At 39.6% G+C, this 288,358-nt stretch overlaps 1 protein-coding gene and 2 long non-coding RNA genes across 15 annotated transcripts; 2 read left to right on the top strand and 1 right to left on the bottom strand.

The window, feature by feature from the left end:
- Nucleotides 1-64,273: 64,273 nt before the first annotated feature.
- Nucleotides 64,274-175,203, top strand: ELAVL2 (ELAV like RNA binding protein 2). 13 transcript variants are annotated; one of them, XM_064641724.1, is made up of 8 exons: nt 86,138-86,665; nt 130,753-130,843; nt 134,611-134,848; nt 155,950-156,053; nt 166,285-166,438; nt 168,432-168,657; nt 171,955-171,993; nt 172,474-175,203. In XM_064641724.1, exons 2-8 carry the CDS (start codon nt 130,772-130,774, stop codon nt 172,802-172,804), a joined length of 1,164 nt encoding a protein of 387 aa, XP_064497794.1. In that variant the 5' UTR covers nt 86,138-86,665; nt 130,753-130,771; the 3' UTR covers nt 172,805-175,203. The 13 variants fall into 13 exon arrangements, with proteins under 13 accessions (XP_064497795.1, XP_064497799.1, XP_064497796.1 ...); XM_064641722.1 differs by having other exon boundaries at nt 134,608-134,848; XM_064641723.1 differs by lacking the exon at nt 86,138-86,665 and adding an exon at nt 88,610-88,666 and having other exon boundaries at nt 134,608-134,848.
- On the bottom strand, nt 153,997-163,837 carry LOC135407039 (uncharacterized). The gene is made up of 3 exons (XR_010426655.1): nt 163,727-163,837; nt 156,879-156,945; nt 153,997-154,762 (listed from the first exon to the last, which is right to left on the bottom strand). It is a non-coding gene; the product is annotated as an uncharacterized LOC135407039 (long non-coding RNA).
- On the top strand, nt 161,793-164,555 carry LOC135407040 (uncharacterized). Its single transcript, XR_010426656.1, has 2 exons — nt 161,793-164,022; nt 164,399-164,555. It is a non-coding gene; the product is annotated as an uncharacterized LOC135407040 (long non-coding RNA).
- Nucleotides 175,204-288,358: the final 113,155 nt, after the last annotated feature.

Below are 288,358 nucleotides of genomic sequence, written 5' to 3'. Positions count from 1 at the left end.
CACACAGCACAACCTGGGGCAGGGGACAACCGGAGCATCAGGTCCAGTCAGCATGGATTTAGGAAAGGCAGGTCCTGCTTGACTAACAAGATCTCCTTCTCTGACAAGGGTGACCTATTTGGTGGATGAGGAAAAGGTTGGGCATGTTGTCTACCTGGACTTCAGAAAAGTCTTTGACACCATTTCTACAGCATTCTCCTGGAGACACTGACAGTCTATGGCTTGGTCAGGTGCACTCTTTGCTGGGAAAAGAACTGGCTGGATGGCTGGGCCCAGAGAGTGGTGGTGAAGACGGTTAAAATCCAGCTGGTAGCTTGTCATTAGTGGTATTCCCCAGGGCTCAGTATTGGGGCCAGCCCTTTTTAATATCTTCCCTGATGATGTGGATGAGGGAATCAAGTGCACCCTCAGTCACTTTGCAGATATCCCCAAGTTGGGTGGGAGTGTCGATCTGCTGGAAGGTAGGAGGGCTCAGCAGAGGGATCTGGACAGGCTGGATCAATGGGCTGAGCCCAGTCCTATGAGGTCCAACAAGGTGAAGTGCTGGGTCCTGCACTTGGCTCACAACAACCCCAGGCAGTGCTACAGGCTTGGGGAAGAGTGTCTGGAAAACAGTTCATCAGAAAAGGAGTGGGTGGTGCTGGTTGACAGCAGCTGAACCTGAGCCAGCAGTGTGTCCTGGTGGCCAAGAATCCAGTGGCATCCTGGTTTTGTATCAGCAATGGTGTGTCCAGCAGGACAGGGATTGGCCCTCTGTACTTGGCACTGCTGGGGCCACACCTTGAGTTCTGGGTCCAGTTCTGGGTCCTTCACTACAGGAAAGACATTGAGGTGCTGGAGCACATCCAGAGAAGGTCAGCAAAGCTGGTGAAGGGTCTAGAGCACAAGTCTTAGAAGGAATGGCTGAGGAGCTGGGAGTGTTTAGCCTGGAGAAAAAGAAACTGGGGGGGGGGACCATATTCCTCTCTACAACTACCTGAAAGGAGGTTGTAACAAAGTGGAGGTCAGCCTCTCCTCCCAAGTAAGTGACAGGATGAGAGGAAATGGCCTCAAGCTGTGACACAGGACTTACAGGTTGGGTTTTAGGAAAAAAATTCTTCACTGAAAGAGTGGTCAGGCATTGCAATAGGCTTCCCAGTGAAGTGGTGAAAATCAGCAACTGGTGGAAATCTTCCAAAGGAATGTGGATTTGGCACATGGGGACATGGTTTAGTTGTGAACATGGTGGTGCTATGTTAATGGTCAAACTGAATGATCTGAGAGGTCTTTTCAAGCCTGCAAAGAGCATTTTCTTAGTGCTTGCATTTTGACTTTTCACTCAGAACGAATAGTAGGTTGACATTTTTTGAAAGCAATGTCTGATGCAATACAGTACAGAGTCTGCCTTGAACTGATGTGCCTCAAGTTGTATCAGTCAGATGAGAAAGCTTGAAGAAATATAAAATAGAATTACACTGTCTTCAAAAACAAGATAGCTTTATGTATAAATGGTAGAAGAAAATAAATAAACTGGTATATATATTGTTCTGAACCTTTGCTTTCAAAATTCCCAAGCTTAAATCATGGATTTTTCACCTAATCTGATGTACAGTGTACAGTCAACTCTCTAGAACTGCTGAGTGGTCTGAAAATCTCTCTGCAAAATCAAGACACTTAGAGATACCAGCAGTCATCAACAACATGAAAAATGTATAAGATTAATATATCTCTGTATATATGTATACATATATATATAAATATATATAGATACATACAAACCGATATATACATACAAACTGAAAAACATGTATATATATATATGCCCATATGCATGCATGTAAAATACTTTATGCATGCTAGTTCAATACTTACTGAAATTGATATGTTCTCAAGATCGCTATTTTGCTGTTTGCAGCAGTAGTTAAGTAATAAATACTGGTATATTACAGCTATGTACAAGAAGCAAGTGCCGACTAATCTCAGGTAATCAAAAAACACATTACAGAGATTTTCAAAGTATTTCTCCAATTTTAAATGTAAAACTTCTATAACTTCTAGTAACATGTTCTAATTATATGGACAGATATGCATTTTCTATCAATTTATGAGAAAACAGATCTGCAGATGTTTCCTTTTTTAAAATCTGCATAAAATTCAATGGAAACAATTGTCAGAGACTGGGCATTCAGCAGCACTAAATGAGCAACGCAGTAAAAACTGGCACAAGGACAAAAGGTAAAAGTAAATTGTTGCTATCATTGTGGGGAAAAAGAAAATATGTGTGCACATTCAAAGTCATTAGGAGAAAACACTGTTATTACACTTCACCTAAGAAAGATTCTACAGGGGAATATTTTCAGTAATATTTGTCATACCAAAAATCACCTCTTAATTTTGTGCACATCCTCACACAAACTTCAATTTCACACAAGACCTGCCCTTCAGGCCCAGTATCCTACCCATGATAGCAGCTCATAACACCATATGCTACAGAAAAAGGTGTCATAGCTCTGTAGTAAGCATATGTAGGATAATCTGTTTCCCCAGATAAACAGTTATAGACTCAGAAGGGTGAACGCTACAAGAATATCTTATGTAAATAGTCAACATAAAAATCAAAATTTGGAAGACTGGCTGTTTGCCGTTTGAATTCTACATCTCTGCTTCTCTTCTTGTAACATTGCTAGAAAGGACATTGTCTGATTTTGCAGTATTGTCAAATGTCATTGCATAAAGCACAGCAAGGCAACTATTTCACATTTTTCTTTTGTGCTTGCTTTGACAATCCCTGCAGACTATTTGTTTAAGGTGACTTGTATATTAGCATTTACTGTGTATTCAGCCCACTCCCTTTGTTCCATTACTAATATCTGCTTTAGAATGCAAAAGCCTTTCCTAATCAAGTGAGAACAATACTCTAAAGTTGCAGTTTGATTTTTTGCAAATAGCAAATTGTGCTATTTAAATAGCATAATTCAATACCATTATGTAATGCTGGGCTGCAAAAGAACAGAGAAGACAATGTAAGATTTAGATTCACTTGAACATTATTAATATTTTTATTGATTTTTATTGGCATAAAAATGACCCAATTAAATAAACACTAAGCCAACATTTTTCCAGTAGTTAACCTCATTAATTCACACTACTCTAAAAAAGAATTCTATGTCATTACTAAAACATTTTGATGATGCCACTGAAAACAAACTTACCCAGTTTTATATATGACCCAGGCAAGTTAACTAAATTAGCCCTCTGCTCTTGTAATATGCATAACAAAGTCTGGGGTGGTAGGTGCATCCTACACAAATTATAAAACTAACATGCATCATCTGCTGATGATGTTGTGGTTGTGACAAGAAGTGACAGAGTAGTCCCAGACCACTTGCCTCTCAGCCACACTGCTATCAAAGGATCAGATCACCAACAAAACGGATCCCGATTTTTGTGGTCATGTATTTTGTAGCAAGTTCAATGGAAGAAACAGGTTAAAAGCACCGTTCATGTTTTCTGGAGAACAAACAAACCCCAAAACCACAAACAAACAATAAAAAGAACAACAACTAGGAGATTCTAATTGATCTTGACCCAAAAAAGGACATTAAAAAGAGAGGTAAGGCAAAGTAAATGGCTTTGCATAGACAGAAAAATTATGTTACTGAGTAGGTGATACACATTGCTGTAATCATGCTCCAGAGATTATTGAATATTACTACAACATCTATAAATTCTTATCAATTTATAATACCGTGATTTCAAAAACATCTTGGAAAGAGGCACAAAATAATCCTTGTCAATACAATATAAGACAGCATGTCATTCCCTTTTTTTACAGAATTTACTACTTAGTTACCATTAAGAAAATTGTTTGTGGAAATCAATGGAAACTGAGCAAACAGCAGTATAAACAAGGCAAAAGAAAGGAATATTATGAAATCACAGACATTTTGGAGAAAAGAGACAAATATAAATAAATTATATTTCCAATTGTTGTATTGCTTATTCCTAGAAAAAAATACATTTCACTATTTCAGTATCTTCCATCCCTACGAAGGGGGGGGGGGGGGGTAAGGGTGTCCCTAAGTAGGCAGAAAAATAAAATGTTATAATTAAAAGTGCATTTGTATAAAAGAAGGAATCATGACAAATCTCCCATGAAAATAAAAATCCACTAGGCAGAATTTGCCCAATACACTCTAGAGGTTTCATGGGAAAATAAATAACTTTACTTGAAAATTGTGCTTTGCATTTATTGATGTGATGAAGAGTGAGGATTCTGGTCCTTTGTTGTAGTTGTACTGAGTTGTATTATGAATAAAACTTGTACTAAGTTTATTAAGAATTTTGTTACTTCTCATGAAAACTTCAGGAGGAGAAGAATAGACAAATCCAAAAGAATTTTTAGGAAAAAAAAATATAACAAAGGAAAATGCCTTTTCTGCCAAACAACTCCCCTTTGTCCTTTCCCACCTTCTTCCCACTCATGTTTGAATGTCCTAGTTTTCCAAGGTTATTAAATTGTCTGCTCTTCTTTCCCCCTTACCCCAACAGAAAGCAACTTATAATTCCTGTTTCTTATTTTGAGGGAACAAGATGGGAGGGAGAAGAATTAATTTCTCAATTTGTGTGATCCAGTAACAGAAGAAATGTAACTGTTAAGTTACAACAAATCAAAGTTAATAATACAAATTCTTAAAATACAGTGTTGCTATAAGAAACACATGCATGATTGAATGTTTTATATATATATGTGTGTATATACATATATATATATATATGTATATATGGGAGGGGATGTCAGTTGCTCACATTTATTGAATTTGGGCTAATATCAAGGCCTGACCTGCCAAATGAATTATTTTCTTTTTATATTTTAATATCAGGGCAAATTAGACAAGCATTTTCTAAGTAGTAAGAAACCAAAAGTCATATTTACTTGCTTTGGTCCAACACAAACATATTTCTCTGCCTGGAAAACTAAGGTTTACTTACGCTAATAGAGGGGCTTTGTTAATAATCAAATATACTTTAGGATTTTTTTTATGATATAGTTATAGAATACCTGGAGGCAGAACTGACCCAAAAGGGTGATCAAGTCCAACTGTCGTGGTTTAGAAATGGTATTCCCTTAGTGTTCCCACTGACACACTCCAAACCACAGGAGCTGCACACTCGCTCACCAGCCACCCTCTCCCATGAGGTGGAATGGAGAGGAGAATTGGAGGCACAAAAGGTAAAGGTTTTGGGTTAAGAACATTTACTGGAAACAGCAAGGAGATAAGAAAATGAATGGTAACAGCAACAATATCAATAGCAGAGCAAACAAGAGAGGCAAAGGGTTCGCATACAGTCTGTCACCACACAAACCGACATCACCCGACTGCTCTCTCTGTCATGCCTACTCAACCAGAAGGGACACCTTCCCCCTGCCCCACTGGCAATGACATGAGGTGGTATGGAACAACCTCCATGAGATGGTATGGAATAACCTCCGGGTCCTGGCCATCCCCTCCTGGCTATTGCAAAAATTAACCATGTCCTGGCTGGAACCAGGATACCAACTCAATGCCTGTTGGATTCAATTCAGTGAGTTATGGGTGGGGGTTTAATTCTTTCTTGGTTGCATTAGAAACTTTTATGACTACACATCTAAAATCTTAGGACATTAAAAATTGGGAAGCTGAGAGTTACAGGCATCCACTTCTTTCCACATACTTTGGGTAAATCGCAAAGTTCAAAATTTCTAAGATGTCTGCTAAGTCTGTAAGTTGTGGTGGTGTTGTCACATCTGCTGATGTTGCTCCCTCTGCGGCTTTCTCCCTCACAACTTCTCCACATATTATTTAATAAGCATCCTGTCTTCCAGGCTGCTGACTGGAGGGAGAGTACTGACCGCTACTTTAGACTTGCACTCCACATATCCTACCAAAGTCCATGCTTCTCACAGCTCATAAACAGCTAGCACAAATTTAAACATCCATGATGTTATATAGAAACAGCCATTCTATCCTTTTTAAGTAAGTATAGATTAAATTTGGCAAGGAAACTGCTTTTCCTTGATCCTTCTATGGCTATGTTTTCACTTTGTACCTCAGAAGTTTGAATGCAAATGAAATTGGTTTGATTGAAAATATTAGTTTAGTGAAACTGTAAACCTTATTTAACGGTATGTAGGACAAGAACCACTGTATAAACTGGGGGGAAGTTACCCAGAAGAGAGGCCAATCTGGGTTCAGGAGGGGGATCTGGCATCAGTCAGCAGGTAGGGATAAATTGTACTGTGCATCACTTGTTTGGTTTTTCCTTTCCCCTTTTATTATCATTATAAATATCCCTTACCATTGTTACTGTGTTTTACTTCATTTTCATTTATTAAACTGTTCTTACCTCAACCTACAAGTTTTACTTTGATTCTCCTCCCCATTCCACTGGGGTGTTGGGAAGAGAGAGGGGTTGAGCGTGCAGCTGCTTGGTGCTTAATTTCCATCTGGTCTTGAACCACGACACTTCACTAAGTCCTTTCTAGGAACCTCTCTAGACATGAGATCTTTCTAGAAACAAGCAAGTGAAGCATGGTTAATATGAAACTACTGTGAGACCAAGTAAAACTTTCAGACAGACCAGAGATATGTAGTTATCAGTGGTGTATTATAAAATGTGAAGGAAAATTGAATCTTCTGCAGGTGTATGTTTGATATTATTCAATTTCTTAATTAAAATGTGCTTATTAAATTCACAGAGCGCGGAAGGACTACACACACTTTGAGCAAAACAGAATTAGAAATCAAAATTATCGTGAGAAATTGGAGAACAGATCTGACAGAATAAGACTAACATGAAGTTCATACCTGGACAAGTGATCAATCCTGAAGCTGACAGATAGGGAAGAACTGATTAAACAGATCTGCTGAAGAAGATACATAAGTTATAGTAAATTGCAAATTGAAGAACAGGGCAACAATGGAGTGCTATTTAAAAAAAAAAAACAAAAACAAAAACAAAACAAAACAAAAAAAAAAAAAAGGCAAATATCAAAGGAAGATATATAGAAAGATGAGGATAGTTGGCAACAATACGTGTAAAGCAATCTTCCACTCTACTCAGACAGAGTAGAATCCATAGAATGCATTCCATTCCATCAAATGGAAATGATCCAGAGAAAACTAACATTCTAGAAAACATGAGGTAGGTAAAAATATTGAAGGAAGTAGAAATCTCTGGTTCATAGAAGTAAAAAGGAGAGGCATACATTTGTCAATGAAAATAGGCAAAAAGAAATTGTAAGAAAAGAAGGGAAAGAATTCTGCTCTCTTCTTTTATAGAGACCAGAAGTAATGGGCTTGGATTGCAATGCATGGTTGAAGCTTACTATCAGGAAAAACTTTTAGTGATAAAAGATACTCAAGCATAGGACTAAGTGGCCTGGGAGATCTGCAAGCTGTACCAGTGACATTCCAGAAACCTGCCTTGGACCTGTCTTGAAAAAGATGAACTACAGCACCTCTCAACGTCTTTTCCAAAAGGTCCTTTTCTGATTCTTTGATGAAATACACAAGAAGGCTTCAGCAGCAGATATATCTTCTAGACAGGTATGTCACTGGAATTCTTCCAAAAAAAGGGATGACGTGCTTTTATGCACATAGAGCAAATGGTCATTTGGGGAGCTTCTGATGAATTTAGGCTGTAAGCCAAAACACATACTCTGGATCTATATCCTCTGTCACCACAAAAAGAGTGGCAATGACTGAGCTGATAACCATTCTTATAGAGATGGTGAAATGACCATACCTCAAACCATCCATACAAAAAAATCTTATAATACAAAAAATCCTGGACATATCCTACTTGCTGAGATTGCCTTCATCTGTATTTGTCCATACATGTCCCTCAGGGGAATAGTAAATAGGCAATTAAAAAATGTCTATTCTCATACTGCTGGATTTACCAGGTCCTTAAATGCTGTTAATTGTGAAGTACTGTTGACTTAGTTGAAAACTCTTCTAGGGGTTAACACAATTGTCTTTCAGTAAATTTATTCTTTTCTCTCCACAGTCTTCTGTCCAATTGTTTTTCACTGTGAGTTCTGTATCATTTATCTGAGGATCTACTGGATATCATCCTGTCTACCTCTCAGTCTGTAAGGTCAGTAATATTGTTAACGAAAAAAAACAAACAAAAAAAAAAAAGAAAGAAAAACCAAACAAAGCCAATCAAAACAAAACAAACAAAACAAATCAAAACAAACAAACAAACAAAAAAAGGAAAAAAAAGACCAACCAAAAAAAAGAAACAGCCAACCAAAACCAAAGTGAGAACAAACTGAGAAAATCCTCTGCTCTTGGAAACACCCATTTGTCTGGGACAAAATGGGGTATCCACTGCCCTGTACATTCTGTTGTCTATTATTAGCCTGAATAGAAGATCTGTAACATGATTAGGGAAGAAAATTTTTTCCTTGTTATTATGATATAACAGCAATTTAAATAACGCTACTTAATTGTAGTGCCTTACATAGTGCCTTAGGAGCACCAGTGCCTGAGTCAGAACCTGATACTTTAACCACAAAGGAAACATTCCCTGTTTTCCTTAAAGTCTGTACGTTCTTTAAGACTTTCTACCCAAAGAAATATGAAGTGAACATACGGTTTACACATATATCTGGAATTAATCTGTAGACTACATTAAGCAAAGGAATAAGGAATCTCATTTCACTGAGTTAAGTCTCTGACTTCCATGTTTGTGAAAGGCAACCCGAAAACAAGCAGTAAGTCCCTCTTTCACCAAGACTCCAGGGCTCAGACTGCATAAAAACAGATTTCAGCCTTTTTTTTACTTTAAATGTCATGATTTGTGCAGGTCTTAGGATAAAAAATATGTCAGATGAGAAACTTAAAGCACAGATTACAGGCATTTGCAGAGATAAAGACCAGCAGAGAACACAGTTAAGCTTCGGATAGCGCCAAGATGTGAACTCTTCATCTCCTGTTCCTTCCCTAACAATTTACAGTCTCCTGATCTCCCTGGTGGTGAGTAAACTGAAGCATATTGCTCTCTCCTCTCTCGTCTTCCTCCAGCCACTGCAGAAAAAGCAATGCACCATGCAGAGCTGTACTGATCAAGTATTTGGTTCTGAAGATGCTCTGCTGGAAATGTACCAAAAAATCTATCAGTTCTGTTCAGACACGACCAGTGTACAAAAGGTGCACTATGCAATTCTTGCTTGCTGCCAGCAACCTGTATTGTTGGCAGTGTACAAAGGGACAGGCCTATGATCCCATCTCTTCCCTATCTTATTTCAAAGAGGTCAATAAGAACAAGGAATTAAAATGGCCTTAGCTGTGCTCTTCGTTTCTGTAGTATGGCTATATATAAAGGACAAGGAATAAAACAGCAGTTTCTAAACATACAACAGTTGTTGATCCAACAGTTTCAGAGAGGTACCACAACCCTGCAAGTGTTGAACCATCACACATCAAAAGACAATCTAGGACCTTTGAAGGTCAAAGGCTCAAGACATTAACTTTGTGATAAATTAACGTTACACAAAAAAGAAAGCACCCGCTAACAATACATGCAGATCAAACAGCAGTTTCCAGTCCTGCAAGATCTCTACTACAACTTTCAGATCATTGGAAGGACTATGGAATACCATTATTTAAAATACCACTTCGCAAGTTTTAAGAACCAGAATTTATTCAAACACTGATAGGAGGGAAAAAAAATGAAGATAGGTAATTTTGGGGTATTATTTGACCAGCTCTATTTCTAAGCGACTTTTTTTTATTAAAATGCCTGTTGAGTGTAAAGCATCTATTAATTTTTCATAAATGGTCACTGAACTGAAGCCACAAATTCTGCAAATAAACTTGTTCCAAATATAGCTCTGTGCACAGAAGAAAACTGATTAATTCATGATTGGCTGCTTAGAAGTGCTAGGATACCCAGGAGTGATGTTTCTCTTTAGCCAACAACTATTGGGCTCCAAGTGCACCAAGCATTCCCTAGTCACAGCCATCTGTGTCAATCTCAGGCAAATGTTTTAAGATACAAAACTATTATGGCATATCAATTATTAATTTTATTACAAGAATTTCATGAGTAATTTTATATATGAGGATTGGAAGGCTGAGTAGTTTGGGCACCTTTCCCACTATGGAAACATTCAAGTTTCCAAATACCTTTTTTTAGCTTGATTAGTGTTTTCTGCAATATTGTAAAATACCCATGATGGTTCTATTTTTATCAGGATTTTTACTTCCAACTGTATTTGGTTTCATATATTCTAATGAGATTCACTTCTCCTAGGAGGATGGTAGGTTCTTGCCCAGGGATAACAGTATCATTGCTGAGATAGCAGTTTTAATTTTTATTGCAATATTTTAAGAAAATCATATTATTGATCCTCCCAACCAATCAAACACAACATCCTTTGTCCTCCCTCAAATCTAACTAACCACATGCACTCTACCCCTCAGTGCTATTCAGCTCTCCCCACTCACACACCTTACAGAATCTCACAGAGAAGAGTTCAGAATTCCTGCTCTGCTGAACAAGTTCATTTCAATGGTTCCAGAATTCTTGCTTGAAGAACTGATTTCTCATCATCTTTGTTAGGCACATCTCTGGGCACAGGTCAACATGTTGCCCTGCTAGCATAGATTCCCTAAAAACATGTGAGCAGCAGACACCTGAAGATACCTCCTGTACAGAGAGCATCACAACCTAACCTCCACCACTCAGGAAAACCTACAAAACTGCCCAGAACCAATGGCCAGCCCCTTCAAGTTCACCTTCTCCATGTCTCTGCAAGAACTAAAAGGGAATGGAGATTCATCAGCAAATAACTTGCATTTGAAGAGGAAATAAGCACTGGAGTGCTCTGTATACTGATGCTTAGCCCCGCTGTAGCTAAGGGAGCAATCAGTTCCTAATTATAGCTTTTGACTGGTGGCCAAGTATCTAGAAATACGGTTCAGCAAAGAGTAAGTGAGAAGTTTCATGTCAGATGAAACAGTAAGTTGTATGGTTGTGTACATCTCAATTTGCTTACAGTGAGAATGTAAAAAATCCAGCACTAAAAACACTATTGAAAACGGGGGAGACGTGACATAAACTTTCATCCTTCACAATAACATACTTATCCTGGAAGAGTTTTGCCTTAGCATCATTATTCCATACACCGTCAAAAGGACATTTCCCCAGATTCCCTCCAGTTTCTCTCAAGTCAAATGTGAGTGTTTGTGAGGGTTCATCACTGTTGCCTGACTGCAGCAACTCACATGAGTTTCTGTCTCCAGAAAAGGCATGGCTGATGTATCATGAGGGGTTAATGAACCCTCGCCCTCACCTTGGAGTCAGGGCTGTGACATGGCCCTAATGTCAGAGCTCATCTAATGCCAGTAGCCTATGCCACTAGCTGCTCTAGTTTTCAGATGAGCTTCGAGGTGCCAGAGTATTGGCAGTGCTACATTTCTATTTCAAGTCCCATGATATCTGATGCTGTTTTTAATATCCATCCCATGCCATTGTGTAATTCCATGAGAATCTCTGCTTTCATTTTCAAGAAGGCAAGTTTCTAATCTGTTTAATTTTGAGGAAAACTTGAACACATACCTCAAGTGCATCTTAAAAACTCAGAAGCAGGAAGGCTGCATTATGTAATCAATTAAGAAAAGAGGCTGACAGAAGTCGGGGGGCTTATGAAAGACAGGAGTGTACAGAAAATGGGGAAGAGATAAAGCCATCATTTCAAATGCACCTTCACGTTCTTGTAACAGAGCTAAATGAGAACATGCCAACATATGGAGTGTTTTGACTGCATATGGAAAATTTAAAGACATTACTGTGGGTGATCTTTTATTAATCTTGCCAGTGAAGTTATTTTTTGAAACAATATGTTTGTGGGCCAGATCCTCAAGAGATCTTAAAGACATTGTTTCAGGGAAGAAAGATGAACTACAAATAGGTAGATAGATTAGCTGTAGGACAAGGTCCTCTGGTGTTGTCATATTCATAGCTATCTCTGCAACAAAGACTGCTGGCAGAAGTCAGTTTAAAATTACAGAACAAAGCATTAGGAAAAAAGGGGGCAGCAGGAGGGTCTAAGATGATCCAGGGGAAGTAGCCTATGGCCAGCTATGCAGGGAACAGTCTGCATCCGGGTCGAGATTGCCCTTCCTTCCTGGGGCTTTTCAGGACATAGCAAAGGCATTTGGGAGAAGAGCAGGAAAGGTGCTGTGAGGCCTGTGGTTTGGTCTTGGAAAGGCAGTTCCTCTCTGCTTGTTCCTGTCTCTCTGCTTGCAAAGCAAAAGAAAAATCAATGGCTACTTTCAAGTTCTCTGAAGCTGGCAAGAAAAATACTTTTTCAGAGAACTAATTACAAAGGCTGCATTCAAACCATGAATTGTGCTGACCTTTGTCCATCATATTTCAGAAAAGGATGCCACAGCAAGACTTATTTTAAGGCACCTGTTTCTACAGCTAGATAACCAAATCGTCACTTGGACCTAGAGTGAATTGCACCATGCCCCAGCCTGAATTCGGCACTGATCACCTAAATGGTGATTTGAACCTAAGGCTGCCAACAAGAAGTGAGTTGAGGAGATGAACTTTCAGGATAAAATTGAAAAGCTTAACAAACTGAACACATTTCCACCTTGTCCACCAAACCACAATAAGAGCAAAGCTGCTGGGATGACAACTAAATGATGTAAGGGGAAGCCTTTTCTGTTTATAGAAGTAATATCTTGTGCTAGGTCTGCTAGCTGGGCCTGGAGGTTACACCATAATATGTGCATGCCTCCTCCTGCTGTGTCAGATGGGCTAATAGGTGGTGCCTCTTCTCGAACTATGCTCCTCCTGTTCTCAACATTGTTCTTTCCTGCAATGCCTACAACAGTGACACAAACACTACTGGTAGGAAATGGCCCTACATTGTTGTTCCCTGATTTGAACTTTTTCCTCTGTGCAAGGGAGAGTGACAGGCTCATCAGTAACAGCAGTGACTTCACTCCTTGACTTTTAACAGTGTCCCTGTGGAGAGAGAGGGATGTGGAAAATATTACAGGGGTCATTGCAATATTCAAGCTCCAGATTTCAAGGCTCATTTCCAAATTCAAGTCCGCCTCCACCTCTCTGCCTAAAAACTCAGTCCATCTGTCTGTCTTTCCTAATGATCGCTCATATTTTTATTTGTTTTTACTTCTAAAGTAGCTGGTGGTACAGAAAACAAAATATGTAAAGAGAGAGTTGGTTTGGGGATTTTTTTTGCTTATTTTTTTCTCCATCTCTCTTTCATTCTATCTGTGAACTTGCTCTAAGGCATTGGTTGAAATTGTTGCTTTTAAGTTTGGGTTGTGAAGAAGGATTTCATGATTCCTGGCCCCCAGAGAATTTTTCTTTACCCTAACACTTTTTTCTGCCATCTGGCATGTTTACTTGAGTAAATGTGCAGGGTCAGAGGCCAATGCGGACATGTGGAGGGACAGCTTTGTCATAAAAGCTGTAAGGAATGAGTGGGTGCTTCTGAATATAGCAGTGTGCACTTTATTCAGCTGCTGTACACAAAGAAGTGAGGTTAGTCATATTGCTGAAAGGAAATAAAGAAAACAAAACAGACAAGGAGAGTGTTAGATTTTACAACACAGGTTACTCAGTCCCTTTTACTTGGTTGTTTGTGGCTTTTTTTTCTCTAAGCCTTTCTGGTCACATTTCCAAAAAAAATGGCAAAGGGGACAATAAAATCTCCCTCTCTGCAATCTTTTGGCGACAGGGTTTATACAACAAGTTCAGTAGTGGCCTAGAGGCCTTGAACTGCTGCAGGTACAGGTAGGCAGGCTGCAACAAGTGCCAATACCCATGTTCCAGCTGTCAAGCCACCATCCATGTAAATGCAAAATTCTGATTTTGACATCTAAGGACAGGAATTAATTCAACACAGCTTAGAGGAAGGAAGGAACAAAGTTGAATGGGTAATATGAATGTAGCTGTTTAAATGTGAGTGACCTTGCACCATGTGAAGGTTTCTAGGTAGAAGGGATAGGTCTGGGTAAGCCACAGACACCCTTGCTTTTTTCATTGCTAACTTTGTCCAGAGTGGGTCAGATTTGTTACTCCTATGTGACTAGTACTATGTTAGCTCAAAGTCCACTCCCTCAAAGATTTTCTGCTTTCATGAACACTTCCCTATCAAACCTCATGGCATCTCTACTACACAATTCAGAGATGCTTTGTTGTTGCCTAGAGAGTGCCAGTATCCCCAAGAAGAAAACCTAGTTCAACTTGGGATCTTTTTGTATGGAATTTAATCAGCAGCTTTAAGAGAAAGAGGTTTACTTGGAAGTGGTCCCCTCTGAGAGGTGAAGTCTTCTATGTGGCTTCAGTGGGGGTTGGTGGCAGCAGAGATGGGATTCTCAAACCCTAGTGAAAGAGTGGCATTGGGGTCAGATCACAAAACTGGACCCTTAGAATCCATCCCTGGATCCAGCAGAGATGTTCAGCCTTCAGGGCAGAGGATAAGCCTGCCTCAGGACCTGCCTTCTTTCATCACAGGATAGGTGCCAGACAAGAAAGACCTGCAAGACCTGCAAGACCTGCAGGACCTGCAAGGTTTATTCACTTCTACAAACAGGAGAGCAGAGACTGATTGTGGTGACCTCTCTGCACAAAGCCTTTCCACTAGGAAAAGAGAGGAGGCTGTAACCACAGAAAGGATAGAACAAATTATTACTCTCTGAGAGCAAAGGGGAGCAGGAAAGGATACCACTCAGAAGTACAGCCACGAGCACTGCCCTTTATGAAGATTACTGGGTGAAAAAAAATTCATCCTGCAGATTTCACTGCACAGCATAATGTCACTACATACTGTAAAGGGCGTTCAAAAGAGCAAAACCATCTGTCTAAAATTACTCCAACTACTTTCAGATGATATCTAAATCTGACCATATAGCAAATAACACACAGCTTAATACTGACATCTTATTGATGGATCCCTTTTTGAAGTTATGACATAATGTAATCTCTGAATCAACTTTACTGCATAAAGTCTCCTTCATTTATGTTTAATACATGAGCTCTATTAAAAGTTTGTATTAAGCCCAGACAATGAAAAAATGAAAAATTTCATCTGAGATCCTATCAAATTATCCTTGGAAATAGATCAATCCAATAAACAACAAATGCAAAAAAAGCCCAAGCACTATATGTTTTATCTATATCAGCCTGAATGTTGACATCACTGTGAAGTAATAGCTTTTTCTTTTGGCTCCTAGTCAAAACTCTTTCCAGGTTTCAGACCACTTGTCTCACTGCAATTCCTTTTTCCTCTTTATCTTAACATGTGCTGGTAACATGTGAAAAGAAACAAACAAACAAAAAAAACAAACAAACAAACAAAAAAAACAAACAAAAAAAAGAAAAAAAACAAAAAAGCCAAAAAAACACAAAAAAAAAACAAACAAAAAAAACAAACAAAAAAAAAAAAAAAAACAAAAAACCAAACAAAAACAAAACAAAAACAACAACAAAAAAACAACAACAACAACAAAAAATACCATGGACTGTTTTCTTTGAGGCATGATGGAATTAGAAGAGCTAAGTGATTATTCTGATACAAACCTGATATTCAGACGAGTAAAAGCATGCCTCTCTAGAGGCTACCCTACATCTTAGAAGGTATAGCACAAGTTCTCCAGAGATATATCTATCACTACAAGGAAATTAAAAAAAAAAAAAAGGCAAGTGTACTAATAAAATTATATTAAATAAGTATAAATATTAACAAAGGTACACTAGTCCTCTCATGATAAATGTTACAAGAAAATCCAGGAATAAAAATTAATAGAGTGACTGGACATTTACTGTGGAGAAAAGAAAGAGATGTACCTTTACACTGAGAAAGTACTAAACGACTGCTCTATTTGTGACCTAAAGTAAAAGACTAATTTCAGAAAAACAGCTTCAAAACTCTACATTTCCACCAATTTGATCTCTTTGGGTACTTTCATAAGAGTAATTGCTATTGAACCAAGATGAGCAGGGAAAAAAAAGGGAAATATCAGTATTTTTTATGAACAAGTCCCAAATACATTGCAGGGAGCACATGAACTCCCTCAAGGATATGCCCTCCTGGTTTCAGGTGGGATAGTGTTAATTTTCTTCTTAGTGGCAGGTACAGTGCTGTGTTTTGGATTCATATTCTCAGTATGATTCATATTCTCAGTATGAGAGTAATGCTGAAGACACATTGATGTTTTGGCTGTTGCTGAGCAGTGCTTACCCTGAGTCAAGGATTGCTCAGTGTCTCATACTCTGCCAGCAAGCAGGTGCACAAGAAGCCAGGGGACAAACATGGTCAGGACAGCTGACCTGAACTGGCCAAAGGGATATTCCATACCACGGAACATCATGTCCAGTACATAAACTGGAGGGAGTTGGCTGGAAGAGACCAACTGATTTTTGGGCATTGGATGAGCATTGATCAGCAGGTGGTGAACAGTTGTATTGTGCCTCACTTGTTTCTCTTAGGGTTTATTTCTCTCTCCCCTTTACTATTATTGTTATTGGTGTTGGTGTTGTTAGTTTTGTTGTTTTTTTTTTAATTATTAGACTGTTCTTATCTCGACCCATGAGGTTTTTCTGATTCTGCTCTTGACCAGGAGGAGGTGAAGTGAGAAAATAACTGTGTGGTACTTGCATGCTGGTTGGGGTTAAACCACATCAGGAGGTCAGTTCACTTGTCTGCCTACATAGGAATTACATCATGGGTCCACCCCTATGAGTGTCATCTCAAATGAAATGTCAGCCTAACAGATTTGTATTTGGGAATCTGAAGCACAATCCTAAAGCAGAGCTACTCTTCAAAACTTCTATACCGGGGACTTAGAAGTTGGTACATCAGATCTTGTTTACTATTTCATGTTTTCTTCTGAAAGTCCTTCTATAACCTTTTGCAAAGTTTATCAGTAAATAGCCTTGTCTTAAAAGTGTATCTTCAGAAATCAGCCACCAATTTTGTGTTGGGCTAACTTTAACCTCGCCTAACAGTGGTACTGGCAGTATATAAGCATGAGACACCAAAAAACCTTTTCAAGAAGCTTTGGACACTTTCTGTCACTACATCAGTGGCGGAACTGATTCAGTACCATTGCAACTACAGACATTTATGTAACTCTTGGATCATTTATTCCATTTTCAAGTCTGTGATGAATAGAAAGCAGGTTCTTCCTAATTCTACTTAGAACTCTAATTGGGTTGCACTGTCAAGGGACTTCAGTGATCAAACTTGCACATGTGGGGTAAAAAGGCAGAAGGAATCAAGTTTACTCATCTGAAGGAGTCTCAAGTATAAGATTGTCCCAATACCACTCTGTATTGACAGTTAATGTTTAACCTATTGGTGCATACTGATCCAAATGGATTTTGCCAGAACAACGCTCAGCATATGCAAACATTAGAAGGACAGTGAGGCAGCACCTCATGAGGAGCAACCTCATGAGGAGCCAGAAACCCATGGCAGCCAAGCAGGTGAGCAGGGGCTTGTGCCAAGAGCAATCAGGGGACTTTTAAATGGCTCCAGGGAGAGCAAGTGACCCAGAATGTGGGAACAGGAGCAGGAAAACAGGGTCATGGCAGGGCAGTGCACGGCAGTTCATGCAGGCAGAGCGAGCAGGAAGGGCTCCTCTCTGCCTATCCAGGGGCAGTCAGTAGAGACAGAAAACAGACTGTAGCAACAAGGAAGAGCAAAGATCCTTTCAGTCCCAGTCTTATTAGCATATTAGTCAAAGCTTTCTCAGTTATGGTTTTGACTCTCTGTAAAGCTCAGTCCTCTGTAGCTGCAGGAGTCACTGTACCAGCTGTGTCAGAGGCCTCCAGACAGACAGACCTGCTGATGGCAGATGCAGCTCTCCAGGTCACAGATTGCCAGGAGCACCTGATGCCTGTTTGTGAGGCTGGGGCAGACAGTTATTTTGTAGAAGGTGTGCCATGGATAAACACATCATGCAGTAGGTGAGCAATTGGCTCATGGGTCAATCACAGAGGGTTATGGTCAATGGGGTAATATAAGACTGGCAACCTGTGGGGTTCCACAGGGCTCCATTTTAGGCTCTGTTGCAGGACTGGAAGGGATACTAAGCAAGTTTGCAGACAATACAAAACTGGGAGGAGTTGTTGACTCCCTCAAAGGCAGGGAGGCCCTGCAGAGAGACCTCGACAAACCAAAGGACTGGACATTCACCAGCTGTATGAAGTTCAACAAGGGGAAGTGCTGGATTCTGAACCTGGGATGGGGCAACCTGGACATACATGCCGACTGGGGAATGAGATGCTGGAAAGCAGTGTCACAGAAAGGGACTTGGGGTTCCTGATCAATGGTAAGTTGAATCTGAGTCAGCAGTGCCCTGGCAGCTAGGAGGGACAACCCTGTCCTGGGGGGCATCAGGCAAAGCATCGCCAGCTGGTCAAGGGAAGGGATTGTCCTGCTCTGCTCTGCACTGGGGAGGCCTCACCTTGAATATTGTGTGCAGTTTTGGATGCCACAATATAAGAAAGGCATTAAGCTATTGGAGAGTGTCCAAAGGAGGGCAATGAAGATGGTGAAGAGCCTTGAGGGGAAACCGTATGAGGAGGGCACTTGGTGAGGGCACTTGGTCTGTTCAGCCTGGAGAAGAGGAGACTGAGAGGAGACCTCACTGCAGTTACAACTGCCTTGTGAGGGAAAGAGAAGGGGCAGGCACTGATCCACCTCCTGGTCACTCTGTGGTAAACAGTGACAGGACCCAAGTGAATGGCCTGAAGTTGTGTCAGGAAGGTTTTAGGTTGGATACTAGAAAGAGGTTCTTCACCCAGAGGGTGGTTGGACACTGGAACAGGCTCCCCAGGGAAGTGGTCACAGCACCAAACCTGACAGAGTTCAAGAAGGGTCTGGATGATACTCATGGTGTGACTCGTGGGGATGGTCCTGTGCAGAGCTAAGGGTTGAAATTGGTGATCCCTGGGGGTCACTTCCAACTCAGCATATTCCATGCTTCTGTGACTTTGTTGGGTATCAACAAATCAAATGCACTTTGCATAAGCATTCATATCAACAATCTTATTTTAAAATTTTAGCCTTTGTAGTCAATGTTAAAACAGTATCACAAAGTCAGTCATTTCTCTTAAGTAGTGCTTTGAATTTTCTATATCAATAGGCAGTTAGAAATGTGTGCTATTTGTTCATAAACATGAACACAAGAAAATGAACTGATGTCTATACAATAATTTATTTCAAATTGTTTGGTTAGTTCTCTAAAAATGCTCATATATACATGGAAACGTACATGCTCTCTCATATACTTACTCCTGCAAGTAAACAGAGACTTATCCAATGATTTATAACAGTATTTTACAACGTCTTTGAAATATATAGCTTAGCTACTTAGTTCTGTTTTTTAAATGTTCCCTTTATCATTATTAGACAGTAATGATATTTTAATTACAGTAATTTTTATGTTTTCTTTTTATGTCTTGCTTACTCTTCAGTGACTATTGTAATTTGTGGAGAAATGGGGTTGTCATAGTGTTTACATGTGGTATGAAAGAAAAGGTAGTTCAGGAAACCATGATGATAGACACTCTGATAGACAAAATGCTGGATGTGAGCATAAGCAGCTAGCTCACCCTATTATGCTGCTAGTTTGGGCTATGCATAAGAGTCAAGATCTTAATAACCTGAGTTTAGTTAAACATCACATCTCTGCAATTGCAAAATGAATATGTAACAAGCATGGCCTTGTTCCATTGTCATGATTAATACACATCAAAAGGGATCTATATTACCATCCTGTGGAGATCCACATGGCAGGCTAAAGGTCCAGGACTAAATTTCTGCTGACAATAGTGTTTGCTTATAATCTTGATGTGTATGTATGCAATAAGCCTTACCTTGTAATATTAATTTAATACTGCCTGGGGTATAAAGCACACAAACTGTGAAGGACAAAGGCATCACAGGGCAGAGATTTTCCATTAGATTCGTTTTTGGTTTTTTGGTTGTTTTTTTTTTTTTGTAATTTCAGTTGAGGAAGTTGAACAGCTCTGATCAATGATCCACCTCAAGTCTTGCCAACACGCAGAAGATTGAACCACTTCAATTTTAGTTGTTTTTCTAGCAAAATTAAATAAATGAATACTTGTTGGTAAACATCCCTTAAGAAAAAAAATTTGCACCCATTTAGCTGAACTTAATCACAAAATAATTCTATTAACAGAAATAACACATTTGATTTCAGCCAGCTAATTTAACTCTGTTTATTAGTTAAGATCAGCATGTAATTATATAGACAATGATACATTAAAGGTACAGAGGTTTTCTAAAAATAACAAAAACCCAATTCAAAGAGAAATTGCCACAATGCATGCTGAAGAAGTAGTTTACATTCTTTGGAATCAGCTGAAGTGTTTGACAAAGAAGTATAAAAGTTAGCAAAGTTAGAATTTCAGAGCAAAAATGAAAAGCAAGCTTCCATGAGGCATTAGAACATAACCTACTGATCACTACTGATCGTCCATTTCTCCACTTCAAATTTATGTTCAGTCCACTAAGTGCATGACAAAATAAGAGAATTTTGAGGATAAAAGACTGAATTGTGTGTCTGGTTGGCCAATGCCTTTAAATACTAAATACCATAAGGTAGCAACTTCAACCTCAGGTTTTTGCAAGTGCATTTGCAACTTGCAGCACATGTGCATGGAGGTCAATCTAACCATGTAAGAGTGATTTGAGGTAGATTTGGTGCTTTAAGTGCTTGATCCTGTTTGAACTTTAACTCAAACCAAGTTGGAGTGGTCCAGAGACTGTAAAAGTCAAAGAAAACCTTACTAAGGTTTATAATAGAGAGTAGAAATCATCTTGAAAGTGTCACAGTTTAAAATAACTCAGTTGCTCTCCCTCAATACCTTAGTTGAGTAAACACATACTGCAACAGAGCCCTGATATATCTTAGATGAGAAAATCCTTCAGCCAAATGATTATCATTCTATGTTGTGATCTTTCATTTTAAAAAGTCTGGCATCGAAAAAATAGTTACATCTGCCTCTGTACAGGCATTAAAGTTCCAAAAGATATGAAAATAACGGTGCCCTGAAGAATTAATCTCGTGGTCAGATCCATCCAGATGGACTCTTGTTCTCATCCAGACTCAATAGCAAATGTTCAGGCTTAAAAGAGTAATTGCCATAATTTTATGCACAGTCACATCAAATTAAGGATGTCATGTGTCATAGCCATTTCTGGCTCAAAATGGATAAATATATTCATAAAGTTGTCTTACAAATCTAGCTTGTAGCTTTTTGCATTTCAGATCATAGCATTGTTTAGATTTGAAAAGACCTTGAAGATTATCAAGTCCAACCATTAACCTCACAGTGCCAAGACTAACACTAAATCATATCTCTAAACTCCACATCTACACATCTTTTAAATGTCTTCAGGGATGTTACCTTCCCTGGGTAGCCTGCTCCAATGTCTTAGAACCCTTTTGGTGAAGGAATTTTTTCTAATATCCAAACTAAAACTCCTCTGGCACAACTTGAGGCCATTTCCTCTCATTCTGTGGCTTGTTGCTACTTGAAAGAAGAGACTGATACCCATCTCATTATAACCTCCTTTCAGGTAATTGTAGAGATAAGGTCTTCCCTAAGCCTCCTTTTCTCCAGACTAAACACAGCTTCCTCAGCTGCTCCTCCTAAGACTTTTACTCCAGGTACTTAACTGACTTTGTTGTCATCCTCTAGACACACTCCAGCACCTCAATGGCCTTCCTGAATTGAGGGACCTAGAACTGGACAAAATATTCAATGTGGGGCTTCATCAGTGCCAAGTACAGAGGGATGGTCTCTGCCTTAGTCCTCCTGGGACACACCACTGCTGATACAAAACCAGGATGCCACTGGATTCTTGGCCACCAGGACACACTGCTGGCTCAGGTTCAGCTGCTGTCAACCAGCACCACCCACTCCTTTTCTGATGGACTGTTTTCCAGACACTCTTCCCCAAGCCTGTAGCACTGCCTGGGGTTGTTGTGAGCCAAGTGCAGGACCCAGCACTTCACCTTGTCGGACCTCATAGGACTGGGCTCAGCCCACTGATCCAGCCTGTCCAGATCCCTCTGCTGAGCCCTCCTACCTTCCAGCAGATCGACACTCCCACCCAACTTGGGGATATCTGCAAAGTGACTGAGGGTGCACTTGATTCCCTCATCCACATCATCAGGGAAGATATTAAAAAGGGCTGGCCCCAATACTGAGCCCTGGGGAATACCACTAATGACAAGCCACCAGCTGGATTTTAACCGTCTTCACCACCACTCTCTGGGCCCAGCCATCCAGCCAGTTCTTTTCCCAGCAAAGAGTGCACCTGACCAAGCCATAGACTGTCAGTGTCTCCAGGAGAATGCTGTGGAAATGGTGTCAAAGACTTTTCTGAAGTCCAGGTAGACAACATGCCCAACCTTTTCCTCATCCACCAAATGGGTCACCCTTGTCACAGAAGGAGATCTTGTTAGTCAAGCAGGACCTGCCTTTCCTAAATCCATGCTGGGTGGGCCTGATCCTTTGGCTGTGCTGCATGCCACCTGATGGCACCCAAGATGATCTGCTCCATGACCTTTCCCTTCTTGCAGATGGGTGTCTTATTGGCTAAGCTCCAGTCAATTGGGACCCTTCTGGTTAGCCAGAATTGCTGGTAAATGATTGAAGGAGGCTTGCTGAGCACTTGTTCCAGCTCACACAGTACCCTTGGGTGGATCCCATCAGGCACCATAGGCTTGTGTGTGTCTAAGTGGTGTAGCAGGTCACTGACCATTTCCTACTGTTCCCCATGTCTGTCTTCCAACTTACAGTCTCCGTACTTCCAGAACTTCCATTAAAGACAGACAATGAAGGCATAAGAACCACAGACTTTTACTCGTCCTTTGTCAGTGTTTCCCTCTGCATCCAATAAAAGATGGAGATTCTCCTCAGCCCTCCTTTTATTGCTGATATATTCATAGAAACTTTTTTTGTTTTCTTTTATGGCAGTAGCCAGATGAAGTTCTAGTTGAACTTCGGACTTCCTAATTTTCTCCTTTCCTGACCTCACAACATCATTGTAGTCCTCTTGAGTTGTCTGCTCCTTCTTCCAAAGACCTTATCTGACGCTAGAAACTACAGATTACACAAATTATTTATTTCCAGTTTTAATGTTACCTAACTCCACTCTATGCAAAAGTTCAGTGCCTAACAAAGTAAGAATCAACCTCAAAATGGTATTGATCCTCTCTGAAGGTAGAACTGAAGTTATCAATACTCTTAGGTGATGTAATAATGAGAGAGTTAAGTATATCAGTCTTTTCTTTAGACTCAAAACTTTATTAATAGTTATTAAAAAATAAAGATGATCCTTAAAATGAACATCAGAAATACGTTATAGTGGTTGGACCTTCATGTTTCTATAGCTTCAGCTTTCAATAACTCCTTTTTTACAGTATCAAGATAAACACACACAATTTCCTCTCCCCCTCCTCTTCATACTTTACTTTATAACCTTAGGTTCTGCATCAGAGACCTGTATTTCTGTTTTGATTCCCTTGCCACACAGGTAAACATTGTACTTTTTATTCGATATATGTCATTAAAGTCAGTAAACAGCAAAAATGAATAAAACAGCAACTTGTGTATTTTTAACACCTCTGTGTTAAAACTACTTTGCAATAGGGAAGAAGAACAGATGCTCATTTCTAAATGCTAAAGCCACCAACTGGGAATATGCCAGTTGTAACTGCTGCCATCTGTTTTCAACTGTTCTTTTTACCTAGCTCGCTGAGATTCATATCCAAATTCACAGCCATACGTTCCACTAGGAAAAGGGCAGTGGGAACAGTATAAGCAGGATTTTTCCCATGTGGTCTCACCTGCATTAAATAAGAACTTTCGGTAATTACTGGTCTGCAAGATCACTGTGAAATGATAAAGCGGGGGCACTTTTTTCAAGGATTCTATGGTGATAGCAGTTGTTTAATAACCATTTTTCGTTACTGCTTTCCCACATTTCATATAACTTGTTTACTTTCCCACTACTGCTGTTCATCTTCCTACCCTCTCCCTAGTCAGGTAGAAGTCGATTATATAGCTCTAGGCTTCTATAGGGGCAATCCAACTCCTGCTGGAAACAAAGCACCTTGTGCATAACAAAGTGTCTGTTACAGAACCAAGTTACATTGTGCAGTTAATACCTATTTTTGTGTAAACACATTCGGATATCCCTTAGGTGCATGTATTCATAGTTTCTGCAGTGTCTGAGACAGACTATGGAAGTATCAAATTTACATAAGTACACTATGACATATATAATTAAAAAAAACCCCAAACCTCCCATCAACACCAGCAAAACCCCTTTGAAGTGCCCAAATGTCCTTTTGTTAGTTAAAAAAAAGAGTATATCCATTATTAATTCTTCTACTGATTTCCACACATATACAATAAAAAGCGAAAGAAAAAAAATTCTTCATCCCCTCCTCACCCTCAACACCATTACTGGATAACTATTTGAAAGATTGTATGTCATTATCTGGGCTGTTCATTGCTCACCTAGAGTGTATCACTATTGGATATTTTATATATAAGGGTTTGCAACTAGTCTACAAAAGATGTGTGTCTGCAACAGCTCCAGAGTGACTTCTGTTTTTCAGGGGAGCTGCTGCCTTAGCCAACATAGCTACTGAATCAGGCTCTTCAGGAGTAAAACACAAGAGAGGCTAATATTTGCACGAAAAAGCCAAGACCTGTAGCTGGCCTCTGCTACAGACTACATCTCCACACCTCAGACAATTTTTCGGGAGTGTTTTCATAGACAGGCTGGCCTGGGATGCTGGCAGTATCTTCATTTTTCAATAAAAGATGCTGCTGTAGGATTCTATCAATGTTTACTGATCCATGTATCTTTTTAAAAGGTGGAGATCTCACCTCTCACAGATGTGAGCAGTTTTCAGCAGCATTGGTGGCATGAGCAATACTGAACCTCTACCTGCAATCAATCTGATCATTATCTTCTGTTTTCTCTCTCCATCATCAATTTATTGCAGTCTTACTAGTCATTTTAATGAGTAAACTTTGAGCTATAACAAAACCACCACTCCACCTGAAGGTGGAAGAGATGGATAGAGAGGACTAAAATGATGTAAAAAACATGGGTCAAAGTAAGGCATTTCTTAAAACAATATGAATATGAAGGATGTCATCTCACTTAGTCTTTGCTTCTCATGAACACTTTTATCCTGAATATTAAAACACGCAATTGAGAAAAGTTCTACCTAACTATACTTTTGCTTCCCTTTATTAGGATTATCACCTAAGAATAATAAAATTTAAAATTGTCAGAAGAAAGAAGTATTTTTCTCTTGAGCTCTGTTGTTACATTTAGTGCCTTTGACAGCACTTTGTTTCTCATTACCTTGTATTGATAACAATTCTTGAAGTGGCATCAAAAGAGAATGCAACATTTTTCACTCTACTTTCCTATTTTTAACGTGCTACAGTGATCACCAAAAGGAGGAAAGGGCAAGTGCCACTTTTATTGAGCTACATCAGAGCTGGTAGAAGTCTGTGGACCATAAGGAACAGCAGAAATCCTGTAAACAGATACAAAATGCACACTCTTACCATCTTTTCAACACACACTCTCATGTTCCTGTTTTGTAAACAGTGTGGTGTCATGTCATAAAAAATAATTATATGAAAACCAACACTGATGTGCACAATTCATGAGTCAAGTTACTGTGACATAGAGCTTTGGGGTCTGGAAGCCTCTGGAACAGTGGGTTCAACAGCATAGCACAAAGCAGGTGATTTTTGTAATGATTCTGGCCTCATATCCCTCTCTGTAAAAGGCTCTACTCTGCATCTTTTGCTATCCTGTTTAATATCAAATAACACTTTTGGGGCATAGACAATAGATATGCATGGCATTCTAAACTTGTCCGGAGCTTGCAGACAACCTATACAATACAAACAACAGCTAATTCCTGCTCATCTTTCTGATCAAGTCAACCTTTTATTTCATTGGTCTTTCAAGGGGTTATCCTTGTTGTATTAAGCAATGATGAAACAGTGAAACCCAAAAAATCTTCCTCCACCATCTGGAGAAAATCAAAGCCCCGCATTATGCAAGAGTCTCACCAGCAGTGTGGGACTGGTCAGTATGAGTTTATCATAAAACCTGGCATGCTAAAGGAGTGGTCTCAGAGTGTCACTGACAGACTACATACTGTATGGCTTGCTTTTCCTTCTGAATATTCCAGGAGAAAGAGGGGAAGGGAGACAGGAGTGAGTCTGCGGGACAGACAATGACAATGAGATCAAAGGAAAGGAAAAAAAGATACTTTTATAATTTCATTACTAAGTTCAGAGAGAGTTTAAGTGTTGTTTTTTGCAGCTGCTTTTGGCCCCTGCATGACTCTTCTGAAAATTCATATTAAAGTGTTTAAAGGTTAAACACCACAAATGAATTTACCTCATGATAATTGAAATGTCAAGGAAAAGAACTAAATGAGGAGAGATGTCCCTCAGTAGTCAAAGTCATACCTTGCACTACCAAACAGATCTTACCAGCTTTAAATATCTTCCTTTTCTCTTTATTCTTAAAATAAGTTCAGAGCAAGACAAGACACAAAAGGGGAAGAATGTGAAAAGCTAATAATAATTACTAATCAATAGTTCTCTTGAAAAGAAATCAATGTATACCAAGAGCAAGGTACCAGATAGCATATTTACTAACTACAAAAACTTACTGTGAAGAATATGAGGGCTTCTTTATTGGTTTGAGTAAATTATTTCAAAAGTGCTATGCGCTTTAAGCTGAAACTTAACTTTTTTTTTTAATCAAAAAAGAAGATTTAAAAAGTTCATGTATTACAGTATCATGAGAAAATATATATAGAAGACATATCACTTGGGAAATCAGTTTCTGAAATGGAACTGCTTTGTAATTAGTGTTTGAAAAAAGACCCCAAAAACTCACAACTCAAAACCAATCAAAGAAAACCACCAAAACCAACCAAACTTAAACAAATAAACTAAAACCAAACAAAAAAAAACCAAAAAAAAAAAAAAACCAAAAAAAACCACCAAAAAAAACCAAAAAAAGACAAACAAACAAACAAAAAACCAAAACAAGCAAACAAACAAACAAACAAACAAACAAAAAGCAGAACTAAAGAGGTGAAAGATGTACCAAGATCAGGAAACAGCCACTGTCATGGGAAATGTCAAAAAGGACTCAAGGCTAGTGAGCCAATGAAGATACAGGGAATGATTTATAGGCAGAGATTCCTAAACAATGCTATTGGCATCTTGAGGCATAGACACAAATCTATATATAGACCCAGAAAATTTCTGTCAGTTCTCCAGCTTAGAGGCAGAAGCTCTTCCTGCTTTTTTCCCATGAGAAAAAGTGTCAGGACAAGCATCATCCTTCTGCAGAGAACAGCTGACAGGTGGAGCAACTACAGGTAGTAGCAATACCACTAATTCCATGCCACTGACACCATGGCATGGCACACTTTTCCTCTGATGGTAACAGTAAGAAGCCACAAAAATGTCTGGGGAAAAGTAGCTGAAAATAGGAATCCCTTATAAATGTTTTCTTCTTTCTCACTTTTTTGTAGATGGTGGTCCTGAGTAGGGTCTTTCCATATTGTCAGGTCGTTAGAGAATGAGAGCAGTAGACAATAGAAAAAGGGGTAGTGGGATTAAAATCTGGGACAGAGCCCAGGAACTGCTCAAACAGAGCTAGCAGTGCAAATTGACTCAAGTAAATCTGAATCTAGGCTCTGAGGTTTGATGAATTCGCCTGGATTGTCAATGGGTATGAAGAATAATTTACAAAGCTTTCAATGGATGTCCTCACTGGGAACTGTCTCCTCTACAAAAGTAGCTGTTCCAGTTTTTTTCTTCATCTGTTCTTGGCCTAGAATATCCATAAAATATTTTTTTAATATCAGCATCTGTTTAGTCAGTGCATAAAAATAGCACTTTTTGTCTCCTTCTTGTGTCTGAGCACATATACTAATTTTCACACACCAACCTCCAGCTCCACAGGAGAGCAAAACACTTCAGAAAAAAAAATCTAAAGGTTTTCTTTAAAAGTATATGTGAGATTGAGACACCATTTCTTCAGATGTAACATTACAACTGTTGTTTAACTTACTCCCCTCTTCAGAAAAATGTTTTATTATCGTCTTCATTGGCCCTTGTGTGCCAAATGTTACCAGCCTGACCATGATCTAGAGTTGAATAATGTCACTAATGCTTCAGGCTTTTATTACAAACATAGAATTGATGACTGAGGTTTTCAAAAGTTAGAAGTTAAATTTAGGGGTTTTCTTGCATATTTTATTATTTTAATAAATGGTTAGTTACTGATTACTACTAATCAGCCAGAATTTTTGCTTTAACCAAGATTCTAAGTAGTGAGTATTACAAACATAGTCCAAGTATTAAAACAAATGTGGTGATTTCAAATTCACAGTGTTTCTTTTCCATCTTGTAACAGGGAAAACAAATCTTGCTGAAACTGACCTGAATTGCACCAGGGCAATTTCACGCTTGTGTATTTCATGAATTATTTACCCATATACAGTAAAAATGTGAATCATTCTCTGTTTAATTGCCAATATGTCACTGCTAAGTGTACATATGCAGCTGACAGACTGGCCCAACATTTGCTGCAAGGGGACAGTATTGAGAAGCCAGCTGTCATGGTGATATCAGTGCTCTGGTCAGGCAGAGCAAGCAGACCAGGCATGCACAGATTCCATTATTTCAGCCTTATTCTTAATCTTGCCACCCTACAGAGAAGGGTTGTTACAGGCTCAGCAAGCAAAGGCCTCAGCTGCAGTCTCCTGTTAGCTACCAGCCATGGTAGCCTCTCTGGGGAACTGCTAGTCCACTGCTTTCATCTATAGATGTTAAATGTTTTTCAAATCTTTGGCATGGATTCCCTGGGGACTTACCAACTTGTTTTTATCATGTTTTTAAAGATTTCTCTTCAGGACATGTTTGACTGTACTTCTTTTCTACAGGTAGCTGAAATTCAGGGAAGTTCATAGGTTCTGTATGGTCAAGATCACACACAAAGGTGGGGAGCAAGGTATTTGGTAGCATTCATTGAATATTTTTCATTAAGGGAGCCCAGCAGCTTGAGGGATTGCAGGACAATTGGATCAGATAGACTACTGTGCTCACTTGGTTTGTTAAAAATCCCTTTAGCTCTGGAGTCAATGTATCTAAAGTACTGTTGCAGCTTTCTAGCAGTTATAGGTAAAGGATCTGCATAGCCTCATTTAATTTCTTTACTTCTTCAGAGATCTGCATACTTTTATCAACTCCATTACTTTAGGGGCTGTGATTGGATTTAACTTCCTGCACATGAAATCAGTGTCAGCTGCTATTCTTTACATACATTTGTTAAACTCAGTCTGATCCATATGGGGCTATGAGGCAGAGACATAATAGGTATATTACAGTTTACCACAGAAAGACTAAAGGACCTAAGACCTGGAATGATTGTCCAGATAAAGACAACTAAGCCCATATTTTTACTGCAGTGCTTTTAAAGGCTGACATAATTGATGTAAGCCTCTGCAGCCTGCCCCTCCAAGTGTTAGGAATGGTAAGCAATACAAAACTTTCTCACACTGAACTGATGTCTTTTTTTCCCTTAGTGCCCCACTGCTCCCCTCCCTCTAATATAATATCAGTGACTTTGTGGATGATGCTGGGTTAGCATCTCTGGAAAAATATGGGTTTTGTCTAGGAAATAGGCATAGCAAAGACAGAGAGAGAGACTGCAGAGTAGATTCTACAACACACATAATTCTTCTTGAGCACCATTTTTTTTTTTTTTTTTTTTTTTTACCAAGAGAAGCTTAGGTCCAGGCATCATTGGCTTCCTAGCAAGGATTTCCACTCTACTACTGGAATCCTAAATGGCTTGCTGACAAGTTACCAAAGCTCGCAAACACTTTTTGTAGTTTTACTTCTATTACATCTTCAATAATATGAAAATTGCTGGATTTTTAAGATAATTAATGTGTCAGATAAAATATTATTTCTGACTAACTTTCCTGAAATTCTTCTGATGCACATACGTCTTCCAGCTCTGTTTGTTACCCTTTTCTGCCATCTAACTAGACTAACTTTCCTCCCATCCTGTGCTTTGTGCTGAGCAAGTACAAAGATCATAAGCCTAGTCACATCTGATGGGCCTTCGTGAGAGATTGGCGATATGCAACACTTTCAAAACAAAAGTTAGGAACTCCCTTTTTTTTTTTTCTGTGGTAAAATTAAAGGAATGGGATGTTATCTTACTCTGTGTGCTACTACTAGGAATAACTGAAACATGGTGGGACAATGCAGATGACTGAAGGATCACAATAGGGGGCTACAGGATGTTTAGTAAAGACAGGCAGTGAAAAAGAGTAGGAAGAACCCTGCTCTATGTCATTAAGTAAAACCTGGAATGCATAGAAGTCAACTCTGCTGATTGTGGAAGCCCTATCAAATGCTCCTGGGTTAAGATCAGAGCAGTAGTCTTCAAGACAGGTATCTGCTATGACCTCAAAACCAAGATGATAAGGCCAACAAAGCAATATTTAGGTCACTTCAGCATGCTTCAGATCAACACAGTCTGATTTTTATGGGCACCTTCATTTACCCAGACATTTATTGGAAGAACAGTGGAGCAGCTCACGTGTCATCAAGTTCCTGGAACACATAGAAGCCTGATTATTCATTAAAAAAAAAGTTAGATTTGCCAACTGGAAAGGAGGGACTGCTGGACTTGTTACTCACAAACCAAGAAGACCTGCTTTCTAGTGGTAGCCTTGGCTGCAGTGATTACAATATTGTGGAGCTTGAGCACATTGAAGGTTTTAGATTTTAGAAGACCAAACTTGAGCTAGCTCAGAGCTCAGCTGGGAGAAATCTCATGGAAAGATGCCATGGAAGACAAAGGACCTGGTGAGTGCTGTGTGTTTTTCAAGAGGTTCAGCAGGACAGGTGAATTACCCAGTCACCAACAATGCTGAAAAGACAGATGTTCTCAACACTTTCTTCATTCTGTCTTTACCACCCCTGTTGGGCCCCAAGCCTTGGGAGAAAATATCCAGGCTGATGCAAACACAAACCCGTGGCCAGTGAAGAAACAGTGGGCATATGAACTATTACAGGAGCTGAAAATATCCACCCGAAGGCGTTAAGAGAGCTGGCTGACGTCATTGCAAGGACTATCTCCACAATCCTTGAGAAGTTGTGGAGATCAAAGGACATCTCAGAAGTCCAGAAGAAGGCTAATATCATTCCCATCTACAAGATAGGCTTAAAGGAAGATCCAGGAAATTATAGGCATATCAGTCTTACTTCAGCCCCTGGGAAAGCTATGCAACAAGTCCTCCTGGGGGCTGTCACAAGTCAGATGAAGCACATGAATGTGAAAATCCAAGACAGACCTGATTTCTAAGACAAAGTAACATGCTCAGTTGATGTGGGGCAGGCAGTGGACATTGTCCATCTGGATTTCTCCAAGGCTTTCCATACAGTTTCCCACAGCTTCCTCCTGAGAAACCGATGTGTGACAATCTAGACAAGTGGTCCGTGGGGTGGGTGGGGAACTGATTGGCTGCACCCAGCTCCTTTTCAAGCTGGTGACTTGTCACAAATGGAATCCTCCCACGATAAATATTAGGCCCAAAGCTGTTGATTACTTTCATAAGGGATCTGGACAATGGGATCAAATGTACCCTGATGAAATCTGCTGATGATACCAAACTGAGTGGGGAAATAGGTACTTTCAAAGGGAGAACCACCCTGCTGGAAGACCTGGATGGGCTGGAAGAGTGGACCAACAAGAACCTTATGAAGTTCAACAAGGTGAACATAAGGTCTTGCACCTGGGAAAACATAATCCAGGAGTGCAGCACAGGCTGAGATCTACGGAGAAGGGGAAGAGCTCTGTGGAAAGTGACCCAGGGGTCCTGGGAGACATCAAACTCTGTGAGTGAACTGTGAGCTGCTGTGGCAAAGAAAGCCAGCGGGATGCTGCACTGCATCACCTACAGAGGTAAAGAGGCCATTATCCCACTTCACTCAGTGCTTGTCAGGCCACACCTGAAATACTGTGCTCAGTTTTGGTCCCTGGTATTTGAGGAGGCTGGAGAGAATCCAGACAAGGGCCATAAAGATGATCCAAGGACTGGGAAACCTGGCTGAGAGAGCTGGGTTTATTCAGTGTTGGGAAAAGAAGGCTCAGGGGAGACCTTGTTCCGTATTTAAAGGGTGGCTACAAAGAAGATGGAAACTCTTTTTGCAGGGAGTCACATGGAAAAGACAAGGAATAATGGATACAAGTTACTCCTGAGGAGGTTCTAATTGGATACAGAGGAAAATTTTTCACAATGATAACAATCAACCATTGTAATTATCTCTTCCACAGGGAAATGTCTACCAACACTGGACACTTCTAAGATTCAGCTGGACAGGGTGCTGGCCCACCTTGTCTAGACTGTGCTTTTGCCAAGGAAGGTTGGACCAGGTGGTCCTTGAGATCCCTTCCTAACCTATATTCTATGATTAAGCACATTTCCTAGTCTTTTGGAGCCATCTTAAACATGTAACAGTCTAGAGCAATGTTCTCACAAGCAAGGTTTATCAAGTCCTGAGATTCATGAAATAGAATTCAATATTCATTATAAAACTGAAACCAGTAATTTGTATTCTGCAGATATGATTTGCTTTGATTTTAAAATGAAGATTTATAAAGGATGTGCTGTGGTTGAGAGAGATGTGAGAAAAGTCAGATTACAAAGTTTACATATCACAGGTCACAGAAAATCTTTACAAAGTCTACCAAAGCCTGGCACTCAGATAGGACAATGACAAATGAACCACAATGCTGAGAAATATAGGGCAGCATATATCAGGAGTAATTTTCACATGTATATGGCAAAATATGAAATGAGTTTTCACTATTCAGGAATATGTACTGGGTACAACTGAGTATGCAGTGCACAATGCTTCAAGTATATTATAAAAGTATGGAACTGTTTACCAATTACAGTGCTTCATCACCTGTCCTGAGAAAAGTGCAGAAAAGGTATTTGTTAATGTTTGGCCATTTATCAGTTAATTACAAAGGCAGAAATCTCAGTTTATTTTCCTTAAACAAACTCTTTCCCTAGTCTGCCATGTGGTTGTACTGGCTGGCCTGTTCAGGACTGGCAGAACAAGGAAGCAGTGGGAGCCTCTCTTCTGTGGCTTCCCTGGTGTTACCCTTATTGCAGAGCCTGCAGAGACTACGATGATATCTTAATCCATCCAGCTCTCAAGTTAGACCCCATTTCAGCGTATGGATGGCTTTGAATGGCTAACTCAGCTCATCCTAATTGCAGAAACCACACCGTAATATTTTTATTAGTATGTTTCCAGCTCTAGGACATGGACAACATCATGTATCTTACTTACCTTCCCACAGCCTCTGTACATTGATATAGAAAACATTTAGATTACTCTTTGATTCTTTTTTCATAAAAATGTGATGAAATTAACTATTTCTGTCATACTACAAAGGTATTTGTTATCACCTTTTTTTGCCACACATAAGAGAATGTATCATGCATGCCAGCAGCCATAGTTTGCTTTTGCAGCTGTGAGGTAAGCTTAAAAGGGATGATGCATACTTCTTTTCTTTGTTAAAGAGTAAATTGTATTTTAGAAAATTTGTTCTGATGCTATGGTTTAAAATGTCAAAAGTGGAGACATTCCCAATCAAAACTAAAAGCAAAAGGTAAAGGAGTTGGGCTGTGAAGATTATAATATGCTATCTGTCATATCACCAAACACCAGAACCCTTTTCCAGTCCTGCAGTTCCTCTCCATTTTGGTCAGATATTCAACAGTGCAAGCACAGCAAACTATTGAAATAATACTTTTTTACTTCAGGGTGAAAAAGAACAGACTTCTAGTTATCCCTTTAGCTGCTGCTATATTGATGAATAAGTTAGGGCTACTAATCTGATATAGGGACCCAGCAATGAGACTGACGAGATCCAAGGGGAGTGGTTTCTCAGGAAGGCTCATAATTTCTGAGCCTTGTTAAGATGTCTGAGTGAACACAGGGAGGGAAAAAAATCATTTTATGTGGAAACCTGGAGCAGTATTACTGGTTTCTGACACTGCTGGTTACATCTCTTGTCATTGCTGATTCCCAGATGTGGAATGCAACCTATGGCAGAGGCATCAACAAGAGAAATGCAAAGAAAGTACCTGACAAACAACTGAGCCAAGAGATAAAGAAGCTGAGACATACAATGAAGCTGACTCCTGCTTTTACCTCCATTCCTTGAATCATCCTTTCTTAGGACTGAGATTACTACCTTCAAATAGTTCAGCTTAGTCTTGCAATCCCTGGATTTTCACCACTGCAGGGTATAGTGTGAGCTCTGTCTAGCAATTCAGGCATCCTCAGACGAAGGAGGTATCTGCCAAAGGCTTTCCGCTATCCTGACCACTGCCTGACTGCTATAAGGCCTGCAGAAGAAATGCCAGTCAGTCTGGTGATACTCCTGAGACGGCATAAGCAAAAGCAACCACAATCACAGACTTTTTTGCCTACCTTCCCTTCTGTTTCTGACGCAGGAAATAAGCAGCAGTAAATCCCACCCAAGTGTTTCACCTGAGGGATGTAACTGGCATGCTGGCTGGAGAAAACAGTTCTGCAGCAGAAGACTCCATGTTACCAGTTAAGAGCAAATCAAGTGTCAAACAAAAAGGTGCCTGAGCAGCCTTGGTTAATTACTTACTGAACAGCATCTACAAAGACTGCTGCCCTGTACTCACTTTCTGGGCCAAGAAGTCTTGTAGACCTTGAGCAGTTGCATCTATACTGCAGGGCAGATGTGCTCTGTGTTATACCCTAACTGCATTCCAAACCTCAACTAGAAAGAAACCTGAGTACACACCTGAGAGGAAGCCAGGTTGTTCAAGCTTTGTAAAGCCTCTAGGGAGTTCCCTAGCCCTGAAGGTCAGGGGACTGGGCTGTGAGTTGTCTCCTAGAGAACTCATACTGAAAAATGCTTATAGCAAAAGCACTTGATATTAACTTCTTTTACTTGAGTTAAACTAGAAAGGGGTAAAAAAGCCAAGGACTTAGATGGGCTATAAAGTGTCAGAATTTAAGTTTCAGTGCACCTTTGTTCGATCCCCAAAAGAGAACAATTTTAAGGCTATAGACTCACAGACACATATAAACAAAACATATTCCTTAAAAAAAATAATAAAACATAAATAAAATGCTCTTTTCTGGAACATGAATAATTGCATAAGTTACTTGTTCTCCTCCCAGTGGTGTTACCAATGGTCCTGTTCTGAAACAGCTCAAACGCTGCTTGTTGGTGTGAGGAGAGATATTCTATTGTTTGATCTTCTTTTAAACTTCACAGTCCTGTCCTCAGAGATAGCATTGCCAAAATACCTCCTTCCTTCGGATTTTTTAAAGCTACTATATTTTAAACTTTTCAAGATAAGAATTTTGTAATAAAGAGAGCTGCAACGTCTTCTCTAGAGAGAATGGAAGCTGGATTTCTCTAACCTGCATTGTGAATCATTTTAGTTTAAACTGGCCTGTGGGCTTAAATAAATAGCTGTATTGATTTGCCTCCTTTCAAAACAAGCTGCATTGTTTCACAGTAAGGCATGCCCCAGTCTTGTTCTCTTATCTCTTGTCAAAGCTTGAAAGTACACTACTGCAGAACAGACTGTTCAGAATACTGCAGAAGAAAAAATTGGTTATTGATGATATCTTGGGCTTGTTTTGTGCCATCGAATTAGAGAGAACCATGCTTGAAATCACCACCTTTGTTCAACTTTAGGTAGCATGAAAGAAAACTGCACTTCAGGTACTTCAGGATAAGTATTAACCTTTGGACAGTCAGACAAGGTCAAACCAATTTGGAAGAAATAGCTAACAATAATAAGAAATATCTAAAGGTCAGTTACCTCACCTTTACATTATTGGGTAAGGTACTAATAACAGCAGCAATACAGATGTGCTGTTTAAAGGGTTTTATTTGTACCAGAATTGAAGAGATTTCTCTTGTTTTGGCTTAGAGCTATCTCGGGCTTTAAGGGGAAAAAAATACCACTTGGATGAGATATATTGGGCTACAATTCTGAAAGCATTTTCCATTTATTGTCCATTAAAGAATTTTAAAAGTATGAACTAAGTCACAAAAGACTGTTTGGCTTTAGGAAATATGCAGTTTTAGGAAAAAAAAAAAAAAAAACCAAACCACAGAACCAAACCACCAATCACAAAGCCGCCAAAACTGGGTTCCTTGTGGTCCTTTCACAGTTCCATTTACTTTTCAGGTTTGTATTTTCAAAGTTCTTGAATTTTCAAAAATTTTCTTTAACTGAAATTGGTGCACTTTGCACCTTAAAAATTGTAAAAATATTAAGAAATGTGGAAAATTTGCAATACAGCTGATTTCAGTCCCACTACAGGTAATTGGAAGAAATTACTAAGTGAATCATATGACAATATGATCCAGGTGCAATTATGAGATGTAAAAGTTCATCCATGTGTCTAAGATTTTAAACTTCTAGGACTTTGTCACTATGGCTATTAAATCAACCCCAGGATATTCACATCAGCATAATAAGTTTTCTGGAGAGTAAATCATTTGTCTCTATAGGAGAAGAATGATATTCACAGGTCCACATTCTGTGGACATGTTTGTATGTTTGAATGACCTTTTTTGCTGCTGTTTCTCACTTAATCACAGAACACCTTCATAGCAGGGATAAGATACTATATGGCAGGCTATGAACTAAATACAGGATGGTATCATGCTGCTACTTGGATCAGTCGGAGATCCATAAGCTACTCCTAAAGGTATGATACTGATTTCAACTTTTTGGCTAGCTAGCAATATTATTCTTTCTGTATTTGTAATGTCAGGTAGCCATGACCTTGGGAGAAGAAATCTGTATTTAAATAGCTTAAAGGAGAGACACCAAAACAAACAAAGAAATACATTACTTATACATTCAATTACACAGCTGCTTATGTAAGGTATAGAGGGGAATGTAAATTGAATGACATGTTTTCTCATGAATTGTTGTTCCTTATCTATCTTTACATGAAACAAGTCACAATGCTTATGTTGTTTGCGCTAGATCTCTTTCCAGCAGGCAGTCCTGAAACATGATGGCACAGTGAGAACCTGGGACACTTAGTATCCGGAAAGCTCCCGTGAACCTTGACCTCAAGTTTCATATTATTGACAGGACTTTTTTCAGCAGCCAGTTTATTGTTTTGTTGGTTAGAGAGTTTAAGGAATATGCTGAAATAAATTCATTGTCCTGTTGGAGGTAGCAAGGTAATTTTTTCCCTTTCCCACAAGACTTCAAGTATTCCTGCATTTTGTGATACACTGTAGCAGGTCTCTCCATCTGTTTGGTGAGACCCTTGATGTTTGAAACAACTTGCAAATTTGCATCATTTTTTTTTACTTGTGGTTGTAATAAAATTAAAATAACCCCTCATGCTCAGTGCAATCCCAGTGATCTCTCAGGATTGCAGGCTACCTGTAGAGAACGGTTAAAAATAGGGAACTGATAAAGAGTAACCTGTTTCGCCATTGCCTCAGCTCCATCGAAAAGACTTGGGGTTAGACAATGGTTGCAAAAACAGGATGTTTAGTTAACCACAACCTACTGGCTTTGTGTGCCAGAGAAGGTGTAGCATGGGAATGTCACGTGGATACCAACACTTCAGCCTATAGACTTTAAGCGCATTACGTGAACGTGGTGTGAACACGAGTGCCCGCCTGCAGTAAACGCCATTCCTGGCTGACTACATGGTAAACATGCTGCTGCCATCACCTGTCACAAAGTGTGCCACTCAGACTCTATAGAGGTAAGTTCCCAACGCGCTCAGATGGAGATCTCCCCCTCTGATGGACAGAGGAGGGACCGGATCCACGGGACGCTGCTGGATGGTGGTGACTATCCTTTACTTTCTGTAATTACTCTTTGCTTTTTCCTACTTTTCTCTCCTCTTTAACAGAGAATAAAAGTGAATTATTGTTTTGGTTACCAACATCTGACCTCATTTGTGTCTTGATCTCTCTCCAGGTATATTCGAACTTTTCTGCTTTCCACACTTGCGTATTGAGACAAAATTTGCCTCTCCGCACTCTGTGGATTGGAACATCACCCTGCAAGAGGTGATCAGCATGAGTCCTCTTCTGATTGTTCCCTGACTCTGACAGTAACAGCCCCATGAGGATGAAGACAGCTGCCTCTCTGCAGCAGCTGGAGTTAGACTAGAAAATGAGAGGGAGGAAAGACAAACATGTTGCTGTCAGCAGCCAGACTTCACTAGGACAAAAATTTTATTTCTGGACAAATTCTTTATGTCCACACTTGACTGTACCAGCTAATCAAGTGCAAAAGCAAACACACAGATCAGTGACTTTATACAGGGCGGGGAGAAGAGAGATTTCCTCTGTACGGGCATGATTTTGCACCAGCATCCTATGAGTCCTCCAGCAGATCAACACTGCCTCAGAAGACGAAGTAGAGGGGTACATTGAACCACAGAAATGTTAGAACGTTATAAACACTATGAGAAGGAATAGTTAGAGTCAGATCTCAGCCTCTGTAGTAGCAGCTAGACTCAGCAAGCAGGCAGCAAGGGCTAGGGATATGAATTTCATATCAGCCTTTAGCTAATGCAGATAAGAACCCAAAGCATTTGGTATTGATTTGAATACGAATAGGAATAGGCCTACAGAAACAGCTACAAAATCACCTTATGTCTTACTGGGATGAAAAAAGCTTAAATTTATAACACAGGAAGATAAAGGAAAGTCACCATCCTTTATTTGACTGTGGAAGAATGACTCATTTCTAGCTCAATTAAAATAATAAATAATGTTACAGTTGGATAAGAAAGAGGCCAGTGGTCTGGTAAGCTATTTAACACCAGTTTTTATGCACTCCACTGAGCCGGCAATAGAAAATTCAGACTTTAACTCTGTGTAATGACTGTTCTCAGAGGGTATCACCAAAAAAAATGAAATTCTAGTGCACTTTAGCAGAGGAAATAAGTAATAACTCAACGTCAAACAGGAAACTATTTATAAAATGACTAAATGAAAATGGATGGCTTAGACATAAAGAGAGGGCCTGTTTAATGGGTTGGTGGCTGTATTGTGTTTTTCTAGATTGAAGATCTTTCTTGTCCAAACCAGCAGAGGATTCCAGTTTTATGGAATTAAGGTGTCCAAGATAAAAATGAAAGTTAAAAGTATTGAATTAGCTGCAATACTGACTGCCAAAGAATGAGAGACTACAAGCTAATTTACATTGTATTTTTTATCTACATGCCAAAATGCAAAGAGTTTTTTCCTCTGTTTCATAGCCAGGGAAATTGAGGCATAAACAAATCAAGGGATTTGTCCAGGGAAATATTATTACAAAAGACTTGTACTCAGATCTCCAACAGCAGAGACAGTTCTGGAAAGGGAAGAACAATACGTGAAAAAAAAAAAAAATTAAAACCAAGGTAGCTGAAAATTAAAGATGTAGCTACTTTGTTCAGATCTTACCTATGCAGTTGTTAGTTGGATAGGCTAGAGGAAACTGAGCAAAGCAACAAATACTGTAGAGAATTGATACATGTATATCTTTTCTGACTCTGTGCTCAGCAGTGGAAATCATAGTGATGTATATTACTGATACTTTTTGGAAGAGAAAAGGTGGCTAAAACTTTTGCAAAGACTCCTTCCTCTGTAATATCAAATATGTTCATAACAGAACTATCTTTTTGCATCAGAGAAGAGGTCTGCAGGTATAAACACCGAAAGAGGTATTTTTATGTGTATACTCTGGAAATATTTGCCATGAGAAATGAATTCTTTTCTCAAACTTGAGGAAGCAAAGAGGCATATTATTTTTCAATACTGTCATAGTGACAGCCATCTTTTCAGGTTCTCACATAATCCTAAGAAATATTGAATGTTCTCTTCGACTGTTTGCTGGCTCCAGCCAACCAGTTACTGTTCTTCCTCTGGTTTAGCAGTCATGAAAGCCTCAAGCTATTATCTTCTGTTTCTACTTTAGAATCCTCATCCATCTATTTTAGTGTCCAACTATATTGAAAGCAAACCTCTCTTAGCATAGTAGATACCTACTTTTCAGTTACAAAAGTTGTAAGTGGTTGTACAAATGATAATTCTGGTCTTCTTATGCTATTATGCAGAAGCTGATGGTACCAGATTGTGGTTTAATCCCAGCTGGCAGCTAAGCCACTCACTCACTTCCACACCAGCAGGATCAGGGAGAGAATTGGAAGGGTAAAAGGTAGAAAGGTCTTATTTTGAGATAAAAACAGTTTAATCAGGAAACCAAAAGCCACACACATAAGCAAAGAAAAAAAAAGAATCACTTCACTGCTTCCCGTGGGCAGGCAGGTGTTCAGCCATCTCCAGGAGAGCAGGGCACCATCACATGTAACGGTGACTTGGGAAGACAAACACTATCACTTTGAATGCCTCCCCATTTTTTACTGCTTCCCCCCAACTTATGTACTGATCATGATGTAATATAGTCTGGAATAACCCTTTGGTCAGTTTGGGTTACCCGCCCTGGCTGTGTCTCCTCCCATCTCCCATGCATCCCCAACCTTGCTAGCATAGCAGTATGGAAAGCAGAAAAGGCCTTGGCTCCATGTAAGCAAAGCAAAACCAAAGACATCTCTATTATCAACACTGTGTTCCTCTCAAATCCAAAATACACCCCCATACTAGCTGCCCTGAAGAAAGTTAACTCCAGTCCAGCCAAAACCAGCACACACCATTATATCAACTTTCTGACTGTAAAATTATGACTCTCCTAAGAGAATGAAGTCATACCTTATAGCTACATGACAGCTTAGCCTAAATTTACCATTATAGAGAGGTGCCTTCAGATATCTTCCATGGCCCTGCTCAGAGTCCAATTAAAGCAGCCTGAAACCTTGCTCCATTTTATGATTGAGTTGATCAGACTGAAGTAAAAATAAAGGGTGGGGGAGAGAGAGAGAAGGGTGCTGTGTTGATTTTAGTATCGATGGAACCTTTATTAGAGTGAGAAATTGCAAGAGTTCCTTGAACTGAAGGAAGGCTCTATGACAACAAGGGCTTTAAGAACAGTTTGATGTAGCAGCATTAAAGCCACACTGTTATCAGAAACCTTCTAAAATGTGAAAAGCAGATCCAAAACCACCCACTTTAGGATTTGATCTGAATTCTGACCTGTACTTTTTGTTATTTATTAGACTAGGAATTATGAAACACTGTAAAAGGAGTACAATCATTTTTCTGTCCCCTTTTGGCAAAGTATGGCCTTTCCTGCTGTAGTTGTACCTACAGATCCTAGAATAAGAAAATAAGAAAGCAAGAAATGTTTTGACATTTAAATGTTATTTCATATATTCTGGATTGACAACATGGACAGGTAGACAATTGTATTTTGAAGCTGTAACTATTAAAATTATTACAAAGTCATGAAAGAAGTTCTATGTCAAGAATAAAGAACCCCATGCTGCTGTTTCTCGAGAAAAACATTTTTGAAAATTTTGAAGCTTTGAAAATATCATTCCCCCCTCTCTGGGTTTTAGTTGTTTGGGTGGGTAGATAGGTTTTATGGTGGTTTACTTTTTCCTGTGAGAAAGCCAGCCACCATTAGCTTTCATGATCCCCCCCCCCCCCCTTCCTGCACCTTCTTGTTGCTCTTGTTAGTGCACAATGACAGGTTTATATGTTCATATCACTACTTATCACTACAGCAGTTGGCTGAGGCATGTCCCTAACTCTGCCTGGCTGCTTGGCACCTCAGAATTGCTGCTGGAAGCCTCAGCATTAAAACACAGTATCAGTCTGAGGTTTGAAGGCAAGAGGCCTCTTCAGGATGGCGTGCCAAAGTGTTCTTCCAAGCTCATCTGTGAACAGGTCAAAGTCAGATCTCCTGAAACCCAGGATTGTGGTCATTCTTTTTTACCCTGAACTGTCCTCTCAAGAACTCTGAACACTGTGTCCCATGGTTGCTGCTGACTTCACAGTTGCCCTATCTACCACATCTCCAAACAGGTCTTCAGAGTTTTTGAGGTACAGAAGTACATTTTCCCTTGTTGACTCCATGATCACTTGTCATGGAGTCAGGGATCTGCTGTCAATATACTCCAGAAACCTACTTTGACCAGCTGTGTTGTCACTCCAGAAGACACTGGAGTGGTTCAGGTCCTCCAGGAAAACCAGAGCCTGCAGACCTGAAGCTCTGCCAGGATGAGTTTGAAGAATATCTCGTCCATTTTCTTCTCGACCAGATGGTCTGCAGCAGAGACCCAAGACAACATAACTCATGTGGATCTGCAATTATCTTCACACACAGGCTCTGAGCTGGTTCCTCATTAATCCTAAATTAGAGCTCCATACATCTCTGCTGCTCTCTCACATAAAGAGCATTCCCCCTCCTCACAGTCCCATCCCGGGTTTCCTAAAGCACCTGGTGAACTGTATCCATATATGTCAGTTCACCAGTCGTGCAAGCTATCCCACCACATCTTCATGGTCTCCGTAAGTTCACAGGCCTGCAGCTGCATGCAGACTTCTAATTCCTCCTGCCTTTTCATTTTGCTGCACACATTAGTAAAGGCACTTCAGACAGACACAATCTGTTGAAAAAGGTGCTTTTTCTCCTCTTCTTCAATTGGATCCTGCCTCTTCCAAGCAGCAGTTAATCTCAAAGATCATGGTCACAGAAGTCAAAACCCCATTGCAAACACCAGATGCACAATCAACTGTTGACTTACAAGAACTAAACCATCCTCCTCAGGTCCTTTCCCCTCTCCAGCAGGATCAAGGGAACACCAGCTGATCCACCATGCCCTTGATCACTGCCTCTAGAGCCCTGTAGTCACACTTGATACTTCCCAGGTTATCCCTGGGGGAAAAGCAGTAGACAGTCATAATCTTGAGAGCTGCACCATCCCCAGCAGCCTCTTCCAAAAACAAATCCACAGCAAGCAGCAGATCTCCCTAGATGACAAAACAGGCAGACAGATGGGGACCTCTGTCCTCTGCAGCAAGGAGTCTCCTGCTACTATGACATGCATCCTCTTCTTGGTGCTCCTGAGCAGCTCAGGCTCAGTCACTGAAGATGCACATTGGATGGCACTTACAGCTCCTCATCAGTTAGAAGGGTAACCGCATGTTTTCAGAGGGAGAAGGAACTTTCAACTTTAATCATAGTTGGAATTTTCACTTCCCAGCTTCGTAATCAGAGACTCTTTCTGCCCTTCCGCTACAGCTGGAGGGCTGGGCTTTTGAAACTGTGGGCACTTGGAGGAGACTCAGTCAGTCTCTTCCTTGTCCTTACCAATGCTCTCCATGTTGCTGACCTCTTCCCACAGTTCTTTCACTTGGTGACAAAGCTCCTCAGCAGCTGCTGACCTCCTCCAGGTCAGAAGATCCTGTGTCTCAGCCGTAGCAAGAGGGTTGACTCTGTAATCAGGGGTCAGCTAGCACAAAGGCTGCAAGCATCCTTTGTCAAGGGCAGCTGACATAGTCCATTAGAAGACACTATGTGTACTCTGTTGTTACCTTAGCCTTATTTCTATCTTTATCTGGCTGCAGGCGGAGCCTTTCAGTTCTTCAGAGGGATGTTAAGAATATTCCAGTCATCCTATACAAAGTGGCCGGAAGCTCAAGAAGGTCTCAAGAGGATCTCAAAGAAGTGGAGTACAAAAACTGCAGTGCAAACTGCTGCATCTGTCTGGGACATTTGGTCCCAGAGTTATGACCACTGGGATCTGTGAAGACACCCCATCACCAGGAAGTCCTCCCCTTAGATCCAAGTGGTGGGAAGGGGTAGAATGCCTGAAACCATGTCCCTTTGGACCTAGCTCACTTTTCTTTAATTTGTATGAAACACTCTCTTTATGGCATCTTGAAAAATGCACTTTCTGCACTCAAAGCAAAGTAAACAATGCATTTACAATAATCAGGTCACACGAAGCTTACATGGAAAAGAAGGGTAAGTATACACCCTGGATTTAGCCAATGAATTGACTACAGCTTGAAATATACACATCATAACGGCATAAAAAACAATCAGGGTTCCCAGCTGACTGACATTTAGGAGCAGTGTTCTTATAGGGCTATTTAGATTTTGGTATATTACAGGGACTGACATTACACTCATAAACATAAGGCTCATAACACAAAGTAAAAGGCTTAATATCCACTGTCATCGTGTTCTCAGACAAGTCTGCACTTTGCAAATGGGTTTGCTTACGTAGATCCAACTCCAAGACCTAACCCTGAACATTTGCAGTCAAGACTATATTCTTTATTTTCACTGCTGCACTATCTCCCCCTCTACATCTCCCAATAAAAGGTTCATGGGAAGGTTGTGGCACTGTCTGTAAGTCATCACTGCAAATTCAGTAGTAACTCATGGGTTCCAAGGGCGGAAGGGTAGATGGGGTATACCCCTGTGGAGACAGCACAGCAGGTTTTGATCTTTTTTTAATTCACTTCCAATACCTTCCAGGTTTAATTTATTTAATTTCATTTATTTGTGGGAACAGATATTTTTTGAAAAGTCTTCCAATTTTGCCATTACTTCATGAGCAGATGCAGTGTGGAGCTGGATCTTTTTTAGATGTGCTTGCTCTCAATTTCATATGCTACTCCTGAACTGGCTGATATCAGCCAGAGCTCCTGCACCTCCATCTCTCAAGTCATTTGATATCATCAAACAAAACAGTCAACAGACTCCCAAAGACTTTCTTTTGGTGCTGTGACTTAGAAATAGGGCAGTTAAAAGCCTTAGAGAAAGGCAGGCAGCACTTTTTTGAGTGCAAAAGCACAGGGAATGCAGAAAGATTATGTGACCCATTGTAAAAAACTGGAATTTCTTAAAAGGTGTTTCTGTAATTTGCACCTACTCTTTGAAATCCTAATGGAAAATTGAATATAATACATTGGGGCACAGCTCACCAAACATACAGATATTATGTTGTACTGGGTTTGGACTTGGTATCCTATGAGTACTCTGAAATTGTTGAAAATTTCAAACTATGAAATGTGTCCAAACACGACTCCTAAAAATCTGAATTACTTCATATTCTGAGTAAGCAATAACCATGAACAACCATATTCTGCTCAAGAGCTATGAAACAGAAAGTTATTGCTGCACTACACATGAAATTAAATAAAGTTACCTTTCAAATACAATGGACTCCTATAGGCAAGAGCTTATTCCTCTACTGGTCAATAACAACATGTAAAGATTTAATTATTATTTTATGCTATTTTAGTATTTATACACATACATGCATCTATTTATATTTATTTCAAGTATGTTTATTTGTTTGTATAACCGAGATAAAAAAAAATCATCACTATTTGATTGATGAACATTCCTGGTCGTCTGAAATGTGTTCAGAATGACTTCACAGCTTTGGCATTAACACATAGTATTGATTATAATTTTCTCTTTGTGAAGTGAGAAGTTAAATCATGGCAAGAGTTTTCCACTTCTGTTGGAAGATCCTTTGACCTTTCTGTGTCTACAGGTATATATATGGAACCCAGCCAGTCTTGGTTTTGATCTTTGATTTTCTGTCAACATACAGCATGGGCTCCTGCAAACTATCATACTCTTACCTCAACCTGTGTCTAGAATCTGTGGATAATGATAATTAGCTCTTTTATGCACCTCATTTAAGTGAAGAAAATAATTAAAAATGTTAAGATTTATGTAATGCCACTTACAAAATACACTATGTCAAGAAAATATATTCCTACATCTTTCTTAATTTATTTCTCAGGCAGAGATTGGGAAAATAAACATGAGTTTACAGACTCTACATATTGAAAATAGCACAGCCTCCCATTTGCAGTCTCTATGTTGCTCTTTTTTATTTTTCAATAAGAATTTCATTTCTATATTCAAACTGACATTTTGAATCAGAAGATTATAAGATTTTCACTGTATGGGAAAAATTGATTGACTATCTCAACATTTTCATTTTACAAATACAAAATGTAGATTTCACAGATAAAGCACTAAAAGCACTGTTGAATCTAAGTAGTATTTTCTTTCCACATTTTCAAAACAGGAAGGAAAAGTAACTGCAGGTTTGTGTGGCATACAAGTGAGCACAAATAAGGGATACGTATTGTTGTCTCCTGAATAGACTTGTCACATTACTATTCAGAGCTTTTGTCTAGTGACAGTGGAATATCAAAAAGATACTGAAAAATACAGCAAAACTCTATTGTGGCATGAGATCTAATCTTTGTCTGCATGTAATTGCCTTATTAAAAGATTTCCAAGCTTCCTCTTTCTGTGATTCTGAAGGAACTCAAAAAAACTTGTGTTTTTTAAAAAAATAGCTAAAGCTTCTGAAACTCCAGTCCCTGTGATATGACAATACTGTGTAACTTAAACTGATAATTAAAACTACAACCCTCTAGTACTATTACAATGGTAAAGATGCTTCCAGTGCTGCAATTATCATCAAAGATAGGAGTGGTACTTTGCCGCCTTTCCCCCTCACCCCATCTCCTCTGTGAGTCTCGTGGGCAGTGCTGCAGGAGCTGTGTATGTAAACTTGACAATCCCATTTATTTTGTAATATGTGTTATGTGGCACCTCATATTCTGCCTGCTGCATTGTCCCTGTCTGCCACAGCTCACAGAGAGCAGATAGGACAGGACTCCCCAGATTTCTCAACTACTCCCCAGCTTCCTGCAGTGTCACAACCCAGAAGCAGAAGAGAAGTAATTGCACCTTTCTGTTGCCAACATCCATTACAAATTGTCAGCTTTCATAAATAGTATGACTGGATGAAACATTTCTTTCTGCCCTTCAACCCGTTTCCTTTTATTTATTGTGATGGTTTACCTTTTATTGTATGGAAGGCATGGGATTGCTACCCTTAGCAACCAAAATGACTGGGGTTTTTTATGTGCAGATAAGGCAGCAAGGTATAATGCAAGCTTCCATACGCAGAGCTGTGTTAATTCAACTCATGCTTGGCCTGGACACACCATTCTATTTAGCCAAGAGAGTAGAAGCCAGTTTAGTTGTTCTCGCTGTCCCAGGTGTTATTTCAGAAACATCAGTTGCTTTACAGCTTTGCCTTCTGCACTTGATTTTCAACTTCAGAACTTAAAAGCATTGTTTTGGCAGTGGTCACATATAAAAATTGTGGCATTATTATAGAATCTAACCTGGGAACATTTTACTCCTAGATAACTATATTTTCCCTTTAAGATAATCAAGACAAACTAGATAAAGACTTGTGAATACCTAATCCCATGATTTAACAAGACAGTGAACATCTACTTCCAGGATCACAAATATGTACCCATGACTCAAACACGATGAAATCTGAAAATTAAACATAAACGTTTAATCATTAAACGTGGTTGATCATTTAAACTTCCTGCCATCCCATTCAAACTAAAATGATACAGGTATTTTTTTGTTCCAAAATTTTTTCCCTGTATTTTTAATATAATGAAATGCAAGTTGAGCCACAAGTTGAGAATCGGGTAAACACAAGAGATTAAACGTAGGTGCAATGGCATATCTTATTATATATAGATGACATGAAATTTGAAGCGCTTTAAAAAAAACCTGATAATCTTACTTTAAATTTGATACCTAAAATCTACTTTTAATTAGCATCATTAAGAGGAAGTTGAATAAAATATAATCATAGATGTTATTTATAAGCCATGCAACTTACACTAGCAAAGGTGCCTTTTTATGGCAAGAAACTGAATAAACTGTAATGAAAAGTTCATAGATATATTTTTCTTTATTTGCATTCCATGTGACTGTGCCATTTTTTGACTACCAAAACATATAAAAGTCTACCAACAGTAACCAGCAGCTATGTAAGGTGCACAGACAATGGGTGCTTTAAAGCAAAGTTTTCATGTGCAATGCAATTTTCTTATGTCAAGGTAGAAGATGAAAAAGCATTCCTGTGGAAAAGAATTTGAATCTTTTTGCTACAAAGCTGGAGCACGTCTGGATGTGATTTATCCATATTTTTTTGCAATAATGGATATTGGCTGTTGTGAGGAAAGTGTGATTGCTCTGCTTTTCAGCCCAAGTCTTTGATACACAATTATAAGAAAATCTTTCATTAAGGGTCATTTTCCACGTAAAATTGGTATGAATTTTACAAAACTAAAAGAATAAAACAAAGTTTCTCTCTCATATTTCATCCATGAGTGTTTCCACCATGTGCTTCTCTGACAGAAGTATCAGGTGTTGCTTGGGGAGCATCATCACTCAGGTGTTTTCTTTTGGAAAGAAGAAAAAAAAACTCTACTTACAAAACAATTTAGAAATTATGCAGGTTTGATTCATGATACTTTGATATCAGAGTGTTATTATCTCTGTTAAATCAAGGCCTGGTGTATATAACGAAATGGAGAATAAATGAAACCTGCAGAATTTGTCTTTCTACAGATCCATCACTCACAGTAGTAAAGATCAGTTCCAATTACTTTCTTCTGAGTAATTACCAATATGCAGAAATAAAAACGTCCGTTGAGATCATAACAAATTAACAAATCCTCTGGAAATTGCAGGGGTCTGACACTGCAACAAATTTCCTGAGAAACTTGCAGAAACTAGAGAGTCTAGAAAAAAGGACAGTTCCCAGGCCTTTAGACTGATTGTTCTTCAGGGTGTAGCCCCAAAACGGGAAGAGAAATGAAGAATTTCAAAAGTTTGGATTTTTCTTTGAAATGGAATAAAATCTTTTTTTCTTCCTTTTTTTTTTTTTTTTAATAATAACCAAACATTCATCACTCACCTTTTTGCACTGACACAACAGATATATGATAAGAACACAGCCAAAAATCAAAGTCCCAGAGCTGTCAGTGGAACAGTGCCAGTGTCAGTGAACAGTAAAACTGGCAAGAACTTTGTCTGAGAAAAATAACCAGAACACATACAGTCTGGACAAAAAAAAAAGAAATTGTTTTTACTGTGCAATGATGAGGCAGTAAGGTCAAAAAACCCCCAAAACTCCTGAGCTCAAAAGTCCTGACTTCTGGTCCTGATTCTGCTCTGTTCTGACATGACTAAGGACAAGTCAATATTCATGGTACTATCTTGGTACTGTTCAACCCTTTTGCAGAAGAATTTGCCAAAACTTGTGATCAGAATCTTAATACCAGGAAGCAAATAACTGAATGAAAGGTCTCTCTTTTTTATTATTTTATTATACTTTATTTTTATCATATTCATATAGCAGCCATCTCTCCAACAACTATAATTATCACCCAGGCAGATGTGATATGCTTGAGGACACATAATTGACATTTAAATATTTCATCCTCTATCATCAGAAATTTGCTGACTTTGATTATCATTAAAAATAGTAATAATATAGTGCTAGCCTTTAGCTGTCATTTAATATTTTAGAGACCACCTTCCTAATTTACAAAGTTGTGTTGTCGAATACTCCCTACACGCTTTTGAAAGATTGCCCTCTTTTTCCCACAGCAAGTTAACACAATTTTTTTTTTTCTGTAGAGGAAAAACTACACTGAGATAAAATGAAAGTCCTTTGGTTTACATTTATTCATCCAACCCACAGGAATACACAGCTGTAGAAAAGCAAATGAACAGACTGCTTTGTCAACCTATGTGACCAGGAGAGCAAAAGTCTAAGATTTGCTAAGCCAAAGTCCTGAACAGCAACCAACATAGAAAACAAGTCTATTTTCAAGTGGCAAAAAATCTTTTATGCTGAAAAAGCTGAGGGTTTGACCCTCATCCATTGTAAACCAGGTAACCAATGCCTGAGAAAGCCAAGTTCTGATGCAGAGCATGAGCACAAGGAAGGGATGAAGGTAAGAAGAGGTGCAAGTGATGGAGTACAGCAGCTGCTGACATGCAGGGCATCCACTGGTATCTGGGAACCTTTGAGAAAGCTTTTACATTTCCATTTATTGGTGGTTTTTGAAGAGAAAGTTAATAGTGAGTGCCCCTGGAGTTTCCCGGTCACAGGAAACTGGTTATTTCTACAGTCTCAACCTATTGATGTCAGCAGGTGGCTGTCCAGGGACAAAGATGAAATATTAAAATAATAAAAAAGACACGGGTCTTCTTTTTTCTCAGTGTGGGAAGGCATGTTGAATGGCAACAGCTTGAAGTACTATACTTGGATAAAACTGCATTTAAACAGTAAAAATGCTCACTTGATTCTAGTATCAAAAAATTTAGAACAATCATTCATATTGCAGCACCTGGGGAAAGCAATGGTGATTCACTTCCACGTATTTTACATCCGTCACCTTCTTAACCCCTGTCAATTCCAAATTTTATTATTTTCCTCACATCCTTTTTGTGTCTCTGCAGCTTACAGTTTCATGCACTGTGTCCTGATTTTGAAAGGACTGTCAGCTTTTCGGAGAAGACATAATGTGTTTCTTTGTGCTTAATGTAGATCATGTTTTCAAGATGGGTGCACATAGCAGAGATGTGCCCCTCTTCATCGTACCATATTTAGGAATTTCAAATTACGTTCACCGCTACTGCAGTGGCTCAAGCAAACTTTGGTTACTCAAGATTCAGCTTTGAAATCTCCCTTTTAATAACTTTATTTAAGAGCACATCAAACATCAGCCTGCGTGTAGCAGGTGTCAGAGCATCACAAGTATTTCAAAGTACCAACTGTAAATACATAGACTTTTTCTTTAACAGATTTAGGATGAATCTAACAGCACCAGAGAAGCGGCCTGAAACGAGCTACTATAAGCTCAGCTCCACAGGAGGTGGATGTTAAAGCTTTTGTTTTGGGGGGACACAGAGCCCTGGTAATTCTGAACATTTCTCAGATGCAAACTGTAAAAGCAGAGAGTTTATATCTGTGATATGAATAAAAGAATAGATCTGGAAAGTCATATAAAATCAAATCTTTAGGAGCAGCCACTGCCTAAATGGGTTTAGAGTCTGACTTTCAAAGGTCATATAGACCTACAGAATCTGCAGGTATTCAGGGCTTTGGAAAAATAATGACCTCTGAGCTTCAAGTCAGAAATAACCATAAAAGAGAGGACAAACTCTCAACGACGGATCAAAAATGTAGGCCTAACTAGGTATTTCACAGTTTCAAGGAAAAAATACTAAGTCTCTCTGGTACACTGCAATGCTCAATTTGTGAAAAAGTGCATCTTTATGACCCTCTAAGAAAGAAGTAAGACTAATAAATAATGTTGGAGGGGTTTCTATCAATTATAGTGCATTCTTTCAGGCTACAGAGATAACTAGAGGATATTTCCTATAGTCAGCAAAGGTTTCTTGGCATCTATTCAGCTATGTTAAGGGAGATTGCAGGTTTGTTTTATTATCCACGCTTATCTTGTGTTATTCTTTCAGGATTTAATGTCTGACTTGTTACATGGTTTTGAAACAGGGATATATATACCAGAAGTATTTTACTAGTATAACATATGGTGAGGATACAGTTTTAATTTTAATCCTTGTTTTTTCCCATGCTAATGATTTTTTGTTGAATATAATTGAAACTATATTTATTCAAAACTATAACCTATTGGGATACTGAATGTTGTACAAATTCATGAAGCTGTAACTAAGACCAGAGTGACACAATCGTGTAGAAAGTGGTGTAAAAAAAACCTTCTGTCTCTAATGGGTACATTTCTACAATATTTCTCAAATAAGCATGGAGTTTTGAATTGACAGAGAGGTTGCTCGCCAACTCTAAATATGTTAAAATGTAAATTCAGACACATTTAAATAAATATGATTTTTAGTATCTGTTTCAAGTTACCACCACCAGTTTGGATGTCAGCAACAATGTATGAGCCAAAATAAAAACAGTGGGTAGAATAAAATTGGTGCAAACAGATTGGCATCTACCAACTTGCAGATGCTGTAGTTTGCTAACTATCTGAATATTTTGGTAGAACATGGCACATATTCAACATAAACTTTTTTTTAAAAAGACAAACAAACAAACAAAAGGCAGAGCATAATGAAAGACCAAAAAACATGTAGTCCATATCTCTCCTACTGTTCAGAAGTCTCTTTCTTCTACAGGGACATCAAGACATTTATCTTTTAGAGACAGTAAAAACTATCTCTAAAACTATCTCTTTATGTGCATCTTAGGTTGTTCTGCAAAAGGCCAGAAGCTTTCAAAGATACTACTGGTTGTATCCTACAGTTAATATTAAAGCAATATCAAGAGTAGAGAAAGAGGAATTTCTGAAGGCATGACTTTTCTTGATTATATCTAAACATGGCTACAGCCCTTAATGAAGTAATTTTGAGCTGTTCAGATCTGCCCATTACAGGAGGAGCTCTGAATGACTTTGGTAGATTAAGCTGTTTCATTTAAGAGCAGTCATAAATCTACTAAAATACACAATCAGCGCAGTAAATAAAGAAGGCATCCACACTGCTCTTTAGCCCTTATGTCCTTAACCTCTCAACCTTTGGTGAATTATGACCAAATCCTCATGGAAGAATTTTCCTAGGAATTACTATCCTCAATCAAGCAAGCAAAAGCAGCAGCAGATTCATTCCTCACATTGTGTGCACCACCCGTTCTGCAGCATTGAATGACAGAAGATGAAGTAAACTGCTGAAGTGAAATCACATCTCTACCTTTTCAGGGTTTGCACATTCACAGGGTTAAATCTATATTTACACTGGGCCCTTTGTATAAGGCTGAGTTAAGTTTCATTGCCCCAGGGAAATAAATACCACTACAGAAATTGAAAGACAGCAGTTGTCCACAGCGTATTCACTCAAATCTTAAGAAGGAAACCATAATTTCTGAAACAGACTAATATTATTTCATCTTCAGAATACATAAAGCAACATAAGTGATTGAAATGGGATCAATTCAGGGTTTTTTTTGGATTCCAACATAACTTCATTGAAAAGTTGATGGAGTAGGATTATTGTACTGCTTCATGCTGCATCAAAAAAAACCCAAGCATTTTTTATTTTTTTCTCTTGATAAGGACACTGACATTTGATCATCATTTATAATACACATGCATATATTCCAAAGAAATCATAAATCAACAGGAAACTGTGTAGGATGCCGGAAGTCATCTTAAGTGTAATTAACAAGAACCTCTTCAGAGTAATAAAAGAAAGATAAATATTGAACAGCACACTCTAAACCACACCCTAAAACTGAACTCTGTGAGAACAGGTGCTCTCTGCCATATCCTTTAAACACACAAAAGAACTGGGGCTCTGCTGAGGGACAGAGAAGGAAACTCCGGGAAAGTGACCCATTCCAGAACTTGTCCTATGTCTGAGTATTCCAGACTGACCAGCAAAAGCAGTTCTGTATGTGCTCCTTACTTATGCAGAACTCATGCAGAACTCATTTGGTCCTGTTCTGTTTCATAAAATTTCTTAGTTGAACTGGAGAATTAAGAGGATTAGGAGAACACATAAATTTTAAAATTCAACCTGCATCCTTCCATTCTTTTTGATATTAAATTCTGAAATAATTCTGATATTTTTAGTGGCTGTTTGCTTTAAACTTGTAGAAAATGTAGGATTTTTTTTAATTATTGTTATCTGCTTTCCAAGCATGTAGTGAAAGAATACCACAAATATTGGCTTAGAGAATACATTCAGGTGAAGTGGAAGATCATGAAAACATAGACTAGTAGTACTGCTGATAGTTAGTGACTTCTAAAGCAATTAAGAAGTTTCTAACACAGAAGGACAACATTTAGTGTGCCTCCTTCTAAACTATTTTGGGACACTTTTTTCCCATTTTCATTTTGTTATAGCTGAGACAATCCCTTTAAATCATATTCTTACCTTTCCTGCCAAAACACACTTTTACAATCTTTTATTTTCTAACTGAATCCGATTGAAGAAATATTCAGATATTCAGACTCTTGAGAACTGAACACCATTTGAACTGTTTCTGCAGCAATAGATACAAATCAGGGATGGTATCAGTAGCTAAATCCTAGCACGAACCCTTTAATTTCCCCTTGGTACATATTATAGAAGGAGGGATTTGGATTACTCAGCAGAAATGGAAGGAAATCACCTGTAAATGCTTATCAAAAAGGTGAAGTGGCATTGGTATCTCTTGCCCAGAAGACAGAAGAATCATGGTCAGTAGTGAAGGTAATAAAATTATTCTGGTGTTATTTGAACAAAATTAATGCAAAAACCTAATTCTAACCATTGATCATAGCAAAGTTAATGAGCACTTAAAAATTTAAGTAAAAAGTAAAAAAAAATTAATAAAGTCCTTCTCAGCCCTAAAACCAGCTTTCACTGCATTTTGAGTTCACCTTTTTTTTAAAATCAGGTTTTTGCCTAGAGATTTGTAATCCGACTCCATTATGCTATTCAGCTCTTGCCAAATACTTGTTTGGAGCATTTCCTTAAAGAAATAACATTCTGTCTTCTGCTTTGCACATACACGTTTATACTCCTTACACATGTGAAGATTCACACCTTCACTATTGGGATCTCAAAGCTTCTAGCAATGGCTTAATTTGAATTTAATTGAAGTTAGAAAGGGGAATCTCTTACATTTCCTTAAATGGATGGGAGTTGCAATGGTGAATTATAGTTTCTTTATCCATCAGAGAAAGAGCTATTACTGCTATGTACACTAACCAGAATGTTCACAAATTTGAAAAATCTTGTATACACTATGTAACATCATTCTTATGAGATCCATAAATATTCATAAGCTACATAACATTTCTCCAATGAAGAAATTGATCAAAGAAAATTTATAAAAGACACAGCTGTAAATTGACTAAAGGACTGGTGTTTTGACCCTGGCAGGATGCCAAGTGCCTACCAAAACTACTCTATCAGTCCCCTCCTCAGCTGGACAGGGGAGAGAAAATACAACGAAAAGTTCATGGATCAGAGTAAAGACAGGAAGATCATTGAGCAATTACCATCACGGGCAAAACAGTCTTGACCTGGGAAAATAATTTAATTTATTGCCAATCACATCAGAGTAGGATAATGAAACATAGAATCAAATCTTAAAAAGACCCAATCCTCCCTGCTTCACAGGCTCAGTCAGATTCACTACCTATTTCTCTCCCTCCTTCCTCTCTAGTGGCACAGAGGGATGGGAATGGAGGCTGCAGTCAGTTCATCACAGGTTATCTCTGCTATTCTTTTCTCCTCAGGAAATTCTCTCCTCAGGGATTTTTCACACTGTTCCTCTGGTCCAGTATGGTGTCCCTCCCACAGGAGACAGTCCTCCATTAACTTCTCCAGCTTGTGTCCTTCCCTTGGGCTGCAGTTCTTCACTAACTGCTCCAGCATGGGTCCCTTCCATGCAGTGCAGTCCTTCAGGGGCCCCGGGGGTTACAAATCTCGCCAGCAAATCTGCTCCGGCATAGGCTTCTTAATCCATAGGTCTACAGGTCCTGCCAGGAGCCTGCTCGAGTGTGGGCTTCCCACAGGGTCAAAGCCTCCTTCAGGCATCCACCTGCTCTGACATGGGATCCTCCAGGGTCTGTAGAGGTGTAAGGAATCAAAGAGCACAGCTGCCTGTTTCAAACACTGTTAAGGCCACAGAGATAAGCACAGAAGGGAGAGACAGGATGGCACTAACTCCAGGTCTGGCAGAGGTGAGATCTGGTTAGTACATCCTGCATAATGCATCCAGACAAAAATTCCCACTGTGGCAAACTGTGTAAAGAAGTAACTGCTCATACACATATCACAGGTCAAACAAAGACCACTCCACGCTATGGGACAGATGGCATCTGAGACCACCAACGACCACCGAAGATTCCCCGAATATGCCTCCGTGGACACCTGTAACTTGGACTGTAAATTAAGCCACCATGAGGGGAACTTGAGATAAGATAAAGGTGGTACCATTGTCCAGGTATTATCTCAGACCTAGGGAAAGATTAAAAAAGCTTAGGGAGAAGAATGTTTCACTGATAAAGGACACAAAAAATGCAGAATTTACAGGCCACAAGGAAAGACAACTCAGCAGCTATGCTGAAATCAGCTCTGATTGGGTAGAAGGTAATTCCAGCAGGAAGAGATCATGACCACCAATCCAAGAAACCCACCAACTCAAAAGAAAAGAAAGACTGAGCATGTGGACTAATTACCATGAGAACTGAGGGAATCATTTAACCAACAGAATAAGAGAATTTTGTAGCCAATGAGCATTAATTCCTTTGTTTGCTAAGATGTACAAATAGTGAAAAGTTTTGAATGACTGGGGAAGGGTGAAGAAGGACCACTGGGATGCTGCTGGACCCACAGGTGGTGACTATCTCCTGCTTGATCTCTATCTCTCTCTCATCTCTTTTATATTTCTTTCTATCTACCTGACATTCCTTGTTAAATAAAATCCATACTATTGACATTGGCAAATGGTCTCATTTGCACCTTAATTTGAGTAGAGGCATCTCTCACTGACTGGATCTTAACAAGAGGGACAGCCTGCCTCACCATGGTCTTCACCACAGGCTGCAGAGGAATTTCTTCTCTAAGCACTTCCTCTCCCTCCTTATTCACTGGTGTTGGTGTCTGTAGGGCTGCTCCACTCACATATTCTCTCTTCTCTTCCCAGACTGCAATTTTCTTCTGTCCAATAACTTCTTTTCCTTCTTAACTATCTTATCCCAGAGACAACAACACTGTCACAGATGGGGTCAGCCTTGGCCAGCAGTGGGTCCATCTTGAAGCTGATTGGCATTGGCTTTGCTGGACATGGGGGAAGCTTGTAGCAGCTTTTCACAGAAGCCACCCCTACAACCCCCTCCACCAAAACCTTACCACACAAACCCACTACAATAACGTCCATATTGGAAAAGTCAAGAATGTATCATTTTTATGTAAAATTATATGACCCGCACCACTGAGATTAGCTGTTGTTTGATGGTTACTGGTTTTGCCTCTTCTTTCCTTCTACTTATGATTATCCTTTCATTTTACTTATCATTATTTCTGGAACAATGTTCAGTATTTAAATCTTGTTATAATGATCAACTGTTTCCATTTCAACACTAGTTCAATTGTCACTGCTCTGTTTAGTGGGACATTTTGAATAACTAGAATGTTTTCAACACACACCATTCATCCCACATATTTGCACAGGCCATAACTTAATGGTGCCACTCACACTCAAGGCAACCTTATGGTCGTCTACTACTACTACTACTACTAATTGAAATGAACAGGAGAGGGAGAATGAAATAAAACACAAGAAAGACAAGTGATAAACACAATTGCTCACCACCAGCTAATCCCCAAGGAGTGACCAGCCACTCCTGGTCAGCTCCTCCCTGTTTATACACTGGGCATGACATTATATGGTATGGAATATCCCTTTGGCCAGTTTGGGTTCCCCATCCTGTCCATGTTGCCCCCTGGTTCCTTGTGCACCTGCTCACTGGCAGAGCATGAGACACTGAACAGTCCTTGATTCAGGGTAAGCACTGCTCAGTGTGTGTTATCAACATTATTCTCATACTGAATCTGAAACACAGCACTAAGTACCTGCAACTAAGATGAAAATTATCCCACTTGAAATCAGGAGGACAGGTATGTTGGTCATCTCTGAGTAAATGCTGATTTCAGTTAGACACCTGCGGGCCTTACAAGGACAGGAACACCCTGGGGAATGTGATTATAAGAAAGAAGTGGTAGCTTAAAAAAAAGCAAAATTAATCCAAATCCAAGGAGAATGCTAGTGAAAACTACATTTTAGTGCCCATTACAAAGTTTGGTGCTCATACTAAAATCTCACTAAAGGTCTGTGGCTTTTTAATGGAAATCTAATTGCGTTGTGAATTTGTGCATTACCAGTTCCATTACATTTCCTAAAACCTAAATCATTCAAAATATTAATTAATTATTAAAATGTCCATTAGTTATAAGAAAGAAGAAGGAGAAAAAAAAAGCATTCTGGATAGAGAAAACGTCCTTATTTTAAGAAGTCCAAACTATGCAACCAGAGTGCTGAAGCATCAGTAGGCCATGGATCTGAGGTGAAAAAGAAAAATTTGGTCTCCAGGGAACAGTACAGTATTTATGTTAACACAAATCCACAACGAGTCAGAGAATGGAACCTTCCATATATGCACAGCAAGCTCACTGTCCTTCAAATTAAGCTACTTTTCCAACATGCTGTGAAGAGTGCTCTCTGAGATTCGTAAAGCATTCCAGCTTAGGAAACAAATCTTGTAGTCCACAGAGAAAAAAATTGATTATCCCTCCTTTCTGTTTTACCTGTGAATATGATTTCTGAATTAAATATAATCACAGACTTGGTGTCTGAGGTGACAATAGAAATTAATAGCTCTTGTTATTGATCCTTCACACTTTGTAACCATTCACCAGATTGCTCACAACATCATTGCTTTGCTGTCAAGTCCTGCTGCAGCCAGACTCTCACATAAAACCCAACACTACCTGCAGTGTGCTGCATTCCAGGAAGCAATTCACCTGCACTCAGAAACCAATTTTACTGTGGCTTGAAATGCAAAGATCTTGTGACAGTCAGCCAGGATGTTGTCAACAGACTGTGAGGGCATAGGTTCATTGAGCTCTTCCTGCCACCAACCTTCTTACATCAAGATAAAGTTGAACTAAAGCTAAAGGGATATCAAGTCAGATTTTTGTGTGGCACATGACCACATGGATATTTCATGCATTCTTTCAAATTTTTCTCGATGACTATTCTAACATTAAAACATCCCGCAGAGAAATTAACTATGTATGCTCATACAATCTTTCTACGTATTTCTTAGTTTTCGCCTCCTCAAAAGCCTGGTCAATTAGTATAAAGTATGACCAAAAGCCTGACTTCAGCAAAGTGCCCTCTGTCAGAACAAATCACCAAATTAAGTTGCATCAGTAATAAATAATAGACATTTTAAATACGTTTAATTTAAAAGTAAGTTTTTTTCTGAAGAACATTAGGTACCTGTAATTCGAGTAGTAATCTTTTTTGATGCTACATCAAAGACTTCAACACATAGTACAAGTTTATTGCTATTAGCTGTAGAAATAAAATGCATGAGATAGAAAGGTTTGGACACATACAATTTTGCACCTGTGTCCTGGTACTCACCTTTGGTAGGAACTTCTGTCACTCCATTCATTAGCTCAATTAACAAATGTACCAATAGCAGGGTTTGTATATATTCTATTTGTTTCTTTTTCTTCATTTACTGTGCATATTGATGAAGTCTTTAAGTATGTCCAACACCTATTTTAGTTAGTGATGGGAACTGGCATGGAGAAAAGAGAGAATTTGTGTTTGAAATGAAGTACATCTGCAAAGACCTCTTTTTTTCACATTTTTTGAGTATATAGTAAAATCACTTTTTCAGATTTTCATGTTTCATGATCGGAATTTTAGTGATGATGATGGAACTAGACTTTCTCATGCACTTTGACTGGGTTTACACATTTACAAAACGGACTATAAAAACGCACTTATCTCACAAGACCAAGAAGACACCAAATTAAATTAATTCTAAGATGTTTGAGTGAAAGGTACTTTGAAAATAAAAAATAGTTTTACATTAGAAACAAATCTCTTGGACTGTGTTACCAAAATAAAACAAATACGCCAGTGTACTGGTCTGTCTTTAAATCTTTCTTTGCCTAGTCTTCCAAAAACCTATCTTTCATCAAAATGTTTGTAAGTTTATCTCCTTGTAAAGGAAATAATGGATGCCCATATTCCCCCTAAGATGACAAGTTAGTGTGAAAAACAGGGTAAATTTTGTCCAGTACCACAGAGTCTCATGGTGATGACCGTACATGTACTAATGCCCATATCTAACTGCAGTTCTCCTAATGAGCCTGCTTACTCTTCTGTTCTGTGACCAGACTCCAGAGTGGCTTAAGTAATTCCTAAAAGAGAGAAAAAGCTCTTTGCCATGTAAGTAGATAAAAAGGAGTGAACCACATACATTCAGTACAATGAAAAGCATTCCCATAAGGTGTTTTTTTATCTAATGGATGGAGAGTAAAAGAGGAAGAGAAATAAAGGCAAAGTTATTTCTCAAATGTAGTGGTGTGATTCACATGCTTCTCAGTCATTGTTACAACGGATAAATAATGCAACCCCTCAAAGTGTTCACAATGTGGATGTGCAGACATTTTATCAGCCATCAGCTACATGATCTCTTATCACAACTCTTGTCTATTCACTTTCTGAGTGAAAAGTTCTTTTTTTATTTTATACTCTGGTGATTTTTAACTACATCTTTGTGTTTTCTCATTTAGTGGGGTTCTTTTCATTTCTTAACTGAATCCAAAACCTGCAAGGATGGCTGTCGTGGACTGACATAGAACAGCAGCTGGAAGGACCAAAATGAAGGTTAATACACTTCCTACTCAGGTGCTCCCAAGTGAAAATAGGTACAACCTTCTGTAAATGAGTCACTGACATTTCCACCCCCTCCCCCACATTTCCTTAAATACTAACTTTGCAGGGTGGACTATTCGCAACAGTAGCTTTTGTAACATCACAAAACAAACAGAGATATCAAATACTTTTGGCAAGAGGAGCGAGAGGAAAGATGGCATCTCTCTGACCATCGTAAGGACATGAAGTGTGGTGAATCTCAGTGCATCTTAACCACTGGACTTGGAGTGAAAGGAGTGGAAACTAAATAATGTTGCATCTCTATCATTAAGCTGAGTAAGTATATTACAGCAACATCTAAAAATGCTGATGCATCTCAGCTATTGGCACTAATGCAATGGTTTAATGGGTTTGTGGCTCTCTGTAGTACTGTTTGATGACACAATGGCAGAACTCCTACGGCTCAAGACCGAGTACCTCTCTGTTTAGAATAAGAAATTACACTCCTAATAAACAAAATTTACATATTTTATTCTGACTCTGCTTTCCAGATGGTACCTAATATGACCAGGCCCCAGAGCAGGAGAGAAAATTTGAAACTGCTTATATAGAATCCCAAAATTAAAGACGGAAAGAAAGAAACAAGACAAGTCCTGTCATTTCAGTTAGGAGACTCACACTCTTTTCTGCTACAGATGTGTCTATAACTTAAGTGGGCAGTTCACCTACACTAGGGATGGTAAACCAAAGTCACCTCAGGTACCAAGAGATATATAAAGCAAAAAGCCTAAGTCATCTCATCTGGGCAGAAAGCCAAGACCAAACATTTATAATTTATTAATATTCACTTTCCAGAGTCCTGAATGAAGACATATATTCACCATAATCCACAATGAACATTGTAAGGCTTAGATATATATATTTTTTATAATGCTATTAATAAAGCACTTGAGTATTTACGGAACTAAGAGATATTCAGCAAGTTAGATCTAAAAATAAGTTCATACACATGAACTGAAATGACAAATATTTGCCATTTTCTTAGAGGATATAATGAGAAAAACATAGCAAATGGATTATATTCTGATGATATATCCATTGTCTGATTAAAATCTGAGAGCATGACATTTGCCTAGCAGCTATTGAAAAACTAATTGTTCTTTGTTTATCGCATGTTCCATAAATAACATTGACCTAAAACAACAGATTTTGAGAGCATAAAATCTGTTGAAACAGTGAAGATAGATATCCAAATAGGAGATTCTGGCTTTGAAATATGTCATAATCAAACATTGATTACGACTGATCCAAGAGCTGAAACCTTCTATCTCTACTTCACTCAGATTCAGCTACCTGTAATCTGGTATAAAATCCAGAAAAGGAGGAGAACAAGAACAACCTCCAGTAAGAAGACCAAAAAAACCTCTCAGTCAGAAAGGTAGGTGATCCATAGTAATCAATATGGTGGCATATTGTTTTAATTTTTATTCTCAAACACATTTATCAATACATTGGTAGGCTAAACAAAGAGAAATCTTTACCACCTACTGTAATGTTATACATTAATTACATTTTTTATTTTTTTATTCATTACATATTTGGAGGCATAGAAATATTGTCAGTGCAAAGGATGCATCTTGATCTCCATGAATTCCTGAAAATACTGAGAAAATGCACTAATTTTCCAACTGTTTTCAGTAACTTAAAACTGGGCAAATATAGAAGCAGAATAGAACAGAGTAAAGAAACGTTACATTCAATTAAACACCCATTGCAGAGTACAGCAATCTCTCCTTTGACTTCAATAGCTAACAGGACAGACCATCGATGAAGCAGAGTGCTTGCAAAAGCTGCAGAGAAATTAGGGACATTATAAAATAGGCAGAGAAGGACATGGCTTTCAAAAATCAGTTGTCCTTGCAAGTACTACAGGACTCTTGCCTAGATGGTCTTTTGGAGCCAACATAACCAGTTTATACTTTATAAATAAAAAATAAAAAGGGGAGTATTGCTCAATATAGCTTCCATTTTTTTCATACTTTTAGAATTTCTTCCATCATGAATTCTTCTCTCCTTTCCCACATCTCTGTACAAACATTGAACACAACAACTTTGTGGCCACTAAATGCTTAAGGACTTTGCTGAGGGCTTTGTTCCTCCTAACATTCCATAACAAGCTATCATCCCCCTTCAGTGTGCACCAGGCCTCAAAATACAGGAGCAGAACACCATTTCTATGTGGGCTACGGGTAGAATGAGCCTTCCTCCAAACACAAACCTCTCTGTCCATGGGTGTGGGTTTCTGTAGAGATCAGCAAAATGACTTACTGTGAAAACATTAAACTTGACTCTCATCTCTCAGTTTCCCTGGCAAAACTGGGGTCCAAAATCCTAGTTGTCTCTCAAGCATAGCTGTCATACAGCCTATGCATAGTATATATATTTATGCATAAGAAAAATGTTAATTTTTAAGTATGCATTCTGTGTATATGATTTTTGGAAGAAAATTGGTTGAGTTTGTTTGTTTGTTTGTTGTATTCTGCTCTCCAGCTCAGGCATACAGAAATGCAGCTAATACACACAGACTGTCCTTTCTTATTCTTTCCTAGATTCAAGGATCTCAGCAAGGTTAATAACAGAGTATTTGTGGTGCCCATCATAGGTGAGGAAACAACAGAGAGAAGACAAGCTAAGGTAAATAAAGAACTTCCAAAATTCCAACTCCTTTTGATTTGATTTATCCAAACTGGCCCATCCAAACTCCCACCATGAAGCAAGGGAATGAAGTGTGCCCTTGTGCCAGGACAGGGCTTGTCTACAGAGGACCTTGGGTCTTCAGTGGACAGCCCAGGGGCATGAAAGGAAGTTGTTGAGTGAAGGAGGAGGAGGCAGCAGAATGAGTTCAGGATGTGCGGGGAAGACAAAGGAAGAAGCAGTATTTTCCAGCCATGGGCTGCATAGCTCCATGAGCTAATAGACTGCCTGTAACAGAAGAGTGCTGCCAGTCTCTGGGAAGGAAAGGACAAACAGTGTGTGAAGGGCGAGGGTGTCAAAGGAGGGTGTTTTGCAGAGGTAAGAGTTTATGTGCGGATGTGCATGTTGACCATCAATATTACCCCATGGCATTTGACAATGCAAAATCCGTCCTGCAACACATGCCCAAGTAGCATCTTCCCAGAGAGGTATCCTGGACAAGATTCACTGAACTGTTGGTGTCACACCTCCCAACCTCCGGCGGCAGAGACAGGCGCAGACGAACAGTTTCTGGCAAAGGCCATAGGGCAGCCATCACAGGTCACCCAGGACAGGGGACGCCAGTCCCGCCCGGGCAGCGGTGCAGGACAGCGGGTCGCTGGTGATGCTGTTGCACCACATCAATTGCATGGGTGAAGATGAGGAGACCAGAGGAGTACTCTTAAGTAACCTGGGATGCTCAGATCCGCCGAGGTGACCCGCGGCGGGGACGGTGCGCCCCGACGGTGGTGCGGGCTCTGCCACGTGCGGGCTCCGCCAGCATCACCTCCAGGGCTGGACCGCTGCCCGCCCTCGCTCCGCACGCCGGCGGCTTTCCTTGTCTTTCTTTTTTTTTTCTTTCCTTTTTTTTTTTTTTTTTTTTTTTTTTTTTTTTTTTTTTTTGATAAGGCGGATGTTTCCTTTTAGTCGGATGGGAGAGTGGGTCCCTCCCCTCTACCCATGCCTCTCCACCCACCTTCCTCGCTTTCCCAGTGTGGTCTGTAGGGGCGTGGGGGAGCGTTCAGTCCGGGCCGCGTGGCTCGCCCTCCTTTTGTGCGCTGATTTCTGGGTGTCCTCCGCCGCGCAGCAGTTTCCCCCATCCCCTTTGCGACAGCTGTTTCGAGAACGCATAAATACGCGCGCGCGTGTGTGTGTGTAGATGTGTCTGTGGGCTTTTCTCATAAGCCCATGACAAAGCACTATGAGGTCAAAATGGTAAGTGTATTTTTTTTTTTTTTTAATTATTGAAATTTCTTCCGGAATCGGGGTTAAAAAAGAAAAAAGAAAAAAAAAAGAAAAAGAAAAGCGGCAGAAAGCACCGTCGGTGGGGGCGGGCGGAGGAGAAAAATCCTCGCACGTAACATAAACCTCGTGTACAGGCGAGGCGCAGGCGGGGATGCTCCGCGCTGCCCCGCCGGGCCGTGGGCGGCGGGACGGGGGGCGGCGGAGCAGGGACAGCGGGAATGCGGCGGGTGCCAAGGCAGCTCCGCGGCTGCCGGGACACGCCCGGAGGGTCGGCGCGGCCCGGGGGGGGCGGTCCGGTCCGGTCGGGTGCCGCCTGCAGGCGACCTTCGCAGCGCCCGGTGTCCTCTGCGGAGCGCTGCGAGACAGCGCCTTGGCACGCCGAGGCAGAGAACCCCCCACCTCCCTCCCGGGGAGCAGCAGCTCACGAAACGAGCCGGGCAGTGCAGTGTGAGGGCTGATTTATTTATTTATTTAATCGTTCGAATTGATTTTGTTTTGTTTTTTTTTTTAAGGGATGGTATACTTAGAGCTGCTTGAGCCAGCTAAAGGAATAGGAAGTTTCCTCGCTTCATGATTACCATAGGTAACTTTGCTCATTGCAGTATTTAGCAATCGGTTAGAATTTTATGTCGGATCATAGGCAGTAATAGTTAACTTGCACCGACCTCGTTCTGTGGATATCAGAATAATAGAATGATTTCTGTGGAAAGTAGCAGTAAGTCAGTATTAGTTAACTTCACGATGACTTAAAGCAATACAGATAATTTTCAGCAGTTATAAATCTAGTCACTGTTCTGGTGACACTTTTAGGCTATTGAGTGTTGTTGAAAGGAGCAGATCTTGCTTGTAGTCTAAAGAGAACTACTCCAAAGTGAGTCTGACATGGGTAAGGAGACTCCAAACTACAGACTTTTAGCTGTAGCTACAGTCAAGCTTGTTTTTTCCTATGATCATTTTATCTTTAATAAACAAATTTTTGGTTATTTTATTTTATTTTACTACCTATGCAAAGGCAGTAATGTTTAGCTTAATATTTTCCACAATTACAGTTAGGTAAATGTGCAGGTGATGCAGTATTAGTTTTCCTTGAACTATCTTCTTTTCAAAAACACTGTTCTTCCTCTGAAGAAGGCAGTAACCTGTAAAATATATGAGCATATTCAGGAATAGTAACTTCTGGAGAGTTTGACCCTGCACTGGTGGCAGTTAGGTAAACCATTTGGATAAACTGCAGGTGGTAAGCTGTACACATTTCTGTATAGAACATTCTGTACAGAACCCTATAGTTCTGTAGCCAGGCTTTTTTTAATTCCTATCAGAAAGGTTGTTTCTCCAAGGAAACTGAATTCTCCATGTGTGTTAATATTTTCCTTTTATAGCAACCACACAGAATTTAAGTGCTATAAGTATTTATAATTTTGATGTCTTCACTAATGGCTCTTTTACCTTTTATTTTCATCATATTTTAAGCTCTATGCAGGAGAAGAGTGGTGAACATGGAGAGGAAAAGACGTTGAATTTATCAGGAAACTCCTCTAACTAAAAGGGAACTTACTTTCCTTGCATATAGTCTCCCCAAATGCCATTAAGTTCACGGGAGGGAATAGATAGATTTACCTGTGGCCATGTTTAATCTGGTTTTGTATCCCCTCTCAGACAGAAGCACTCAGACACGGTGGCAGCAACCACCCTTTGGTGCTCTCTGCCGAGAGCCCACCCATTCTGCAGCAGTGTAGTGGCGCAGGCAGTACCTTCACCTGCATCTCGTTGTGGAGATATCACAGGTTATGCATTAGTGACTCTGGACATTAAAAAGAAAACCAAAAAACACACCACCACCAAAACCAAACCAAACCAAAACCAACCAACCAACCAAAAAAAAAAAACCCAGCAAAAAAGCTAAGAAAGCTGTAGACCAAATTTAACCCAAACTGCTGATAAAATACTTTGGCAACCAAGAAAACTGGAAGACTTGAGGATGCAAGATTTGACAGAATTATCTTGCTTGACTATGTCTAAGAATTTGATTGGGTAGATGACTGTAGAGGAAAGGTTTTATATTCTTCAGTGATTAGAAATACATAGGAACAAAAGTCTGTGTGCTCGTGCAAACAAATAGTGTGTACTACCTTCCTGAAGGATATGTGGATTGATGTTCTGATGAAAATGTTACTAAAAATTAGCGCAGGGACAGTGAACAAAATGTACACAGGGACTTATGTATGAAATTACAGGGAGCTGGGTGGGAAGCCCATGTACACACCTTCCAGCAGGCAAGTAGGAAATGAATTTAAATTCTTCTGATGTCGTACTTTCTAACTTCAAAGTCCAGCCTTAGTGTGAAAAATGAGAGTAGAAATTGAAGGGCAATAGTAAAAGTACCAGAACTGCATCAAATAGGAAAGATTTTCTTGAAAATTTAAAGGTGATTGTCTGGAGCTTCCTGGTCACCCTCTTCTGCTTCCCCATGAGTTTTTAAATAACGTGTTGGGATTATTTCCTTACCAAATCACTTAAAATCTGTGAAAATCCCTGGGAATTGCTGGATGCCAAGTTCAAAAAATGCACAGAAGGCATGCAATGTTTATTCTGTTAGAAGAGTTAATTGCAGCAATTGTTTCATACTTAGGACACTTAACAAAACAAAGTAACAAGCACCTCTTATTTTAGCACCTTAATATAATTAAAAATTAAAAGTAAGCACAGTTCAGTTTATTTCCTTTCTGCCAAAGTGTTTGTATGACTTCATTAGATCTTGATTTGTGATACTTTCCAAGTTTCTTTTTGGAAGATTATATATAATCAAAACATGATTTCATATTGAACTAGTTACTGGTTCAATTACTAATTTTCAGTAATGATTCTGCTCCTCAGAAAAGAGTTTGAAATTTTGGGAATCAAAATTCTAAATGGCACTGCCTTGCTTATTTCTACAGAACAGATTGGAAGTAATGGAAAAATAAGATTGCAGTTATTGCAGGGTTTCCATATTCAGATAGTGCAGATGTTTATTAGTCAGAAGTGTAAGAATCATTTAAGAATTGCTCAGATTCATTCAGGAAGCCAGTGCAGCACCTTATAAATTTTAACTTAGTTAATTGCATGCTTAAGTCTTCCATCTTCTAAGATTTCACATGCAGGAAAATAGAAAAATAAAATAAAAACAAAAATAAAAAATCGCATTGATTTGTTTAGGAGGTACCTGGGTCTTTTTGGACAAATACTATTCACGACAGTTAATTTTCCTAATCAGAATGTTTGCTGATTCTTGTAAGGAAAGCTGTTGACCCAAATCCTGCAAATAATTTGGCATGCCTATAAAGTAAAAAAAAAAAAGCTTTAGACATTCTCTCAGAGAAATCTTTGATTCTCCCAACAATACTTGTAGGTAACATGAATCTACTTCCATTCTGTATTAATAATAGGATATTGGTGGACACACTTGCGTAGATACATGCCTCATATTTATTACAGAGAACTAAGCATTTGTAATTTTGCCTTGTCCTTGAAATTTAATCTTTAAGTGTCATAGAAATGCAAAACACATTATAACAAATACTTAAGAAACTGTCTTTTAAGTCACCGAGTCTCTTAAAACCTCAGTGCTTGAAACTTGCTTTTTTTTTTATGTATTGGTGATACTAAGATCAGTACTTCAAATTTCAGGCATTCAGAGACCTCTGGCATTAGAAGAAAATGTACTTAAGTTTCTGTGAAGAAGAATCGGTATGGAAATGAAACTATTTAGGTGGTAGAGAGTGGCATTCATGAGAGCTGTGTTCTTCTTGGAAGTTCACAAGTTGTGTTGCTAGCCCTAGGTGTCATTTGGTGACGTGGTGACAAAAATGTCAGCCTAATCTAGCTTAGCAGAAATAGAGTATTTGTTAGAAATTGCAGGTATAAGGATAGGGTTAACGTGGTCAATGTGTTATTCTACTGAGTGGACAGCAAATAGTTTTTACAGCTAGACAGGTTCTTTCTGTGAATTGCAGAAGGTGTGTTGAGAGTGTTGTGATGCTGTGCTTCTCTCAGAGTTGTGAGAAGACTCCCTTCCCCTATCACCTGATCCTTATGTTAAGTCTGAGAGTTAAGACTTCTCTTCCAGAAATTAAATCCTCACAGTCATCTATATTTATGGCCACAGACATGCAAAATCGACACATTTCTGAGAACTATCTTTTTTAAAAAATATGAGGTCTAAATACTTAATGTAATTAGCAGTGTCAAGAAATAAGGCCACATATGGCCTCAGCATAAGGTCAAATCTACAAATATTCCAATTTCAAACACTTCCCCCCCCCCTCCGCCCAACAGCTCAATTTAATGTGTATAAAGTATTTGCTGCTTCAGTGACTACTTTTTCTACGGTGTGTCTTAGCTGCTGGGATCAGCATGGTTTGAAGTAAAGCTGGTTATTCCCTCTAGGCATGATTTCACACTTTTTTGTTCCTGTAGCCCTATTGACCATTCAGACAATCCGCAGAAGTGATAATTTATAAACAGAGTGGCAGGAGTGGGCATTGAGACCCAGGGAGTACAGGATTCTTATTTTTAGCCAATATTTACCAGTCAGTCAAGGTTTTAGTTCTGAGCTGTATGAAGATCTTAATGCCTGTCGAGTTCACTTTGTCTTTTATTTATTAAAGCAGGCTGGGATACTAAACCCAGATGATGTAAAATTTAAATTAAATAAATTACAAGGCAAATTGGGAGGGGAGAGGGGGAAACAGATAGAATAAGTTCCCTGATTAGTGTCTCACCTTCAGTTATGATTTCTTTAAAAGTGAGTGACCACTGGATTCCACATTAAACTGAATGTGCTGTGATGGGTTTTTACAGCCCATGGCACACTGTGTTGTTCAAAACATGCAGAATATGAAACAGATGGCTTGGGAAGACTGTCAAAAAAACCTGCTGGGCCTTCTCTGGTATTACCTTAAAGCAAGAGAGAGGATGAGTAAGTGTGCTGTAATTTTTGGCCTTAACACAGCATTCAGGAAGCTCGGGCTTCCGAAGACATGCTTTCTCAATCACAGTAACATGTATAAAAACAGGTATCTGTTTGAGGATAATGGAGCAATAAAAATTACTTGCAATTGTGAGGATGAAGTAATGGAAAATTGCAGTGGGGGAGGGGAGGAGGGCAGACATTTGCTTCAAGGTGCTCATCACAGAGCTAAGCAATGCAGACAGATTTATTCAGGAGTTTCACAGGCCATCTTTAAATATATTTGTATATGATATAGTGGAAGGTAAATCCAGCAACCTCTAGTTCATTTTTTAAAATTATGATTTCAGAGGTCTCCTTATGGAAATAACAGTTGCGCCTTCAAGACCTGCTTGGTTTTGGTTTCAAAATCTCTAAGCATGTGGAATCTTCTAACCAAAGGCAAACAATGTATTTTATACTAGAGACATGAAAATCAGACCCTACTGTATAAATGTGCATCCACAAGACAGTGTCTTTTTAGGAGATATTTCATGTACTGATAATATTATAAATATAAGCAACCCAAATTCCTAATCTTCTTGTCCACAATAAATTTTTACAAGAAGCTGAGTGGGTTTTTTTGAATCTCATTGCTGAGATACTGTCTTATTTAACCTTCAGTTAGAATAGCTATACCTAATATTTCAAGTCAAAATTACTAAAAGTAATACATACTCAGTGGTATTAAAAAAGAATTCCATCTTTGAGTTCACAGTTTACTGAAATTAAGATTGATTTCCAGAAGCTAATACTATGAAGTTACAGTTCAAAATGTGGACATTGCAGCATAAGGAAAACAATTTTCTTTACTCATTGCTGCATTTCTGTTAACTATAGAAATGATTGTCTGAAGCACTGGAAGTTTCACAGCTATTGTCATTTTTTGCAGCTTATTATTTTGTCATTGGTTTCTTTTGGGTATTATCATTGCTCAGTTGTCTGATAAAGCTGAAATATGTAACACTCTCTCAGCTGTATTTTTATTTTTCAGCTCTGAAATATAGCGCATGACTTAGCAATACAGTTAAGTCAGAGCTTTGGGAGATTAATACCTGCTAAAATAATGGTTTAATACTTAAGTTTATCTGTTATTTTGAAAATGCACCTTTAGCCTATTTTTACTTAGTCTCTTTCTTGACAATGGGTTTTCATTTCCATGTTTTAGGAAAATCCTGTAAATGTTGTTATGTTACTACTTCAGAAAGGGAAAAAAGGAAGAAACATGTGAAATACTCTTGTACTCATTTTGCTTGTGATTTTGAATAGCTTTCAAATTAGAATGATTTTCCCAGATTTTTATAGGCTTGCCCAATCCAGCTGTATATTTTATATGCTAATTTAAGTTCTATTTTTGTTCCCCTTGGGATTTTAAGTGATTATAATTGTTGCTCTTCAAAAGCCAAACAGATGATGATTGCTGCTTCAGGAATATACCAAAAGAAACCGGCTTTCATTAAACCTGCTCATCCACTTCATAATTATCTCCATTTTTTCTCAGTAAGAAGCAGGAAAATGGCAACTACAGTTCATTGAAGCCAGTTCAGTTATTTAAACATCACTTTACTGAGATAACAGGAGGTGTTAAAGCAGAGAGGTTTTTCAAATGCCAAGATGTAGCCAGTTACTGCAGGGTTGCCAACTGGGAGATGACACTCTTCGTGTCAGTTTGATATACAATGCTAGAGGCTAGATTCAGCAGAAGTTACTGTGGTCTCTGCTGTGGCTGGGACCACTTCTGGAGGACAAAATGTAGATTGCCAGTGATTTTGCCAGGCATCTGATGGTCTGACCGCTCCGGAAGAAATGAGAAGTAAGAGCGAGCAGAAACATGGGAGAGGAGAGAGAAGGTTAAAGCAGGCACAAGCATAGAGGCTAAAGAAGATAATAAATGGGGAAATAATAAGTAGGGAAATGATCATAGATCATGATCAATGATCATAGGTTCACTTTTGATATCTGTCAGCCCTAGTGATGTTTGGAATGAGCCAGGCTAGACCAGAAGGTTTCTCTAGAACTTTTCAGCAATAAATTTCAGTTCAAATCTGTATTAAGAACATTCATAGAGAAGTTTTGCTGTGAAGATCAATGCTGGAGAGGAGCAAATCCCTGTGAATTGCAACAAGATGCTGCAATGTCTGTTAGCCCATGAACACTGGCATAAACAGGAGTAAAAAGACACAGAGGTTTCTTAAGACCTAGAAATATGTAAACAGTTCTTTAGTTCACATAATTGATTAAAAACCTTACACATTTAAATTTTTGCAAGTATCTTCTGATGTTTTCCTTATCTTACAAAAACAGTGTTGCTGAGGTTTTTTCTACCCGCTTTGTGAAGTTTGACTCTTGCAGTTTACAGAAAGAAGTCTGACCATATGTGTTGCCATTTGTCCTCTGCTGCTTTCTTTATGCAGGCAATCAGTGGCAGCGTGGCTGTATAAATCACAGCTTACCACTCAAGAGGGCCTGTAAAAAAACAGTTCCATCAACAGTTTTTTTTTCAAAGACAGACTGCAGCAGCTGTCTTAAAACATGGTTCTTTCATCAGAGGAAGCAAGAATCTTTTACAATTTTAGTCCCCCATATGACTCATTTAGGCAAAGGAGATGACCAGGAAAAAAAGAAGGAATTCACAAAGGGATGAATTTGTTTTTTTATTTCTTAAACTAAAATGCCTGTATGAGAGCAGAGGTTAAACTTGGCCAGCCATCAGAAACTCCTTTCCATCAATTATAGAAACAAAACTTCTGGCAACATCATCTTTCTATTTTACCCAGAATGTTCCTGATCTTTAGCTGTAGTAGTGTAAGCTGAGAGAAAAATTATGTGGCCTGTAGACTGGAGGGGAAAAAAGGTCTTTCAAATAGAACAGAGCTGTAACATCCACTGAGTGCAGTTTTGTTGGTACAGCCTGAGGATTCAGGCAGTCACTCTTGTAAACTAACAATTCCTTGTAAACATCAGCAGTATGCTCCACATCTTGACACCAAAAGGCAGAGGATGCAATCCCAGAGCACAGGCAGCAGACTGCCAGGAATGTGGCTTTCTTTCTCAATTCCCAAGCAGCTTTATTCAGTATGACCAGCAGTTTTGGATCAGTTTCATCTCCAGCTAGAGTGTCTCATAGAACCAGGTTGAGCATCCCTTGTTTCAGCACAAGTTTTGTCTGAACTGAGCTGTTTTCCTCCCTTCTTCGCCCACTGGGGCAGGAGGATTCCAGACGCTGCAGCAGCGCTCTTCCTTGTGCAGCTGCTGAGGGAAGTGAATTGGGTTGCCAGAAGAGGAACGGTGACACAGAGGTCAGTCCTATCTGTAAGGCAAGTAAAGAATAGGTGAAAAGCAGCTAATGCAAGAGTTTATCAGAGCTATTGCCTACTTTTCATTCATTATCAAGAGGTGATTTATCGTGTCACCGCTGCCTAAAAATCAGAGCTCAGTCCAGAACAATGGGGGTCAGGAAATCCTGAGCTGTGAATCCTGTCTCCATGTTTTAACTTCTTTGTTTTGCTTTCCGTCCTCACTTGCCTAATATGGATTTATATTACATCAAACTCTAAGTGTATTAAAGACTTAGTTTTCCTACTGCTGCTAATTCAGATTTGCATTTGCAAAATGTCATGCACTTAACGAGGAAGGGAGCAGGAAGTAGCTTTAGAAAAGCAGATGGTAGAAAGAGAATTTTGTATTAATTCTTTTTATAAATGGTTTATTAAACAAACCACTATATCAAAGTTCTAAATTTATTACCTTGTCTAAGGTAGCTTAATTACATATCTGCTTCCTGAACTATTCAAGACGCGTTTTTGCGCTAGTGAGTTTATAGCATAACAACGTGCATTTCATTCTCAGACCAAGCTCTTTGCAGATGGTGCATTTTCACAATGGCAAACGGTGCGTCACAGTCCTCATTGCAAACTAGCCACCCTACATACTTCTGGTAACAATGTTCTTAGATTCTGCAGCTGGAGGAGTATTTAGGCAGCTTCTGTTATTGCTTGCTTATATTTCCTTCTTATTACATTATCATTCAGAATAAGCATCTTGAGCCAAATTAACATGGAAGGTATTGAAAATATATGCAAAATAAGCATTGAAAGAAAACAGGGCAAAAGTAGAATATTTCATAATGAATCGAAAAATATAATTTTCCATGTTAGGAGTACCTGAATAAAATGGAAACAACTGTAGTTTGTAGTTGGCTTTCTTTGCATTACTTTTCAGGTTTTTGTTTTATTTGTGCTAGATACCTGATCTTATCCCCACGTAGTCTGCTTCTGTTGTGATTTCCCTTTTAATTTAGAAACAAAACTTGCAGAATTAGAAAACATTCTTAGAGAACCAGAAAATTAACTGTGATGTTATACAGAAATTGATGAAGATGATGCCTCAGTACTTGACAGTTACAAATATAAGTTGACTAGGTATGTTGATGAGGAAGGTTTATTTTAAATATATTATATTTTTACTTTTAAGATGTTTTTGCAGAGTTCTATAAATTGAAAAAAAAATCAGAGAAAATTAAAGTCTACTGTAGATAATAGCAATGAAACGAAGGCAAGAAGAAAGAAAAGGCTTAACTGAAAATTCTTGGCATAATAGGAGTTAAAAGATGTAAGACTAGAAAGGATTCTTCTTTGTTCTGTAACCTAAGGGCAGCACAGTAAGAATAAAAGAGATGTTCCACGGTATATAATGTCAGAATAATTAATGAATATATCTGTTGCTACTCAAACAATATTAAAACATCTTCATTACATTTTACATTAAGGCAATTGACTTATGATTACTGAAGAGGTTCCTAAAGCAACAATAATATTTATTTCTCATATGAAACTGCAAAATTAAGTAGGTGGTACATTTGATGTACATTGCTATTCCATTTGAGAACAGCTCTTACGGAGAATACAAAAATTATCTCAGGCAAAATGGTGCATGTATAAGATATGTGTGTTAAGCAGTAAAAGTTCTTAAACATGAAATATATGACAATTGTTCTACACATTTGATTTCACATGCTATAAATATTTCCATTTATCTCAGTAAGATTACCGTAACAAGGAGAGCAAACTATATGTTGAAGCTTCCACAGTGTTATGGCTCTATATCACTACTCCTAAGCCTTACCCAAATGGAAATGACGGAAGTCATTTTCCACAACGGCAGCAAAACTTAAAGACAAGAAAGAAGACATTCTGTCCACTCACTGGGTCTATGCAAACGTTTTCTGGATTTGTAACTTCGTTTTTAAGGAAAAAGAAAAAAGCATAAAATTCTGTAGTTTACTCGTCTTTCTGTTTCAGAGCATTTTGGCTTATCCAGGCAATACCTGGGTATGGCTGAATCAGCACTTTACAGTCAGAGCTGGGAGAAGCAGAAATTATATAAAGACTAACCCCAGCTCTGTTATTTTGAATAACCTTGTTTCTCCTTGTCTCAGTATTATCAAGAACCAGAAAGACATAGTCTCATGGGCTGATGGGAGATGTTAGGGAAGATGTCTCCAAACAGCAGAACCTGATCAGTTGTTATGTGTTGTGGAGATGAAAGAAGGGCATCACTCTCTCATATTAGCTTGAGGATGAAGTTCCAGGGGAAAATACCTGTTCTGAATTCAGTCTGTACTTCCCCACTTCCCCTCCAAAGCTTTACTGAGGTAACAGCTGTCTTTTTATCTTGGTATCTGGCTCCGTATATGTCCAGAGTCTCAGTTTCTTGCTTTTCTTGCGCATAAAAAAGGTAGTCTTTCCCAATTCAAATACCTACAGCCTAAAATACTTTCTTCACTCGCTTCTTTCCCTATTAATGTCTTCTCAATAGAGAAGACATTGAATGACCTCACACACAACCACACTACTGTCACTTGTTTTCTGCAGTGACAGAGGTTGATGCAACATTGCCACAAGTTAGCACCAAGTTATGGCAAACTGGGTGGTAATGCTGTGGAACCAGCTCTAATGAGAATCCTTTTTGCTTGTGACTTTAATAGCCTTTTTATCCCACAGTGTGAAAGTGGACAGTACTTAATTAAACCATCTTCCTCAGGGTATGCAATTAAATACTGATTCACTTAACCTGTATATATCTTACTTGTATCTATCTATCTGTCTAAATATCTATCTATCTGTCTATCTTATGTATATATCTTAACACACACTATATTGAAACTGTGGTGATTCCACGCAGGTACAAGCTATAAATAGTTCATCCCTCCATCTTAGTCTTTCATGGAAAATGCAATTATTCCAAGCGGAAAAGGCTGCAGAGTAAGTGACTGTCTGAACGTTGCATTACACAATGTATTTGCATGGCATAAAATGCTCATTTGCATAGTTATTGCATAGTAGGTTTTTCAGGCCTTAAACACTCAGTCAAGATAGAAAATCACAAAAAAGTATTAGCCTGTTTGAACACGCTAAAAAAATATGGGGGATCTGAATCCATAAAACAAAGACCGGGAGAAATAATAAGATCCCATTTGAGGGCAAATAAATATCACATATCCGACTGTTACAAAGTGAGAAGATGGCTGTAAGTTTCACAATTCAATTAGCTTACTGTTGTTCTGAGTGCTCAGCGACAGTTATAGGGATGTTTTACAGGGATTAAGGAGGAATTGTAGCCAAAAAAAAATTAAATGATTGGAGTGTAACCTGATATTTACCTTTTGTCTTACTGTAGCGTGTAGGAACACTGATGAAGTGGTAAGTAGAATAAATATATCTGGTATGAATCTTGTAAATTTCCAGATTTTCCATGCAGGGAAAAAGAGGAAAAAGGCTGTGGATGGAAAGACTAAGTTAGCCTTTTTATAGGATTTTTAATAATTGTGGCTTAATTGCTTTTGTTGTTTACATCCTCTTTCATGCACATTGGAAATGTGGATCTTATGTCTTTCAGAACAGCAGTATGTTTCCAGAATCAAAAAGCAATATCCAGTCATCCTATAATGCTAATTCTCCTTTTTCTCACTGTCAGTGCATTTAAAAAATAAAAAAAAAATAAAAAAAAGGGAAAAAAAAGAAAATTAAAGAGAAAAGTTAAGTTCTGTATGGTTAAAGGTGAGTTGAAGGAGGAAGGCTAGTCTTAGGTTTGCAATGCAAATTTGAGTAGCAAGAGAGATATTTTACAGCTTTTTGAACCATGACACGACTTTGTTTTCTGTTTTGTGTTAAGTATCACATGGTTTAAATCAGCTTTAAGTCTCATAATGTATCTTCATCATTGAAGATACATTATGAGACTATGAGCATGATTGGGGAAACATTGTGGAGATCTAGTAGAATTTTGCACTACAGTGAAAGCACTGTTCAACACCAGTTCCCATCATTAGGAGCTATTTCTAGATCATGAAAATTGAATCCTGGCCCTTAAATATTTTCCAGGATTTTGCTATTTGAAGGTAAAAAGCAGATTTCTTACTGTAGTTTCACTTTCTACAGATTACAGGTACATCTCTAGCATTGTTGTACATGTCTGATAATGATGGCTAAAATGCAGTTTTTCCTTCTCATAGAGAAGGAATTTGGTGTGTGCATTTATGTTTCTGATGCAGTTTTTTTTAGCCCGAAGTTCTCATTAATAAGTTAATATGTCATCATTTTAAGTGCCCAAATAGGAATTATGAAAGGATGCATGATTTTTCAGAATGCAGACTGACTGCAGCTAGTTTAATTGTGGATTCCCAAGTTTCACGTGGACTAAAAAAAAAACAAATTGAGAGTCAACAGTCAAATACTGAAAGGCACTTTGAAGATGGAGGTCTGGAAGATTTAAAAAAAAAAAAATCAGTCTTTGAATTTGTCTGGAAAAAAAATCTAGAATGCAAATAGCTTTGTTCATCAGACTCTTGTTTGCTTGGTTTCAATGGTTTCAATGCTTTCAAAAGCAGAAAAAAGTATAGAGAAGTTGTTTAGTACTTTACCACTTCTTTTCCTAGTGTCTCAGATCTATTTCTTTCTTGGGGTGTTTTTTGGGGGTTTTTTTGACTGGTGGATTTTTTTTTTGGATGGTCTGGTTTTGTTTTTTGGTGGCTTGGTTTGGGGTTTTTTGTGATTTTTTTTCCTCAGACATTCAACTTATTTTAAAATAAGACAAAAAGGAAAAAAGCACTATTTAGAACTTTAGTCATTTTGGTGGTGGGAAATTATACCTGATTGATATAAAGGTCTTATTCTCCAAGGGAAAATAAGCTGTGTATCCAACTTTGAACCTCAGCAACTTCTTAAGTAATGTGGTCCAGTGCTTAACTACTCTTAGAGAATCTTTTCCAGTTGTTAAACTAGATTTTATGCATTGTGAATTAAGCCATTTACTTTTTTAACTTACAATGCATATGAATACTACTTGATCATAATCTGATAATAATGATGATTTCTAAAACCATTTTCAAATATTCTTTGTCACTGTTTCTCTTTCTAAACAATCTCTCTCTTAAAATATATTAATGTTTTCTAAAATACTTTTCAATACCCTTTTATGGACTTTTTTCAGTTTTTTTAAAACAAGGAAAGACTGGATACAGTGTTCTATTTTCAGCTCATCAGTGTCAAATAAGAAGAGTATTCATATATGTCTTTTCAAATTACACTCTTGTTTATACATCTCAGCGTGAAATCTCTCTTTCTTGCAACATCATATTCCCATGACTCCTAGTAGTATCTTACAACCTTTTCTTCAGCACTGCTTTTATTCTCTAGTTTTTATTTGCACATTTGTTTATGATCTTACTTTTCTAAAAATCACATTTGCCTACCACTTGTCCTTATTGAGCTTTATCTTGCTGGTAGGTGTCTCTGTTTTGAAAAGATCATTTTGTATTTAGCACTTAAACAAATGTGCAGTTCACAGTTTTCATAACCAGTTACTATGTTCCATCTTCCAAAATATGGACAGAAATAACATCTTGACCCTAAAAGTTATACTCCAGTAGGTCCTTATTTGATACAGTCATTCATTTGGCAAGGAACTATCTCTAAGTATTCTCAAGATATATTTTCGTATAACCTTTTTACAGCAATTTAATTAACACTATGCTTCTTTTTTATCCCATGAGATGCAATGCAGGTTGACAACAAACATTTAAAAATCAACGTATATTACTTCTCCACTTTATGCAACATGCTGTGATTGTAGAATAAAATAGAATTTGCTCAAAAGCTTGTTCCTGGAAGATCTGTATTTCTTAGTGCTGTAGTTTTGGGGGCTTATTTTGAACTAAGAAGCAGAAATAAGACTGACTAGTGTTCCTTTTTCCTGAATACCTGTTACAAAGAAAAAAAAAAACCAAAACAAAGAAAGAATATGGTAGCTTCATATCTGTTCTGCAGTGTGTATATTTATTACCTTATTGTCTAATGACCAGATACACAAAAGAACTTTCAGCAGGGTAAATGTCCATGACATCAGTCAGAATAATTCAACTTAATTTTATCACATATTTTATTGTACTAAACCATATTACATTGGGGTACACTACTATTAGTTTGAATAACCTTTTAGATATTTGCAGCTACATGATCATTTACAATTTGGATTTTGCTGATGACTCATATCCAGCAGAATCAAAGTAGTACAAAGCTATGCATAGTACTTCTGATGCAAAAACTGAGTTGTATAAGCAGATGAAACAAAACCTCCAGCATTTAAAGACAAGAAAACAGGGCCAGCACCAGTGAAAGACCATTAAGTCATCTACAAGTGAGCAATTTTTACATTAAAAAGAATAAAACCTAGTTATTTAGATACTTTTTAGATTGATGGATCAAAGAAAAATCTTAATGATCTATATAAGTAAGATAAGGAAAGTGCTTTTTGGAAGTGAGATTTATTTTTCATATCTAGTAATTGCAAGGAATAATTGGCAAAGTGTAATTCCACATCTTTTGAATATTAAACCACTTCCTTATAAACAAGTTGTAATGTGTAACATACAGAAGTAAGCAAAAAGAACTATCTGAAGTTATGTGGCAAACGTGGAGCGCTCATGAAAAAGGAGGTAACTGCCTTTAACATAATGTCATGAGAAAAGCATTTTTAATATCCTTTCTCAAGAGTGTGTAGACACTTGTTCACTCACCACGCTTGGGCAGTTATAGCAGGTGTGCATTAAAGATGAACTTCATTTGGAGAAGGAGAAGGATACACTAGTTTCATGCACCTTCTGAAATCCTGCCGGTGTGAGTGCGGAACACCGTGTGTACCTGTGCTGAATCATAATTGCCAGCTGGAGTCATATTATCTTAATTGAATAAAACAAAAGATTCAAGTTGATACTTAAAATTTTGGGGAATGTATTCAAGGACTTTTAAGGTCAGAAAAATTCCATCTATTACCTATGTGATCTGATTATCTGAAAATGATCTAATTACATCTTATACAAACACTTTGGAATTTACAAGGACTTCTTCAATAAAATAATGGTAGCAACAGCTACTGTATTGCTTCACTGTGCTGTCAGCAGGAAATATGCTGGCATGCTAAAAAAGCTATCTTTGAGTAATACGCGCTTTCCACCTCAACAAATGAAAACAGACACAGGCTTTTGAAAAAAAATAAAATGCTTCTTTTAAGTCAATATTTCCTGTAGCTTTAATACCACGAGATGATATACTAATTACAGTTACTTTATAACTATACATCTTTTTTCCTGGAGAAACTTATTGTTATGGTGGAAGTCTAACTGAATTGACAGTATTTGGGATGATTCACTGGAGAACTTAAAAGGACTTGTTATTTTTGGATAAAAACCAGCATTAAAAATATTGATTACATTCTTGCTTTTCATTGTCTCTTGTACACAAGGTTATTTCTCCTCACAATCACATAGTCTCACTGGCAAGGGTATCAATCACTTCAGGCTCTGGTTATGTATTGCCCACAAAAAGGGGCAAGGGCAGATTGTTATAACTGAGTTTTCTGACTTGTGAATTTCATCAAACTACCTACCTGCCTATTTGTGAACTCTAAACCGCGTCTTAAAAACCAAGTGTTTTGCTAATTTTGGGATATCTACTAGGTACTAATTTGCGTGTGTTAAGACTGCACAGTGGACCTAAGTTATCCACACCTGCCTTCTGCTCTGTCACACTCACCCTGTATTTTTACTTTCTCCAACACCATTAGAAAAGTCCCCAGATCTCAAGGACAAGCAAAAAGGTGTATTTAACAAAGTGCATGTGCCAAAGATGCCTCCCTTCTCCTCCCCACCTGAGGCTGCCTTTCCTCTTGGCTCTGTCGTAAAACATGAAATAAATGACTCATCTTCTGGGTCCTTGTTACTTCTCTTCCTCTTTTTTCTTGCTAGCTCCTGCTGTCAGATATGTCTAAGTGACAAGCTAAGGCCAAATAGATGGGGTTAGATTGTCGGAGAACAGAACTAGTCTTGCTTCTCTGCCCTCCATTTAACAAGTCTCAGCAGTAAGTCCTTAGGTTTCTCATCAGGTTTCAGGTTCCTCTTGGTTTTAGTACCTTGTCTTTTGTTAAGAAATAAAGTTAATCTCGTCTTAATTTATTATTCAAAGAAGATTGAAAGTTAGCCTTAGTGGCCAATAAAAAACATTACAAGCCTGTGCAGTTACTCTGGCTCTTCAAGAATCAATCACAAGGAATTAAGTGAATGTAGCAAACCCTTCCTTCGAAAATAATGCTCTCTGACCTCAAGTTATATGCTTCAGCTGTATTCCTTTCAATTGCATTTTCTACAAAGCTTTTTTTGAAAAAACAGAGATCAAAGGTAAGCTGAACTGAGTCTAAACAAAGTATTTCTGCTGATAAAAGGTGGAGCTACAGTACTCTAATCTGATGCCATTAGTCAAACTGAAAACACAGCTTGAAAACAGGTTTTTTTTTTCTGCTGTAAAATGTATTATTGTGTACCATGGCTCATGTTTTGTCAAGTGAATAATTTCAAAGGTCATTATAGATCCTTTTCACAGCAGCAATTAATTTTTGTTTAGCTGTGGTCACAAACACATGCTTGTATTGTCTGCTACAAAATTGAGCTTGTGTGCTTTAATGTTAGTTTGACTGTTGTTTATTAAAAATCACAGTGCAGTTCCTTCTCCTGCAGAGGAAATGGGGAATTGAAAATAAGCTACTGCAGTTTCAATGTGGAAGTGTTTTGTCCTTTGTAAAGAACTTGACAGCCAAATGGATGGTTTGTTCTGGAACTCAGACATGTCACAGCAGCGAAACAGATGAGGAACCCTCACCCCAGTTCAGGTACTGCTGGGACAGTGATTTGGGACAGGGATGTTAAGGTGTTTTCATTAAAGCAGGATCAAGTAAGAGAAACCTATTTCTCTTTGCTGAAAAGATCGTAATGACAGTTTACTTCACTGGATTATCGGCAACATACTGGCTGCTGTGCCACCTGAATTTCAATTTCTTAATTTACAGCACTGATGAAATAGAATAGAGCTCGATCTCTACTGCTCTCTACACTGGGCTGGTCTTATCAAGCGTGAAGTTTGGCGCATTGCAAAGCTATTCAAGTCATTATCTGTTGAGGACCTCTTGAGCCATCTCTATCTCTGCAGTGTGCTGATAAGACAGCTGTTTCTGTTGCTGCAGTGTCTCTCTGGGCCTCAGTCTTCATTCCGTGCAAACTACAGCTTTGTCACTGTGCCCTGATGCTGTCACTTTCTCTGTTGTGCAATAATTTGATCCAAGCACAAAAGAGGTTGATGGCAGCAACAGACTGGCAGGTGACACAGTCTTATTTTACAATTAAATGTGCATTTTGCACCACTGGAAATACAAATCCTCAATAAAGAAGCTACGTAAGCTGTGGTGCAGCAGCAATCTGCCTTTCCCTGGTCACAGTAGGGAACAAGCAAAGATACAATAATTTGGATAAATAGACAGCTTCTTTTCAGGTATTGTATTTTTCCAGGTGAAGTTGTCTATAGAAAATCTGAGCAGTTGTGATTACCTTGTATGAAACAGAGCTTTAAGATACCTTTTTAGTCTCAGTTGAAAAAAAAAAAGTGAAACACCTCCCTTACCTTTCCCCACCCAAATGCTAACCTCTTTTTGAAAAGTAGTTTTTATTAATATTCAGACACTGCTGTATAATAGAGAATGATACAGCAGCCTCAGCTGCAGTATTCATATTACTGTAGTTTTGTATGATATCCGTATCTTATCACTACAGAGAGGCTCAGAGAAGAACTAGGTAAAACAACTACGCTCCTATACTGAAGGGCAGAGTGCATGCCAGGTATGCTTTGACCCAGGAGTCGTGTGTCTGAAGACTGGGTCTGAAACCTACATGCCTATTGCCGTTTATTTGTCAAAGTAGTGGAAACAAACATAAGTTGACACTGGAAGAAGGACCCCGTGGAGTCCCCCGGGTTGCAGTAACACAAACACACACACAGATATACACACACACACAGACATACCCACGCACGGACATACACATCCGTGTGGCAGTAGATGAACACCACGAGTTTATCTGGAGTACCCTCGAGAGAGGGTACACACATCGACATCCTGTGCGTTACCAGGGTGTTTCCTGGGGGCGGGGGGGGGGACGCTTCCCGTTGGTGCCATGGGCCCGGGGCCGAGGCCGGCGCTCCCGCAGCCGGGCCGCGCCGTCGGGCCGCGCCGCTGTCCGTGGTGCTGACGGGGCGGCCGCGGGGTCCGCTCGGCCCATCCCCTCCCTCGGCAGCCAGCCCTGCTTCTCTTTTTTGAGTTCTTATTTTTTCGTGCTGCCCCCCCCCCTTTTTTTTTTTCTGCTTTTACTGCCATTTCTTGACCACTCAGTCCCAGCCAGGGGACTCAAGAACGTTCAGCATGCCTGAACAAGCACCATCCTTTCCTCCTGCTGTAGTTGTTCCATGTCCAACACCTGTTTAATAATCCATACATGTTTTAGCTAAAAGCTGTGTCCAGACAGACAACTACCGCTAATCATAAAGATTTCTTTACAGACATATTAACTAAGCAAAGAGGAACTTAACAAGAAAACGTGTTTTCCCTGGGAGAAGGGAGAATTTAGCTTTCCTTCTTCTGCTATTGCTGGAATCAAGGGCCTCTGAATAGAGATGGAAGGGCTGATGACAAGGCAATTCGATTTAACAGCTATTTTCTGCCTAATTTCACTTTAACACCATATATTGACAAACATAACAGATGCAAGTACATTATCGGTAGAGATACTACATCTCTAAAGAAAATGCATAAAGTTTGGATTTTGTCTCTAAGAGCTGGTCACTAATTATAGATGGAGATTGTTCCTTCTGAGTGGAGGAGCAGGGGGCAAGATGAAGTTGGAATTCTGAGTATCAGACCTGAGAGGGAAGCTGTTGAAAGCAGAGTCCTTTAATTTCCTGAAGGTTCAGAAAGACATCGTTCTCGTTTCTAATAGCATACATTTTGGTTTTCCCTTTAAACTGACTTTTTTTAGTTCTAAGAACAGCTGTATATGGTTTTTTGGGGGGTAATGGAAGGGAGTGAGGTGTCAATGCACAGATAAGAATTTTAAAGAACTTTTTTATTTTCTGCCTTTCTTTCTCTTTTGTCATACATTGCTGATGTTCTGCTAAGAACACTGTTGTTTACTTAAACACATTCAACACAAGCTGGACAAAACAAGAAAGTAACCAGCAATTAAATCTAGTAATTCTGCAAACAGCAACACAGGGCAGGGGTTTTGCAAATGTTTTCTATTTGGTGTAACAAATAACATTTTAATTTTTTTAAGAGAGATATATATAAAACTTTTTGAGGTATGCAACCACAGCATAAAGAACCTGAGCAAGTTGAGTCTAATATCATTAAGAGACTTTCAGAAGCAGCTTTCTTGTATCAAAAGGTAAAAGTTGCCATAATTAAACAAGACTGAACATCAGGAATAAACAGAACAACAGTGTAAACTCAGAGGATCTTCTTCAATACTAACAGACACTGCTGAGAGCACAATTTACACATGCAATTCCACAAACTGTGTGTGAATAGACATCACTTCACGTAGGACTTTGTATAACAGCTTTGAGGAAGTAGCCACCCCCACCCCGTTCTTTATTCAGTCCTTAGAGCCAGTAGCTTGGCACTTGTTCCACCAGGGAATTATTCCCCTCTTTGGAATGCTGCTGATTCAAAACGTTGGTGATACATTGTAAATGATAAGACTGTGTGTTCTAGAAAAACATCAGATGCATTAAGCATAAAACTAATTATATAAAATGTAAAATTAGTCCCTGTATAACTCTCAGTTGTTGTCACAGTGGTAGGATAGGGAGATTAGAATAAAGAGATGATACACTATTCATTGTATTAATCATTTATAAACACGCAAGGGCACTCTCATTGAAACACTATGTCTCTATTGGAAATTGCATTCTTCTTTATTTTTGCACCTTGCAACACAGATGCCAGAATTCTATTCCAATTCTCATTTAGAATTCTATTCCAAATAAGCATTTCCTTTCTGCAGGGTGTTCTGCCTTTGCTGTTGGAAATACATGATACGCACTTGGTGTGTTCTGTGTCAGAAAAGACACAGAAGAAAAGCCACATCTAGGAAGCACTTCTGATTCTGGAAAGAAATGACAAACTGGTGAAGGTCAAACAGTTTAAGGAGTAAAAGGCATGCTTCAGAACACCATGCAGAATTGTTACTTCCATACCAGTCTCTTTCTCTGCAAACACTTATCTATGCAAGACATAGAAATTGCATAATGAATACAAACTTTTTTCAACCTACTTCTCTTGTCTCTCCCTCCTTCCCTCTTCCATTCCTTCCCTCTTTGCTTCGCTTCCTTCCCTCACTCCCTCTCTCCACTGCCTTCTTCACTTTCCTTCCTCTCACCCAAAATGTTTGTTACAAGAAGTACCACTCATTAATACACCAAGTCCCAGAAGGGCAAATGTCCAGAGCAGTCCCCGGGCGGCGATTCAGACTGGACACGGGCGGTGCGGACACACGCACTGCCAGAGCTGCGAGAGCCGGGTATAAAACAAAGGGTGGAGAGCGGGGAACCAACAAAACCCAGCCAAGCCACGTAAAATGCCCCGAACCACAAAAAAACAACACACACATAAGAAAAGGCTGCTTTCGCGGCAGCTCGTCAGGCGAAGGAATGGTGGCACCGAGAGCCGGCCGCCGCGGGCGTGCCGTGGTGCGCCGCCCCGCTCCCACGTGGCCGACCGGGAGGACGGGAGCGGCCGCGGCCCCGCGCAGTGTGGGCGCTGCGGGAGCGGCGGCCGCCCGGCCCTGTGGGCACTGAGGGCCCCGCGGGCCGCGCTGAGGGCGCTGGGGGCGGAGGGGCCGCCGCGCCCTGCGGGGGCGGGCCCGCCCGCGCGCGGCCCCGGACGGCGCAACGCAGGCTGAGCCGCGGCGCCATGGGCCCGCCGGAGTGGCGGCCCGCGCGGCCAATGGGCGGCCGCCGCCTCGCCGGGGGCGGGCCGGGTGGGCGCGGTCGGGCCAATGCGGGCGCGCGGCGCCGCCAGCAGCCTGCGTTGCGCCGGGTGCGGGGCCGCTGCCGCGCGTGGCGCCGGGGTAGGCGCGGGGCGGCTGCGGCGCGGGGGGGGCGGGAGCGGCCGGGCGGACTCGGGACGGGACGCGGCCGCCCCTGGACGGACACACGCCCCCCGCCGCGCCCCCGCGGCCGCGCCGCCGGGCGCGGCACGCAGACGCACGCAGCCCGGCGCGGCGCGGCGGCGGGCAGGAGCCTGGCGGCGGGGCTGCTATAAATCTGCGGAGCGGTCCGCCTCCCGGCGAGGCACGGCGCGGCATCGCACCGCACGGCGTCCTCCCCCCGTGGCCCCCCGCGATGCTGCAGTTGGCTCGGGTGGCGAGCCGCTAGGAAGTGACCGGCAGGGAGCGAGGGGGAGAGAGAGAGGGAGAGAGCGAGAGAGCATCTTTAAAATCGCCCTTCCATCCCTCTTTTCTTTGTTCCTTCATTTCTCCCTCCCCTCTTTTTGTTCCATTGGGTTGCGAAGGGAGAGTCGTCCTGTCACTCTCTCTTTTTAGTTCTCCCTTTTTCATTTTTTATTTTTCCATTTTTTTTTAATTTTTGATTTTTTTTTCGCCAGTATTGGACCGTCGGGGGTGGGGGAGGGAAAGGATTTTTTTGGTTTGGTTTTGGTTTGGTTTTTATTTGCTTCCTTTTAGAACTGTCCCCAATTTAGCTCTTGTCTTGAGAGAACTATCCATCTGCCTCTTACTCCTTATTGGGAGAACTGCACCGTTACTTTTTTTTTTTTTTTTAAGCCGAGGAGAGGAAGGTAAGTTGTGGCTTCATTCTTTCATTTATTATACGTGTGCGATAGGGTCCACGCTTCCCATTCCAGCGGTGCATGCCGTGTAGAATTACATTGATCACCTGTGCTTGCTCCGTATTGACACCGTTCGTGCCGACGGCGCTGAATGAGGCAGTTCGTGGGTATGGCAGCGTGCCCGCGGAGCTGAGTTGCTGGAAGTATTTGCAGCGTGGGGAGGGCAGCCGCTGAAACTGGGGGACCGCATCGCGGCCACGCAGGACGGCGTGCGCATCCCCACCTGGGCTGGCCCAGCTGTAAAGTTCCAGCGTCTCCGCGCCCCTCGGGCTCTGGATACGTCTCTTTGCGGGGAGCATCCGAGGGGACGGACCGGCACCGCGCGGGTGAAGGCAGACGGTATCACTTTGAGGAGATAAACCCGCATTTGCAGATTAGCCGGGATAAGGCTCCCCGCGCCTAATTGCATTAGAGCCGCACGGCATTTCGCGGCTTCCTGCGGGGCTGGGAGGCGGCTGCGGGCCACGGCGCACAAAGACGCGGCCGGTCGTATTGTCAGCGGGCGCGGAGGGCGGGCGGCGGGGTGGGGAGAGCCGCTGAGCTCTCCCGGAGAGAAGTCGATGACCGTCTTTGGAGAGGGGCCACGTCTTTTCGCGGGGATGAATAACCCGCCGGGGAAGGGGGCGCGTCCCTTTGTTCGGGGCGTCGGAGCGCTGCGTGGGCGGGGCGGCCCCGATCTCTGTCCGTGGTCCTACCGGGGTGGCGGAGGCGCGGACAGCGGTCACCGGCGTGCGCGGGGGAAGTTTGCATCCGGCAACCGCGGCGGGGGTCCCAGCGGGGCTCCGGGCAAAGGAAGGGACAGGGCGTCCCGTCCTCGAGCGCGTATCCCGTCCTCTCGTCCTCCTTCCCCGCGGCAGTGGGAGGGTCTGGGCAGAAGGAGGAGGAGGAGGCGGCGATGGTAAACGCCGGCGCTGCGGCGTGTGCGCTACCGGCGAGGACCGGCCCCGAGCACCGCTGTTGTTGTTTAATTTATGCCCAACACGTTACACCGTACCCACCTATTTCACGTACGAAAATAAGTAATGTGAGAGCTGTATAAGCGAGGCAAATTGGTAGCTGAACGTGTTCCGTCGTTTCCAGGGACCGGCGGTGAGAAGATTTATTTTCACTAGTCTTTGGAGCGCCAGGAGGGCGGGGAGCACACCAAGCCATGCGCTCCCGCGGGGACAGAACTCCCCCTTCTCCCAGCGACATTCCCTCGGGCACTCGCTGGAGCGCTGCCCGCGCGGGCTGAGCGGCCCGAAGGAGCGTAGCCTTGGAGTGCGGCCGCGGGGCTCGGCAGCCGAACCTTGCGGGGGGCGGAGGGAGGTTCCCCTCGCTGTCGTACGCCGCCGGGAAAACGGGACAGTGCTTTCGGAATGGCTAATGCCCGTGGCGGGGGGGTGGCTCTGAGCCAGCACGGCTGCTCGTCGCGGGTCGCTCGCTCCCGCTGCGCCCCCCCGTCGGACGGGCGAGTTGCGGGTTCATCTGCCCCACCGAGCCATTTTCGGAGAGGAGGGAGCGTCAGACCTCCGGGGTTCGGCATTTTACAGGGAAAGGCGGCTAGTCGGTAACCTTGGGGAGACGAGCAGGCATTGTGGGGGTCCTGCCGCTGACCCCACCGGGCACTCGAAAGGCAAGCTCCCGCCCTATCCTGCTCAGCTGACTCCACTCCTCGCTCTCCCCAGCGCCCGCAGGTGCTCCGAGATAGTGGTGGCACAGGGCCCGCCCAGCCTTGGCTCCGCGGAGGGGAGCGGGGCGGCCGCCGTGGGGTGCCCGCACTACCCGGGGGCGCGGCCCCGAGGGCGCGGGGCTTCTTGAGTGGCCGCCGGCAGCGTCACTCAGGCGGCGGCCAAGGGGGCGGGCTGTGGAGCCTTTATAAGGCAGTCACTGGGCCATTTGCCTTCTGGTGCCGCTAGCGTGGTTGCGTCGGTGGGGCAGCGGCCGCACCGGCATCACCGGAGCCATCAGGTGAGGTGGCTGCGGGGCGCTCCGCGGCTCTCTCGGAGCAGCGAACACCTTCCCCCCGCTCCGCTCGGAGCATCGGGCGGCAGCAGCGGTGACCGCGCTCCCCCGGGACAGCGAGCACGTGCACCGCCGGTCCTGGGTTGCTGAAGGAAGGGCAGGTGGAGGGGCAGGGGACGGAGCTGGGGCTTACGGGGAGCCGTGTGGTCCTGGGCGCGGGGCGGCGGGACGGCGGACTCGCCGTGGGGCGGGAGAGGAGAAGTGGAGCCGGAGGGGGCTGTATCCCACCCGGGGAGTGCGGCGGGAAGGGAGGCGGCCTGGGCGGGGGCCGCGGGCGCATGACCAGCGTCCCGCCTGGAACAGGGGTAAAACATGGCGCGAGTGGATCACCCTCTCCTGCTGCTGTAGGTGGCCGGGGGCTTTCCGCCAGGACCGGCTTGGTGCGGTGTAGGTTGCAAACTCCAGGATGCTGGTGGTGTTAGATCAAGAGGGGCTTCCTGTTGCTGGCAGTGGGGCTTTTTTTTTGCGATCAATTCTTTTATCTCCTTCCTCCTTAGTCATACTGTATGGGTTTAATCGCTTTTTGCTTTACCCTTTAGGATTTTCTGACTGTTTGCTCTGCTCCGCTCCCGTCTTTTCCGTGTGGTGCTAATTGGGCGAGTCAAGCACCTGTTCCTCAGACAAAAACTGTTCAGTAAAGCCTTTGTTTAGTCTGCAGCATCCGTTGAATGATCTTTCACCCCACCTATTTCTTTAGCGTGGCCCTGCCACTGGAGCGTCGCTCCCTTTTTTCCCGCAGGCTGCAACTCCCCTTCCCTTTGTCCATGCCTGACCTCGCACTAATCGGAGTGCTCATGTCCACCCTACTGTCTGTCCCCATCCTCTGACCGCGCCCCCGGGCCTGGCGGGGCAGTCGAGGGGCGCGGTGGAGCCCCTCGGGGGCTGTCGCTGGCTGCGGAGGTGCTGCCGCCGGGGCTGCGCCGTGCCCGCCGCTCCCGCCGCGCCGGTGCGACCGCGGGGCTCGGGGGGAGCCGGGCCGGGGGCGCTGCGGGGCTGTGGCAGCGCTCCCGGCGATGGGGAGGAGAGCGGCGACCCCGGCAGAACACCCGGTGCGCTCTGACCGCCGCACCCCGCCCTGGGGGGGAGCTGCGGAGGGTCCCGCCCTGGGAGTCGGCCCTGCCGGGTCTGAAAATTGCCGCGCTGGAGAAGAGAGCCGAGGGGTGGAGGGGGATGGGGGCGGCGCGGTGCGCGGTTCATCTGCTTTTATTTTATTTCGGGGGTACTTTGTGCTTGAGGAGGCGCGGCCGCCCTGGGTCTGGCTGAGCGATCGTCCCCCCGTCGTCGCTGCTCTTTGCAGGGGTGTGTATTGCCCGCTTTTCTTGCCACTAGAAAAAAAAAAAGAATCCCGTTCCCACGTTGTGTGCGTGAGGAGTGAGTTGATTTTGTTTAATCGGCATAGCTCTGGTGGTGAGAACTCCAGCAGCCAGGCAGCTTGGTACCCCTTTCACCTCTGCAACCTCCATGTGCGCCCATTTAAATACAGGTGTAACTTGTTAGGAGAGGAAAGCTGATATATATTAAAAAAAAAAAAAAGCTATCCAGAAAGCACACAAAACAATAGGCAGCAAAATTTTTTTTCATGAAGTAGTCTTGTGCTTGATTTGATTGAAGTCTGTAAGGCTAAAAGGCATTGTTATATTTATGAAGTTTTGAAGACAGCTTTGGTGATATGGTTTAGTAGCCGCATAGGGCCGGACTTCGGGGGCTGGTTTTCTTAAACGCTATATTTGGTAAAGTGGCAACACCTGATGAGGTGGATATTTCAGGAGATATGAATATTTTCTTGAAAGGTGGCAAGTTTCTGATTTTCTTGGGCTGAAAAACTCCACACCACTTAACTTGATTTGTGTCTGCTTTGATGGCCAGTTTTAAGTTAAACCGAAGGAGCCCAGAAAGTGTTCCAGTAAGTGGGTACTTGTTTGATTGAGTAAACAGACACTGGGGTATTAGTTAGAGCTTCAGTTTTCACTTTTTTTCTTTTAATCCCATGCATTTTGAAGCCTGAAGTTACATTCAGTTTTTTCATCCCTCTTTTATCTGACCTTTCAGAAATGTTCTATTAGAGCTGGTAGCTCTAGGAGTGGACTTTGAAACTGGTTTATAGCTGTTATACATAAATAATTTTGTTTGCGAATACAAAATTGGTAATCCTGTGTGCACTGTTTAAAATGGGATATTACTTAATCAGAGAGAAATACAGGTATTTGAAGTTTTGCTACAATATATGGACCACTTGTAACTATGGTCACATACAAATGACCTTGAAACTGCTAAGGAATTTTATCACACGTGTTATAATCTGACAAAGTGCATCTTTAATGCCCCTTTCAAATGTCTTCTCTTTGTACCTATGTGGATATTTCTGCTTCGGCAATAGATGTCTTAATTTTGTGGGTTTGTTCTTGTGGAGTGGTTGATCCTTTATATGTGCAGTGGAGATTCTAATCGTTTTAGTCTTTGTGATGGGTACTTCTTCGATGTATTCCTGTTTGTGTAAATCTCTTATTAGTTTAATCATGCTAGTATAATGTTTCTGCATGTAAATTTATTGTGACTGTACATTCTAATGCAAACGTTGAGTTTCATTCTTTTCTGGATTCATTCCAAATGCTGGTTTTTAAGTGAGAGAGAAAGATCCTTTTATTAGTATTTTGTTGTCATTGATTTACTTGCTGCCTCTTCAGAAATTGGGATCTAGCGTATTTCAGATTGAGCTGGGTGATCCAGATGTTCTGAATTGAAATTATTCTAAATAGCCACTAGATCAGGAGCATCTGTATAAAAAAAAGAGAGAAAACGCTTTCGAATTATGTCCCAGGTTTCTGCATGGCAATATTCAAACTACAGTAGAGGCCTAGGCTGAGTTGTATTAAAGTTCTTGTAATAATAAGCTAGATTTTTGGGGGAACAGAGCTAAGCGTGCTTTATTTGGGGACTAAGTAGGAAATAGATGATATGTGATCTAGTGTTCTAAAAGCCCAAGGAATAGTTCAGCTTTTCTGTGCTTCTTAAAATAAGTCAATGCCACTGCAGAGGTGGACTTTACAGTTAAAAATAGTACAAGGATGCAAGCACAAGCTCCTTTCTAGTAGCAGTGATGCTGAAATGCTGCTTTTATAAGTAAAACTTGCTGTCTTACGGTGTAATGACTTTTGATTATATTTGTGGCCACTGATGTTCTTCATAGCAATAAAACTGATCCTGAGCTAATGGATAAACTGAGTTTTTGATGAATATACATTTCAGTATGGCTTTATTGCCATCTTTGCTTTTACTGAAATGCTTTTCTAATAGATGCTAGTATCTACAGAGGGCAAGTGAGTGTTATCAGCTGTTGCTAACACTTGAAAAGTGAGAGAATGTTGCCTTAGTGCACAAAGATTTCTTTTCCTGACAGCCCTCAAATCAGTTAAAAAATCACAACACTATCCAGTGTTTAGCTGATGGTGTTTTGGGTTTTGACATCTGTAGTTCCTGTTCTGAAGGAAGATGCAACATGTTTTTTTGATCTGTTGCCTGTGCAAATCTACCTAGTTTGATTTACCCAGAAGGATTAGTTCTAGACAGACTGGTGTAGGAGAACTTGAAAGTTTTAGCTACTAGAGCTGGTGGGGCAGATCAAGATGTCTTGTGGTCTCATCCTTGTTGAAATTTTGAAAGCCATCTTGAGTGTATTGTGGCTAAATAACATAGGTAGGGTTCCTTATTGATTCCCACTGAAGCTCAGAGAAACTGCCAATATTAAGCAAGCTGCTTTTGCCCAGTAAGCATTATTGTTAATTTGTAGGGATTCTTTGTATCTAATAACTTTGCCACTGAACAAATAAATGTAATGCTAAATTTGACAGTCTCTGATCAGAGAACAGCTAATTGTTGGTTTTCGTTGTGTTTGGAAGTGCATGTGTTTCACACAGACTTTTTGGCATACAGTAACTACACGTTGGAAAGATGACCTCAATGAAACACTTGGCTTTCATAGTGTTTTTGTATGGAGTGCAGTTTTTGAGCTTTAAAACCAAGTGAAACAGAAACAGCTCATGGCAGAAATCTTAAGCACGCTTTTCAGAAGCTTATTTAAGGATTCTAACCCCACATTAAGTTTTTGAAGTAGCTCACAGTCTAAATCTGACTTGGCTGGCAAAATATGTGGAGTTTTAAGAGCAGTAATTATGTAATGTGAAAAACTGTAATGGGAAGGTCTTACTTGCATACATTTGAAAAACTCAGGTTGGGAACAAGCTGAAATTTTCCAGATGGAGATTAAACTAGTATTGCACTATTTCCTGTTCTGTCTGAGCCACTGTTCCTCATGGTCCTCCTATACTTAAGCAACAGGTGTTTTACTTTGTTTTAGTAGTCATAGTAAGCCTGGATGTAATCAGGGTTTGAAAAAAGCTATATTTGCTTAATAAAAGTTGAGATGAGAGTTAGGTGTTTAAATGTGCTGGCGGTGAGTGCACCAGCCTAGGATCAGTTCCCATTCTAGGACGTTCTAGACTTCACTTTGTAAAACATTGGTGATACTGATTCTCCGTTCCCTCACGAAGTCCTGATATTGCTCATGGCTCAAGTAGTCCAGCTGGTGATTAGAAACAGCTAAGAGATTCTTGAGCTAGATGAGGCTGTCAGAGATTGCGAGAACAGGTAACTTGGATTGCTGCATTTAGCAAAGAAATAGGTATATCCCAGTAAACCGGCAACAGCTGACTATGACTCAGAAGCTAAAAAAGCTAAAGTGCTGAGATGTTGTACTGTAGTCTTAAGATGCCTTCCTGACTTCTTCAGCTGATCATGGAGTACAGGTAGAAAGTGTTATACTGTGAAAATCAACTGAATTGCTATAACATACTGTAGAGTGTGTATATGCAGTTTTGTGAATGCTTACTGCCTGAATACTGGTAAAACAGGGAATTTTTTAACATTCAATTATGTTGCAAAACAGTCCACACAGAGGTAGGAAAGGGTATTCAGGGTGTACTGGAATATTCACTGTGTTGACTAGCCTTTCTGGTAGGTCTGTGCTGGCTGCATTTGCTTTCAGAGTCATCAGGATGAGTTTCTTTAACTAGGTACTTACTCAGATTTATCTGAATAAGCTTTATGCATTTTTGTGGAATGAAATTGCCATTGCATGACTGCAGGACTACTGACTTGAAATCTTGTGGTCAGAAGTGAAATTAGTAGGATTTATTTTACAGAATGGATGAACAGAGTTGATTTCTTGGAAATGCAATTAAATACTTGTAGACAAATGCCTTAATCATTTTAGCTTGTAAGGTTTGAGAGGATGAGATTGAGCCATGGAAAGGGAAAAGTAATGTAAATTCAGCTTCTCTACCAGTAGTGTCCCTGCTGATTGTATTTTCCAATACTGTTCTTATATATTTTTTCAGGAGTAGAATTATGTTCAGAAGGGGGAAGTTGGAGTCATCTTTCCTGTGTTTTTTTTTTTTTTATGGTTGCCTGTTGTTTGTTATATGTATTGATGAAAACTTATGGCATATTACCTGAAGTGAGGTGGAGGAGGAGGCCTGACAGAAGGTACTTGGATAGTCTGTGCCATTTCCACCTTGCTGAATTGCCATGATGAGGTAGTGATTCCAGTGGGTTTTTCAGATACTTGGACTGTACCTACATGCTGTGGGGCATGAACATTTGAAAGGGGGCTCCTTAGGCTGGCCTTGTCTTTAATTTCAGAGTCAGTAGTGGATACGTTCCAAACATTAGCATTCATGGTATCTAAATGGAGTTTTGCAGGGAAAAATATGTTTTTGACAATGTTGAACCTAGACCTGTCTCTCTGTACAGTGAGATTTGGGCAGTCAACCTTTGCAAGTAGGAGGCTGCAGGGTTTTGTTTTTATGTTATGTTAGCTCACTCTTAACATGTCTTCATGTAGACAAAATCGGGTAAGGATTTCATTATAATGTCTCTTGTTAATAATAGAACTATAAAATGCCTTCAAGAAGTTAAATTCACTGTTTTAGATTTGTTGCAATGGATACCAAAAATGAAAAAATAAGTACCTAAACATCAGAAAAAGGGGCAAGGCTTTGTATGCCTACTGTTCAAACTTGGCCTTGTAAGCTTGCCAGTTCTGTTTTTTTAAGTGCTTGTGGCATGTGATTTTTAGCTTCAGTACCAAAGTGGAGCACTCCTTCAGTTCTTATTTGTTATTAACTTATTTTCAGGGTACCTCTGAATTCATTCTTGAAGTTAGTCTTCTCCCTTACATGCTGTGGACACCGCTATGCCTGGACTTAAGCATCTTCTTTGGAGAAGGGTGTGCTGAATGGCCTTATAGCTTTTGATAACTCATGGAACAGTGGGGCATGAATGTACTTATTTACCTACAGAAGTAGTTAAGGTTCCTGCAACACTGCTCCAGGTGACCCTGTGACAGCTGCATGCAAGCGGTGAGGAGGAGAAGGTGGTCACTTGAAACCCTGGTCTGCTAAAGAGTGTTTCTGGCAAGGAAGATGAGTGCAGGAGGGAGTAGGTATTGGGGCCATCCGTCATAGCAGAGGAAGAGATTGTGAGTGCAGTGTTTGGATTTCTGAATTTTCTTTGAGCACATATGTGCATAGCCATTGCACTGAAATGGGTAACAGATTGCAGGAATGCTAGTAGCATATATGCCTTCTTTTTATGTTCCCATTTTAGTTCTGTAATGGACTCTTTGTTTCAGTGCCATCCATTTCATTTGTCCTGTTGAAATGCCAGAAAACTACTGGTCTGACCTCTGTTTTTATTTATCCATTAACATTAAATATGCATCAACTCAGTTTAAAGGCAGAGTAAGATCTTGGGATTTATTTAAATTTTCTGTATCTACTGTTCATCTCAACTCTTGAAGCCAGCAAGCATAACTAGAGATGAACACTTATTGGTTGTGTCACAGTTGATTTAAGAAGAGCTTTTAAATCTTTTAAAATTATATCTTAGAATTGTAATACCCACTATAATTGTAATTAAGGCATTATTTTTATCTCTAGTAACGTGTAGAAATCTCATCAGACATCCTGCTGTGGTTCATTTCTGCCTGGATAAGCATTAGAAGCTTCTTTCTGTTTCCAAAAGAGGGACAGCTAAAGTCATAACTCTAAAACACCATATGTTGCTTGTAACAGACTATGTATGTACTGCTTGCATGCAGTAGAGAAGAAATTAGTTTATTAATGAGTGAACTTTTTAATTTTGATGTGCTTTTACCTTGAACTGCAAGCCTAAATTGAGATCGTGACCTAAAACTGCTGTTGCTAATCTGGCCAGAGCACCCATTCTGAAGGGAACTGGAAAACTGCTGACAAAGTGAACTGCATAAAGTGAAGAAGACTTTAGAAGCTGCTTTTGCATTCAGATAGCTAAACTGTGAAACTTGGCATAGCAATAGCACTTGCCTTGGACTGCATCCATGGTTGAGATGTTGGTAGGCAAGATGAGAATTACAGCCTCATTAACCAACTGAGTAGCTGAATTTTTTCTGTAACAGTTGAGCAAACTGAAAGAAAATTTAATGGAGTCATGCTTGTCTTTTGATAGAGGCTATTTTTATGAGGAGGTGGTTCTTGTAGTGAAATTCCGCTGAACCAATGCAGCTGAAGGACATAAAACTAGCCATCGTGGTGGAGACCAAGGCTCTTTTTTTTTTTTTCTGTTATGCCTCTGATCAAGGATTTCTTCGCTGAAATTATAACTGGGCTGTAGGGTTTCTTTTCTTATGTGGAAGATTTTGTGTGCAACTCAGTGTCTGACATGGTGACTGCTTCCACCTTGAGCAGTGGAACACAGATGACACATTCAAAGGTTTGAGCCACCTCATTCAGTGGAAGATGTCCCTCCTTATGGCACAGGTGTTGGAACTAGGTGATTTAAAGATCATTTCCAACCCAGACCATTCTGTGAGTCTAGGAGGACTGCATCTCTGAGGGGTACTTTCTGCATGAGTTTGTTAGCATTAGGAGAAATGTAGATTTCAGTATTAATTATTAGGTTTGATAACCTAGTATTTCAGTAGTAGCTGTTAGAAAAGAATTAGATACTGCAGACTTCTGCTGTGGTAAAAATACAGCCTATTTTTCTTTTGTGGATATGGCTTTTTGGATCTTTACAAACACTGCATGCTGTGTTAGCAAGTGGAGTAAGCATTACTTGTTTTGAAATATGTTTAGGTGTTCTGAAATGAGGGATGTCAATGTTCCTAAAGAAATTCTAAGGGAAATTGCCTGTCTTTGGTGTGAATTGCATAAAATGATCAGGTGCATCAGGTTTCCTGTTTGAAACAATGTATGAGAACAGAAAAAGGGTTAATAGTTTCTGTAGGAACAGTTTCCCTTTTTTTAACTTAAATGTGCAGTAGCAGATTTAGCTTACACTTGTGCATACCAATTTTGCATAATCTTTGCATGTCCTGAGTGAGTGACCAAGATCAGGGACCTAATTTTTGTGGCTGTTGCTACTACTTGCTCAAATATTCAAGCACTGAAAATTAATGATCGTCTAATTGTAGCTGTCCTCCTATTTGATAAATGGGGTTGACTTGCCCTTTTAAAAACTGATTTATGTATCTCTCCATGACTTGCTTGACCTGAGAAGGCTATGCTGTTTTAACTGAATACATTTTAAAAGATCTATCTGTTAGGCTATTAGGAAGAGCTGTAGACATGTGCTTTTAATCATATGTTTAGTCCAAATTAAGAAAACAATGAATAAATTGCTATCAAATGCAGTACACATATGCAGGACTTTACATTGACCTACACAAATGCGTGTGAAATGGTACACTCATGTACAATATGATAGTGCCTGGGCAGCTTTGAACACTTGAATGTGAATGGTGCATGTTGGCTGTGCAATGTACATGGACTGAAGAGTTAGTTAATTGCTGCTTGAAAAATATGGAAGTTATACAACAGGATTAATAAATGGGAATAGGAGCATCACTTTCTTGAAATGTAGAAGTATTGTGGATGTAGCAAAGAGATGAAGATACTTTTCATATTCGAATGCAAGATGAATAGTTTGAGCTGTGTCTGTGACCCAAATTTGTGAACTTGTAAAGCTAATCAGCCTCCTGAGACATCTGTGTAAGGTATGCTTGACTACATGTAACTTTTAATGCTCTTTGAAAACTCTGCAGGTGCTGGCTATAGCTCATGAGGCCTTCGGTTCCAGATGACCCTTTCTTTCAGGTACCTGTTAGTCATGTTTTTTCTTTCCTGACCTGAGGGAAATTATGAGCTTACTTGCAGTCTTACGACACTACCATATTAAGACAGTGACAATCTCCAAATCGAAACTTTAGTGGCTTCATCATGCTCACTTTGTGAAACATTTAAAAAGATTTGCTTTAAAGCTTGTGCTACGGGATGGTCTATTCACTACAGAGGTTTTGCCCTCCTTTGACTTGAAGATAGATGGGTAGACAAACACTGAAGATTCTTTCCAAATCCTAGGTGATAATGTTTTTTTAAGGCCTTCAGGTTTGGCCAGGGAAGTAATGCACTCTGTCTCCTAACCTGAAGAATTATTTTCTACACCTTTTTTAACAGAAAAAAGTATCAGACCAGGCTTTGAGCTACTGGGTCAAGAAAAAGTGTTCCCTGAGCAATTTCCCACAGGTCGCTCTTCTGTGTCAGTCAGTTTTAGTTGAAAGCCTGTGCTTTTCTTGAAGCTCCTGTTCAGAAATGGATGCTTTGTGTAGCACAAAGCTAGATGGGACTAAATAATAGTGAGAAGCTATTTCTATAGAAGAGTGGCCTCTATGGCCAGCTTCTACTGTAGATAGTTTTTGAAGTAGGCTAATTCCTTGCTTTTTCTTCCATGGAGGTTTCTAAAAGTAGATTTTCTTCCCCTTACTCTTGCCTCTCTCCAGCAAAATAAGTCATCTGAAGATTGAGGGTTGAGATTGATTTAAGTGAGCTTGGACATGCCTTATTTTTAACCAGCTGGTGTTGGTTCCCATAGAGACTGTTTGGTGTAGCTGGTGTGTGACAAGGAGTAGAGGTGCCTCCCCTTTCCCAAGCCCCTCAGGACCTACTGTGATGGTGTGGGATGTACTGAAGAAGTGACAAAGCCACTAGGAGGAAATTCTGGGCTTGAGGAAGCAGGGAGGTGAAAACACCGTAAGTACCACTGTACCATCCAGATCTTGCTTCCCTGAGGGAGCAAGGGCAAAATGACCTGTTTTAGTCGCTGAATTAGTTTGAAGTTTGGAGCCACAGTAATGTGGAGAAGACGATCTTTGTCCAGTTGTTTTGCATACTGCGTGTCAGTGAAGGACATCACATGGTGGTGGGCACCCAGATGGGGTACTTAGGCCCAGTAAAATACTTGTGTTACTGCTTATGTAGCTCTGTGCTGGCCGAGAAATAGGAGTTTTGTTCAGAGTCTTAGCAAACTTCATAAATAGCTAAGGTTCTCCTGAACACTGCAGGAAAGCAGCAACCAAGGAGCCTTGAAGATTTTGAGGAGGACCTGGAAACTTTTTAGTTGGCTGGTACCAGTCTGTGTCTGGACTTGTGTGGGACTGGCTCTTTAACTTCATCTCTGTGGAGTTGTAGCTCACTACTTCGGGTGTCTGAAGCAGGGTTTTGAGGCAGCATGAGTTGTCTGGGAAGAGGTCCAGGGCTGTCCATACTGGACATGGTCAGTGCCAGCCAGATCTGTGATGGTCTCACTGCTACAGAACCCAGCCAAGCCTGTTGTGGAAGTCTGTGGTGCCTCTGTGAACACCTGCTTAAAGGACAAAATGTGGGGAATGGGTGAAGAAGACTGATGGGGGGGGGAAGTGTGAGGAAGCAGCCCTACAAGCACTAGGTTCAGAAGAGGAGAGGAAAACTATGAATCTCCTGGGCTGGGGCAGGTGTAGTCCTGCAGCCTAGGGGAGGTGGCCATGGAGGAACAGGCTGTTGCCTGCAGCCCATGGAGAGGACTATGTTGGACGTGCGCTGCAGCCTGTGCCACAGCAGGGGGATGTTTCCTGCTGCTGGCGGTTGAGGGCCCTTGCTGGAGCACGGGGTAAAAGCATCTGTAAGCCTCTGTCCTCCTCACTTATTGGGTTGTGGTGGGCAGGAGTTGGGAATGAAGGATGGAAATTGATCAAAGGAAGATGGGAGTGGAAGGTGCTTTAATTTTGCTTTTGTTCTTACTAGCTAAATCCATTTTAATTTGCAACACACTAATTTCCCTCAAGTTGAGCTGATTTTGCCCATGACTTTCATTGTTAAATGGTCTTTTTCTTGACCCAAGAAGTTTGTCATCCTCTTTTCTCTCCTGGCTGGTCCTGTTGTAGAGTGGATGTCTGGCGAGGCACCAGGTAGGTCACCAATCAGTGGCTTAGTCTGTCAGAGGGCACTGAATCTCTGAAAGACCAGGTGTGTACTGGTGGCTGGACGTAGTTGGCTAAGCAGAATGATTAAGGGTGGAGATGGCTGTGCTGTCTGTTAAAATGCTTGTGAGTTTTAGGTGTGTGTGCTGTAATGCCTGCCTTTGAGATGCGGTTTCTTCAAATTCTGTCACCTAATTAACAAGGAATAACTAGGCTTTAAACTGGACAAGGAATATGCATACAGGGTATTATTAGTGAAAGACTTTGTATTTTCTTCTGTACTCTTGTGCTTGCAAGAAGGGATGGTTGGTTTGTGTAAGTAGTGCATTTCTGTATGAGTACCTGACCTGAGAACAGATTTGTCTTCATTCATACTGGCGTTTGATAAGGCTTTTAAGTGTTTGTGGAGCAGGTATTTCTGACTCCCTCCTTCCCAAGAGGGAGTCAGAAGTTGGACAGTTTCTTAATTTTTAGGTAGGAAATAGTTCCATGGTATATGACTTGCTCCATTTTTCTTTTATTTGTTAGGCAAAAAAATCAGTTGTCGAAGTTTGTCGTACAAACAGTTTATGGCCCAGGCAACTGTTGTTACTGTCTTGTGTTCACTGCCATGATTAAAGATAGGCAATCATCCTTTGCCAGCAGTGACAGTCTTTAAATTGTCTCTGTCTGCCGGGTCTTTGTCCTGTGTTTTGAGCAGTGAAAGAGTTATGGTTCATGTTATGTGGTGTACTCGGATGCACAGTATTTGTAACTGAAGTTTGCAAGTCAGTCTCTGTTAATAAGTGACTGGATGGTAAAACTTTCCCACTCAGGTGTTTTTTCTTTTTAACCACTGATATACTGATGGTAAGGCCCCATTCCTATTCATGTCCTGTTTTTCAGTATCCACAGTAAATGAATGATGATCTGAATCTACAGTGTCAGTGCAGAGCCATAATAACCAGGAGTGTATAGAAGTGGACACTGATGGTAGGGGTCAGAGATTGACTTTAGTGAGCTGCAGAGGTATATGCCTCACAGATGTGCTGTTCTGGAAGTGTTGTGGCTGTCAGATCTGTGATTCAAGATGCTCTAGGGGTCTTGGTGAGACTCATCCAGCTCCTGGACAATTGACCAGTACTTGCTGCTTATCCCTTTGGGCCGTAGTGGTAGTCAAGGGAAGACTGAAATAAAACTAGTGGGCCACAGAGCTCTGGGAGTGCAAGCAAAGGACATGGGAGTTCTGGAGGAGGTCTAAATTCTAAAGTTGAAGGATAAGAGTTTTGGTGGAAGTACATAGGGTTTGTATCAGAAATGCTGTGTCCAGCAGGACCAGGGCAGTAATTGTCCCCTTGTACTTGGCACTGGTGAGGCCCCACCTCAAGTGCTGTGTCCAGTTCTGGGCCCCTCACTGCAAGAAAAACATTGAGGTGCTGGAGCTTGTTGGAGAAGAACAACAGAGCTGGGGAAGGATCTAGAGAGTTAAGTCCTATGAGAAGTGGCTGAGGGAGCTGGGGTTGTGCAGCCTGAAGAAAAGGAGGTTTGGGGGGACCTTATCACCCTCTACTACTACCTGAAAAGAAATTGTGTCAAGGTGGGTGTTGGCTGCTTCTCCCTGGGGAGCTAGTCACAGGACAAGAGGACGTAGCCTCAGCTGGGCCCAGGGGAGGTTCAGGCTGGATGTCAGGAGGAATTCATTTACAGAAGGGGTTGTTATACGTTGGAATAGACTTCCCAAGGAGGTAGTGGAGTCACCATCCCTGGAGGTGTTCAAGAAACAACTGGATGTGACACTTAGTGCCACAGTCTAGTTGACAGGGCAATGATCAGTCGAAGTTTGGACTCAAGGATCTTGGACATCTTTTCCAATGTAAATGATTCTGCGGTTCTAGCTCTTAGGAAAATGAATAGTCATACATAGGCTTGGTGGTACAAACAACTCATGACTGAGTTACAGTACAAAAAAGAGGTGTACAGGAGCAGGAAGTGAGGGCAAGACATAGAGAAGCACAGGCAGTGAATAAAGACTGGTGTTAGAAGGAGTTAGACAAGCTGGAGGCCACTTGCGGTTGGTAAAGGATGTTAAGGGCAACAACGTGAGTTTCTACCAATAATGTAGCAGCAGAAGAATAAAAAGAGGAGACTGGGCTTCTGCTTGAATGGAGCGGATGAATAGCTGGCAGCAGGTAGACAAGGCTGTGATATGCCACATTTTTGCCTCAGTCTTCGCTGGCAGGGTCTCCTGAGCTCATTTTGCGTAGGCAGAGGGTGCGGAGAAGAGATGCTGGGAGTAGGAGGAGGATCAGGTCTGTGATCTCTTGAGAAAACTGCTCTAGATCCATGGATCCAAGGGTATTGAGAGAATTGTCTGCTGTCATGATGAGGCCACTGTCCAGTATTTTTGATAGATAAGACAATCAAGAAGGTTTCTTGCAACTGGAGGAGAACAAGTTTTGCTGCTATTAGAAGTGAGTTCAGTAAGGATTATATGGGGAGCCTCACTGTTGTCCCTGAGGAAATCACTGAGAGAGTCATCTTTGAAGTAATTTCTGTGCAAATTAAAACAAAAGTAGCTAGCATTGATTTACCAAGTCTTAAAAATTATTAGGTCTGTGGATGAGAAGTGATAAATGTCATCTGCATTGAGTTGAGCATAACTCTTTGTGTGGTTACCCACAGTGTCTTGCTAGCAGAATCCTTGAGATAAGACTTAAATGGACAACTAGATAGGTGGAAGACCGGTAGGATTGTTACAATTGGAGGTCTTGGGGAGTCTGTGCCACCTGTTGGATTTACTATTTAGTGATGTGGGGAAAGGGAGAAAGCTGATCTTCATAAAGTTTGCAGAAAGCAACTGAGAGGTGAGGCTGATGTTCTCGAGGTCAGGGCTGCTGTCTAGAAGGACTAGGGACCAGTGAGAGGAAGGGGCTACTGGGGACCCTGTGTAGTTTCGGCAGGAGCAATGTGAAGTCCTGTCTTGGGCAGGCAGAGACGTGGCAGTGATGCCAGGAAGACTAGGGGTAAGAGGCCCTGAGCCTGATGGGCAGCAAGCTGAGTTGGGCCAGTGAGGCAGGAGAAAAGGGAAAGCTTTTCCTCCTACAAGAACAGCTGGGCTGTGGTTCTGGCTTCCATGGAGATGGTGCTGTCTCCCTTCTTGGAGGGTTTTTAACCTTGAAACATGGCTTATTTTACTGTGGGTGGGATGCGAGTCTGGAGACCTCCTTAAGTTCCTACTGGCCCAAATTCATCTCTCTGCCACTTTTGCCTACAAAATGCACTTAATGGAACTGAGGCATGGCAGTGTTTGAGGCTTACAGAAGAAAGAAACATTGAACCAGAAGTACCAGCACAGTGCCTTTCAAGGTGAAATTCATTTTTTTTATGCTGTTTAACAGCTGTAACACTGCTTAGACACTCTTCCAGTCCTTCAGAATGTAGACATTTGGGGTGGTTATTGGACAATTAGTATTGTTACTGCTCTATGAATCTACTTTACATATAATGCATATCATCAGTTAACAGTTTTCCCACAAACTTTTTCATTGATGTTAGTAGAGCCAAATGTTCGCTAATTCTGAGGGGCTGTATGCTACTGTTCTTTTGAAATACAAGCATTTAGTAGCCTCTTTTCCTAGGTAAGTTGGCTTATTAAAAGAATAAACAATGATCTGTTGGAACATATTTTCCTTGTGGGGATCAGCCTGGAGGCAGACAGGCTCCATATTTAGAATTTAAGTAGTTTTAAGAGCCCTCTTGAAGTTAAAAGGATGCACCTCTGCATGAACCACTTGAGAGCAGTGGTTGTCTGGAGGCTTTTCTGAAAATCCTTAAGGGCAGTTCTAGGCCAAATGGCAATCCTTTGACAGCTGGAATGACAGGGTAACAATGGTTGTGATTGCCTCTGTATAAGAGGTAAGCTGTAATGAGAGAGCTACTGGCCGACACTGGCCCAGTCTGTGCAAAGTAGATGTTCACAGGTGTTGCTTCTGTATTGGTGTGAGAGGTTTGCTGCTTTTTTATTTTATTTTATTTTGGAGAATACTGTTCCGGATGGCAAAGGGTGTTTTAGATGCACCTCTAGGAGAATGTGCCTGAGCTTTGGCCTGGTTCAGGCTTTTTCAGAGGCAGATTTTATGTCTTGTGGATCAGGGTAATATGGTGTAGGTAATATCTGTCTGCTTGTTAAAACAGCTTTTGGTGCATTAGGAGAGGGAATGTGGCTTTAAAAGGACATGAAAAATGGGAAAATTTGGCAAATGACTCAGAAAGCTGTAGTGATCAGAGTAAGCCTGTTCATGCTGCTTTATTTTATGGTGTGTTAGACTTTGATGTCCCTGTTCTTCCAGGCATAACTTTTGCTGCTTTTCTAGTTTCCTAATTTGTGGCAGTGACTGCGTCATCATATATGGTAACTTTTTAATAGGGGAGGCAAAAGGCTCTTATATGTGCTTTTATGCAACAGGGACTTCTGTATAGCAGATAAAAACTGTGAAAGCTTTGTCTGTAACTACTTATTTTTGACAATAATGCTTCTGGCGTGTACTTCTGTTCCCTGTTATGAGCTGGTAATGTGTGAAAGGCATGCCTCTTCGGCAATTAGCAGTATGTGGCCAACTGGTCACAACTTGTTTGGATCAACAGTGCCTTACTTACTGTCTGTTCTTCTATACTGTGTAGTACTGAGTGATCTCAGGAGGATTAGGGTGCAGAGATACAGTGAATTACTTCTCTGACCATGAAAAGCAGTGGTGGCAGAGGAGGTACAGAGGGGTTGTAAATAGTTACGGTATTGCTTCCAGCTCAGATGTTTTAGCAATAGCCAGCTGTCCTTGTTCTGTGTTTACTTCACTTTGCAAGTTAAATATTTTTTGAAGCAATATAATGTGGACAGTTTTCTTAGGCCCCGAAGGTAGGAAGAAATGGAATATGTGTTTAAGCAGCTTATGCCAGTGTTTTCTGTGGGACGAACCATGAAAACCAGATAACTACCTGGAGGGTTATGAACTATTGAAAAATGTGACTTTTAGTGTGAATGGCTATTGGTTGTGCTTCAAATTCTTCACCCTGATACTGATGTGTTCTTCCCTGCCTGCTGTCCTTTGAGTGCACTGTGTATCTCATGTGAGTGGCCTCTAAAGGCACTGAAAAAATAAGGATCATAGAATGGTTTGGGTTGGAAGGGACCTTTTAAAGGTCATGTATCCAACGCCTCTGCAAAGAGTAGGGACATCTTTGGGTTGTTCAGAGTCCCATCTTACCTGACCTTGAATGTTTCCCAGAATGGAGTACCTACCACCTCTCAGGACAACCTACTGTAGTGTTTTACTCATCCCTCAGGTGTGTCAGCCACACCACTTGGCTTGGTGTTGTCAATCCTAAACTGTACTTCTGGTGCTTTCCACTTCATAGCCATTCTTCCCAAGTAGCTATTGGGATTGTCTGTGCAGATCAAAACCAAAATGGTTGCTGTCTTCCACAGTCATGTTACTTCTTCAAATGCATCTTAAGATGAACAAGAAATTTTTCTCCTATAAGAGGAGGAGCTAAGTGGATCTAGAATTCTCACGTAGGACTGCTAGTAACTAGCCATTGTTTTGTTATCCCAGAGGGTCATAATTAGTGGTGTGAGGTCTAGCTGGAGGCCTGTTGCTAGAGGTGTCCCCCAATGGTCAATACTGATCCCAGTGTGTTTTCGGTTATCCATCAATGCCTCCTCAGCAAGTTCACTGGTAACACAAAGCTGGGAGGAGTGGCTGATACCTCAGAGGGCTGTGCAGCCCTTCAGAAGGACCTTGACAGGTTGGAGAGATGGGCAGAGTGGAACTGTCTGAAATTCAACAAAGGGAAGTGCAGGGTCCTTACCTGGGGAAGAATAACCCCAGGCACCAGCACAGGCTGGAGGCCAACCTGCTGGAAAGCAGCTCTGTGGAGAACACCTGGGGGTCCTGGTGGACAACAAGCTGTCTATGGTTCAGCACTATGTCCATGTGGCCAACAAGGCCAGTGGTCTCCTGGAGTGGAATAGGATGAGCATTGCCCGCAGGTCGAGGGAAGTGATCCTTTCCCTTTGTTCAGTCCTAGTGAGGCTGCATCTGGAGTGCTGTGTCCAGTTCTGGGCTCCTCAGTACAAGAGAGACATGGAGCTCCTGGAGTGGGTCCAGTGGAGAGCTGCTAAAATGATTAAGGGACTGGAGCATCTCTCTTGTGAAGAAAGGCTGAGAGAGCTGGGCCTGTTCAGCCTTGAGAAGAGATGTCTGAGAGGAGACCTTATCAACATCTCTAAATGTGTGAAGGGAGGGTGTCAAGAGGAGGGAACCAGGCTCTTAGTGATGCCAAGCAGTAGGATGAGAGGCAGTAGGTAGAAACTGATGCACGTGAAGTTTCGGTTGAATACGAGGAAGAACTTCCTTACTGGGCGGCTGATTGGGCACTGGAACAGATTGTCCAGAGATTGTGGAGTCTCCCTCACTGGAGATACCCAACAACTGTCTGGATTAAATCTTGTGCAGTGTGCTCTAGGATGACCCACTGTGGTCCTTTCCAGTCTCACGCATTCTGCGAGTTTGTGTTGAAATGTGGCACCTTCTGTCTTGGCCTTTATAGAATTAAAACATTAACTTCAGTTAATGTTTCGGTCTAACAGAATTAGTGGTAAGGGCTTGTGTTCTCTACCTTTCTGATTCCACTTTTCTGAGGAGAAGCCTGTTGGTCAGGATTTAATCCTGAGGGTAATTTTTGTGCATTGGAGTGAAGTAGACCCAGCAGATGGTGATGGGGCTAGCAAAAATCCAGCTGTGCAACCAGAATGTGGGAGTGATGACGTGGACAAGCTTGCTCTATGTATCCAAGCTGCTGAATCCATTCATGTGAACAATTACAAAGGAAACTTGAGAGGCTTGGAAAGAGGCTGATATTGTAAGGAAGGATAAACCTCCAGAGCTGTGGCAGTCAGATGAAACTCTTCCATGTCCATAGTTAATGCTTGTTCTGTGACTAGATGTTCAGAGGTGATTCTGTCACAGAGGCTGCTTGCTAATATGTAGGAGAGATCATCAATCTCATCCTTTCCAAGTGATGTCAAGAAGGAATCATATAAAAGGAATTCTTGATCACCCTCTTCTAAAATAGCTCACCTGAATTTTCATAAATCTTTTCAGTCCAGTGAATTGTAGGAACTTTTCAACTGAATTAAAAATAGCCTCTTCTCAAGGTCAGTTTCTGTAGTGAACCAGGCTAATGTCATCTACGTATTAAGGAGAGTGGCACTTGGAATATTCTGAACTGCGAGCAGCTGGCAATCTCTGTGGCTCTTTCTCTAAAAGCACACTTCCCAATAGTTATCTGCAATATATTTTACTGGAACTGCTGTGCTGTTACTTAATTAGGAAGTGCTTACGACTTACTGTACTGTGTGGGTGTAGCCAGGGCACAGCTTTTTGCTGTCTAATCAATATTTTCCTTTTTTTTTTTTTATTACGAAACTCATCTTGCTCAGGCTAAGTCTATGCACCCTTAAACCCACAGTACTGCTGCTGTGTATCAGTAAAACATCACTGGAAATGAGATGCAAGAACCCAGACCTGTGCTTGTTGTCTTTCCTTATTTTTCCACATCACAAATACTTGGGTAGGAAATTGTGCTAATATATAGATTGTAAGTGACCTGGGATTTACACATTGTCCATTCATTTCTGAGAAGTAGAATGTAATGCTGTCCGCTTTGGAGATAAGTGAAACCTGTGAGGACTTCAGGTATCTGTGTTTGCTGTGGGACCTCCGACCAATTAATGAACTATTGATATAGCAGTTGTGTACTCCTCAGTCCAGTAGCAATAAGCTATTGTTGTTCCTATTAAGGTACTATCTTAATAAGGTACCATGTAAATCTTCTGCTGAATTAATACAGGATGAATTGAGAAGTTAAATACACAGCTGTGGTGGCGTTCTCTCACTTGCCTGATACCCTGTGTGGAGCTCCTGGAAGCAGAGGTGGCCTCTTGTGAATTGCTGTGGTTGATTCTGATATGTGTTGTTTCTCATGACAGCTCTTTGCATTGGCAAGAGCCAAGCTAGTAAGATACTGGTAAGGCTAAGAAAGCCATTGGTTATGTTCCAGGATTGTTTCTACTCTGTTCTTAATGCCTCCTTGTGCATAATGTGTCTGACATTTCAAAACTGTATTCTATGTAAAAAATGAGTGCACTGAATTACCAGCAGTTATTTGTTTCTAGGTATGATTTTGTTAAGTAGGCATATTTGTCTTTAGGGGTAGGTATGTGGTGAAAGTCAGGTTGTAGACATTAAGGCAGAAGTAATTAGGAGATGTCTGATTTGAGTGGTGATACTGGACTGTTGTCCAGTCATTTGGTCTGTCAGCATTTTGAAACACTGTTTTAAAATTTCTCATTATTGCATCCATCAGGATGGAGGGTCAAAGCAAAACCAATGTCAATAGGTAACTAAAGTTGGAGGTGCTTGGTAGCTACAGCACTGCAGATGTTTGTAACAGAAGAACACAGGTGTGCTCAGTCTAACAAGTGCTCCAGGCAAGAAGCAGATGTGGGTGATAGCAGTGGAATTATTTCAGTGTAACAGCGCTTTTAAGAGATGTTGGTGCAGACTCTGCTTGATGAAGAATTACATAGGCAGGACTTGATACGTGTATGGCAAAAATCCTAGAAAGCCAAAATGGTGATGATGAACTTGCACAGTGGATCAAGCAACAGTTGCTGTTTGAAGCAATTTCCTTCTGCTTCAGTTCATTCCTAAGTGTGGTTTTTTCCTTTCTTTTTATAGCTTGCATACAGCTGTTCCTCAGCATTGAAGAATTCAGTTCTGAAGCCTCTGTAAAGGCATGTCACATCTTGTCTGTCCCTGGTTCATAAAGATGCTGTCACAAACAGCCTTGAGGAGGTAGCCTGTGCAGTAGAAATATCAGAGCAGAACTGGGGAGATACTGTTCCTTGTATATCAAATTGGCATATCCTTATAAAAAAATTTTGAAGCATAAAGCCTTATTTTTCAAACTTCTTTGCTAAGTCTGTTAATTCATGATTTGCATTGCCTTCCTTAGAAACTAAGGGTAGTGCTGGCAGGACTCTTTTGAAAAAGAAGGGCTGTCTTGACACAGGTCTTGGATTCACTTACCTGTTTATTCTGGTAACAGTGGCAAGTCTGTAAGCCTGGGGGGAAGAAGTTGGGCTTATAAATTAAAAATGGGTTATTCTCCAGAGTAAAATGCAATGCTTTAATGTACTGTCTGTGTTCTAGAATGTATTTTATGTGATAAACTGGAAAATGGAATTGCATGGTAAATGGAAAACTGTGCAAAGAACTGTAATCTAATGAGTTCATAATCAGCAACATTGAGCTCATTTTAAATGTTGAATGCTGGTTTACTAAGTAATTTGTTCTGGAGTCTTATGTGTGTGAATTCTTCATCCATTTATGCTGGTTAATGGTGTCACACAACTAAATCCTTTGTTTTATTATTAGTGCTTTCCCTAAGAGTCATTTTAAAAGTATTAGTCCATGATGAATGTATGGGTGATATACCATCTTTCTATGCCAAAATTCATGTGAATTACATCCTAGTGCTAGTTGGAAACTTCACTAAAAAATAAAAAAACCTCCACTAGACCAAAAAATACTAAAAGCATGACTTTGGTCTGGGAAATAAGGTCTTGGGTATCCCTTAAAGTTCTCTTCTCCTGTTTCTCATTGCCTTATCTTGCCTGTTAAGCATTGTTGCTGTTGACAAAATTGAGGAAGGTAAAAGTTGATGTGTAAGTTTGCCGTAATGTATTCCAGTACCCGCAGGTCCATTTGAATGTTAATTAAATACAGTACAAATGAATTCTATTTGTAGTGCAAGTAGAATAATAGGATGGCACAGAAACCTCTCAGTAGCTCTTTTTCTAGTTGCAGGAAAACGGAAGGGCACAGATGTGATGTGTTCTTGTTGTGTTCAGTGCTGTTTTACTGACTAGAGCTGATGCTAGTGATTAATAAGCCCTCTACTACATACTTAAACTTTTTTAGTCTATTAAAATCTATCAAAGGTATTTGAGTTATATTAGATTATATTGAGTTATATTAGATTATATTAAATTATTCAGATTTGCAGAGATTGGCAGGCACCTCAGGAGAGGTGTTCTGGTTCAGCCCCCGGTTTAGAGCAGGGTCAGTGGAGTGCAGGCTGCCCTGGTCAGTGCCCACTTGGGTTTTGGATGTAGTCTGCTCTGCCCAGGCAGGCTCAGTTCTCCGTGGGTGAGTTGTTTGCGCTTGTTAGTGTTCACTGTGGAAGTAACTTCTTGCATGTTAAAACATAATATGTTGTCCTGATACTGGATAAGTCTAAAAAAGTGTCTCAATCTTCTTTACCCCCCTTCATCTGGTATTTATACTGGTCTTACCAGTAAAGGTAGATTGTCTCAGCTTCTTCCCTGCCCTGTTCAGCATCAGGCCCACATTTTTGTAGTCTTGCCTTGCTTTTTGCAAACATCTTTCTTAAGCTGACATAAGTCTCTAGCAATGCTGAGAAGTTGAATTAACTTCAGCAGTTAAAAAGTACAGATTGTGTAATCATCCAAGTTACTAGCAGTTTAAAAAATGCACAGAATGATATTTTTTTTTTCCTCCTTCTATATTAAGATGTAGGTGCTTGCTTTATAAGAGTTTATTTGACTGGTTGGTTTTAATTTTGCTTTTTGCACTCTTATGAACAAAATGAGGTGTGAAGTAAAGAGCTACAAACTAAATTTTTCTAAAGTACTGAAAAGTTAATGTACTTTCCAGCTTATCTGAGAGCAGTGAATATGCTTGTATTTAAAGATGCAACTTGGTAGTAGTGCAGAATCTTGTTCACCATGAATATTTACTCCTTTTTGTTTTCTTTGCAGGATGCTAGGTTATAGTTGGAGACTTACTGTGGTATAGAGTGACTGGTTGAGTATTTTTTAAGTTAGTGTTTTATTTGTAATCTACTTTCCGTATTGTGAGTTGCATGAAAAGGATGCAGTAATTACTAGAGATCTAGTTTTGGGAAAGCTCTAGAGGTGCAGTACCAGCTAAGTTCTTTTTTTTGAGAACTTGCTTAAAGAATGTGTCTGGTAGGAGCTATAAAGTAAGGTCTTTTTGACCTTGTCAGAATGCCAATAACAATCAACTGTATCTAGAGTTTACTTTTCATCTCAAACCTTTAGTGGAAAAACCTTGCACTATCTAAGTGGTTGTTTAGATGGGGGGGGGGAAACTCTGGTGCTACAAAGGAGTAAAGTGCATTATTTTTCAGCAGCAACATTGTCTAATAAAATGGTGAAGACTCAAAGACAATTGATGGCTGAATAAATGTGCACTAGGCTTGTTGTCTTTGATACAGTAGAAGCTATTGCTAAATTGCAAGGTAGACTTAGACCGCAGCTGCCTCTTCATGATTTTTTGCAGCCTTTGACTGAAAGTGCTTTGGGGTTAAGAGGTCTTCTGTCTGTGTAGTACTTCCCAGACATGTTAGAAGACATCGGTTCTGCTATGTTAAGACTTTAATTGCTAACATGTAATCATCAGAGTCCTAATCTGCCTGCAGGACTGATTGAATTGTAGCGGAACCTGAAATCATAGTAGGTGGTTCTTATTTGGAAAGATGACTTTCTTTTCATAAATTTGTGTTTTAGTTAAGAGCTTAATGGAAGAAGCCCTGATTTGTGATGTTCCTTGAAAATCTCAGTTGCATGTTGGCATTTATCTTTTCCATTTGTAGTGTTTGCTCTTTCTGCTTGTGTTTTGCATCAAGGATGCTACATGATGGCTTTCTGTCTGTGAACTGATGTGCCAGTGGAAATTACAGATAATACTAAAGGCACAAAAAGTTTCCTTGTTACAGACATAGCTAGATATCTTTCTTGAGCCAATTTTCTAGTATTGTTCCTATTTTTGACTAACTCAAGCATTTTATTAACTTAAACTAATTAAAGGGCAAAAATACTAATGATGAGACCAGAAATAAACATTCGGAAGTCTTTGAGCTCAGCCAGAAGGTTTTGTAGTGCTTCTCAATGTCACCTCTGTAAGAATCACAGAACCATAGAATGGTTGGGGTTGGAAGGTGCCTTAAAGATCATGAAGTTCCAACCCCTCTGCTGTGAGGGGTTGCAGCAACCTTGTTGCAACCTTCCACTAGATCAGATTGAATTCTATCCAGCCAGATCTTGAACACTTCCAGGAATGGGGCATCCACAACCTCTCTGGACAGCCTGTGCCAGTGCCTCACCATTCCCACAGTAAAGAATTTCTTCCTAATATCTAATCTAGACCTACTCTCTTTCAGTTTGAAGCCATTTTCCCTTGTCCTGTCACTACAGGACCTTGTAAAAGTCCCTTTCCATGTTTCTTGCAGGCTCCCTTCAGGTACTGGAAGGCTGCAGTTAGGTCACCCTGAAGCCTTTTCAGGCTGGATAAATATGATTCTCTCAGGCTTTCCTGACAGGAGAGGTGCTCCATCCCTCTGATCATATTGGTGGTCCTCCTCTGGACTTGCTCCAACAGGTCGATGTCCTTCCTGTGGTGTTGACTGAGGACCCCAGAGTTGGATGCACTCAAGGTGGGGTCCCCAAAGTGGAGTAGAGGGGCAGAATCCTCTCCATCAGCCTGCTGGCCACACTGCTTTTGATGCAGCCCAGGATAGAATTGGCTTTCTGAGCTGCAAGTGCACATTGCTGGATCATGTCCAGCTTCTCATCCACCAGCACTCCTAAGTCCTTCTTGGCAGGGCTGCTCTTGATCTGTTCATCCCCCAGCCTGTATTGATACCAGTGGTTGCCCTGACCCAGGTGCAGCACCTTGCACTTGGTGTTGTTAAGCTTCATGAGACTCCCATGGGCCCACTTCTTAAACTTGTCCATGTCCCTCTGGATGACATCCCAGGTCTATTTTGATAAGTTTAGCTAATGGTGACGTGTATGGGAGAAAATGGTACAGCATACCAAAGGCATGATGGTTAGAAGCATCTCTTTGTATCTCTGGGAAAACTTTATAGAAAATACCATAGATTTTGGACTGTTACTCTATGAGAGTGTGCTGGATTTGGCTGGATAGTTAATTTTCTTCATAGTGGCTGATGTGTGGCTGTGTTTCAGATTTCTGTTAAACACCATGTTAATAGTATTTTTAGAATGTTTCTTTTACTGAGCAGTGCTTGCACAGAGCCAAGGCCTTTTCTATTTTCCATGCTGCCATGCTAGGAGGGAGCTGGGGAGTGCATGAAAAGTTGCGGGGAAACATAGCTGGGACAGGTGACCCCAACTGACCAGAGGGATATTCCAGACCATATGACATCATGCTCAGTACATAGAGCTGGGAGAAGAAGGGGGAGGATGTTTGGAGTTAGGTTTCATGTCTTCCCAAGTAACCACTGTGCATGATGGAGCCCTGCTCTCCTGAAGATGGCTGAACACCTGCTTGCCCACTGGAAGTGGTGAATGAATTCCTTGCTTTGCCTATGTGGCTTTTGCTTTGCTTATTAAACTGTCTCTATTCAACTCACAAGTTTTCTAGCTTCTACTTTTCCGGTTTTCTCCCTGGTCCTGCCAGAAGTGAGCAAGAGACTTGGCGTTAAACCACAACAGGGAGAAAAATCCAAAGAGTTAAACCCACCCTTCAATTATCTTTGTCCTTAGTCATCCAGAGTTTGAACCAGAGCTACTGTTTGCATGGGTTGAGCAAGACTGAAATACTTTTGACAGAAACTCTTGTATTGGCTGACTCAATAGATGTTGGCCAGCTTAGCTTTTGTGACACGAGTAGGAACTCCTGTGCTTTAACAGGTTTTGACTGAAGTAGGGTTCTTTTGAGTACAAGAAATAGCAAAGGTCTGGTATCTATTTCTGTAGTAAAAGGTGGTAATGAAAAGGTAGAAGATGGGTTCCACCTGTGTGTGGCAGTCTTTCAGAGAAAGTCTTCTAGTCTTACAGCTTCAGAAAAACAGGCTCAGTGAGCACATCCAGGCTTACACGACTCTTTCTTAAGTCTTAAGCTCAGAGGAGAACTGGCCATCTGTTTTAGGTTGTTTATAATAGTCAGTTTTTAAATAAATTCGTTCTGTGCCAAAATTTTGTGTCCTGTGTACCACTTGAGCTGAGCTGATGCAAAGAATAGAAAACAGAATTAAAAGCACTTTGGCAATCTGTACAAAAATGAAGTGTTATAAGCTAAAGTAATGTTACTATTCTGTGCCTCATGCCCATTAACACTTCCAATAAACTTGAATCATTCATTATGTGAGATTTCCTGGTTGTGAGACAGTGTTATCCCCTGTATGACAGATTGTGCTAAGGAGGAAGGTAAGAGTTTAACTCACTGAGGTAATGGATGAAAGAAATTCAGTATAAACAAATTTGAATGGCAGTAGAACATTTGATGCATGAAAATTACTCTAAAAACTGATTTAACAAAGGGATTGGATAGGATGGTAATTTGGGAAAGATGAAGTTGATGTAGCATGTTGACATAGCCTGGGATGGTTTTCTTTTCTTTGTGGCTGGGGTTTTTTTGAGGTCAAGTTTCTTTTCAGACATCAGGTGGTATGGTGCACAGGGTGCTGGGTATCTGGTATGTTAAAACTGGATATTGAATGCATACAGCTTCTGTGAAGAGCAGGTAGTCTAAATATTTTCAAAGGTAGAATGAATGATGGGTCTGGACTTGCTTATTTTTGAACTCCAGTTGTCTCCCGATGAAAGCAAGTGTTCTTTAAGTGAGATTCTTTTTTTTTGCAGAGAATAAAATTAGGAACTTTTTAGAAGTCTCTTATGTGACAATTTATCTGCTTAGAAATGGATGAGATTGTTAGTACTGCTATATGAAAGGTGAAAGAACCTACTTGAAGAAAAAGCTTGTCTGTTGCAGCATTTCTGCTGCCAGAGGTTTATTGGAGCAGTACCGTAAGCAAATGGTTTGCTGTAGGTTTGAGACATAAACTGGTGATGCTGGTAATTATCAGTAACTCTTGATGCCTGTAAATGGCTGCTGCTTACCACTGCCAAATTTTAGATTTCTCATGTTAGTGCAAACACTATACAGTTGGACTTCTGAAACTTCAAGTGTAAAGAAAGTTGCCTTTTGGTCATGTTTAGAGTTGCAGGTGAAATATCTGGGGTTATTATTATGACAAGACCCAAAAGAACTATAGGGCTGTTGGGGGTTTCACATGATAGTGCCCTTGGTAGTTAACACGGAGTTATGGGGGTTTCGTCCCAATTTGTAGGTGTACTGCTTGTAAAAATGCAAGGGGTCATTGTCAAGCTCCTATACTTAGCATGGTACCCTATGATTCTCTTGCATGGCAGCAGTGAAAGAAGTGCTCTTAAAGCACCTAGAATGGGGAGAAAAAAGATCTTGGATGAATGTCTTAGCAAAGCCAAATGTGGGTAATAGTATGTTGGATTTGCACTATTAACAACTGAAATCAGGTATAGTTGTGTTCTGCCCACCTTTCAAGGAAACTCCTTGCAAGTAGGTCATGGGGATTGCTGTTTGGGTCTTCTGGATTCTGGTTCCTTGTCAAGCCACTGAAATGGGAAATATTCTAACTGTCATGGCAGGGAGAGCACTCAGATGACTTTTGCCCACAGTGGGAAGTTAGAAAATTACTTATCACTTAAAAACAGAAACAATGTCCTGAAGTTATTAACTCTTCAAAACTTGACCAGAAGGCTCTGATGGTGGAATAGTTGGGGAGTGATAGTAGAAGGTTGAGTCTGTTGCTTTTCCTTTTTTTAAATGGTGTAAATTTTACTAAAGTCCTAAGTTAGCAGCCAGTGGTATCTTATAGAATCACAAAATTGTTAGGGTTGGAAGGGACCTCTAGAGATGATCTTGTCCAATCCCCCTGCCAATGCAGGGTCACGTAGAGCAGGTGACACAGGAATGTGTCCAGGTGGGTTTTGAATGTCTCCAGAGAGGGAGACTCCATGACCTCCCTGGGCAGCTTGTTCTAGTGCTCTGCCACCCTCAATGTGAAGAATTTCTTTTTCATGTTGAGGTGGAAGTTCTTGTGTTTTAGTTTATGGCCACTGTTTTTTGTCCTGCTGCTGGACTCCCCTGGAAAGAGTTTGGCACCATTCTCTTGCCACATGCCTTTGAGATATTTATATGCATTAATGAGATCCCCTCTGTCTTCTCTAGACTGAACAGGCCCAGGTCCTGCAGTTTCTGTTAAAAATAGAGGTGGTCCAGACCCTTGATCATCTTGTTGTGCTCCACTGGACACTCTCCAGCTGTTGAGATACTTCTGACTAGGCAGACTGTAAGGGTTGATAGCTGATTTTTAAAGAGGTAAATGAAACTTTCAAATATGTAAGGGTTGGAAATCAGGATTCTGTGTGCTGGAGGGCGCCCAGCATCCTAGAGCTCACCTGATAAAGAGTTTGTTGATTTCTCACTTATGACTTACATTGTTAGATGGTTTAGATGGTTTAACATTTTATGTCAATTCTGACTTTGAATATACTTCTCTTCTTGATGCTTCTTGTAAATATTGATAATGCTAAGTTGTTGAGGCTTCAGTTAATTTTTTTAAGCTTTCAGGAGAACCTGTTTTTAGCTAGAAAAACTTGACTAACATTCTTTCTATTTTGTAGTCTTGTGTTTGGGGGATGCAGCTTCATGAGATTGGGTTTGTTTTATGGAGGTGGTAGTAAGAGCATTTACCTCCATAATCCTTTCCCAAATCTTCGTTCGTGAAGCCCAGCCATGATATTGGACTCCCAAGATCCCATGATTATGTGCAGTTGAATCACTGAATCACAAATACTTGGCTGAAAACCAGAAAGAACAAGCAGTCCCAGAAGCAGATTGCTCCTTGAGGTGAACAGAATCTCCTAGGTCAGCTTACACTGGTGCAGTTTATTCTGGATCAGGTAATCCAATTGTGGTAGGCTTGCAAAACAATTGATGCCTCTTTCCTCCTCTTTGCTTCTCAAGTGAGCTCTCTCTGGAAGCTGAATCACTTATACTGCTTACTGCTTCCTTAGTTCTGTTGAAAGATTCCTGCTGCTGCTTTTTTGTGCCCTGTCTCAATAAATGCAGAAATCCACCTTCAAAACCATACCTCTTTGCAGTGCTTCAGAGAAGATTCCTGCTAATGATGTTAGTCTGTGTAGGTAATCCACTTACTGTAATGGTTTCTGTAGAGAAATATAACAATCTGTATTTTGCATAAGCAAATTAGAATGCAACAGACTGGTGTGACAGTTGGGAGACTCCACCACTCACTGTTTTTTAAAATATTGGAAATAAGAATAATTTTTGTGGTTTTTTTTTTCCCCTTTTTTCCCCTTCCCATTTTATATTAGTTTTTCAGTTATCGTTCAAAGACTGTTTCTCATCTGACTCTTTCTCTCTTGGTTTTGGGAACCTGTGGGAGGTGGTAGGGGAAGAAATACTTGCTACTTTTGTGTTGTAAATTGGCTGTGAGGAAGGGCTTCACTGAACAGCTGTTTGGTTTGTTGTTTGTTTTTTTTTTTTTTAATTCCAGATGAATAGAGCATAAAGTGATTTTGGTACTGTGTGAAAAACTAAAGGGGTGGAGAAATAAGAGCAGTTCTGAGGGAAACAATCTAATTTTAGCCTGTAGTGGTTGAACACATACTGAGATATTTCCAAAATACCTATTAGTGTCTCTTCAGCTGGAAGACTGTTTAGAGGCACTGCTGCTGTGTTTTACTATTTGGTGTGTGGTTGATTTACCTCTTTTCCTTGATGTTTACCTGTCTTCTTCTGAAGGGTTATTTAAGGATGCTGACTTACCTGTATGTTTTCTTTGACTAATGAAGTAGAAAGTTCAACGCTCTCTGTACTGTAGCACAAACGAAAAAAAAGTAGCTTATTGTTAAACTTCCTGGGAGAAAATGCTTTTTGGTCCTTGTTCATTCTGTTTCCCCAGCAGATTTTTGAATCTTTACATGTGTTAAATACTGCTATGAAACAGGAGTACAGCTGTTGAGTTAATTGGTGAAGTTTCTTGTTTTTGGTGTGTCACTCTCCTTTTACCAGGATTGGATGGGAGACTTTCCATCTTACTGATTTTGATTCAGACAGTGTTTTTTGGAGCACCTGGTATGAATCAGGCATTGTCAAAGCTGAAGACATTGAGTAGCTTCCGATGCTTCTCCTGTACCACCTCCCTTCCCTCTCCCCCTTCTGACATAGGAGGAAGGTGGTGAAGCTAATGCATTTAACTTAATGTTTAATACTTAGATCAAAAAACATAATGAGTAAACCTATGTATTTTATGTACTATTCTATTTGTGACTAGATAACTTGCAGTCAGATACTTGGGAGACACTGTGGAGACCATGTGTTCTGTTAGGCTGTAAAAATGCACATAAAATTTTGGAGGAGGATGTAACCCTGGTCTTAAACAATCACTGTCATAAAAACTTATTAGTATATTAAAGGCCAGTTGATGACTTCCAATTGTTAATAATAAACTCAATCTCAGGACTGAAAAATTCCTTGTGGGGAGAACTGACAATATTCCAGAGTCTTAAGCTTGAGTTTAGTAATCTGTCACTGAAAATTAGCATGCACTGGACACATCTATTCAATTTAAATGAAACTTTTACATAGTTCGGTGTGGAAATCCCTAAATGACTTTTTGTGTGTAAGGTAATACGTGGATCTGTTCTTAACCAATATTTAACCAAGTTGCATTAAGACCTGATGTTTTTAGATCAGTCATAATCACCAGTTGTAAAGATGAGCTTGGAAGTCTTGCAGAGGCAGCTCAGGATGCTCACCTGAGTTCAGTGTGGCTGATTACAGTCTGTGTACAAGTCCCCTTTGCAAGGACCTGTGAACTCTTGTTCAGTGTTTAAAGCAGGTGAGTACTTCAAGGATCGAGGAATGCAGGGGTTCTCTGCCAGCAGCCAGCTGTCTGAACATACATGGTAGCGTACCCTGCCTGATACCCTCTTGATAATATTTCTAAAACATTACAATTTGGGGAGGGAAGAGTTGTCTGTGGTGGTTTTGCATGCTTAGCTACAGTACAGAGATCATTCAGTAGCCGATGCTGAGTACAGCCAACTGAAGGATGTTGGAAACTTGGAGGGTGTTCAGCCACAGAGCTCTAGTGCTTCTATTATAGTAATAGGCTTTTCTTTTTGGTTCATTAGATGCAGCTGCAGTGAATTAGAACCAGGTTAAGTAAACTCAGCTAATCTGCTTTTAATGCTCTAGGTGTTTTTGTCAAAAGTTACAGGCTTGCTTTCTTTTCAGGTCCTTACTACAAAGAATGGGTAGTTATGGAAGCTAAACACACTTTAAAGGGGATAGAGTTTCTGAGTTTGAGCTATGTTAGTTCTAAAAATTATCCCAACTTGCCTTTTCTTTATGCAAAGGATAAAAATCAGCTGAGGAACTGGTAGTTTGGAGACATCCATGTGATTTCTCTAACCTCTGATACTTAACAGTCTAAAAATAGTTGCCATATGGGATGTCTTTATTGTGAGGACAGCCTCTGCTAGTTGAGAACCTTTCTGTGTTTAAGCACTTTCTGTGCCTAAACATTTTTAGCTATTTCTTATCTAAGTGAAGTTGTCATATGGCTTTAAATCAGAGCTGCTGTCATTGTCCACAGATCTAGGAGGAAAGGGAGTTATTTTCTCTGAATTTAATAGGGATGGTTATGGCACCATTCTGTCTTGGATCCTTTCTCTACTGGGTGTTTTAGATCTCAGTTAAAAACAAATTGGTGTTACACCAGTGAAAAATGCAGCAAATTAAGACTTAACACCTGGCTTGTTTGTTTCAGGCCTTTCTGTTACAATTATTTAACCTTCTAGCAACCTACTGAGCCTTTGTGGGTCCATTGGGTGTTATTCAGAGATGTGCCTGCCAGACTCTACTTCAGTAGTTTTTTTTCCTTCTGTAGGGAGTCCAAAAGTGCTGAGAGAAGTAAGAGAATACTTGATACTTGCTTATGCTGAGTCCATTTTCCAGTAAGCTGTTGTATGCAAACCAAATAATTCTTACAGTTTGGTTGTGAGTCCTTTCAAGATGCACAGTAAAGAAAGCGAAGTCAAACTTGTAGTTGGTTATAATTAGTATATGTAATCTCTGGTGTTTTTCTGCTGGGAGATTGTGGTAAGTTTGGAAGATAAGTTACTAATAGTCTACTTTTTGCAAAGGGAAAAATTACTGTATTACAAGTTCTTTTCATAATCAGTCAAATAATGCCATAATCAGTCAAATGATGCTTGATGGCAGGTCCTCAGTGTCAGAATGCTGACATTTCCTGATCTCGTCCTCTTTGTCCCTGTCTCTCCCAATGTCATGGACATGAGATATATAGTGACTTGTAGGTTTGTGACTTTGACTTTAACTTTTTCAGCCTTGCTGTACATTGACTTCTTAAAAGTCTTCTCAACATAAGACTCCAGAGCTTTGGTGTGGGTAAATGAACTTCTGCAGTTACAAGATTCAAACTAGTGTTCTTTTAATATTTTTTCTATAAATTCATAGAGTCATTAAGGTTGGAAAAGACCTCCAGGATCAGCAAGTCCAAACGTGGACCAGACAACCACACGAACTAAACCATAGCGTGAAATGCCACATCCAGTGATTTCTTGAACACTTCTAGGGATGGTGATTTCACCTCCTTGAGCAGCCCATTCCAATGTATAACAGTGCCTTTCAGTGAAGAAATTCCTCTTCATGTCCAACCTGAACCACCTCCCTGGCCCAGCTTAAGGCCATTTCCACTTGTCTGTCACTAGCTGCCTGGAAGAAGAGGCCAACCCCTTCCTAGCTACAATCCTCCTTTCAGGGAGTTGTAGAGAATGAAAAGATCTCCCCTGAGCCAAGCTAAACAATGCCAGCTCCCTCAGCTGCTCCTCATAGAATTAGTCTCTAGACCCTTCACTAGTTCTGTTGCCCTTCTCTGGGCACGCTCCAGCACTTCAGTGTCCTTCTTTCAGTAAGGGGCCCAGAACTGGACACAGTACTCGAGATGGGGCTTCACCAGTCCTGAGTACAGGGGGACAAGCACTGCCCTGGTCCTGCTGGACACACTATTTCTGATCCAAGCCAGGATGCCACTGGCTGTTTTGGCCACCTGGGCACACTTCTGGCTCACGTTCAGCTGCTGTTCACCAGCCCCCCCAGGTCACTTTCTGCTGGGAAGCTCTCCAGCCACTCTTCTCCCAGCCTACAGCACTGCAAGGGGGTTGTTGTGGCCCAGGGGCACGACCTGGCACTTGGCCCTATTGAACCTCATGCTGTTGGCCTCAGCCCATCAATCCAGCCTGTCCAAATCCATTTGCAATGCCTTTCTACCCTGCAGCAGATCAACATTCTCACCCAGGTTAGTCTTGTCTGAGAACTTAACTGGGGGTTGCACTTGATCCTCTCATCAAGAACATCGATAAAGATACTAAACACGACTGGCACCAGTTCTGGGCCCTGTGGAAGCCTCAGTACTGATGGCTGTCAGTGGGATGTGGCACTGTACACCACCATCCAGGCCAGGTTTTACCCCAGCAGAGGGTGCACCTGTCCAAGCCATGGACTGCGAGCTTCTCTGCGTGGAAATGACAGATTTTGCTGCAGATGCAGCTACTGCTAGGCAGCTTGCCCTGATGTGCTCTGTCTTCCTAGAGTAGAAGAGCTGTAAAGCTACAAGGTCTATGGACTTATGGGTAGTGGCAGTGTCTTCCAGAACTGACCCATGTGTAACTTTTGACAGTACGTTTTGTACAGAATTTATACAGTAAGAAAAGCTTAAATTCCTTTTTCTTTACTTGTGCTCTGAGGAAGCATACTTGAACATATTTTTTTACTACTTTGCCCAAAATCAAAGCAAGAAATAAACTTTTGAAGATTAAAAGTCAAGCATTGACTGAAAGGTACATTTAGTGTAGAATGGTATAAAATATCTGCAGACTGAAATAAGTAGATGAAAATGCTGTTTGACTTGTTGGTTTAAAAATAACCTAATGACCCAGTGTTCTTTAATGTTGTATCTGTATAATGCGACAATGAAATACAGTTTTGATCTTTGAGGCAGAGATGGGTCACTGATATCAGGGCTCCAAGCTTTATAGGTGCTGGTCTTTGTTTTAGAAAAGGGATGGAAAGTAGTTACCTACAGTGCAAAAAAGAAAAATCCTGGCTTTATGGCTGTAAGACAATATAGCACTTCTTTCAAATTTTGCCCATCCTGACTATGAGTTCATTTCCAGAAATGGGTGGTTCTTATGCCAATGTCCTTATGTTCTTGGTTACACTGATCTTTTAAATACCTACATTTAAAATGTGGGCAGAAAAGTTTAAATTAAAAGCCTATCCATCTGAATAGTGAGAACTAAATACTTTTATTCCTAATAGGAATAAAATAGCTTCTTTTAGAGCTAGACTGGGCTGACAGCGAAGGAAACATACTTTATTTCAAACTGATCTGCTTCTATTATAATTAGAAGAATGTGTTCCAGCAATGGAATCTATGAAAGTTCAACTCATACAAACAAAAGCAAACAATGCAAATAGTGTACTTTCTACCTCTTTAACTGTTTTGGCCCTTCCTTTAATGGGAATATGTGACATAGGACAGTGAGAGCCCACATCTGAGCAAGGGTGGAACTTGCTGCTTTTTTGGAAGTAATTCATTATGAAACAAGGTAAAAACATCCAGACTTGGGGTCCTCTCTCTGTTAGTTTTTATGCTGCAGCATTCCTCTGTCTGTTTATTTTTGAGGTATTCCTCAACACTTGAGAGGTCAGCTTTGGGTGCCGTGACAAATAATGTGATTTGACAGGTCTGCTACAAAGGGTGCCAGAGATAAACAAAGACTTAACTTTCTGATCTCAAACTTCTCTGCTGTGTCAAAGTAGATGCCCTTCTGCCATGCTTCAGATTGGTGCATTTCTGTAGTGAAATGGTAATAAAAATACACAAAAAAATGTTTACCGTATAGAAAGAAAGGATATCATAAATCAAGTAGCACCAGCATCATATCTTTCACCTGTTAATGTTCTCAAAGTAATTTTTGCACTTCTGTGTGTGGTTTGTTTTTCCAAGCTCTTTTTTTGTCCTCTACCAGGTATTACAGGGAGATTTTTTTGGGCATTGGTGATTTTGAAGAGCTTCATTTGCATTGATAGAGAGCAGAAAAGTGCAAGTTTATTCAGAGCTGTGTGCTGTTGGTGTGACTTTGTCCTTGCTTTCATGCCATCTTGAAACTTCTCACCAATTCTTTTGCAAACAATTCACTTGATTTCCCTTTGATATTAAAGCTTGAAGATGTACTCAGGAGAACAAATAAATTGGCAAACATATGACTCAAAGTATTTGGGAGCTCTGCTACAGTGATGTACTTTTGTGACTTCTCTTTCTCTAGCAATTGAATTAGGCATATAATTAATTTTACTGTGATCTGGGGTATTACTTCAGTTTTTTGATGCAATGATAAATCTTGCATCTAACACAATAAAATCAGCTTTTCAAAACCAATTTGAAAGAAAATTGCCTCATCTAGAATTTATTGTTAAATTTTAGATTTCAGTAATACATATGTACAATGTTAAGACATAGAAATATCTATTGCATAGAAGTTGAAGTTCTAATAGGTTTGGGTATAATACCTAGCATAGGATAATGCATGAAATAATAAAGCATGAGAGTAAAAGTAAAACATGTGGATTGGACTATGTAAGAAATGAGGGTATATTAAGTCAGTTGAAAAAACTTAGAAGTGAGATACAAACTAGATATGACTTTCCATTAAGAAAAAAATAGAAGAGGTAGAACATAAGGAAGCCAAAGGGTCCCAGAAACTTCATATTTATGGACGGAATGATAGGAAACTGACTAGCAGTATTAATGATGATGTATTAAATTCCTGAAAGTTTTAACAAAGGGTTCTGGCGTCTTGGCTGCTGTGTTTCTCTGTCCTTGAACTCATATTTGTGCAAAGATTCCCATCCCCAGAGTTGAGAAACCTTAAGACTTTGACAAGATTTTAGCGCTAACTGAAAGCAAGAGCAAAATTATTTTGAAGTAGGAAAACTTTAAAGTATTGATTGCTCTACATTTTCAGTTGTATTATAGAAATAAAGATTTCTGCACATAAGTCAGCACAGCATATGGATCTGTCATGTTATATCTGTGTTGCATTATTCATTACTTGTGGTATATCAGAATAAAGAAATAGAAGTTTTCTTTGTCTGCTGTGGGAAACCTTTGCAGTGCTTTCATGGAACCACAATGACTTCTACTCCAGATGAGGCAGGAAGGGAGAAGTCATGACTGCCCTTAAGCTTGTTGGTTTTTCTAAAAGATGTGATTATTAACTTCAGACCATTAAGAATGCTTCTTAGAGACTGAATAGTCAGTCTTTATTTGTAATAGATTTACAGAGTAAATTGGCCTTGGCCATATTTTTTTTGTATTAGTTCACTGTGAGTTGTTGACAAGAATGGTTTGTAGATATCTTCGCTCTTTATGGTTGATCTTAAATCTTTTTTAAAGAAGTGATTAAAATGGAAGCCTTGTAACTGTAAGTGAAGTCTGAGCTTCTCTTGACTGAAGAGGGCAGAATATACAGACTGGAAGTGTTTTGGTTTGAACAGTGTTCTTTCAGTTCTTCCAACACTTCATGCCCACCTGTGGAAAAAAAAAGGCAGCTCAAGTCAGTCGTTGCCACAAATTCCTGGTTTTTTGCCTTACATGCTACTTTGAGGACATTCACTGAAAAGTGAAAGCAAGTATTCAGTATTTAAATAGTGTTTAACCTCTGCAAGATGTGATCCTAAGCCATGGAAGCAATTTTGGACATCATATTGAACGCTGTTGAAGTAGCTTGTTTGCTGTCATATCTCCTGTAATGCTGAATTCATGACAAACCCCAGTACCTCTTGCCCTGTGTTGCTAGCTGAGCTCTTCTCTTAATGAAGATCTCTTCTTCCCCTTGATAAGGAAGAGCCTGTTTTTCTGACTTTTTTGTTTTTAAATTTATGTATCTCTTCAGTCAGACAAACCTGGTCTGCTTCTTCTTGTCTGTTGGTAAAAGGTCAGATTTTGAAAATGCCATTGGGGCAGAAGGATGTAATTGCAGTGTGAAAGGGGGAAAAGTGGTACACAGCCCAGCTGGAATAGAGGTAAATGCTGAAAAATTGAAGTAGGCATCCTAGCCAGTTCAAGCAGATGTTGAGTTTGAAACCCTTCAACCTATCAGGATGCTGTATTTGAAGAGTCATCAAGTTGCCTGCTTTCGCCCCACTGAACCTGTTTTCTTCTGTTAGTAGGCTCAAGACATCTGCAGGTGTATAAGGCTGAAGGGAAATGTCTGTAATAAGATGCTGTTGTTACCTCTTGAAGAGTATATATGCATTTTGACAGAGTTGCATTTCCCTGGAGAGGACTTGGCTAGAAGGCTTAGAGCTAACAAAGGAGACTGGGATAGCAAATAAAAGCAAAATATGTAGTTTGCAAGATTTTGTAACTGGTAGGGTACAGCTGAAAAGTCTTTTCTCTTAAAAAACAGTTTTATTTAGAGTATTGATTAAGTCTAGAATTGTTCATGGATTGCTCATTTGAGGCCTGAACAGCTGTTTGTGTGATCTGGTGATAGTTTTGGTGGAACTCTTGCTGAACGTCAATATTGGCTGTGTTCAAACAGGCCTGACTTGACACTTAATTAAATTTCAAATATAACAAAAGAAATCATTTTCCTTCAGCTGGCTTTGAACTTTTTTATATGAAAGAGGGCAATGAAGAGAGAGTATAACTTCATGCTAATAGTGCATGTTGCTTCTATCTTGCTCAGGGAATAAGTTATCTTGGTAGAAATGGTTGTTTGTCTAAATCGACCTGAATAACTAGGAACATAAAAATGGTTATGCTTCATTGGAGTCTCACTTGAACTTATCACTTAATGGGCTGTTTCTTTTCTTTACAGAAGACTTAGAGTTCTTTCTAGTATGGTTTCTAAGATAACTTAAATTACCCTGTATGTTTCTGTCCCTTTACCCCAGCTGATGCAATAATCAGTAATTGCAATCAGAAAAGTTCCTGTGTGGTCTCTAGACTATTCCATTGTCAATTGATGTCCTTGCCTTGTTGTACATGCATTATTTTTTCAGAACTGCTTGCAAATATTTGTTGGCTTTATTCCTAATAGTAGTTTCAGTAGGGCATTGTTTAGAGCAGTATTAGAATACTCTTAGGTATTTTGCAGGAATGTTAAGTTTCCAAAAGCATTTCATACCGAGTGGAGACTTTTAATCTGTGTATATGTTTTCAGTGTTCCCTATATATCTTTTTTCTTTCTGTCCTTTTAATGTCCTTTCATGCCTATACTAATGGCTATTTCTTGCTCAGCTGTCTGCAGTTGTCCACTTGTCTTCTCGTTGCCTGGAATGCACAAATCTGCCTTACTACCTCTTTGTCCTTGCTTAGAATTTCTTCAGAATAGCTTCTGCAGCACCACTCACAAGGGTGAATTGCAATCCTTTTTCCCTACATCCTGTATGATTTTTTTTCATATCCATCTTCATTCTTAGCTCACTGTGGCTTTGAGGCCAAGGTATGGAAGTATTAGGTGGTCTTACTTGTTTAGTGATTCATTCAAGAATCAGCGTGAAAAGTTTCCCCTTCTAACCTCCTACTTTTGAGAGCATATGTAATTGCTTTTTACTGTTGGGTAGAAGTCCTGCTTTCTGGTCTTACCTGCCTGTGTTTACACCAGTAACTTTAAGTTAATTAAAAATTTCGAGACCACCTTATTATTAGAGGAATTCTGAGTTTTCCATGAGGCTTTTTGGTCTTTGATGTGTATTTTATCAGAGTTCTTCCGTATAACTTTGCATAACTCAAGAGGTACTCTTTTCGTTGATTCTCTTGAGCTGCATGAGTTTTCTCCTCAAGCAATACCCTGATCTAGTTTGTGCTGCAGATTTTTACATAGTGCAACGAAGGGAACAACAAATGAATGGACAAGCAAGTGGGAAGGGCTGAGAATGGAGAAATGCTGGTTTATACTATTAAAGAAAAAGTGAAAATACAGATGAAGTAGTAAACATTGTTTTAGCCTGTTTGTGCAGACTCACCAAGTTGTGCTGTTAGTGTATGGATAGTAGAGTAACCATCAAGCTTTCCTTGACAGCTATCTTTCCTGCAGGGAAACTGAAAGAATGAATAGTGTTTTGTTCTGACAGGCAAGGTTCTGGACTGAAGAGATGCCCTCTGACCTGTATGTCCCTTTAACCATAAAGAAGTGTGGGCTATTCTGGTAACCTGTGTAATGGCTTTTGCATATGCTAAATTGAACAGCTGCTGTTATCCCTTATTGTTTTTTTGAGCAAGCAAAAAACCAATTTTTGCTTTTTTGAGTATGCATGAATTAATGCTGTGCTTTCATGCATTTCATGAATCATCAAATAATGAAGTTTTTTGGTTTGTTTTTTTTTTAAGGTGTTTGGGGTGGGAAGGGGGGGAAGTTTTATGCCCGAGCCAGTTGTGTAAGGACATTGGCATGATTAAAAGCACTATCCCACCTCCACCGGGTCTGCTTCCTGTTGGCCTTCTCCCTTCACCCAGCTTATAGCCTTTGGTGCTGGGTGCTCACCCCCTCTGTCTTATGCAGATCAGAGGTTTTGCCACCGCACACCCAAACCCTTCTCATCCCCCTCCGCCAAGGGGTGCAAACCCGGACCGACAAAGCACCCTGTTGCTTTTGCAAATGGCCCATTGTTTTGAATCATTAAACATTAACATTTCAGCCTCTCAGAAGTATACAGCTTAATGAGGGCAGGCATCTGTGCAGTGATTTTTTTTTTTTATTATTTTTTTTTTGGTGTGGTATCTATAATAAAAATAGAAGTAAATTCTGTATATGAAACCTCTGTGAAATCGCTTTTTGCCCCCTCAGTGGCAGGGATGCACAGGTGTGAATCAAACCGGTGGTAGGAAGATTTTGGCCAGAGGTGTGAGGCACTGAAGGTTTCTCCCTAGCATATATATGTGTGTGTGTATGCATATATACATATATATATATATAAAATATATGCAGGTGAGGTAGTGACGATGGTTGAAGGCTTATCTGTTTTGTCACCTCCTTGGTTCTGTCACAACACTGCCAGGATCCAGCCTCAACCTGCATTTTCAGCTAAGCGTGAACAATTCAGTATGTTACGCTACAAAATACATGTGTCGCAGGGAAAACTCATAGCCCACTGTGACTACTGTTTTCTCCATCTTCATCTTGCTACCTCTGCTTTGTTTTCTAAGGCTCTCATATAAAAATCTACTGTTACAATTGGAACTGTTCTATGGCAACCAGAACTAATTGCATAAATCATATGGCTTTTGAACTCCTGATGTCTTTGCTCTTGAAAAACAAAAAAGCCTACTTGCTTTTTTTTACCTTACTCATGACTGCAGCTAATTAGAAACTGGGATTCAGTTAATGCTATAAATAGCGTTTAAGAGTGTTTGGGTTTAAAATCTTAACTGTGCCTGGTGAACTAAAAGTAAGTTTGAGAAATAGATGGCTCCCATGCATTGTATGTTAACAAAAGAAACCACTCCATTTGCCAAACTGAACAACTTTGTCTCTAGCTCTGTTTCCTGTCATTATTGTAAAGAATGAGCAGATTTACTTGATCATCTTAACTTTGTGTTGTTCTCCTCTTAATTTGAATGCATTTTAAGACAAGTTACATCTCCTCAGTAGGCATAGAACCCTGTTTACTGAACTTAATGGTTTCATAGGTTTTGAATGGAGTAACTGCTGAGCTAGTTTAATAACCTGAAGTGTAATACTGTCTCGGAGACTAATAGTCAAAAACTGAATTAGGTTTTTTAATGGTACTAAGGTTTCTTCAGTAGTTCGGTATTTTAAAAACTTGTGTTGAAGATTACTCACAGCTCAAATTCTGTGGTGATGTGCTGTTTAGTACACTGTTCAGGCTGACAACTGCTAGATGTAAAGAGCAGTCTGCAGCTTTGAAAATAACAAAAATGGTCAAAGAATTGCTAGAGCAAAATACGGCTTGGAGACATAGTGGTGTAATAGTTAGAGAATTGACTTGCACTCTGATGCAACTACCTTATAGAATTTTTCAGTAAAGATAGATGTGTTACACAAACTGAAATTACCTCAAATGAGAGGTCCTCTTTTTTTTGAGAAGTGCTGCAGTGCTCGAGAGAATAGTGAAGTCTGTAGTGAGTACACAGAAGGCTGTACATACAAGTGAGCTGTCCTATTGAAGTTTTCCATTGATATAGCCTTTGGTTCACGGGAAGCAAATAATCTATGGGATTACACTGCTTTGAGAGCCACAGAGATCCAAATATGTCATCTTACACACATCACTACAGTCCCTGTAGGACAGAGAATTTTGGAAAGTGCTACTTTAATGCACTCTCCTTAATAAAGCTTGTCTGGACTTTAAAGAAAGTTGGTTGAGACTCTTAGATTTTCTTCATGTAATAAGCAGTTCATCAAAAGTACTTGGCTGTAAACAAGAGTGCTTCAGCAGTGCAGTTGTTACTCTTGATATTGGGTTGACACCAGAGAGAATGGCATGCAAGCTTGTGGTTGATACCAAACAGTCAGTGTTTTGCATAAAGAGACGGTTGACGGTCTTTATTAACCTAAGTTAGAAATAAAGACCAGATATGAAGTCAGCTAACCATATGGACTTAGTAGCAAACTGAAATGAAAAGTAACTTCCACCATTTTAAAACAGAAACAGAGAAAGTTTTGAAGTGTATCTTTATAAACCCTAGATGCACCAGCCTTCTGAAACCTAAGTATTTTCTAATCAAGTTTAGACTTGCCCTGTCTGCTAACCAAGGGCAAGATAGTAGTCTCAAACTGTGGCAAGAATCAGGAGTCTTCCTCTTTGTGCCTGTTTTTCCTACTGTGGTTATATTTCACGTCTGGACTACCTGTAATCATCTGCAGATGGCCTATTAGCTTTTGTGGTATCCTCCTAGCACTGTTCAATGTAAATCCAAATGGATTTACAGCAGTCTTTTAGTTAAAACAGAGAATGTTCTTGGGGGCAAAGATATCATTACAAAAAACACTTGCATGTTTTGCTCCAGTTATTCACTTGAGAAATCCTTGAGTCTACTGCCAGTTGTATGTCCAGTGGTACTGTTAAACAGCTATTGCAGGGAAACAGTGAATTTCATCTGTGCAAGATTCTAATTTACTTAATTTTTAAAACCTGGAATTTTAAGAACAGATTGGATTCTAACAAAGTAGTTTGGTGTAGTTTTTTTCTGTGGGCTGGGAAAAACTTGCATGTAAGGGGAGCTGTCTTTCAGTGGTGCATGGTCATCTTATGTACTGATGGAAAATCAACTCACTGTGGTTTCTTTCTTTACTCTTCAGTCTTGAAGATTTAAAATTTCTTTTGTGATTTAGTTTCTTTTAGGCATGCTGTGGTTCTGGAGGTAGTTTCCAGGGTAGACGCAGGGGTAACCAGACTGCATTATCTTTTAAATCTTCTTAAAAATAAGCATCTTATTTCATGTAAGAAAAATAATTTTAGAACTGAATTTGGAAAGATTAGATTGGAATTGCCTCAAATCCAATTAAGCCACACTGCATGGACGTGCTGGGAATATAAATGCAATTACTGTAAATTTGTACAAACTGATTTGTTGCATTATCTTGCTAATCTAACATACGGTACTTTTTGTGTCCATATTGCAGACGGCAACTCCAAACTAACATGGCAGTCAGACTGTGTGATGTGGCTTCTCTGCTTAGAAGTGGTTCGTGGGCAGCAGAGCCTTGGACTGGGGTCTGTGGGACTTTTTTTAAATTCCGTAGGCTACTTTTTTTACATGTTAATAGTGCTGAGGCCATACCAAAGTCTTTTAATCTTCCATTTGGAATGCTAACTTATATGTTCCATTATAGGCTGTAGGTTGTGTTCTTATTCTGTGATAGCCTAGAGCACACTGACATACCAAGACAACTTTTTCTATAATATGGTGATCTCGTGTAGAAATTATACTGCAGTGGCTTGCCTGCTTTCTAATGTCAATTAGATTTTAGTACTAATTCAAAATACCCGGTGGATAATTGAAGAGGAGTATTGTACTAAAATGGTTTTGGTATGGTCTGAATACTAAGTTGCAGTAACTTTGAAAACCTGTACACTTTGTGTTTATGATTACTATCTTAAAAGTATATTTACCAGTCTTATTCTAAGAAATTGTTCGAAACTGTAAATTTATCTCAAACTATTTTTCTGAGTGAAAAATATTTAGTGCTTTGTGCTTTGTCTTTTATGAACGGTTCTATTCAACCTATCAATGGGATATGCATTATTTGTAAAACATATTAGTATCACTTTATTCAGAGCAGATGGTTCTATAGCTGAGAAATGCTGTAATTTTCAGCACACACAGGCAGCTGTTCACTTGAATGCTGGCTTAGGATCCTGTTCTTGCCACCTGAACATGAAAATAAATGTGCAATTAAGTGAGAATTGTTTGTTGTTCTTGCTAAATCCTGCTAATTTTGATCAGGGAACACTTCAAATTTGAGAGTAAAAGACAAAAAGGGGAAAATAGCAATCCTAGAGAGCCTCAGTTGCAGCACAGCATTTGTGACTACTTGCTCTACCAGATATGTTAGTCTTTTGAAAAGTAATTTATCTTAATTGTGATCATCTACTTTATCATCTTTTCAGTGGACTTGTTTCATCAGTGCCAGGAGCAGGTTATCCCTTGGAGTTTGTCACAAGAGAAGAAAACGTCGTTCCAGTTGCAGCTCTTCAGAGAAACTAGATCACGCTTTTTTAGTAAATGTTCTTAGCAGATGCATCCCTTTTTTGCATTGTGCTGAAGTAACCTCTTGTAAAATACTTCTGTATGCAGAACATAGAAATGTGTTCCCAGTAATGTCTGAAATGTACTTTTAGAAACTCAACTTTTACCCCCTCTCATATTTTTAGGAAGTTCAATTATGCACTCCGTGAGCATAGTTGACCTAATCAGCTCTTTGGATATGCATTGACTGCATATTGTGCTTTAAACCCGACTGTTAGTGCAGAACCTTCAGAGGTCCTGATGCTACACTGTGATTTTACAGGAGGCTTTTGTGTGAGAACTCCTCCCTGCACTTAATTATGAGGTTGGATTTCAGTGATTGATGGATTTCTTTAGTAAAGTTCTTGCTAAGTCTTGCTTCTGTATTGAAATGTGTGCCACTGGAGAATTAACTTAGTAATTTTCTCTTGAATGTTGTCCCTGAATAGTTGGTCTCAAAGAGGGTAGGCTGCCCAAATCTTGGATATTAGGCTGCCTTTAAAAATCCACTTTATTTACCAACTATTGCCATTCAGTCACTGACTGAGATATCAGAGAGCCTTTTGTATATGTGGCAGCTGGTGACAAATACTTTGTCTACAAGTACAGTCCTCCAAATTACTTCTGCTGCATCTTGCAATTATACGGTCAGTTACTTTGGGGTGGGACACAGAATCATAGAATGGTTTGAGTTGAAAGGTACTCTAAAGATCACCTAGCTCTAATGCACTTTGCCATGAGCAGGGACACCTTCCACTAGACCAGGTTGGTCAAAGCCCCATCCAGCCTGACTGTAAACATTTGCAGGGACGGGGCATCCACAGCCTCTCTGGGCAGCCTGTGCCAGTGCCTCACCACTGTCACAGTAAAGAATTTCTCCCTAATATCTAGTCTAAACCTACTCTGTTACAGTTTGAAGTCATTTCCCCTTGTCCTGTCACTACAGGACCTTGTAAAAGTCCCTCTCCATGTTTCTTGCAGGCTCCCTTTAGGTACTGGAAGGCCACAGTAAGGTCACCCTGAAGCCTTCTCTTCTCCAGGCTGAACAGCCCCCATTCTCTCAGCCTTTACTTGTAGGAGAGGTGCTCCATCCCTCTGATCACCTTGGTGGCCTCCTCTGGACTTGCTCCAACAGGTCGATGTCCTTCCTGTGGTGTTGACTGAGGACCCCAGAGCTACATTCAGCACTCAAAGTGGGGTCTCACCAGAGTGGAGTAGAAGAGCAGAATCCCCTCACTTGACCTGCTGGCTATGATTCTTTTGATGGAGCCAAGAACACACTTCCCGAGCTGCAAGTGCACATTGTTGGATCATATCCAGCCTCATCCACCAGCACCCTCAAGTCCTTCTTGGCAGGGCTGCTTTTGATCTATTTATCCTCCAGCCTGTACTGATACTCGGAGTTGCCCTGACCCCACCGCAGCACCTTGCACTTGACCTTGCTGAACCTGATATTACCATGGGCCCAATTTTCCAGCTTGACGAGGTCCTTCTCGATGACATCCCATCCTTCAAGTGTGGCAGCTGCACCACTTAGCTTGATGTCATCTGCAGGCTTGATGGGGGTGCCCTTGATCCTTTTGTCTGTGTTATTGATGAAGACATTGAATGAGATTGGTTCGGGTATGGACCCCTGAAGGACACCACTTGTCACTGATGTCCATCGAGACTGAGCCATTTACCAGTATCCTCTGGATGCAACTATCCAACCACTTTCTTCTCCATTTAACAGTCCACCCATCAGTTATCTCCACTTTAGAGATCAGGATGTTGTGGGGTGCAAAGCCTGTGTCAAAGGCTTTACGGAAGTCCATATAGATGATGGACATCTGTAGCCCTTCCCTTGTCCACTGATGCAGTGACTACATCATAAAAGGCCTCTTGGTTGGTCAGGCAGGAATTGTGCTTGGTGAAGCTGTGCTGGCCGTCTCCAGTCACTTACTCATTCTCCCTGTGTCTTAGCATAGCTTCTAGGAAGATCCGTTCTGTGTTCTTCCAAGGCATTAGAGAAGTTCTTGGAGTGGTGATCACTCCCTTATTCTGATGCCTAAAAGTAAAAGATTCAAATTTGGATGTTTTCAGAGTTCAAGGGAGGGAAGAACTGAGAACCAGGAATTGTCAGTTTAGTCAAATAAAAGCATTTAGAAACCTAATTCCAGCCTGTGGTGACAGAAGTTTGACATAGATGTTGACAAGGAAAAGTATGTTTTTCATTCCAGCACATTTACGTATCCTCTAAGTATCTCTTTAAAGTACTAATCTTGATTTCTGTTACTGCTTATGAGAATTATACTCAGGATACAGTTAATACGCACCTTTCTGAAAACAGTCAGATACTACCACCTTAAAAGCTGCATTTCATGTTGTTTCAGTAACCAGCTGTAAGTTTATAGAAATGATTACCCTTGCAACAGGCCAATTCTGCTTGGTAACTTCTATAATAGAAAGGCTGTAATACCCCTAAATACAGGGAGTGGCAGAGGATGGAAACTTAAGCTTTGAGTGTTGATGTCATTGAGTGAGCTTCTAGAAGATACACTTCATTTGTCTGCAAGTTTTTAAAGTATTGCCTTGACTAACACTTAACATCCTTCTGTATTGATGGGGAGGGTTTTTTTGCGTGTATAGGCATTATATGGCCTTGGCAGTACCGTTTCTGCATAGTGATAGGTCTTATATTGCTGTGTGGACTCTCTTACTGTATAGTAAAGTAGGAGGTTTGATGCTTCTTGTTTTCTGTGTTTTTCAGCAGGTAATTGCTGCCATGGAAACACAGCTGTCTAACGGACCAACTTGTAATAACACAGCCCATGGTTCAACCACCATAAACAATTGCTCGTCACCAGTTGATTCTGGGAACACAGAAGACAGCAAGACCAATTTAATAGTCAACTACCTTCCACAAAACATGACACAAGAGGAACTGAAGAGCCTGTTTGGCAGCATTGGGGAGATAGAATCCTGCAAGCTTGTCAGGGACAAAATAACAGGTATGTTGGTTTTGGAGTTTTCAGAATATTTTCATTTTTCCAGGCAGTGAACTGTCAAATGGTGTTTTACAATTCTCTTAAGTCATGGAATAAAGGCAGAAGAAACCAATGCTGATATTGCTAGTCAGAAGGACTTAAGATTAATTTTTTAATCATATACACCAAAATTAAGACGATGTATTTGCATTTCATCCAGGTTTGTGTAAGTGCTATAAATGCTAACAGGACATTTGAAGCTGAGCTTTTGAGCCTTTGGAAAGATGACTCAGATGTGGAAAAGCAGATTTTTATACAAGGTTTCCTTGAGTTTTAATTCAGCCTCATTGGAGTTAGTTGATGCAAAGCTTCCTTTTTCAGGGGTGCAGGTAATTGTACCTGAAACTTGTACCTTGGAGAAAAGGCAGATTACCTTACTTGGGAGGTAAAGCTGATTTTGCATTGCAGCACTTCAACAATTTCTTTAGAATGTGCAGTTGAATCAATATATGCTCTTTGACTTCCTTCTAATTGAATTGTCTCTGACTTCTGTGCTGTTGGATGAAGGTGGCTTTGCCTCCCCTTCGGCTTTCTATGACCAGTGCTTCTTACTGATTTGTTCTTAAGATGTTAGGTAGTGGAATGGGTAAATCTGTAAAATATCCTGCTTCAGCATGGTAGTCTGGGATACTGAAATCGCTGCTTTTTAGTCCTTTTGGGTTGACAAAGCCTCAAACTATTCTCTGCTCTTCAGTGTGAAGAATACTGAATGTTTTAGGGAATGCCAAAGAAACTAGGCTGGGCTGATGCTACAACCTTCTGCCTTCAGGTGGGGGCTGGTTGATGCAGAAAACAAGCCTATTTTCTGCATCATGACTTCAGTGCTTTTAAGCAAAAGGTCCTTTACTTATTTCCTGACCTTTTGTTCTGGGAGTGGAAGGCTGTAACAGATACTTCATCAGCTGCTGGGATGGCTGTTCAAAGTGTTTGTCTCTGTCTTGCAGATCTCAGTTCACATATTTAGCATTCCTTATTAAACTTGCTTAAGAATGATGTACTTCTCCCAATTAAGAGGCTGTTGCAGGCCCAGAGAACTGGGTCTCAGGTCTTAATGATCAATGGCCAAATCGCCATGTCCTTATATTATGGTTTTGATGGTTTGTATGCTAGAAGTGCACATTGCTGGTGCATAATTTCAAAGGAGTCTTTATCTGGAAATGGAGCAAGACTTAATTGTAGACCTCTTGTTTTAAGGTGGGATATTTTCTGTATAGCCTAAGAAGGATCCTGAATTCACAGGAAAACTTTGTGGAAATGACATTCTCAGTAGCTGAGAACTCCAGAATTGGAACTATTGGAGATAGAGCTGGCTTTATTACTTTACCAGAAAGCAGCTCCTCAGCTTTGAGCCATAATTTCAGCTGCCAGGAAAAATACTGCATCAGTCTTGTTCCAAAAGGCTTTAATATTATAAGTGAGATTAAGAAATGTGGTGTCTTGCCTTATAACTGCATTGGGAGCAATACTTCTGATTTAAGTAGCCTGGAGCAGGATTACCTTTTGTTTGTGGATGCTGAGGAGAAAACTCTATAGCTTCAGTCCTGTTCTTACTCATTTTCAGGTTTTCTACAGAATTCTTGAAAAGCAAATTTTTTTTCCTTCTAAATTCAGAACAGGGGTTGTAACCAGGTTTCTGTGAAGAAAAAGATTTTGCATGAATTTCAGAATTTTATTGGTTTGATTCCTGTGTTAAAGCAGAAGTTTTTTTCCTCCTTAAATGAACTACCATGAGCACTAGATACTTTTTGAGTACCTTTAAATGATGAGAAATTTAGGGACGCATAGAAGGTGATATACATTTTTATGCTGGCAGCATCACCAAGGTCTGGTATGGCTTGTCTCTACCACTCCAGGCCTACTAGTGTGCAGACAGAGTGGAGTTTGCTGGTGGCAGCACACAGCAGCCAATCCAGTCTTGGCCTTGGTGTAGACCATCCTGCAAGCTTGTTTTCAGAGACTGTTTCACTTTCTGGGGATTGTCACTGGTGAGCAGGGCCAACAATAGGGAAGAAGAAAGCACAGCCCACTGATCACTGGGGCAGAGATCAACTTGGTTACCCAAAAGGGCATCTAGTGGGACCATGTGGAGCTGTGATCTCTGCAGTTATGCCCAGTTAGCAGCCACAGTCCTGTCCTGAGAGTCAGTTACTCCTGCCATGGTTAACTGGATCACCAATGCTATGTGGTGAAATTAGAGGAGTCAAGGCCAGTTACTTCATCTCATTAGAGCATCCTGTGAATTTGAACCAAACTTTTTCCCATCCTATTATTGAATACTCACTCTGTGGTTACATCTGCAACACTGGAGTGCATTTAAGACTGCATTATCGTAGAATCACAGAATGTTTTGGATTGGAAGGGACCTTAATGAGCATCTGATTGCTACCCCCTGCCATGGGTAGGGGCAGCTCTCACTAGAGGTGGAAGTGCCCCAGTTACTTAAAGCTGTCTGCACACTTTAGGATTGAGTTGAGTTGAACTTGAAGCCCTTCCTGCATCTGGAAAACCTAGTTGAGGCAAAGGAGGCACCCTGGAGTTCACTTAATAATTTCATGTGAGCGATCTGAAGTCCTGCTTATAAAAGGCAATTCCAGTAGTTTCAGTAATGCTTTTTCCATGGAGTACAATTTGTTAGAACATCTTAGTTGTGTCAACCAATGGTTATAGTTCCTTTCAGTGTACTGCCAACATAAAGTTTGTGTCCCTTATTGATTTTTAGCTAAGGGTTTACTTGTGAAGGGGGTAGGGGAGAAAAAGCTGACCTCAGAAGGTTCCTGCTGGTCATCTCGAAGCATGCACCTCATGGGCACAACTTGCTGTTGGGGCAACACTAGCAGCTGAGGTGGAGTTTACTTTTTCTATTAAAAGAAAAACACTGAAAGTGCTATCATTAAGAATTAAAATAGCTGTTTTGTTGTTTTACTGAAGGTAAACGAAACATTGATATTAATGAAGATTTTTAAGGGTGCTGAACAAGAGTCTCTTCATTTGATAATCCCATTGGCAACATAAATGATAAGTGGGTCATGAATGTCACTTATCTTCACTTGCTAACCAGAGAAACTGTTTGGAATGAGTCATTGTGCCTAGATATTTTAGATACATTAACCCCTTACGTGCTTTTGACTAATGTAGGTGTATGTAAATACAAATTACAAAACTCCCAAATGAACTAATTATAGTTGTACAATAGATGGGAGACCCTGGTCTCAACAAAGCATCATAACTGAATTCTGATCAGTCACTCTAGATAGCTGTTTAATTCAGTTTAAATGCTTCTACATATTTAAAGACAGCAGAGACAACAGTTATCATATAATGATAACATTTTACATAATCTAATGTTAAGCATGCATGTATAATTATAAAAAGTAAGCTAAAAAGACTCTAAAATTAGTTGGGGAAGAGGGTAAAGTTAGTTGAAATTCAGTTATCTGAACTGCCCTTGTGCAAGCACCTGAAAGCACAAGCTTTCCATTAGCATGAGACAGATGGATTTAGTAGCTTTTGACAAAATACAGGACACTAATAATTACCACTTAATAGTTCCCTTAGTATGACAAACTGCATTTTGTAGGTCTACTTTTCTGAAACTTGAGTGTAGGTAAAAATGTGGTGAATGTGGTATCCTTATAAAAGAACACGGGTGGTTTTTTTTTTTTGGCTCCCACTGCTTTTAGTGCATGTTCAGTTGTACATGTGGAAGATAAATGCATAATTTTCACATTGTGGAATAATCTCCATGTTTTCAGGTATTTGCCTCTTTGTCATTCACCCAGTAGTGTTTGTGGAGTTGTTAGCTAAACTGAAACTTGTGGAATTCAGACTCTAATTTCAGAAAGCAGCTGGTGACTTAAATTTGGGGAAGTGTCTTAGTTTTCTTGGCTTAGAACAGAATTCCTGTACTGTTCTCAAAATAATCATATGCTCATAAAATTCGTAACTTATTTGATCTAAAAGAGAACCTTTTTATTAATAGGTTTGGTTTTCTTTTCTCTTTGACTGTGTTTGAACTAGTAATAATGCTTATATGTGTATTTCATTTGCTGTTCAGCATGCTGGTTCATTCTATCTAGAAAATGAGGCAGGATATATTTAGAGACCTAGCCAAGAATAGTGTAGCACATCTGTAGACTTGTGTGGTCGTGAAGCTGTGGTACTAGACTGTGCCATTTAGTGTGAGGAGACAGGTACTCCATACCTGAAGGCTTCTTTTTGTATCACTTCCTGCTACCAAAATTTCAGCCATCTCTGACTGAAGATAAATCTACTTCAGGACATTCTTGATCACTGTTATGTGGGCATTTCTTTCAAACTTGATCCAACTGCCTTACTGTGAAGCTTACATGTTGATTGAAAGCCTGATCCTCTTACACATCTTCTCCCAAAATATCTGTGCTCCTGCTTGGACTGTGACTGGCAACTATCTGTCATGTGGTAGGGTTTCTTTATGGTCGACATTACAGCCTCACAGAGTACAATTCTTCAGATCTTACTATGTGACCCTTAAAAAATTTCATAGACTTTTACAGTCCTAGAGTATTGTAGTCTAGTCTCCAGTACACTGTGAGGGACAGTTGTGTAGAGGAAGGGTCATGTTTGTGTCCTGTCCTGTCAGCTTTAGTCTTATGGAAACAGGTGTACCTTATTTAATTTTGCAGATTTCTTCTTATCCTCTGAAAATTATTTTTCAGATCCTTTGAAGTGTTGTTTCATACCTGTTCTGCATATAACGCAGATATAAAATGCAACACACAGTTGAAGAGGTGTCTAGAACTGTAGTTTAAAAAACTGCCTGGAAGTTGAGCACTTCCAGAAGATTGTACTTATGTTTGCAACTGAAGTTTGTATGGAGGGCTTCAGTTGTTAACATGGAAATTTCTCTTGCATATTCTGTTTTCATTGAAGTAGCACGGTAATAAATGCAAAGGATTCTAGGTTGGTCACAAAAATAGAAAAAAAAACGTATGGAGTTGGACATAATGTCATCAAAGCGCGCTTATGTTGTTCACCATGGTAACATTGGTCGTAATTTAGTGTATGCCATGTATATGCATATAGTCAGTGCAGTGTTAGGAGACTGTGTTGTAGTATCTGTGCTGTCAGATACTTGGTTATGGAGCACTCTCCTGCAGTGCAGAGAAACTGAGGAAACACTTGAGACAGTGCTGAATTACAGTCTGCCCGAACAGCTGAGACCATGAGTGGGAAAAGGATTTTTCTTTCTGTAGGTTAGGTGCACTGTTTCAGCAGAGCATGGGTGAAACACTGATGGCTCTTATGCTAGCTGTGACTTTTACAGCAATCTCTTGGTAGTCAAGGGAAAGCTGTTTGTGTCCTGAGTGGAAGCAATATGAAGTGTGTTGTTTGACTGGCTACTTGAGTCTAGAATATATGAAACTTATTAACCTGTGTAGCGTTCTCTACCTGTATCATACCAATGTAAATGTTAGTGTCTGGCAAGAGCAGAGCTGTTGGAAACCTATGCTAGGCCGGCAGTTTCTTTCAAGTCTCTTGTCACTGTTACTTTGAGCAGTGTTAGCTTTCTCTTGAACCCTAAATATTTTACTTACCTTAATGCAGGACTAGTTCTAGGGTATTTAAACTAGCCTTTCAGGAATATGGGCAAAAAGTATGGTCATATACTTATGCCTTAAGCTGAGACTTTTAATCTGAGACTCGTTGCTGCCTTAATGTAGGAGACAAACTTGGCAGGTCATTTTCCTTTTTCTTGATGTCCCAGAGGAAGCTAGAGGAGAAAAAATCCCACGACATATCTGTGAAGCAGCTTAGTCTTCCAAGTTACTTTATTTGGAATGTAGGAAGTTTTAAGCAGTCCCATGACAAGGAAAGAAAAAAGAAAATTTTGAGGATGGTAGGGCAGTGAGTAGCTGGAATTTCAGGTATTTGCTTGTATAGTACAAGTACCTAATACAGGGAGGACCGCATGAATGAACAGAGTGCTGCAACTTTTGTCACTTGGCAAGAGAACTTTGCTAGTCTTGTGAAACACCCCAGCAGTTACTCCAGTGTGTTTGATATTTTCAGTCCTCTAGCACTGTAATCCATCAGATGTTTTTACAAGGTTTTGAATGCACTTGGATGGGAGAGTAGAGTAATTTGGCAGTTAAAGGAGGAACTAGTTGAAGCTGCCTGCTCTTTTTGGTGTGCTGAGTCTGTGAGATGCAGGGGTACTTGCTAGCTGCTGCTAAGTGGTGTGTTCTGAGATAAGGAATGAGTTTTGTCAGCCTGACAGTAGGACAGGGATGTGGACAAAAAGTGTTACCTGGCAAACTGTGTCTTGCCAGCAGAATGCCTTGTGCAGAACTTCACTAAAATCAACAATAAAACCAAGTGGCATTGGAGGCAAACTTGAATTTATATATAGTGACTGTTTGATCTCTTCTCTGGAGCGACTTCCTTTAAGACCTTGAAGCATAGATTTTTTGGGGGGGGGGGCTTGAAAGAGTTGTTCTTAACATCACTTTCTTAATTTTCGAGATAGTACATGTTTTCAACTCTGCAGATGTTAAAATGCAGTCTCTGATGTGGCCTGGGGACTTGGTGTGCTGTAGCACAAAGTTAATAAATAATTTTGAATTTTGTGTGCTTGTTGGAGAAAAGTGCAGGAAGAGTGTTGGTCTTACTTAGCCATCTTGGGTGGTTAAAGTACTGTCCTATTCGGACTGCAGGAACAGTCCTGAAGGAGTTAGGTTTCAAACAAGCCTTATGTGCGGATCCAGAGCCCTGGATCTCCCTTTAATAGTCTTAAATCTATTAAGGGAGATTGGAATTAAATGTTCTCTAAGATCCTTTCCAACCCTGGCCATTCTGTGATTCTGTGAAGATTCTGTGAAACTGTATCCTGTAGTTACTTTTCTCTGATTCTGCATATTGCTATTTCATGTTATTGAAAAGGATTTAGCAGCATTTACTGTGCCTTTTCATAGCAAACTGCTTGATTTATTGCACTTTGCATGTCTCCTGGAAATGAGTCATATAAACAGGTGAGGATTAAGAAAATTGTTTCATCTTGTGTTATGCAAGATAGAACCTGATTGTCTTTGCACTTACACATGCTTTTCACTGTTCTGCAGGCACAACACTGTTTTGACCTGTCAGAAGTTTATAGGCTTTGTTTTTACAATTAAAAAAGGTAGAAAAGTCCTGTTTGACTAAACCTACATGCTCGCTTCCAGGGATTCATTCTTACTGCCAACATCGCGGATGCAACCTATTTGTAAATGATTGTTCATGTGTATATTAAGCTGAGTTAATGGGCTGATCTCAAGGTACAGCATAAGCAGGGACTTAATGGTTTAAAAATGGAACTCTTTTTCTATGACTGAATATGGTTAGGGATCTTTCTGAATGTAGTGAATCAGAACATCTTCATTAAATCACTCTACACCAAGCACTGTGCTTTTTAATGGGGATTATTGTGATACACATTCTCTTGCACTTTTCTGCAAACAGATTCACTCTTGTCAGTGGTTACGATAACTTCCAAGAAGCCCATGAAAACCTTGGGTCTTGAAAACTGGCATTGATCCTATAGTGATGGGGAGTAGCTTGTGTGTTTTCAGCAAAGGTAGTGCTCTTTGCTTCCACACTGGGAATCACCTGGCTGCCTGTCTGGCATATTTTATCACTGCTCACCCTTTCATATGTTTTTGTAGGTATGTATTGCTGTTATGTCATAGTGATTTTAGGCCAACTGTTTGAAAAAATGTTAATTCTAGTGGAAGCTAGTGTGTGTTAGAGACTTTCAGTGATCTGAAGTTTTTACAGCGTAAGTGCCTTTCAGGGTAACTGTGCTCTGAGATTAGAGCAAAGTATTTATAATAATGAAGGCATGATTCAGTGAAGTCTAACCTTGATTTGGGTACACCTGCACACCCTGAAGCCCTTTCACTCCAAAGATGTCATGTGAAGTATAAGGACTGGATAGAAAGTAGATACTTCCTTTCAGCCTGCACAGGCTGATTGGTAAGTGGTAAGACTTCAAGGTGCAGATGATTTTAACGGGTTCATGGTTGGTCCATTATGTGTTGATGCAGCCAGTATATTGAGTTACAGAAGCAAGACCTTAACACACATACAAGGAACTTTCTTTAGCTTCATGTATTTATTTTCTATAAAATATATGTATATCTACATCTTATTTTCTTTTATCATGGTACACTTCAACTGTCTCTTACAATGAAAACTTGCCAGATTCCCATTATGGTTTCCTATACTATTGTCTATGGAATTTTTGTCTTCCTGGAGTATACCAAGTCAGAGTAGAAGTAGCTAGAAGGCTGTAGAATGCAACAGAAGGAAGCAGAGTATGCAAACTTCTGGTTTTAGTGACCTGATGCTTTAATCCACAATAAAGAGAAAATATCTGATAGGACTTAGATCCTGCATTTCGTTTTATGCCTTTAGCAGTTTCTGTAAATGTACAGCAGTTACCAAAGGCACAGCCATGTTAGCTTCAAAATTTCTACACTATTGACCAGCTGTTTCAGTTACTGTGTAACTACCTTTTTCTTTCTTGAGACATTTGGTAGAACTGAATAAAACAGAAAGATATTTGTAATCTGAATTCTTTCCTGTCTTTTGAGTTTTTGGAGCTATTGAAGGTAAAAGCTGCTAGCTTTCTCCTGGTCTTTCTAGTACCTTTGGCTTCATGCAGGTTAAGCCAAAGCCCTTTTTGAAATGCACTTGTAGCCTAATAGTGGTGCACAATGGTAATGAAGTTTTGCATCTATAGCAAGATGCAGTGATTATCCCACTTCCCCCCTCCTCCCCACCCCGTTTTAAAATTCAAAGAAAAAAAAAAAGTCTTACTGAAAAATTTTGCTGTGTTGGTGTTAGAATTAGCTTGTGGAGACATACTTGAGTTTAAAGTAATGAAAACAGCTTTTCTCAGCATATTCTTTTCTTATGTGTATTTACCAATTGCAAGGAGAAATGTTTTTTTTCTTGCTACTCAGTCTTGCAGATTAGTAGTTGTTCTTGTTTGTTAATTAGAGCTGTTAAAACTGAAAGGATAGTCCTTTCGGACATACGTGGGAGGACTGACTTTTTGAGTTGACAGTTAAGACTTATGTGAGGGAAAGAAAGGATGTTTTGAGTACAATTTATCACTTTGTTACTGTTTTTCAATCATCACTAAGGACCAGAAAAAAAAAACCACCGTACAAAGCAATACTGGAAGTTAGCTTCTGAAAAATGTTCCCTAGAAGGGGGAAATATTTTTCAAACTTGGGATCATAGCATGTTTCAGGAAATCTTTCAAAGCTCTGAGATTAAGTAGCAAATAGAGTCTGAAAGAAACAAAACAACTCCCGCAAAATAGTATATGTTACTGTGAAGTTTGGGAAAAGAATTTATGTTCAAGTATGTTCTGGTTTCAGCTGGGAAAGAATTCATTTTTCTCACTGGGTGTTAGAGTGCTGTGTTTTGGAATCAGTATGAGAATAATGTTGATAGTATACTGATGTTTTCGCTTTCGCAGAGCAGCGCTTACCCTGAGTCAAGGACTGTTCAGTCTCCTGCTCTGCCAGTGAGCAGGTGTTGGGAGCATAGCCGGGATAGGGGACCTGAACTAGCCAAAGGGATATTCCACACCATAGAACCTCATGTGCAGAATATAAATTGGAGGAGCTACCTGGAGTGGGGGCCGATCACATTTAGGGGACAGGATTTGGCATCAGCCAGCAGGTGATGAGCAGTTGTGTTATCCATCACTTCTTTTTCTTGGGGTTTATCTCCTTTTTCCTTTAGTGCCGTTAATATTGGTATTATATTTTACTTTGTTTCAGTTATTAAACTGTTCTTCACTTACAAGTTGTGTTTTTTTTTATTCTCCTCCCCATGTCAGGATGAGTGAGTGGCTGCTTATTGTTTAGTTGCCAGCTGGGTTTAAACCACAACAAGGTTTTACGCCAGTTTTATACTTGGATGAACAAATTACTTCAGGTTTTGAAACACCCCAGCAGTAGAACAAAGTGCTTTATGTCCACTTGCATATTTAAGGTGACTGAGTGTTACAGTAGGGCAGAATATTTAACACTGCTGGCTGTATTCCTGACAATTGACTGTAAAAGACAAAACTCTAGGTGCCTAAAACACGTTACTACTAAATGTGGTAAAAATTAAAGGGTAAAGCTAGCTTTATATCTGACCCTTTGAAAGTCATTCTATAGATTCTATAGATCCCTCTCCTGAAATACTTTGGCACCATATTAAAAACAGCATCCTGCAGTCCTCTGAAGAATCCTTGGGGTTCTCCTTCAAGAAGAACAAGGACTGGTTTGATGAAAAAAAAACAAGAGATCCAGGAATTGTTGAGGAAGAAGAGATCCACTCACCAAGCACACCTTGCACTGCCATCCTGTCACATAAGAAAAGGCAGCCTTTCGTCTTGCATGCAGCAAGCTCCAACAGAAACTACATGAAGTGGTGGATCAATCTAGCTGAAAAAACACAACTATGCGCAGACACGGGTGACCACAGAGGATTCTATGAGGCCCTGAAAACAGCATACGGGCCTACATACCAAGTCCAAAGCTGATGGTCAAATGCTTCTGACAGATAAAACCTCCATTCTGAATTTATCATCTGAACACTTTCAGACTCTCTTCAGTACCAACCGTGTAGTCCAAGACTCAGCAATTCAGTCCATTGCACAGAAACTGCTGAAGAATTAATTGGATATTGCCCCACTTTGGGAGAAACTCTTAAGGCCATACAGCAGGTGAAAACTGGCAAGGCAGCTGGGGTTGATGGAATTCCGTCTGAAGTCTGGAAACATGGGGGCCAAGCACTCCACACCAAATTCCATGAGTTCGTGGTGCGCTGTTGGGAACTCGGCGAACTACCATCAGACCTTGGTGTTGCAGCCATCATCACTTTGTATAAAAAGAAAGGAGTTAAATCAGACTGCTCAAATTACCGTGGTATTACTCTGCTCTCCATTGCTGGCAAAATCCTGGCAAGAATACTCTTGAACAGATTCATACCCGCTATAGCAGAAGGAATTCTACCTGAAAGCCAGTGTGGTTTCAGAGCCAACAGGAGCACCATAGACATGGTATTTGTTCTCAGATGACTGCAGGAGAAGTGTAGGGAACAGAACAAAGGTCTCTACGTAACCTTTGTTGATCTCACCAAGGCTTTTGATACTGTGAGCAGAAGAGGTCTGTGGCAGATCTTGGAACGTTTAGAATGTCCCCCCAAGTTCCTTAAAATGATCATCTCACTCCATGAGGATCAGCACGGACAAGTCAGATATGGCAACGCACTTTCCGAGCCCTTTCTAATAACCAGTGGTGTGAAACAAGGCTGTGTTCTTGCACCAACCCTATTCACAATCTTTTTCAGCATGATGCTCCAAAGAGCCACAGCAGACCTCGATGATCAGGATGGTATCTACATTCGATATCATACTGGTGGAAGCCTTTTCAACCTAAGGCAACTGGAGGCCCACACTAAGACCTTAAACCATCTTGTCCAGGAGCTGCTTTATGCTGATGACGCCGCCCTCGTTGCCCACACAGAAGCAGCTCTGCAGCGTTTAACATCCTGCTTTGCAGATGCTGCAGAGCTCTTTGGTCTGGAAGTCAGCTTAAAGAAGACAGAAGTTCTCTGTCAACCTGCACCTCAGGAAGTCTTCCATCATCCCCATATCACCATTGGCGAATCAGTGCTCAAATCAGTCCAGCAGTTTAATTACCTAGGCAGCCTCATCTCCTCGGACGGTAAGATTGACAGGGAGATAGACAACAGGTTAGCAAAGGCATATAGTGTGTTTGGAAAACTCCATAAAAGAGTTTGGCGAAATAAGCACTTGAAGAAAAGTACAAGGATCAGTGTTTACGGAGCCATTGTACTGTCCACTCTTTTATATGGATCTGAATCATGGGTCATCTACCGCCCCACCTGCCACTCTTAGAATGTTTCCATCAACGCTGCCTCTGTACAATCCTAAACATCCACTGGTCAGATTATGTGACCAATACATCTGTTCTAGAACAGGCAGCAGTTATGAGTATTAAGGCCATGTTGCTGAGAACACAGCTGTGATGGGCAGGACACATATCAAAGATGAAGGACCACCGCCTCCCTAAGATCTTGCTTTATGGTGAACTTGCCACTGGCTACCACAAGAAAGGAGCCCCGAAGAGCAGATACAAGGACTCCCTGAAACAACATCTCAGCCTTGGCCATATCGATCTTCACCACTGGTCTACTCTGGCCTCTGATTGGGAGGTGGAGACACACCATCTATAACGCTGCTGCTTCCTTTGAGAACGCACGCAGGATCACCCTTGAGGAGAAAAGACAATGCAGAAAGAATCGTGTCTTGCAGAATATTTCACCTAAGGAGTCTTTCTGCTGTACCTTTTGCAACCAGACTTGTCTATCTCGTGTTGGCCTTTTTAACCACCAGCACACTTGTAACAAATGTGGGTAGAGCCCTTCCCAAATTTTCATTTGCAAAGCCTAGCCATAAAAAAAAAAGAAAAAACCTAGCTTTAAAAAAAAGTACTTGATTTGGCAATTTTCGTGGTATTTTTTCACCTTGTAGTGCTAAGGAGCTTCTACTTATAATATGACAAGCTTCTACTTGTAATATGACAAGTTAGTTTTTAGGAAAGCATGCATGTCCAGGTCAGTTATTATTACAAGAGGCAGTAACGGGTAAGATTGTCAGTGTTCAGCCTCCTGTAGTGTCCATAAGCAAATGGTGTTTCTTCTGCTTGTGCAACAGCATGCCCCTTTTCATGCAACTCTTACTTTCAACTCTGCTTTTTCGAGTTGAGAATTTCCTATTTGGACATGATGTATCTCTGTTTGTAACCTTCAGTTAATGTCTCTCCTGGCTTACTGTTTTTGTGGAAAAAGTGATTACCTGGTATCATTAATTATCTATTCTGTATGACCTGCAGACCTCAAAGTAATGTTTAAGAATTCCAGACAAGATGCAGGATTATCTGTGTACTTTGGTAATGTAATCGGTTGCTTCCAAAAGTTAGCTTGCTTAGCCCTTGCATTGGGTATTTGATAGCTCTGATGGGAAATGGCAGCCAAGGACTCCCTCGTGTGGTGGGTGTCCCAAGCTTCCGAAGGCATCGTGCTGCACTGTCAAAAGGCGACTGCTCTGGTTCATTTGACCAGAGAGTGAGTGTTGAAATAATGCAAGTGGCTGACTGCGGGAAGAAATGCAGCAATGGAAACTCTTCCAGTATGAAGTTGCTGCGTTTTTTTAACACTGGTTGATTGTCTGATAATACTGTTGCATACTAATGTAGAAGTATTGGGGGGGGAAAAAATGTGCCAGCTGTGTACTCAAGCACAGATAAAGTTCTACAGTACTGGCTCTGGATTTTGTCAGGAAGGACAAGCTTCTTAGTCATGCATGTAGGAAAATTATCTTCAGCAGTAGCTATTTAGAGAGGGAAATCACGAGAACACATATTTTAGTAGCCAGCTGGATGGCAGGAGACACCAGGAGCAGGTGTAATATTGGCCAGAAATTTCTGGCATCAAACTTGATGCTTCTGCCCAAAAATCATTCAGAGAAGATCTGGAATACCAAGATGCTTTAATCAGTCATGATCAAAACTACTATGCTAATCAGCTGCTCTCCAATCATGGTGTTATGCAGAAAGCAATATCCATTCTTTTCCGGAGCTGTAAAATATTGCAGGACTACTGAAAATGCGACACTTAAATTCACTGTGCTTCTGTGAGGGATTTTGCCTACTCTTGAAAAGACTTATTTAACAATTGTTAGGTTAAGCATTATATTTGTCTGCCTTTCAAGCCTTGAGCACTTTCAGGCAAACTCAATAGTTCAGGTAACTGAACTCTCTTAGAAACAGAATGGTTTGGGTTGGAAGGGACCTTGAAGATTATCTAGTTCCAATCCCCCTTCCATAGGCAAGGAAACCTTCCACTAGACCAGGTTATTAAAAGCCCCATCCAGACTGGCCTTGAACATCCCCAGGAATGGGGCAGCCTGTTCCAGCACTTCACCACCCTCACAGTAAAGAATTTCTTCCTTTCACCTGATGTAACCCCAGCCTCTTTCAGTTTAAAGGTATTTCCCCTTGTCCTGTCACTACATACCCTTGTAAAACGTCACTCTCCAGCCTTGTTTTAGGCTCCCTTTAGGTACTTGAAGGTGCCATAAGGTCTCCCAAGAGTCTTCTCCAGGTGAACAAACTCATCTCTTTCAGCCTGTCCTCATAGGAGAGGTGCTGCAGAATCACCTCCCTTGCCCTGCTCTTCATGCTTCTTTTGATGCAGCTCAGGATACCATTAACTTGCTGGGCTGCACCTGTACACTGCTGGGTCATGTCCAGCCTCATTTCCACCAGCACCCTCACATCCTTCTTGGCAGGACTTAATCCATTCTTTGTGCAGCCTGTACTTGTCCTTGGGACTGCCCCAATCCAGGTGCAGGACCTTGCATTTGGCCTTGTTGAATTTCACGAGGTTTGTGCAGACGCACCTTTTGAGCCTGTCCAGATCCCTCTGGATGGCATCCCTTGCCTCCAGCGTGTTGCTGGTACCACAGAGCTTGGTGTTGCCGGCAGACTTGCTGAGGATGCACTCGATCCCATGGTCTGCATTGCTGACAGAGTTAAACGGTGGTGGTCCCGTTTTTGGCCCCTGAGGAGCATTGCTTGGCACTTGTCGTAGGCCTCTATTTGGACACTAAACCATTGATTCTTCGAGTGTGACCATCCAGTCAATTCCTTATCCACCAAATCCACGTCTCTCCAGCTTACAGACAAGGTTGTTCTGTGGGACAGTATCAGACTTTTTTGTGCAACTGCAGATAGGCCAAGTCAGTCGCTCTTCCCTCATCCACTAGCATTTTAACCTTGTTGTAGAAGGCTGCCAGATTTGTTAGGCACGATCTGCCCTTAGGGAAGCCATGTTGCCTTAGCATAGTTTCCAGAAGGATCTGCTTCGTGATCTTCTCAGGCACAAAGATGAGACTGACCAGCCTGTAGTTTTCCTACTTTATCATATCGTTATTTCTCTTTTTGAAAATGGAGCTTATATTTGCACTTCTCCAGTCAGTGGGAACTTCATCAGACTGCCACAACTTGTCAAATATTATGGAAAGTAGCTTAGCCACTTCTTCCACTAGTTCCCTTAGGACCCTTGGGTGTATCCTACTAAGTCCCATGAACTTGTGCACCTTGAGGTTCCTTAGATGGTCTTGAACTTGCTTTCCTGCAGTGGGTGATTGTTCATTCTCCTAGTCCCTGCCTTTGCCTTCTGCCAGATGGGTAGTGTGGCTGAAGCACTGGCCCCAGCCAGTGAAGGCTGGGGCAAAAAAATTTCCAGTACCTCAGACTTTCCCATGTCCCTGATAACCAGGTCTTCAGTTCCAGAGAGGACCCTCATTTTCCCTAGGCTTCTTTTTGTTAGCAGTATACCTGTAGAAGCTTTTCTTGTTCTCCTCAACATCCCTGGCCAGATTTAATTCTTTCCAGATTTTAACTTTTACAGAATCGTAGAATTTGGCTGCTTGGACAATATTGTGTGTTCCTCCTAGGCAACCTGTTCTTGCTTTGACCCTCTGCAGGCTTTCTTTTTGTGTTCAAATTTGCTCCTTGTTCATCCATACATGCCTCCTGACATTTTTGCCTGACTTCCTCTTTGTTGGAATGCATCACTCCTGAGCTTGAAGGACGTGATCCTTGAATATTGAGCAGGGTACTCTACTGTGCAGATCCCAGAAGAGGCCAAAATCTCTTCTCCTGTCTAGGGTAGTGAGCTTGCTGCGCACCTTCCACTCTGCCCAAAGGATCTTGAACTTCACTGATCTCAAACTCCACCATTTCATGGTCTCTGCAGCCCAATCTGCCCTTGAGCTTGACATTCCCCACCAGCCCCTCCTTGTTGGGAGAAAAAATCCAGCATAGCATCTCTCCTTAATGGCTCTTCTGTCATTCAGAGAATGAAGTTATCATCAGTGCATTCTGGGAACTCCTGGATTGCTCTGTGTTGTCCCTTCCTAAGGTACTGGGTTGGTTGAAGTCCCGCAGGACAACCAGGGCTTGTGAATGCAAAGTTGCTCTGATCTGTCTGTAGAGGGCCTCATCAGCTCAGTCTTTCTGGCCTTATTATGCACCCTGCCCTGTAGCGTTGAGTAAAGAGCACTTGAAGATGATGCCTTTGCTGTTTCTATCTGAAACAGTATTTTTTATTTTTCTTGGTTCTGAAGTGCCCACAGGCTTTAGGGAATATTGTTCCTGAAACTGAGTGATAGCTCATAGGTGGAAAACATAACACAAACATTTTTGCAGCAATCCAGCACTCCAGTGCCTGCTGTAACATAGACTGCCGTTCTTTGGCCAATGCACAAGGGAGCAGCTACACAGACAGTCCTCTGTATCAATCTAGTTAGAGAAGTTTTCTCTTTTCGGGTGCTGTATTCCCACTTTATTTACTATCACGTGTTTTCCTGGTTTATGGGTATAGTAGTCAAAGGGAGAGGATCTCTTCAACTTTGCCATTAAAGAGGCTGTCTGATTTAAAGACTCTTGTCCTTTCTGTTCCCCCCTTTTTTGTTTTTTTGACAGTGCAGCAATGGAGGAATTAAACTGTTATGGTCTATTACAGCTTTAATAAGCTGTGGCTGTTGTAACTGCTTCCAAAGAGAAAAATGAAGGAAATTATTGTTGGCAAGTATACTTTTTGTTGCAAGAGAAGTTATCAGGCAGGCAGATTCCCAGGGAAGTTGAGAGAACAGGCAGATGTTCAGAAAATATTTGAATTGCTGACCTGATGTGGTTGGGCTAAATGGCTTGATCTATGTAACTTTTTAACATAAAAGTAGAATCTTATTAGAGGTCTGTTGGAAGGAACAAAGTGTGCTTAGTAGGGGTAGATAATGAAGTCTGGAACGTCTTACGGGTTTTTTTATTTTCAAACAGGGACTCAAATACATGGGAACATAGGTTCTGGAGTTCCCAGAGAAACAGAAGCTTAGACACAGTAAGAATTATTTGAAAAGAATAAACTAAGACATGGTAATTGTGTATGGATTATCTAGGGAGAGTAAAGTCTTTGTCATCTTACCGTGCATCTATACCTTCAACTGTTCATTTCTGTTTACAGGTGCTGTCCTCCGTCCTGTTGAGGCATAAATTGCTGCCTTGGATGGGTGATCACCGCTAGCAGCCCAGCCCTTAAAACTGTCTTTCAGTAGACAGGTGGTAGCAAAGAGACACCACCAGGTTTTAGAACTCACTTCATTTGAATCTAGAAAAATAATTTTACCTCATACTGTAATCAGAATGCATGATCTTTAAATTGCTAATGAAGTAGAGAGGGCTTTTATGCTGAGAACAGCAGCAGACTCTGCAAAGAACAGTGATGAGCTGTGTTCACTGTGGAAGTGGACTTCAGAGGAAATGTTTAGATTACAGTAACCAGCAGAAGAAAAACATCAGATGTCTTCATGCTCATAAACAATAATGTCCTATTAATTGTGGTATCTAGAGCAATCTCTAGTCTTACATGACAGATTTCACTAGTTGATCTCCTGAAGTGGGGGATGCCTCAGGACACCTGGGCTGTTTTGTGCAACCAAGTACTTTATGCATGAATGCTTTTTCGGCAGGGGACTTCTCTAGGTAGTAAGATACATCAGTATTCAGAAAGCTCCAGGACTTAGTTTTGCTTTCTTTCATGTCACCAACTCTTATCTTTTATGAATAATTGGGTGGCAACAGGGCAATAGGAAAAATTACCTTGTCTCTAGATCTTATTCCTCCAAAGTTCATGGGAAGGCTTTGCATAGGTCATTAACAGTGATGAAGTGAAGTCAGCTGTCTTATAATTGCCTTTGAGCATTCAGTAATTCAGTGCTTCTCCTAGGTGGTGTAAATAGCTGTGCCTCATGGAAACGTACAGTGCAGTGACGCATCTTTTTTTCATCCCACAGTCCTTCTGAGTTACCTTAAAGTAAAACTAGACTTGGCTTGGATTTTGCTAAACAATCAGTTAAGTTTCTTGATCTTTTTGTCATTTATTCATTTGAGTCTTGTCTACAGTAATCCAACCTAAGTCTTCATCGTGATTTTTACTTCTAAAATTGAGTTCTTGCAGCAGGAATGTGCTGTCAACTTTTGCTTAAAAATGTTGAAGCAGTTGCTGGAAATAACCAAGGAGTCCTTTCACGTAAGTTGAGTTCTAGAGTGAAATTGTTATTATTCAGGAAGTTGAATTATTTTTTGTCAGGAGGAGAATACTGGTTTAGAAATTCTATTGAAATGACTGTATTCTGCTTTAGGGAAAATGCTGCTACTTTTAAGAGCAAAACTTTGAAAATGGACAGGTGTCACTTCTATCACATCTAGTTTGCTTGACCTCTTTTTCTGTAGACAGCACTTCTTTGTGACTTTTTCTGGATATTGTATAGCAGAGGATTTTCTTTAGACTTTTACAGCTGTGTACATTATTTATAGTAAATGTTTACAAAACAAGTTGGGCAGAATAAAAAGAATTTATTCGTGATTCTTTTCTGATAAGTATTGTGAATTACCCTGTGCATTTTTTATCATTTTTACTTTTCCTGGTTTGGCTGACTGTTGTAACAATAATTTAGTTAGCTGTTGCATTTTTCTGCACCTTATTGTCTAATATTTGTAGTGTTCCAAGCATAAAATCTGGTAGAAAGTCTACAGAAACAGCTGTAAACAGGTTTATGAAGTAGCCACAAGAACTGTCAAAGAGAATAAGCTCAACTGACAGTTGGAGCATGTAACTTCTGAAATATTGCTCACCTGCACATGAGCACCCTTGAAGGTGATGAATGTGTTCTTCTTAACAGCACAAGTACAAATTCACAAAAAAAATAAGAAACTCTTATCACTCCTTTGTTTAGGATAAGCTAAGTTTAATACTGCTTGTAGATCTGTTATGGAATAAAGAGCTGGTGTGCTCAAGTAGTCAGTCTCTTGTCTGTGTTAAGGTTGAGTAGGCTGTAATTTTGAAGATCAGCAAAAGGCTAAACTGACTATTCAGAATACCTAAACATGTAATAGCACTTGGAAGCACACTTGGAAACAAGTGTGTGTTGTGCAGGAGATTTCTGTCTTGGTGAGTGGAGTTTGGTGCAGAAGAGGCACAGATGAAAGAGTCCAGAGCTATTTTCTGTTATTGTTCAACTTGACTGTAGAATGTCTCCAGAACAATGGTCATTAATTAAATCCTTTATAACAGCAGGGTATGCTCATTGTCTGCAGTGGTCTGGGTGTTTTAATGTGAAAAGTAGATCACCTCGACAGAGGGGTAGTAGAAATAACTTCTGCACATCTTTCTTTTCAGTCTGGAATTAATGAGTTGGAACATCTTATCTGAAATAGCTTTCTCTTTTAGAATTTAACATATTTTAAGGTTGTGGTTTCAATGGGTTTCTTAGGAGATTAATAACAACGCCTAAAATCAGCATTTCTATATTAGGATAAGACTAAAATAAGTCATGCACAAAAAGACATTCCCTCTTTTTTGGAGACACTGTTGGGAAGAGTTTCTGCAGACGGTGGGAGTGATGGAGGTGACAGGTATAGAAGCTGCTCTACTGTCATCAAACTAATAAGGAAAAAGGCATTTCCAAGACAAGAAACTTGGATATATCTAGGTAGAGGTGTAAATGAATACAGAAATGCTTCTGTATATTTCCGTAAGGTTTGTTACAGGAGCCTGAAATTGTTGAGGTTGAAGGCACTTCTGAAGATCATGTAGTCTAACTTCCTGCTCAGAACAGGGTTCTCTAGAACAAGTTGCTCACTACTTTATTCACTTCGGGTTTGGATTCTTTGTTGATGCATATATTAACCTATCTTCTGATTTCATCTGAGGAGGAGATAGAAAAGAATGGAGGCAGCTTTGGGGGGTGGGGTGGTGATGGTATCTGTGTTTCTTTGGTGCCATGGTAAGCATAATTGGTACAAAACTGTGGATGCCAGAGGTGATGGGCTTGTTAGTAAGCCCTCTCTTGTCATAATTAAGTACCAACTTCCCATCATGTTTTTTGCATTACATACTATTTAATACATACTGTATAGATACCATATTAGAACTTGATACAGCATAAGTTCTTTTTTGGATATAAATTGCCATTTTGCTTTATATAATGATGTTTATCCTTTTATATTGTTCTGTATCCAAAATAATCTTTCTAATTAGCATTTTGTGAATTAGATATGTTGGATGCTTCCCTATAGCTATTTTTTTTTAAGTGGTCAAGAGTATGGGAGTGTCTCTGAAAAGGTTTGTGCTAATAAAAGGGTAATATTCTTACTAAGTGGTATACTATCACTATGTTAAAATTTTATACCTAATTGCATTCTTTAGCACTAAAAGTACTTTTAAAGGAGAATGCTCGTTAGGGATGGCATACTATAGGTTTTGAAGTTGTCGAGAGGACTCTTATGCTGAACTCAAGTGTTTAATAAGTGCTTAGACAGAATGCATGGTTAGAAATGGTCTGTTGTTCAGAGATTAAGAGCTAATTAAAAATACTTTATGTCCATCTGCCATCCAAATTTCCATCACTAAAACAACCTGAAAATAATGCATTTTGGGCTGATATTTAACTCATAAACAGTTACTATTACCAGTTGTTTTGAATATCGTAATAAAAGAAGCCTCTAAACTCCTTGTTACTGAGAGGCTATATGTACTGTATGAATGACAACTGTAAAAGTGTTTGGCTTCAGATTTGGCTCAAATTCTGACACTGAAGTACATTTTAAACTCACTCAAAAATTTAAGTCTTCCACTGAACTGAATGTAGCCATTTCTGCGTTGAACAGAGAAAGTACTGCAGTACACAGGAACAGAGAAGCTACTTAAAATCTACCAACCTTACTGGAAAACGTTGTGACCATTACAAATTTTGTATTTGTATGTGGAGCAGATACTCTTCTTCAATACAAGCAATGTTTGCTTAGTGTGTCTATGTTGCGTTAAAACAGTTAGCTACCCATTGTGTGGCACTGCAGTACTAATGATGACTTTTATTCCTTCTTTTTAATCAGGACAAAGCTTGGGTTATGGTTTTGTGAACTACGTTGACACCAAGGATGCTGAAAAAGCTATCAACACTCTGAATGGATTGAGACTTCAAACTAAAACAATAAAAGTATGTAGTGTTAATATGATTTAAAGAAACAGAATTGTTTTGAATTCCTGATTTGTTTTACTTTTTCAAGTGTAACAAAAATTCTGCTAATGTCAGTAGAATAGACTAGGACTTCATGAAGCAGATGTTAGTCCTTTCTAGTCTGCTTAGATTTGGAGAGTTAGATTACAATTCCTTTTTCTTGATATTCTGAATGTATGTTTGACTTTTTTTAACTGTCAAATTATGTTGCATGCTTTAGGCGAAGAAATGCGATTTTGCATATTATCTGAACACTATGTGCTTCCTCCTTACCTTCTCAGAGATGGTATAAATTCCTTATTAATATTTCCTTTTTAAAGGTTGCTGGTGGTATGTTTCTCTGACAAATCCTTAACATTAAATGGTGAAATAACTATTTCAGTTATCTGTGAATTACTGGATTTCTAGGGCCCTAATCTCTAGATCTCTAATGTTTGATATTCCTGTCTTTTTTGGTTGTGTTGTAACTCTTATTGCCCTTGTTTATTAAATTCAGTTTCTCTAATTTCTAGAAACAGAAATCTTGAGAGTTGTTTTTCTTATCTGCTGTTCTAATGCATTAATAGAAGAGTGAGGATACTCACTCATTTTATGATCCCTAAAAGGGGATACCACTTCTTGTTTTCTTGAAATAAAATACGTTGAAAAGGTGAATTTGCAAATGCTGGCTTAAGCTTTTTTGTAAGGGTAGTGATATAAAAACCTTTTACCTGTTACCTTTTTTAAAAAGAACATCCTGTGGAACGCTTTATGGAATACTTCATTGAATAATTTGTAAAGTGTCTTAAACTTTCAGATCCATACCTCCAAAGCAAGTCATAGCAGTCTTAGTCTTGTACCTGGTACCAGTTGTGTTGCCTTCTGATTTCACCTGAATATTAAAACATCAGAGTGAGTATACATTAATGTTGAAGGCACATGAAGGCGTGTTGGATACCTGAACCCTGCTCTGCTAGACAGTATGCCTCCTCATACTGTGTGGTGCCCTCTGTGACATAATTTATGGTTCTTTGCAGTGTAAACATGGTTACATCGTGTATGTAGTGAAGTTTGGGCTTCATTTAATTGTGCAACTTCAGTGTGAAAATGAGTTGTATCTTATAAAAGGTAAAGTGTTTTCTGTGGATTTTTCTCTTTTGGAAGATGATGCTGCTGACAGGCTCTTTGTTCTGTTTGAGACAGTAAAAATATATATTTCTGTGCAAGGAGTGATTTTTCTGGTTACCTGCTTGTTTGTCCATGGCTCCTTTTTTCATTTGAGTTGTCCTGGAAAGATAAGTTCTTCCCAAATGTGGAGAACTCAGAGAAGCAAGAAGGTTATGAGTCACTGACTTACACAGAGTGATAAGAAAATTCAGTGCATGTTTTTGTTGGATTGGCTTTTGCTCAGGAGAGGAGAAATCCTCAGTGGCTTCCCCTCCCTGTGTTCTTAGGAAAACTCTTAAAAAAAAAAAAGTGAATTTATTGTGAGATTATATAAATAGGAATATCTTTCAAGGGAGGAATAAAATGTGGAGTAAAAGACTCCTGCATTAACAAGAAGGTGTACTCAGATTCTTGGTTTGAAAAGGAGCAGGCAAACAAATGGCCTGTCTTTAAACTGGCTTAGAGCTGTGCAAGGTAGGCAGCTTTTTACCTGCACTGTTAGGGGTAGCAGAAAGACACAGGAAAATATCTGGCTTTTCTTCATGAATGCTAGGCTGCTTTAATGCTGGGCACAGTCCTTTGTGGATTGTAGCTGCCAAGGGGACACTGAAGATGACAATGTCATCATGTGGTGCTCATTCCTCCCTTTTAAGGTGAACTAGAGCTGAGGAGCTTCCACTGTTCTATCCCTAGGTCACTAGTGAGAGGGCCTGAAGTGGCAGAGCCCCTGCATGCAAATTTTGTTAATCAAGAATGCCAGTGAGATGCATAAACATGTATGCAAATATGTGTTTGAAAGCAGAAAAAAAATAGTCTGTCCAGCTAGAGGCCTGGGAGTAGACCTTTTATTTTAAGATAGCATTGATTATCTAGCTGTGTTTTACCTAGCCTAGTGCTGGTTAGAAGTCAGATTTAATAGGGTTTTCTTCCTCTGAAGCTCTTTGGATTATTGGGATGTTTACATGGGTAATTATTACCTGTCAAGGGAATAGAGATTTAAGAAATAATTTATCTAAAGTATTAAATCCGTAGGTTTTCTTCCCACTATTTTGTAAATTTGCATATATTTAAAATAAAAACAGGCTTAACATGTAACATTCTGCCAACCTTGGTGCTGGAATGAAGTTTGACAAATTCTTTGGCTACAAGTACAAGATGTTCTATTTTGCCATCATCACCTAACTGACTGCCCTCCTGTAGAAAACAGTGTAATGAGAAGAGCTAGTTAGGACTTGAGTAGAAGAGTGAGTGCTAAAATATCAGCTTTATGAATGCCCAAAGAAGTGCAGTACAGCATGGGAAGACTTTTGAAGTGAGGGATGTGCTGCAACTTCATTAGTGTCCTTTGAGTCAGTGTGTCCTTAAAACTTGGCATAATGTAATGCAGTTTCACTTGGTGCCCTGAACCATTACTTAGATTTACAAGAAGATTCATTTTAAAGGAATTATGCTCCAATTTAGCTGGTCAACAGCTCCACCCTTAAATTTTACCAGTGGTACTGCTCTTGAAAATGCTTTTTACACTTAATGGAAAATAACAAAATACTAAAAAGAAACATGATGGTTTGATTTCTGAGTTTAGTGCAGCATGTAAAAGATTGAGATTGTTCCTGTCTTTGCCACTGATACTTGTGGAGAAAAAATTTGGTAGTATCACTTTTGTAGTAATTTTTTCATTAAGTAATGTCCCTGGGTAGCAATGAAATGCAATGACAACTTACCTTGTTGTTTCTCACCCCCATGTCCCCCAGCATTAAAGAACATTGTTCTAGTGAGGGGCAAAAGGGAATTCTATGTGGAGGTTTAATTAAAGCCAGTGATTTTTACTGATGTTATCAATCAGCAAAGATTGAGAGAGAGGCTATCTTGCCAGAACATGTAGTGGTCTTGACAGGGTAACTACATACTCAGGACTGTATTCTTAAGGTAAAATTTTAACTGCTCTAGCAGATCTGAGGCAGAAGAACAATTTGTCTTGAAACAAAGGTAAAGGTAGGGTTTTTTTCTTAAATTTCTGCAGGAGTTTTGTAAATTGTAGTTATGCAGGTTTTTAGCTGTGTTAACAGTTAAAGCTTTGACAGCATTTTCATTTTAATACTGCACATACACACACACATGCCTTTTCACCCCCAGGTAAAATTTGTTCTTCGCTGAAATTCAAATCTCCTCTGACTTTGAATGTTACTTAACCAGCTTAAACTGGCGGCTTGTTTTTCCCATAGCTGAATAATACTGAGAGGAGGATTCACTTCTAAAAGCATATTGTTGTCACTTCCTGTAAACCACATTATGGCCACATGGTCGTTCATTTGTATACAGCGTGTCAGACCAAACCATAAAATGTGCTAATCTCACCTTCACCAATGACATAGTCTGTTTTCTGTTTGAGCCCCATGTTGCTACTGATTGGAGTTTCTTATGAGAGTCCATCCTTGCTTTCTCTGAGGAAGAGAATCCTTGGACCAGGGCAGGTCATCGTAAGGCTGCTGAGCAGGTTTGCAGACATAAAGCCTCAGTAGGTGCAGTAAAGTCCTTTCTGAGCTGCATTGGGTGTTTCTAACACAGAAATGGGCATAATCAAAGGGGCCAGCAGTACTGTATGGAGCTGAAGGAAGACTGCAAGCTTTGCTCAAAAGCCAAGCTTTAAGCAAGCAAAGAAATGCCAACAAAACTAGTGAAAAACTGCTTGTTACTGCTGAGATTGATAGTGCATCTTTTGTACTCTGCTTTTCCCATGCTATGCTAAGTCCTCTAATTAGGTAAAATCCTTTAGGTAGGCTATGGCTTTCCTAGGTATGGAGGTTTTTTACATTCTCTTTGGAAGAATGCTTTAAATTTTGTAAAATATGGTTTTGCTTACCTTTGAAATTACGGAAGTCTTGAGATAAACAGATCTCTGTTAAGCTAGCAGCTTCCAAGTTAGTGTTTTGTTTTGCTTGATTTTTTGTTGTTGTTTGTATTTTGGGGGGTTTTTTTTGACATATTAAATATTGACTCTGGGTGTCTTTTATCTATGCAGTAATAGTTTTTCCTGAAAGGCTGTGAGATACTTCAATGAAGTGGCAATAGATGTTTTGTGTGCCTTTCTAGGAGATGTGCCCATGGAATAGTGCAAGAGAGACCCAGGAGATGAGCTTGCCACAGTTTCTGTCAATAGTAGCAGCTCCCTCGACAAAACACAGAGAAACTGAAGTTTATTTATTTCCTTCAGAAGAAGGGAAAATGTGTGAACAAATCTGCCTCAACTCCAAAAGCATGAGGATAATTGGGGTCTGTTGTTCAGAGACTTTGTTCTGTTGTGTTGCGTAGGGGCTTAATATTATGCTGCATACCCTTATTCTCTGTGAAATCTGACTACTTTTTCCATTCTAAGTCTGAAATTCTTGGTGCTCTCACTGTTTGGGCATGAGTGGGAAAAGGGGGTGTTACCAGATCCGAACCATGAATGTAAAGTGTGGAGAAAGGTCTTTTGACAGTAAAAGTATGTGAGAAGTAGGAAAATGAAAATGTTTGGAGATTGGATCTCCTTTTGTTTTGTATCTTTTGTTTGTACTTAAATTCTAAGTTAAATGCTTATTTTTAACAAGACTGCAGATTTTAAAGTATTTTTCTGTATTGATCCCTTTAAAGGCAAAACAGCAGAACTGCTATTCTGTGATTGTAGTGCATAATTCCTCATCTCATGTTTTAGTGTAGAAGCTGAACTTGAGCAGCTAGCTCATTTTCCTAGCTTTGTTGTGGTGATAGAGCTTTCAGCTTGCTGCATGCTGGAAAGTGGGGTCAGTGTGGGTATGCTGCAGGCAAGTAGCACAAGAGGTTGTGGTGGTTGTTTCCTGGCTGATGAGAGTTAAATAAAGAAACATGGTCAAAGAGGAATGAAAGTAAAAAGTCTTTCTGAGCTCCAGTACTCATTGTTGTCTCAGCAGACTATTCTCTGTGCAGTAACTAGTCTGAAATTTGGTGGAAGACTCTATACATGCTTAGAGTGAAGGTTCTAAATATGTAAAATTAGAAGACTTTGCTGTAAACAGCTACTAAAAGCTGCAAAAGACTTTCTGTAAGGAGACTTCACTTTGTTTCAATGGAAGTTACCTGCAGAGTGCTCATTCCTTAATTTTGTAAAATAAATACCTGTGTTATTTTTTCCTCTTACTCAAAAATTGGTGTTGGGTTTATATTTGTGAGTCTTAAGTAGTTATGATATAGTTAGTGTACAGCTCTTTGGCAAAACCATGTTATTCAGGTAAAAATTGTTCCAAGAAAGAGCTTTATAAAATACAGGTACTTCTGTGTTGTCTAGTCTTGTCCATGTGAACTACTATGCCCATCAGTAATCACTTTGAACGTATTCTAAGCCTGCTTACTACTTCATGGCCTAATCTGATTCTGATAGTCTGGTTTTATAGAGGAGCAGCCTGTCAGGTTGGTCCATTCATGCCCTCAGCTGTTCCCTCTGGGAACAGAGCAGATGTGGATCCCATGGCCGACCTCAGATTGGTGACACTGGCACGGGTTGTAGTTGTCAGAGCTGGAGCGCTTTTGAGATGTGGACTAAAACAGTGAAACCTCTTCTGATAATGCTGAAAGGCTGTGACTTTGGTGTCCCTTTTTTGAATGCACTGCCTGTTGCACAACAGGCTGTGAAAGCACCAGCTTTATCAGATATGGTTATATTGATTGTCTTAATCTACATACATAAGTGAAGCTGTGTTGAGCAGTATCCACTGGTACTTCTACAGAGTTGAGTGTAAGTCACCTTTGCAGAGGGAAGTCTGTGTCTGAGTGGAGCTGTCTTTTCATTCGAGGGGATACAGGAAGTAAACTTGATGAACATACAGCAATGTACTCTCCTGTTTCAGACGATGTATTGCTGGCTAGTGACAGCTCATACCTCATCTTTGAGGTGTGCTGCAGCATCTTCTTACTAGAAATTGAATTAAGAAGAGGTCTTGAGTCATGGTGTCTCATACAAATTTAAGTGCACGGTGCCTGGCACAAAGGCCTCTGAGAACATTGATGTAACAAAAATATGTCCTTGTTTTTATTATACTTGCCAAGAGGGCTTACATATTCCTAATGTTTTCCTCTTCTCAGTATAAATCTGTCTGCTTTGCAGATAGGTTTAACTCATTTTCATCTGCACACACTGGATGGTAATTTTTTACTGGATTTTTTTTTCCACTGAAGCATGCATTTTAAAAGAACTGGATACTATCCTGAAGGGCAAGCAGTGTTCTAAGCTGAAAGATTACACTGGTAGTTAATGAATGTAAACATTGACTGAAATCCTGATTCTAATATTTAAAGATTTCAGATTTAAAAACTTTTGAGATATGTTAAGTAGAGGTACTTAGGAGAAAGTGATAGTAAATTCTGAAGTTCTTTGAGAGAATACAAATACTACTTCTATTTGCGCTTTATACTAATAATAAGCTATAAGAAAAAAGAGCTTCAAGCGTGGTACTGAAGTGTCTGTAGGAAGTAGCAGATAGTAAGAAACCAAAAAATTCATTTGTAGGGATTGTGTCTCTTATTTTTGGCAACTTCTTTGCTTAACCTGACAACTCTCACAGCTGTCACTTGAAAATTGTAAACTGGTTCATCGTGATGTTAAATGAAATATTAAAGCAGTGGTGAAAATGCTTGAATTTGGTGGTGTAATGTTTGCATTTCTAGAAACAAGTGTCTTTCCTAGTAACCACAGTGGAAAATTTCAGTAAAACTGTTTTTTAAATTGATATCTCCGGAGTAGTGCTGTTCAGTGTTGTACAGTGTGTGTCATCATTAAATATTTAAAACCGTAGGCTTTCAGTCGGTTTCTTGACTTGCTTTCTGTTCAGTGGTTTTGACATTGCATAACTGTAATTGTTCACTTGTTGAAGTAGCTGTGGAATTATAATCTTAGCACAGCTGTTAATTCAGTCTGTATGTAAATTGTTTGAAGAGACTAAATCTAGAACTATCAGCAAGTAATTACGGAATGATCAAACTGACAGGATACAGGTAGGGAGATGAATCTAGGGAGTCTCTGCTTTAAATTTGTATCACAACAGAAATCACTGGACTTTGACATCAACAGAGAAAAGAAACTGTATATCCCATACTCCAGGCAACATTCTCCTGCATAGGAATTAATTCCCTTACACCAGTAATATTTTATGGTGTCCTCATTTTTCTTTAGTGGTGCTGACTTACAAGAAGCAAAGATGGCTAGTAATATTATGCAAAAAAAAAAAAAATCAAATTAAATTACACTGAGTTTCTGAAGTTAATATTTCTTTGATTTCTTGCCTGGCCAGAACTTCTGATGCTTAGCAAGATGGCTAGATATAGTGTTTGGATATTGGTGATGAACCGCTGATTTTGGTTTAATGTGTGTTATTCCTGTGACTAATTGCCCAGATTCGAGTATATGTCAGTTAGGATACATGAGTAGTCACTGGGGTACTTTCCATGAAGGGTAACCTGTGATTGGTGTTATATCTTAGGTGTAAAAAATATCTTACTACACTGGGGAGCCCAGAGCTGGAGGCAGTCCCATGCAAGTGTCTCACCAGTGCTGAGTAGACAGGAAGAATGACCTCCCTTGACCTGCTGGTGATGCTTTTGCTAATTTAGCCTAGGTGGCTCTTGGCCATCTGTGTCACAAGGGTACATTTCGCTGGCTTATGATCAGCTTGATGCCTACAAGAACTCCAGGGTTCTCTGACAACCTGCTTTTCAGCCAGTCAGCTCCCAGAACGTAGTGGTACATGGGATTATTCTCTCCAGGGGGAGGACTGATTTTCTTGAATTTCTTTGAGTATCCTACTTACCCAGTTCTCCAGTCTGTTGAAGTCCCTCAGGATGTCTGGTCTGTCAGTCACTCGTCCAAGTTTTGTAACATCTGTAAAAGTCTGAGTGTGCACTGCCCCATCATATAGTGAGAATGTCCTGTTTGAAAAGAGCTTATACTCTATAACCTCTGTTGTGAGTACTTGCAAGAGTGCATGTAGAAAGAAGCTTTGTAACAGATATTTACTTAAGTTCAAAGCTATTGTAAAGTCCACAATACCTACAGCAAACCATGGGGGTTTTAGTTTCTCAGTAGTGAAATATTGATTAGTAGTTGCGGAGCTGTTTTGTTAAATTTAAAGAAAAGTTACTGTTGTTCTTCCTTCCTTAGCTGACAGTTACAGGAATTTGAAATTTTCTCCAGAGGACCAGACAAAATGCATATGGGAAGAAAAACATCTGACGGCTTAAAAAGGATTGGATAGGACACTGTTCAGTGTATCTCAATTCCAAAGATAATTTAAAACTATAAAACAGTTCATTGTGTTCAGTTATAAATGGGCTTTGTTGCTGTCCCTGCCTACTGTGTGGAGTTAAATTCTGAGGTGTTGGTGGAAGGGTTCCTTTTGAAAACAAACATTGACTTAGCTATTCAGAACTCCTTGGTTTTGCTAATACATGCATTTAGTGTGTCTAGGCCTGTCCCCAAGGCAGTCTGACTCCGTTCTTTGACCTTTAGTCTCCTGAAAATTATCCTGCCAAGTTCTAAGGCATGGAACTTTTGTTTCTTAAAGAAACTGAGAGCCAAATGGGCAAGTTGGGCAAGTTTGTTCATTCTTTAGCTGTTGTTATTTTTCTCTGCCTGGTAGAAATGGGTGGCCATCACTGTCCTTGTTGCTACTTTGACTGAATGCAGGCAACCTTTAGTCTCGTGCTGTAACTTTGAACATAGGTCTTCAGCTCTTGTGTGGCTGTCATGTAGAAAGAACAAGGCAGTGTGGCTCACGAGGCTGGACAGCTATAAGTGAGCCACACTTATAGCTGTGTTGGACAGCTATAAGTTTTTTAGGTCAGCCCTGTTCAACCAGCACAAAGGTACCTTGCATATAAAGCCTCTGGGTAGAACTTGAAGGATCACAGCAGTGTTCAGGATAGTGCTTGTTTAATCTCCAGGGTGCTCTCTTTTGTTTTGCTACCAGAGGAGTCTTAGGAGTCTGCTGATCTGCATGAAAATGAGACAGGAAGGATTTGAAAAGAAATATCAAAGAGTTAGGCAAAAGACAGATTTACAGAATCAAGTTTCAGCTGCCCAGTGTTGGGTAATAGTGCAGGCTACTTGCAGGGGAGGGAAGGAAATGACATAAATCTGACTACTCCTTCTTTATTTTTGTGTTTCGCACGGTGAGAACCGCAGATAAAAGTATTTTGTCATGTTCAAGAAGCACAGATGTTCAGTTCTAATCATTCCTGTAGTAAGCATAAGACCACTTGTACAGACTTCAGCGGAAAGTAATGAACATGCTGGTTTTGTAACATGTCTAAAGGTTGAAGGATATACTTGATCATCTTAAAATATTTCTGACTGACACTTGGAGGTACCAAATGAAAAACTTTCTATCCAAAAGGATCTGAGAATCTCACTGTTAATTGACATTTAGTTGTAAGACCTCTGTGTTGCTAAAATTGGCAAGCTGCTGCTGAACAGTCAAAATAGAGGTTGGATTCCTGCTTCTACCATTCATTCTGAGGCCTGTGAAAGTGATATAGCAGAGCTTATCTTGCCCTCATGAATGATTGTGTCATTTGACAGGATGCTCAACACATGTACATGCACTTGAAAAACATTTGGAAACCTTTAAGTGCTTCGGACTGCCTTTTTGTGCTTTTGGCCTAGATATCACACTGAAATCTTCATTTCTTGTATGTTTTAGTGCTTTTTAATGAGAATTAAAAAGACATTCTTGGAACTTCTTAAATTTGTCTTTTTAATCTTACAGTAAGCTAATGGAGAACATTTTCTTCACCAAGGCTTGCTGGAGTGTGTACCTAGCTTTTTCTCATTTATTTATTTGAAAGTAGTTCTCCAATTACAGAGAGTCCATGCAGTCAGCTTCTTCTATGTGGTCTGTGTTGCATTCCATCTGTATTTTCAGAAGCCAGCTCCAGAAAAATAAAAAACAAATCTAAAGGCCCAGTGACCCACGTTCAGAACAAATTACTAACCTATTTTATCTGGTTTAAAAGTGTTGGTTTTCTAGGGGTTTTTTTTGTTTTTGTTTTTTCCCCTAAGGTTTCCTATGCGCGACCAAGTTCGGCTTCTATCAGAGATGCAAATTTGTATGTTAGTGGACTTCCAAAAACAATGACCCAGAAAGAACTGGAACAGATCTTTTCCCAGTATGGACGCATTATTACTTCTCGTATTCTAGTTGACCAAGTCACTGGTAAGTAGGCAGTTTTGCATGGCCTCTCCTTTTTGGACTGGCAGTTTAAGAAATATTTCATCTTTCAGTACAGTGGTCTTGTCTCTATAATGTAGACCAGAAAATGCATTTTTCTCCTGGAATTGTTCATAAATATGCATGGGCAAAAATAGACTGTGGAGTGTACTGAGCCAGCTTGAGTCATTTCCACCCTGAAGGTGCAGGTTTGAAGACTGTTTGATGACTTGTACTAAATTTACAGCTGCTATAATCTTCCTCGCCAAGCTGCTGCATGAAAATAGTCTCTCAGCGCCTTACAAAATGCTATTAAACTTTATTTTTCTAAAAAAGAAAACTTTATGCAAAAATGCACAGCTGGTTCTCTGAGGCTAGGATTACAGAAGACCCACTCTTGTAATTGCTGTTAAGATTGTTTTCAAGGTTGACTCATTAACTTGGGGCATATGCATGAACTTTGAGTTCCTCAGGAGCAGGTAAGTTCTGTGATTAGCTAGGTTTGACTTTTTTTATAGTTGTACCTTTTCAAAGTCAGATGTCCTTGTGCACGAAAAACAGCTTTCAGCTGTAGGAGGTCATAAGCTTTGCAAACTGTCTTACTTTGAAAGGATTGTACTGACCTGCAGAGGAACTTGTATGTAGTCCTTTGCAGTTAAAAGGAATCTCAATATTGACACATTATACAGTGTTTTAATAGTGTGAATTGCTGAGAGTGTAGAGAGGCATGGAAAGGAAAGCTAAAGGCCAAATACTGATGCATAGAAGTAGCAAATTTGTAGGTCAGATTTCCAGTCTTTGCAATAAATAATCATTTACAGTATGTTCCTGTATATTCTTGCATAGAAATAGATGGGGTCTGACAAATGGGCCAGTAAGTAAATGTAATTAAACTTCTAATGTGCTGGATAATTCTGAGTATTAATAAATCCTGGTATTTGCACAGTAGTTTTCTAGCATAGAGACTGTTGTTCAGGTTTAAGCTTTCTTCCTTCCTTCTTAGTAATTTGGGAGCGGTAGGCTCAAAATGATATGAATAATAAGGTTGTGACACAAACTGACAGATAAAAAATGTGAAGTTGAAACTGTGACATTTGCCTCTTTGAAGCTTTTTTTATACCCACATATTGTCACTTTGATGGTTTAAATCATCATTGTTTATGAACCAAAACATAAAGGGCCTCTAAATGGCTCTAGGAATATTACAACAAAGCATTCAAGTAATGCTGGCTGTTAGTAGCTTTAACGTTAATTGATTCAAGTGTTGACACCTTAACGCTTATGTCTAAGACTATAAATTTTTGATGTGCAATGTTCCTAAGACCTTCCTTCACTTTGCTGATCCCCTTGCATGTTGTGTTTGACTTCTCTATACCAAGAAAAGTTTCCTTCAAAAATAACACTTAATGGTGTATGGTGATACACTGAAAATGAATCTTATACTTAAAGGTAACCATGGGCTGTTAAGGCATACCCATAATTCCTGTTACTGCAGTCTAGAACGTGCATGTCGTCATCTTCTCAGCATATTTGCTCCAAAGGGACCTTCAAGGGGTACTGCAGGAGGGCATATACCATTTTTTGCTGCTGGATAACTAAGCTATTTATGGAATTTCTGTGAATGTAGATACTGTAGAGTAGTGTAAACTGACCGGAGGTTACAGTGCAGCTGGTTCTGAGTTCATCTCCATCCTCACCAAAATTGCTTTGTTTCAGAGTTCCTCTTTGACTCACTAGGTTTAAGTTCTTTCTCCTGTTTTCCCTCAACCGTCCAAGCTTTTTGCACAAATGAGTCTTACATCAGTTAAATTAAAAATTAAAATTACAGTAGAAAAATTCTTATTCTGAGCCAAAGCTTGGTTCTCTTATGCTCAAAATTTGTCATGTCTTCACAGTGATTGACCATTAACATAGCAATTGGCCTTGAAAATAAAATGTTAACAACTAATATTCTGGAGTCTCTGAATTAATTATTATATGCTTCCTTCACGTTGTGCAGGGGTATCAAGGGGCGTGGGGTTTATCCGGTTTGACAAGCGAATTGAAGCAGAAGAAGCTATCAAGGGCTTGAATGGCCAGAAACCTCCAGGTGCCACAGAGCCCATCACTGTAAAGTTTGCTAACAATCCAAGCCAAAAAACCAGTCAGGCCGTTCTTTCCCAGCTGTACCATTCTCCAAACAGAAGGTATCCAGCACCTCTAGCTCAGCAGGCTCAACGTTTTAGGTAAGTCAGATAACGTGTACAGCTGTGCTGAAACCTGCATGTTCCCACAGACGTGTTTGTTTGCCTCCACTGTGGTGCTTTCCCGCTTCTCCAACTTCTGTGTGAACTTCAGCTGTGCTCCTACAGTACAGCTAAAGCAAAAAATGGATGCCATCCTACTGATAGCATTTCTGTCTAATAAACCTCCTTAGCTAAACTAAAGTGTCATCTTTTTCTTCTACTCAGTCACTAAAAACTTTTTCGATGATGACTTTTCATTTCCTAGATTATTCTTGAGTAATGCACAAGTTGATTCAGTTAACAATTGGCCTAGGCAATTTAGTTTTCTTCTTAGCCATACAGCATGCCACAGCCAGCCTTCTCTTCCCCACCCTCTATTTTCATTCCCCATTCAGGCTTTGTTTTTTCCCTTGTCGGTTGTCTAAGCCCTCCATGCTACACTTATTGCAAATTTTCATAATGAAGATTAGTCAAATTTTTTGCATGTGTTTTTTGGGGATATATGTTCCCATCACGTTGAAACTGCAGCCATACAGTTCCCTGTGATATTTAGTGTGTTGAAAAGGACAGATGGCGAGAACAAAGCGAAACAAATACTGTATTATCTACATTCATGAGTACCTTGAGTTTTGTTTCAGTGATTTTGATTGTTTCTTCCCTCCCTCTGCTCCTAAAGGATGTGACTGGAATGTGTTAAACAGTAATACATTTCAGCAGTTTCTATTTAAATTTTTCAAGAAGTAAAATCAGCTGGCAGTTTTCTTCAAAGAGAATGTACCAAATTTTAAAAGCTATGCATTGGCTACCCTCACTTTATAGGCTGAATATTCAGAGTTCATGGACTGCACTTCATGCTGACTGGGGTAGCTATAGTATTTAACTGATACTCCAGGTAGATCTATCACTATTACTAAAAATTCTTCAACTTTCAGAGTTTTTTTCTTTGGATAAGACCTATTTCTTTGCACTTAAGTAATTTCCGTAGACTACCCCTGTCCTTCAGCTTTAGGCTTTTAACCTTAAATTTTGATTGGTGGAGGTTTATTTTTGTCTAAAAGGCAGTGTATTTTTATGAATATCTCCGGCAAGTTGTTTTTTTTTCTGAGATATTCAGTGTAAAATACTGCTTTTAACCACCTTTAGAGATACTATGATAGCTCCACGTTACAAGTATAATGGTAACAAAAAGCACTGAATAAGTACCAAGTCTGTAGTAAATAGGAGAGGGAAAATAAAATCTTTTATCAGTGTTGAAGGAAGGAAAGGGTTTAACTGACTGATCAAAAGGTAAGCTGAAGTTGCAGACAAAATGAATTTGTTTTTTTTTTTTTTGTGAAAGCCTTAAGACTTATCCTTCTTCACTAAAAGACAGTCTTTTCAAATTTTTAATTTTTTTAACTGTAAAGGGAAATCATCTTTTCTTGCTTTTTGGTCTTTGCTTTGCATTGTTGCAGCATTCCAGATGTGGTGCTGACTAAATAGTTGAGATGGCACCAATGCTTCAGATCTTTCATTAGTTACATGTGAAAGAAGTCTTAATTCTTGACATTTGTTGACGTTTCAGACAGGATTAACTGATGTAGTTGCCCCATCTCTGTTAACAGTTGACAGAGGCCTGAAAACAATCAGCATAAACTTGGATAGTAAAAGCAACAGGATCAATATAGGGCCTCTTTTTTTCTTACTAAGAGAAAACTTGATCTAAACTTTCAAAGGCTGCTCTACATAATTGTTCTATAGGATGTGTAAATCAAAGCATCTTTAAAAGTTTCCAGTGGAAAGTCCCTTAGAATTTCTTCAAAATATTTTCAAATCTTCAAGGTAACTGATAGAAAATCATACAAGTGATTCCATTACTGAATGAAGTCCTCAGCTGACTGCTTTATAGCAAGGACCTGTAAGTGATGGTGTTTATAGGACTCCTCACCTTCCTCTCCCCCTCCCAGGATGTCAATGGCAGTAGACCTCTGTCATTGACACTGAGTGTACTGATGGTAGTCATGTATTGTTTAATTTCCTCTTTTCTGCTCTTCTAGAGATTTGGTGGCTTACTTTCTTGACAGTGTATTACACAAACCTGGCTTACTGCAGAATCCTAATGCTCTATAGTTTGAGAAAACTAAGTCAACTCTACTTTTTTTTTTTTAACCTAAGCTTATATTTTGTGGAGTCCTGAAGAAAATCTGTAATAAGACTTTCTCTTCCCATGTCTGAGATTTGCCAGGAAGAAACAAGAGCTGCTTCAGGGTAGACATTTTCCTAAAGAAACATTTTGAGGGACTCCATGAATAAGAGTAATAGGTGTGGTAGGCACTGCATGTCCCAGGTGTTGGCCAGGTAATTTCAAAGGGTTTAGAGCTGCAGTGTCATACTACAGTTTAGCAGCTTGGGGGAAGGAGAGGAAGGAAATACAGGGAGAAAGCTTACAATCTTAACATATATATGTGTGTGTGTGTGTGTATATTCAAAAAACTCTGGGACCCTTTTAGCCCCATTATCATTGTTGAAGACCGGCAAAGAAATCTCTTGCCTGTTCTGTGTCCCTGTTAGTGAGGTGAACATCCTCATCCTGTAATGGTCTGATGTCATTTTTGGACTGCTCTTTGTGACCGACATATTTAGAAAAGCACTCTTTGTTGTCCCCCAGATTTCTGGCCAGCGTCAACTCCAATTAAGCTTTGTCTACACAAATTCACTCCCTTCAGTGGCCAGCAGCATCTCTGTATTCCTCCTGAATATTATCACCCGACCTTGCTTCCACTGTCCATATGCTTGCTTTTTTGACCTTAGCTCCAAAAGCCCTAGCTAGCCTTCTGCCTCACCTGCTTGACTTTTTGGAATTATCAAAAGGAGTAAGAAAATGAAAATTCCTTTTTGCAGTTCATGTTATGATGTTTGCTACTGCTCCAAAATACTGCATCTGTCTTGGTAATTATATATGCAAACTGTCAGAAGCCTCAATAAAACTCTTCATCTAAACCAAGTTAGTAAGGTGGAAAACTTAACTGATGTGCTCACTGACTGTAACTTAATGCTAATGCTATTTGTTTTAGGCTAAACTTGTGGTAGTGGTATACTTTATGAACTTCTTATGGTTGTGGTTACTACCCAAGAACTATTTTGTATTCATTAACTGTATCAGGTGTAGTAAGGTGGGACAGCTCTTTCAGTGGTGATACATTAACACTGCATGAGGTTCTGTGGGGTATAACGGATGTGACCGTAATATACCAAGTTTCCTTAATCTTAAAGGATAGAAAAGTCTGAAGACTTAACATGTTGCTAAATGTTTTGTAGGTTGGACAACCTGCTCAACATTGCTTATGGAGTAAAGAGGTAAAAAAGAACTATTTGGTTTATAATAACCATATTCAAAATTATTTTGAAGTATTTTGCAAACTCTTTTCAGTAAGACTTATGTTGGATTTTTGCACGTTGAGACTTCAGCTGAGATTGTTCATTTTGTTGCATTCTGCATGAAATAGATAAATGTTTTGTAGCAGTTCCATGGAATTCCTGTTTCAAATTACTAACCCTCACCACATTTATAGCATGCTTTCCATTTGATTTTCTATGTTACCTCATCTCAGACATACCTAGCACTGTGTATAATTTTACACTGTGTATAATTTTTTAAATGATCTTTGTCCAGTTGGGGGGTAGAAAATGTTTCTGATGTTCCCTTACTAGCCTGAGCAACATGTGCAGCCTGTGAAAAGCTCTGTATCGTTTTCTTTTTTATTTTGACATTTCTTTGCTGGGATTCTTTGTGAACAGCCACCTTATGATTCTGTTTTGCTTTCCCTCATTCGTCAGTAGGTTTCCTCCAATGACCATTGATGGAATGACCAGTTTGGCTGGAATTAATATCCCTGGGCATGCAGGAACTGGGTGGTGCATTTTTGTGTACAACTTGGCCCCTGATGCTGATGAGAGTATCCTCTGGCAAATGTTTGGACCCTTCGGAGCAGTAACCAATGTGAAGGTCATCCGTGACTTTAACACCAACAAGTGCAAAGGTTTTGGATTTGTGACTATGACAAACTACGATGAGGCAGCTATGGCAATAGCCAGCCTGAATGGATACCGCCTTGGTGACAGAGTATTGCAGGTCTCCTTCAAAACAAACAAAACGCACAAAGCCTAATAAGTTATTCTCAGTGCATTAATACATGAAAACTGTACAACAAAGGCAATTTACAAGAAGCTTTATGCATTAGTAAATGCCTTTGTTGTATGTCAGTGTGGAAATGGGGATAAAATGACTACTTAGCATCCTAAGAATATAAGAGATTTTTTATTGCTAATATTTGAATTAGAACTTCTTAAATATCTTTTGTGTTTGAATATTGACAAGAGGTACAGGGTTTTTACCTGTTACAATACATATTCTATTGCCTTCTTTGAAGAAGGTGGACCTTTTAAAATGTTTCAGCTAAGGGAAGAAGTTTTTTTCTTTATACATGACTGCCTTGAACCTATGAGTAAATACTGAGGCTTTGTGTAGTAGTTTTAAGTTGGTTTTTTTTAAATTTTTTTTATTTGCTTTGTTTAATTTACATTGTAATGCATTGTTATTTTGGTTTGTTGTTCAAGAAAAGTATCTGAAGTTTACATTTTATTTATAAAGTTTTAAGCAGTATTTATTTTATAATTATCGTTTGGGTTGGGGAATGGGAACACATTATAAAAGCTTATTGTAAGAATACTGGAGAACTTTTCGTAAAGCAGTACCTTGCCAAAGAGATAAGAACCTCTTTGATGTGGGTTTAGAAAAAAAAGCATCTATTTTTGTAAAAAAAAAAAAAAAATTTGGAGAAACTTTTTACTGGTCCTGGAACAAATATTTTGACTTGAATACTTTGAGAAATCTCTTCATATGACACCTAGTGAGCTTTTAAAACTTACCAGGAAATTTGCAGTTGTTGGGAAAAATTTAGAAAGATTTATGATGTAGAAATACTTTTGAGACCTTTGTATTAAGAAGTAAAGTCAATGGGATGCACTGTTGGTTTCATTTTTTGTAATCATCAGTGGAGTCATTGATCATCCTGGTTATTAAGTGATAGGAGGCTCACATTAATTTGTGATTTTGAAACAAGTGAAAATTTAAAAAAAGAATATAAGAGCAAGCAGAAAACTTAAAATACTGAGAGATGGGGGAAAAAAAAATCTGTTCTTCCTAAAGAATTCCCTTCAGATAGAGCTCACGGTGTTTAGTGATGTACTTGCTATTGTTTGAAGAATTGTTTTGTCTTAAAAGACATTGAGCATGGTTTGCACAGTAGCAAATCAGCAGAAGTGGCCTGAGTTGGGTACGTTAGGAGATGTTTTGAAGGTTAAGTTCAAGGCTAACACCTGAGCTTTGTGTAATGTAAATAAGACCTTAAGTTATGAACCTTTCAGCCAATTTTGATTTTGGTTTATTTTTTAAGTTACATGCCAAGTGATGTTCAATTTTGAATGTTTTTGTATGAGTTTTTTCTTTGTAAATGGCATTAACATTGTTACTTGAGGTCTGCTTTTTTTTTTTTTGTCCTGAGGACTTGAATTTACAGTGCATCAAATCTGTTGCTCTTTTTGTCTGTAGATAGTCTAGCTTCAGCTGTTTATGGTGATGCAACATTTTTGTTTATAAATATGTTTGTGGTAAAAAAACAAATATAAACATATGTTTTGAACAAATTTCCTTACATTTTTCATATGAAAACCATAAATACCTGTATGCTATTGAAGTTTAACTTTGTATGATGCTTAAATCACTATTTGGGGAAATAGAAAAAAAGTCTTTACCATGTATTGAAGAAATATAAGGAAAACAAATACAGAATATTTTCTGATTAGCATCTAGCTTATAATTAAATTTTTCAAAAAAAGCTGAGGGTTTGATGCCTTCACCAGGATGCACTGACAACTATGTAGTTACGTCCTGCTTTTGTATAAACTGAGATGCTCATACGCTTCCCCTTAGAAAAAGCGATGTTCTATGCATAACATAGTTGTACACTATATTTGCAGTTGGTTTTGGTTCTTATTCATTTAAATTGTAGTTATAAAATTTTCAGTATAGTACAGTACATATACTGTGAAGCGCGTGCTAAAGTGAATAAGCGAGTTTTCATGCTGACCCACTCAATGCTATTCAAAAGTCAATTGGCTTCCTGAGCACTTCCTCATTCTTAAGTGCATTTAGATTGTTAAAGCTACTCCTCTGCATTAAAAGTTGTATATAGTATATAAATCACAAACTTTCCAATGTGGGAAAAACAGTAGCTACATGCTTCTTTCCTATACTACTGTAGCAACTAACGGCATTGATGAGAAGGCATGTAAATTGGGCTTCACTTTACAGTGTTTATCAGAGCACTTAGTAAAATATAAGGCTGGTATTTATTTGAAGTTGTATAGTATGACTTAATTCACATTTGTTGGAATAGAGAATATATTCTGTTGAGTATTTAAAAGGTTGTACATGTTTTCTTTTGTGTTTGGATTCTTTGTACTTTTTCATGTTCAGTACATCAATAAACAAAGTTGAAGGGAAAACAGTGTCATGAGCAGGTCTTTTACCATATTGTCCACTGCTTTAAGGAATAAGCAGTCTGAGTGAAAGACTTTTTTGCAAAGCTCTTGAGCTACTTGTAAATTATCTTAGAATTCTAGTTACCAACAAGGTTCAATAGGTATGGGGCTCTGGATGTGGTAAGGCAATCACAATGATTAGGACAAAGGTCCTTCTCCAGCAGAGGTGTTGCCAAGTCAAGAAAGGACTACACCTCCTATCAAGTCCAGTTGCATGAGCAAGAAAAGAAAGATTGTAGTGGTACGTGATTCCCTTTTAAGGGGAACAAAGATTCCAATATGCTGGAAGGACCCTCACCTCAGGGAAGTCTGCCTTCCTGGGGCTGGGATTAGGATGTCGCCAGGAAACTTCCTAGCCTGGTTCAGACTTCTGCCTGTTGCTAGTCCTCCATGTGAGTGGTGACAAAGTGACAACACATAGTCCAAAAGCCATCAAAAGATTTCAAGGCCTTGATATAGTTGGTAAGGGAATGAGGGATGCAGGTTATTTTTTCCTCTTATTTTTCCCGGTGCAGGTAGTGATATTGAAAGAATCAAGCTGACCTAGTCTATTAATACATGAGTCTGTGGCTGGTATCACTGCCAAATTTTTGGTTTCTTTGATAATGGGATGGCCCACATAGCACAGGGCATGATGAGTTCAGGTGGGAGGACTAGTGGGACTTACTGATAAGGCTTTAAACTGGATATGGTGGGGAAGGGGAATGTTGTTTAAGGTGTGTGGAATGATGTGCCATCCCAATCATATCAGCTAGTTTCCAGAGTCAGCAAGAGGTACCCAGAACCTGGAGGCGGTGTTGCCCTCTATATCAATGACCAGTGCTTAGAGCTCTGCCTGGGGATGGATGAGGAGCTAAGTGAGAGCCTATGGGTCAGGATTAGAGGCAGGATGGGGACAGGTGGACATTACAGTGGAAGTCTGCTACAGTCCATCTGTAGATTGACCAAGGAAGACTGAGCAGACAAGGCCCTTTACAGACAGATAGGAGTGGCCTTGCATTCACTAACCCTGGTCCTCATAGGGGATGTCAGTTACTCCAGTATCTGTTGAGGGACAACACAGCAGGCCACAAACCTCTTGGATTAGGAGCTTCCTCTAACTCATTGATGATAGCTTCCTTCTACAAGTGATGGAGGAGCCAACAAGGAGAGGTGCTACATTGGATCTTGTTCTCACCAACAGAGAGGGCCTGGTGGGGAATGTGAAGTGCAAGGGCAGCCTGGGCTGCAGTGACCGTGAAATGGGGGAATTTGGGATCCTTGAGGAAGAGAGAAGAGCACAGAGCAAGCTCACTGCCCTGGACTTCTGGAGAGCAGACTTTGGTCTCTTCTTGGTAGAGTACCAGGGGGATAGAGCTCTGGAAGGAAGAGGCCCAAGAGAGCTGCATGAAATTCAAGGTTTGTCTCCTACCTATGAAGAAGAAATTTGGCAAGAATGGCAGAGGGCCTGCATGTATGAACAAGGAGCTCCTGGACAAACTCAAAACACAGCTTACAGAGGGTGGAAGCAGGGACAGGTAGCCTGGGAGGAATACAGAGAGATGGTCGGAACAGCCAGGGAGCTGTTTCACCTTGATGAGTGGTGATTCATGGCAGGTAGATCATATTTAGATCAGCCACCACTGTTGGCTCCACCAAACATGGTTGCCCCAGCTCTAGAAATTTGCCCTGCTTCCCTCAATCACCTGCTCTGCTGCAGATGTGCCTATAGCAGGGCTGTTTTCCTTGGTGAATGACAGTTAATGATCTTAGGGTTCCAACCCTAACCTTTCTATGACTTTATTAAGTACAGAGAGAGAGGATTTTCTCTTTATTTTGATGTCTGTTTTTTTAATTGCTGTATTAGTTGAATATTGAGTTAACTATAGCTTGCTGGTTTTTTCCCTTCCCAGCACTTGAGTTGACTAGCTTTTAAAGATTTACTTCAACTATCTCTTGTCTTTTTAAAGTACATATATACACCTTAATTCATATGCTTTGCTCAGTTGAATGAGAGTGAACTTCCACCAGTGAAAACACAATTACAAAAGTGGCTTATGCAATATAGCTTTTATTTTTAACTGTTTTCTCTCACCTTTTATGTCTTTACTGTGAGATTTTTCATACAGAATCTTGTAGCACGTGTTGTTGAGTATCCCACTACAGTGTGATGGAACTGCGTTTACTTGTATGATGGGCTCTAAGAACAGCACACATAGATAATAGCACCTCTAGTGGTTTGGAAAAAAAGTTTTCAAAAAGCTAATTTCAAAAGGTTTTCTACAATTTGTTCTATTGTGAGAGAGAAGAAGTTTTCAGACAGGCACACTTTAGTATGGGGGAAAGGGAATTATATTACAATTTATTACTTACACAATAAATACTATTTTTTATATATTATATATATATATACATATATATATAACAGTTTTAACTATCTCTTCTATGGTGAAACAATATATATACATAGACTGTCTCTCCTTTCCTTCAAAAAAAGTCCAGAAAGAAGAAGAAGTCTTCTTTTCACTTTCAGGCCACAGCTCTTCCAAATTAATTTCTGCAGCACTTGGAAGTGCTTCTTATCTTTAAGGCAGCAGTTTTGATTTGTCGTAGCTAGAATTATTCTTTCTTCTAAGAGATGGGGGGGGTCTGCCCCCACTTCTTGCTTCTCAGCCACCTCGTCCGAGGGTATTACCGTGGGGTTCAGGGGGACACCCGTGTCACCACGTCTGCAGCACGAAGTGCAAGGGGTTTAAGTTTAAAGTCTTTATCCCCTGCTCTTGCTCCGTGAAGGTTCCGAGGGACGAGCTCTCGGGAGACTTCTTTGGGTATTTCCACCCCTCCTCGCTGGTGTCAAAGAGCTCTAAGGGCTTTTAGTTTAGTCCTTACCCTAGAACTGGTTCCAGCCGACTCTCTCTCTCTTTCCCTCAGACGTCCTGTGTCTCTTGGTCTGGTCCGTGCCTTATTTGCCTTTGCCGCTGCTTTCCTCTCCCCCTGCACTGCGAGGGGGGGAAAGATGCCACCCAAGGGGTCTTCCCAATCTTTCAGGGTCCCCCTTGGTCATCAGTTCCGGGGGGGGCTTCACTCAGTCACTGTGCTGCTGAGGGCAGAGGCCCCCCAGCCCCACGCCACACGTGGCGTTTCAGGGCATGGCTGCTGCTTCTTCCAGCTACGCAGTTAAAATTAACCTCTTCCGATTCTGTGAGTGTGTAATTTCCACAAGGACGCACAAAGTTTTTAATTGGTCCAGTATCAAAAACACCACCTCTGGGGCAGACTATCACCAGCCCCAGGGGGAAAGGTTTTTTTCAAACCACCACAGCACCTCAAGGGGTCAGTCATAGCCAGTGTTGATAAACTGTCTCTTTACTTACAGAAACAGTGTGTTCTAATGGCTTTTTAAATGGTTATGTTCTTTGGTGGCTGGACTAATGAGAGGATGCAAGACACTGTACTTGGCAGTAAATGAGGAGCTATATTTGGAATTCATATTCCATCAGGGACATCTGGGTGTTCAGCTTGCACACTTTCACAGAAATAGCTTTTAGTTCTCAGCTTACACCAATTTGAGTACAGCATAACTAGCCACAGTTGAATTATTTTGTTATATGGAAATGAGGACAAAATATGTTTATGTAAATGTCTTCAGTTTAAAATTATAACTGCTTTAGCTGTAGAGAAGCTGGCAGTCTAGGAGCAGCACTAAAATGTATCATTTATAAATGCAATTGCCCAGAGGAAATGTCAGTGCTGAAAAATACAGATTTGATTATGTGTAGCTGACCACAAGTAAGGAAACCTGATGCAAATTTATACAAAGATAGTACTTTTCTTACTATAGTAAAGTTTTATGATAAAGCTAAAGAAGAAGATGTGAAGGTACCTTATGCAGTTTGATGGAGGACTAGTTCCTTTTGTATGTAAATAGTTGGAGTTCCAGGAGTGTCTGTAAATATCTGTGAGGGACTAGTAGTGGTAGATAAGCTTGGAAGCAGGATCATGACAGAGGATGAGCTGTAACTGGGGGACATGAGTGTTTGCTCGGACACTTGTGCACGGGCTTTGTTACTGCCAAACATGCTTGAGGATTGTGGGGACTCTTCTGCAAAAGATGTGTGCAACAAAATTGGTCATGACAGGTAACCTTCCCACCTGCATCTAGGAGAACTTTGTTTGGCAAGAGAGTATTTTCCCATCATGAATGAAAAAGTTGCGTTTTTGAAGTGGCTGGCTGTCCACTGGTTTTGTATGTGATGTGTGTTCTCTGCATAACACCCAGATGCATCAGGTACTAAGAAGTCTGCGATACTCTTACCTGCACTGCTGAGCAGGCCTGACCATTGTTAAAACACCTTTGTGTTGTCACTTCAGACACACTACATGAAGGTGACTGAATTTATAGGAATGGTGACTTTAGTTAAGTCTCGAAAAGCAGCAACTAGTTAGGACTATCAAAAGGGTTATGATGTATTTTGTTACTAGAGATAACATCTCTGGTTTTTTGACAGTTTGAGAAACGAACACAATTTGAGCTATGCTTCATCATAGGTAAAATAATAGCCTGGGATTGTGCAATTTCAACCTGGGATTGTGCAATTTCCACCATGTCAACGCTGTTGATCCAATTGTGCTTGCACATTCCTAGATGTTGGTCTTTGCCCCGCTGTGGCATTTGGACTTTAACATTTCAATGTGTACACCTCAAAATGCATCTTTTTTTTTTTTTTTTTTTTTTTTTAAGCTGACATTTCCCTAATTAAACTTCACTGTAAAGGCACCTGTTTGCAAAACTACTCCTGTGATGGCTAGTGGTTTGGGCTAGCAGATGTGCTAGTACATGAGAGGTCAACAAATTAAAGCTGGGAGAGAGATGATCTCTTTTGGTGGGATGAGGTGATAATCTGTGATAATCTTGGAAAGTCTGCTTTTGGGGCAAAGAGCAGTTTTAACCTGAAAAGCTTGAATTGTTGCCTACACCTTTAGTCACTATGACAAAAATTGAGGAAGCAATGTAAACTTCTGGTACTTTTAAAACAACATGATCAACTTCTGTGGATTAGGAGGTTTTCTAACTTTATGATATGAAGTCTGATGGATTACTGTCTTACCTTGTAATTACTCTCCTAATTTCAATCAACTTTCTGCTCTGAGACATAAATGGGAAAAAGGAGAATATTATCTTTTTTTTGTATTTGTAATATCAGTGTAAAAACCAACATAACTGCAGAAAGTTAATAAAATGTAATTTCTTATTGCATGTACTAAATCACGTCATTCCTGTACACAAGTGAGTCTAATGTGACCTTTTCAGTGACCCTGTAATACTGTAAGTAAAGTCACTAAGAGTGCTGTAAGAGTACTGATTATAAACACTGCATACTTTACAAAAACGTAAGAACTGAAATTAAATTTGAAGTCATTCTTATTAAATTATTTTCATTTATTCAATAGGACACTTCACTAGTACAGAACATGTTTTTCTGTTGCTTTAAGTGCAAGAATGTTCTTAAATGCAAGTGCTTACTTGAATTTTAACAGTTTCTACTGCTCTTAAAAGCTTCTTCTGTTAAAAGCCCTGATACAACAGGCCCAAGTGCCAGCACTTATGAAAGGCAATATTCTCTAATAAAAAATTAAATAGCCTTGAAACCTAGTCCACTGCTTCTTGATATCCACTTGTCTCAAAAGTTTGGTATTATCTTTTAGAAATACAAGATACTCTGTAGCAACCTGTTCTGTCAAAAGGAGTGTGAAGATAGGTCTAAGTGAAACACTTCTTTCCTGCTGCTGTCTGTGCTTTGTGCCATCATTCAAAATACAACAAGCTAAAGAGTGGTGATTTCTTTTTTTTTCCTTGATTAATATTGGCAGTATATCTGATGGATCCAAACCAGTTCAGTTGTAGCCTTCAGTTCAAGCTGTCTGCCTTCCCTGTTTAACACTTCATGTTTCTGAGGAGTTAAGACTCCAGAGACTTTATGGTTTAATTACTCTTTTCTTGAAGTATTCTGTTGCATATTCATTGCAAATAGATGCAGTAACAAATTTTATTGCCACAAACTCAGATATGTTATAAATCTGAATTTTGAAAGTTAATGTAATGCTTGCCATAAATTATGTCTATTGTTAGTGGGCTTTTTTTTTTTTTTTCTAGGAAAAACATTTAATAAAGTGAATTTAGGCTTCCTTAGATTGCTGTTTGTTGTGCTTACACTCAGCAGTCACACATGACATGTTGTGACCCATCCCACCTCTCTGGTCTGTTGTTAACCAACCCATGCACTGCACATCCAAGCCATGCAAGTAGATTTGTGCAAGTAGCAGAGGAGAAGGAATGTAAGTGTCTATGTGTTTTACAGATTTCAGGGAAGACCAGAAAGCTCAAAGTTAATCTTCAGTTAGTTCCATGTTGCCTTTCCAGAACTTAAAACAAACTGATCCACAGCTGATTAACAACTTACTTTCAAGTGTACTCATTCTGGTTGCTTTCCTTATTGAGAAAAAGGTCTTCCATATTCTAAACAGCTTAACAATATTTGCCATAACCCTGAAGTTAACGCCTTAGGATCGTATGTGGCCATCCCTCAGAACAACAGAGGAAAGAGAGGAGGGAATCCCAAAAGGGACAATTCGGGACCAAAAAAAAAAGCTAGCAAAGTTGTTGAAAATTCAGGTTATGTCTGAAGATCATCAAGACTTCTCTTATTTCAAAGACTACCCTCTTTGGTCCTTGGGCTTCTTCTGACTTACTCTGGGAAAACGGGTATTTAATTTCCTGATGCCAAGATAGGTTCTCCAGAAAAACAGAAGCAAAGCTAAAAAGGCTGTGAAAAAACTATAAGCAGAGGCAGCAGAAGCCTGGAAAAGAGCTTTCAAATTCTGATACCAAAATTCCAGCAGTTCTGTTAGTTGATGATGTGCTTCTTTGAAACTTACACAAAATATGAACAGCAGGAAAAACACCTAGAACTAAAAAATTATAATAAAATAAATTAAAAGTGAACTTTTTCTTGGCTTGGCTGTATTTCCACAGTGAACACAGTGAAGTGTTGTATATTTCTTGAGAACTTCATCATAAGTCTTGGAGAAGACTTTGAGAACCTCTGTTCTAAGCTTCTCTTCAAAGTAAAATTCTGTAGCTTTCACCTAGAAACGGAAATGAAGAGGTGCAAGAAAGTGATGATCAGATTTCCTTGCTCATGATAGCATTTGAAGTCATTATTAAATGAATCAAAATAACTTACCTTATACTCTGTTCCACATGGACATTTTGCCTTAGCAGTGGCTCTAGATGAGAATTTTTATAGTACAGTGAAGAAATTGGACCATCCCAGGCGCTTAAAGGCAAACTTGGTTTTCTTGGAAGGTGAAAAAATCTTTGTAAAATTCCTGAAGATGCTGCTGTAAACCATTTCTTTCACCTCTTGTCTCAGAACTATCAGGTACTTTCTTCCATTGATAAAGATCTATTTTGTGAAATACGCCACCTGGGAATGTTTCTGTTATACTTTAGTGTGCTGAACTTGTGAACATCTTGTAGCATTGTCTGGTTCTTTTGCTTTTATAAGCTTTGAAGTGTAAACAAGACTTAAAAAGTTTAATTTGAGGAATATGTGGTATGATTTCAGAGAGTCTTGTCAAAGCATTATGTGACCATGTTTGCTGCTGTTTGACAGAATTTTCTCCATAGATGGTTCCTGAACATGAAGGGTCTTTCAGTAGTATGGCAGTATTGTGACAGATGTCACAAAAATATTCCTCCTCAAATTCTGATTGTTAGTTTTTCCACTTGCCCTGTTTAGAAATCTGGTGAGTCTGCCCTCTGTTAAGTATTCCTTCGGCAGAAGGGATTTTGAAGAGTTGAGTAAACTTGCAAAATCAAAGTTATTTGAAGAAATAGAATCCAGCAGTAGTCATAGTAACAGGTACCAGGAGATTTTTGGACTAGAAGCTTGTTTGAGAGGGGATGATTTTGGGCAAAGTCGTCTTCTCCAAGTGTCCACACACTGGAAGTAGGAAGCGTCAGGCTCTGGGAGAGACCTCGTTCCTAAATAATCTTGTTTCTCTTAGCCCCCAAAACAGGTGGAAGTTGCTTTGAACTTCTTTGGTGTTTCTCCAAGAATTCATATACAATGTAGTGGAAGTCACCAAACTGGCAGTAAAAAATGAGATGAAGTGAGCAACTCTGCACTGGGTTATAGGAACCTATTTAGCCAGAAGACATGCACTTCAGCTTCTTTAACAGCTCAGCCTGGTGGTGGAGGACAGGAGACAGAATCTGTTGGAGGCATTTAGTGTGAATCTTCCATCAGACATGCTGATATGCTCTTCTTGATCTAAATGGACCTATTTGCTCACCAGAGCTTTGGGAATGTAGATACATTTTTCTTCACGTTGATACTGATCTTTGGATATTGGCAAACCCTACAGATTCTGAACTGTTCTTTCTTAATCTAGACAACTGTTCCCCAGCTGGGCTCTATCAGCCCTCTTAAAATTCAGATTTTTTGGGGAGTATTTTTTTGTTTCATCTCTCAGCTGCCTATGTATTGTTGCTTCTGCCTTTGACCTGATGTTTTGTGCATAATTCTTTATGAAAAGAGCATTGCCTCATGTTGTGGTATATTAATATTAGTATATCAGTATAACCAGTGTAATGTTTTCATTTCCTGGAGAAGAAGGGAACAGAAGGATATGAGAGTGTCATTTCACTTTTAACACTGGTATGTTTCTGTCTCCTTTTGGCTCCTACCATGAACCTGCAAACCAAGTGTGCTTTACCAAGACTGTGCTCTTTTCCCTACTGTATGGACTGAAATGCAGCATTTGGCTCAAACAAGTCTATATTTTTAATTCCTTCCTGTCCTAAAATTACAGAAGCACCCTATTGCATGTATTACTGATGCAATCAGAAGACTGTAAGCTCAAGGTATGAAGGAAATCAGGTGCTTGGTACTACTGCAGCTTCTGTAGATATACAGAATAAAAAGATAACTCTCTAAACATGAGGGAACATTTAATGGGGGTAAGATCTAGGAGGGAATGAGAATTACTTTGATGTGTACATACTAATTTTTTTATCCTTCAATTTAGACTGCACATGCTTTTTCTGTTGCTGCAAGATACATAGTTGCAGTTGACAAGATGTAGGTATTCAAGGTACCAGTAGGGAGAAGACTCCAGGAAAGAAGATCCAACCACCTGTTGACTGAGAAGGGTCAAAAGACGCTTCTTAAACAATTGAAAACTCATCTCAATTCCCTGCCAGCAGAGGTCTTTACAGGTAAGAAAAGATTGCATTGTTCACATCTTCAGTGTAATCTTTTTCCTTCTGGCATTTAATCACAATCTTTTCACTACTCCAGAGTTGAAAAGAAGATTGGGAGGAGTGTAACACCAATAAACCAAGTGGTTTTAAATATCAAGCATAGAATCATAGAATCATTAACATTGGAAAAGATCTCCAAGATCATCGAGTTGCAGCCTTTGACTGTCAACTAGACCATGGCACTGAGTGCCATGTACAGTCATTTCTTGAGCACTTTCCAGAGATCGTGGCTCCACCATCTCCCTGGGCAGACCATTCCTTTCAGTGAAGAAACTTGTCCTAATTCTCAGCCTGAAATTCCCCTGGTACAGCTTGAGACTGTTTCCACTTTTCCTGTCACTAGTTACCTGGGAGAAGAGACTAACTCCCACCTCACTACAACCTCCTGTCAACGATAAGGTCTCCCCTGAGCCTCCTCTTCTCCAGATTAAAAAACCCCAGCTCCTTCAACCACTTCTCGTAAGACTTGCACTCCAGACCCTTTACCAGCTTCATTGCTCTTCTCTGGACATGCTCCTCACTGTCTTTTTTTGTTGTGAGGGGCCCAAAACTCAACACAGTACTTGAGGAGTGGCCTCACCAGTGCTGAGTATGGGGAAGAGTCACTGTCCTGGTCTTGCTGGCCATGCTATTTCTGATCCAGGCCAGAGTGCTATTGACCTTCTTGCCCCCCTGGGCACACTGCTGGTTCATATTGAACCAACTGTTGACCAGCACCCCCCAGATCATTTTCTGCTGGGCAGCTTTCCAGCCACTCTTCCCCCAGCCTGTAGCACTGCATGGGGTTATTGTGACCCAAGAGCAGGACCTGGCACTTCTCCTTATTGAACCTCAAACAGCTGACCTCTGTTGTTGGCCCAGATTCCTCTCCGGAGCCTTTCTGCCTTCCAGCAGATCAACACTCCTTCCCAAGTTGGTGTCATCTGCAAAGTCACTGTAGGTGCATTCGATCCCCTTGTCAGTAAAGATATTAACAGGACTGGGCCCAACACTGACCCCTGGGGGACACCACTAGTGACCAGCTGCCAACTGGATGCAGCCCCGTCCACCACCACTCTCTGGGCCCGGCCCTCCAGCCAGTTCCTGACCCAGCACAGAGCGCAGTCAGTTTATCTAGGAGAATACTGTGGAAAACAGTATCAAAGTCTTTACTGAAAGTCCGGATAGACTACCTCCACAGCCTTTTCCTCATCCTCTAGGCAGGTCACCTGGTCTCACCTGGTCACAGAAGGAGATCCAGTTGGTCAGGAAGGACTCACCTTTCCTAAACCCATGGTGGCTGGGCCTAATCCCTTGGTTGTCGTGTACATGCTGCATGATGGTACTCAAGATGGTCTTTTCCATAACTTTTCCCAGTGCTGACAGACTGTAGTTCTGACAGACCTGTAGTTCTCCGGATCCTTCTTCCAGCACTTCCTGTGGATGGGCGTCACAGTAGCCAATCTCCAGTCATCTGGGACCTCCCTGGTTAGCTAGGACTGATGATAAATGATGGAGGGTGGCTTGGTGAGCTCTTCCAACAGCTCCCTCATCACCCTAGGACGGTCCCATCTGGTCCTATAGACTTGTGGACATCTAAGTGGCTCAGAAGGTCACTGCTTGCTTCCTCTTGGATTGCAGGGAGTCTATTCTGCTTGCTGTCCCTGTCTGCCAGCTCAGGGTCTAGTTGTCCTGAGGATACCCATTCTTACTGTTAAAGGCTGAGGCAAAGAAGGTGTTAAGTACCTCAGCTGTTTCCTCATCCTTGGTGACAATGTTCCCTCCCATGTCCAATAAAGGATGGAGATTTTCCTTGGCCCTCCTTTTGTTGTTAATGTATTTATAAAAGCACTTTTTATTATCTTTCACAGCACAGGCCATATTGAGTTCTAGCTGAGCTTTTGTCTTCCTAATTTTTTGTCTACATAACCTAACATTGTCCTTGTACTGTTAACTGCCTGTCCCTTCTTCCAAAGTTCATAAGCTCTCTTTTTTACCCTGCATTCCAATGAAAGCTCCTTATTCAGCCAGGCCATTCTTCCACACTGTCTTGTCTTTTGACACAGGGATGGCCCACTTCTGCATCTTTAAGATTTCCTTCTTAGAGTGTGTCTGGCCTTCCTGGACCCTTTGTTAGTAAGGACTCTTTCCTAAGGGAACTCAGAACCCTTTTTTCTGTAGCTATTCATACATTCTACACTTCAAACTGAGTTTGTAAATATATTGAAATTTTTGAAAGCTGCTAGATTATTACTTTTCCTGAAGGTAGGACACTTAAATGTGTTTCAGCAAAGGTCCTAGAAATTGTATCTGAAGAGTTAAGGTTAAAACTTTGATTAATGAAGCTACTAACCTGTGTGGTGGTCTAGCCTCTTGATGTTCAACATTTTTCTAAGATGTTAATAATTGTGAAATCAAGAAGCTGATTTTCATTAAAGAAAAGGTATATAGAAAAATCTTTAAGGTTAAACTAGTCTTTAAAGGCCTGTATCTATGAAAATGCTTTCTCCCTACCCAAGATGCTGGATCAAAGGGAGATGCATTTGTTTAACATTAGGTATTTGGAAATAGTAATAATTCATTGCCCTTCAGTAAGAATTATCAATTATTCTGTTCAATAGAGGTAAGAAGATTCCCTATTTCCCAACATAGTCAAGGGAAAAAATATTTTAACCCTGTCTATGTCAGGAAAATAAACTGTGCAAAAACAAACCACCATGTATTTTGATCTCTGTTATGTAAATTCCACTGCTAACGATTTCCTTACTGCACATTGTGGAGAGCAAAACCAGACTTCACACCCATTTCCGCTGTACCATTGGCAAGTGAATCTGTATGCAGTTTTGTTGGAATTGCAAGATCAAAGACAAAATGAGCTTTTCACTTCTGTGCTGTCAAAACAGTGGTTTTGTGCATACCAAGAGATGTTATATGACGAGCTGGGTAATCAACTGAGACAATCAGTTGAGTTTGATGTTAAATGCTGTCATCTGGGAACACTGAAGCAAATGTTCTGTGTAAAACCAACAGGAGGTAGGAGAAAAGAGACAAAGAGGTTAAAAAAATGAAATTTTTATCCAGGTATATGCAATTCCAAACAGATTTGTTCTTTATGAGATTCATTGGAAAATTGGCCTGTCACATGAAACAGACAGATTGGTACAAGCAACTAGAGGCCTAACCATTAGTGGAAATGATGCAAGAAAACAAATGAGGATTTTTTTGGGAAACATTGTTCTCAGAAAGCCATGTGCCTCCTTTTCCTGATCAAGAAGACCTCCAGGCTTTGAAGGGTAGTGATGATCAGCCATGATAGTTCAGATAATGCAGATAGTTCAGATATTAATGTCTAAAAACATGTAGTAGAATAGCAACTAAGAGAAGGAATTTTACCTTTGAGAAAACTTGAACCAAGATTCAGGGCAAACAGCTGCTGCCTAAAAATGCTTTAACATTTCACTGGCAGAGAGCCTTCTTCCTGTAGTGATTGTTTACCTTTTTTTGTTGCTGGGAGTAATTGGCTAGAGCAGTCACTTGCAGCTGTTAGATACTCTGAGTTCCAGCAGAGATCATCAAGGCTTTGTGTGCATTACGGTTCTGTTTGGAAACCACTGAGTCTCAAGAGTAGTTTACATCAGAGAGTACTTCTGGCAACTGGATGGTCCACTGAAAGAAATGAGATAAACTTATGCTTTTAATTTTTAGTTGAGCAGATGGGGTCTTACTGCACAAACCAGTTTGGTGTGTATGAAAACAAAAAACTGCAACCAGATTGACCTGTGTGAATTTCCTAGGTTTTATCATCTGAACATCTGGAGCATGCACGGTTTTGACAAACAAAAAAATCTCTGAATGCTCACCAGGCCAGGTAAACAGCTTTTTCACAACATCTCCCTTTTCCCTTGGGTGTACAGAAAGACATTTGCATATGAAAATGTTTTCTGGAGTGATAGATATGGCTATTTCTCACCTGGAAAGAGGCAAACATAAGCAGCACTTGCTGGTTTTCTTAGCTTCCTGCAGAGTTTGAAAACAGACCTAATAGAAAGCCATTGTTTAGTTCTGGTTTTAGTATGAATTCAGAAAACAGGCGAACTTATTTACTGTTCCTGGACCTATGCAGCAGCTAACTGCAACAAGTTACATGTATGAAACTGAGTTTCCCTTCCATATTATTCACACAAGCAACATGAAGTTCCATAGTTTGCTTTGTATTGAGTTATCTCTGAAGAAATATATTGTGTGAGTGCATGATAATTTCTTTAGCTATTCAGGTTTAGTTTAGCTGCCAGCTTCTTTCAAAAAGTGAAAGAACACCCAAGTCAAGAAGTCTTCATGCTCTTCAAGTGTGTTAAAAGAGCTGGTGGAGTTGCACCTTTGATTCTTTTATTACTTTCATTTTTACAGCTGTGTGAGGAAGGAACCTCAGCCCATCAGACTGCCAGCCAGTCAGTAGTGGGGTTCTGCAGGACTCCATTTTAAGCCTATTTCTCTTCAACATCTTTATGAATTACTTGGATGCAGGACTTGAAGGAATGCCAAATAAATTTGCCACTGACACTAAATTGGGTGAAGCTGTCGAATCCCTTGAAGGCCAAGAAGCCCTGTAGAGAGACCTCGACAAATTAGAGGACTGGGCAATCACCAACTGTATGAAATTCAACAAGGGGAAATGCTGGATTCTGCACCTGAAATGGGGCAATCTGGAGGTACATACAGACTGGAGAATGAGAAACTGAAGAGCAGCACCATGGGAAGGGAGCTGGGAGTCCTGATCAATGGTAAGTTGAATCTGAGTCAGCAGTGCCCTGGCAGCCAGGAGGGCCAACCCTGTCCTGGGGGCATCAGGCAAAGCATCGCCAGCCAGTCGAGGGAGGGGATTGTCCTGCTCTGCTCTGACCTGGGGCAGCCTCACCTTGAATATTGTGTGCAGTTTTGGGTACCACAATATAAGAAAGCTATTAAGCTATTGGAGAGTGTCCAAAGGAGGGCAATGAAGATGGTGAAGGGCCTTGAGAGGAAGCCATGTGAGACAACATACCAAGTGGCTGAGGGCACTTGGTTTGTTCAGCCTGGAGAAGAGAAGACTGAGGGGAGATCTCATTGCAGTTACAACTGCCTTGTGAGAGGAAGAGTGAGGGCAGACACTGGTCTCTTCTCCTGTCCAATGACAGGACCAAAGGAATGGTATGAAGCTGAGTCAGGGGAGGTTTAGGCTGAATATTAGAAAAAGGTTCTTCACCCAGAACATGGTTGGGCACTGGAACAGGCTCCCTGGGAAAGTGGACACAGCACCAAGCCAGGCAGTGCTCAAGAAACATTTGGACAATGCTCTCAGGCACATGGTATGATTCTTGGGCTTACCCTGTGCAGGACCACGAGTTGGACTTGGTGATTCTTGAGGTTCCCTTCCAGCTCAGGATATTCTATGGCTGATTTTCTAGGATTAAGTGTTTTTAGAATATACATACAGACATATGTTAGATTGTAAGCTTTCTCCATGTATTTCTTCCCTCACCTTCCCTCAAGATGCTAAACTGTAGTACGACACCTTAACTCTAAACCCTTTGAAATTACCTGGCCAACGCCTGGGACACACAGTGCCTACCACTCCTATTACTCTAATTTATGGAGTCTCTTAAAATGCTTCTGCAAAATTTGAGCATTTGTTTGAAACATAAATATTTGGGAGGGAGAGGGTTTGTTTGGTTTTATTGTTGGTTTGTTGTTACTGTTGTTGGCTTTTAATAGGGCAGTTACTGTAGCCTTCCTAACCTGACATCTGGTCAAAGAACTTAAAATTCTTAAGTACTTGTCTTGATGGAGAATTTGTGTTACAATTTGTAAGCATGAAAATTTTTTAAAGTATTTTGAATTTTGTGGGAGATGGAATTTCCCATCATTTGTGTTTCTATTGACATAATACTTAAAATAATTTCAAAAGGAAAGACAGATAATGTATGTGGAATGATCTTGAAGAAAATAACTCTGGTTGTTTGAGACTGAAAAACACTGAGAAAATATAAAGGAGTTCACAAAACTAATATCTACTGATGTCTGGATTAAAATTCATAATAGTTTATATGTATAATAGGTTAGTGTATGATTTTCTTGTGGCTTTTTAAAGGTGTCTTGGTTACAAACCCATGTGTATGCTCAATCGTTGCTTGCACAGTAATGTATTTTAATTCATCCCTCCTTTTTGCATTGAAGTTGTAACAGTTGTAATAGCTAAATGTTTAAAAATTTAGAAGGTGTAGTTTTAATAAGATGTGGACATATTTATTTATACTTTAAAAAGGACTGCAGTCTCAGCAAGTAGTAGTTTGTCTTCATTAAAGAAACATTTGAAATATGATGTATAAAGAATAGAAACTGCTCACTCAGTTTATACTTGTTTGTATGTATCTCCTTGCTGTATATAACAAATATATCTACAGAGAGCACAATGTAAATTAAAATATGGATTATCCTTGAAAGTGGTATTACCATATGGGAGTATGTTGTGTTATCTGTAAAATATAAAGCAAACTTTACTGTGCTGTAAAATAGAGCATTTTGTATAGTTTCACATTTTGGAAGGAGTTACTTTTTCTCACCAAGATGAGAAAACATTGTCACTTGTTTGAGGTCTGTACAAGCATTTCACAATGCACAAGAGAAAGGTACTGTAGCTAATTACTTCAAAATTAATTACATTTTAATTTTGGCTGCGGTTTTTTTTTCAAGATACATACTGATCAGACAAGCAGATGATCAGTAACACTGAAAGGGATCATGGTTCTAGAGCTTATATTCTTCTTCTGATCACAGCAGTTTACATTCTCAATCACTTAACCAGTGTGTGTGTAGGAATTAATGAGCGCTGGAGACTAAATGCCCAGAAGTCCTCTCCTGGTGAGTCATGAGTATGGCTTCTGCTTCCTATTTCATGCTCAGTTACTTACTCAGGACATCTATATGGCTGCACTCTGGTGACTAGCAAGTAAACATCTGACATTGCAGAAAAATTTGCTTTTAAGAAACAAAATCCAAGAAATTTCTTCATCTTTTTGTTCACTGGGCATGTTTTGGAGAAGACAGCAGTCCAAATTAAAGATTTGTTTTAGTAGTAGTCTTTACTGCTGGCAAGTGAACTATCACTTAAAGGTGCTGATCTCAAATTCCACTAGAGTTTTCCAGGAACTGTCCCTGGACTTTCAGAATGCCAGTTCCTATATTTTGCTTAAGCAAAATGCTGTATGGAAGGATATTGTGAGTGCTTTGTGAACCCTTCAGTGAGCACCTAGAGGTTAATTTGACTTGACCTCTAATGTCCAAGTCCTCAGGTTTTTTTCCTGTGATTTTTCTTATTTTCTACACTCAGGAAGGTCAATTAATCAGAAGTTGCACCTCATAAACAGCAAACCGCAAACAGCAGCTTCTGTCCTTGGATTAGAGCAAAACCTACAATAAGCTGTCAAAGATGCTTGGCTACCATGTGTAGCAATACAATCTGTCCTCCCTACCCACACGTGGACCCTGCAGTGAGGGGGGGACCTTTCCGAAAGAATAGCACCACATCCAGATCCGTAAGAAAGCTGAGGTCCTTCCTTTTTTGCCTCCTGTGTAGAAGCTTGTGTCTTACAGTATAGCATGACACTTAATGGTAATATGTTGTGATTGATCCCTATTTCAAGTGTGAACTGTGGCTACCTGCCAGAAGTATGCAAGCAAATCTGTGTTAGTTTTGGAGACAAGAAGTGATACTGCAATGAGACGGGGAGGTGTGACTGTAATTTGCACCTCTACTTCGTTTGCCCAAAGGATCTGTGTTTTCTTTGTGAGTATTTCAGAAAAGTGGCAAGGGGACACCAGCCAAATGTGCTGTTAACAGATGTAGCAGTGGCACTCAGTCAGACACAGAGTCTATCATTAGTGCGTGAAGCTTTCCTCTTAAACATATGCATTGCAGGAGGCAACCAGCCGAAAATATTTGCTAATTGTCAGCCAAAGGCTGAGTTGTTTCACTTGTTGTAGCACTTTTAAATCCAAGCTGCTGAGTTAAGGAGGGAAGGGTCAGCATTTTTTCTCAACAGTCTTCTGTCAAACGTCCTGATTTCCAGTCAGTGCACGTCTAACACAAATAGGGAAATACCATCAACCCTTGCTGAACAGCAGATCTAATTTTGCTATTAAGTCCCTCTCATTAATGCATGTCAGCTTTTGTTATACTGATATTCTAGCCTTTGCCCCTATGAGGGCCTATGTTTAATGGAGAGATTTAAGCAGGAGCAGTCATTATTCATTACTGCAATTGTCAATTTTGCTCACATAAGAAAGATCACAATTCGAAAAAGGAAAACAAACTGTGGCTGTTTTGAGGGACAGATCTGTGGCCCTGGTTTGCTTTGTTCAGCTACGATGGAGCAGATGCAGAGAGGATTATTCTGGGCACTCTTTAGTATAGGTGTTATTAGGATGCCTAACAATCTGGGTGCTTTGGCACTTACCTAAAAACATCCATGCTTGCATGGATATTGTCTCAGACTTTCCAGCTGGACGCAAGCTGGGGCAATTCCTCTGGTTTTTAAGGTTGCCATGCAGGTGACTGACTGGGGAAGGAGGCTAGGGGGAGACAGCTCCCACGGGACATCACCTCTCTAGGTGTCCTTGGTCAGGCTGTGAGCAGAGCAGCCCTGCTTTGTCAGTGGCTCAGTTTGAAGAAGAAGGATTCTGGTTTGTTTCTTAAAAGGAAGTTCCAATCTTTTACTTAATTCAAAGTTACTCTGGTATGGATTGTTACAATTTTTTCAGCTGGCACTATATAGTGGGAGAAGTCCTGATGGAGGTAATCTGGTAAAGTAATGATCTCTGTTTGACAGGTATCCTAGAGGCTGTAGCTGCTTACTTCTCTCAGCTTGTGTGCTCATTGTCATGCATGTAAGCTCTACAAAGTGGTGGCTTTCCACACACTTCTCCAGCTGTGCAAAGTATGTAAATTATTCAGACTCGTTCCTGGAGTGGGGAAAAAAGCCTGACATACAGCCAATATGTCACACACATGCTTTTGTAGAAATCATGCTAACCAAAATATCTTTGCTGATGTCTGCACACGTGTGTATGTGAAGTTTAATGTTGCCAGATGTTTTGATTTTGTTGTGTTAAAGCTAAGTAACCAAATGACACCTGCAAATTTGGAGCACCTCTTGCATTTCTCAGATCACAAGCACACTCTATTCTTAAGGGCAAACTAACTGTTCTCCTTCAATGTGTCTAGGATGATGGTGAATCCTAGTTTGTCTTTGCATGATCATTTGAAGATAATTTTTGTAATAGTACTGCATACATCTTTAGATCTGTAACACCGAAGGGTTTTTTTGTGAACGACTGAATAATTCATTGTGCAAAACTTTATCAGTAAATGATGAAAAATTTTATTGCTGTGGGATCATATTTGATCACTGCAATGCAGGAATATGCTATTATCTACCAATATAGCTTTCTTCTACTGTCTTGAAATGCCAGTGCTTCCTTTGCACGCTGCTATCTAAGAGAGCAGCTACTTCTCATGTAATTAGTTAAGGTGCATGGTTGAGAGTGGAGAATTGGGAAAAGGAGTACTTACACGTATGGTTGCATGTAAATGATGCCAATAAATCATGTTTGACATAGTCCCTTAAACTGAAGTCCATACATTCACTAGGAAGAGGTTTTTCTATACAGAAATGAGGCTGAAGGGAATCCTGTGTGCCTATGTATTCTGGTTTAGGTTCTCCTAATATTTTTGTTACTTTCCATAGGAATAATTTGGAGGTTTCGTGTATATGCTCTTCCTGCATTTTCCATGGTTGTCTGTGCTGATTAGATTGTCTAGGCCAATAGTCAAACCCTTAGATTTATTGAAATATGTTTTTGAACATTAAATGTTGCTTTATTTCAATATTTGAAGATATACTGTTTGAAGAAGGTATACTTAAAATAATTCAGAAGCAAAAGCTTTTTTTGGATTAAGAAATTATTTTGGGTATTTTAGGAAAAGAGCAAATTTGGCACCTTTGTCTTAAAATTAAAAAATCCTTTCATAGCAGAGCAATTTAGATACATTTAAAGCAATTCAGCTAAAAATAAAGCAAGTTGAGTTTTGCACTTATTGCTTAAAGAAAAAAGACATTTTTATGACATAGTGGGTTGACCCTAGCTGGGTGCCAGCTCTTTTTTAAAGATTTTGTGAAATGACCTTTGGTCCTCTTGATTACTTTATGTTAAAGTAGAATTTCAGGCACAGAACTCCAGAAATGTTTTATTTTTATCTGAGGTGGAACTCTGATTTGTTTGCATGTGTGCTCCTGTGCTGCAGCCTTTACAGTAAATGAAACAACGAGATTATCATAGTTTTTGTGTTCTTTTTCTTGTTGTCAACAGGAGCTAACTGTATGGAGGAAAACTGAAAGGTTCCTAAAGGAATATATATGTAAGCTGTAGTATTAGAAACTTCTTGGGAAGTTGGAAACTTCCATCTGTATTAGTAGAAAGTAATTAAAAATGAGCTAAAATTGCTTATAGAATTTAAAGCTCTTTAAAATTTATATAAAAATTCACTGAAATTGTATAGATGTGGTGTATATATAGAGCTAAGTTTGAGCAGTGTTGGACTCTTAATGGTATTTAGAAATAAAAAGCATCTGTTCAGTCTAAGTACAAAATTAAAACAACATATGTGATCAACTTTTGCTGATTTTATGTTTATTTTTTCCCCTCACGCTGTTTGTGCAAGCCAGCTCACTCTTTAGGGGGCTAAGGGGGTAAAGGTCAAACTTACTAAGTCAAATAGATGTTTTAAAGCATTATAGTATATACAGTTTACAGTAGCCACTGACATATGCTGATATCAGTCATGTGAATGATCATTTTGCAGTGACTTAAAGCATCTCTTAAGAACAAATAAATGATATAGTTTATATTTGGGTGACCAGAGGAGCTGTTTCTGAAAAGATTGCATATTGCAGTTGTTAATTTACAATAAATCACCAGCAAAAGGTGCTGGTTGGAGGTGTAGGAAGAAACTAACTCTTACTCTCTTCTGTGCTTAGATCTATCTTTAAGCCTGGGAGGTTTTGAGGAGGAAATCAACGTTACTGCTGGAACAGGTTTAGGATGAAAATGAGAAATGTCTTTGTATAACGGTGTTTGCAAGGGGCCTCATTTTATCAACAAAATCAGTCTATTGCACCATTAATTTTTTTAAATTTTACAAGTGGCAGGGACTACACTGAGGAAAGGCACAGGCCAGAATATATGACTGCTGTCATTTTTGTTCAAGCAGCACTTTCCATTCAATGTCTCAGCTCAGCTCCTATAATTGACTTCTTGTTCATTCTGTCTTCTCTATGTGGCAGGAAACTGAGGCACAGATGAGGTGAAAACTGTTGTTCAAGGTCATGCGGGGAAACAACCCAGTTGAAAATATAATCTTCCACTGCTTTAGTCATTGGATTGGTTTGAACACCTTCCAAGAAGAGAAATGGTGCTAAAGGTGGCATTTTAAAACCATTTCCACTTACTGTTTTACAGACCGATTTGTTATTTCTTCACTTAAGAAAGTAAATTTAAAAGAAGTTTGCAGATGAAAATTTCTTCACAGAGACATTAGAATTGCTGTATTGATGTAAGATGATCCTTATAATTTAATCTGTAAATGTTCCCTGCAAATATGTTAGGTAAACTGATAAATTACAGTGCTTTTAATCTTCAGGAAAGTGGTAATGTTTGTGCTTTTTTTCTGCAATTTCTTTCCTTAAATGCTTATCGAGTCTCAGCTGTTGCTTTAAATATGTATGTTTGTTTGTGTTGTGGTTTGTTTTTTTTAAATAAGGTGCTGCTGTATAACATTTCCATACAGATGATGGACAACTTTATATCTGCATTCATAGACTGATGAAGAAGCTGTACTGGAAATACAGGTTAGGGAGTGAGTAATGTTTTTCATTAACAGTGATGTAGGATTAGATGCAAGGAGTCTGAAAGCTCCATTCCTGTTCTGCTTCCAAATGGATTTGAAATGCTTGGTGCTTTTTAGTCATAAATCATGAAGCCCCACAAGTTCCATTACTGTTCTTTGTAACAGTAGAGGCAATTCTAGTGTTATCCATAACTATAATTATTTATACATCAAGACATTTAATGCTCTTTTTCCTGTACCTGGGGATAAATAAAAATATTCCCCTTAAAAAAGGATGCATGTGGATGCACTTTACCCCAGAATAAGTAAATAGCATCCAAATTTGTTTAATTCTTTAAAATTCTTCGAAGTTATTTTTACCCAGCTTGAAAAGAATAACTGATTTTTGAAGACAGATTCCATCTTCTCGCCTAAGATATATTTATTCTTTATTTTAATTGAATATACTGAGAGGACACTCAACTCAGTATTGGTTAAAAGACTATGAGGATTCAAGTGTAAGTGCATTTTCTCCTGAATCAGAGGAAGGAGATCATTGTGGATCTTGTAGTAGTGTAACATTTAGTCATTTTATCATTTCCTGTTACTGGCATTCGTGCAATCGTTCTAGTCCTCTTGGTGCTCTTGAGATTATTTGTACCATGTTATTGAGGGAAATATGGGATTGTATTTTTGTTGTGTGAGATATTTAAATGATCTTTTTCCAGCTTAGGTTCCAGAATCTGGGGAGAGAATCCCAGGTGATGACAGGCTGGTCAACACCTCTGTGCCCTTGAGAAGGCCATATTGGAGATACTGAAACCTCAGCTAGGCAAGTTTCTGGTGAAACCTGATCTGGATCAACCTGGTTCAAGCAGGGTGTTGAACCAGGTGATTTCCAGAGGTTTCCATTAAGTACCAGTAAAATTGTCTCTTTTTTACCTTGACCTCACTTCAAAGCCAAAGGTGTTTGGAAGCACCCAAGACTAACTTTGGTCTGCCCAGATAAACCGAGCACTTCACTGTCATTGTGTACACACAGCCATGGATGGTGTGTCAATGCATTTTCTAAGGCCACATTCTGCTGCTTCTAGACTTATAGTAACTTCTACAGCAATGGATTGTAGCTGGAAACATGAGACCAGCTGCTTGAAAGTCTTTTGCTGACCACTGTGTCATTTACTTTTGCCTGCTTTGTAACAGGGACTATATTTGGACAAGGAAACTATATTACATTTCTCTCTGAGTTTTGCAGAAACAGTAGACAATAGAACTTTTAAATGGAATTAATTTTATTTACAAGTACGGCAATTGTTTTTCAATTGCTGGTGTTTTCCACTGTGGGCATCTTCACTCATCTCAAATTCAAGTCAAAACCAAGAGTAGAAATGGCTTATTCTCTGTTGTCCTGACAGGTTGAAAGGTTTCTTATGTGTATGTGTGGTTTTTGTTAAGTCTGTTACAATCCCTTTGAAGACAGAATGGCAGTCTGATATGCTGGACAGCTCACTGCCCTAAGTAGGGCACTTTTATAACAGTTCATATGGGACACCTGCAAGAAATGTGAAGCTTATCTGTTTTCAGATAATTTGTTTAATGGCTGGCATCTGAGGAAACTAATTTTATTGTACATACACAAGAGGACATTTTGTCTCTGTGCCACAGAAGAGTAGGTGACAGACTGCCAGGTAACATAGTGAATGCTCCCTCCTCTTCTTTGTTGGCTTAATCATTCTTTAAATGGTTATAATTTTTTCTTGTTTCAGCTGCTTGCTTGATATCTCTGTTTATACCTATATTAAGGGGGAGATAAAAAATTCAGCCTCTTCTTGAACATGCACACATCTTAAAATTCATAACAAATGTTCACATTTGCTTTGAGTGTTTTATCTATGTTTTGCTGAGAAACCAAGTGCCTGTAGTTCCATTTGAAAACCCTGTTTGTCTTTTCTAACTGTAAAACAGGCTTTGTTTCAAAAAGAACACCCTGCTTATTTTCTCCAGCTCTAGCTGTGAGGCTTCCTGAGTGCTAAAGCACTCTAGTTTCAGGTGGTAAAATATTTCAAGCAACTGAAAAGAGTGGGAAAGGATAGACATTCCTGTTATAAAGCAACAGAGAAAATGACATTTAATTTCTTCATTATAGATGGAACTGGACTTAAAAAAAACTAAAATAAAATCAGATGCCACCGAAAGACTAGGTTACTTCTAGTAATTTTTGTATGGTCAAGGCCTGTTCTTATACTGAGTTCAACATTACTGTAACCAGTCTAATCTCCATGGGACTGCTTCTGGCATAGAATAAAAGTCACCTGCACTGCTGTCAAATTGGTAGCATATTGTTAAGACATGGTGATATCTACTCATCTTAAAATAGTTGTAGAAAATAGGTCAGTTCTGGTTACAGAAACTATCATTTGCAACTTTTTTCTGCCATCCTCCAGAAATACAGAAGGTATAGTTGGAAGAAAAGTTTGGCTAACCTTTACTATTTTTCAAATGCTTTGTTTATGGACACAGAATAGAAAGGATCTGTAGCTGCATATTAATGGTGAAAGGTTTTCCACCTATGCAGATTAGCGAGCACTTTGTAAAGGGAAGAGTTGCTTCTGTATGATGCGTGCAGCAAATCTAACAATGGGAGTTAATACTGAAACTTTTACATTACACCCCCAAAGTCCTTCTGGTCAGGACTGCTCCCAATCCCTTCATCCCCCAACCCTTGTTCACACCAGGGGTCGCCTCGACCCAGGCGAAGCACCTTGCACTGGACGTTCTTGAACATCATGAGGGTCACATGGGCCCATTTCTTGAGCTTGTCCAGGTCCCTCTGGATGCCATCCCATCCTTCAGGTGTGGCAAATGCACTGCTCAGCTTGCTGTCTGCAAATTTGCTGGGGTGCACTTGATGCCATTCTGTCACTGACGAAGATGCTAAGCAGTACTGGTCCCAGTATGGACCCAAAAGGGACACCACTCATCACTGATCTCCATCTGGGCATTGAACAATTGACCACCACCCTCCATTGCAACCATCCAGCCAATTCCTTATCCACCAAAGAGTCCACCCATCAAATCCTTTTCACTCCAATTTAGAGAGAAGAATGTTGTAGGGAACCATGTCAAAAGCCCTACAGAAGTCCAGATAGATGACATCAGTAGCCCTGTCCAAAGGTAGGCAACAACAGAATATTCTGCGAAGGTAGTTCCCAAGTAACCTAATACTAAGTGTTTTTGACTCAAAGCAAGTGCTAATATTTTGATAAATCTTGGAGACTTCAAGGGAGGGGAATAGTAGAGGTTAGCAAATTTTTTGTTGTACAGATAGCACGTTTCTAGATTGTTTTTGGTTTAGCCATATATACGGACTGAAGTTATGGATAAAGCGGGAACTGATTCAATAAAGGGAATTTATATAAATATTGCAACCGAGTTTGTAAAGACAAATCCAGCTTTAGTTAGAGCTACCAACTGGGTTCATTTTAACAATGACCATACAAATTCACAAATTTATTCACTTTATAGCTGTGACTACACATCAGAATGGGCTCACTTTTACCCTGAATATTTATGGTCTGCAATAATCTGATTAATCATAAAATTAGCTCCATGACCTGCTAATTCTTCATCCTTGTAGGGTCAGTGATGCATTTTCATTGATATGAAATGATCAGAATTTACTGGAGGTTTTCCGTGTTTGCTCTGTGACAGGAATATAACTAGCTAAATATGTTGTAATATGAATTACTGAAAGCAGTGGATTTATCTAGCCAGTGCTTTTCTTTTTTTTTTATCATTTCGAAGGAAAGCATAAATTCTTCAGAAAGTACCTCCTTTTGGATTGCTGCATAGAATATGCAAACTGATTTTTCAAAATTATGACTCATTTGATACCCTTTGAATTGTATTCTGAAAACTCCAGGATTCTGAAAAGCACAAACTGAACCCACACTATTGTTAGTCAATTGTTTGCATGAATAACTTTTTACTTTTTCAAAGCTTCAGTTTGCTGGCTGATTCTAGAGGACATAGATATCTTAGTTGTTTGTCAACAGGTATTCAACACAGCCATCTGGCTAAATTATCTGGCACTGAGTTTTGTCAAGTGATATTGCAGTTTTCCAGGTACAGTCCTTTGAAGAGTATTGTCTTCTGTCTCTGCTACACCTGCAGAGTGGCACTATTGGCCTTGCCCAGAGTCGGAATATGATCAGTTCTCAAGTTAAAGAGAATAGAGGAAACGTGCAGGAGCGAGAAAATTTGTTTTATTCAGTCTAGATTTTCTTTAAGAGAGGCAAATTAGTTTAGGAAGGCAAATAGTAATGGAGATGGATTTTTCTACATTTCGAATAGATGATTTTAAATTATCTGTGATATCTATCATTCTCAGAGAATGTGCATGAAATGGTGTAACCTGGAATACTCTATTGTATGTCTTAAATGAAGAAACTTAACAGGTTTTAAAACTTAACACTTTTTAAAATTATATTGCTTTTAGTAAACAAATTTTATAGCTTTAACCCTCTTAACATTTTTTAGACCTTCAGTGTCAGGCAGAGAATTTCTGATGGTACTTTTCTTTGAAGTACTTTCTCCAAGCCATGATGAACAAATGCTTCTTAAACATTCTCTGTAGTCTCTGTTTGTGGAGTAGGGAGATTGCCAGATAGACGAACTTGGAAATTTTATTCAGAGCACTACAAATGTAAGTGTAGTTTCAATTATACTTCATAAGTAGGGCACTTTTTGGTAGTTCGGTATTGTACAGCCTGTATTATTATGTCCATACGAATTTACTTTTAAAGCTAACTATTGTTGTTTCATTTCATCTGTATAATGTGATTTAAATTTAAAATTAAAAACTAAAAGTTCCCTCTTGATCTTTCTCAGTGTACTGGTAGCATTCTTGTACAGCACATGAGACAGAAGTAGAAGAACAAGTAGTTCTACTCACACAATTTTTTTCTAAATATAAGAGAATGGCAACTTGCTAATACAGCAGTCATTGTATACCTTCATGGGCTCCTAGAAAAGCAACCTGAGAAAACATTCCTAGATTTTGTTGAATACATAAAACCTCAGGAAATTTCAAATGTCCAGCAAAAGTAAGTCACAAGTCTGATGAATTCCACAATTTCTTTGGAAGCAGTTTTTCATCAGCACAGGCCCATCATTAGAGAATAGTGCTTAATCTTGTTCCAATTCCTTGTGTTTTCGTAAAAAGATGCATGGCTCAGAAAAATGAATAAGCACAAATGGAGGGTTAAAGAGAGAGACTAGTGCCATTTTCTATTCTTTTATGAAGATGCATGAAAGTCATTGGGATTGCACACTTGCATGTGTTTATCAATGTGAGCAAATCTCAGCTGCCTGCTGCCTACAGTGCTAAGCAGGACTGTGGTCCCTGCTCTTCTGAGACCACCTTTCCTAGCAGATGAAGTGCTTTGAAAGGAGACAGGAGGAGCAAAAGAAGGCAAGAGTAGCAGTTCAAATACTGCTACTCATGGACTCCACGTGCCATTTAAAACACCAGGAAAACTGAAAACAACTTTTATTTGTCCTGAGTAGTGAGAGGACACCTCTGGATGGGTGACTGACTGTCATCCCTTTTTTTTTTTTTGGAAGTCTTGCTGGGACAAAATCAATGCCACTTTCAGTGGATGCTCCATGAGTAATATGTGGAGTTGCATTAGCATGTAGCTGTGAGCATTCGCAAATCAGGAAGAATATGAAAAGCATAGCTTGTACTTGATCTGTGGCATCAAGCTTTTGCTTTTGCTCTCTCTGGAGGTTGTGATGAAGTACTCTGGTCCCCCTTGGTCAAACCAGAAAGAAATAATTTTCTTCCTGCTAAACTGTTTTAAACTTGACAGGATCATATGAGCTTAGCCTAGCAAAGGCAAGACAGTAAATAGAAGTATGAGAACAAATTAGTCAAGTCCCCAAAAATAGTCTCATCTAATAGGTCCTCCCAAAAAAAAAAAAAAAGAACCAAATTTGACATCTAGTTATCTTACACTTAGTGAACTAAATAAAGTTGGACAGAAAAAAGAATCTTACAGAAAACTGAGATAAACTGTCTTAACCAGAAAGATAAAAAATTTCATTTTAAATGAGAATTCATGTCTACCTCAGTGAAAAAGAAGATGCATCTTGTTGACTTTTTGTCACTTTTGAATAATAAGTTAGAATTCTATCTCTTCCAAGTAGTTTATTTTGTAGGTTTAAAAAGTGCATTTATTTAATAGCACTGTGATGTTTATTTAATAACTTTGAGTTGTTATTCATTCACTAGCGAGAGGGAAAGAGTAAATTTTGCTGTTAAAAAGCTTTCAAACAAAATCAATCTGCATATAGTATTCTGAAGTGAATAACAAATATTCAAGTTACAATATAAGAGCATGCAAGATACATTCAAGGGTAGAGAGGATTGCAAAAACTGCACAGTACAATGTAGGGTTGTTCCACACTGCATTGACTTTATATCTAAATTTGTTTATTATGTTTAACTACACAAGAAGGAAAAAAAACTGTTGGGTAAACCAGGTCTCTAAAGCTGATTTTTAACAACACACATCCCATCTCATACCCTCAATTAAACCGAGTGCTATTAATGGAAACACTGTGTATGCATTAGCTCTACATTACACCCATGCTAATTGCTAGCTTCTTAACAGAAGTGATCAACTAGGAATAGAAGCCTGTGTTAAAGTGTGGTACTTTGTAGTTAATGTAGCTTGCTTACCTCTGCACAGTTTTATTATGTTGCATAGGCATGCCCTTAATAATGTCATTCTGTTCAGTCTGTTATCTTTGGCCTATTATGTGCTCTGTCAAGGAAGATAAAAATCTCAACTTCATGACCAAAGTCATTATTTTTGGCCCTCTAGAACCAGTAAAAAATTTTCCCTTAAATCAATGAGCGCACTTGCAGAGAGAAGCAGTCACTTTTAATTACGTCTGTTTTGTTCCTGGCTTAAGATATTTTTATAACTATGAATTTTCACAGTGAGCATGGAAAAAAATTGAAGTCATTGTGTCACTAATGGCAGCACTTTGGACTGGTGGGAAGTTAAAGGTCTTATCTGTGGTAGCTGGATACTGAGCTGCCTGTAGCTGGCCAGGATGCATTACTCATTCCTGTGTTACAGGCATGAAGGAAGACAAAGAAAATCAAATTCACATGTAGCAATGGCAGCTGGTCTACAGAGGCCAACTCCAAGCACCCAGTTAAGAGCCTTCCTTGACTACATAGTGACACAAATAAAGTGAAAGCAGAGAGTGGCTTCTCTGAAAGTAATACATCTTCGTAGTATTAACCTCTGCTCTCTTTGTAGTCTCCAAAAGAAGCTATAGCAGGTAAATGGTGGTAAATGTTTTGCTCTCTATCTGCTGGTGTGATAAAACGTTACCAGATAAGTCAATTTTTTTGATTGGAAATACCAGCTTCTCTGTACAGAACTAGGGTATTCATGGCAAACAAGGAGTCTGAGTGTTTGCTCAACTAACTTACCCCACTATTATTTTGTTGTGCTTAAAACACCTGCCTTGTAGACAAAGGCAGTATATTCCTCATGGGGAATTTCCTAGTTGGAGACAGTGCTATTTGACTAAGTAAAGGGAGAGCTTTATTGATGCCAGTTTGACTGGCTTTGACCAACTCTACTGTGAAACTTTGGGCATCTTTATGCATCAGGCTATGTCCCGGGAGAATTAGGAAGTTAGCAGAGTGCTTTTAGATGTTCCGCTGAGTATGTAATACCACAGCAATGAAAGAAACTACTTATCTGAAATTACTAGGAACTTATAGACAGCAAAGTGTGTTCACAAATGCAAGGTTATGCTGTTTTCTGATCACGCTGTCCACTACAGCAGCTTCTATGCAGTGCCTTGATTCTCTCCTTGAAGAAGCCTGTATTGTGGTCTATAAATTCTTTAGGCTCAGACATCTCTTGTGGTATATATAGCATTTATTATTACCAGGCCATTATCTCAATCTCTATAACTGCTGCTTTAAAACAAAAAAATTAAGAACAAAATGCCGGTTATAGAGTTACACGGAAATTTTTTATTAAATGTAGAATTCAATTGATAATTATATAATAACGGAGCACAGTAGCTGGTTGTAAAGATAGAAACAATATGAGCTGCTGTAGGATTCTTTAGTGATAAATGGGTGTTGAGTTACTTTCATCGGGTTGGCTGGATTTGTGGGGTTTTTTTATCAGGAATGCTACATGTTCCACTACTTCTGCAACAGATATTAAAAATATTCATTAAAGTTGACCATCAGTTAAGGGATCCTTGGAGAACGGATAAATTGTCTACAGTAAATATAGTTTAAACACATTAATTTTAACAGTTTAACAATCACAGACCTCCCTTCACAATATGCAATTTACTTGAAGCCTGAAAGTGGATTTCATGGGTATTTAAGTTACGCGTGCCTCTTCTCCATTAAATTACAATGAAATTGCCTCCTACAACTAAAATGCTACCCACAGGTGTAAAATAATATGATTTGTAAGCAGACCAAACAACTGTTATTAGATGACAACTGTGAGAGATGCAGTATTTTGTTAACATTTGAGTATGTACATTTTCCATTCGTGATATTTAATCAAAGAGTGAATTCAACAGCAACATAAGGATCAGAGTTAAACTCTCCTGCTTTCATGTGCATTAGCCACTGCAAATTTTAACTGCAAAAATTGCCTTTCTGTCTTCCTGTAACATGAAGGACCTAAAAGAATAAAAAAAGGGTAAGGATGTGAAAATCAGGGAAGTTTAGCACCTGTCTAGTCTCAGGTGGTAATTTCAGGAACTAACTAAAGATTTCCCTGGGGGAAGACTTGTGAGCAAAGGGGAAGCAAAGCAATGCATGAAAATGAACTCTCAGGAGTGACTAGCGGCTCCCAGAATTTCTGCAGGGTTTCTTTAATGTTTGTGTGTTACATTCCTGGTTGTAAAGTTGTGTGCTGAAGAGCAGAAATTTAATTCCCACGTTAGTGCAAAATCCAGATAACACCACTTTGTCCCCAGTAAACTATAATAGATTCTTTTATTAGTTTTCCTTTTGAAACTCTTTGGAAAAATTATGCTGTGCGCTTACACATGAAGCACAGGCCATTCTGTGATTGCAAAAACAGCTTTTTGTGGTGGGTTGACCTTGCCTGGACTCCAGATGCCCACCCATCCGCTCTATCACTCCGCTTCTCAGCTGGACAGGTGAGAGATGGAAAACAGCTCATGGGTTGGGATAGGGCAGTTTATTAAAGCAGAAGCAAAGAAAAAGCTTGTGCACACACAAGCAAAGCAAAAGATAGCAGGGTTTTTTCTCTACTTCCCACCAGGAATGATGTCCAGGCACTCCTGAGACACAGGGCTTTAGCACACGTGACGGTTCCTCAGCAGGCAGACATTGGAGACAAAGCAGCCTTCCTGCTCCTTGCCTTGGCTTTTATATCTGAGCTGATGTCCTATGGTATGGAATATCCCCTTGGTGGGTTTGGGTCAGCTGGCCTGGTTGTGTCCCATCCCAGGATCTTGCCCTCGACTGAGGAAGGAATGTTACAGCACTGATGCTGTGCTGCCCTGCTCAGCAGGAGCCAAAACACTGTGTGTTATCAACACCCTTCTGGCTACCAATGCAAAGCACAGCACTTTGAGGGCTACTGTGGGGAAATGAGCTCCAGCTCAGCCAGACCCAATACACATTTTAGTTCTAACTCTGGTAGCAATCCTGTGAAGTGGCGGTCTGAAAAATAAAAGCTAGACACGATCCCAGTATGGGGAAACTGAAATAGTTTATTGAACACGAGAACACTATTTTAAAGGCATCTGGGGCTGTATGTTAATGAAGGGGACAACCTATGTTAATTGGGGAGTTACACAAGTTTTTACTGCAGTTTCCAAATAGTTAATTTTTCTTCTAGTAGGATTACATGGGGGACAGAGGGATTACAGGGGTTTAGACATGGTTTGATACAATCATCTCAAAAGTCCTTTCTGATTTCTGCTGGAACCAGGTTTGATCCATGAGGTAGAACTTTAACAGGTCTTGTGAGAAGGGTCCAGCTCCTTCAGATCACGAGGTTTTTGTCAGCCCTTGTTTTCCTTTGCTGAAAGCTGGGTTTGGGTTCCCACACTGTGAGATACTCTCCAGCTGATCCCTGGATTACACGTCTACACCCTGAAGAACCTTGAGATGAGAATAGAAGTAAATTGTGATTAGATTTTAGCCTCTTTGACAAATGTCTGTCTCTTACTATCTCTTGGTTGGCTCCATTAAGCCCCCTGAGTCTGTACTGAACTGTGAAGATACTCCACCAGATTAAACACAGTAGTTGTTACTGCATCAACCTGGAGGACATTTTGGTGTTTAGGGACACATGCATGTTGAAAGAGGCAACATATGAGGTTTATAATGACTTCATACAAATGTCCTTTGAGAGCTATATGAAACTGACTTTCCATGGCTAATTTCCTCACCAGAACTTTGGAGTATGATCAGAGACTTTAGGAGCATACCAGAACACACTTTCTATGGCTGGGTTAGTTCTCAAATTAAAGTGTAATCATGGATTAAAACATCTGCTTCCTGCACCCTTGACAGGCATATGAGGCAGAGGGCAGAAAAAAGATAATCATAACGCATAGGGATATGCAATTTCATGAGTCAAGTTAACATTCTTAGCTTGAATATAGGTTCACAAGGTTTTCACAGGTCCTCAAACTGCAAAAAGGCCTTATCAGTTTAGTCAATTCGCATTTGGAAACTGGAATTAAATTTCCAAGGTTACTATCAGCCTAGCCCTTACTGTCTGGTGAGGGAAAGGCAGATTGAGCCATATTGTTAACAACAACACCACCAAAATGGGGTATTGAAGGATAGTGCATAATCACAGAATAAATAGGAGGTTGGCATTTGAGTATTTCAATTTGCAATCTTCACACTTTTTCAGAATGAAAATTTACTTTTCTTGAGTAACCTTACATAGGTTGCTGCCTTGCAGTGATGAATACACTGAGGGGAATAAAAGTGGGGACAATTGATAGTGATCTCCCTGGTTCCTGGCACACTGCATTATAAACCCCAAAGAAATCTTAATAGAAATATATGAAGTGACTTCTTCATTAATACTTTTATGAAATCCCACGGTTTTCAGGAAGAGCAGCTGTGGAATAAAGATGTGTCTTTCTATCCCAGAGTTAAGTTTGACTGGATTTTGGACACTTCAGAGGTAAAAAATGTTAACTTGTGCTTTCATTCTTTCTTCAAAGTTTGGCAACATTCTCAAAGCATCAGAGCGTTTGAATACTAAGACTGAGCTTGTGCCACCACTGATGCAGGCTCAGAGGTCTTGTGCTGCAAACAGCTGGAGGCCTGTGACTGCAATCATGAGGCCCCAAGGACTCAAGGTTTCCAGACATTGCCAAGTCCATGCTGCTTCCAGTTCCTGTCTGGAGCTGCAACAGTTTTACTGCCAAGTTCAGTATGTAGTGCTTGCTGCAATCATTTTTCCTTTTCAATGAAAAGTATACAGCACATATTTGAAAAAGAAATTTAAGGCTGCTAAATCCAGGTCATAATGGCAGGGAAACACAGCCTTGAATCTTTTACTGGATCCTTCACATGCTCATTAATTCCATTTTCAGACTTACCCCAGTAAGTGTTCCGTCCCACAGTACTCAAAAGTACATAGGATCATAAACAGTGTTAGATGAATGTTGTTTCCTGATTTTAAGTAAACTCTCCTGCATGGTTTAAAATTTTAGTATGTGGGTTTACTGTCCGGGCATGTAATCTTATAAGCTAATATCCAAAACACCAACATACTACAAAGTAGTCCTCATATTAGGACCCAGTTTTCCTGAATCAGGCAATTAAAAATAGAAAAATTTAGATTTATCTAGGTATGTGAGGTTTATTCTCTTGTTTCAAGTGAGTGGTTCTGAATTGTTTTCTGTTATTGAGAGTATTAATGAATAAAAATAATAATAAATAATAATAATAAACACACACACACACAAGAACCCAAACAAAAAAACCCAAAAAAACCCCAAAACAAAACAAAGAAACAAGCAAAAAAACTAACCAACCAACCAAAAAACAAAACCAAAGAAAAAGTCCACCACACTAAAATTAAGCTGTTATGCTTATTCTGATTGATTTTTCTTGTCTGGGAGTGTAATATACTTGGCCTGTACTGCTTTCTTTATTGCCTAAAAAAAAGCTGTTTTGAACAGGAAGAAAACTGCTTTAGTAGTAAATTGGAAGTCAGCCAGCCAACAGAGCATTTATCAAAGGGATGTGCAAGGTGTTGTATTTGCCTTCAGACTGGTGCATGAGGAGTAGTGGTTTTTTCTATTCCTTGCACCAATAAGAATAGACTCAAAAAAAAAAAAAAAAAAAAAAAAGGCAAGCAAAACAAAACCACTTCTGACTAAGAAAAGCAGGACTGTGCCATGTGTGAGAAAGGCTTGTGGTGTTGAATCCTTAATGTGCACTACCAAAATAGGCAGCAAAGATGAATGTGATGTTTCTGTGCAGGGAGGAGGCCGTACAAAGTGACCCTGAAGGGAACCACTCTGGAAGTGCAGAACCTACAGCGAAGGTTGTTTCATTTTTTCTCCTCCCCTGTGCTTCCCAACATCTATACCCGCCTTCACTTTGCTAATTGTTACTTTATTTCACATCAATACTTACTGCAAATTGGCAGCTGTAGGAGTAGAGACTTTTTGACACCGTTGAGCTGATCAGATTGGGAACACAGGTACTGCTGTCGCCAGCTACTGAACGTGAGAAAACACAAATGGAAAAATGCTCTCTTAACAGTGCTTGTAATTAGCTGTTGCAGTAAATGTGTGATTTGTCAAGACTCTGTCAAGAGACTGATCTTTGTTTCTTGTCTTCATCTATGCACCATGATTCAGGGTTAGGAAAGCCTCCATCTGTCATGTAACGGGAACCACTGTTTCTGTGGTTAATACTATAGAGGTGTTTCAATAAGCAGCTTTTTACCTCACCTGCTGTGTTGTTTTGCTGCTGATGGCTCTTCGGCAGGAAATTTTTATTAGGGAGACTTTTAAGAATACAGTATCTTTCAAAGGGCATTAGCAGTCTAAAATATGTTTAAATCCTATGCATGTTATTCCCTGAAAATGCAATTAATTGGGCAACGTGTTCCAGTGCCTCGCCACCCTCACAATAAAGAAGTTTTTCCTAGTATCTAATCTAAGCCTACTCTTGGTTTGAAGCCATACCCCCTTGTCCTGTACCTACATGCAAGAAAATTTAAAAGCATAACATCATTTTTTCCAAGGTTTTGCTGGAATGACTCAGATCAACACGAGCTAATGTAATAGAAGGTAAAATAGGAACCATGGACAACATTAAAGGGATGTTCTTCAATTTGCAAGCAAATATTATGTTTAAGCTGAACCAACAAATAAATTTGTTATTGGAAATGCTAGTACTAAAAGTGAATTTAAATTTAGTAATAGGTAAAGAAATTTATGGGTTCACTCAGGCTAGCTTATTCTTGCAAAGAATCTAGATGATCAGAATGTATGAAAAAATGGTACATGGCACCAACATGGAAGATTTCTTTTTGAGAATATGGAAGCTGAATATACTGCAGAGCTCTAAATACCAAACTGTCACAGCCATCTCACCTGTAGGAAGAGCCTGGAAGAGATGTGTGTTAGTCAGATTGCTTTCAGCATCATAGGTGAAGCAGAAAGAAATGGCAACAAGGCTTCAGCTGCACAAGGGGCAAAGATGAAACTTTTCTGATATGTGTTTCCAAATTTGTTAATAGGACATTGACCTCTGCTAAACTGAGAGAGACCCTGAAAGAGGAGAACCATTTTCTGTTTGAATTGTCACTTGAGAATTCTGATAGAAGCCCTAGAAAATGTGTATTTGTGAACAATCACACTTGTGAGAGACAGCCTTTTTAGAAACATGGAGCAGAAAATAATGAATGCTGTTTCGATAAGTTGTTCTGTTTTATTTCCAGCTTCTACTTGATGCACTGTGGTGGGTATTATTGACATATGAGGGCCTCTGTCTTGGTGCTAACAGAAGTTTTGTTCAGAAAGCACCATCCTGGTTCATGGACACTGCTGCAAAAAGTGTTGAACAAGACATGTAATCAGACGCAAGAAGACTGCAAGACAGCAATGTTTTATCTTGTTCTGAAATGAACAGTGACACTGAGAATACTACTAGTGTAGTATTCTACATACATACATCATGTATGCCAAAAGATCAGAACAAATTAAGGAAAAATGCCTATGTAGAAATTGGCAGACACTTTTTTCCTACTTGGAGAAAGGTGTATACTTTTTAGAGATAATTAGAAACTATTATAGACTATTGTTGTCATTTCCCTCTGATGATCTTACTAAACAAAATATCATCAAAAAGGTGAATGAGTGACCAAATGCTAGAGTTTAATGGGCATGAGTTCAAGGACCCTAAACACTTTCAGCTGCATGGTTGCCATCCCCTGTAAGCCCTGGTCCCACAGAATGGAGAAATGCTATAATATAGAGCTGTTAAAGCTGCAGAAGGGTGCTGATGAGACATGAGTTGTTCAAACAAACGTTGATGCCAGTAAAGGCAACTTTGACAGCATTTATAGGTCACCAAATACAAAGTGGCATGAATGCTGTACAAGCAAATTTGCCAGAGAAGACACCAGAATGCCAATTACTGGGCTGGTCAGTGTCATCATTCATTTTGGTATGTACTTTCTTTTGTTCCTCCTACTCACGCATTCCCCTTAGTGCTGCTACTTGAGCTTTTTATGCTATAAAAGTATCTTAGCTAAAGTGTTCTGGAATTTCAGGACTGTATTTGAGCATATTGCACCTCACAGCTGTGGTTTTTGCCCCATTTCTGCAAGCAAAAAGAGATCCAAGAGGTAGAACCATTCATCCATTGACACAAAAAAATTACCTCTGTAGCCTATTTATTTGCTTGCAACTTGGCAACAACAAACACAGTTTACGTAAAAAGAAACCACACAGCCTGGGAAATTATCTGGAGATTACATTTATCTACAGAGTTATTTGTTTTTGAAACATTTTTGGAGTGTATTTGATAAACATAATAAGCAGATCACATTCCGTAATTTTAACTTGTATTTTTATTTCACCCAGTCAGTATTCATGGCTGCCTTTCACTGTAAAAAAAATAGAATGAAAAGTCTCACTTCAAATATAATCTTTGGGCTTAGAACTCCTTGTTGAGGCAAAGGTACTGTTTTCCACTGGAGCACCATTTAAGGTAGTTAAGCTTGCCACTTACATTGATTTTCCAGGCTTAAATAAAACACTATGTATTAAACTCTCTAAATCTTATTATCCACCCAATTCTTTTGAGTTTATTTTTGCAAAAAAAAAAGATGACAATGTCGCTTACTACAATCTTCTCTATGAGCCTTCCTTCTGTTCCCAACTTTTTGCCACTGTTTTGATGATAAAGGTAATAAATGGGAAAATTGTGTCTGTGGCATGCAAGTCAAGGTATTAAAAACCTGTGAAAAAGTTTGGGGTTGGCTCATTTATTTTTATCTCTGCTAAATAGGATGTAATAAATAAGATAAAACAGGATCAGCTCTATTTTGTTGGCTGGTGTTTTGTTGAAATAAAACTGGTAACAGGGAGAAGAAATCAGCTTTAATTATATGACTGAGATTTGAGGGAGAAAAAAATCTAATGCTCTCATTTTAAAATTTAAAAGATGTCGTGGTTTTGTTAATCTTACCATCTTTCTTAGAAAAGCAGAAATCACATGTCCTATGTTTACTATTCTATTTTTTCTGGTATTGTATATATATTGTATATATGCTCTGGATATCCTCTGGATATATATCTGGATATATATAGATATATATATCTATATATCCTCTGGATATTTTAGGTTGAAATAGAAAATTCTTATCATCTGTTACATCAGTTTTAACAGTGTGACATCAAGTATCCCTGTGCAAATGAGTTTTTCTTAGCTGTCTTTGCTGGTCCATCTGTTCTGGGCCCACTTTCTGCGACCTTTTGGTTTTCTGGTCTCATACTCTGAACGGTTTCTTGACATCTGCTGCCTAATTAACATGAGGATTGAACACTTTCTGTTTATCAGCAATTTCTAATAATGATTTTTTATGTTAAATCTTGTATGTATCCTGCTGAATACCTTTCAAGAGTTATCAGGGTCCCCACATCTGCTAGTAAACTTGGGAAAGAAGGTGATTGAGCTGTAGCAGGGTTAAACAATATATTTGTCTTTTTCTTCTTCTAGATTGTAGGTAAGTAAACAATATTCTTAATATGTAAAACTAAGCCAAACTCTCCTGTATTCTGATTTTGTAGCAAATTGATATTGGCTTTTTTAACAGCTGCAAACACAAGTCTATTTTATATGCAGGTAGGTAGGTTGGTATTCTAGAGATGTGCAAAATTAAATGTTTCTTTGCTAACCAGGCTTGGTTAGCCTGGAAACCTATGTTTTCAGGTGCAGATTACACAGTCTTGTAGTGATATCTATTCATGATGTTTCTGAGTCTCTCACACCCGTATGCACAACTGAATCAAGTGTTTTTGATAGGAATATCTTACAAACTGTGTGGGAAAGAAGGGGTCCCCTTTTCCTGTGAGCAGAGAAACTTCTACATACCAATATTTTTTGCTCTGGATGCACAGTACTATTGCCATGGTGTGAGAGGAGGTGGTATTGGACATTGATGTCTCCACTTATGGTCATGTAGAGCTTACCTACATTGGTCCTGTCCTCTCTGGCGGCTTCATCACTGAGCTGTTTGATTTTGCATATGAACACAGTAAATGGGTGTTATGCTCCAGCAAGCAACTTGTAAGTTGTGATTAATAGTACTGTCACCTTTGCAAATATATGTTCTATAATACTCTGCTGAACTGAGATTTAGACACACAGAAAAAAGTATGCTCCTGTGAACATTATAGCTTGGATGCTGTAGCACAGCAAGGTTTATTCTACTAAATACACTTTCTGATCTCTTTTAGAAGGTCCTAACAAATCCAAGGCAAGTCATAGTCTGGCTATGCTGATTGTGCATCGCTTTTATGTGAAACACTAGTTTTGTGAGACATTAGAGCTGCAAGTAGGTCAATAGAAAGGAAGAGAAAAACATTATTATTTAATCAGCTGTGCAAGGGCTTGAGGATCACTTGTGAGGAATAACAGACTGGAAGGGTTGCAACTATTCTGTTGTACTCCTTGATGTCTCATAAACACAGTACAGACGTTATTTTTCTTTGTGTTATTTCTTTTCAATGTTCCAATTATGAATCCACAGCATTTTTGAAAGAAAAAGGAAAATGAGCATTTGATATTATAATAGAATATGTAATTACTATATTAATAGAATATGTAATTACTATGTTACTATATTATTAGATATGGGTGGATGAAAAGTGTGAAAGCTGCTCTGAGATGCAAGCAGTATTCCTCAAGCAAACCTCTGCAGAAATAATGTTATCACAAAAAAGACACGGGTGAGGCTCTTACAAAACAAAGTAATATGCCATATGGAAACCTAATGGATTCTGTGCATATTTTAATACTTCTTTCCGTCTTGATAATCTATATTTTGAAAATGAGGATGGATTCTTCTGTGTAGATACAGCAGTAGTAAACGTGAGAATGGGAATGGGCTAGAAAAGGTAGTAGTTTTCTGTTGTCTCATATTCTCATGGTGCAAGATCTACAGGTAAGCCAAGCAGGTTATTCTGCAGAAACAAGAAATGTTCAATCAATCTTCTGTGTTTTGATCTGGAAGATTATTCTGAAGTTTCCATTCCTGATAATTAGTCTATCAGTTTTCTGCTGGAGATTTTAAATCAGTTTTTTCTGCAGATTGGAAAGGAAATCTTGGAAAATCACAGATTTCCACAATGTGGTAATGCACTGTTAGTTTATTAAAGTCTCAGTGCTTTGCACCAAAGGTCCACTGGCTGTAGGACTGCTATGCCACTCTCTATCATTCATCATCAGTCTTGGTTAATCAGAAGAGGTCCAGACAAATGGAGGTTGGTTGGACACTCATCCACAGGTGTGGCCCAAGAAGGGCTGGAAGGAGAATATGGGGGACATGGGGGACTACAGGTCTGTTAGTCTGACCTTGGTGCTCAGACAGGTTATGGAAAAGATCATATTGGTGTGGTCACATGGCACATACAGAACAACCAGGGGATCAAGCCCAGCCAGCATGGGTTTAGGAAGGACAGGTCCTGCCTGACCAGCTCGATGAGGGAAATGCTGTGGATAAGGAAAATGCTGTGACATTCTCCTGGAAAAGCTGGCAGCCCATGGCTTGGACAGGTGCACTCTTCACTGGGTATAGAACTGGCCGGATGGCTGAGCCCAGGGAGTGAATGGTGTTGCACCCAGCTGGGAACCAGTCACTAGTGGGGTTCCCCAGGCTCAGTATTAGGTCAAGTCCTGTTTAATATCTTTATCACTGATCTGGACAAGCGGATAGAGTGTACCTTCAGTAAGTTCATGGATAACACCAAGTGGGGTGGGATTCATGTTTTGCTGGAGCATAGCAAGATTCTGCAGAGAGAGCTGGACAGGCAGGATCAGTGGGCTGAGGGCAATGATATGAGGTTCAACTAAGTCAAGTGCCGAGTCCTGCACTTGGGTCACAACAACAGGCACTGCTACAGGCTGGAGGAAGAGTGGCTGGAAAGCAGCCCAGTGGAAAAGGACATGGAGGTACTGGTCGACAGCAGCTGAACATGAGCCAGCAGTGTGCCCAGTTGGGCAAGAAGGCCAATGGCATCCTGGCTTGTATCAGAAGTAATGTGGCCAGAAGGGCTAGGGAAGAGATTGTTCTCCTGTTGTCAGCACTGATGAGGCTGCACCTCAAGTCCTGTGTCCAGTTCTGGGCCCCTCACTACAAGAAAGACAGTGAGGTGCTGGAGTGTGTCCAGAGAAGGGCAACAGAGGAAGGGAAGGGTCTAGAAAGTAAATTGTACATGGAGCAGCTGAGGGAGCTGGGGTTGTTTAGCCCAGAGAAAAGGGGACTCAGGCAAGACTGATCTCTCCTTACAAATACCTGAAAGGAGGTTGTAGAAAGGTGGAAGTCAGCTCTTCTCCCAGGCAACTGGTGACAGGACAAGAGGAAATGGCCTCAAGTTGGGCTGAGAGGGGATCAGGTTGGATGTCAAGAATTTCTTCATGGGAAGGGTTGTTTTACATTGCAATAGGCTTCCCAGAAAGGTGGTGGAGTCACCATCCCTGGAGATGTTTAAAAAACAGCTGGACATGGCACTTAGTGCCATGGTCTTGATGATAAGGTGGTGACCAGTCAAAGGTTGGACTCCATGATCTCAGATGTCTTTTCCAACCTTAATGATTCTGTGATTTTCTATGAAAGCTAGGCTATCACACCATATGGAACTGCAATTCTGTTCTTAAGAAGAGGAATTGTTAAGGTGGGTTGGACATGTGCACTCTCCATTTTCTGGCGAGTGGATACTTGTTTTAGGAGAGAGATGGATGACATCTTCAAGAATGTTGCTGAGCTGGAAAAAGATAGGCAAGGTACCAGCTGATGATAGTGATATCTTCTTTTGTGAAGTTTATGATGACAACTCTAAAAGTAATTCAGGACTTCTTCATTTTTGCAGCAGAAATAAAAGGTTACAGTGTGGATCTGTGGCTTATTTTCTTGTAATCTAGCCTGACTACTGAATTTTCTGACTAGATCTGCAAACTGGTTTCCTTTGCTAAAGGAATGTGGGCCTAGAAAAAATTAATTATGTAATTTTCTTGTGTCCTGTGAAATATTATGCAATGCCTGTTCAAACTTCCTTCTGAAGCAGAGTTAATATGCGTAAGCATACATCCACAAAATCAAAAAGTCATGCACGCTATCTCTACATTTCTCTGGTTGATGTTTCTTTCTTAACTTTTTTCTTCAGTGACCTTCTACTGCCACCTGCCTCTGAAGGGTTTTTATAAAATCTGCAGTTGAAGAATGAACCTCAGGAGGACTCCCTACAGTGTGCACAGAGTTGGCACAAGAGATTTACTAGTCAATCTTTTAAGCTTTTCATAACAGAAGAATAAGTGTTGCACCTGTTGAGTACAGAATTTCTACCTTTATCAGAGATGAAATATGATATGATAGAATGACTACACAACATGGATGTGAGTTTTGCATGGCTATTTTTCTGTGAATTTGTGTAAGCTGTGAAGTGTTCAAAAGCTGAAGCTGATGTTTCTGTTGTAATTGAGGCTGCAATACATACAAAAAGGCTGATTGATCAAGATTTGTATATGTGAAGCAGGTGTGAGGTACTTCTAGCCTAACTTTTCATTTCACACAAACAGAAACAATCATGCAGAAATGGTGAAGGAGCAAAACTGTGGTGAGTTAGCACAGGGCAGCAAGCCATCTGTCCACCTCAGGTGTTTGAGTCCCCTGTACTGTGGTAGCCAAGGTATTCTTTGTCATTCACTAATCCATTCTTGCAAAACTTATTCTGGGCTTGACTATGCAAAGAAATTATACATCTAAGATTTATTATGGGTATAATTGCAGTTAGAGGCATGTTAGTTGAGCAATAAGTCTGTTCTAAAAAGAGTTAGTGCATTTGAATTCCTCTGTGATAGGCAGGTGTGTAGGGACAGCAGAGATCATGCAAAAAGGTTTTTGTGGTTGTGTTAAAAAATGTTGCAGTACAGGAGCACTGGAAGTCAGCGCTTCTCAAGTGATGAGATAATAAGAATGAGAAACAGATGTCTGCACACACACACACACACACACACACACACAGTGTTAACAGTGTTAACCTGTTGATGGGTTAACGTACCTGAGAGGTGCTGCCAAAGCTTCTTTAAGGTCAAGTGGCTGCACTGGATAGAAATGCAAGATATATACTGAGAAAACTCAGCTCTTGTGGTCTTGGTTTAATGGCAGAATCAGTAGATTTTACAAAACATTGGAGCACACAGATATATCTTTCACTAAGCCTTGAACACATTTTAGCTGCAGGCATCCTAAATAACATACCTAGGTTTTTTCTGAAAGTAGCTTGTTGATGAATTCTCTTCCGTCTGCTCAGTACAACATCCAGATGAACCCAATTACATTTTTTTCTTGGTTTTTTTTTTGTTTGTTTGTTTGTTGCTGGGGGGGCTACTTAGCAGCAAGTAATGAGGTTTCATAATTTGATAATCTGAATGACTTTACAAGTATAACCCAAACACATATTGCTGGTCTGTAACCTGAGGTGGTTGAATGTAAATTCGTATAACTATGATATATTAATATGTGTGAAGCATACATGGATGACCCTGGAAAAGTGCCTGTAAACTTTGTTTGTATGAGATTGCTGAACAGGTTTATAAATACATTAAAAAAAAAAATTAAAAAAAGTATCTTATATGAGTGTGGAACACCACAGATAATGACAACTCCAGCCGCCTTTGGTAGCCCTTTGAATTGAAGTGTCTGCAATCCTCTTTATACCCATTACCCTACTTGTTTTGTCTCTTTCTATGTGAGACTTGTTATTTCTCCTTTTCTCTCACTGCCTCATGTTCAGTTGTTTGCTCTCAGCTCTTGCTCCTTTCAGACGTTTGCCTCCTCTTTCTTTGTCTTACCTCAGTTCTCCACGTCTGACAATTCTACTGCTGCAGAATGACTTTAACCTTACTGGCCTTCAAATCCATTTCTTGCTCAGACATCTCTGTTCTGCATCTTATGTTAACTTCCTCAGTGGCTAAAAAGTTCTCTTCTGCAGGTATTTTGGTGTGAAAGGAAAATCATACGGTCATGTGGTGCAAGGTACACTGGTCTGACTGTTGCCTCAATACAGTAATTTTGGAGGGCCTCTCTCACAGATGGAACACTTGTTGTTGGGTGCAGGGCTTGTCAGAAACGAGGCAACAGACAGCTAAAGGAAACAGTGGCAGATGTTACACATGGCCCACTTTTTAGCAGCTGCTGCTTCAGATAGAATAACCAGGTACTTTCATATGACAACAACAGTAGATTGATGTATTTGCCAGCACTTGGTCTGTTAGCAATTTTTTTTCTGGATTCCAAGAAATCCATGCAATGATCTTCGAAGAACAATATGTAACTCTTTTTTCTCTCACTTTGGAAGAGAGTAAACTTCTGCAATAAATTTGCTCAGTGTGTTGTTCTTCCATGGATGACTTGGCAGAGTTCCATTTGGCAGTTGGTGTAGAGTATGCTGATTCTTCATTGAGAAAGAGGAATATCAGGAGCACAATAACTTATATCCCCTTTCTTACCCTTCCCTGTCTATATGTTGCTTTGATTTTTAAGCTGCGAATTATTAGGGTGGCAGGGAGAAAGGAAGAATGTGAATTTTAGCTGTTTTGGATATTTATCCATCAAGGTGCACCTAGATTTTCACTAGAGACCCTCAGTTGCCTAGTCTTTGACTGTCAGCTTTGACTTTCTCAGCTGCTCCTGTTTTCTTCCATGACAAAGCCACTGTATAAGCATCAGTACATCCTCATATTTTCACTTAAGAAGGCTTTACAAAATATTTTGTTACAGGTTTGGCTGAGATGTTTTCTCTGGAGATGTTATTCATGTTGTATTACTGGGGTTTCAATCTACTCTGTTTAGAGGCTTTGGGATATTTTTTTGTGTATGTGGTTTTCTGCATCCCAGGAAAAAATGCACATATTTAAGGCTTGTGCAGAAAATATACTTTTGTCAATTTTATGCACAAGAAAGCTTAAAAGCTGTGGAGGATGGAGGCTTAAAAAGACAAAATAAGTTATTCTCCATTTAAAATCTGTAATGCCTAAAAGATAACATCCAGGCACCCCTTTTCATTTTATTCCCATTGAAATTCTATGGGGGGTTTTTTGTTCTCTCTGCCAATAAAATCTGACTGCCCATCCAGACCATGAAATAGTGAGGAAAGGAAGGCATTTCCTATAAAACCAGTGTGGAAGGTCTCTTTGTCTTTTGTGAGTATCCATTTGTATCAGTCATGCAGAATGTTATTGAAACTGGTGGGATAAAAGCAGAGGTCCTGTCAAGGGAGTATATGAAAGATTTGTTTTCATGGATGGCTTATACCCACCAGACACTTTCCATTTAGCTGTAATGACATGAACATTGATAGCTCTTTGCCAGAAACACAGAAACCTCTGTCATTTGACCTTCATTAATAGCATTAAATGTTCCAGGACTGATACAGCACTTTCTGAGCTATATCACTGATTTTCTACATAGATGGGAGTATGAACTAGGAGCAGCCACTAAGTCTGATTCTTTTCCTCCCATTTTCTCCTCTTCCATCTAAGATGAATTGCCTAGGATCTTCTTAAAACCACAGGAGTATCTTTCCTTACCTCTCTGAAACATGTTCCAGGTTTGACATTGGGCTGATATTTTGCTACCCCTAGATAAAAAAAATTGCTTTGGGGAGTCTGGTTCCCTGTACTGCTCCTTGAGATTGCTGTTAGTGTGATTAATGTAAACTTTACTTTACACCTTCAGTCTTATTTTATCTTTGCAATACAATACAAACTAGATAATAGGTATGTCAAAGCAAAATAATTCCCCAGATATTTTCTAATTTTTAACTTGCACAGAGTGCATTTGGTGTGAGAACGTAAAGTGTATCAAGGAATAATACTTATGTCTGTAAAGCAGGATGGGTGGTTGCCATAGTAGAAAACAATCCACCAAACAGAGACTAATATAAACTGATTCAAAGACAAAGACTGATTTAGGTCAGGGAATAACACTTCATAAAAGAGAGACTTCTATGTGACTTGTGATGGTTGTTTCATGTGAATGCATGAGAAAATGCCCATTTGCCACAAGTGTGTTAGGACTTGAAAGCCCTTGAATACTGTGAAGAACCTGCACTCTGGGCAGCTCTAGTGTCAGCTTTAGATAAAACAATGATGTCTTGCTTGTTGTATGTTATTTGTAAGTTCCCTCCTCTCTAAGTGAAGGAAAAAAACATTCCTAAGACATTACGTGAGTGCTGGCCTCTGCTAGAAGTTGGACGAGCTCATGCTGACATGTTTGTCTGCTCTGAATTGTGGGATTGCCTGCTTGCCTCTCATAAATGTCAGTGGTATGTTTGGTAGTTATTCACGTGTGTGTGTGTCTGTGTGCGTGTGTCTGTGTGCGTGTCTGTGTGCGCATGTAGACAAATTTTAAGGAGATTCTGGAGCAATGAAGTTGAGTCACAGTGAAATCAAAATAATAACCGCTCCCCACACCTATCTGTACAAGTCTGGAGGTGTAAGTACTGAGGATGTCCAGTAAAAAAGACTCCAGGTCCATGATGTGATCAGTCCGTGATGTGGCAGCCACTGCATCATGACATGAAGGTCTTGTGCCCACAGTTCAAGGCAGAGGTAAATAAATGGGATTGCTGAAGCCTAAGCAGTGATGTATGAGTTACGGAATTAGGTAACCTCCATTACAGGGAAAAAATAAAGTCAATCCATTCAGACTGTGGAAGGGAAGATTAATGACTGTCTTGGTCAGTCTTTTAATTCAATATTTACATGGGGAATAGAAACTTAATAAGAAGACCTCCTCACTCTACTAATCAAAATTATAGCAGTAATTGAGGGAAGTTGAAGCTAGACAAATTCTAATTAAAACTCTACACACAATTTGGGCAATAATGAAGTTAATCAGAGGAATAATTTGTAAATTCCTCCATTAGGTGCTCTATCATGGAAAGTTTTACATTGAGACTGTAGACTCCTCTAAAACACATGCTTTGTATTAAGTCCTTGCTACAGAAATCAAGATGATAGGGCTCAAAATCGTGGTATGCTATCCACAGAGGTAGGGTTAGACCCTTCTCAGTCCATGTCCCGAAGGTCTACTTGTTCACACTGCTCTACAAACCAATAGTAGACCTAAAAGCACAGCACAGATGAACACATCTATCAGCTTGCCTGGAAAATCCTGCTTTGGAGAGGTTTCTTGATCTAGTTCAGCTTCCTTGCCAACTCAACCTCTGCTCAAGTTGAAAGGAAACACATCTGTTATGGTGATGATTTTGTTTTTTATTTAGGCTAAAAACATCTGCCTGTTACTTTTGAGACTCCAGCTACTAGCTTGGGTTACGGTGACTCAAGACCTGCTGACAGTGAATTTAGGCCTGGTTGACCTCGTCTGGTATCAAACTACTGACATAATGTGCAAGCTGTGTGTCTTATTATGTCCTGTTAACTACCCCCACAACCATCAGTGCCACATACTGCCTCTTTTTAGTAATTTAGTAGTTTATTTAGTAATTATCCCTCCTTCCATTTTTGTATCATGACATGATTATTGTATACCTTTCCATGTGCACGTATAATAGAAATACAGACTGTATGAAGATTTATTTCCTAGGTAATATATTTTCATAAGAGCAGTATCCTTTAGTACTATTCTCTTTAGTAGCCTGACTACAAATTTGACCTAAAAATTACACAGAGAGCAGAGGATGCCAACTGAGAGCACCCCCAATTTAGTTATTTCCTTGTCCCTATAAACTGACCTCCACAAAATTTTTCTGTGAGTGCTCTGCTAATGTGGTGAATTTTGTGGTATAATAAAATTGTCTGGACTTCCTGGTTCTTGATAGCAGTCTTCCTGTCCGTAGACTTTCTTCCACAGTGCAAGGATTTTGAAAAATGGTGCCTTCCTCCAGCATCTGTGGTGACAGCTTAAATGTGAGATTACCATATGAAATATCAGTCTCTATATTTTACCCAGTAATCAGTTACAGTGGTGAGGTTATTTTTTTACTGCTTCATTTATATGTACTAGCTCCTGGCAATGTTTACTAATTTATACTTTATCAAACAAAAATAAAAAGCTCTTAAGAAGAAAACAAAATGAAAGGCAGGGTGGAAGGTAAATGAAGTGGCTGAGAAACTAGAGCTGTGAGTTGATATTGCTCTTCACTGCTGTTTCCACCTCTTTTTCCCCCAGATTTAAGGATTATTACAAGAAGTCATGTTTGGTGCTAAGGCACTTTCCTAAATTTAAATCATACTGGGGAACCAGATACTCATCCATATTTACTGATATTTGAGCTAAAATATCACTAGATTGCCCACTCCCCCTTCCTCCCCCCCCCAAAAAAAAAGTCACCACCACACACAGACTAATATCATACTTATTCCTTTGGAATGAATGTGTTCCCTATTCTAAAAAAATTCTGACGCACACACTCTTGACAGGTGAGGGAAATGGCTATGCAGAAATGATGCCAGGCTCGGCAGCCGGTCAGTCTGGGGAACACAGTCTCTTCCTTGAACTGCTCAGCGTTTCTTCCCTAAATCCCTTTAAACATTTGTTTGGTTTTTGGTTTGGTTTGGTGTTGGATTTTTGGGGATTTTTTTTTGGTTTTTTTCTTTTTGGTTGTTGTTGGGGTTCTTTTGTTTTTTGGTTTTGGTTTTTTTTTCTCCCGACTTGGAGTAGAAAGGTTTTGGATTAGTATCCTCTGCCTCTGGTAGGGAGATTGGTTTGGTAAGAGCTCTCACTGCTCTCATCACTGTGTCCCGTATCCTGTGCTTCAAATATCTTCTTTGCCCTTGCCAACTCAAGTCACTTTTTCAAAACTGTTTATTACAGTTATTAATGAGACAGGTGTCATTGAACTATTGGCTCAGTGAGCACTGAAAACATCCTTTTTGTGGATGATTTTACTCACATTACTTAGCCTTCGGGTATCAAATCTTTTCAGTTCTTGAGACTCACAAGCCATCTCCCTGTCATTGCTGTGCTTACTGTGTATAAGCAATAATTTATCTCTTTACCTGGACCTGGTCGGTCCTTGTTTTCATACCCTGCCTTTCATTTGTTATAGCAGGTGACAGAAACAACATTGCAATAAAATTTGTTTCAGCTCTGTGATTAGAGTTCCTGCAAGGCATTAGGTGTTTATCAGTTGACTACAGTTATTGTTCTGGTAATTGAAGAGCCACTCTTAATCCTGACAGTGAATAATTCCAGTCTTCTTTTTTTAACATGCTATTTGTTTGACTCTGTCCCTTCTCCATCTCTTGGGAATAAAAAGAAAAGAAAAAAAAAAGGCTGCTTGTGGAGCAGGAAGAATCAACAGCAGTTTCCTAAAACTCCTAAAGAACTTTTAAGAAAATTCACTCTCTACAATAAGTTTTCAGCCATTACCCTGGGGATGATGGGATGGGTTGGAAAGCTTCCAGGAAGGTCTGGCAACCTAAGGGGAAAAAAAACTCATTTCTTCTAATATATAGGTAAGTCATGCAAGCATGAGATTTTCTCTCTGTGGAGAAAATTAACTGTCCACAAAAGCAGTATTCTGACATTTGAAATTGAAGAATAGTCAGAGATTTAAAGCTTTATCACCAAGATCATTTGCTCTGTGCTGTTAAGCTTGAAAGACACTTAACATAACTCAAGTTATAAAGTACACTTCAGCTGATGATGGTTTAGGTAATCCCATCATTTCATTTCAGATGCAGCTTGTACATTGTGTTAGGCAAATTGCACGTGTGTTAAGTGTTAGCTCTCATGGCCTTCTGTCCCATCTCCCATGTAGCTGTTTCAGTGATGTAAACCAACCACACCCAGCTGAGAAACTCAAAAAACCCAGTTTACTTTTGTGGGGACAAAACATCCTGCAATATCAGGTCCTTTCTAAATCTGTGTAAAACTGATACAATTCCAAACCTTTGGAGTTTGGTTTTTTTCCCTGCTTTCATATTTTGATGATGTAGAACCATTAGTTACAGTTTCCCAATACAGTAAGTTCCTGCAAATGAATGTGCAGTCAAGCATAGGCAAAATGTTCTACTAATATTAAACAACATATCATTATACTTACCTGCAGGCGTTTTAACATATATTAAAATTTTGTATTGCATAAATAAAATATAGTGGCTTCAGTGCTAGCTGAACTGATTGGCCTAATTTTGTTTCTGCCAGTCATTGTGCTTTGGAGAAGGTGATGGTGAGATTGACAATGTGATTGAGTGCATTCTCAGCAAGTTTACTGATTACACCAAGCTGTGTGGTGCAGTTTACATGCTGAAGGGAAGAGATGTCATCCAGAATGGATGTGGGTTGATGCAAACCCCATGAAATCCAACAAAGTAAACTACAAGGTCCTACACCTGGGTCTGGGCAATCCCAGACACACCTACAGGTTCTCTGGAGAGGTGATTGAGAGCAGCCCTGCAGAGAAAGACTTGGGGGTGATGACTGATGAAAAACTCAACATGGGCTAGCAGTATGCTCTAACAGCCCAGAAAGCCAACAGAATCCTGGGCTGCTAAAAAAGCAGCGTGGCCAGCAGGTGGAGGGAGGTGACTCTGTCCCTCTACTCTGCTTTTGTGAGACCCCACCCTGAGTACTGTGCCCCGTTCTGGTGCCCACAACATAAGAACATGGAACTGTTGGAGCAAGTCCAGAGGAGGACCACAAAGTTGACAAGGGGACTAGAGCACATCCCCTATCAAGACAAGCTGAGAAAGCTGGGACTGCTTAGAGAGGAGAAGGTTATGTGGAGACCTCATAGCAACCATCCAGTATCTGAAGGAGGCCTACAGGGAAGCCAGAGAGGGATACTTCATCAGGAACTGTAGTGACAGGAAAGAGAGTAATGGGTTCGAACTGAAAAAGGGGAACTTAAGTTATATATTATGAAGAAATTCTTTACTGTGAGCAGGATGAGACACGAACAGGTTGCCCAGGGAGGCTGTGGATGCCCCAGCCCTGGCAGTGTTCAAGGACAGGTTGGAAGGGACTTTGAGCAGCTTGGTCTAGTGGAAGTTGTCCCTGCCCATGGCAGGGGGTTGGAAGTAGAGGGTATTTAAGGTCCCTTCCAAGCCAAATCACTCTATGATTCTATTCTATAATTCTAAGGTAGAGTTTGATAGTCCTGACTTTTCCCAGTATTAATGCTACAAATTTCAGAGAAATAAAGCTTCTAAATTCTTTTTGTTTTCCATACTGTTAAGAAAAATTATTTTTGTCATAACTTTGCATAGTTCAGGATAAATAGAATTACTATGAATTCTTTCCTATTAAGAAACACAACCAACATTTCAAGATTCATAGTTGTGAACTGTTTCGTAGCTGGAGGCACAATGGGTTTTTCTGAGTGATGTTTTGTTATTTCCAGTTTTGCATTTGGGCAATCTGAGTTCAGTCACTGCATCTGACCTTGGACAAATCTGAACCCATTATAAAGATCTATTATCCTTAAAGATTTGAACAATATTTTTTACTACAACCCAGGTCTTCAGTTTCGCATTTTGGGTTTTTTTAAACCTCGCTTTTCCTGCAATATCCCAGGAAATCTCTGGATTTCTGTGGATCCACCTGGAGAATAGGGAGAACTTTGATTTTGCAAAGACATCATAAAGTTTGGGACTATAGGATCTGAGGACAATTCAGGCCAGTAGGGAGTTCAGAGGGTCTTCAGTCCAACCTCCTACCTAAAGCAGACTCAGACCAGATTTCTCGGGGATATATCCCGTGATGGTAGAAAATCCTCCAAGAAGGGAGATGGTACCACTTCTCTGGGCCACTGAGTTTTGTTTAACTCTGGACAGACCGCCCCTGGTTTCAGCTGCTGCTCACCCTCCTGACAGGCGCCTCTGTGATAAGCCTGTCCCAACCCCTTGATCATGTCCCTGGATGCACTGGGGTCTCTCAGTCACTGCAGCAAAGCCAGAGTTTTGTGGCTGCATGTGGACTTCCAATCCCTCCTGATTCTTTTCCCCTTCTGTGTGCACTTGTGTGCATACACTGGGACAGGAGACTTCCACTTGAGATATGCTTCCTGAGATCTCTTGCTCCTCTTGCCTTGTACCCTGTGCTTTCCAAGCAAATTGCTCCATGACTTTCATGTTTTAATTGACAGACCTTCTCACCAGTTGCTTCCCTAGGCCTAGAACAGTTTTTGTAGGGAGGTTTAGTTTTGTTATCTGTATGTCAGTGTTCTTTTGCTGAGTGTAGGAGAAAATATACTTAACTAGTGGAACTTTTGTTTTCTGTCAGTTACCAGTCTCTCTGGAGCATCCTCTGCCTAGCTCTGGGCAGCTTGCAGTTTTCTAAGCTCAGCAGTGCAGCCCAGCCATTCATCCTCAGCCCTATGATATGGTCAACCATGACACAGGTTCCATCAAGTTTTGTAATAATGCTCTTCAGCAGACCAAGAAAAGGGGTGAAGTTGATATGTCCATATATTACTTTAGAAGAGAGCCATTTATCAGTGTAAATGAGTCCCAAGGCAAAATAACAAGACTGAAGTGGAAAAGGTGAGTAACAGTGAAGTGTCAGAATAAATTACGAACATGGCTCTCTGTGTAAATGCATCTCTTTTAGATTAAAGGGATTGTGCCCTGGGGATTGCTCTCTGCCAGAGGGGCAGCTGATACCCTCCTGGCTGTCAGACACTGCTGCAGAACGAAACACACCTGGCTTGCAGCTCACACCTGATCCTGGGGCTGCATCCCTTGTATTTGGCAGTTTCGTAGACCATGAAATTTAGCTACACTAAATTGCTGTTCCTGTCTGGAAAAACCAGCTGTGTCAATTTCAGCTCCTTTCAGAACACAAGTTAAAAATACCCCAAACCCCAGCATCCAAAGGGACAATGTGCTTAGCAGAAAAGAGTGTTTTCAGATTTCTGAAAGGAAAACTGGAAGTAGAGAAATGCACATGGAAATAAAACGATGTCTTTTGGTGGGTTTGATTTGGTTTTTTGTTGCTTTTGTTTGTTTGTTTGTTTGTTTGAAGTAAAACTGCTAAAAATGTGGATCTTACTGAGAAGATTTACAATACTTATTTTAAACCCAATACTTAGTTTTAACCCAAAGTGTAATCTTCACATTTCTCGTTTTCTGACTGTCACAAAGTGCTGAAAGAAACACTGTTTAGTTGCTTTATCTCAGTGTGACTAAGTAAAAAAATTGGAAGAGAAACTAGCAAGACTGTTTCCGTGCATGTGCGCGTATCAGTAAACATTCTTTATCCAGATGAGTGAAGAAAGCCTTTGAATTATATTTTTTTACCAAAGTTATTTTTATCTCTCAGGTAGAAGGATAAATACTTGGTATCTTAATGTGATTGTAGCAAAATGGTATTGAAAATTGTTATTTGTCATCAGTGTTCCCTTTTTTACCTTATCTTTTTTACCAGATGAATACATAGTAGGCAACTTCACTCAAGCAGTGAATTTGAAAATGAAAATGAAAAAAACCCTTTATTTGTTTGGCTCATAATTTCATTATTTTTACAATGGTGTATTTGTACATTCACAAGATGGGAATGCACACAGAACAGTTTGGAGTCAAGTGCTGAATATTGTAGAAACAAGATAGAGATAATTCATGTCCCACAGAGAAAATGGGCATTCTCACTGCTCTCATCCACACGAACTAATGCGGTTCCCTTGAGTAGAATGAAGTTGTTTCCGTAGCTCTGGTTCAGACCTCGCAGTGGTAGAAGAGACAAAAGCAAACAGAAGAAATTATACTATTTCCATACACTGCTACGTACCTGTGATTTGCTCACCATGGAGATCGCAAATGTCTAATTAATTTGTTTGTGTTCCAAGCAATATGAAAAAGGCAATAGAATTTGTCCCACTAAAGAGAAATGGTGTTACAGGCAATTACAATGCAGTTACCCTGCAAGACATATAAGAAGTATTAATTTGGTGTTCTTCTGGATTTCTGGCAGTGATAAGTTAGCATATACCGGTAGTACCATGACAATTGATCTGAATTACAACAACATGGTTTCCTTTTACTGTGTTTTGGAAAAATACTGAATTAAATGAAAATCAGCCACTCTTAGCATTTCAAAATATTTCTCTTTAATTTGCCTGGAACTGAAGTAATACTCTCAGTTGAGTTTTTCATTCAACTTTTTTTTTCCTCCACTTTTTTTTTCTCATGTTGCTTTCCGTTCTGTAAAAGAGCCATATGGCTTATTCAAAAGTGAAATTTTATACATTGTGAATGACCACGGTACATACGGAGTTACTTGTACTTGTCAGTGAAAAGTTTGTGCTCACAATATTTTGTTGATAACGCAAATATCAGAGCTGTGCTGAGAGCGATACACTTCTGTTAAAATCCATATCATCCAAACTACCTTCTTTGTGTTATTTTCAAGCAAGTAAACACAAGCTAATACATTGTTTTTCTGATGCGTGCTCTTTGATGGTTCCAGTGGCTTCAAAGAGAGGTTTGTCAGATGTTAATCTTTCAATCACACAGTGATAATTTATTCCTGGGGAGCAGCTTTGAGGATAGCTGTTGAGGCGGGAATTTTGGATTCTTACAGCATATTTTAGTTTGTTTGGGAGGAAGTGTTTTATCTTCTTCCTGGTTCCTGCTAGGAGGTAATAAGATACCTAGTCTGCTTTTCAGGCCTATTCAATTATTTTGCATCTCAGATTACCTGTCAAATGTCTCTTCAAACACCTTTTCTCTTTTTCTAAACAGCATAAATGTGACTTCCAGTTCTGTCAACAAGTGAAAATTAATGTCTGGAGCTCTGTTTTACAGATACTTCTCATACATTTTCTCTAGCCCTGTATTTTCAATTTTCTCAGAAGTATATCAATTTTTCACACCTTTGCAGCCTGTATAATTGAGAAAACCACTATTTCATATGTTCTGAATAACAGGGTAAGAACAAGCCTTAGAAAGCTCCTGCTTGTCCTTTCATTGTCTCATCATATGAGAAATTAGTGGTTTGATTGTTATGGATCAGAAGAGATCACCAGGCAGAAAGAAATATATGTAAGATTAAGATATATCTTATCTATAAGATAAATAAGAGAGATAAGAAGGTTGTGCAGTATTTCTAGCAAAATATATGAAGAAAAATCTGCAGAGTTTAGCTTTGACCCCAAGAAAGTTGAATCTAGTTTCCTCCTCCGTGTATACAATGGGTATATCAGATGTCAAAAGTTGAGCCTATATTTCACAGTAGGTTTTGAATGATATTAAATTTGTAGAAAGCTGAAAGATTGTGATTGCTAAATTATGTTACGCAGAATAATCACATATAGGGATAAAAAGGAAGGGGTCTGAAGGTCATGGACATGTCTTGATTACTGGTGTGCCATTTCTATTCTCATTCCAGATATGTAACTTTATTCTTCTTTACAACTGATATAACAGTGTATCATTGCTGATAAGCAAGGCTTCCCTTTATCAGTATTTCTACCTTAGAGAGTTTTTCTATTGTTTAGCTTTTACGAGTATTTTGTATCCCCCTCTAAGATATCCATTGTTTCCTATCTCTGTTCACAGCATAATATGCAGTCTAATTTACAAGCGACCATTAATTTTAATTCCCTGGTAATCTTACAAAGTATTGAAAGCAATTTCCTGACAGATCAATCAGAAATTTTTATTTAAAAACAAATAAAAAACAAACAAATTAAACCAACCAACAACAAAACCCCAACCAAAAAAGACGAACAGAAAACATGCACACAAAACCCCCAAACTGACAACAACAGAACTACTAGAACTGTTGAATCTTGGACACTATATAGATTAGAGTCAAATAAGCATAACTGTTCATGGTACTGTGTAAATCGTAGACAATATGCATGCAGAGGCTAACTGTGCTTCAGCTAATATTCAGCACTTACACTGAATCACATTGGTACGGATTACAAAGCCCAGCTTTCAAGTCTTAGACCTCAAAAAAATTATGATTTATATAACATAAGCACAACTAATAGGTTTATGTAAATATTAGTATGATTATGAAATAAAGGCAGCTTCAGCCTTCTAAGCATCATCTTCTTGCAATCTGATTTCATCACACAGGACGAGCCTATACACATTATTAAAATTAGGGTTATGGTGGTGTCCAAGTGAGCATAGGTATCTTGGAAATGCTGGAAATTGCAGAATAGGGTGTATTTGGCTCAACTCTGGTTCTCTCATATTGTCTCATGGTTTGCCTCAGCATATTCCTACTCAACAGGAGGGCTAAACACACTAGGAAAAGAAGACAAGTTAGTGGCACTTATGATTTCTTTCCCTTAAAAGTAAATAACCCCCTGCATTCTCAAAAGGAGATTAGTGGAAGCTATTCCTGTAGAAATACTCGTCAGCCAGTCCTTCTTCTTTCCCCTACCTTCTTTGACAGATGCTGGATTTAGTCTTGTACTTTTGCTGCAGACAAACTAAAGAATTATATAATGCTTATCTTGCTCCGAAACCTCTTTTGCCAAAAATCTCCCAGAAGTTCATGGTGTCTGAAGAGCACTGAGAATATTGGAACAACATTTGTAGAACTCTAACTAATGTGTGGAATCTCCATTCCCCTCCCAGAGAAATCTGTTGCAAATTAGTTGACTTTAATAGGAGTGTGCTTGGTCCAATATAATTTGCAGTCCAGCACCACCTTCATTATGGTCATACTTCCTACAGAAATTGGAGAATTTTAAAGCAGAGTTTTAGAATTGAAAATAGCTTTTTACTAGACCTGTACATATATATTGTGCAGCCTCTTTAAATACAGTTTATGTACATTTATTAAAATGAGATAGATCTTGAAATGGAAATTAAATGAGTTCTGTTTATGTCCAGAGGACATTTAGCATCACCTATACAATATACATGAAATGTGCTTGATAGAACTGTTCACTTTGATAGGAAATTAATATGTATTAAATAAAGCATTATTATGGTTGTATCTAGAATACTTGAAAAATTGAAAAGGCAGATTATTTACAGCTTGTGCTATAGTAATTGTATCTGCTGTGTCTTTTTTCCCCTTTTTAGTCTAGTTAATAATATATCAGAACTCTAATGGCATTCTAAAAGTGTTACATTAAGTATGTGCTTTAAGAGCCATTTCCTGCTAGACATGATCACGTTGATTCCAGGAAGATTTGAGTGCACTTGGTCTTTCACCATTTCTCCAATGGCTGTCTTGCTATTTCCCTTACAATATAGCCATGAATGCCATCTAAGTGGATTTTTATTGATTCTTTGTCCTATTTAATCCTTTGTTGCCCCGGCCAAAGGCAGAACCAGTTGCTGCACATCACACAGGAATGAGGGAAGATGCAAAGATGAAGGGAAGATGCAAAGCTGGAGCTCTGGTTCTCACTCTACTCTTTCTGAGCAGAGTCAGAATGGTAAAAATAGTGACCCTGTGCTAATGGATGCAGGGGATACTGAGTACTAGTGCATCCTGAGCAACTGGAATCAGGATCTAAAATAACTGCCACTGTAACAAGAAGGTGACCAGATCCCTTACTACACATAAAATCTGTAAAGGCTGATGGAAACAAGATTTCATTCATAATGCAGCTTCTTGGGAGCCTGTGGAAATTTGTCTAATGATTCTCTAAAGACATTACCTTGTTTTCTTTGGTCTTGGTGACTTCTCCCCTTCACACCATAATGTGGCTGGTGCAGCTGAGTCAATCCCTCTCTGACAAGCTGTCTAGTGCTCAAGCACCTTGAAGGTAACAGCCCCACACTAAGAACTGTGTATGTTACTACTTTTTTTCTACTCTTAGTGCTTTGTGTTAGGTAGAGCTGGAAGGAGGCATGTAGGACTTCCAAAACCAGGTCTGCAGTGCAAAATAAACATTCTGTTGACCTGGTTGGTCTATGTGGAACTGGACTCAGCAGACACCCACTTTACCTGCAGCAGAAATGAGTGTTGTGCTGGTGATGGAACTCTCTCCCTCCAGGTTTGGTTAAAATGATTACTCTGAAGCAAACTCCATTTTTTCTTTCAGATTTCAGGCTGCTCTTTAGGGGCCCAGACTGAGCGAACTAAATACCACTGAAGATGGCTGAGACAGCCTCATTTACCTGCCTAAAGACTGAAGTGAATTCAGAATGGACTGGAACCTCAGTGGAAAAAACATGTTTTTCTGGTGTAATTCTGTTAAAAATAGCTTTTCCAACCTTTGTAGTTTCCTGTTTTGGTACACACCTAAATGGTTTAAATTTTGCTGTGTTTATAGCATGAAATGAAGCAATACACAAACCCTAGTATTTCAGCAACTGCAGACCAAAGACAATCCATCAATCAATACAACACCTAAAGATCTTTGGTCTTTTCTAGCTAGGCTCTGCTTTTGTTCTTGTTGTTGGTATGTCATTGGTGGTGGTGGTTTTTTATTGTTGTTGGTTGGTTGTTTTTTTTTCTCTACAATCTGCTCAAGGACTTGAAGGATCACCTAACAGATCCAGTAAAAGGATATTTTTTTAATCTCTACATTTGCATTTAGAGTGTTGTAAGTTGTTTTTTGCTGTGCTGCAAGGCTCTTGCTTAATATTTTAAGTCATGCACCATATATATGCCAAAAATATTGCTATTTGTAATAGAAGATTATTGCAATTGGAGGTTGGGGGAGAGTTTGTTGTAGGGCTTTTGTTTGCTTGTTTTTGATTGATTTTAACATGTCTAATGAGGAGCCTTTGTTTGCTTTAAAGGTGTCAAATATAACAGAATTTTTTTTATAAGGGCACTGTTTCTTCACCTCCTTCTTATGCTTTATGATCTTTCTAGAGATGGATGTGTGTGCCCCCATTTCCTCAAAAACTGCTTGATTGCTTATGATTGTTTAACAGAGTAGACTTCTTGTGCGCCTGTAAATTTTGTAAGTAGAGTAAATTCTTCCACACCACTGGAAGTGTAATAGAATAATAATGATATCTTGCAGCACAAAACCAATGAAGAATGGGCTAATATTAACTCTATGTGATATGCTACTCATCAAGATGCTGTGAAGTCCCCAGTCAGCTGAAATTCAAGGCAAATCCACAATAGCTTTCAATTGCACCAAAATTTCACATTTGGATTAATTTTTAGCTTATCAGGGGTATTTCTAGGTGTGCAAATAAAGCGGTCAAAGTATACAAGCTAATTATTGACACATAATGGCGCGTATAAAGGCAGCTGATCAGTTTTAATTTGGTCCTGTGACTATTTTGCATAAGGATAGTGTGACTTCCTTAAACACAGAATTTGGGAAAGGGCTCAGAAAGATTTTTCAGTCCATAGGTGGGGCCTACTCAGACTAAAAACGTAGCCTTATTTTCCTGGTCCACCTTCATGCTCACTTCTACCAATCTTTAATTCCCAGCCATTTATCCTGATTTGTTCTTCTTGCCACTTTTGCACAAGTCCAGGTGTTATCCTCTATTCCTTGCTTAGATAAGTTGAGGCATGCATGGTGGCAGGATGGCCGTTCAAAGTAGAAGGGTAAGTTCCCTTGTGTTAGGATTGGATGTGGATCCAGTGTGGCTCTGCAAGTACGGAACTGTGATCATGAGGAAAGTGTAAAGATTGGAGCATTCATGAAGTAGAGAACTACCCTTACTGCTGGGCATATCTCTGCTGAACAAGTGAGAACTTATGGTACAGTATGCTGAAAATAAAGAGCATATTCTTGTCAAAAAGTTAACTCCCCAGCAAAATTGTGCATCCTTTCTCCAAAGAATAAGAGGATAATGCTTTCTGTTCAAGGATGAGTCATAGAGAGGTTTTCTCTTTTTTCTTTTTAAATTGGCTAAACTCCCTTTTTTTTCTTTTGTCTCTTTCTCAGAAGCATATGAAACATTTAAACTTTGCAAAAGCATTCAGCCTTAGAGAAATCCCTCAGCATGGAATATTTCAGGCTGAGATATAAACAAGGGAAAACAATCTTAAAATCAGGATTTCTGTGATCAAGTGTGAGTATTTGTGACTGATACACCAATTCATCACGAAAATTTCATATACTCGTGGTTAAAGGAAGTGTGTATGTGCACATATATTTGTTCCAGACCAAAAATTCTAATTACAAATGTTAATTTTTATATATATCACATGCACATCTTTCAGAAATATAACCCACAGATTCATATTCTTATGAGGAAACTTATAGAGATGAAGTAGGAATCAAAGTTTAAGTGTTTAGCCAGATAAAAACACAAGAAAAATAGTTTCTAAAGGTTGATTCACTGCTAATTTTTCAGTATGGATAATCCTAAGACATATTCTTATTTATATGTTACCTGTGAAAATGAAAATTGTATTGACAGAAAATAGTATTACAACTCTACTTGAAAAGACTGACACTTTTCTAAGAACCTCCCTTACAGTTAATTGCTATTACCAATTTTCCCTAGACTATTCTCACTCACAGCCCACGTACAATGTCTGAAGATAATTTCAAACAAGGTTATGATTGTTCAAAATTTAAAACACTTAAAAGAAAAATGAAACATAGTTTGACAGTACTAGAAGAGCAGGTTGGAAACCTGTCAGAGAGAAAATAGGAAAGGGCAGTAAGAAGCTGCTTTTAGGGCTCTGAGCACTGCAGACATCATGTGGGCTTTCACTACATGCAGTCATTTTCTTTTCTTAATTGCCCAGTCAGGAGTCAACACTGTACAGGAAGCTTAAGTCACATTTTTCAAATTTGTCATCTCCCACAGTGCATTCTTAATCTTTATTAAGACCACCCCATAAAGATCCCACTCTGTCATATTTCAAAGTATAGAGCTTTTCTGGTGCTTCATACCTGGAACTGAGGGATTCTTCTTTCTCGTCTCCTACTATTTGCATTAGGGAGGGGAGGAGATGCATCTTTTCCTTTTCACATGCTCCTCCTCATTGTAGAGTTGGTCATGATGTCTAACATCCTAAAGAAGTTTTGTGTGGATACTGATTACATGAGTGAGAGTCACACAATTTGACTACACTGTCCAGCCAAATGAATTGCTAACACAGAAATTTCTCTGAAGAGTTGGAAGTCCCTCTGTACCAGATATTCATAAGAGAAACACTGATATCTTTATAGATATGAAGATAGTATCCCCAGCTCATTTACTTACTAGTAGGAATACAAGATAAATAAAAGGTGAGAAAATATGCCATACAACTGAGTTTGGAAGGAGTGAGGAATGAACAGGACAGTAGGTTTGCTGCACTTTACAACATTATGACACTTTGCCTGATGATTTATATGATAATTATGGATGACTGCATTAAAATTGCTCCCATTAAGTATACAACATGAAGTCACTTTGTTTCAGAGAAGTAGAAGTACGGATGTTAGTAGAAGGCCAAAGGTGTACCAAACCCTGCATTGTCTAGAGGAGGAGAGATTAGGAGGAAAATGCATGTAATCTAACATTCAACTTCTGCACCTCTGTCATGGGAGAAATCAGACCCTAGCTCTACTTCAGGTTTTAGGCTGACCAAGCATGGCTGAGCCTGGGCCTTTTTTTTTTTCTGTTACTTCTTCCAGCTTCCTGGCACTGGATGGACCTCACCAGCTTTTCAACTCTGTTTGAACTCTTGAAGGCTTGAGTCCTAGAGGATATAGCGTTTATCTGTCTCAGGAGTACCTGAAGGACCCTTCCTTTCCCTGGCGTGTTTTTTCAGAAGTACTTCCTTGCTTGCTGGACTCTGAACAGTACTACTGGTTTCTGTAGCACTCTGAGTGGATGAAGTGAGAAATCCTATTTAAAGAGGGCTGATTTTTGGTGACAGGTAATGTCTTGGCTGAAGAGATGTGCAGTGGTGGGGAATTGTCTTATATCTTCTGTCTTACAAGCTACCACTGCCAAATCTGTTCACTGTGCACAGCACTAACTTCTTTATGTGATATTTTGCCAAAATTGTGCTATTTTTTATCAACAAGATCAGTGTAATGAAAATGGTCTTGGTAGACAGGAGCTGTAATACATAAAAGAGAGCTTATTCAACCAAGGTGCTTTTTTATACTTCACAGGTACTATCAACAAGGCCATTTGGTTTTCTGCATCTCAAATGCATGCATGTCTAAAACTTTCCTCCAGGAAAATTCTTTGAAGGAAGTCTGTGAAGGCTCAGGTAATGTGGGGCCCAGCTGGAGGTGATGAAAGGCAAATTATCTTGAATTTTGAAATTAGTTCCATGGCATGACTTACCACCTGGCCTTTGGGTAAAGCACTTACTGTTCTGATTGCATTACAGAGCAGAAGAAGTAGTGCTTCCTCAGAATGATGGTGTTTAATGAAAATGAGAAAAATTGGCACCCAAAACAAGACGAAAGTGACAGTATGGAACAGAACACAGTGGGAATCTGAGGGCCAGGAGGGGAGGGTATGTATTCAGCAGGGACTCTATAAAGCAAAAAGGAAGAAATATGACATAAAACTTTTGTAACATGAGAGCTTCAGTGTAGCTGATTGTCTCAAAAGTATTTAATGATAACAGCTTATGAAAAAGATTTCATGAAAAGAATTATTTTAAAATGAAGTGCTGTGGATTTTGCTTTACAACAAAATGTTATTTTTTATCAAATGTGGCTTTTGATGCAGATAATTTTTTTGTCAGCTTGTCTATATTTGTCTCTTTTTAAACTCTGCCAAAAAAAATAATCAGAGAAATATTTGTTTAAATCTCCATGTGGAATGTTTTTTAATGTTTTGCTGTGTAACAATGCAGGGAAAAATAGAGAGAAGAACTTTAGAGAGCATGATGTAGAGCTAAGGAGTATCAATGACAATGCCATGCTTAGAGTTCAAGTATTTAGTCTTTCCAGGAACATGAATTCTTTGCTGAATTGAAATCTAAAATTCTATTTTTATCTTTTTAAGGTTTTTATTTCCTAGCAACACTTCTTAGCTTTGAATGAAGTCTCCAATGATTTAAGCTCATACAAGAGATACAATTTTGTATACTGTAACACTAAGAACTCTGATTTTGAAGACTTTTTTTCCCCTCAATTATAAGATATGCCTGTTGTGGTATTTTGCACAAATACTGCATAAATATGGGATCCATTTCAGACAACAGAAGGCAAGGTTTTCATTGCAAAGAGCATCAAAAGGCAGGGCAATGATTCTGCCTAAGAAAAGGTAAGAAACAGGAGAAGTTTGACCAACCTCACTCTGTTGCCAGCTAGGTGATAAAGTTACTTCAAAGAGTGCAGAACCACCACTGTAAAGATTCTTCCTTTTCTCAAGAACAATGTTTCATATTCCAGGGTCCTTGGCTTGCTTTGTTTGGTCAGAATAAAGATACGCATTAGAGAACATTTCAAAATTATTCCAAATCAAATTTCCGATGGTCAGAGGGAAGCCATGATTCTCACTTTTAGTCTGTCTTCATCATCACCATGAGGAATGAAGATGTCCATGAAGCTAATGTTGTGCTAAGCCCACTGGCAGCCTTGCTGCTTGCATTGTATTTTCTGAACCACTTGAAACAATCAGACATGAGCATTTAAGACTGAAAACAGCCTGGGAGGGGCGGACATTCATGATACTCTGATTTTTATTGTTGGTCCTATCTCACGTGCAATGTGAACAGAATGCAGTAATTTGCTACATCCAAGGCTATGTGTGTTTGTTCGCATGTGTGTGTTTGTGTAATCAGAACTAAATAATATTAAACGAAGTTTTCTTGCCCTCCTGAGGACTCTCTATTCAACACTTTCAGACAGCTCAGTGCTGGAGACAGAAGAAAGTGTAACCATAGTGATGGAATGGAAATTATTTCTTTGTTCCTAGCTGCAGTATCCTACAGACACTGTCATTTCCAAGGTCAAATATATATTAGGAAGAGATAAAAATTGAAGAAAAATATGCTGGCTTAACTACAAAAGCTAATTTAGTTTATGCATTTTAAATTATGTTAAAAATTACTAAAATGAGATTTCTCAGCAAGAACTAAATGTGTGGTTTCACAAAACCAATTTTCAAAGATGAACATGATTACAGAATTTAGCTTTAAAAGCTTTTCAGGCCATCAGAGAAAACAGCAAAGCTATCAATTAGCAGATTTCAGTGGTGCTTCTGTCAGAAATATAGTGGTAATTTTAGCATTCTCCTCAGCGTTTACTAAATCAAGAATGTCTGCTAAAAGATCAATTAATTGGAACATTATTTAATTTAATGGAAAGTGATCTGTCAAGGAATGGTAATCAATCTTTAAAATTAAACAGTCTGAAATCTCTTTCCAAATGGCAGAAGTAGTAGGGCCCTGACATGATGAGATGACAGCCGTAATTTTGAGAATTTGAGAGTAAGGTTGAGGATTCTTCTGAACAAGCAGAACCCCTTCTCATCAAGATATTGCCCAACGTTGAGCTCTGACATGCAGTATTGCTAAGCTCTCCTGAAAATGTACAGGTTGTAAAGGTTGTTGAAATGAATCCCCTTCTGCTGAGTGCCCTGCGGAAACAATCCAGGCTCCTTTCCTCATGGCACATTCAGACAACCACAGTTCCATTCTGGAGAAGGATTTAATTTGATTTTTTAGTACTGTAACTACCACCTGATCCTTCATGATATTGATTTCCTAAATCAAAGATAGTTTTTCTCTTTCTGCATACTTCGATAAAATTTGACATGTTTTATTTAAATGGTATTTTAGAAATACCAAACCCAGATGTTTTAAGTCATATTATTTTCAAAAAGTGTAATAAATTTATTTTAAATAGATATGACTCTCTTTGCACAAGAGCAGACCAGCCAAGTATCATCACAGTCTGGCATGGATCAAATGACCAGAGATTGTCTGAGACAGACTGGTGGTCTTTCTGTTCCTAGTCAACCTGACATTTCAAAAGCAACTAATGGCCACCAGTGCCATACATTTGTGGCTAGACAATCTGAAACATCATAAAAGACCCCAAATTTTTCAGAAGCTGCAGCACAGGAGGTATGAGGACAGGCTGAGGACCTGGGTTGATTCAGCTGTGCAGAAGTGAGGTGAAAGGGGATGAAGCTAGTGGTCCTCACCATATTGATGTGCAGGAGGTTGATGATGATTGCCATTTGTAGCAAAGCTGTCCTGAACACCAACAGGCTAAATTTATTTCAGTGTACTGTGTGAGCTCCAAAGGTATCTCTGTGTGCAACCAGTCAGGATGAGGCAGCCATTGCCTGACTTTGTTTCTGCTTCTTACCTGCACTTAATATACCTCTGTTCATTTAAAGGTTCTAGAGAGAAGATGCCTGCATGCTATTATGAGTCTTAGCAGTGTTAATTTCCTGTTATTTTGCCAGATATGAAGTTGGAAAGTATCGTGGGATTTATTATGCTCTACATACAACTCATTATTATGTTAAAAACTCAATTTTTTTTCTCCACAAAGAGATTGAAAACGTAAGTACATAATCCTTTCACAATTTGAGTAACTTCTTCATTCAAATAAGTTACAACTGCTATAGTAAATTAATCCTGGGATGAATACAGAAGCAGATGGGAGTGAGAGAAAGGGAGGGGGAACAACGTGATGAACCCTCTCTGGAAGGGATTCCAATTTCCACATCCATCTCCCATGCTGTGACTCCTGTGGGTCCCCCCATGGCTCTCCATTGTGTGGAGACCTGTTTGGTGACACAAACAGCGAGCCTTGCTTTATCTCAAGGAGATGGACATCCGTATGTGAGATGGGAGTGATTGCTCTGGCAAGAGGGGATGGGGAAAGGCAATAGGGTAAGATTTTTTCCTGAACTATCGTAATGGATAAGAGGTTTAGGGACAGAGTCAGAAGCAACACAAAGTATTTTGTCCCTTCATCAGCTGTCAGGCAGTACGTGGCAGTGCTGCTAGTGTCCTCACCAAGTTAGTTGGTCCATTTGCTACTTAAAAATAATTATTCACTTTCTGAATATGTTATAAAGACACTGACAGTGCTGTCAAAGAATAATTAATCTCAGACTCTGCTCAGAGAAATTGTTACTGATACTTCAACTTCCGTATGTTATCAACAGATAGAGCACTAAGCTGTTGGATGTCTTTATGCAGCCTATGCTGCAAAAACACCTCTTTATCATGAGCTTCAGCAGCAAAGAGGAGTGTGGCAAGGCCAACATCGACGGAGTGAGAAAATATTTCAAGTGTTCAGTTCAGCTGCATGAAGTTTAAGCTGCTGGTGGCATATTAGAAAGGTTTGTCATCAAAAGGTTATGCAGTGGGAATGTCTAGAGATAATGAAGAAGAATTCTCTTTTTGTGTTGGTTTTTTTTTTTTTTTTGGTTTTGTTTTTTTTTTTTTGGTTTGGTTTGGTTTTTGTGCAGGCATTATGAAATTAGGTTAAAGTCAGAATTTCAGTTCAAAAAAGACATTAAAGACATCCAGGCAGATGTCTAAACCTCACAACCCCAAAAGAAAACTGATGATATTTCAAGCCTCCAAGGTCAGTTGTCTTCTACAAAATTGAAAAAAGGAACAAAAAAAATGTACAAAAAGAAAGACTGAGAATCAAAGCAAGATCTCGGTCTGGTAGCAAGTCTTGGATCTGTAGACAGCAGTGGCGCAGGCCTCCTCATGCCCAGTGGGACCCTTGGTAGTCCATTTAAAACAATGTGGCAGCAAGACTTCAGCATAACTTGGGAAAAAAAAGTGAAAACAATAATGCAAATTTATCCTGCTAATTAACAGAGCCATCCTCAAATATTTCTTTCCCTTCTTATCATTGATTTAACAGCACTGGCTTGTTAATTTCACTGCAAGCTACTATTAAAAATTAAATGCAGGTCAGTTGAACATGCTTTATCAGGATTATAGACAGTCACTCCGATTAATGCAAAATCAGGTGCTGTAAAACTGAAGTGAATGGTCAACTATCCATTTATTTGAACCATAAAATCACTGTTAAATTTGCTGCATACTTCTTCCCTCCCTCCAACCCCTCACGCACACGCACTTTCCCTCATGCTACAGACCGTTCATAACTAAAACAAAATTATTTCATTTTGACATAATTATAGGTATCATTTGGCTATGAGAATTTGTTCCTCTCTTGAGAACACGCTAATCATGAAGACTTCAGTCTGACTGGTCATAATTGTTGATGGAAATCTGGTTTTTATTTTGCCTCAGGCTGATAGAGTATGAGACTGTTTCTCCTTTTCTCCTAAGTTTTAATGCTTCTAGAAAAGCCTGAAAGATCCCATGACACAGCACTATTATTGACAAGTGCATAGACTGGCACAGGGAGAACTGAGAAGGAATGAGTTCATGAGGATGTTCATGTTCCAGTGAGAGCTCACAGATTCTGTATAGACACATTTCATATTTCTGCAAAAGGGGGATGATGATGGTGAAAAAACATTCTTATATGGCTACAGAAATGGAATACATATTTCTGCATGCTTTCAGGGATTCAAAGAGTGCTTTTATAGAGATTGAAGAAAGCTAATTGAGTTAGTGGAAGATGAAAGAGTTCTGAATTGGGCTATAACTGTTCCATTACTGTACATGAAAAAATTCAGATTTTGTTGTTGATGATGGTTGTATCACCAATCCCCCTGAACACAGCCTCCATGAGACTGATAGGGAAATGTTTTGGTTCTGATGCTCCAACAAACAAGTCAGCCAGCTCTCAACACTGTATTCTCTACAAAGCTTTCTGTCTATTCCTACATTCTTTAGGTTTAAAAATATGGTTTCAGGACTGCAAATGGATTTATTTGAGACAATGACAACGATGCAGTTTGTTACCATAAGCGCGTTTCTAACTAGTTTTCAAAATTGAAACACAAGTCATTGGGGATGTAGAAAGCAGAATTAAGTCTTATTAAAGAACTATGTAGCAATGAAGAGAACTTGAAGAGCTTTGGTGGGGACTAAAATTACAGATTTTGTAATGCCGTGTATTGACTTTTTCATCTCTCATCTGAATGTAGTTGTTGTTTCATTGATGATTGTCTCAATATTGCTTGTCAGCCTTTCTGAAATGAGCCTGTGGTATTAACTTGTTTCTTCAAGTAGAACATCTGTCTTTAAGAAATCACTTGGCTCCCAGAGTGGCTGTACTGTATTTTTCTTTTCTCTAGGCCTGTTCATTGGACCAGAACTAAGCAAGGTAGTAGGAAGATGGCGTGGGGATTGTGGTGCACAACTGTACAAGATTCTCCTTATTTTCTGCTCAGGTCCTAGCACACTACATGAACTGTTCTCTTGTTATGTCCATTCATGATTTCATTCATAGGTTCAGCCATATGCAGCAATGTGGCAGATTGCTGATGACATGGACACACAGAACAAGGCTGACTTTACACTTCTTTGCCTCCATGCCCTGTCTCCACGTCCATTTGAATAGAAATATTCACATTCAAGTGTGTCAAAGACCATTAGCTCACACCAGAACATGAAAGATATCTGGGCAGAAAAGAGGTTGGTGTTAAAGAGGAACATATATTGAAATATTTTACTCTGTTTTAACTATTCTTGAATGAAGTATCTCTGCTATTCTTACTTATACATGAGTTAATGGTACAAAACATAATCCTTTTTGTTGGAATATTTTGTCAGGAAAAAATGCTCAAGCCTCATAGACCTGAAAAGAGAATGCCAGAAAACAGCATTCAGGGCTGGAGAGAAAAGAAATTCTCTTAGGTTGTCTAAACCATCTCAAAAAATGCAGAGAAGCTGTGTATAAATTGCATTGAAAATCCTAACAATCACAGTGTCATTCATTGTTTGCATTGCAGTTTTTTTAAAAAAATAATGCCTTCTCACAGCATGCTATTTCACAGATCCACAGATATTAATACCATTGTGATAATCAGCTTTCAATTTCCTTTCCCAAAATGTATTCTAGTATAATTCCTTGTCTGTGTTAAATAGTTCCTTGATCTGAATGGAATTAAACATTCAGATACTTGTAGAGTATTAGTTAAGCACACAGGAGAGAAAAAGCTCAGATGCTCTTGTAGTTACTTATATCTTGAAGAAATTAGGTTCTGGCAGTTGTGGTCATATCTGCAAATTCTCATCTCTCATATATTTATTGTCTCTCTCTCTTAAGGCACTCTTAACTTGCCAGCTAAAATGTCAAAAGAATTTGCAACAATTATGCCAGCATCCCTTTTGGGGTGATAATTTGTTTGGTTTTTTTCTTTTTTTTTTTCTTTTTTTTTTTTTTAGGAAAAGATACTTTGGCTGGATGATGTTAGGACTGGATAACTCATTTATTCTTATTCCTTCTTTACAGGGAGTATCAGCAGAAATTAAGTGAGGGAAAGACTGAAAGATCCTCAATAGGTGGAAAATACAAAAGCTCTTCTTCCTATAATTTCCTTAGCCATCTATATTCGTAACACCTTGTCTTGCCTTTAAGTGCTTTTCGTAGTGGGAAAGTGCAAATAAAAGTGGCACTTTATCTGCAGAAACTTTACTATGTGGAGTCTTCCCTGCTGATAAGAAATTGCTGGAGCCAAGAAGCAGAGAAGCAGCATGAAAACCTGGGATAATCTGGGATAACCTGACCTTCGTAAGTACCACTAAAGGACACCAGTGCTGTTTTTGAAAATTAAACATAGATGCAGCTGGCAGGTGTGTTACATGTGCTGTGGTCTGCCAGTGAAGGCACCAGTGTCCTGCACTGAGCGCCCGAGAGTCCTTGTGACTGTGAGAGTCCATGCCAGGGGACAGATGACAGGACTGAGTTTCTGCTTTTAAGCCAAGGCTCCAGAGTCTTGTTCTCAATATTTTCCAGAACCTGTTGCTAACTGACTTTTTCAACATTTGGAATAAGGTTATCACAAACAAAGGTGTTGAGACAGACCTCTAGGAACTTTAACAAAGGGTATTCCTCCCCTTCTGGCATTAAGAACTGGAAACAGGTGGCTATGGGGCCAGCAAAAGCTGTTCTCATCTTTGCTATCACACTTTAGGTCCTGATTCCTCTACGAGGCCCTCACTGCCTTACAGACTCTCATCTCTGCTAGGGTTTTTTCTCTGTTCATTTTTGCCACTCTAAAATGAAACAAAAATGCGTTTCCAAACTTCTCATGGAAACACGAATCTTCCCATCCATGCTATGCAATCACTCAAAGTGTTCTCATTGTTTTAAATGGTAGTATTTAGAAAAAAAAATATTACCTGGAATAGCGATTCTGAAATAATTTTATTTTAAAGTACCTTTGTTCTTCTATCCATATCATAGACTCTGGGCTTGAAAATTGTACCCTGGAGGCAGAACTTGCTAGTCAGTTGCCTTAAAGATTACTCTGAAGATGAGCTACCTACACCTTCAGCAAAGTCTGAATCCCTAACAGAGTGGTGCCTACTGATCTATCTGTAGAAGTTAATCTCCCTTAAAACAACAGCCTATTTTGGAGTCCTCTTTTTTTCAGACTGAGTGGATTCTTTACCACATCATATAATGCTTCAGAGAGGATGCTGTATCACAACAGAATAGCCACAGGAAAGTGAGATACAAAATATGCTATGTAAAAAGAAACAAACCTTTCTTTTATTTTTCAGATTTAAAACCTCCTTTGCTCCAGCTCTGCAATAAAACAGATTTCTTATAATCAGACTTTTAGGAGAAGTGAGTGAGTTCAACTGTGCTCTATCAGACAAAATAAGGATTATCTGTAAGGAAAATGTACATATTTGCTCAGATATCAAGTTTTACATCTCAGTTTCTAGAAAACAAATTAAAGAAGACATTAGATTGGCTTGACTCTTTTGACTAAGGAAGAAGAGTAGCCCATCAGCATTTATAGAAAACAGAAGGTGTTTATTTACTTCTTAGCAGTGTTCTTCATCTTTGAAACCAAAATAGAGCCAAAATTGTTTCATTCTTGTTTATATCAAGCTGAGTGTTTATGTTGAGTGTAAAGTAAATCTCTGTTGCCTCCTTGTCCTGAAGTAGAAACTAGCAATATTACCAGAAGGTGTCTTTGAATATCCTCAGATGTTTGTTTGTATCTGAAAAAAAAAGTTAATTTGCTTGGATTAAAAGATATTTACGATACCTTTTTTAACCTCTAGTTTGAAAGGAAATGTGTCTTTGTTGCACATGAATAAATCACTCTGCGTGTTTATCCTACCAAACTAATCTGTCAAGATGAAATCTATAATTTTTTTGCATTTATAATGCATCTGTCTCCACAGTATCTGGGAAGTGAGTACACAGCTTAAATGAGAAAGGCCTAAAGCAGTCATGCTTCCTTCTCAGTCTTTATGGGGTTTTGATGGTTTTGCTTTTAAGATGAAGATTCTTCCAACATTTCCCGGAGAATTTGAGGATTTTCTGTGGTTGATTTTACCCCCGAATGTATTTTCATTGCTCTCTGACAGAAGTAAAGCCTGAGTGGATCATTCTTCTCTCTAGGTCTACCATGGCCAGTGTTTTACTAAATATTTTTGCTGCTAAGGAAAGAAACCTTTATGATTGACCCAAGCTGTAAACCAGGACCTTGCACTGGTATCTACCCTGGGCTGGGATTGGTTGGAAACTTCATACCAGGTGTGCTTTGAGTACCAGGTGTGCATGTCTTAATTCAGAACCAAGGGAAACATGGACAATGGTCACAACTGGACTAAACGGGAACCTGCTGTACCTTAGTTGTCGCCATTAAATTGTGAAGAAACTCACAACGTTAATAAATGCTGTGCAAACAATAGCAGTAGGAATGAAAGCCGGAGTTGCTCCAGCTTTCAAGTACTTTCCACTTTCTTTTGTCCTTTCTTTCTTAAGCGTAGGCTGGGATTGGAACTAACACAAATGTCTTTAGTAAAAGCTGATGAAGCAGCTTCATTTTAAGGAGTTTTTAAGTTTTCTGAGGCTTTTCAGCCGACACGAATTCAGGAATGGTTTCTTTCTAGGAGTTTTCAATACGTATGTTGATGAGAGGATGTTGCATTCATAAAGCTGGAAGCAGTTTTTGTTCAGTCCGTTTTGGTAATGTAAAACAGAAGAGAATTTTTCCAGCTGTTTTGTACCAACAGGCTTGTATTTGATAATTCTTTCTCAATTGTAACATTTTAAACCCTTTCTGCTCTCATGGAATAAAAGTGCATATTGTGGATTCATGGTGAATACTCTTTAAGCAGCAGTAACACTTTCAAGCCTGGTCATCTGTGTGTTGTGTACAAATGCCCCCACAGTGGTTTTGCATCTATTCAGGATTTTGGTTTATACCAACAATGTGTCAATCCTTTCTTACTGGTCAGTCTCAACTCAGTGCTTGTCGTAAAAGAACACTGAGAAACTGAAGATCAAGGAATCAGGGGTAGGGGTTGTATTTATTCAGGAAGTTAGAGTTAAATTTTCTATCTATTTTTTTATGTGTTGAGAAAGTAAATTTGTTTTCTTTAAGGAGGGTGGGAGCATGTGACAGTACTGTTGAAAATGTCAAATTTGCATTTTATTCACTGCAGTCTGGGTAGCAATTTCTTTCTTCTGAAATGCTTTTCACATCACAGATTATGATAAAAATTTTTCAATTTTTTTAATAATTTTGACTAATGAACTCTGATTTCTCTGGCAACTGTGCATGTGAACAGAGTCTTCAATGAGCAAGGCAATGTATTTCATTCAAAGAGTATAATCTGTTGTAAATATTATAACCTCTTCATCCTTATTATCAAACTAACAGACTTTTAAAATTCCTTGTTAAACAATGTTTCACTTTACTCCACTGGAATATTGAAAAAGACTAGGTAGACTTGACAATATGGGAGGTGGGTGACTCCAGAAGTGTCTCATGCATTTGCAAGAAGCAAAGTGATTAATTAACTCTGTAGTTATGTTTCTACTTCATTCACAAGCTTGATTGGTTCACTCTAGTGACTGATTTGCACGAATGTTCCTGGGACTGCATTACTGCTTGATGAATCTTTATAGCCAAGTGGCCTTGTTTCCAGATGGATGCTGCTTAGCAAATTACATTCAGTTTCATCATGGGGCATCACGGGGTGGAAAGGTTGAAAGGAGGAGTTCACCCTCCACTCTGAATAGGACCAAATCTGAGTTTGGTTTTCATGTGGAGAAGGAGGATATGATCCAGAGCCACACTACAGGCATGCAACATCTTTCTGTGTAAAACACATAGTCCTGTTTAGCTAGAATTGGTCAGGTCAGAAATTTATTTTGTTCACAAATATGAGCTACTTTTTCTTGAAGAAAACTCACTTAAACCATAGCTGTCATACCTGCAGAAAAAAAAAAGTTCTCTTAAGCCTCTTAAGCTAACAGCTTTCCTTTTCTTGCTGTGCATTTACACAGACCTCTTGCAAAAATTCTGTTATAGGAAACAATTAAAACAAATCCAGCTTCCTTTAAGTAAAGACAGTTCTTAACTGTCCCTGGACTTTCTCTGTTAAGTTGATCTCTGCTAGTTCTCAGCTAAAGAGGATATTTGAAGAGGTATGTTTCAGATTCCACTATCTACTAAAAAAGCTGCTAGAGCAAACAATTGCCAGGCATTCTACTGACGAGGCTTGGGTAATATTTACTTTTTTCCTTTCTTTTATACTTCAAAACTTTTCAAATTTGGCATATTTGACAAGTTATACTTTTGCACTTGAGATCACACCTTTAAATTGTGAAAAGGAGGCTTAATTCTCCATTTAAAGTCTTTCAACAGATTTCTAACTGGCTTGGGGTATATTTGTTCACAAATACCTCCATTTTTCCCAATCCACTTCACTAAGCTTACCAAGATAGTGGTTAAGAATCTCTACCAACTAAACATGGCAATCGTGGAGGTGGTAACCAGCTTTATAGAATGGTTTAGGTTGGAAGGGACCGTAAGGTCATCTGGTTTCAAACTCCTTGCCATGGGCCGTGACACCTTCCTCTTTCAGGGTGGGATGCTTAAATTTTCGTTAACAAGGAGCTGAATGAAGTCAGTCTTTTTCAGTCTCCGCTTGCTGTGGGATCTGTTTGCAGATCAGGCTGCCATACAGTAGGCGTGAAGAATTTAGGTATGTAAAGTCTCTTGCTGGGTAGTTCTTTAGCAGATTTCAGAGCTGTCTCTACCTTTCACATCAAAACGACCCAGAAAGGAAAGAAGGCCAAGTCAGCTCAGGTCATCATCAGAGCTGTAGCCTTCATTGAGGTCTCCTGTTTCCCTAAGGTTGTCCTAGACATAAATTCCACTTTCTTGAGCAAAGTGCATGAGGATTTATTTTCTTCATGTTTTGTCAAAATACATTATTGAAAACTTTGTCTACAGCAGTGTCATGAAGTTCATAATGATGAACCCATGAGAAATACAGTATGGGATCAACTGTATGGAAGGACAATCTTAATAAGTGCAGGAAAGTTGAGTCACTTTGATCAGTGGCTGCTGCAGAAGAGAATGAATATTTAAACTCTGAATCATTTCACAGAGGATGACAATTGTCAATTATTATTCTTTTCTGAAGGCTATGCTATTTGCCAAAGGTTTCTACTTAGCTCTCTCAGTCTGACAATTGCTGTGAATAAAATATGGTCTGAAGTGTCCTGGAGCACTTAGTACAATTTTCATATTGCTTAACTAGCTAGTCTTGCTGGATGGGGAACAATCCCACTGCTGTGAAGAGCAGCAAAGACAACACTAAGTCTTGTAGAGGATCTTCCTTATACCTTCCTCTAGCAGATTTTTTAGTGTCTGATTTTAGAAAAATATTTCTTCTGTCATGTTGGATTAATATAGTTGTAGAAGGAGTTGTGTAATATAAAAAAATAAGTTAAACATTTAAAACATTCTTGCTGCTATTATGATTAGATTTGAGCAACATATGTCTTCCTTTTGAATCATACAGACATGGAAGTATGGTCAGTATTAGCCTTATATACTTTCCCTGCAGAAATTTGACTGCATCCTACAATAGCTTGGCATCTTGATGCATCTTGCAGAACAACAAAAATTTACCACAGTGTACCTTTCCTCTCCCTCGAATATTTAAAGATACATTTCTCAGCTTTCCTACATCTTCTGTATCTAGAGGTACTTTATTTCTGGTTTCATGGTCGATGTGCCTGCAACAGTGGAGTGTCCCTTGCAGCAAAGTCATGAGAGCTGGTAAGTTCCCAGGAGCATTACCAACATCGGTCTGGGAAGTAAATAAAGAGGTGGTTGTCTTTCTTTGTGCTTAATTTTTTGGCTGATATTTTTCAGAGATCCTTCAAAAATTTGAACAAACAACTTGAGATTTCTAGAAGGATTGCTGTCAGATGTGCTGAAAACAACTTATGAGAACAAAGTCTCTTTAAAGTGTCACAATTGCTGCCTGCTCAGAAATTACTGTTGAAATTCTGCCATCCAGAGATCTTTGGAAACCACCAGTTAAAGTATATTGCAGCTGCGTGTACAAAGTTATAGCTGCTCAGAATTTGGAGCTATTCCTCATCCAAGAGCATGAGTTATGGGCAGTGCTGAGTTCTCAAATTGTTTGTTGGTGGAAACCACCTGTTTGGTCACTTTTATAGCTCACCCACCCCTGAACTACCCTTGAAAGCTCATTACACAGTTTAATTGTGGATTCACTGACACAGTATTGTGTACTGAATCAAAACTCCAGTGAAGACTTCATGCTTGTGCCCTTCTGATAAAGAACATAATAGTCTATATCACAAAGAGTTTCTGAGGAGTGGGAGAAACAGCCAGGGATTTCTGAAAACATTGCAAGACAGAAGCAGGTATTTAAACATCCTGTATGAAGACAGTGACATGCAAGACAGTGGATATTAATATTTTTAACTGTATCTGAGATAATCTAACTTGAATTTAACATCAAACATGCAGAAAAACAGTTTCCTATACAGTTCTGCTAGCTCTGACTGAGTGTGAAAAATTGGTTTTGTAGATTAGCTGTTAAGTGCAAAAGGAGGAAGTTTCTGTCCTTGTTACAGCTGAGAACAGACGCAGGAAGATGCTGGTTACCTTACTTCTCTGCATATTTCAAGTGTAAAACCATTCAGAAGAAGCTGAAAATATGTTCTTCAATTATTAGAAAGGGATCGATAAAAAAAAAACAAGTTGCTAGGTTAATTTTTTATATCTGGACTAAAAAACCCACACACATTCATGTATGTCAAGAGAAATCTGGACTCTTCCAGACAAAAGAAATTTGATGAGAGAGTCAAATGGAATGGTCTGTGATGTTTGTAATATTTTAGGCTGGTATTTTGGTGTGACTGGATTAACTAAAATGAACATGGGAAAGAGAATATATTGCAGGGAAATAAATTGTTAAAAAAACCCTCATAGAAATAGGTCAGTAAAGGGAAAGAGAAGAGAAGAGAAGAAAAGAATAGGTAGACAAAAGAAGGATGTGAAGGTTTTAGATAGTCTTCAGAAGGGGATGGAAGCAAAGCACCAGATGTATTGTTAGAAAAATGTTTAATGATACCATTCCTAACAGAAGATCCTGGTTTCATTACTCTGGTGGCTCCTGCTGACTCAAGTCTCTTCTCTCTACCCTCCCTTTAAAATCCCAAAGTGCCTACTGCAGTGAAGCTGCCAAGGAAATTGTGGCTAGTTATTTTAATAACTGTGTCATCACTGTAGTAAGTGCTGCCAGAAAGATCCTTCTGCACTGCTGCATTACCTTTCTTTCTAAAGTGCATCATTATTAAAAAAATCCTTTGAGGTGTTTATATAGGTTTTTTATGGCCACATTTCAATATTTCTACTTACTCTTTCCCAGGCACTTCACCCTCTGAAATTCATTTACCATTCTGAGAAGAGTGAAGGAGTGTAAAAATTTGAAGTGAAGTTGTTCTGTTGATCATCTTGAGGCAATTTTAATAATAAATGACTTAAAATGCTATAATTTAAATAGTAATTAAAATAAACAAAGTAATGAAAATAATTTATCTATATAAACTCTCTGAAGAACTCAGGGTAATAGTAAACTGTGATTAAACTGTGCTTTCTTGTGCACAGTACTAAACAAAGATAAGATGTATTTTAATGAAGAGGCTCTTTGAATGTTAGTCAAGGCAGAAAAATTGTGGAATTATAGCAGATGTTCGGTAGTCCTGATACCCTTACAGCATCCAGAGGGCTGGAAAGGAAGACCAGGAGGACAAGTCACCCCTGTTGCTCCTATGGCTGGGTTGTCTTTCTTTCTCTCCAAAGTCAGTCTAAGTAAAAACTTCTATGTAAAATTTTTTTGAGTCTCCAGCCTTGTGTTTTATGTACATAGCCACCCTGTATGCTAAAGATATTCTGGTTCTGATAAATACTTGTACAGATGAAGAATAAGACAGGTTCAGGCCAATCCAGGTGTAGAGTGAGGACCATATCTAAGGATTAGTGCTACATTTACAGTACACTTTTACTTTTTAGTTGTTTCTCTTCTTAGTCTTCATGTTAACCACAAGCTGCACCTCACATATTGATTTGTACTGCCAGCAGCCTGCACCATGAGTTCCCTGCCTTACCTTAGTGATATTCAGATATGGGGGAAGCTCACTCGGAGGACCAAGAGTGAAGAATGATCAGGTTTCAACAGCAAGAATGACTCTGACTAAGAGGTGTGTATGTATTTTGGACCACATACACTCTTCTGTAGAGGAATAAAATTGCTTTTGGCAAAGGAAAAAGCATTTTTATAAACAAATGTACAAGTAGATAGTTTTTTAAGTTGCATATTAGTGACTGAAGTAAATTTATAATGAGACATATTTTAAAATATGGTGTCTATTATCCAGAACAAATATTTCTTTTTCATAAATCTGTAATTGAAACAATAAAATGTCTAACAATTTTTCTGAAAAAGCTATGCTGCTTGAACTGTTAAATGTTTCTGTCCTTGGATTGTAGATATTTTTAATGTTTTGATTTATTGTATAATCGCCTGAGTGATGATCAACTCATTTTCCCATCAATTCACTTGTCACTCTCTTTTAACTTCATTTTACGCATCTTAACTATACTTTTTTTATTGCTGAGGCTGCCAGTCTTTGGATGGCCATCTTTTTATCAGTGATTTAGTTTTAATGAAGATGAGTAAAATTAAAATCCAAAATTTAAACAGAATACGTTTATTTTAAAAAAATTCATATAGTTGAATAAATATTTATTCATTCAGCTCTTTCTAAACTTTCTCGTTTCTTCTGACATTGAAAGAAAAAGGGCCGAGTTACATTAGGGAAAATTTCAGATCTATTTCTGATTTGACTTAGTGCAGATGAAACTGGAAAAACCTTCATGCTGTTACTGATAATTCTGTGTCTCTAAGTTACTAGTACTCTGACTTTCCCTCAGATAAATTTGTGAGCTATTCTGTTAATTCTTGGGCATACCTCAGTTCATGTTTTCAGTTGACTGGTTGGTGGTTTAACTTCACAGTGAGATAAGTAAGTAATGCTATACACTGCAATAATAATCTAACTCGATTTGTTCTACTTAGCACTGGCTAAGTGGCCAGGCTTGTGTGCTCCCTGTGTTCACTTCCAACTTTCACTGTTAAAGCCAGAATAGAAGGATAGACAGATCCACCAGTCTGACCCTGCAGGACATCACTTTTTCATCATTTTTGAGGCATTATGTTTAAGAAAGACTGGAGACAAAAATAGTGATAGGAATCACTATAGGTCTAGAAAGCACGACTTCTAAAGAAACTGAATTTACTGGTGTTGCATTGTCCACAGAAATGAAAACGGGGCAGAGGAGGGGAAAACGTGGTAATAATCTGCAAATATGTACCTAACTACAGAAAAGGGATAATCTCTTCCTGATGACTGTATTAGCTAGGAAAGAAATAATAAGCCTTTATTTTTGCAAAAACATTGAGGACTTGGTATCAGGTAAATCATTCTAGTAGAACAGGGCTGATGAGAGCAGCTGCATAATACCAGATATTGCAGACTACTTTAGAACAGGGAATGTAAAAAAATAAGAACGACACAGGGATAGCTTTAGATATGTCTAGGGGGCTAGAGATGTAGAGTTGTTAGTTGCCCTTAGCTGAGATGTTTCTTTGTGGTTTTGTGAATTTATGGAGATCATATTCTCCTTCCAAAAAAAAATACAAACTTGCAATGGAGTTACCAGTGCAATGCAGAGATTCAAGATCTTCTCACAGCCTTGCACCATGTTTAGATAGCAAGTATCAAGAAACCACATGCTGAAAGACAGAAGTATGACTACTTATATTATTTACATGCACAACAAGAAGGTAGCTTTTGTCCCGGGAACAGCCTAATTTTTCATGAAGTTGTACTTTTGTTGCATGCAGTAGCAGATATTTATCTACCATTTTCTTTCAGTCCTGTAGCATTTCTGCAGTAGAGTTCCACCTGATGAGGACTAACTGATCTAGCTGAGATGGAGGCTTCTGTGTTTCAGCTGCTTTATCTGCCTGGGTGGGCTCAGTGGCTCAGATATCTCCATCCAAGTGGCTTCTTTATCACTTAATTGTAGGGAGTGTACTATATCTGGGTGGGGTGAAGTTAACTGCCTTCATTGGGTCTTGTATAGTGCTGTGGTTTGGATTTTTGACTAAAACCTTGCTGCTTTTGGCTATTGCTGAACTGTGTTTTCACAGTGTTAAGGCCTTCTCTGTTTCTCGCTCTCATCTTCTCAGACTATGGGTGGGCAGGAGGCTAGGAGCACACATGGACTTACAGTTGACCCAAATTATCCAACAATGTGTTCCATGCCATGTAACATCATACTTAGCACAAAAAGTTGGTGGGGGCAGGCAAATCTTTCCAACATAGCTGTTACTCAGGGACAGGCTGGGCATTGGGCTGCTTGTGGGAGGTGGTGAGTGATTACATCTGCATCTCTTGTTTGTTTGATTTTTTTTCTCTTCCTTCACTTATAGAACTGCATTGACCTCAACCCACATATTTTTAATATTTTTGCTATTTTGATTCTTTCCCCCATCCTGCTGGGCAGGGTAGGGGAGAGTAAATGAATAGCTGGGTAGAAGCTTAGTTGCTTAGTTGCTTAGTTAGGGTCAAGCCACCATAAGAGGTATAAACACAGTCTGGCTCAGGCATGATGTGGACCTCGAGCTGGGCCAGTGTTGCCTTTGACAGATGTGTGGTAGCACAAAATATGGTGGATTTTCTCAGATGAAACATGGGTGGAAAATAGTTTGGCTGACAAGGCTCCATGCTGCAGTAGGCAATGGGGATCCATCCTTGGAGATGATTTGTTAGTCCAAGTCAAGAGAGAAAATTATTTAAAAACCCTTGAGAATACCTACTTTACTGTTGTAAAACAAAAATAACCCAAAACACACGACCCTCTCCTAAAAACTCAAACCTGTTTCATATAACTCTAATAAAATTTTGTATACATATGCAGTTTGAATAATCTGTCCAAATTAAAATTTATATAAGACTTTCTGAGTCAGTTGAGCCAAAGATAGAAGTGTGGCATCTTGGGGAAAAGACCATTTGTCTTCCTGTCTGAGAAGAGCCATGAACATCTGAGAGAAGAAAACATATTCCCATATATTATGGAACACCATTTTGAAATTGCTTGTCCAAGAAGACATGTTTTATTTCTGTGCCAGCTCTGCACAGCAGAGAGCATTAGAGTCAACTGTGGAACTATTCCCACTAGGAACTGTAGATTTGGCTTTGTTATTCTATTTGAGAGCTTATACAATGTCAGAGTGACCCTGAACAGTGTGTACTAGCAGGTGTTTGTGTAAGATTTAATCAAATGAACATAAATGCTGCAAAATTTCTAAATAATTACTGCCTAACTGAGTAAAACTGCCTGCCTGAATTGGTTCTCACAGCTCAAGTGGAAAGAAAACTTCAGGGAGCCTCAGGAAAAAGCAGGCAATCAGCTCATAACATCACAAAATGTGCACATAAATCTTACTTGTGTTTTCCAAACATGCTGATGAGTCATTGGAGATGTTATTGTCTCCAAATGTCCCAGTTTCCTGGTTGCAAAGGGCCCTCCCTATGTTTATTCCAAGAAGTTAGGCAGCCCACAGAACGTGGTCAAAATTCAGATCTGTGAGACACTCTATCAGTTGCATGGACTTCCTCCAAAGAGAGATGAGTAATTAAAACTAGTTCATAATCTCTTTTAAAGAGAAAGATCCTTCAGTCCTAAGCAGAAAACACAGAATTACGTACTGGATCAAAAGATTAGGGAGAGGAAATAACACTGAGATATAATATCCTTGTGACACCTCCATTCATGTCAGAGCACCAGTGTCTCAGTTTTATTCATTGTTTAAAAGTGTTAAAAGTTCCACAGAGCTAAGAGATCTTTTTGCATGTATGCTTGCTTTCATCAATATATAAAATTCCTCGTAACCCGAGCCCCTGTCTTTGAAATTCCAGAAGAGCTCAGCAATTTTCAGTGGTGAAATAAAAGTCAACTCGTAAAATTTGTTCATAACTTGTGGAGGACATGGAGCAAACACGGGTTAGGAACTGATAACATCTTTGTCTTCCGAACGAATGGGGATAAAAATGTGTTTCCTCTCATAAGGCCACTGTTATCCTGGAACTTACACTTGTTTCTCCAAAATCATGACCACATGCAGAAAATATTGTGAAATTCCTTACAGACATGAGCACGCATATTTTACTTGTACAGCCTTTGTTCAGGTTATGATGCCACCAAGGATTGAGGAGGACCTGGTAGCCGGGGGCCATCCCACCATCCTCAGCCAGGGGGGTCTAGAGGCAAAATTTTTCAGGATGTTTCTGTGAAGAAGAAAAAAAAAATCGACATTGTATAGAAGGAAGGGAGTGAAGCCACAAAATGGAAGACTTGAGGTCGGCCTGCATTCCTCGTATCAGAGATACATGTTTTATCTACCAGCCTCTGTCCTGCTGTGTCGCAGCCCATGCTCGTGAGAGAAAATGTGCCTTACTTCTGCGCCTTATCTGTGCTCACCTTGGTCAGTTTAAACATGCAACTGTCATCAGAGAACGCCATCTGCAGGATGCATGGATCATGGGCTTTTGCAAAGACAGTATTGTGGAATACTGCCTGCTTCTTAGCCAAGATTGATATGGCTTGTTGTCGTTTTGTTGGAAAGATCTGCTTTCTGTCTCCATAATTAGTTGCTGTCTTTTACATAGCTGTGTCAATGCATGTTTTCTTTGTTGGGCTCTCTCCCTTTCCTGAAGTAAATTTTTATTCAAAAAGATGCTAACTGGACTAGAGATGCCATTTGTTCAAAGAACCTGCAATATGTTAATGTTCTGAATGGTAAAAAAAAACTTTGAGGTAAAGTGTGTTCTCTTAATCTTTTTATGGAAAGACTTGTTAAAGTCTCTTTTGAAATTAACTCCCATGTGATAGCTGCATTATGGATTTCTCATGAGTTATGATTAAGCTTTGAAAAGTGCTATATGATTATATATGTGAAATACTCAGTTATCCATTTATTAGTCAAGAGACCATACTGAGTGTAGCAGGTAGGTGCAGGAATGAGATCTCAAAGGGACATATGTTTGGAAAATTGCCATTTTTCAGTTGTTGTGCACACTTTACTACAATGAAAATTAAAATAACATCTGTGACTTATCTGTCTTAGTGTGTGGTACCTTTAAAAACTGGAGGTATCCCACGATGGAATCTGGAAGGGGATGTGCCTGTGTGCTGAACATTGCCTGTGGATGGGTAGCTGAAATAGGGAATTACTGATGCCTCATCACATCGCTGATAATTGCACAAGGCACAAACACGGAGCATAGCTGTGCTGACAGCAGCTTTACACTGCTGCAATCTCATCCTTCTCAGCGGTGCAGGGTGAAAGCATTTGCACCCAGAAATCAAACAGAAACTTCAAAGGGACAAGCAGGTGCCCCAAAATAATTTTTGTTTAGAAAAGTCCAGCACAGGGATAAAGCTTTAGGAAACTCATGATATGGGCCTTAAGTAGTTTGATTGATGGACTTTGACTTACCCAATCTGCTGGTTGTTGTGTAAAACTTCCATAACTCCATAGGAATGAGTCTTATTGCTTCAGGCTCTTGCTAAATAAAAACCACTTTAGTTTGATTCTGCACATTTCATATACCTTGATTTATGACAAATGACATCCAAGGGATTATCTTTCTTTCTGTAAGGATGTACACATATGTCAGGAGCAGGAGACCATTCTGCACTTTAAAAATCTCCTTCCTTCCAAATCTCAAAATACAGGCAAAATAAATACAAGCAAAATGAACCTCCTTTTTTTTCCCCTCAGCTTTCCCACTGGGAAGCTCTTCTTTCTTGTATGTCATGGGAAAGGAGCATTTCTCATGTGCTGCTGTTTGAAAGAGTAAAATCTTGTTGCTACTAAGTTGCCATCCTATCAAGGTTTAAACACTTTAAAGTGTAAACAATCCAGCCAATGTGCAGGTCTTTAATGCCTTGGAAATAGCTGTAATATCTCCCCCCTTCCCCGTTGATGCTTTTAGTTTAAGGTTCTGCAATCATTCAGATTATTATGTTTTGGCATTTGTAGATTATTGTTATTACCTAGTTGATACCTATATGGTTGATTTTAAAGTGTTTCTTAAACCTTAGAATGATACAATTTTTTTTCAAGAAAATACAGAATAGAAATATTTTGTCAGCATAGCTGCAGTGAAGAAAGGACTTATTAGCAAGTGGTTTAAAATAATAATCACAAATATGACAGCAACATAGTACTGTTCATGAGGGCTTACCATTTAAAATGAGGAGAGCTGTAGCAACTTAAGATTCCATGGAAGAGATGAAGATGAGCCTTTGATGGTGATATGAGTGGGGTGGTTTGAATGTCCAAGTTTTTTGCATGGAAAATTGCTCTTTATGAATTAGATGAATACAGAAGGCCAGTGAGCACAGAGCTGTGGTGTGTGATAGACCATTTACTAACGTCCATTTCGTTTTAATCTGCCATCAGGATAAGCCCCCGGAAGCTGGGGATGGGAGAGACAGAAGTGACAGCGGGGTACTGTGCCTGTGTGCAGAGTGCACTCCTCTCCATGTAGCCCAAGGAATGTGTTATAGAAAGTCCCTTGATCTCGCATCGTTAACTGATCTCCCATCCAGGAATCCACCCCTACCCCAAAGTCTGGTCAGATCTGAGGACGTACTGGGAGTGACCATTTGCCTCCCTTTTCCTCCCAGATATGTATATTTAATTAGCAATCTGTTCAGTGCATACTCCTTACAGCTGCCTAGCACTGATGGTCAGAGGAATCCAAGACTGCTGTCTTTTCTTTAAATTTCAGAACAAATAACACAACTCAGGTGTGGTGAAATCCCTCACTTGGCACCCTTTGTGGAGAATGAATCTACAGGAGACAGACTTTGTCCAGGTAGAACTCTCTTGTAACTTTATTACTCCATTTACCTACAGAATAAGGATCTGAGCTATCAAGCTAGGCCAGATGCTACTTATCTACACACATACCATACAGACAGTCCTGTGGCCACCTTCAGCCACAGAGAACAACCATGCTTCAAGTGGCTTTCCAGCTTGACCTCGCAATTCTTTTGACACACACACACTAATCTTAACTCTAGCTGCTCAGGACCACAATGCTTTTGCTTTAACATTTTCTTCTTCTGTCATCTAGGTGGCTGGTGTTGTCTTGTTTAGCTGCTCCTACACTCAAGGGCCACTTTTTGATGTAATATGGAAACCTTTCTAATGAAAATAGCTTCATTTTCCTTTTGCTCTGACACTACTACCTTTTCTTGGAAAGGGCTAAGCTTTTTGCTTTGCCTCAGCCCTCAGACCCTTTTTTGCTCTGTTGAAAGACTAGTTATACTTTGGACTATGACAATCTCAAAACGCCAGCTTGCAGAACACCTAGCCAGAGGTAGGTGAGACATTACCAACAAGCCTCCAGCAGTTACTTTTCCTCGTGAATGCTTGGTGTTTCAGAAAAAGAGCAGAACATAGCTTTCTCTGTGTCATCCTTTATTTTATGTATTTTCATGATCTCCTTTAATCATCTTCCCTCCTTACAAACTGCTGCTTATCTCTAACAATCCCTCAAGCAACTGCATCAAGCTTGTTGCACTTCCATGTATATTTATTTTTCCCTCTTTTTTTGTTCATATTGAGAAAAATGTAGTAGACCAAAGTAGAACACAACATGTTAGGAAAACGGATGAGTATAGAGGTGCTATGTTGTGAGTTTTTAAAATTATGTTTACCTGTGATGAATTTGACTGTGTTTAATATGATAGCTTTCAGATCTCAATGTAAATATAAGAAGAATAGAGACAGAAGTTTCAGACACACACACATAAAATAAAATCACTTAAATCCTTTTTTGGATGTTAAACTTCTTAATCCCAGCTTGCACCAAAGTCAGACCACGAAGTTAGGTTAGTCATCTGTAACTTTTACACAGGGTCACCAGGGACAGGAAGGTTGTTTTTCTTTACACTAAAAATGAATGAAAAGGTACAAAACTGTTGTATAACAGTGTCTCTTTGACAACACAGTAACAGGTGACGTTAACAAGAACAAAGATATCTGGCTCCTCACAAAATAAGATCCCCTGTGGTTACTTGCCTAAATTCGGACACATCAGGAGACTGACTCAGGTACAGAGTACTGCAAACATATTTACTACGTGTTCTTCAGTAAGCTGAATGGAGAAAATAATCCTGAACTTTTTTTCAGGGCAAAGCCATTTTCTTGCAGTGTGCTCAAACAGCCTGTCTCATTTTCTCTAGGTGAAGAAGACTAACCATATTCCTTTCTCTCCCTGTTATGGATTGGACTGATGATGACACCTAAGCCAACACTTACAAGAGCTGAGGTTTGCTCAGCATCAAGGGCTGAAGCTTGTGACAGCAGGGGAGATGCTGCAGAGAACCTGTGTTCTCAGAGGGAGGTTTTGGGTGGCCACCGACAGACGACAGAGCTTGACCAACCTCACCTACTGCCCTCATCAAAGCCAGAGAAGTGTTTCTCTGAAGGGAGAGATGTCTTTCTCCACTAGGTTAATATTCAAAGCATGGGCAGCTTAAGGAGCCTGGCCTATTTTACTGACAACAGCCATTTATTATGGGCTGACCTGTGGGTACAGATAAATGGTGCAAAGTTGAATCAGAAGCAGTAAGTCCACTCCAATCCATGTCAGGCATCTACAGATGAAACAAATTCATACAATTGTTCTCCCATGGAAAGTCTAGAGTGTAGGATTAATGTGATTAATGGTCTCTGGGATGGAAAAACTGGAACATGAGGGAGTGAAATACAGTTGATGGCTAAACAGCGCAGAAAAAAGAAAGTTCAGTCCAAGGTCAAACCTGAGAAAACAGAAAGAGAATTAAGCACCATTTGATGTAGTACAACAAAAACTGTTTTGACTTCTTGAAAGCTAATTCTGTCAATTAACAGATACTATGTGTTCATCTCTTAGAAAATATGATGGGAGATTACAATAATAGCCTTGAGTGACTGCAGAGAAGTGTTTCCTGTAGAGAGGCTGGATGAGTTCAAAGGGTAAATAATATTTTTTATGAAAAAAAATTCCATGTCCTGATTACATAAGTTGTCCTAATTGATGAGGGAAAAAACAAAACTGAAAACAAACAAAAAGACTCCACAAAAAAACCTAAAACAAAATAAAAAACCTCAAACAAACAAAAAACCTCCCAAGAACCCCAAAGCCACCACCAAATGAAAAAACCAAAACAAACAAAAAAGGAAATCAAGAAATTGTCAAGAAAATTGTCCTGATTTCCTATCTAGTGACCAAAATAGGATTTGAGGAAGAAACTATATAGTCCTTGACTCTAATGTGATAATGCAAAAAAAATAAAATCTTCCTCTGAGTCTAAAGTGTTCTGCAGAAGTTTTTTGGTGGACAAATTTCCACCAGAAAGATTTTTATATCGTCTAAGCAATGAAAGCAACTAAAATTTATATTCAGTTGACAGAAATTCCACCTGATTTATTTGACTAGGTATAGCCATGAAGCATGTAGAATCAGCAGACAACCCTACTTAGATTTTAGTACCTTGATCTGATCTCCCATCAGATATGTATCTTGGACTATCTTGGACTCAGGGAATAAGACTGAGCAGCTCTCTGATTAAATGAGTGAAGGAAAAGCCTGCATGTCTGCTATGAACATTCTAGGCACCCCTGAGAGACACAGAAATTACATGATTGTACTTTGTGATAAAGTGTTGAAAACATTTTGGATTATTCTTATATTGAATAAAGAGAAAACATATTTTAAAATTTTAAAAGCAGATCTCCATGCAGGTTCTTCCTCCTTCATCTTCATTAAATAAATTTCAATCATGTGGAATTTTCCCTATTTAAATTTAGTGTCAGGCTAATAATTAGTTTGTGTTTGCTGATGTCCTTCTGCTACAATGTAAGAGTACTCTTTTAATGTCAGAATTTTAATCTTTATGAGTCCTTCTGGTCACTGATTCACTTAAACACAGTGAACTCCAATAAATGCAATTAATAAAATCCTTTTTCTTGAGATCTGAACCAAATCAAACCTCTGAATCTCTTGAATTGACAGGGAAAGCTGTTTTTAGACCTGTACATGGAACTTTTCCTATTTCTAAAAAGTTTCCCAGGCAGAATGGCCTTAACTCTTATCTGGTCACAATTAAGAACTTTGTCTTCTATAAGAAAAGTACAGATTTTGTCAGAATTGTTTGATGTGCAGGGATTTGTTAATATAATAGGAAAAATAATTGTGATGACATTTAGACTTGTCTTTGTTGTTTGTTGGTGAAAGCATGTTCTCCAGTCACCTCTCTTACATGCCAGAGATGTTGTGGCACTTATCTGTCAATGATAAGTGACACATTTGGCAGTCTATCACAGGAGAGTTGAAGGCAGACAGCCACAGAATTAGAAGGGAAGGACAGAGCACTTCCACTTCCCAGACTGGGTCTTTGTGGGTAACAGAATGAGATGTGAGTGGGAAACAGACCAGAGATCTGTTCTGCCCTTGTGGGTGCAGATTTGTTATTGGAGCAATGAACTAATTTTTTTATTAGGATTTCCAACTCTTTCATGGATGTGAGGAGCAAAAACTGGAATTATTTCATGTAATCTAACATTCATGACAGATTTTGGAGAAGAGTGATGCTGAAATAATGTGTCTATTCATAAAGTCTTTCTTGTGGGAGAAGTGTCACTTCACGGTGCAGTGAGGTGTTTTCCTCTTCTTTCTGGCTGCAGAGTGGCTGTTAGAACCATAACCTTTCCCTGAAACTGTATTCTGTCTCATTTGGAAAGGGACTGTTGATCTAAAAAAACCACAGAGAATATCAGTGACAGTGAGAGAGTCTTCTAGTGACGTCTGTGGAAAGATTAAAGACCCAGTATTCAAAAACTACACTTGCTTTTTCAAGTCTACACCCAACAGAGGTGAGCAAACACCCCCAGCTATGTTTGCCAGCTCATGACTAGATTTGACTCTTCACCAGAACTTGCAAACATACACTGGAAAAGTTGTGCAGCTAGGTCATATGTGAACTTCACCAATTATGTATTTCTTTAGTGAAAGACAATGTTACTTTACACTGATAAAAGAGCAAGCACCAATAATTGATGCCTTAAGCCCCTAATGTTTTTTTATTTTTCTAATATTGGTAAGCCTTATAAGTTTTATAAGTAGATTTTAAAAGCAGGAACCCTCCCTCCCTTGTCCCTTGTCCCTTTCCCTCTAGCACCCTTATGTGCTGGTTTAGAGTTAACCAGCAGGGGAAATGAACTCAACTCAAAGGAGAGATTATAAGTCAGAATAACAATTTACTAAAATAATACAGTAAGTACAATCATACAAACAAACAATTGGTCTTAACCCACAAAACCCAAATGTATAACCCAGTACCCTGGGGCATGAACAAAGTGGTGTTCCTTGGGCCCCGCTTGAGTCCAAAGTAAAGGGAGAGGGGAAGAACCTGCTGGTGGGAGAGCTGTTGCAGTCTGGTCAAAAGTGGTGATTGCAGTGAGATGCTGGGGGAAGAGCTGTTGCAGTCTTTCTCTGGATCCCACAGAGTGGTTAAAAATGTTCCAAGACTCCAAGATTATATATCCTCCAGTTCAGGCAGTAATGTTCAGTGCTTCCCTCAGGGCAGGGAGTTCCACAAAGGGTGTGAGGACAAGAGCATCCTCCTATCTCACAGGCCTCTTAACACCTAGTTTATAGCCTGAGGAATCACGCTCTATGGGCAGAGGGTGCAAATAGTCTATTCACAACAGTTTCTGGGAAATGGCATGGAAGGCTATAGAATACACAGTTTTGGGTTACACCCATGCCATGATGAACTGGTCTCAGTTGTCCTAACTAGGACACCTTAGTTTACACATTCCTTGACCCTCTTACCCCATTCTATGCTCCCTATATCACTCGTACCCCCGAATCCAGTAGAAATGTTTAGTCTTTTGTCAAGGCAAGGCCTAGATTGTTGGCAGAACAGCATATCAGGGCCTAAACCACAGAACACGGTCAAAAACTGGGTGACTATGTACCCTTTGTGCTCTGATGAAGATGAAGATGGGATAAACAGAGGGTCCCAAAAAGCCCCCAGACCCATTTTTCAGGAGGTGGACCCAGGGTGGTCCAGAGTAAAGGCCACAGGGTGGACACATTTGGGATTGGATGGATGGTATTATAAAATGTAACATCTCAGGCATGGCCTGCATGCGTCTTGTAACATCTTTGCCTTGGCATAATAAGCCCTTTCTTATCTCACCCCTAATTAACTGCTCCAGGATATTTTTTCAGCACCTAACTCCCACGGCAACAAATGAAGAACTGTTATTTAGAACTCTTAAAGGAAAAAAGGACAGAGTGAACAGAAGGCCAGATAAGGTAAGTTTACCACATGGGTTGCATGAACAATACGTTCCAAAAAAGCCCCCCTCAAACTTTCTATTGCTTGACATACTGAAACCACCTCCAGATAAATGACATGAAAGCAGTACTATAGAAAGTAATTCCTGGTGTGAAAGGAGTTGGAACAAATGACCCCTTCCTTCTATTTCTTGCTTGCATAAAGTATATACTGTACTTCTTCCCTGTGTAATTCACACAAACTCAGTATTGCAACTTTCTTCCCTTTGTAAAGCAGTTGCGGATCTGCGGAAGAAAATTGCTGCATAAAAGTTAGGTGGTGTGATTTATTGGAGTGAAATTGCTTTTCATGTGGAATTGGTAAATTGTAGGTAGGAGATGAAGGCAATAAAGAGAAAATGAAATGGTAAGAATGAAATATTCTTAAATGGAATACTTTTGAAAAAGAAGCAGCAGGTAAGCCTATGAAGGAGATGGCTAGAGTCTTAGAATCATCTCTGGGTCTGGGTTTTTTGTTTGTTTATTCACAGAACTCTTCTTAATTTTCTTGTTATGGAGAGTAGATTATACTCTGTCAGAAGAAATGAAGCCTCACATTTCCGTATTATGAGCTTGAATATCAGGCTTACTTCATTTTCCCTTTCTCTATTGTTTTAGCCCAAACCACATGCCTAAAGTAAAACTGGATTGTGATTTTTCCTGGGGTCCATTTCACACCTCCTCTTGTACAGTGGACAGTGAATTGGGTAATAATCCTGTTTGGAATTGAACGCAACTTTAGGGGATAAATTTAGAGAAATACTTCAGGTTGGTCTGTTTATTAATTTTATGGTGGATGGATGACACCAAACTGGTGCAGTGGACACCCTGGAGGGAAGGGATGTCACCCAGAGAGACCTTAACAGGCCTGAGAGATGTGAACCTGTGCAAACACCATGAAGTTCAAAAATGCCAAGTGCAAAGTGCTGCACCCGAGTGGGAGCAATCCCAAGCACAGACACAGGCTGGGCAGAGAATTGATCGAGAGCAGCCCTGAAGAATGGATGAGAGGCTGGACACGAGCTGGCAGTGTACACTTGCAGCCCAGAAAGCCAACTGTACCCTGGGCTGCATCAAAAGCAGAGTGACCAGCAGGGCGAGGGAGGTGATTCTGCCCCTCTACTCTGGTGAGAACCCACATGGAGCATTGCATGGAGCTCTGGACCTTCCAGCATAAGAAGTTTTGGAGTGAGTTCAGGGGAGGGCCATGAAGAGGATCAGAGGGCTTGAGCACCTCTCCTGAGGCTGAGAGAGTTAGGGTTGTTCAGCCTGGAGAAAGAAGACTCCTGAGAGACCTTATAGCAAGCCTTCCAGTATCTAAAGAAAACCTGCAGGAAAGCTGGAGAGAGACTTTTGGCAAGGGCCTGTAGTGATAGGACAAAGCGTAATGGCTTTAAACTGAAAGACATCAGGTTTAGGTTGGATATTAGGAAGAAATTCTTTACTATGAGGGTGATGAGACACTGGAACAGGTTGCCCAGAGGAGCTGTGGATGCCCCATCCCTGTAAGTGTTCAAGACCAGGCTAGAAAGAACTTTGAGCAACCTGGTCTAACTGGAAGGTTGGGTTGGAACTAGATGATCTTTAAGGTCTCTTCTAACCCCAGCCATTCTGTGATTCTGATTCCACGATCATGGTCTGAAAAAAGCCTGATGGACAGCATTATCACCTAAACAGCAGCTGTCATGACTGTGCAGTGAAAGGGGCTACTTCCTCACAGAATCTACACTGTCGTTAACAGTGTAAGCTTTTGTAGAGATTCATCTCAGACAGAAAAAAAATGAAGAATTTCTACCTTCCCTAGTTTGCAATTCCTGGTATCTCCAGAACCAAATGGAGGCCCTCAGCCTCTATGTGTGGCTGCACAAAGAGTGTTTCGTACAGATCTTTCGCTAAGCTGTCTGTAACCAGAAGGTCCAACTATGCCGAGAAACACCTCTAGCAAAAGCCAACAACCATTAATGTTGTTGATTGATTCTACTACAACTGTTAGTAGGCCTACAACTGTACCAACCTCCAACCAAGCAGAATCAGGACTTTTTAGCATTGCCTTTCTTCTTTGGTAAGATAATCTAAGAAAGAAGTCAGCACAGCTCTACCTTGCAGCAGTTTAGGCTTACAAATATTTCTGTTTAACCTCAAGAGTCTAATACAGGGAAGAAAAAAAGAATATTTTTTTGCTAGCAAAGGTAAGAGGGGGAAAAATCATTTAGTCAAATGCATTGTGATAGTATTAATTTCCACAGCACCTAAAGACAACAAGAGTATTCTTTTTTTTCTATTCGTCCGTAATCCGTTGCGGGGTTATGACAGCACACAAAATGACAGATGTTTTATCACACTTTCCAAAATGTCCTGTTAGTATCCATTGAGTATTATTAGTTTTAGCCCTGTTCAAACATACAGATTCCAGACAGGGGTTTTTTGCACCATTTGAAGAAATTTTCTCATCCCTGGCCTTCCAAGTGTTGAAAGTGACATTTTCCTCCTTCAGCAGCTCTTAAAGTACCAGCAAAAGTACTTTGATGCATTACAGCTGCCAAAGTTCCCCTGGGATGAATATTTTAGTGAAAACGCTGTCCTCTCAGTCACAGCTACATATGTGAAAAGTGTCAGTGATATATGAAAAAATGTGGTGTGCACTCACCAAAGCACAAAAACTGATCTATACTGGTACCTTTTTTCCTTAATTTGAATTTTCTCATATTTTCTTTTACATAGCTCTTCTATGACCTTATCATCATAGGAGTGCTGCTTTGGTGTACCAAGTTGAATTACTAAGGAATCTCAAATTTTGACTTGCCTTTATTCTCTGAGCCCACCTTTTCTCTTTTTTCTTTTTTTTTTTTTTTTTTAAGGTGGCGTGAATGTGAGGCTCACATTCATTATGTGAATGTGATATTCACATTCATGTAATTATGCAATAGATCAGCATCATCTCCTGAAATCTAGGTTTCTGTCTTCAAGTGTGCTAAATAGAAATGCCAGTAAAGGATTACATACTAATCAATAAAACAGCATAAATGCCTACTACATGGGGAGTCAAACCCCTAATTTCAGAACTCTTAAGCAGACAATAAGACCTTAAATCATCTTGTCCAGAAGCTGCTCTATGCTGACGACGACGCCCTCGTCACCCACACAGAAGCAGCTCTGCAGCGTTTAACATCCTGCTTTGCTGAGGCTGCTGAGCTCTTTGGGCTGGAAGTCAATTTAAAGAAGACAGAAGTTCTCTATCAACCTGCACCTCAGGAAGTCTTCCATTATCCCCACATCACTACTGGCGAATCAGAGCTCAAATCAGTCCAGCAGTTTAATTACCTAGGCAACCTCATCTCCTCTGATGGTAAGATTGACAGAGAGATAGACAACAGGTTAGCAAAGGCACACAGTGCCTTCGGAAAACTCCATAAAAGAGTTTGGTGAAATAAACACTTGAAGAAAAGTACAAAGATCAGTGTTTACAGAGCCGTGGTGCTGTCCACTCTTTTATATGGATCTGAATCATGAGTCATCTACCGCCACCACCTGCGTCTCCTAGAACGCTTCCATCAACGCTACCTCCGTACAATCCTAAACATCCACTGGTCAGATTATGTGACCAATACATCTGTTCTAGAACAAGCAGCAGTCACAAGTATTGAGGCCATGTTGCTGAGAACACAGCTGCACTGGGCAGGGCATGTCTCCAGGATGAAGGACCACCACCTCCCTAAGATCCTGCTTTATGGTGAACTTGCCACCGGCTGCCGCAAGAGAGGAGCCCCGAAGAGAAGATACAAGGACTCTCTGAAACAACATCTCAGCCTTGGCCATATTGATCATCATCTCTGGTCTACTCTGGCCTCTAACTGGGAGGTCTGGAGACACACAATCCGTAATGCTGCTGCTTCCTTTGAGAGCGCACACAGGATCACTCTTGAGGAGAAAAGACAATGCAGAAAGAATCGTGTCTTGTCGATACCACCTAAGGAGTCTTTCTGCTGTGCCTTTTGCAACCAGACTTGTCTATCTCGCATTGGCCTTTTTAGCCATCAGCGCACTTGCAGCAAATGCGAGTAGAGTACTCCCCAAATCTTCATTTGCAATGCCTAGCCATGATGATAAGCAGACCAAAAAAGGCTTTAAAAAAAAAATAAAAATATTTCCGGCTTTCTAGTTCCTGTCAAGCTGGTACTATGCCACTCTATAAATTTGATGCAGCTGCATTAACTGAATGTATATTACTTAAAAATTATGTCATTAAGCAAGTGTTAACCATGTTGATTTAATACTGATTATTTCAACAGGATTGCATTGATATCCCTGATAAAAATGTTTCCACAACAGCAACTTGTTTGAGAAACATGAATGCTTAAGGATCGCTACTTAGAGTTGACATTGCTTAGAGTTTCCAGTCAAATGTCAAGGTGCTCAGAGTACCAGCCAAGAAAGACAATGGAGTTATGTTCTTACTTAAAAGTAAAATTAAAAAAATAAGGGGAATAGAGAAGAAAAATTACATTGATTCATGAAATTCAGCAGAAAAAAATACCATCTATAGGCTGTGAATGCATATTGAGAAGCATTAACATTTGCATTGCCCTGTTTCTTAGAAAAAGACATGTCTAAGCTACATAACTTAATTAATATTTAGGTCTAATCTGTGTAAAGAATAATTGGCTTATTTAAAAGCTGATTAGATTAATGTTATTATGGTGACAATAGTGCAGCTCTAAGCATATTCCATTAAAAAAAAAGAAGTGATTCAGTGCATGGGAATGCTGGAAAGAAGGAAAGTAGAAGGAGTTTTATCTAGGATGCAACAAATAGAAGAATATTGTGCTTTCTATGTTATGGCACTTTATCAGTATGGTGAATAGATAAAGGTACCTTATCAGGTACCCTGATGCTGAGAGTAGGGAGATACATATCTGGAAGCCTTTGCACTAGGAAGAGAGTAATTCAAAGTTTCTCTTATATGGCAGATGAAGAAGCAGACAGTTTGGGAGCAGCATGACTGAGTTTAGTTTCAGTATGCAAGCCTCATGGAGAGAAATTTTACAAATTTGTCAGATTTGGCAAGTAGGAATGAGAGAGAGTCTATACTAATCCAGGAGGCGATGTTAATCAAAACTCAGCAATGGTTTTCTCTAAACTAAGAATTTAATCAGTGCAAAAATCATAAGGATGATCACCACTACTCCATCCTTATCTAACTGAGGCAAACTAAAAATAATTTTTTAAGAATAATGCCTGGGTTTGGGTTTCTTTTTGTTTAGTTGGTTTGTTGGTTGGTTTTGGGTTTGGTTTGGATTTTTAGTTTGTTTTTATTTTTGTTGTTGTTTTTTGTGGGTTTTTTTGGTTGTTTTTTTTTAATTTAGCTGCAATTTTTTACTTTGGAGCTCTCTCCAAAATTCTAATGGAAAAAAAGCTACTAAGAAATAAACAGCCAATTTTTTGTTTGGTTTTGTTTGGGGTTTTTTTCAGATGCTAAGAAAAGCAATTAGTGTTTAAAGAGCTGTGATAAAACTGTACTGGTTTTGCTGCAGTTTATTGTGTCATCTCCTCCCATGAGAAAGGGGAAAACATACCCTGTGAAGCAGTTCTCCTTTTGCCAGAAGTACCTGTATGACTAGTTTTTTGTGTTGTTGTCAGACAGATTTAGTGTCTAAAAAATTTTTAGTTTCATTTTTGTGGAGACGCTAGTTTATGCTTTAGCCTTTCCCCTAAATAAGAGGAATTTACAGCTTCTTAGTTCTCAATGTAGCAGCTATCTTTGCAAAACCTGTAGGGGTTTAATAACCTACAATATCTGTGTTAAATGGGATTGAAACTGGCTACTGAGGTAAAGAAGTTACTGGGAATATTCACAGAAAAAGGATGAATTAATAAATCTTGTTTAGACATGTAAACAAATGAAAACCAGAGAGAAGCTGAGCAACTTATGTAAAAATGAGGCATTTCTTTATACTGTTAATTACACTGTTGTCTGGAAGCTTGAGGACTGAAGTTTTTTTGTGAGTAGGACAAATTCTGAAGACCTACATCTGTTATGTTTTCTATATATGCTTGTATCTCTTTCTCTGAGAAAAGTCAATGCAATCAGTCTTAAGTCAAGGGAAATTCGTTGCTAATATCAACCCCTTTGAGACTATAGGGAAAAAGCCACAGTCCTCGTAGTCAAGGTGAACCAGCTTCTGCTATGGCTTGCTTTGTCCACTGAAAATAGCAGAAATCAATCTGATGCCCATTGACTTGGCTGCTGCTTCTCTGCAAGTGGAAGTTGTAAACATATGTCACAGTAGCACCACCAGGCATGCGATATTGTGGCTGCAAACAATTTGTCCTCAGCCACTGTTCCTGAGGGATCCTCCCTGCTCCCTTGCTGCTGCCTCTGGCAGGAAGGCTAGGCTGACTTCAGGACAGCACAGCACAGCCCCTTCTCTGGCCACCTCACAGTCACCTTGCCAAGGGGACTGCTCACTGAGCACACTGTGCTTGAGGCTTTCCTCTTCCACCCACAGTGTGTGCTAACCTCAGACCTGCCAGACACACAGGATACTTGGTGTGAGGGCAGCTTTGGTCTCCCTATTCTGCAAATGGGACGGACATATTTTTTGTGGATTGTGCAGCCTTATTAATATGGGTTGTTGGGCTCTAGTTTTGAATTTCTTATTTAATACGTCAGTCAGGAGACTGCAACCACACAGGGAGAAGGGGTGTTTGTATTCCTGTTGGCCAGCTATGTCTGTTACGAATTGCGCTAAAGTTACTTAAACATATCATTTCGTGGGTTTAACAGAGTGGATGTTTGCAGTACTGCCACTGGTTAAAGCAAGGAACTGCACTGATTTATTCTTTGTTGTGCTTTCAGATTGCTGTGTATATTTTTCAACTCCTTTTTTCACTGGGCAAAGTCAGCCATCTTTACACTGGGACTGAATAAAATCAGCACTTCTTTGTGTGTGCTGCTCTCTTGCCAGAATTTACCTTGGCTCACACAATTTGATTTTGCTCATATTTTCAGTCATTCAGAAAAATACCATGGCTGTCTATCTTTTAAATGGTTGATTTATTTTATGGGTCTTGAATACAGGTCTAAAGGAATACTTAGTAAATTTGCCACTGACACTAAATTGGGAGGAACTGTCAACTCCCTTGAGGGTAGAGAGGCCCTGCAGAGAGACTTTGACAAATCAGAGAGATACACAATCACCAACATATGACGTTTAACAAGGGCAAGTGCCAGACTGTGAACCCGGGATGGAGCAACCCTGTTGTGTGTACAGCCTAGAGAATGAGATGCTGGAAAGCAGTGATACAGAAAGGGACCTGGAGGTTCTGGTCAATGGCAAGCTGAATCTGAGTCAGCAGTGCCCTGGCAGCCAGGAGGGACAACCCTGTCCTGGGGGGCATCAGGTAAAGCGTCACCAGCCAGTCCAGGGAGGGGATTGTCCCGCTCTGCTCTGCAATGGGGTGGCCTCACCTTGAATATTGTGTGCAGTTTTGGGTGCCAAAATATAAGAAAGCTATTAAGCTATTGGAGAGTGTCCAAAGGAGGGCAACAAAGATGGTGAAGGGCCTTGAGGGGAAGCCGTATGAGGAGCAGCTGAGGGCACTTGGTCTGTTCAGCCTGGAGAAGAGGAGACTGAGAGGAGACCTCGTTGCATCCTCACGAGCAGAAGTAAAGGGGCAAGTACCGTTCTCTTCATTTTCATGACCAGTGACAGGGCTCGAGGAAACATCGTGCAGCTGAGTCGGGAGATATTTAGGTTGGTTATCAGGAAAGGAATTCTTCACCCAGAGAATGATTATGCAACATTACAGGCTCTCCAGGAAAGTGGTTGCAGCACCATGCTTATCTGAGTTCAAGAAGCGTTTGGACAATGCTGTCAGGCATGTGGTGTGATTCTTGGGGTGTCTTTCATAGAGCCTGGAGTGGGATTCGATGATCCTTGCAGGTCCTTTCCAACTCAGCATATTCTATGATTCCATGATTCTAGGTTTTACAGTCAAATACACTCATGTATACAACACACAAAATCCATCAACAGGCCAATATCACACTGTTAGTAAGAGTTATTTCCAGTTCCTAATCCATACTGTGTAGTGTGAATTAGTTAAACACCGTCTGCATGTGTGGCTGTTAAGGTTTTCTGAAAGACAAAACAGTAATTGAATTTCACAATGTACCATCATAGGACATGAGTGCTAAAATAAGTAATTGAAACAACATGCTAAGAATTTCCTTAACCATAAGGAGTTGTATAAAACCTATAAAATTTTATTTGCTCTCATTTAAGAAGACCCTTAATAGAAGGAAGAAATAAATCCTTAGGAAAGAAAGCAGTCTGAGGGCATACTCTGATATGGTTTATCTTTCTGATTCAAAGAGCAATTGCTGACACTGTAGAAAGGCAGAATTGGAAACTGAATTACTCTGAACTGCCAAAAAAGATGTGCAATACTTAATCTGCAGTGCAGCAGGCAGCTGGCAGGTTCTTGGTAACAAAAAATGTAATTCCCTAGCTATCATTTTCTTCTTGAGGGAGCATAGTGCAACCACTGACAAACTCTGTATCTGTGTCTTCAACTTTAAGAAGTGAATAATATCTTCTCTTTTGTTTACAGAGTGTGAGGAGGCACAGCTGAGCTAAAAAATACAGATGCTTAAGAACTAAAAGTCCAAACTGTGTTGGCATCTGCAAAACAAAGCCAGAAAACCTCTAGAAGAAAAAAAAAATTCTGCATTTTGTAAAGATCTATGCATTTTCTCTCTGTTTAGTTAAACGTAAAATGACTGATAGTATTCCAAGGGCTTGAAAATCAAATATACACATCTGTGATCTTCATGACAAAGAGAAGGTCTAAATTGTGAATTGAAAATGAACACAGCATATTGCCTTACCTGTAACCACACCCTTTCCTTTAATACATACATGAGCAAAAAGGTACAGAAAATGAAATGTAACAAGGGAAAACCTTAAACCTCTCAGAAAGCTTTTTCTCCTTTCTCTTCATGTTATTGCACTGACTCAAAAAAAATGCCAATGAATATGAAGCTTGCTAGCCTGGGGACCTGCAAAGCTTTTAGCCGGCCATAGTCACAATTTGCCATTTGATCCACATTTAAGTAATTTTCACTCTTCATACAGGCTCTTCATAAACACCATCCAGTAGGAGTCCAGCTACTCTGAGGTAAGAACATTCTAAATTAAAAAGGCTTATTTCACATCCTGTGCACGACCAGAAACTACAAATTCATCCCCTAGCCCTCTGCTCTTACAGAATGTGAAGCCACCTTTTCTTTTCTTCTCTTTTCTGAAAGAGTTTTATTCCTTGCTTCATTGACTATGTCAGATAGACAACACTGTTCCCCTAAGTACTAAGGTGTTGCAATGTTTCTCATGATCTTGGCTTTAGTTTCTCCACTGTCATGCATTATTTTGCATCTCTCTGCCTTCATATTTGAGTAAGGACCATTTGGAGCAAATTAGACGTCATCATGAGAATGAAATGGTTTTTACTTCAGCACAGTACTAGTGTAAATGGTCAGAGTTTCCAAGGTACAGTGTTTTCCCTGTAAGGAGTCAGGATGTTCCTGCCCCCTCGGTGCCTGCAGGAGCAGACATAATTTCAGAATGGTGAGGAACAGGGAAGTAGTGATGTAATTATCAGTGCAGTAGCACAAGTCTCTATCTTCACATACTGTGTAGAAGTACCTGAAGATTTGGACTGAACCTCATGATATTCTTCTCAGTTTCCTAGGTATCTCACTATGCCTCCATTGGCTCCACTGCATGACATTGCAGTGTGCTGCAATAAAACACCTGCAAATATTAGTGCATTACAAAGTCAAATTCCCATTTTTAGGAAAAAGAAAAAAAGAGTAGGCTGGTAGTTTCTGACTAATTTGCCTTCAGTGTTAAAGTAAAATATTCTACAGAGTAAATTAAAGAACAGGAAGAGTGAGAATGTAGTTGGTGGAGGGAAAGGAAGGAAAGAACCTGACTGTGAGTGGCCTCTTCTCCATGCAAGTGAAGAGGATCCACCCCCAGAAACTCCTCCACCAGCAGGAATTTGTTTGCAGCTAGGGCTCACTTCAGTCTGTTCAGGGGTATGGCTGTTTTAGTACACAACCAATTAAATATGCTCAGTGCTGGAAGAATGAAGACATAAAATATTGTACAGCAGGGACAGTGGGATACTTGCAAGTAAAGAGCTATAGAAATATTTTATGTTAGGAGGCAGGAAATATCTAGTTGTATTTCTCGTCCTGCAAAAAGTTTCTAGACAGAAAGCTGGTAGGGCATACACTCCCCTTCATAGAGTGAGTAAAATCTGAACTTTATTCAGTTGAAAGAATGTGATTAAAAGCTGTGTTCCAAGAGATGACCTGTTTCAAAAGATCCTGATGTGCAGTGTTTCAGCTGCTGTTTTCCCCTGCTCTGCCTGAGTAATTACCTGCCTGAACCTCTGTATGTATAGCTGAGTGAAAAAATGGTGCTGAAAACATGGGCATCGTGCACTTCTTAGATATTTCTGAGAAAAGTATGTAATCCTTTTTCAGAGTCTAAGTACTACACAATCACATCTTATTGTGGAGGTCTTTCCACTGATCCAAGCAGAGATGTGCCCAATTTGTCTTGGTGTAATTACCCAGTGGTTATCAGATATGTGCTTCCTTGTATTGATGAGTATTTCCCCCTCGTAAGGCAGGGAGAAGGACAGGTGGGCAGTGTGGAGGCAGTATGGACTTTTCATCTTATCAGAATGACTAGCATTTTTGTGATAATTATAATTTTATTCAGTCTGGGGTTCCTGTGGAACAATGCAGATGCTAAACTATTATTTGTCTGTGGCTATTAGCCAAGATAAAATTGGAAAAGGGAAACCCCCCCAATCTTCTGTTATTTTGTTATATATCTAATTAGACCTTAAGACTAAACCAGCATTTTTATGAAAGGATGTATTTAAGATGTAGTTTTGGAGTTGCAGTAGTAACAGCATTCGTTCTGTGTGGTAAACAGAAGCCTTTTGGCAGTGGGATACTTTAGTTCTGAAAACTGCCAAAAATTGCTTGCTTATATACAGAACTACAACTACTCACTGTGCCAGTGAGTCACACAGAAGGGGGACCAGGGTAAACACAGAGCTGTAGTAAAAAGGTAGGTGTGCAGGAAACATGCATTATTATGCTGGCAAACTAAGATACAGGCTGCACCCTGTCATTAAGAGTGAAGAAAGGGGGAGTGGGGGGGAAGAGTTGAAGTCAAGCCTGGATATTCTAATGTAATTTGGAAAGGACTGCAGAGTAGTCTAAATGGTAATGGTTTTTGACAGTTTGATATGTATTTATAGCTGTTGCCAGCCCTGCCTGAATATTATATAGGATTATCTGGGATTTTCCGGGTTTATCACCACAGGCATGCAGGATTAACAGCGTGATGAAGTCAAAAAGAATTACTCAGCCAATCCAATCCCTATACTTATACAACGCCCTTCACACAAGGTCCCACTGAGCTGCACGAGAAATACAATAACTGCCAGAAAGGATGGTGAAATAAAAATTTACCATCTAGGCTTGAAATCCACCATGGAAGCAGGCTACAGATTATCTCCTAATAAAAGCCTCCAAAGAGTCGGTGCCCAGCAAAGCAGGGAGTGGGCATCACTCCTCCTGCTCCCTGTTGGTAACCTTAAAGACATGTAAGACATTTTTAATGCTCAGCACTTTCACAATGGGAATATACAGATAGATTAAAAACTCCTTGAGGCACTTAGAAGCTAGGTGAAAGAAGCTTCAATTAATAGTAGATACTAGATACACAGGATTTTCCTTTGACACAAAACCACTGTCCTACCTGCAGCTTTTATCTAGTTTTGTCCAATTGCTTTAATTTTTCCTGTCTAGTATTCCTAAAAATCTTATCTTCAAACTGTGCTGTAGCATCCACGATGCAGACACAGGAGGATCTCTTGATTTTGCATGTGTACCACTAATTTGAGCTGTGCTGTGTCAAAAGATTTTCTGACCCTTCAAACACAATTTCTTCAAACAGAAAAGTATATTCAAACAACAACAAAGCAAATAACTTTGAGCCAAAGTACACATTACAGGCGTGTCACTCACAACAGGGCAGTGGTGAAGACCCTGTCCATGTTCCCCAGCATAGACTGGTAGTGGAGTCTTGTGAGCCACCTATCAGAGTTTGTCTGAAGACAGAGATCCTGAAGGGGTCGGCCATAAATCCTAAGTATTAGAGGAAGGGTAAAGGGCTGTTGATGTTGCAGCTGAAAATGAGGGCGAATTGAAAACCAGCAGCTTCTTTCTGCTGTTGTAATTACCTGAGCTCATTGACTTGCTATTGTTCAGGATTCTTTGTACAGACTTCAACAATACATAGAACCGGATAAAGCTCCAGGCTACCTGAGATGAAGAGGAACAGCCTTTAAGGAACAGTGTTGAACACTGTGTCATTTTGGGGAGGATGTCTTGGAGGTGATCCAAAGGAGTAGAAGCACCCATAAAACTGGATTAAAGCATGTACTTGGCCTAATATTTGGAACTTCTCCAGACAGATGGAGCAGGATCTATGGGTAGTGTACAAAGTCAGAAGTATTTGTCCAGGGTTTTGTAGGATGGAGTACATGTGCCCTCAGCTCTTTAATCAGAGCACGTCTTCTACAGGAGACCTGTGGGGACTACAGCCTCTTTACTGAAAAATCATGTTAGTACACTTAAGGCTCATCAGTGTCCTTCCTGACAGAGTGGTCTGTCTTCAGCTTTAGAACTTTTAACTTAGACAGACTTTGATACTGTTTTTTTTAAGTCAATTATAGAGAATATAACAAATGAAGCAATAGTTGTATGCAATGCATATGTTATGGGATGAAATACAGATGTCACAGTAGCTTCAGTACTTGAGAAATGGTATCAATTGTGGTATTTTTCCTGACATAACAAAGTAATCTCTTTGTTGCTCAATAATTATTACGATTACTACATTTGTAGGTGAAGGGTGGCTAGCCAATTTTTCCTGTAAGATAAATCCATTTTTTAGCATGCAAGTTTTGACATATGCTTTGAAAGAATAATTAGCTAAATGTTTTCCTTGAAAGTTATTTTTCACTACTTTCAATAAAGATTTTTATTGTAGCTATGTTTTAATGGCTGTAATAATGAATCAGCATCATAAGCACATTTACTTATATGAAGAAATTCAAGAGCAACTCTTCCCCAGGCTGCCAGGTGTATGCTTGGTGTGCTGCTCATGATGTGCTGACTCAAGGAGGTGTGAAAAGTCTTGTTCTATTTAACATACCTGGATAACTGGTTTGGGTCATTCTCTTTCTGCCTTCCCTACATGCTATTCTGAGAGGAGTTTTCAATACCTTAGGTTGTTCAACATAAACCTACTATCTCAGGATGTGTATCTGACTGCCTCTCTGTAGACAGTAAGGCATAGGAATTTAAACTCTAGATATACATCTACGGAGCAAAATAAAGGCTCATTCATGGCATGGGTTCAATACTTGTAATCTACTTGAAAAAGGTACAAATAGCTACTAAGTTGGGGATTGAGAAATATCCTGTACAATTAAATAGTAGAGAAAAAAAACACTTCAGTTAGTAAAATAAAAATAAAAATGTTTAATTTAAAAAAAATATTGAATCATTGTCTTCTGATTCTGTTCCAATTAATAAGGTCATGTGAAACAGAAAAGTTCAAAACATCCTGTTCAATTATATTTAGTTTTTTCCATTTTTCTTGCAAAACAGAAAGGTGTTGCAATTTAATTATTTCAGGAAGAGGTTTTGCTTTTGTCAGAGTGCCATTTTTTACAGAAAAATATTGGATAGGTACTGATGAGGTCGTCAGCTCTGTCCATAAGAGGAAACCAGTCTTTGTTTCAGAATAGATCTATTTTTTCAAGTTTGCAATAACTTCCAGAAAAATTCCCTTCACTAACAATTCTTTTGCCTTATTGTCACAATTTCGGTGCATAAAACCCAGGGAATAACCAAAAAAATAACCATTTCTCTTTCATCTGCCGTTTTTCAGGAAGGCATTTGTTGGATTTGTTCCTGTATTTATGCTAGAGTGAGAAAGGATAACTAGGTGGCTTTTGTGCTTAGATCAGGATGGTCTGGGGCTGAGATGCTCTTAAGTGCCTGTGTGAAAATGTCAACCCCTGAGAAAACTTGTCTCATGCTGATGAACTTTAGCATTTTGGTCCTCTTTGCTGATGTATGTGTGAGGTCTTCTATCCACAATGTGTCTTATGCATATACTGATCACTAGAAATGATTGGATAGACTTCATTTTTATCCAAAGTATGCTACACAAACATACGCTGAGATACATGAGCACAAAAAGTACATGTGCACATGCATACACATGCACACAGTTCTCCAGTGCTTCATGATAAAGAAAAATTATTATACTCATTTTTATGAGGCCAGCAATAGGGTTACCAGGCTAATAAATGAAGCATGAATTATTCATCAGTCTGCATGTCATATGGATCTTTTAAATTACAGCCAAAGAAATGGTAAAACTGTAAGCTTCTACCACTCTTACAGAAACAATTTAATTGCAAAGACACAATAAAGTTCCTCCACCTATTTTAACCACTTACTATTTTAATGAAACTAGAGGCAGCAGCTTAGCTAGATTTCCATAATATACAACTAATGAGATACAAGGGACATTAGTAATTTACAGGCCTGAAGTGTTCTGGACCTTCATGAAAGGACCTTTCATAAAAATTATAATCACAAAAAAGTGATTTCATGTTTCCTGAACACTTTTTTTAACAGAGACATTGCCTGTATTTATGAATTTTGTATATTAGAGGATGAATGTTGTGAATATGCTGGAGAGTACTACACTAAGCCAAGGATACCCTTTTTTAATACTTCTAAGAAATTAATTTTAACCAGGCCTAGCACAGGGAGATAGAAAAATCATATTTAGAGGTATGCAATTATTTTACAATGAAAGCATCTGGAACTATCTGTTGGCACATTGTGATTCTCACACCTCAAATTTCTCTATCAGGATATGTGTTTTCCTTCATTTTATTGAAAGTGTTTATATCATTGCATAAAAGACTTCATAAACAGTCCTTATACAACTCTATAATAAATTGTTAATTATATTTCTATCCTTTTTGCTACTCAGCAAACAGATAAAAAGGTAAGGCTAAATTGAAAAAGAAAATTAATGTGCAACATTTCAAATGAGTGAACCAGGTATTTCATAACAGCATAAAAGACTTACATTTGTTTATGCAACAGAGCCTGAGAGTTTGTAATGGGGAAAAACAAATAGAACAAAATTATGGTATAAATAAATATTCTGTTCTGCCCTCTTCTTTTCTAGTGTAAGCTCATATTAAGATTTATATTTATGCTATCAATTTTTGTGCTTAATCGGAATCATGAAAATAAACTTCACAACAAGATGTGCTGAAGGGAACTATACAGAAAAATACAGAGCAGAAAAATTTTCCTTCCATGAATTATTGACAATGTTTAAATCCCCTATTTGGACAGAAAACATGCTACCCATTCAACGATGTACCTAAACCAACCCTTTACTCAGACCACTGAGTTACTGAGGGTGTTCAGACTCTTCTAGGGGTGAATTTTTGGTACATCAGTACTACTCTGGATCAAAAGCCATAAGTATACTCTTTCATAGTTTCTGTCCTGGGTTTATTGTTTGTTAGGCTTCCTTCCTTATGCTTTTAAGCTTCTGGAATACAAGATGGTCTCTCCATAAGGAAGGACCAACCTGCGTGTTCTCCCTGAATTAGTCTACTGTAGCTCCACATCTAGCACATCATAAAATATCTTCCAGAACTAGTAATACAACTGATGAAACACACACATTTTGCCAATTCCTCCATTTTTAAACAGACCTCAAGCTCCCAACCATAAATAATTTCATAGCCATGTATGAAATGGCCAAAGTATAATTGTAGGCACCGCTCTCTTCTCTGTCTTGACAGGACCTGAGGGAATGGCCTGAGGTTGTGTCAGGGGAGGTCTAGGTTAGTTATTAGAAAAAGGCTTTTTGCTCAGAGAGTGGTTGGGTGCTGCAACAGACTCCCCAGGGAAGTGGTCACAACACCAAGGCTGACAGAGTTCAAGAATCATTTGGACAATACTTTTGGGCACATGGTGTGACTTTTGTGAGTGGTCCTGTGCAGGGCTGAGGTTGGAGTCAATGATCTTATGGGTCCCTTCCAACTCAGCACATTCTATGATTCTGTGATTCTGTGCCATATATGCAACTTGATGTCAAAAAAATTCTGTTGATCAGAACTGATGGAAATTACATCTCCTTTTGTGCTGGTTACAAGGAGACCATTTGGTCACAATGCCCATTCTGGGCATCTTCAGAAGGAGATGAAGCATCCAGCATGCACAGTACAGAAACAGGGATGTGAGGTATGAATAAGTGGAAGACATTCAACTTCAAAAATCCACTGAGATACTAAATCACTGAAAGCACAGTAGAAAACATCAATACATAAACCATTTCTGCAGTGGTTTGCTAACCTCTAAACTCTCAGATTAAAAACTCCAGTTGGTATAAACTCATCAACAAGAAGCAGATAACTGTCAGTGGAAGTCATTGGTTTAGAATAAACAGAAGAAAAGCTGCATTTTCATAGCTTCCAGTCTCTTCAATTTGCTCGTGCAAAAATATCACCAGAAGAACAAACTAATGAGCTGGGTGTCACCCCGCCTTACTCATCATAACCGAATTGTCAGTCAAGTTCAAGCTGCCAATTTTGTAGCTACAGACAATTTAAGAAGCAAAAAGATCTCAGCTTGATTTTTCAGGTCCCTGGCTGAGCTTGCTCTCTGACAGCAGGAAAAAGCATCTTCTAGCCTTTAAATGGAGCAAATTAAATATGAAAGAACATTGAAATAGAACAAATATGGAAGCTGTCACAGACAATCACTTTTAGGGAGTATTTCTGTGACAGTTACTGAACTGAAATCAAGGCTGAAAACACCATAAAGCCATCACTTTCATTTTATGATGTTTTGAAGACACACGTCTCTGGAAAACTTAAGGAAGCGATTCTTAGACCTTGTGCTGGTTTTGGCTGGGGTAGAGTTAATTTTCGTAACAGTGTATATATAATATGGGGTAATGTTTTGGATTTTGGATGAACACAATAATGATAATAGGAATGTTTTTGTTATTGATGAACACTGCATACACAGAGCCAAGGCCTTTCCTGCTTTTCATACCATCACACTGGTGAGGTGGCAGAGGGTGCATGAGAGACTGGGAGGAGACACAGCTGGAGCAGCTCATCCAAACTGACCAAAGGAATATTCTGGACCATATGACATCATGCTCAGTACATAAGCTGGAGGAAGAAGAAGGAAAGGGGGGATGCTCAAAGTGATGGTGCTTGTCTTTCCAAGTCAGCATTGCTTGTGATGGGGCCCTGGTCTCCTGGAGATGTCTGAGCACCTGCCTAACCACAGGGAGCAGTCAACTAATTCCTTGTTTTGCTTTGCTTGCATGCACAACTTTTGCTTTCCCTATTATTGGGTTTTCTGGCCTTTACCCTTCTGATTCTCTCCCCAGTCCCACTGGTGGGGGAGTGAGAGAGCAGCTGCATAGGGCTTGGGTGCTGGCTGGGGGTTAAACCATGATATAGCCACAGAAGGTTGTGGGGAAGTTAAAAGGCAGTATAGTACTTCAGTGACAGCAACCGATGCTGAAATGGACCATGCTAGACATCTGGCAACTGAATTGCTGCTTCATGGAACTAAGAATTAATAGTGGCATCATCAGTGATATTTACTCTTTTTTTGGCCTGATACATTTGATTTTTTTCCCTTGCAATATGTCTTCAGCAGAGGGGAGGAATCAAGAAGCACTTCTTCCATTACTTTGAATCCTCTTACTTTAAGACCTTACACAGTTATAGGTCATGTGTTGGTTTAGCAGTATACAAGGCTTTTGTGATATCATGCACCATGTTGTTCTCACAGGTAATTTGTTTTAGGACACTAAATTAATCCTCATCTTACCTGGATATGTCTGCACAGTCACAGAGTAAATGTATCTGCACAAAAATTATTCTAGCTATGGCAATAGCAATGGATGCAGAATACCAACTCAGAAACTATAGTATTTGGGAATATTTAGGGTCCTCAGAGATTTTGGAGGCATAAAATTAATGTGAAGTCCTGTGTTGGTGTTTTCATTTCTTTTGTTACCTTGTTTTCTACCTTTTGTGTCTAACCTTACGTTTGCTGAAATCTCACCCTTACTTTGATCTTCAGGCTGCACATCTGGAGGACCAGTGCCAAAGACAGCATGCACAAATGCTAAAATGGGAAAAGGAAAAAAGACATTTGTTGCAGTTCTTTGGTAGGTTCTTCTTTATCTGGAGCCTTGCTCATTGAACACCTTTTTATAGCCATCAGAAAATATAGATAAACTGACTTTTAAGCAAGAGGGCCAGTTCTGCTAGGTGTGATTTTGGTGGTAAATGGAGTACAGGCAGCATTTCTTTTAACATTGAGTAGTTGAATTCCTCCTTAAAGAGAGTACAAAACAGAAATCTCTGTAGCTGATGATGCCAGTTTTGGTAATGAAAGGTTTGTCTTCTGAGAGAAGAAAGACTGTGCAGAAAATTGCAGTGAAATGCAGAAAGAATTAATGAAAATTGACTTTGAGAGCACATAATCTTTTCAATAAAAGTTTTCAGTAAAATAACAATCTCTTTTCAAATATGCAATTCAAACTATTATTTCACTAAAGACTCTGGCAACTGTTAAATAGGTCACAATTCTTGTCTTGTGCTCTTCTTCTGCAACATTTTTCCTTTTCTTTCCCTTGAATATGTGTTTGTAGATTTCTCATATCAATCTAAATCAAAAGACCTTATGCAAACCACCTACCACATAAATCTTCTTAAGGCAAATGATCAAGTAGGTGAAATATTACTGCAACTATTTAGGAAAAGATATCTTCAAAAGAATGCCAGTAAATGGGAAAAGCACATTTTCACTTTGAAGATATCCCCATGTGCTTTTGGGATTGTTTGTTCATTAAGCAAACATGTAGAAGGTAAGTAAAAACAACTTGGGCTTCACCTTCCCTAGAGAGGTGTCTGCTTCACACACAGAGCTCTGTTTGTGCCGTAACTTGTTGGGAATTCATGGTCTGACACTGTGGCTAAGCCTAGTTTGGGCAGGAGGTTGGACTAGAGATCTCCAGAAATTGCTTTCAGAATGAAATATCTTAGGACATCGTGAAAGTGAAACAGTGGGAAATGTTACAGTAAACTTCTTCCAGGAATATAGGAAATGTGGTAGATGACATCCCTAGATCCCCCCGTCTGTTTCTCAACAATTTCCTCACCTGGTACTTCCCATTACCATTGCAGCCTCCCGAATTTTCCTTCATAGCTGTACAAACCATCTCCTCTTCCTCCCTCTATTCTCATCAAAATGATAAACAAGTAAAGCCGGAAGACACTTACATTGATTAGATCTAGAGATTTTAAGGTGATAAAACTGTGCCTTTGTCTGTCTGGAAATACTTTCTTTCTAAGCGATATCAATACACTAATATTTAGTTTGCTTTTGTATTAGGTTTTTTTTCCCCAGACATTTTTGCTGTTTTGCACATAATTGTTAAATAATTTCATGTTACTGTTTCACATCGTTGCTAACGTGGGGCCAATATCTCACCACTCAGCAGTGTCAGATCATTTATCCAAGATTCCCTCTGACACTGAGTAGGGAAAAGCGGCTTTTCTCGGTTTTCATGAAATGTACATGCAGATGGGAGTGGGGAGGATAGCTTATTCCAGATTTCTTCTTCGAAGTGTGTGCAAGTGACATTGCTTTACCTTGAATTTTGCCTCAGTGGAGTATTTGCTTGCACAGTTTTGCATCTACGCTCTGTCTGGGCTAGGAGTTTTGTGCAATCTGCCAAGGGATGGGGTGGAAGGGAAACCGTTCTTCAGCTGGGGGAAGTCACCTATATTATTTTCTGGCAGAGGATGTTGAAAAGTTTGCCATGTGTATTCTACCTTTGTGTGCAAGATGCCAAAGGGAGGAATCTAATTAGAAATACCTTACTCCTTCAGGTGTTCCCTCTCTCATATTTTCAGCTGTTTCTCTGTTATGATCCTTGCCTTTTTATATCTCCACCCTGCCAAAATGAAAAGGAATAGTAAAATGTCCCTCCAAAGGTATCTCTGGCTTGTCAGTCTGCCCACTGACCCCAAAAATGAATAAAGGGGATCTAGCCCTGCAGTGTGTGGTGTGAATCCCACATCCCACACCAAAGAGGACTTTACTATGGGAAGTCCCCGAACACCGCAAATCCTGAGTTCATAGCCCACTTCCAGCAGTCACATTTTTGTCTTGTGATCCTCTCCTTTTGAATTACAGGAGTGATTTCCCAGAGTTACTAACCCTCAGGCAACAGGCAGCTCTTTCCTAGGAGACTCCCCGCCTCTCTGTCTTCTCCATCCCACCCTTTGCTCACCTTGTCCACCTTATTTGTGTCATTTTATCACATCCCTTAGAGCTAGAACACTGCATCCTGGCTGTGCCACACAGCTGGTTTTCCTTCCTTTCCCATATTAATTTCAGGCAACCAAATACCTGCTCGTGTGTTTGATCCCTGACCAAATACTGATGCTGTGAAGCTGGCGTTTGAAAAGTTGGTGTTGGTCAAGTGGTAAATTCTTTGTCATACACGTTTACTTCATGTAATGCTTATATTACATCATTTTCTATTTCTAAATTATAGGAATACATTTATCATCACTGTTGTAAGCTTATATCCTTATGCTTCAGAGACATGTTTATAACCTTTAAGATTCACTTCTTTAGGTGACTCCTCTGATCTCTTCGGAAAATAGCCTTGCTTTGGTGTTACTGCCATCATGTAGATGACGCTCAGCAGCTGTGGTGGTGTCCACCCACTTGCAGCCATTTTGAAACAAGGACAGTGTGAAACTTCAGGGGAAGCCTTCACAGCACCAGCAAAGGATAAAATTTTCTGAGTATTTTAATCTACACACCATTACTGGGATCCTTCTTCCATTGCCGTTGGAAGTATGTGTGAAATTTGGATGGAGAAGGGAAAATGAAGCAGAAAGTGGACACATTGAAGAGTTGGGCAGAACTCCGTCCTCAGCAGCCTTGACCTTCTAATTTAAAGCCACACACCTTCTAATTTAAATTTCAAAATCTTTCATAATCTTTGGGGCTGAAAAGAGAGCCTTCAAAAAAGTATGGCTCATTCCAGAGATAAATTGCTTTTAATACATACCAGTATGCAAGTTTGAGTGTTTTCTCACTCCAAGATTTTGATTAAATTCATAAGAAAAAAACCACTGAGACTGATGAAGAGCTCTAGTAGAAGAACATAATGTTACTACAAAAAAATATGTTCATAACTCTACTTATTTTCTACTGTGTTAGTTTTCTTTACTTCAGTCTTTTCATCTGGATAGCAAGTCTCACAGATTGTAAAAGAATATTCAATAATCACTCAGTTTACTTATTTGTTACTGGAAGAAATTTTAGGCAGTTTAGTGGAAAGATCCATTAATCCAGCAAAAGCTTAAAAATATTATTTCCAAGTCCTAACTCTTGGATTTTTGTTAACATTAAAAAAAATTGTAAATGTTGTCTACAATAAGTTTTTATAATTCAAGCTATTTTTGGACTCCTTCATAGAGAAAAATGAACCATGAGTCCAGATAGCTCACCCAGTAACAAAATTCCATTTTGCTTAATGGGGAAAGCTGGTGCTAGAAAGCCAGGAGTCACGTAAAGTAATTTACTGGGAAGTTATCCGGAAGTAAATATTTTGGAATTCTCTCCTGTGGTTAATGTGATGCATGAGACAATTGCTGAATCTGTACTCTGTCTTGGGAAAGAGCACAATAGGATAATGAACAATGTGGAAATCTTATGGAGATGGTTAAAATTTCTAGACCTCCTAGTAAGACTGTCAAATGCCCTCTGACTGAAGAGGAACATTATCTACCCTGCAGAATAGGAGGACAGCATCCTCTCTCTCCATACAAAAAAAACCCAAAAAAACCCCACAGAAATCTGTCACAGAATATTAGTTCCTGTTGTTCCATGACAGGAGGTTTTGTGCTTGTTTCTGCAGTCTTCAAATATATTTATGATGACAGTGTTATTTTAATCCTGGCAGTGATTAACATTACATTACTGATGCTTTAGTTCCTCCTCCAAAATAAGTGTTAGTCTTTCTCTGGATTTATTTTTAGCACTGTGCAAAAAGTCTGCTCGCTCCTTTTTTTCTATTTTTTTGTTTGTTTGTTTGTTTGCTTTGCTCTGAATAAGCTTTTGTTCACAATTTACCTATTTCCATCAGCACAGGAGGTCTTTAGGGAGGTTGCAAAGATTGTTCTGGGTGCTACTACAGTACATGTGCTGTGAAATATGCTGTGTGCCTAATTCTGTGAAGTCACTGAAAATCTCAGGCTGAATTATTAGTGACCATTTATGATGGTTCTTTCCACATAATTGGCCGTGTCTCCAGGAATCAGCCTGGCTCTTGCTTATGTCACTGTGTGTAGCTGCTCTATTTAATACTTCAAAGCAGGCAGAACTACCTTATGGATCACCATGGAGTCTGGTCACCAAAGTTTAAGGAACTCAGAAGGTCCCTTCTAACACTGCTTATTCAGTTACTTCGTTTTCTGTTTAGATGTGGAAGTTTGTACTGGCAGATGTGCTACTTCTCTGTTTAACCTCAGGGAAAAGCCAATGAGGCTGCGCCATTCAGGGGTCAGAAGCTCCCTGCCTTTTAACTGAAATATGCCAGACACGAGAGGAGGATGAAGGCTGCCAAGAAAGATACAGTTCACCTGGAAACTGCAGGAAATAAGTAATCTCAAAATATGAGAAGAAATCCAACTTTCTGGCCCGTTCATTATCTGTTATAAGATTTTGGATAGAAAACCATCAAAAGCCCCAAAAGCAGAAAAACCTGAAACTGCAACCTTCCATTATTAAAGAAGCAGTATTTTGAAAAAGCATGAATTATGAAGAGAAGACAAAATAATCTATATACACTATTTTCTTATGCAGAGCCTTAGGAGTGATGGATAACTAAAATGGTCTGACAGTCAATAATGCACATAAAATTTGCCGGTAGTATTTAAAAAGCTAGGCATCAATTCAGTTAAATTCTCATTTCTTTTTCCAATACTTATTTATTCATACTGTTGACCACCTGTGCTCTGCAAAGTTGAACTTGGAAAGTCAAACAAAATTGATTGTTACAGCCAAATACATGCATTTTTTATGCTCATGGATCAAAATATGATGTTTTACTGCAATATCGTGTGCTTTCTGTTATTTTTATTTCTGATTCACAAATAACTTCTCTAGACACCTGCTTTATTTATTGGAAAAGTAAAAGAAATGAGGAAAAAGTGCTGTATGGACAATGAAAGTGCCTGTAACATTTTAAGCAATAGATTTCTGTGAGAGATCATCCACTAATACACAGTATTCCTGTCAAATTTCCTTGCAGCTTGTTTTAATTTACTGCTTGGGGTAGACCTGTTGAGGTTACATTCCTCTTATTCAATCTTGAGTCTTTTCCTTGCTCTGATATTGTCTGTTCTGTCAGGCCACTGAGGTTGTTGAAATAACCAGAATATCTGAAAATAACCCAGTCACAGATGGAGGTGGAGTGAAAGGAGAAAAAAGAAAAAAAGGAGTAAAGCAAATTGAATAGCAGGGGGTGACTATTTTGTTTTGAACGTGCTCATAAACAAGTCCAGAACTTTGATATGTGTGCAAAAGGAGAAACTCCTGAGTTTTTTTGAGTAACCTCTGAAGAAATAAAAGATAGAAATAGTGGGTTGAATACCACCATCTTCTACTACTGCACATTCCTAAGTAAGTAATGCCCTTTACTTCAAGCTTCTTGACAAAACAGCCACAAGAATGATAAATAATTGAAAAGTCTTATATATATAAGAGTATTAGATCTATTTTATATATATATATATGTATGTATGTGTGTCTGTGTGTATATATATATATATACACACAGACACACAGACATACACATATACGCATGTATAAATGACAGTTTCCTCTTCTGGGTGCATAGGTATATATAAATATCTACGTGTGTGTGTGTATCTCCTCTGGAATAATTTCCACACATTTTAAGACCATTTTTAAATGTACTCCACTGACTGATTTTCAGGCAATCTGCATCTAGTTAAAGGAGCCCTGGCTCTTAATCAGTCTGTATTTCAGCACTCCAATCCTCTTCACATAAATGTTTGATTTTAAGGACAATGTGAACTGCTGTTGAAACCCAGGG

Source organism: Pseudopipra pipra, chromosome Z (assembly GCF_036250125.1).
Source record: "Pseudopipra pipra isolate bDixPip1 chromosome Z, bDixPip1.hap1, whole genome shotgun sequence".
Lineage (NCBI taxonomy): Eukaryota > Metazoa > Chordata > Aves > Passeriformes > Pipridae > Pseudopipra > Pseudopipra pipra.
Note: the sequence above shows the minus strand (reverse complement) of the source record. Positions and strands in the feature narration are given on the sequence as shown.

Coding starts and splice junctions, on each gene's coding strand:
- ELAVL2 (XM_064641718.1), top strand. Junction 134,849..155,949: donor TGTCAGGGACAAAATAACAG/GTATGTTGGTTT, acceptor CTTTTTAATCAG/GACAAAGCTTGGGTTATGGT. Junction 168,658..171,954: donor CAGCAGGCTCAACGTTTTAG/GTAAGTCAGATA, acceptor AATGTTTTGTAG/GTTGGACAACCTGCTCAACA.